The 288,358-nt window shown below is 45.0% G+C and overlaps 4 protein-coding genes, 1 non-coding gene and 1 pseudogene across 11 annotated transcripts in view; 3 read left to right on the top strand and 3 right to left on the bottom strand.

The window, feature by feature from the left end:
- Window positions 1-17,549: 17,549 nt before the first annotated feature.
- ZZEF1 (zinc finger ZZ-type and EF-hand domain containing 1) lies at window positions 17,550-154,447 on the bottom strand. 5 transcript variants are annotated; one of them, XM_032138334.2, is made up of 55 exons: window positions 153,953-154,447; window positions 134,581-134,725; window positions 127,646-127,840; window positions 124,966-125,137; window positions 122,954-123,153; window positions 120,010-120,220; window positions 116,062-116,178; window positions 115,001-115,179; window positions 112,690-112,788; window positions 106,703-106,794; window positions 105,916-106,064; window positions 100,831-100,942; window positions 99,292-99,507; window positions 98,088-98,188; window positions 97,147-97,316; window positions 96,408-96,541; window positions 93,139-93,209; window positions 92,080-92,194; window positions 88,505-88,664; window positions 87,484-87,605; window positions 87,253-87,375; window positions 86,209-86,375; window positions 86,043-86,124; window positions 85,092-85,293; window positions 83,557-83,705; window positions 81,632-81,872; window positions 78,064-78,143; window positions 77,329-77,422; window positions 74,927-75,395; window positions 72,987-73,151; window positions 69,400-69,519; window positions 68,218-68,379; window positions 66,421-66,550; window positions 64,233-64,371; window positions 62,142-62,307; window positions 60,931-61,193; window positions 59,871-60,022; window positions 54,434-54,584; window positions 52,642-52,781; window positions 44,192-44,415; window positions 42,994-43,168; window positions 42,294-42,426; window positions 35,888-36,087; window positions 33,342-33,461; window positions 31,766-31,957; window positions 30,318-30,418; window positions 28,488-28,623; window positions 28,023-28,382; window positions 26,973-27,116; window positions 25,044-25,212; window positions 24,776-24,874; window positions 24,136-24,301; window positions 20,295-20,448; window positions 19,574-19,645; window positions 17,550-17,687 (listed from the first exon to the last, which is right to left on the bottom strand). In XM_032138334.2, exons 1-55 carry the CDS (start codon window positions 154,304-154,306, stop codon window positions 17,607-17,609), a joined length of 8,835 nt encoding a protein of 2,944 aa, XP_031994225.1. In that variant the 5' UTR covers window positions 154,307-154,447; the 3' UTR covers window positions 17,550-17,606. The 5 variants fall into 5 exon arrangements, 4 of the variants coding, with proteins under 4 accessions (XP_031994225.1, XP_031994224.1, XP_058287615.1 ...); XM_032138333.2 differs by having other exon boundaries at window positions 44,192-44,469; XM_058431632.1 differs by lacking the exons at window positions 17,550-17,687; window positions 19,574-19,645; window positions 20,295-20,448 and having other exon boundaries at window positions 24,217-24,301; window positions 24,676-24,874; window positions 44,192-44,469.
- On the top strand, window positions 125,273-125,373 carry LOC116459544 (small nucleolar RNA U13). Its single transcript, XR_004245594.1, has one exon. It is a non-coding gene; the product is annotated as a small nucleolar RNA U13 (small nucleolar RNA).
- A 77-nt stretch (window positions 154,448-154,524) lies between the features above and the next one.
- Window positions 154,525-170,988, top strand: LOC116458577 (neuferricin). 2 transcript variants are annotated; one of them, XM_032138344.2, is made up of 4 exons: window positions 154,525-154,658; window positions 161,348-161,488; window positions 167,960-168,146; window positions 170,151-170,988. In XM_032138344.2, exons 2-4 carry the CDS (start codon window positions 161,434-161,436, stop codon window positions 170,365-170,367), a joined length of 459 nt encoding a protein of 152 aa, XP_031994235.1. In that variant the 5' UTR covers window positions 154,525-154,658; window positions 161,348-161,433; the 3' UTR covers window positions 170,368-170,988. The 2 variants fall into 2 exon arrangements, with proteins under 2 accessions (XP_031994235.1, XP_031994232.1); XM_032138341.2 differs by having other exon boundaries at window positions 154,604-155,407.
- A 5,614-nt stretch (window positions 170,989-176,602) lies between these two features.
- ANKFY1 (ankyrin repeat and FYVE domain containing 1) lies at window positions 176,603-278,221 on the bottom strand. 2 transcript variants are annotated; one of them, XM_032138339.2, is made up of 25 exons: window positions 278,162-278,221; window positions 255,240-255,432; window positions 248,445-248,563; window positions 228,995-229,130; window positions 222,418-222,541; window positions 220,543-220,692; window positions 219,001-219,166; window positions 210,344-210,548; window positions 207,926-207,994; window positions 207,503-207,702; window positions 202,793-202,890; window positions 198,171-198,399; window positions 197,159-197,257; window positions 196,434-196,587; window positions 195,222-195,390; window positions 194,296-194,414; window positions 192,788-192,944; window positions 191,925-192,125; window positions 190,080-190,256; window positions 186,588-186,735; window positions 186,033-186,123; window positions 185,232-185,356; window positions 183,428-183,574; window positions 181,925-182,015; window positions 176,603-180,688 (listed from the first exon to the last, which is right to left on the bottom strand). In XM_032138339.2, the coding sequence occupies exons 1-25, from the start codon at window positions 278,169-278,171 to the stop codon at window positions 180,556-180,558; spliced, it is 3,510 nt and encodes a 1,169-aa protein (XP_031994230.1). In that variant the 5' UTR covers window positions 278,172-278,221; the 3' UTR covers window positions 176,603-180,555. The 2 variants fall into 2 exon arrangements, with proteins under 2 accessions (XP_031994230.1, XP_031994229.1); XM_032138338.2 differs by having other exon boundaries at window positions 195,222-195,393.
- LOC116459092 (tyrosine-protein kinase RYK-like) lies at window positions 234,308-236,174 on the top strand (annotated as a pseudogene).
- A 6,646-nt stretch (window positions 278,222-284,867) lies between the features above and the next one.
- The window catches only part of UBE2G1 (ubiquitin conjugating enzyme E2 G1), a 94,423-nt gene continuing 90,932 nt past the window's right edge, over window positions 284,868-288,358 (bottom strand). The window contains exon 6 of the mRNA XM_032138345.2: window positions 284,868-286,824. The gene's annotated coding sequence lies outside the window, so the exon portion shown is untranslated. The remainder of the gene's footprint in view (window positions 286,825-288,358) is intronic.

Here is a 288,358-nt window from a genome sequence, read left to right on the forward strand (position 1 = left end):
ACTGTGCCTTGCTGGGCTGACTTGGGTCACGTGTCCACCCATGGCCAATCACCGCAGCGAGGGAGTGGAAGGCTCGGACTGGCCGGGCCTCAGTCACAGGCCTGCTCCTCGGAGTGAGCCACAGGGAGAAGAAAACTTGCAGGGGACGGATACAAATGGCAAGAACCACAAGGCTCAAATGACAGTGCTCCTGTAGATACGAGTAGAACGCAATGCACAGGCCTGGGTGCTCTGCTCGGTGTAGGGTGGGCGTGAGGCCTGGCCGGGGCCTCGGCCTGCAGGCCCGTGCGGTGGCCCAGGCCCAGTGGGCCGCCCTGGGTCAGGGCTCCGTGAGAAACGGGCAGCTCCTGTTTGTTCCAAACTCCCAGTGCCTCTCAGGCAACCTGGAAAAACACAACTCCCCGAGCAGGAAACCCGCCACATACTCCAGCCTGGAGCCCAGAAAGCCAGACCTTGTGACAAATTTAAAAACAAAACTTGAAAATGCCAACTCTCACAATAGAACATAAAAAAAAAAAAAAACCCTGTATTTTCCTTTTTTATTATATGAGTGCTACATATTTATTGCAGAAAAAATTCAAAATACAGATAAGCAAAGAGAGAAAATTTCCCATAATCTCAACACTGGTGATGACCAATTTAATATTTTATTGCAAATTTTGACAGTCTTTTCTCTATAGGCAAAAAAATCTTCCTTTCTTACGTAAATGGGATTGTTGGCATTAGTGATAGCTTTTTATTCACTTAGTAATACTGGGCGAACTTTTTTTTTTTTTGAGTCGGAGTCTGGCTGTGTCACCCAGGCTGGAGTGCAGTAGCGTGATCTTGGCTCGCTGCAACCTCCGCCTCCTGGGTTCAAATGATTCTCCTACCTCAGCCTCCCGAGTAGCTGGGACTACAGGCGCCCGCCACCACACCCGGCTAATTTTTGTATTTTTAGTAGAGACAGGGTTTCACCATCTTGGCCAGGCTGGTCTCAAACTCCTGACCTTGTGATCCACCCACCTCAGCCTCCCACAGTGCTGGGATTACAGGTGTGAGCCACCGTGCCTGGCCAAACCGGGTGAATATTTTTACACATCAGTAAATATACATGTGCAATATAATTTTTAACCACCTACATAGTATTTAGTTGCATTTAATACATTCTGTAATGCGCATGTTTTCAGGGTGTCTAGTGCTATAAAAGACGTATCTCGGCATGTTGGCCAATGATTCCATTCATCTCAAATTCCTAGAAGGGGAGCAGCGAGGGCAAAGGGCTCTGACCCTGTTGCCAACGCCACTCCACAGAGTGAACCGAAGAGCTTAGATTCCCTCGATACCTGCACAGCAGGTGCCTGGTGATCCACGCCGCCCACACTCAGCTTTCTCATTCATTTTCATTCTTGCCAATCTGGTAGGTGAACAATTATTTCTTCTGTTTCCTTCTTCTTCCTCCTACTCCTTCTTCTTTCTTCTCATTTTCCTTCTCCTCCTCCTCTCCTTCCTTCCTTCCTTTCCTTTCTCTCTCTCTCTCTCTTTCTTTCTTTTTCTTTTTTTTGAGACAGAGTCTCACTCTGTTGCCCAGGCTGGAGTGCAATGGCACGATCATGGCTCACTGCATCCTCCACCTACCAGGTTCAAGTGATTCTCCTGCCTCAGCCTCCCGAGTAGCTGGGATTACAGGCACCTGCCACCACGCCCGGCTAATTTTTGTATTTTTAGTAGAGACAGAGTTTCACCGTGTTGGCCAGGATGGTCTCAAACTCCTGACCTCAAGTGATACGCTTGCCTCAGCCTCCCAAAGTGCTGGGATTACAGGCTTGAACCACTGCGCCCGGCCTCCTCCTCCTCTTTCTCATCCTCATACTTCTCTTTCTTTGTATCCTCTTTCTCCTTTTTCTCCTCCTCCTCCCGCTCCCATCCCCCTTCCTTTTCCCTTCCTCCTCCTTCCTCTTTTTTTCTTGCGTTTCTCTGATTGCTCCTCCAGGTGAACATTGATCATCTGCTTACTGGCCATTTGTATTTCTTCTTTTGGGAATTGTCAGTTTCTGGTTCTTGGCCATTTTTCTGTCAGTGGGTTTATCTTTATTTTATTGATGTACAAGGGCTCTTTGTAGATTATAGAAAATAACCTTTTGTTGTAAATTTTTTCGTTTGTCATTTGTCTTCTATTTTTATTATTTATGGATCATTTGTTTTATTAAAATCTTGATTGTGAAAATAACATTTGCTCATTGTTAAGGATTCCAATAATGCAGAGGGATAAGAGGAGGGTAGAAAGGCTTTCTCCTCTCTCATCCCATGTCCACTCCTCAAGCAGAACCACTCCACACTGCTCACCTGTGCTATTAGACAGTTTCGTTTCTTTTCTTTTCTTTCTTTCTTTTCTTTCTCTTTCTTTTTCTTTCTTTCCTTCTCTCTCTCTCTCTCCTTCCTTCCTTCCTTCTTTCTCCCCTCCCCTCCCCTCCCCTCTCCTCCCCTTCCCTTCCCTCCTTCTGAGACAGAGTCTCACTCTGTAGCCCAGGCTGGAGTGCAGTGTCATGATCTCGGCTCACTGCAACTTTCGCCTCCCAGGTTCAAGCAATTCTCATGCCTCAGCCTCCCGAGTAGCTGGGATTACAAGTGTGTGCCACCACATCCAGCTAATTTTTTCTTTTTCTTTCTTTTTTTTTTTTTTTTGTATTTTTAGTAGAGACAGGATGTCGCCATGTTGGCCAGGCTGGTCTCGAACTCCTGACCTCAGATGATCCACCCGCCTTGCCCGCCCCAAACGCTGGGATTACAGGAGTGAGCCACTGCACTCAGTCGACATTTTCTATGTTTATTCAAAAATAAATATTTATAAATCCATTCGTTCAACTGTCAACCTAAATAACAAACAGGGAGAGGCTGTCTAAAAGGAAAAGATTGCCAGGCACGGTGGCTCATGCCTGCAATGCCAGCACTTTGGGAGGCTGAGGCAGGTGGATTGCTTGAGCCCAGGAGTTTGAGACCAGCCTAGACAACATGGCAAAACCCTGTCTCTATAAAAAATACAACAACAACAAAAATTAGCCGGCTATGGTGGCGTGCACCTGTAGTCCCAGCTACGTGGGAGGCTGAGCTGGGAGGATCACTTGAGCCTAGGAGGTTGAGGCCGCAGTAAGCCACAGTGGCACCACTGCCCTCCAAATGAATGACAGATCTCAACATTTTTTTTTGAGATCTTGTCTCAAAAAAAAAAAAACAAACCCCAAACCACCAAAACAATAAATAAACAAATAAATACATACATAAAAGTAAAATATATTTATTATTCCCAACTAACTGACACAACTAATATTTGTTAAGTGCCTGTAGAGTCAGGTGCTGTGCTCTAATTTGGGCACAAAATGATGAACAAAACAGATACTGTCTCTGCCACCATGGAGCTTACAGTTTAATAGGGAGATGCTGATACAAAAAAAAAAAAAAAATCCATGTCAGTATATGTACACATTGTGATCAGTCCTGTGAAGAAACAGAATAACGGGCGCTGTGGACGACAGCCTCCAAGATCCCTCATGATCCCTGCCTCCTGGAATTCAAGCCCTTATTTCATACCTTCCCCTTGTGTGGGGGTAGGACTCATTGACTTGCTGATCACAAACACTAAAGCAAAAGTGATGGAGTGTGATCTCTGAGATTGGGTTATAAAAAGACTGTAGCTGGCTCGGCACAGTGGCTCACACCTGTAATCCCAGCACTTTAGGAGGCCAAGGCAGGAGGATTGCTTGAGCCCAGGAATTCAAGACCAGCTTGGACAACATAGGAAGACCCTGACTCTACAAAAAATAAAAAGATTAGCTGGGTGTGGTGGCATGTACCTGCAGTTCCAGCTGCTCAGGAGACTGAGGTGGGAGGATGGCTTGAGCCTGGAAGTTTGAGGCTGCAGTGAGCCATGATTGTGCCATCACACTCCAACCTGGGTGACAGAGACAGAACCTGTCTCAAAAGAAATGACTGTGGCTTCCAGTTTGGGTGGTCTTTCTCTTGGATCACTTGTGCCAGGGGAAGTAAGCTGCCATGTTGTGAGTTGACTTATGGAGAAGCCCATGTGGCATGGCAAAGAACCGGGAGACCCTCAGTCCAACAGCCTGCGAAACACTGCAGCCTGCAAACCACCATGTGAGTGAACAGATCTGTTAGCTCCAGCCAAGTCTCAACATGACTGCAACTCGTGAGAACCTTGAGCCACTGAAGCCCAGCTAAGCTGTGCCTGGATTCCCGGCCCACGGAAATTGAGATAATAAATGTTTGTTGTTACAGGCCACTAAATTTGTAAGTCACTGGGTTTCCCTCTGTAGATCAATTTGGAGAGTACTACCATCTTAACAAATTTAACGCTTCTGATCCACAGATATGGGATGTTTCTTTCTGTTTATTTATATATTGTCTTTGTTTGCTTCGTGTTGCTGTAACAGAATACTTGAGAAAGAATAATATATAAAGGAAAGAGGTTTATTTCGCTCACAGTTCTGCAGCCTGGGAAGTTCGAGAAGCATAGCACTGGCATCTGCTCGGCTTCTGGTGAGGGCTTTCCTGCTGCATGAAAACATGGCAGAAGGTCAAAGGGGAAGCGAGCACGTGTGAAGAAGCAAAACCTGAGGGCTGTCCTGGCTTTATAACAACCCACTCTCACATTCTCATCAGATGTTTCTTATGAGTGTGGATGCAAAAGTCCTCAACAAAATACTAGCAAGCCAAATATTTGCAAAAGTCCTCAACAAAATACTAGCAAACATTTTCATGAATGCCCATGAGAACAAATCCAGTCTCACAAGAGCTAGAACTCACTCACTACCACAAGAATGGCACCAAGGGGCCTGTGAGAGTGGACCCCCCCATGACCCAAACACCTCTCATTAGACTCCACTTCTTAAAGGTTCCAACATCATTACATTGGCAATTAAATTTCAACGTGAGTTTTGGCAGAGACAAACCACATCCAAGCCATGGCAGATCTTTAGTTTCTTCCAGCAGTGTTTCATGGTTTTCATGCTATAAGTTTTGCAGTTCTTTTGATAAATTTATGTCTAAGTATTTTATTCTTTTTGATGCTATTATTAATGGAATCTTCTTAATTTCATTTTTGGATTCTTTATTGAAAATGTATAGAAATACAATCAATTTTTGTGTATTAATCTTGTATTCTGCAACCTTGCTGAATTTATTAGTGTTACAGTTTAATAGGGAGATGCTGATTTAAAAAAATCCATGTCAGTATATGTACACATTGTGATCAGTGCCACGAAGAAAGAGAACAATTGGCACTGGGGAGGGCAGCCTCCAAGATGCCCCCATGAACCCTGCCTCTTGCAATTCAGTAATTTTTTACTGAGTTCCTTAAAATTTTACATATGGAAGATCAGGTTACTTTCAAATAGAGATAGTTTTACTTCTTTTCTAAACTGGATGGCTTTTTGCTTCTTTTTCTTTCCTAATTGTCCTGCCTAGAATCTCCCCTACAATGTTGAATAGAAGTGCTGAGAGTACACATCCTTGTGCTGTTCCTGACTTAGGAAGAAAGCATCCAGCTTTTCTTTAGTAAGTTTGATGTTAGTAGGTTTTTTATAAATGCCCTTTGTCAGGTTAAGGAAGCTTCCTTCTATTCCTAGTTTGTTGAGTACTTTTATGGTCCAAGGGCTTGGGATCTTGTCAAATGCATTTTCTGCATCATTTGAGATGGTCACGTGGTTTTTTTTCTTACACTATTGATATGGTGTATTACATTAATTGATCTTTGGATGTTAAGCCAACCTTGCATTCATGTGGTAAATCTCACTTCACTGGGGCTGGGCATGGTGGCTCACACCTGTAATCCCAGCACTTTGGGAGGCCGAGGTGGGTGGATCACTTGAGGTCAGGAGTTTGAGACCAGCCTGGCCAACAGAGTGAAACCCAATCTCTATAAAAATACAAAAAAGGTAGCTGGGCATGGTGGTGGCCGCCTGTAATCCCACTACTCGGGAGGCTGAGGCAGGAGAATCATTTGAACCTGGGAGGTGGAGGTTGCAGTGAGCTAAGATTGTGCCACTGTACTCCAGCCTGGGCGACAGAGCGAGACTCTGTCAAAAAAAAAAAAAAAAAAGCCCGCTTCATCATGATGTAGAATTCATATGATGTGAATTTGCCTTGCTAGTATTTTGTTGAGGATTTTTGCATCCACATTCATAAGAAACATCAATCTGTAGTTTCCTTTTCTTGTGATGTCTTCATTTGGTTTTGTGTCAGTGTAATACCGCCCTCATAAAATGAATTGGGAAGTGTTTTCTTCTTTTCTGTTTTTTAAACAGTTTGTGAAGAATTGGTATTATTATGTCTTTCTTTCTTTATTTATTTATTTTGAGATGGAGTCTTGCTCTGTTGCCCAGGCTGGAGTGCAGTGGCACGATCTCAGCTCACTGCAACCTCCTCCTCCCGGGTTCAAGCAATTCTCCTGCCTCAACCTCCCAAGTAGCTGAGATTACAGGCACCTGCCACCATGCCTGGCTGATTTTTTGTAATTTTTGTAGAGACAGGGTTTCACCATGTTGGCTAGGCTGGTCTCAAACTCCTGACCTCAGGTGATCTGCCCACCTTGGGCTCCCAAAGTGCTGGGATTTTAGTTATTCTTTAAATGTGTGTTAGAATTTCCCACTGGAGTCATCTGGTCCTGAGCTTTTCTTTGTGGGTAGTGTTGTGATTATCTCTATTTGTTCTCTCTATTCAAATTTTGTTTCTTCTTTGGTCAGTTTTTGTAGTTTCCATCTTTCTAGAAATTTGTCTATATCATCTAAGTTATCTATTTTGTTGACATGTAATAGTTCATAGTATTCCTTTATAATTTTTTTATTTCTTTGATGTTGGTAGTAATGCTCCTTCTTTCATATCTGATTCTGGTAATTGAAGTCTTCTCTCTTATTTTCTTGGTTAATGTAGCTAAGGGTTTTCAATTTTGTTGGTCTTTTTATAGAGCCAGCATTTGGTTTCACTAATTTTCTCTATTTTGCTATTCTCTATTTCATTAATTTCCATTCTAATCTTTGTTCTGCTTCCTTTAGGCTTTCTTATTTTGCTCTTCTCTCACCATTGTCTTAAGGTGGAAAGTTAGGTTACTGATTTGAGATCTTTTTTTTTTTTTTTTTTTTTTTTTTGAGACAGAGTCTCGCTCTGTGGCCCAGGCTGGAGTGCAGTGGTGCAATCTCGGCTCACTGCAAGCTCCGCCTCCCGGGTTCAAGCAATTCTCCTGCCTCAGCCTCTCCGAGTAGCTGGGACTACAGGCGCCCGCCACCACGCCCGGCTAATTTTTTTGTATTTTTAGTAGAGACGGGGTTTCACCGTGGTCTCGATCTCCTGACCTCGTGATCTGCCCGCCTCGGCCTCCCAAAGTGCTGGGATTACAAGCGTGAGCCACCGCGCCCGGCCTGAGATCATTATTTTAATGTAGACCTTTACAACTATAAATTTCCCTTCTACTAGTAAGTTCTTCCCTAATAAGTACTACTTTAGTTGCATCCTGTAAGTTTTGATATTTTTGTGTCTTCATTTTCATTCATTTCAAATTATTTTCTAATTTCCCTTTTGGTTCCTTCTTTGACGCATTAGTTATTTAGGAATGTGTTGTTTAATTTCCATATACTTGTGAATCTCTCCAATTTCTTTCAACAGAATAATGATTTCTAATTTCATTCCATTCTGGTTGGAGAACATACTTTGTATTATTTCTTTTAAAATTTATTGGGCTGGGTGTGATGGTTCATACCTATAATACCAGCATTTTGGGAGGCTGAGGTGGGAGTATTGCTTTAGTGGAGGAGTTTAAGACCAGTCCGGGCAATATATTGAGACTCCATCTCTACAAAAAAAAAATTAAAATAAACCAAAATATGTTGAGGTTTGCTATTGCCTAGAATAGGGTCTGTTCTGGGTAATATTCCATGAGCAATTGAGAAAATGTATATTCTGCTTTTGTTGGGTAGAGTGTTCTATAGACATCCATCAAGTCAAATTGGTTTATAGTGTTGTTTAAGCCTTCCATTTTCATGCTACCTGTGAGACTGAAGTAGGAGGATTTTTGAGCCCGTAAGTTCAAGATCTGCTTGGGCAGCACAGTGAGACTTATTCTAAAATAAATCAATAAATGATGTTCAATCTCCTTGTTGCTCTCCTGGCTACTTCTCTCCACCTACTGAAAGTGGGGTCTCGAGGTCTCCAGCTGTCATTGCTGAGCTGTCTATTCCCCGCTTCATTTCTGTCAGTTTTTGCTTCATGTGCTTTGGTGCTCTGTTACGAGGTGCATATATATTTATAATTGTTATATCTTCCTTATGGATTGACCCTTTTATCATTCTAAAATGTCCCCAGAAGCATTTTTTTTGTTTCAAAGTCTATTTTGTCTGATAAAACTATAGCCACTTCAACTTTCTCCTGATTGCCCTTTGCATGATATATCTTTTTTTTTATTCTTTTGCTTTTCATCTATTTGTGCTTTTAAATCTAAAATGTTTCTCCATGGACAGCATATAGTAGAACCTTGTGTTTTTATTTTTATTTTTATTTTTTGAGATGGAGTCTTGCTCTGTTGCCCAGGCTGGAGTGCAGTGGCGTGATCTCAGCTCACTGCAACCTCCATCTCCCGGGTTCACGCCATTCTCCTGCCTCAGCCTCCCGAGTAGCTGGGACTACAGGCGCTTGCCACCATGCCTGGCTAATTTTTTGTATATTTAGTAGAGATGGGGTTTCACCATATTAGCCAGGACAGTCTCGATCTCCTGACCTTGTGATCTGCCCACCTCGGCCTCCCAAAGTGCTGGGATTACGGGCTTGAGCCACCACGCCTGGTCGAATCTTGTTTTTTATCCAGTACAATAATCTTCCTTTTGATTACATTGTTTAATCCATTTACATTTAATGTTATTGGTATAGTTGGGTTTATGCTGCCATTTTACTTTTTGTTTTCTATGTCTCAAGTCTTTTCTGTTCCTCGTTCTTCCTTCACTGCTTTCCTTTGCATTAAGTGAATATTTTCTAAGGTAGCATTTACGTTTCTATAATGATTTTTTTAAAGTATATTTTTGGCATTTTCGTAGTTGTTGATCTAGGGTTTTACATACTTTTTTTCTTTTGAGACAGCATCTCACTCTGTCACCCAGGCTGGAGAACAGTGGCATGATCATGGCTCACCACAGACTTGATGTGCTGGGCTTAAGCAATCCTCCTACCTCAGTCGCCCAAGCAGCTGGGACTACAGGCATGCACCACCATGCCTGGCTAATTTTGTTTATTGTTTGTAGAGATGAGGTCTCACTGTGTTTCCCAGGCTGGTCTCCAACTCCTGAGCTCAAGCGATTGATCCTCTTGCCTTGGGCTCCCAAAGTGCTGGGATTATAGCCCTGATCCACTGCACCTGGCTATACAATTTAACTCACTAGAATCAGCTTCAGATTTATATTTATTTATTTATTTATTTTTGAGATGGAGTCTCGCTCCGTCACCCAGGCTGGACTACAGTGACGCAATATTGGCTCACTTCAACCTCCGCCTCCCAGGTTCAAGCAATTCTCCTGTCTCAGCCTCCCAAGTAGCTGGGACTACAGGTGTGTGCCATCATGCCTGGCTAATTTTTGTATTTTTTTTTTTAGTAGAGATGGGGTTTTGCCATGTTGGTCAGGCTGGTCTCAAATTCCTGACCTCAGGTGATCCACCTGCCTCAGGCTTCCAAAGTGCTTGGATTACAGGCATGAGCCACTGCGCTCAGCCTCAGCTTAAGATTTATATTAACTTTAATTTTAATGAGATGTAGAAACATGACTCCTATATAGCTTTTTTCCGTTTCCCTCCTTTTTGTGGCATTGTTGTTATAACTATCACATCTATAAATGTTACAAGCCCAACAATAAGCTGTTATAATCATTACTTTAAATAATTTTAGGTTTTCTACAGAAGCTGAGAGAAAAAGGAGAATAAGTATATATAGCTTTTATTATGTTAATCCTCTCTCTTAAAAAAATAATTTCTAGGCTGGGCACGGTGGCTCACGCCTGTAATCCCAGCACCTTGGGAGGCCGAGGCGGGGGGATCACTTGAGGTCAGGAGTTCCAGACCAGCCTGGCTAACACAGTGAAACCCCATCTCTACTAAAAATACAAAAAAATTAGCCAGGTGTGGTGGCGGCGCCTGTAGTCCCAGCTACTCGGGAGGCTGAGGCAGGAGAATGGCGTGAACCCAAGAGGTGGAGGTTGCAGTGAGCTGAGATTGCGCCACTGCACTCCAGCCTGGGCAACAGAGCGAGACTCCGTCTCAAAAAATAAGTAAATAAATAAATTAATTAAATAATTTCTAGTTCTCTTCATTTCTTCTCATGGATTTGAGTGACATCTGGAGTCATTTCCTTAGCCCAGTACAGCTTTGCTCCCACCCACCTTTCTTGTCTTGCTTTTGGTAAATATACTACATTTTATATGTAATAGGCCTAACAATATGTTATATTCATATTTATACAGTTGCTTTTTAAATCAGTTAAGAGAAGAAAAATGAATTTATACTGTCTTCTATAATTGCATAATTACTTTTACCAGTGCTTTTTGTGGATTCAAATTGCCATCCGGAGTAACTTGCTTTTAGCCTGAAGAACTTCTTTTTTTTTTTTTTTTTTTGAGACGGAATTTTGCTCTTATTGCCCAGGCTGGAGTGCAATGGTGCGATCTCGGCTCGCTGCAAACTCCACCTCCCAGGTTCAAGCAATTCTCGTGACTCAGCCTCCCAAGCAGCTGGGATTACAGGCGCCCGCCACCACGCCCGGCTGATTTTTGTATTTTTAGTGGAGATGGGGTTTCACTATGTTAGCCAGGCTGGTCTCGAACTCCTTACCTCAACTGATTCCCCCACCTCGGCCTCCCAAAGTGCTGGGATGACAGGCGTGAGCCACCGTGCCTGACCTTGCCCAGTTTAATTTTGTCTCAAATTAGATTGCCTGATGCTGAACAGCTCTGATTTTCTGTTTGCATCTGCTTGATAGACGTGTGCTCATTCTTCTGCATTTCACCTTTTTTTGGTCTTAAGATCAGTTGTTTTAGATGTCTGTCTCTCCACTTCTGTTGCAAATTTCTAAACTCACTAGTGGATAAGCTGCCTGCCACATCTGGGGGCACCTTGCCTGGCCGAGTGGCTGAGTGGTCGAGCTGATGTGTTGACGAGGTTCACAGTGGCTGCGTGGGTACTTCCCAGTGGCTGCGTGGGTACTTCTGCCCACTGTCATGGATGCCGTGTTGCTCAGCAATTCTGAGATGACAACACAAACTCATGGGTCTCCCAGGTAGCTTTTAAAACAGTAAATTGGCCGGGTGTGGTGGCTCACGCCTGCAATTCCAGCACTTTGGGAAGCCGAGGCAGGTGGATCACGAGGTCAGGAGATCGAGACCATCCTGGCTAACATGGTGAAATCCCCTCTCTACTAAAAATACAAAAAATTAGCCGGGCGTGGTGGCGGGTGCCTGTAATCCCAGCTACTCGGGAGACTGAGGCAGGAGAATCGCTTGAACCCGAGAGGTGGACGTTTCAGTGAGCCGAGATCGTGCCACTGCACTCCACCCTGGGTGACAGAGTGAGACTCGGTCTCAAACAAACAAACAAACAAACAAACAAAAAAACCAAACCAAAACAAAAAACAGTAAATTAACTCACGGCTAGAAGATACCAGCCAACAGCTTGGGAGGCCTCACATGAAGAGAGAGTGAGAAGCTCTCTCCACTGGGGAATCGGCGGTGGTCAGTGGCCGCGAGGAAAAGGAGGAGAGAGCCATCACCTGGTGCTTTAATTTTCGCCCTCACCTGCCTGAAAGCCCAGGTGGAAGCAGGGCAGGAGAATGAGAGGAGGAGGAAGAGGAGGAAGAGGCAGGATGGAGGGCAGGGAGAGAAAGCGAGCCAACATCTTTGAGTCCCCGGAATTTAGCTTTGCCTGGAGCTAGATGCAACCCTCGGGCTTTTCGGTTTTGTAAGTCAATCCATTTCCATGTTAAGTTAGTTTGGAGTGTCTTTAACTTGCAACTGAAGAAATCCCAACGAATCCTGGGACAGTGCCTCCAGATAGGAAGTCTAGAAGCTGGTTGGGCATGAGCAAAGCTACGTACGCCAAGAACCCCAAGAGAGAAGAAGAATTTGGTAACGGAGCAACTGGATGCCATCTGTGGCTTGACTGGACACTGTTGGAGGCCTTTTTATTTCCAGAATTTTTACATTTCCTTTCCATATACTGTCCACATTAATGTCATGAGAAGACAGCTGTGACATTATTTCAACCTACTGGAGCCAAATTGTTGCATAAAGTTGGGTCAGAAATGCTTTCCGCTGAGGTGAGAGGACACCTTGCCACCGCCTGGAGATGAGTAGTTCTAGGGCTCAAACAACGGAATGAAGGACTCCTGGCTTTCTGCTCCCACTGCCCCAGAGTTTTGGCTTGTCAGCCTCCAGCTTTTTACCTGATGGCGGCAAGATTGTGTGCCAGGCCAGGCATCTCATCTCGGCACAAAGGGAGCGCGTAGGAGCAGGGCTCCTTCCCCAGAGCCTCTGGAGAATGCAGCCATAGAGCCACCTTGCTACCGGAAAGGGGTCCCAATCCAGACCCCAGAGAGGGTTCTTGAATCTCATGCAAGAAAGAATTTGAGGCGAGTCCACGGAGTAAAGTGAAAGCAAGTTTATTTGGAAAGAAATAAGGAATGGCTACTCCATAGGCAGAGCAGCCTCGAGGGCTGCTGGTTGCCCATTTTTATGGTTACTTCTTTTTATTTATTTGAGACAGTCTCACTCTGTTGCCCAGGCTGGAGTGCAGTAGCGTGATCTTGGCTCGCTGCAACCTCCGCCTCCTGGGTTCAAGTGATTCTCCTGCCTCAGCCTCCCGAGTAGCTGAGATTACAGGCATGCACCACCATGCCTGGCTAATTTTTGTATTTTTAGTAGAGACAGGGTTTCACCATGTTGGCCAGGCTGGTCTCGAACTCCTGACCTCGTGATCCATCTGCCTCAGCCTCCCAAAGTGCTGGAATTACAGGCATGAGCCACCGTGCCTGGCCTATTTCTTGATTATATGCTAAATAGGGGTGTGTTATTGATGCTTCCCCTTTTTAGACCATATAGGGTAACTTCCTGACATTGCCATGCCATTTGTAAACTGTCACAGCGCTGGTGGGAGTGTAGCAATGAGGACGACCAGAGGTCACTCTTGTGGCCATCTCGGTTTTGGTGTTTTGGCCGGCTTCTTTACTGCAACCCGTTTCATCAGCAGGGCCTCTATGACCTGTATCTTGTGCCCACCGCCTATCTCGCCCTGTGACTCAGAATGTCTAACTGTCTGGGAATGCTGCCCAGTAGGTCTCAGCCTTATTTTACCCAGCCCCTATTCAAAATGGAGTTGCTCTGGTTCAGACGCCTCTGACGGCCTCACTGCAAGAAGGGCTGGGACACAGAAGTGAGCTTACTTGGGGTGGGTGGGGGGAGGGAGGCGGGAGGGTTTAATCATGAGATTAAACTATGTAGAGTCACCACCTGCAAAAAACTGGATTTTGTCAGCAGGGAAGGAGGGGAGGGGTAGGAGATGGCAGCCAGGGAAGCGACAGGGCCGTGTTTTATTTATTTATTTTTATTTTTATTTTTTGAGACGGAATTTTGCTCTTGTTGCCCAGGCTGGAGTGCAATGGCGCCATCTCAGCTCATCGCAACCTCTGCCTCCCAGGTTCAAGCGATTCTCCTGCCTCAGCCTCCTGAGTAGCTGGGGTTACAGGCATGCGCCACCACGCCTGGCCAAGTTTGTATATTTAGTAGAGACGGGGTTTCTCCATGTTGGTCAGGCTGGTCTCAAACTCCCCACAGGTGATCAACCCACCTCGGCCTCCCTAAGTGCTGGGATTACAGGCGTGAGCCACCGCGCCCGGCCAGGGCCGTGTTTTGACTTGGTTCCTGTCTGAGCGCCTGGGCTGCTCACTGGTGGTTCAGCACGAAGCTGCGGTGCTAGGTCTGCGGAGGGCATGTATTGAGCGGGTGAGCGCGCACTGAGCGCCTCTGTGCTGCAGCCATGGCTGGGGGCCTGGGCTCTCCACTTGCCTCCTGCGTGGTTCGAGGCTGACCTCCCACCGTTTCTGCCTCTCGATAAATGAAGAGGCTCAGCTGGTGGAACTCTGTGTTTCTCTTGAGTTCTAAAAGCTCGGGCTCAACTTGCCTTGGCTGTCTGTGCCCTTCTCCTTAGTCTGCTGGTGCTGGCTTAGTCTCAGCAGTGACCTTAGTCACACTAGCCGGGCAGGGCTCAGGTGGACACGCCTGCTTTTCAGAGTGAAGCCCGTGTGCTCCGGGACAAGGTGAGGCGGGGAGGGCATCAATATTTGCACCAGGCCCTAGAGAGCGCCTCGGGAGCGGCACAGGCCTGGGAGCACCCAGTCCTGCTGAGTCTCAGGTTTCTCTCTGGGCTAGGGGATGGTGAGGGCTGAGGCTGGGTCCAGCCCCTGCCTGGGGCTCCCCCGAAAGCAGTCTGGGGCTTTGGGGGATGTGTCAGACTCTGTCGGGCTGGAACAAATGGGCCTCAAAGGTTGGTTAAGTGCAGCCCCCGCCAAGAAGGCACTCTTCTGTAATTTGCCAGACAGTCCTCAGCCCCAGAATGCCTCTGGGAAGGGGACAGAGCAGCGCGTGGCAAGGCAGAGGCTGGAAGGAGGAGGAAGCGGGGGCCCAGGTAAACCTCAGGCCACACTTGGGCCAGAGGCAGGGTCCAGAGGCCGGCGGGAAGGCAGCCAGTCCCAGGAAGGCAGCAGGCGCACTGACTGGGGCCCTGCCTTCCTCCTCCGGGTTCCGCAGTGTCCTGCGGGCTACCAGAGAGGTCCAGGGCGGGCGGTGGGGCCAGGGGTGCCTGGCTGAAGAGCAGAGGCCCCCACGGCGCCGTGTGTGTGGAAACCTCCGGACGGCCGCACGGAGATGGGGTGAACCAAAGCCCTGGGATCGTCGGGGGAGGGGCGGGGGCTGCAGGCTTGGGCTTGGGGGGAGGATGATCTGGAGGAAGGCCTACGGCAGCTTTCCATTCTTTCAGCCCTGAGCTCCCGAGTCTCCGCCTCGCATCCGTTCGGGCGCGGTGTAAACTCCACGCCTGAGCTCCACGAGACACGGCGGGGCGGAGGGAGGAGGGAGAGACGAGTCCACACACAGGCGTACCTTATTATATAGAATTTGTACAATATATTTCTCTTCGTTTGCATATTTTACCCTCAGCTTAACATCCTTTTTACAGGCTGAACTCACTCAGGCTGATAGAATCAAAATTCTTTCAACCAAATAAGAAAAATTCAAAATCGTAAACCCGTAAGAAAACAAATTAAAAACGGTGGTGAAAATGCGGCACTCCTCTCGTTAGGAACAGGGTCTTTTTGTACAGCAGGTATGCTCTGGAACAGGATTTCTTTACAGCGTAGGCACGTGTTTCCACCTTTGCTCTGCGGGCTTCGCCTCCTCCGGGCCTGGGGCTGCTGGAAAGCGCCGGGACGCGACGGCTCGGCAGCGCCACCCGGTGGCGGAGGCAGAAGCGGCCGCGCGGAGCCGGGAGAGCAGCCGCGGGTGCGGGCGGACTCAGGCTTGTTTCCCGTGAACTGCAGCGAAGATCCCAGAGCAGCAAGGGCAGTGGGCGGACAGGTGCTCTGGGGAACCCAGCGTTTATTTACAGCTGATCTTCCTGACGGGAGGATGGAGTACAGCGGTGGCCACTGCCACAGGGGAGGTGACTCCTGCCCTGCCGCCCGCTTTACTGGGAGTCTGGGGTGTGGAGGGGCGTGGGTGGCGCTATCTGGTCTACCTTACAGGTTGGCTGTGAGTCTGAGCACGCAGCAGGGCCTCCCTCCCTAGCACCAAGACTTGTTTCCTGTGAGTCCCCTCTTGGGAAACTCTTCACTGGGAGACCTCCTCGGGTCTGAGGGGTGCAGAAGGTGGCGCCTTCTCTGCGGGGGGTGTAGGCAGCTCCCAAAGCAAGGTAGGTTTGGCAACGAGCAAAAGATGGGAAAAGGGTTTCTACGGAGCCAGCAGCACCTGCCTATTCAGGTCCCAAGCCACGGGAACCAGGCCAGGCCTTTCCACCAGGATGATGGCCTCAGTCCTCAGGCCACCGAGTTCCAGGATCTGCCCCATGTGTTCGTCTCCCTTGAATCCCATCCTCCGCCCGCCCCAGAATGGTTCTACCAGAACTCCGGGGTTTAGCTGAGAAGCTAACTGTAGGGCTGTGAAGCCCACCGCACCTTGGAGTCCTGACCCACAAGGCGAAAGTGCTCTTATAGGTAGATGCTTCCAGACCTGCAGACTCGGGCCCTTGCAATCCAGATCCCCGCAGACCCTGCACAGAGGGGTCTTCAGAGGCCACGGGGCACAATGGGCCATGGCAATGCTGACCTGGTCAAGCTTGGCCTTGGTAGTGGGGCCCCTTCTCTGGCTCTGGCACTGTGTGGTCGGACGTGCTTTGGGCCCAGACACTGCCCCTAAAGGCGTGCTCCAACCCCACGGGTCCCACTAAGGCCGGCACACAGCCCACGCGCCAGGCTTGCTTCATGTTCCTAAGCGTGGCTCTGGAGGGAGAATCATCATTGGCACTCCAGGGCAAGACTAAACCCATCAAAAGAAAAATGTAAAACAGCACTGACTAGAACTAATGTCGTTATTGCTACAAGTGACAGCCAAACAGCCACGCAGAGTCCCAGAGGTGGGTATGACAGACTACCATGACTATCAAGCAGAAATAAAATTATGTGGGTTTTTACTCTTAAAATAAGATATCCTCTGATCATCTTCAAGGTACAGAAGCTCACACGTGCTCCTCACATTCTGCTGCTTTCACAGAATGGTCAGTCCCTGGTCATGCCCTCGAGCCCCTCCAGGGAGACAGTGTGGTTCTGCTCTAAAAACGTGAGGTGGAAACTGAAATATGTCAAAACAACTGAGAAACTGCGGCTGTGCTGCCTGGTGCGTGAGCAGACGTACAGGGGCGCCTGCCGGCTGTCCCCAAGGGCACTTGTTCTCCTCAAGGAGTTCTCTGGGAGGGCGCGGCCGTGCAGGGAGCTAGCTCGATGTCTGGTTCTGTACTGGATGCTCGGGGATCAGTGGTGGCCAGGAGGGGCTCTTGCCAGTTTTGGTTTGGTGTGAAAAGCAAAGAGGTGCTCCCAGGCTGGGCAGCTGCTGGGGGTCTTGCTGGAAAGGTGGATCTGGGTGGACTGTGCCTCCCTCTGAAGGCAAGTGCAGGCAGTTCCAGCTCCACGGAGACAGAAACCAGTTGAGAGAGGAAGCTTCCAAGTGTTCCCAAGCCCACAGCTCCTGCAGGGACAGCCTTTGGAGAAGGCTGGTCTCTGAACCTTCTCAAGGGCCCCCTGCCCACCCCTTCTGAGGCATTCTGCATTGCCTGGCTTATTTTCAACATGCTACAGCCTGTGCTTGTGTCCAGCCTACGCACGGGAGCTCTTGGAGACGTGGCTGCTTGGCAATCCTAACTGGAGTGGAAGTCAGCTCAAGGAGAGCCGGGCACTGGCGCTACAGGAATCTTCCTGAATGAGGTTAGATGTCTGCTCTAAAATCCCTGTGGCAGATGAGCTAGTCCCATGCACGCCCCACCAAGGGCTAACACTCCACATTCCAGAGGCGGGTGGCCTTGTTTGGGTAGTTGATGGCCAGGCTGATGGCAGCAATGTTCTGCAGAGCCTGTGGAGGGAAAAAGAGTTGTCGCCAATGTCAGGAGCCACTCCCTCGTTCACTGAGTGCTGATAAGACCCTCAGCTGAGCACTGAGGACGTGGGGATGGAGGAGGGGGGCCCTGAGATGAACCAGATGTGTTCCCCTCCCCCAGAGGCCCGCAGGGTGGAGAGAGAGAAAATGCTATTAAGAGCACATGAAAGCTCCAAATGTAGGCAGGAATCATCACTGCCCAGAGGGGCAGTCCCAGCGTGGGGGCTGAGAAGGCTGTCTGCACAGGTCTGGGAAAACTCTCTGGGGAAAACAGTGCAAAGATGCAGGTGGGGAAGGGCATGGCACTCACAGGAAACGAACAGCCAGTGCTGGGGACCAGAGGGAGTAGAGAAAACAGGGCCAGGAGGGCACTCAGATGCCCTGGAGGCGAGGCCAGGCCCGTCAGGCCTTCAGGGTCTGGACAGCAAGAGGGTGGAGGTGGCTGAGGGAGGAAGAGAGGGTTGGCAGGGAGAGATGTCAGGGAGAAACGTCGGGACACTGGTGCAGTACACTCGACAGGCTGTGGGGAGGGTCAGAAGAGGGTAAGGAGGAAACGGAGACTGGACAGGGGCAGCAACAGGGACCCGCCCACAGGCAAGCCACCATGCTGAGCTTTGAGGCCAGGATGCGCAAATATCAAAATTTCGTTACGTGATGTCATGAAACCTGGGGTGGCGGCAGCAATGCTGGTAGGTAGCTGTTGGGGGTAAGGGAGTTTCTACTCGGCCTACAGGTCTCGGGTGAATTCGCACATACTCTTCGGTATGGGCTTGGGGCATTCCCACTTTTGAGCGTACACGTCAAAGCCTATGGCAGGAAAGAAGACCCTTTTCCTGCAAAAGGGCAGTGTGTTCGGAGAATACTTCCAAGGGACAGAGCGCTGTGCTCAGGCAGGGCTCTTGGCTGGGTGTCCCGGCTGGGTGTCCACCCACGGGTAACCCTGTGAGCCTCAGTGTCCCTAGCTGTCCTCCGGGGTGGTGGGGGTGTTGGGCCACACATGCTATGATATTCAAGGAGTCTGGGGCCAGGCGACTCCCGAGACCCTTTCGGGGTCTGCAAGGTTCATTTTTCACTTTCCTTCTCCTGAGTATATGGTGGACTGTTCCAGAGCCTGACGTGTGATCTGACTGCAGAAGCAGACATGAGAATCCAGCTGTCTTCTATGAGGCCAGACATGAGAGGGGTCTGCAGGGATGGAACACAGCACCACCCTCTGCAGGCATTCCTTTTTTCTTTTTTGGTCACCTATTTGTCCCAGAGCACTCAGTGATTACTTTGTTTTGAAAAGTTAGAGTCGTTTTTCACAAGACGTGTTATTCATGTTAACATGAAATGGGTTCACTACTTTAAAAAAATAAATTGATAAAGGTTTAAACTTTTGCTTAATTTTTAAATTGAAAATCTTGTTTCTAATGGCACATATGGATATATGTATAATAGACATATCCAAAAGCTTTCTGAGCTCCTCAGTCAGTGAAAAGTGTGAAGCGTCCTGAGACCAAACAGCTGTCAGAAGAAGAGTTCCGCTACCAGAGAAGCAACTCACATCTAAAAATATGGGAAATCTAACTCCACGGAAACTTCAAGAATCAGCCAAACTAAATTTAAGGCATCGGTTGTTTTGGTTTTAAAGACACAAATTCTTCTGACCCCACAGTTTAGAGTGAATGACTCTGATAAATGGGGCTCGTGTGCACTCTCTGAGCACCAGGAGGAAGTGACTGAACTGGAATGAGCTCTGTGTGAGCTCCGGGTGGATTCTGTCCTACTCAGACGCAATGAACAGACCTTCTCTGCCCTGGTAATGGTGAGATGGTGGCGCGCCAGCCTGGGGGCCAGCTCTGTTGGGGTGGAGAGAGTACCTGTGCCGCACAGCGGAGAAGGTGGTCGTCTGTGGTTAGGGCCAGCAGGTAATCCTGCAGCACGCCAAGCTCCTGCAGAGAGAGAGCAGGGGCTGTGAGAGACAGCACCAGATGTGCAGTGCAGCTCTCCCAGACCACCTGGGACACCCGCCTGCGAAAGCACAAGCCTCTTATGGGCGGATGCTACTCACGCCGCCCAGCACCACGTGGCACTGCCTTGCTCAGAACCCCGGCGGGAGCCAGGTGCCCGGTGCTGGGGCCACCTCTGCCTCCACCTGCCCTTGGGTGACCAGGCCGGGACCCCTCCTCAAGCCAGTTTCCTCATGTGTGAAAGGGGAGGGAAGCCAAAGAATTCTGAAAGGCCCTTTCAGCTCCCACATTCAATGAGTCTATTGTGCTGATGGGAGGAAAAAAAGAGGAGGAAGCAGAAATAACCTATCATTTTATTTTCCAAAACTCACTGTTGTCAAGGGCTGATCCCAGGCGGTTTTTCCCCCATTGGCTCTAGGCCTGACAAAATAAGCAATCTCAGAGCTGACCTGAGGGTTTCCCAGGCCTGGGAGAGGCGAGAGCCTCAGACTCTCAGCCATGCCTGTCCTGTGTGGCCTGTCCAGACCCCGGCCACTCAGGCTCTGATGAGGCAGCGACTTCTGCCCTGGGTAGCAGAGGGAGCAAACGCACACGGAGGCACCGGGCTCCCTGCCCAGACCTCAGGCCTCACCTGGGCACGGTTCTCGGTGACGAAGAAGAGCTCAGTGAGGGCACGATGCAAGGGAAGGAGGATGCCAGGCTGCGTCACGTCCTCAAACAGGCCGTACTCCATGTGGGTAAAGAGCTGCCACAGGGGCTTCAACAGCGCAAGGTCACACAGGTCACTGCAGGAGGAGCCCCGGAGGTGGTCAGTTTACTGAGGGCCACGCCAAGGTCACATGGCTTACAGCTGGCAGGAACCGCAGCTCAGACCCTCCCTCTCCCACAGCTGGTACAAATGATTATAAAGTTGTCTCACCTATGCTCCCCACAAAACAGCCACGAATAGTCACCAACAGCAAGGAAGGAAAGGGGCAGAACCTAAACTTCAAAACCAGGCTCCAAGGGAAAGGAGGTCGGAAGTGTGCTCACGGGGATTACGGTGCATCTTGAAAAATGGATGTTATGGGCTAGACATGGTGGCTCACACCTGTAATCCCAGCACTTTGGGAAGCTGAAGTGGGAGGATCACTTCAGCCCAGGAGTTGGAGACCAACCTGGGAAATAAAGCGAGACCCTGTCTCTACAAAAAATTAAAAAAAAAAAAAACAAAAACAAAAACAAAAAACAAACAAAAAAAAACTAGCTGGGCGTGACAGCACCCAGCTACTCGAGAGGCTGAGGTGGGAGGATCACTTGAGTCCAGGAGTTGGAGGCTGCAGTGAGCCACGAGTGCACCACTGTACTCTAGCCTGGGCAACAGAGTGAGACCTTGTCTCCTAAAAAAAAAAAAGTTATGAAGACTTTCCAATGACAGTGGGAACTCATCTCAAGATAAATATTAAATGAAAAAAAAGCAAGATGTGGCTGGCCGTGGTGGCTCACGCCTGTAATCCCAGCACTTTGGGAGGCCAAGGCAGGCGGATCACGAGGTCAGGAGTTTGAGACCAGCCTGGCCAACACAGTGAAACCCTGCCTCTACTAAAAATACAAAAAATTAGCTGGGCGTGGTGGCAGGCACCTGTAATCCTAGCTACTAGGGAGGCTGAAGCAGAAGAATTGCTTGAACCCTGGAGGTGGAGGTTGCAGTGGGCTGAGATGACACCACTGCACTCCAGCCCGGGTGACAATGCGAGACTCTGTCTCAAAAAAAAAGAAAAAAAGCAAGATGTAAAACTACATATACAAAATAAAATTCAAAAATAACCTGCATATACAGTATTTTCTCTATGCATAAGAAAAACAACAGTAAACAGACACAACAAAAGATGCCACCAGCAGTTGACCCTATCAGCTTTCTAGGTTTTCTACAATGCTCACTGCTTTTATAATGAGAAAAGAACATTTAAGACGAGCGTGGTGGCTCATATTTATAATCCTAGTTACTCAAGAGGCTGAGATGGAGGGATCACTTGAGCCCAAGAGTTCACGGCTGCAGTGGCTATGATGGTGCCACTGCACTCTAGCCTGGGCAACAGAACGAGACCCCACCTCCAAAAAAAATTAAAGAAAAAAAAAAGATGGCCAGGAGCGGTGACTCATACCTACAATCTCAGCACTTTGGGAAGCTAAGGTGGGGGGATTGCTTGATCCCAGGAATTTGAGATCATCCTGGGCAACATGGCGAAATCCCGTCTCCACAAAAAAACAGACAAATTAGCTGGGTGTGGTGGCGTACACCTGTAGTCCCAGCTACTCAGGAGGCTGAGGGGAGGGGATCGCTTCAGCTTGTGAGGTGGAGGCCGCAGTGAGTTGAGATGGTGCCACTGCACTCCAGCCTGGGCGAAAGAGCCAGACCATGTTTCCAAAAAAAAAAAAGGTAACGATGACTACCATTGTTACGATTTTCGGCTCGGCTTATGAAACACAAGAAGATGCTTGCAAGGTTGCTCAGGCAGAAAGCTTTTCCCTAAGTAAAGCAGAGCCTCTGCTGAGAGAATGAACTGAGGGTTTTTTTTTTTTTTTTTTTGCGTTTTTACTCAGAGGAAGACTGTGCTTTAATTCCAACTCAATATCCTTTGGAGAAGAAAAATTATGAAATAAATAATATTCTAGAACTTGTTATATGGCTATATATAATTGTATAATATTGGATTTTGCTTTTTTTAAAAATAAATTTGCTTTTTCTCTTATGACTTGAAAAATTATTGTGTATATTTAATTGTTATCTTGAAGCCAATCTCTTTCTCCCAGAGGAATAAATCTTCATAAAACAAACAGGAAAATTCTGATAGCTTTCCAGCTGGGTTTTCAGAGAAGCATCAGCATGTGAGGTACAATGTACCTGCGAGCTGAAAAGGTCCCTCCCCTGAGGACTGCCCCTTGTGTGTGGCCTCCGGGCCAAGCCCTCAGGCAAGCCCCTCTCTCACTCTATGAGGAGCACGCATGAAAGAGGCTAGGGTGGCAAGCCATGCTGGGAGTTCCCTCTGAGCTCGGGACAGAGGGTGCGGGAGTGTCCCCACTGGAAAGAAGGTTGCCAATGGCCAGCAGACTGTGCAGGCAGGGGCACATGTCTTCCTTCCTGCTGCAGGCAAGAAGGGCCCGCCAGCCAGGAGACCATGGAGATAGATGTTCCATGTTTCATAAGCACTGCTCAACCAGACTGTTCTTACTGGACTCGACGCTCAAGTGAACAGAGCTAAGCCCATGTGGGGCTGAGCAATCCTGTCTGTGTATGAGGACATGGGGGTAACAGCGAAGCATGCCCAGCTCTCCCCTCTCTCTCCACACTGTCTATGGACTGACTACACAAGCCATCTTGTTCTCTCCCCTGACTTTGAGAGTCCTTTATTATTTTAATGACAGTTCCATATTCCATGAGAAGACAACCTGTTACTTCAAATATCATCACTGCACTCTGGCTAGCATTCTGTGTGTCTGTGTCTGTGTGCCTTAGAAATGCAGGAAAGAGGAATAATGAGCTCCTGACAGGGAGGGTTCTGAGCAAGGAGGGTGGAGGCCAAGCAGACAGACAACATGTATGGCACAGTCACTACCATCTTCCCTCATAGATGAGGAATAAGGCAATTATGTCTACAATTCCCAATTCAACACTGTATGTCCTACCTATAGCGCAAAAGGCAAGAACAGTGTCTAAGCATTGAGAGGAAGAAATAATATTTATTTACAGATGACATGACTGTACACCAAATAATCTGCATATATAGTCTTAGAATGAACAAATTTAGTAAGGTAACTGGATATAATGGCAATATACAAAAATTAATTGTACATCAGCAAAAACAAAGCTAAAACTAAAAAATACCAATTATAGTATCAAAAACATTAAATACCTAGTAATAAACTTAACAACATGTTAAGTCCTCTACATAGAAACCTATAAAATATTACTAAGACCTAAACAATAGAGGAATATAAATAGAGGAATATATAATGGCTGTGGATCAGAGGACTTGGTGCTCTAAAGATCTTGATTCTCATCAAATTGATCTATAGTTGCACCACAGCACTCCATCCAGCCTGTGTGATAGAGTGAGACTCTGTCTCAAAAAAAAAAAAAAAAAAAAAAAATCTATAGAGTCAAGTGGAGATTCGAATGGAACAAAACTGACTCGATGCTTACCCTTCTATCATACACTAAAATGCATTCCAGGTAGATATTCCTCTAAGTGTGAAAGGAAAAACAAGTTCTAGAAGATAACACAGGGAGTATCTTCATGACCTTCGAGTAAGGCAAACATTTCTTAAACAAGACACCAAGAACGCTAGCATAAAGCAAATGACTGCAAAACTGGAAGACATTAAAGCCACAAATGTCTCTTCATCAAAGACTACTAACAGCATGAAAGGGCCAGCCACAGAGTGGGGATACATATGCCTGGCAAAGGGCTCCCATCCAGGACGCCGCTTACCTGTGGCCGCAGCATCGCACGATCCTCAGAAGTAAGTGGATGGCTTTTAATCGTTGATGGCCAGTCTGGCGACAGGCCACGCCCACCAGCCATTCCCAAATTTTTGCCAATGGGAGATGAGGCACAACCCTTTCTTCTGACAACATCTGCTTCAAAATCTCGAATCCTGGCCAACACCCCAAGACACAGATATATAAAGAGATACGTAATAAGTAATATTATTATTAAATAAAGTATAACAATTGTGTACGTTAAGAATTCTACATTTTATAAACTGCTCAAATTTTAATAACTCTGATCATTTAAATTCTGGCTAAAATTAAGGCTTTTGTAAAAAATAACACAGGGGTCATATTTCCAGTTCCTCCTTTTTTTCAAAATGCCCTGGCAAATTCTAAGAGAACAAGCATCTTTTTCAGGTCCTGACAGAATGCTTCTCATAGCTGGCCATTCAAGTTTACAACTAGCCAATGAAATCACATTCAGGAGTGACAGGTTGGGGCCTGTGAGACAAATTTGGAAAGTGTGAGAGACAAGTACCTGCTTTGATTTTAACCAAGATCAGTGACATCATGGCACCCACAGCCATGGAGTGTCCCTGGCAGGCAGATGGTGTGAACGCAAAGCCCAGAGCACACACCTGTCTGGAACCGCCCCAGGTGTCCGGCCGTCACGGTGAATTTGTAGCCCCACTCGGTGTTGCTCATGTCGGAGGTGAAGCGGTAATACAGAGTGTCTCCTAGGCACACAAGAATCAGAGGCAGATCAGGAACTGGAGCAACAGGGAATGGCAGCAGTGGTGAAAGCTATTAAACCCCTTTCAACATTCTCCAGTAAGTTCCCTTCTCAACATTAAGTTTAAACACTGCCTGTGAAGAACCTATCTAATCGAGTATTTGTTTCACTACCTGGAAGTTCAAAATCTTTCCACTTCTGCTGAGACCCGCTGAAGCTGTGTCGGTCTTGCTGGAAGTCACTACTGCTGGACATGGCTAACTCGTCACAGCCCTCCTCTGTGTTGCACTGAGAGTCGAATTTGATTGAGAGGTAGATGGCACCAGGAATGTGAACTTTATCCTAGGGAGGGTAAATGGAGAACACTTCTGTCAATGCTGCTCACTAGACACTGACTGCAGCTGTCCCATGCCGAGTCCTGTGGCTGGACCCGGGTGCGTGAGAATGAGTGAACCACAGCCCTGGCCTCCAGGAGTGCAGAGTCCAGCTGGGGCGAGGAGCATGCACAGACTACAAATATGGTACAAGGAAGGCACAGCGGGGCAGGCGACACGGGGCCCCAGAGAAGGAGTGTTATGCTGCTGTGAAGAGTGAAGAGAACAGGAGGACCCTGTCAAGAGAAGGCGGGAGTGGGAGGCAAGGTGGACCTGAGTGCATGGGGTGCATTTCAGACAGGGGAACAGCCCTGTGAAGGTCTAGCACGTTCAGGGAATGGCAAGGAGCTTGGCGTGTTTGGAGTAAAGGGTGTGCTACATGGGCACATATGCTTGGGAAGCAGAAACAGGGGCAAGACCTGACTCCAGAGAGACTGGCAGGGGTAGACACTGAAGGCCCTGGGCATGAAAATGAGGCACTCAGACTCTGGACAATAGGGGAAACCCTGGAAAGCTTTGGAGAGGTTTGCATGGTGTAGCATCACTGACAGCTGGTGTGGAGCAAGGCTGCAAAAGTGAGGAAATCAGAAAGTAGCAGCAAAAGGAACCCCAGAGAAGGGCAACGGGTGTCCAGGGTCAGTGGAGAAGACAAGACCTCTTTGGGGTCGAACCTGGTGGCTGACCACATGTGCCTGTGTGGGACCAAGGGAGTGGGGCTGGAGCCCAGGAACATGACGAGAGAAGAGACTTGGAAGGAAGACAGTCAGGAGGTTATACTTTTAAAAAACACAATCTCAGCTGGCCAATATCCCAGTTCTAAATCGGTTTTCATCATCCACCTTCGCTGCTGCAGGTGCCTTCCACTCAGCAGACGCCTGGGCAACTCCAACATTTGTTTTCTCTCTAACATTTTTAAAAGTGCTAATGGAGGCCAGGTGAGGTGGCTCACACCTATAATCCTAGCTCTTCGGGAGGCCGAGGCAGGCGGATCACGAGGTCAGGAGATCCAGACCACGGTGAAACCCCGTCTCTACTAAAAATACAAAAAATTAGCCGGGCATGGTGGCAGGCGCCTTTATTCCCGCTACTAGGGAGGCTGAGGCATGAGAATCACTTGAATTCGGAAGGCGGAGGTTGCAGTGAGCTGAGATCACACCACTGCACTCCAGCCTGGGCGACAGAGTGAGACTCCATCTCAAAAAAAAAGTGCTGAAGGGATATACGTGGCCTTAAGTCAATGAGAATAACGGAGGCTGCCCAATCCTGCCTCATCAAAATGCCTACCTCCCTGCCCAGGCACAAAGTTAAGGATGGAAAAGATGAGACTCTGATTCAGTTGCGGGAAATTTAAAAAGGGGCTGTAGTATCCAAGGTGGGGGCAGATCATTAGGTGGCAGGTGAAGAGTGAGGGTTCAACCTGGACCACGTTCAGACTCACTGTCTCACTGTGAAGCCAAGGACTCACTCTCAGGAGCTTGCTGCAGGGAAAGTAAAGCTCTCCTCCAGGGCTAGGTGGCGCATTTTCTTCTATTAAAACAAGAAATGCCCGGAGAAGAGAAGACTTGCTAGTACAGAATCCCTGGCCTCAGGGAGGCAGACTGCAGTTTGTTCATGGAAGCACTTTCTTGGACAGGTCTCTGCTGTCCAGGGGGAGAGAGCCACGGAGCGGGCTGATGAGGTCTCTGCCACTCAGTCGCCCTTATAGGGCCTGCCAGCCCCAGGCCCTACCTCGAAGTTGGTGTTGTTGTTATACGGGTGTTTAGATTCCCTCACTTGCACCTCCATTCCCGGCTCCTCCATGAACTGGCAGGCAGCCAGGGCCATGGTCCCCAGCATGTCCTCTCGGCAGCCCTGGAGCACTTTCTGTAGGATCTGGTGGGAAACAGACAGATAAGGTCAGGGCCTGCTAGTGGCATCAGGAAGAAGGGACAGTTTACTTCAACCCAAGACCCACCCAAACGTGCTGGCATCATCTTAGACCTAGGACGAGCCTCTGTGACTCCACCACCCAAAACCAACTCCACCAGCCACCTCTCACTTGACCAGGCTCTTGCTGTCAGTCAGGACACTGCAGTCCTTTTAGAATGATACTGCTTAGAGGTGGTCTGAAAGAACTAACTGAACCAATCATAAAGGGTCCTGGTCCTTGAAGGAGTCCCCAGCCAAGCAGGTGGATTGGCCTACGGATAAATAATGGCCACACAATGTGATCCATGCCTAGAGTGAGGTGCAGAGTTGGGAGCACTAGGTGGCAAGAACTGGGGGAGGACACGCCTATGCAAGGGCCCAGTAGAGGCAGCGTGGCTCCCTCTGTCCCTTCCGAAAGATAAATATGCTAGAGCAAGCCTGCCAGCACCTGCAGGGCTGCAAGGCCGGGAAAGGACCTTGAGGTCTGGTGGTGGTCTCAGATGGGCAAAGCAAGGCTGAGAGGCCAAATGAACTTCCTCAGGGACTGCGTGTGTGTGTGTGTGTGAAGGTGGGTGAGGGACAGGATCAAAAAGGAGCTACCAAATGTGCCTCAAGATTTCTGCACTTGGAAACTGGGAAGATGGTGACAAAGCTTTCTGGTTCAGCTAGAATTCGTGCTCAGGGCCCGAGTTCCTCACTAGCCCAATCCTTGGGAGAGGATACAGTGGCCCTACCTTTGCTGCATTCACACCTGTCAGGGAGCTGCACAGCCACACAGGTAGCCTCGCTCCAGGAAGCACTCACTGGAGGAAGCCTGTGGGGCAGAGGAAGAACCTGGTGGGTGAGCATAAGCTCATTCTGCATAACTACCTTCTCCCACTCATGCTTTTCTTCCAGCTGCATGAACATATCCAAAATGTAGGTCATATGGGCAGGGCCACTGAGCTCCAGGATGTCCTCGCTCACTGGCACGTGGCTAGGCCACTCGGCGAGCAGGGATGCGAGCACGTGGCGGGCGTACAGGACAGCTGTGGCCTCGTTCACTCGGAAGAGGTAGTCCCGGACAGCCCTCTTACTCTTGCAGTTCAGCTCCTTGTGCAGGAGGGCGGCGCTCTTGCTACGGCGCTGCTTGGCATAGCTCTGCTGCAGTTCGCTCTCTGTGCTGGAGATCAGCTTCTGGGTCACAGGGTTCGATTCAGCAGTGGCTTGGTCGCAGCGTACAGGCCGGGACTGCAAACCCAAGACCACCATTACAGAGGTCTAGCCTTCTTACAGTGGTGGTATGGGGAGGGGGATGGGGTGCAGACACTTTGGGTCCAAGGTCGGGTGACATACCAAGCATGGCAGGATAATCATGTCTGTATCCACAGCTTTGGCGCTCTGCTCTTCCAGCCTCAGACTCTTACTGGGCTGCCACCGCTGAGCCAGGGACCGTATCCTTTCATCTGTGGTGAGCTCATCACCATCGAACCTGAAGAAGGGCAGCATAAAGTTGAGTACCAACAGTGTAGAGAGGCCAGAGTTTTAACCTGCACTTAAACTTGTCGGCAATGTTGATCAGAGTTGTTTTTCTGTTAGTATCAATGACATTATCATATTCTGTGTTTTGCCAATTGGATTCACAGCCTTCACTTATTTATGGATACAGAATGCATGTATGCTCTGTGGCAGGGGATGCAAACTCTCCTGCAAAATCCATTCTCCTTTTCTATCTTTCCCATTTTTAAAATTAATTTAAATGTTTTATTTTCATTTAAAAAAATTTTTTTTTTTAATTTGTTTTTTTAGAGACGACGTGTTGGAGCTATGTTGCCCAGACTGGCCTGGAACTCCTGGGCCCAAGTGATCCTCCTGCCTCAGCCTCCCTAGTAGCTGCGATTACAGGCTCACACCACCATGCCTGGACTCCCCTTCTTTCTTTTTTTTAAAAAAAATTTAACAGAGTTTAACTGAGCAAAGAGTGATCCCCGAATTGGGCAGCTCTTGAATCAGAATGGGTTCAGAGTGACTCCACTGCTGTGGTTGGAGGTTCATGAACAGAAAAAGGAAACTGACACACAGAAAACAGAAGTGAGGTACAGAAACAGCTGGAATGGTTACAGCCTGGTGTTTGCCTTATTTGAATGTAGTCTGAACAGTTGGACAACTTTGGCTGAAACTCGGTGGTGCTTCTCTCTCTCTAAAGCTCCCTGAGTTTTAACAAGAGCCACAGTCACCCAGCTAGAGACATGGTTAACAGCTAGATGTGCTGATGCCCCTGGGTTCTGGGCAGTGCAGGTGAGTGAGGTGGTGTGCCACCTCTGGAGTCTACTGGACTAATGGCACACTCCCTTCTCCACCTCCCCCCTTTCCTCTGGGCTAGAACTGAGAGGTGGGGTGGCCGAGGGAGCCTTCACTCCACAGATGAGAACGCTGGGATTGCTGGGTCCCTCTGTGGAGCAGAGCTGTCACCCACCCCAGACTCTGCCTACCTCTGGACTGTCATGTGAGAGAAAAACAAATTCTATCTGCCCTGATCCATTATATTTCTGGTTTCTTAGTTAGAGCAGCTTAGACTGTACCCTAACTAATGCAACCCTGCTTCATCTCACAAAGGCTTTTAGGCAATATATAAGAAACTAATAAAACAGAAACATGAAATATAAAATAAAAGAAAAATTAAATGAGAATTTACAATGAGTAAGAAATCAAAATTAGGATATGGGGGATGGAGGAGACTAGATTGCAGATATGTAAAGATCTACCCAAATTAAAAAGCTGGGCCCAAAAACCAGCTCTGAACTTCCTGGCCAAGAGAAAGGGAATGTTCTTAATTTTAAAAATCTCTTGAGGAGAAAAAGTTCCTGCTCTGCGCTATCTGCTCCCTGGGATTACACATGAGGGACATCTTGGTGCCTGCCCAATTTCTGTGTCTATAAAATGAGTTTCCTCTCAGAGGCAGACTACAAACATAAGTTCTAAAGAGGAACCACAGCGCACTTCGAAGATGATCCAGGTAATGTAGCACAGGCCACCTCCCACCTCGCCTTACAAAGGACTAGCAACTGCTTCCCGGCCTGTCGGAGTGTCAATCAATCCAGAAGCCGCTGCCAGGAAGTGCATACCCTCCCGCCCTCACATGTTCTCTCCCTGGCCACACTTCAGCTGCACTGAAATGTCCCTTACCTCTTCTGAACCTCCAGGAAGAAATAATCAGTCTTTTTCATCTGCAGTTCGTATATGGCCCGGAGAATGTGCAGAGGGGCATTAAGGGCATCATGAGCCATCTGGAGGCCAGGGGAGGACGCAGACAAAAACCATTAAAAGTGCTTCAATACAAGATTGATAAACTGCACTGAAAACTGAGAAGACAATATAGCAAAAGCTTCCACAGGTTATGACTGAGGAACATTATATGGGTAGTTTAAAAAGCATATACAATTGTAAGCACTAAAACATGGACTGTAACATCTACATTACGACTGTAACTTCAAAGGAAATTATAAAACACTAAAACCCCAAAGAAATATCCTATCAACAAAATACAATGCTGATAGTAGATACTTACCATATCGTATTCACAGCTAGCATCTCTATAACCGTTTTACACTCAAGTTTGACAACTAGCACATACACGGGCACTGTATTTTCTTTTGATTTTTTTGACAAAGGGTCTCACTTGGCTGCCCAGGCTGGAGTGCAGTGGTATGATCATAGCTCATACCACTGAGTACCCAAAAGCGTAGAAAGGCAAGTTTTAACCTGCACTTAAACTTGTCAGCAATGTTGATCAGTGTAGTTTTTCTGTTAGTATCAATGACATTATCATTTTCTGTATTTTGCCAACTGGATTCATAGCTTTCACTTATTCATGGATACAGAAATGCATGTATGCTCTGTGGCAGGGGATGCAAACTCTCCTGCAAAATCTGTAAACTTGAACAGAAGTGATCCTCCTGCCTCAGCCTCCTGGGTAGCCAGGAATACAGGCGCATGCCACCACACCTAGCTAGTCTTATTTTTTGTAGAGGCAGGGTCTTGCTAAGTTACCCAGGGTGGTCTTGAACTCCTGGCCTCAACTGATCCTCCTGCCTCAGCCTCCCAAAGTGCTGGGATTACAGGTGTGAGCCACTGTGCCTGGCTGGGATTTGCTTTTTCTGACATTCTACGCTACATTCTGTTTACTCTTCATTTAGTCACGACTTCTGAAGTCCAAGCCCTCATCCTTTTCATATTGTTCTGAGGAAGAATAGATTACCTAGGAAAGGTAACAGTGTATTTCTGAGGAACTATGAGGAAGAAACTATCGTATAGAGTTCATGGATGAGCCTTATGGCTTTAGTAAGCCCTCGAAATTCATGCAAAATTTTACATACATATTTGAATGTGTATTTTAGGGGGAGAGAAGACCTAAAGCTTTTGAGTTTATAACCCAAAATATTAAGAACTATTGCTGTGGGGCTTTTCTGTTCTTCTGGATCAATTCTGCACAACATAGACTGAGTCTTTAGGAAGTGAATTCTCAGGACAGCAGACAGAAGCATTTTCATGTTTAGGCTAAAACATGGCCCGGGCCAAAGAGAAGCCATCCCTCAGAAGCCCCTCCCAAGCCACAAGATGACTCAAGAACACACCAAGAAACAGATTCTGGTGGGCTCATCCAGGCCCTCAAGGGGGTCCAGCTTTTTCTGCTCTGGGTCGCCAGGGCTGCTGACTGGTCGTTCCACCTCTTCCTCTCGGTCCCCTCGCTCATCCAGCTCTAGGTCTCCGTGCTCAGCCAAAGCGTTGATCTCCTTTTTTGAGGAGTACAGCATGATGGATAAAATCTACACAGAAAGAAAATCCGGCTGAATGTGAGCACTTAGTGGGTGGGAAGATGGTACAGTCCTTTAATCATGAAAATATGGGCCTAACTTTTTAAGACATCAGAATTTACTTGAAGAATGTGAAATTAGAAAAGAAACACGAACGTATGTTTAATTATACTTTGTAACTGAAGAAATACTAACTGAACACTATGGAGACCTTTGTGTTTATTAACTTTCCCACAGATGGTATAAACTGCTATCATCCTTTTTAGAACTTCTTTTGGCAAAATGTAAAGAGCTAGGAAAATGCTCATATGCTTTCACCTAGCAACTCATCTGTTACGAATAATGTAAAATATACAAAGTTATTTTCATAATATGCTCAGGGAAGCACTAATACCAAAAAAACTGAAAGCCACCTTCATGTATTATATGCAGCCATAAAAAATGTTATGAAAACTACATCAAAACCTAGAAAGAAGCCCACATGCCATCAATTTATTTGAATACGATGCTCATGATGCAGTCTAGATTTACACACGCACCACAAAATGCACAGAAACAAAACGAGAAGGAGAAAATACACAAAATGCTAACGGCAGCTGTGTCTGGGATGGAGTTTGGAGGTGTTTTTTTTCTTTTATAAAGTTTTCTGCAATGTGGTTCTCATAATAAAAAATTTTAATTTAAAATATTCTCTAAGAATAAAAGTTCAAATACTCCCCAAATTACCCATTAATATGTTTTAGCACATTTTCCTTAAACCTAACCAAATCCTCTCCTGGCAACTGAGAGCTGTTTCTGCAGGTTCCAGCCTCTGCTGGGCTGTGAATGGCCGCTCACTCCCTCCCGTGTGGCGGCAGCCTTTCCTGGGCCGTGAATGGCCGCTCACTCTCTCCTATGCGGCAGCAGCCTTTCCTGGGCTGAAAGCTGGCACTGGGCACAGAAAGTCCACAGGGAACCACAGTAGTTCTGCTAAGAAAACTCTAAGGTCTACGGGGAACAGTAATAAAATTACAATGATCAACTAAAATCTTACATACAAATAAACATAAGTGAGGACAAATTTAGAGGCTGATTTTGGCTGAAAGCAACTTTAAAGGGAAATAGTAATTCAAGGGTATACTTTATTACCATGATACAATGGTTAATCATGTGTTTCCATAAAATGCTTCTCTTTCACTGTTCTTTGAACAAACATTAAATTCATTTTCCCTGACAGGGGTAGACAGGTGTCATAATCCCTATTTCCAAAAGGGAATACAGAAGCAAGGGAGTTTTCAACACTGTACTAAATGAGTGTGCACAGGGCAGAAGCAGCTGGAACTCGCTGACGTTTCTAACTCCTAGGCCAGTACATCTGCACCAGGAAAGAGGAGCAGGAGTCCCTCTCGTCTCTTACTTCCAGGTCCCGGAGGAGCCACGTTTTACTAAAGCCAGTCCCTTTGCTGCACTTTTTCACCAGCAACTTCAGCAAATCCGTCTGAAGGAAGGTAGCATGGGTCTCTTCAAAACCGTGAGCCTGCCAAGCAGAAAAAGAATGATCTGTGACTGCCTTGGAGTGAAGAAGGTACAACCTTAGCTATAACTCAGTCTGTTCATTCACTCATTCATTCATTCATTCATTCATTCATTCATTCATTCATTCATTCAACACATACTTTTGAATGAAGCCTATTTTATGTCACACCCCCCTGCTCTAACTTCCAAGAGCTGTCCGGTGCTCTTTAGGCTAAAATCCAAGCCTCTGATCCTGGCTGACAAAGACCTACAAGGTCCCTGCCTGCTTCTCTGGCTGCGCCCCCCCTTTCCTGCATTATTCTAAAGCTTGGGAGGTGTTCTTTCTGCTCCTTGACAACCACGCTTGTTCCATTTCGAGGCCTGGAGCTTGCTACTCGCTCTGCGTGGAATGCTCTGTCCAGTTTTCCCAAAGCTGACTCCTTATCTATCAGTTCAAATTTTACCAGAGGCCGGGTGCGGTGGCTCACGCCTGTAATCCCAGCACTTTGGGAGGCCGAGGCGGGCGGATCACGAGGTCAGGAGATCGAGACCATCCTGGCTAACACAGTGAAACCCCGTCTCTACTAAAAATACAAAAAATTAGCCGGGCGAGATGGCGGGCACCTGTAGTCCCAGCTACTCGGGAGGCTGAGGCAGGAGAATGGCGTGAACCCCGGGGGGCGGAGCCTGCAGTGAGCTGAGATCACGCCACTGCACTCCAGCCTGGGCGACAGTGAAACTCTGTCTCAAACAAAACAAAACAAAACAAAACAAAACAAAAATTTTACTAGAGAAAGGCTTTTTTTGACCCACAGCAGTTTTTCTTGCAGGCCCCCTGTTGTCTCTCTTGCTGGTCAGACCACAAGCTCCAGGAGAGCAGGGACCTTCTTTCTGGCTCCAACACTACATACTCAGTTCCATCTGGCCCTTGGTGCTCAGCAAATATTTGCTGAATGAAGGATTCAAAGACAGAAATGATTGCTGCCCTTAGGGAGTTTATTTTCCCTTTCCTACTACAATGTAAGCAATGGAAACAGTAGCACATTGTGATAAATGTCATGAACTAAAGAAACAGCAGGCTGGGCACCATGGCTCATGCCTGTAACCCCAGCACTTCCAGAGGCAGAGGTGGAAAGATGGCTCAAGGTCAAGAGTTCAAGACCTGCCTGGGAAACATAGCAAGACCCTGTCTCTACAAAAAAAAAAAAAAAAAATTAACTGGGCACGATAGTGCATGCCTGTGGTTAGTCCCAGCTACTTGGGAGGCTGAGGCAAGAGGACCCCTTGAACTAAAGCATTTGAGGCTGCAGTGAGCCGTGATCACAGGTCTATACTCCAGCCTGGGCAACAGAGCGAGACCGTCTCAAACAAAGAAATGCCAGAGAAAGCCCACAAACAAACCAACCAAACAACAAAAGAAACAGCAGATGAATGGTCTCAATTCTACAACTACAAACTCCCAGGGCTGGATCAGAGCTGAAATGCCACTGAGTCCAGCTCTTGTGGTGTTGAGTGCCCTCCATGACCTCCCTATCAGTGCTTCCACTGAACAGCCTTCAACTGAGCTCCTCCTTTCATGGATATCTCTGTTGGGAAGATGATCCTAAAAGTGAGCTGTCATATATTTCCTTGAAAGATCATTCCTCCTAATCACTGCCTCTCAGGTATCGGAAATTCTCGTAAGTCAGCTGCTCAACTCCATGCCAAATATTGCCCAACTTTTTTTTTTTTTTTTTTTGAGATGGAGTCTCACTCTGTCACCCAGGCTGGAGTGCAATGGCATGATCTAGGCTCACAACAACCTCTGCCTCCCGGGTTCAAGTGATTCTCATGCCTCAGCCTCCCAAGTAGCTGGGATTACAGGTGCGTACCACCACACCTGGCTAATTTTTTGTATTTTTAGTAGAGATGGAATTTTGCCACGTTGCCCAGGCTGGTCTTGAACTCCTGAGCTCAGGCAATCCGCCTGCCTTGGCCTCCCAAAGTGCCAGGATTACTGCTGTGGGCCATTGCGCCTGGCCATCACCCAGCTTTTCAACTTGTCTACCTCCTTCCACTCCAATTATCAAACCTGTTGCTCATCCCCGGGATGCTAGCACCCTCTAATCTTCCCTTCATCGTCTATGATGAAGCACAGGAGGTGTCATTTAGAGAGGAAAGTGAGAAACTTTTCAGTTAATTTTTCTTCTCATCTGACAAAGTTGTGTTCCCATGAAGTAGTAGCATCAGATTCCTTGAAACAATGGAAAGACAGAGAAGCCAACTATCAGGAAAACTGTATTTTCTCTTTGAAGTTATCTGTGCGCAAAGCCCACGCGTTTCTAAAAATAATCAAGATCCTATGGTTTACCATCCATCAAAATCAGATGGCATTTCCTCCTAGTTAATCCCCACGCAGATGTCAAATTATAGCCAGGTCCACTGCCAACTGGAGAAGCTCACCATTACCTTTAGTGTTTTATACAATCCTTTGAGGGCCAGGGACAGGACCCAAGTTGCTTCCACTGCCTCGGGACAATGGCTGTCCATGCTGCTTTGCAGAAGGTGACTGGCGATAAAGGCAAAGTGCTGGGAGTATTGGCTCAGCTGGGCCTGAGAGTCACCACATTCTTGTCCTCCTCCCTTCTGGACCAGCTGGTAGTCCTTCACTGAAGGGTGACATCAGACAGAAAAAGAAAGGCACAAAAAGTACAGTTCATGCTTCCGGCAGCTATTTCTTCCATAGTAACATGCCTTACTAAAGTAGAGACTGCAGAAACACAAATCTCCTGGGCTCAGTCTTAGCCAATAAAGCCAGCTTGCAGGTAAACACAAAAATAATAATGGCTACCTATCCATCAAGCAACTGAGTGGGACAATGTGCATTCTTACTATTGTGCATAAGCAGGCCATCTCCACAGGTGTTAACAAAAGTTCTTAAAGATAGCATATATGAGGCCGGGCGTGGTGGCTCATGCCTGTAATCCTAGCACTTTGGGAGGCCAAAGTGGGTGGATCACTTGAGGTCAGGAGTTCAAGACTAGCTTGGTCCGCATGGCAAAACCCTGTCTAAAAATACAAAAATTAGCTAGATGTGGTGGCACATGTTTGTGATCCCAGCTACTCAGGAGGCTGAGGCAGGAGAATCACTTGAACCCGGGAGGTGGAGGTTGCGGTGAGCCAAGATCGTGCCATTGCATTCCAGCCTGGGCGACAGAGCCAGACTCCGTCTCAAAAAAAAAAAAAAAAAAAACAGTACACATGAGATTTCCATTTCCAAACAAGACAGAACAAGAGAGACTGGATTTACTCTCCCACCTTAAACAACCAGAACACTGAAAAAACATGAAACAATAGCTTGCAAATATTGGGCAAAAGGTAGTATATAGGACTATGATCCCTGAGAGAAGGGATATAAACTAGATCAGCCCTCCAATAGCACCAGCTATCTGCAGACGATTTCCAAGCTGCAAAGTGGGAAGCAAACATCCAGGCAGAATCCAGCAGTCTCAATGAATTAAAGAAACAGAGATCAGAGTTCAGGGAGGTCAAGACAACTAGAATGTACAGGGCAGAATATCAGAGCAGGGAGATGCAGAGAGAGAGGGGTGGGTTGGGGAGAGCTCTCCAGAGATCCAGAGTCACTCACGAGTCTGTGGCTGCATGCTGACCTGCACATTTCTGTGAAAGGAAACTACCTGGGGCAGGAGAAAGAGCTACAGTAGACAGAACAATTCCTGGAGCTCACAGAGAGCTGGGAATATTTTGTCTTTCCAACAGTGAGAGTGGAAGTATCCTGGTGGAGATGGAGGGGGCAGAAAAAATATTTGAATACATAATGGTCAAAAATTTTCCAAATTTGATGAAAACTGTAAATCTAAGGAGCTCAATAAGCACCTAAGCAGAAGAAACATAAAGAAAATCATGTCAAGGCACATGCATAATTGAATTGCTAAAAATACAGCCAGAGGAAAAAGAGACATTACAAAAATGTAGCAAAAGAAGAATGACAGCAGACTTCATCCCAGAATCTACACAAGCCAGAAGACAACAGACCAACATCTTCTTTTTTTTTTGAGATGGAGTTTTTGCTCTTGTCACCCAGGCTGGAGTCCAATGACGTGATCTTGGCTGACTGCAACCTCCATCTCCCAGGTTCAAGTGATTCTCCTGCCTTGGCCTCCCAACTAGCTGGGATTACAGGTGTCCACCACCACGCCCAGATATTTTTGTATTTTTAGCAGAGACGGGGTTTTACCATGCTGGCCAGGCTGGTCTCAAACTCCTGACCTCAGGTTATCCGCCTGCCTCGGCCTCCCAAAGTGCTGGCATTACAGGCATGAGCCACTGTGCCCGGCTTTTTTTTTTTTTAAAGAGACAGGCTCTTGCTCTATCACCTAGGCTAGAGTGTAGTAGCATGATCATAGCTCACTGCAGCCTTGATCTCCCGGGCTCAAGTGATCCTCCTGCCTCTGCATCCAAAGCAGCTTGGATTACAGGTGTGTGTCACCACACCTGGCTTTCTAAAAAATTATTTTTAGTAGAGATGGGGTCTAGCTATGCTGCCCAGGCTGGCCCCAAACTCCTGGCCTCATCATCATTTATTTATTTATTTTTGTAGAGAGAGAATTTTGCTATGTTGCCCAGGTTGATCTCAAACTCCTATCCTCCAGTCATCTTCCCACCTCACTCAGACTCTCAGAGTGCTGGGTTATTTTGTTTTTCTTAATGATTTCATTTTATTTCCAGTATTGGCTCTTTAAGTTTATCTTTTTGAGTTTTGTTGTGGTTGCTCTAGGGTTTACAGTAGTGTACCTTCAAATAATTTCTTAAATGTTGTTCTAGGGTTTACACTGAACGCCTTTAACTTATCATAGTCTACCTTCAGATAATATTATACCATTTCACATATAGTGTCAGAACATTACAACATTTTCCACTCCATTCTTTGTGCTGTTACACATTTTACTTCTATATGACATAAATCTCACAATACATTACATTTTTTTGCTTCAAAAAGTGAGATACTGGCCAGGCATGGTGGTTCACACCTGTAATCCCAGCAATTTGGGAGGCCAAGGCAGGCAGATCACCTGAGTCAGAAGTTCAAGACCAGCCTGGCCAATATGGCAAAACCCTATCTCTACTAAAAATACAAAAATTAGCTGGATGTAGTGGCAGGTGCCTGTAATCCCAGCTACTTGGGAGGCTGAGGCAGGAGAATCGCTTGAACCCAGGAGGTGGAGGCTGCAGTGAGGTGAGATCATACCACTGTACTCCAGCCTGGGTGATGGAGTAAGACTCTGTCTCCAAAAAAAAAAAAAAAAAAAAAAATTCCTAAATTCAACCATCTTGATAACTGCAATAAATGTAAATGGTCTAAACACATCAATTAAAAGACAGGGATTATCAGATTGGATTTTTTTAAAAAAGACAAGAAATCCACTTTAAATGTAAAGGCACAGGCAGGTTAAAGTGAAAAGATGTGAAACCCATGGATATGAAGGGCCAAGAGTATTTTTGATTTGAGGTTGGCTGAGCCTCTGGATGCAAAACCCACAGATACGAACGGCCAACTATAAGGGACTCATCCACGAATTTTGCTATCTGTGGGGAGTCCTGGAACCAATCCTCTGAGGATACTAAAGGATGACTATTCTATGCGAATGCTATTTTTAAAAATGCAAGAGAGGCTATATAAATATTAGATTTCAGAATGAGGAATAGCATTAGGGATAAAAAAGGGACATTTCATAAGAAAAAGAGAAACATACAATTACAGTTAGAAACTTCTATAGTCCTCTCTCAGGAATTGTTAGAACACATAGATAAAACATCAGTAAGGGCACAGAAGACTTGAATAACATTATCCATTGACTTGACCTAATTAACATCTATAGGATACTCCACCAACAACATAATACACATGCATTCTCTTCAAGTGTACATGGAAACAGACCTAATTTTGGACAATAAAACAAATTGTAACAATATTCATAATAGGACTGAACTAATTAAAAATATGCTCTCTGACCACAAGGGAATTAAACCTGAAATCAACAACCAAATGATATCTGGATATCCCCCAAATATTAAGAAACTAAATATCAAACTTTTAAATAATCCACAGAGCAAAGAAAAAAAAATCACAAGATAAATTAGAAAATATATTGTGACCTAAATGAAAATGATATTCCCCTATATCATAAAAAAAATTGTGAGATGTTCCTACTGAATCCAAGGGACACCGAAAAAGAAAAAAAAATAGTGGATGTGGCTAAAGTCATACTTAAAAGGAAATGTACAACATTAAAATTCTTCTATTGCCAAGGAAGAAAGGTCTCAAATCAGTGATGACTCCTACCTTAAGAAACCTGTAATCCCAGCACTTTGGGAGGCTGAGGCGGGTGGGATCACTGAGGTCAGGAGTTCGAGACCAGCCTGACCAACATGGTAAACCCTGTGTCTACTAAAAATACAAAAATTAGCCAGGCATGGTGGCATGTGCCTGTAATCTCAGCTACTCAGGAGGCTAAGGCAGGAGAATCACTTGAACCCAGGAGGCGAAGGTTGCAGTGAGCTGAGATCGTGTCACTGCACTCTAGCCTGGGCAACAAGAGCGAAACTCCATCTCAAAAAAAAAAAGAAAAAAAAAAAGAAAGAAACCAGAAAAGCAGCCAGGTATGGGTAACTCATGCCTGCTATCCCAGCACTTTGGGAGGCTAAGGCAGGAGGATCACTTGAGCCCAGCAGTTTGAGATCAGCCTGGGCAACCTGGTGACATCCTGTCTATTAAAAAAAAAAAAAAAAAAGAAACTGGAAAAGCAGTAACAACACATTAAACACAAAGCCAGAAGAAATAAGGAAATTTATCTGGGCAGTAATCAAAGAAACAGCAAACAGAAATAAAAGAAAATTGAATGAAACCAAAGTTGGTCCTTTGAAAAGATCAAATAACTTGATAAATCTCTGGCTAGACTATCTAGGAAACAAAAAGAGAAGACATAAATTGCCACAATCAGAAAATAAGAGAAGACGGCTAATATCCCAATATGCCAGGCTGAGAGAAATTAAAGAAACCTAAATATATTCTCTAAATAAACCGAACGATGTACCATGCACTCAATATAGACAGTCCCTGACTTACAATGGTTCAACATAATGATTTTTCAACCTTTATAATGGGTTTATCAGGACATAACCCCATTATAAACTAAGGAACATCTGTTTGGTTAAGATATCATCCCAAATGAATCTATAGATTCAATGCAATGCCAATCAAAATCCCAGAAGGCCATATACTTTTTTGAGACAGGGTCTTGCTCTGTTGCCCAGGCTACAGTGGAGATCATGGCTCACTGCAGGTGATCCTCCCATATCAGCCTCCCAAGCAGCTGGGACTACAGCATGCCACCACACCTGGCTACTTATTTTATTTTATGTAGTGATGGGGGTCTCTACAAAGTGCTGGGATTTCAGGTGTGAGCCACTGCGCCTGGCTCCTGCAGGCTCTTTTATAGAAACTGATAGAAACTCTTTTATAGAAGCTGATTCTAAAATTTACACAGAAAGGCAAAGAAACTAGAAGAGTCAAAATAATTCTGAAAAAGAGCAAAGCTGAAACACCTGATTTCAAAATTTTATACAAATTTAAAATAGTCTGGCCAGATGCGGTTGCTCATGCCTGTAATCCCAGCACTATGGGAGGCCGAGGCAGGTGGATCGCTTGAGGTCGGGAGTTTGAGACCAGCCTGGCCAACATGGTGAAACCCCATCTCTACTAAAAATACAAACGTTAGGCTAGGCGCAGTGGCTCATGCGTATAATCCCAGCACTTTGGAAGGCCGAGGCAGGCAGATCACCTGAGGTCAGGAGTTTGAGACCAGCCTGGCCAATAGGGTGAAATCTCATCTCTACTAAAAATACAAAAAATTAGCCAAGCGTGGTGATACGTGCCTGTAATCCCAACTACTTGGAAGGCTGAGGCAGGAGAATTGCTGGAACCCCGGAGGCGGAGGTTGCAGTGAGCCGAGATCGTGTCACCGCACTCCAGCCTGGGCAACAGAGTGAGACTTGGTCTCAAAAAAATAAAATAAATAAATAAATTTACAATAGTAAAAAGTATAATACTAAAGTAAGGACATACAGATTAATGAAACATAAAGAATCCATAAATAGACAGATACATGTGTGTCAATTTTCAACAAGATTCCAAGATAATTCGATGGAGAAAGGATGGCTTGTTCAACAAATGGTCCTGGATCAACTGGATGTTCATATGCAAAAGAAAAGATCTTAGACATTTACATACAGGAAAACGGCACAGACACTGCCTAATGCTGACGCTTAGTAAAAATGCAGACTGCTTCACGAGCAGAACTGGGAATGTAATGGGTAGATACTCCAGATTGCCTGGGGCTTGGCAAACTAAGTCAAAAGGGCATTTGTGATGTAATACTTTCAATGTTATACTTATAAAACAAAATGGAAAGTTACATGAATGCTAATACAATTATTTTAAGTGCAGCCACCTGACTCCATGTAGTCACCTGACTCCATAATGTTTAAATTACCCACAGAAAGCAAATGATACCAGCAAATAGAGAAATTACATGTTTAGAACCTATATATCTAGCCAACCAAAAAACACAGAGCCATATACACAAAAAGACAGCATGGAAAGGGGCCTTTGAAATTCTCCCAATTCAACACATCATTTCAGAGATAAGGAAAAAGCAGCTCGGGGAGCTATAACTTGCTCTTAAAAAAAAAATCACACGCAGGCCAAGAGCCAAGGTAATTTCATTGATTTTAGGGTATGCAGGGATTAAGCATTTTTCTTCCATTCTTAGAAAAAAATAATTACGCATGGTACCTGTTTTCCTCTTCCGAGTTTTGACATCAACAATCACAGCCCTGTTCTTCTCAGTAAAGTGCTTCAAGATGATCACATTATGGGGTTCATTGGCATTATCCATATACACGCAGCGGGTTCCCACACAGAGGACCTAGAACATGGTAGACAGAGACAGAAAGGCAACTCAAACATGGAGACAAGAAAGAATTCTTAGGCATAAGCCCAGCCCCCTTTGATTGTGCCTCTGATTTCAACAAGCACACAAGGATAGGGATCTTCCTATCTCTAAGTCCAAAGAGTCTGGCACAGGCTGGCACAGAATTGTTTAAGTCCTTGCTGGATGAGGCCATGTTTTTACAGCCCTCTTTGTCCTGATCAGTTGAGGGACATGAAGATGAGAAATAAGGTCAAGATGAATGCCAAAATGAAAGACAATTTTCTTTGAGTTCTTTGTAATTTGATATATTACAGTTACCTATTATTCAAAGCCAACTACTGGCTAATAAATGAGTCAAATGTTTAACTGTTAAAAATGCAAGTTGAATAAACCATCCATAATCTTGACAATACTTCAATACTGTGAAAGCAAGGTGTACAGGCAAAGGAAAAAGCTTCCAAAGAGATCTATGCCTATATATCCAGAAGCCACAGAGGCTTTGGTGTGTACAGTGAAGACTGGAAGGGGTGACCAGGCCCTCAGGCCTTCAGAGTGTGGTACCTGGGGGAAGCCAACCAGCACGAGCAGGGTGAAGATGTTGGTGTGCTTCAGCTGGAATGGCAGCTGCTTGATGCAGTGGTCTGTGAAGGTGGCAATGACATCACGCCACAGTGGGGCACTGTTCAGTGACCGCAGGATCTCTGCCATGGAGCATGCCCAGTCCAAGCCCACCCGGCTGGAAGGCAAGAGGCTCCATTAGGGGCAGTACACAGGGCTCCAAACTCAACTCATCAGAGCTCACTACACTCCAAAGCAGACCCAGAGGCCTTCAAAGAGCCATTCAATAACTAGCTTAAAAACTACCAGAATGACGCTTTTCGTATAATGGTGAGCAGAAAAGCAAACAAAATCAAGACTTGTTACTTATATACTCACCCTACGGTTACGTTTCCAAAAATCTCTATAAAAGTCACCTATGTGTGTGCAAATGCACACTCATATTCAAACACAGAAGAAAAACTTAGAAGAAAATGTAGTGAGATAGCACCAGATGTATTAAAATGTACAAGTCAGGGTGACTTTTTTCCTTCTTTTATTATTATTATTTTTTTGAGATGGAGTCTTGCTCTGTCGCCCAGGCTGGAGTGTAATGGCATGATCTCCGCTGACTGTAACCTCTGCCTCCTGAGTTCAAGCGATTCTCATGCCTCAGCTTCCAGAGTAGCTGGGATTACAGGCACAGGCCACCATGCCTGGCTAATTTTCTTTGTATTTTTAGTAGAGACAGGGTTTCACTATGTTGGCCAGGCTGGTCTCGAACTCCTGACCTTGTGATCCACCCGCCTCAGCCTCCCAAAGTGCTGGGATTACTGATGTGAGCCACCGTGCCCAGCTTATTCCTTCATTTCTGTTTTCCAAATTTGGTGTTGTGGTTATGTTACTTTTATAATGAAAATAGATTTATCTGCTTCAACCTCAAGGTCCACACTTACTGCTCATAAAAAACAGAATATGCCTCATTAGAGAGTTGAATCAGCAGCCAGTGTCGAGACTGCTCAGCTGTTTTAATGTTGGTGTTAAGCAGTTTTAATGTGGGTTGACAGCATTGCTCATGAACCTAATTCTATTTCCACAAAACTCTCAGACAACAGAAGTGTAGCACACTGAAATTAATCAACAGCCAGACCTTCAACTTAAACAAATAAACACCAAGGTGGGATAGAGGGCAGGTGGTTAGAGGAGCGAGGACCAAGGCTACCTGTCCAGACACACAGCTCCCAGGCTAAAGAGCAGGTGGGTGGTTTTCCAGCCATCTGGCACAATGGAACTGTCCCCTGCAGCAAACAGGTTGTGTTTGGCTGAGAGGACTTTGATCACTGCGGCATCTACCTCTGCTGGCAAAAGACGGATAATTAACTGGCCGAGAAGACCCAGGGTGAGATGGTAGGTTTCATTCAGGTGGCCTGCGTTTGAGATGACAACCTGAAACATGAGTGGAAGGACATGCTCCAGGTCTATCAGGGGAACTGTGGGGCCCTGCCAAGAGAGGGAGAGAAATCTGTTCAGTACAAAACCCACATAACCAAACCTGCTAAATATTATACCTCCCTCCTACCTTATTTACAACTGGCCTAGTGCTAACGGAATCATGCTGTGGCTTTCATAAATGCCATAAATATAATCACTTACAAAATAAACATCCTCAGGTCTCATCTTACAATCCTACTTCTAATATTTCTTTACCCTGAAAAAGAAACTTAAAATGCTTGGTTTCCTCCTCACCGTTCAAAATGTCCACTGTAAAATAATTTAAATAATTCAGAAACACGCAAAGGTTAAAGCTCCCCTAAATCCCCTCCCCACAACCATGGCCAGGAGATAACAACTGTTAAGTTTGATGAATAGTCTTTCAACCTTTTTCTATGCATATTTACACATGATATATATAAAATAGGCCGGGCGTAGTGACTCACACCTGTAATCCCAGCACTTTGGGAGGCCAAGGCAGGAGAGTCACTTGAGCCCAGGAGTTCAAGACGAGCCTGGGCAACGTAGTGAGACCATGTATCTACAAAAAATACAAAAAATTAGCCAGGCATGGTGGTACGCGCCTGTAGTCCCAGCTACTTGGGAGGCTGAGGTGAAAGGATTGCTTGAGCCCAGGAGGTGGAGGCTGCAGTGAGCCATGGTCATGCCAACTGCACTCTTGCCTGGGCGACAGAGCGAGACTCCGTCTCAAAAAACAAACAACGTGTGTGTGTGTGTGTGTGTGTGTGTGTGTGTGTGTATATATATGTTTATGTAAAATAAATTTAAAATTTTAAATAGTTGTTTTTCTTTCTTTAGTGTCTTGCAACTTATTAATACTTTGTTTCCAGTTCTTCGTTATTATAAAAACCATTCAGCTAAACGGCCTGGTACAAACATTTCTATACTTATACCATTTGTTATTTTCCACAGGAAAAAAATGCACAAAATTGAAGAAAGCTTTTACAATGTCTGAGCTGTTATCCTCAGTGTGATTCAAGAGGGCACTATATCCATAGTATGAAAACAAAGCAATCAAAGAACAAAGAGTTCCTGGAAATAAAAAGTGATTCTCAAGAAGGCATCTTTCTGACACAGCAGCCTGGTAGGGGTGTCACAGTCCAAGAAGAACTCAGAAGGCATCTAGGCAGGGGGTTGGTCTGGTGGAGGCCACATGGTGTCAGAACCCAAGCAGAGTATGCAATTTCCATGAAGAAGGCCTGGCAGGGGAGTCGGCACAGGTGGGTGAGGAAGTCACCCAAGCCCAGGAATGCCCAGGGCTCTGGAGTTGGAGCTTGGGCTCCGAGTGGGGTGAGGAGGGCAAAAACGCAGAAGGGCAGCCTGATGTGAGTGTCTGAACCTAAGTGGAGAGGTGAGGGCATCTGCGTGGGGAGTTCAGCCTCACACAGGGGCTCAGAGTCCAAACAGCATAAGGAGAGTGTTGCCACTGAGTAGCAGCCTGTTGTGGGTGAGGGTGGTCTCACTGCAAGGGGGCAACCTGGATTAGAGAGACAGACCCAAGTGTGGTGGGGAGGTATCCATGTCAAGAGTCCACTGTAATCCCAGCACTTTGGGAGGCTGAGGCAGGTGGATCACCTGAGGTCAGGAGTTCGAGGCCAGCCTGGCCAACATGGTGAAACCCTGTCTCTACTAAAAATATAAAAATTAGCCAGGTGTAATGGTGAGTGCCTGTAATTCCAGCTACTCAGGAGGCTGAGGCAGGAGAATCGCTTGAACCGGGGAGGCAGAGGTTGCAGCAAGCCGAGACTGCACCATTGCACTATAGCCTGGGTGATGGAGCGAGACTCTCTCTCTCAAACAAAAAAAAAAAAAAAAAAAAAGAGTTGAAACAAGGAGAGGAGGACACCTCAAAAGAAGAATAGCAGCAGAGATGGGAGACTGATCCAGTAGGTAATTATATGAAGGATGATGGGATCCAGGATTCTCACTGTTAAAGACTGGATTCTTTAAATTAGGGTTTCTCAACCTCAGTGCTACTGAAATTTAGGTCTGATAATTCTCATGTGTGTGGGGGGTGAGTGCCACCTATGCATTTAAAAATGTTTTAGCAGGATCCCTATAGTCGAGACTCCACCAGAATTCCAGGAGCATTCCCTGAGTTGTGACAGTCAAAAATGTCTCCAGGCATTGTCAAATAGCCAAACTGGATATCTTCAGTTTGAGAATCACTGCTCTAAGGCCGGGCGTGGTGGCTCACGCCTGTAATCCCAGCACTTTGGGGGGCCGAGGTGGGTGGATCACCTGAGGTTAGGACTTCAAGACCAGCCTGGCCAACATGGTGAAACCTCATCTCTACTAAAAATACAAAAATTAGCCGGGCGTGGTGGCACATGCCTGTAATCCCAGCTACTAGGAAGGCTGAGGCAGAAGAATCACTTGAACCCGGGAGGCAGAGGTTGCAGTGAGCAGAGATCGCACCACTGCACACCAGCCTGGGAGACAAGAGTGAAACTCCGTCTTCAAAAAAAAAAAGAGAATCACTGCTCTAAATAAATATATAGAGTACACATACACACACACACACACACACACACACACACACACTCTCTCTCTCTCTCTTCCCCCGCACCCCGCACCCCCGCACTGGGAAGACTTGGGAGCAGTGACACCCTGTTAGCAATGAACCCATCTAGTGCTCAAGCCATTTTTAAATACTATCCTCTACCAAAAGGAATGAAGTCACCTTAGAGAAATGGCTGATTCTAGGGCTAGCGGAGGGAGAACTTAAGAAGTGCCTGAAATGATGGGGATACGTCAAAAGGACACAGAAGTCAGCCTGAATGGGTTCCCACTGGTCAAAATAAGTAATTAGAATAATGGAGTAAAACAGGAAACCGTGAACCCATACTGATATAACTAAATAAATTGCTTGATGAGAAACAGGGTATTTACATAGTTTCAAAGACTCTCCCCACTAAATATTTACTAATAACAAAAGGGGAAACATTATGGTAGAAAAGGCTAATGGACGCCACTTAATCCAGTGATCAAAGTAAACATGATCAGTAATGAAATATATCAAAACTGTGTTCCACCTGACAGGCTGCAATGAGAATGCAGCATCTCATCTGTGATTTTCCTGCCCAAGAGGCAAAGCCTGAATCTAATTATGAGGAGATATCTGATAACTCCAACCCCAAAGAGGAGGACATTCCACACAATAGGTGGCCTGTGATCTTCAAAAGCGTCATGATCATGAAAGAAAAGACTGATAACTGTTAAAGACTAGAGGTGATTAAAAGACATGACAACAAACTGCTACATGTTCATTCTTTTTTTTTTTTTTTAAGAGACAGAGTCTCACCCTGTTGCCCAAACTAGAATGCAGAGGTGCAACCTTGGCTCCCTATGACCTCAACCTCCTGGGCTCGAGTGATCCTACTGCCTCAGCCTCCCAAGTAGCTGAGACTATAGGTGTGTGCCACCACGCCTGGTTAATTTATAGGTGTGTGCCACCATGCCTGGTTAATTTATAGGTGTGTGCCACCATGCCTGGTTAATTTATAGGTGTGTGCCACCATGCCTGGTTAATTTTTCTATTTTTTGTAGATAGAGTCTTGCTATGTTTCCCAGGCTGGTCTCGAACCCCTGGGTTCAAGCAACCCTCCTGCTTGGTCTCCCAAAGTGCTGGGATTACAGATTCAAGGCACTGTGCCTGGACTATACATTAATTCTGATCCTCCTGCCATAAAAGACACTTTTGGAGCAACTAGCGAAACTTGAATAGGGAGTAAGCATTAGATGGTAGCAATGTACTGATGTTAATTTCTCTGACTTTGATGACTGCTGTCTGGTTACACAGGAGAATCTCCTTGTTTGTAGAAAACACACACTAACATATTTAGAATATGGCATGAACTTGGCAACTTTCAGGCACAAAATTATCTATATAGTACTTTTAACTTTTACATAAGTTTGTAATTATTTCTAAATTCGAGAGGATATGGAATAAATAAAACTTTCATATGCTGCCGTGGGAGTGTGAACCGGTACACACATTGCAGAAACTGTTTGGCAGGGAGTGTGAAGTGGTACAAACATGGCAGAAACTGTTTGGCAGGCCAAGTTTGGCCTGCATTCAGATGCTCATGAAAAGCCAGACAGGTGTGTTCATAGTACCGTCTGGAGTAATTTCCAGTTTGGAAACACTCAACAATAGTAAAGTGAACTTTAAAATTATGGCATACTCATATAATGGAATTCTGGATAACAGTGAAAATGAATAAAGGAAACTAATCACAATAACACGGATGCATCTCACAAACATAATGTTGAGCAGAAGAAGCCAGACACAGGCCGGGCACAGCGGCTCACGCCTGTCATCCCAGCACTTTGGGAGGCCCAGGTGGGTGGATCACTGGAGGCCAGGAGTTCAAGACCAGCCTGACCAACATGGTGAAACCCCGTTTCTACTAAAAATATAAAAATTAGCTAGGTGTGGTGGCACATGCCTGTAGTCCCAGCTACTTGGGAGGCTGAGGCACGAGAAATCACTTGAACCCGGGAGGCGGAGGCTGCAGTGAGCCAAGATTGCTCCACTGCACTCCAGCCTGGGCAACAGAGCAAGACTCTGTCTCAAAAAAACAAAAAAACACAAACAAACACTACCACCAGGCAAGAGGAATGCAGCGACTTACTCCAGCTATACGAAGTTTCAAAACAAGCAAAACTAACCTATGGTGACAGAGGTCTTTTTATTACTGGGTTGTAAGAGTTCTTTATGTATTCCTTATAGGACTCTATCTAGGCACTTTTTACACTAAAATAAAACTAATAACTTGCCCTCCAAAGTGCCTGCTTAAAAAAAGATTATTAGGGGAACATAACCTCAGTGGTGATTTTTAAAAGTCAACTTAATGAAATCTCTCAGAACAAGAGATAAACTTGAAAAATACGACCAAACTGAAGAAAAGATGGAGGGTAGATTCAAGGGGTCCATCCTGGCCAGGCGCAGTGGCTCACGCCTGTCATCCCAGCACTTTGGGAGGCTGAAGTGGGCAGACTGCTTGAGCTCGGCAGTTCTAGACCAGCCTGGCCAACATAGTGAAACCCCATCTCTACTAAAAAAACACAAAAATCAGCTGGGCGAGGTGGCATGCACCTGTAATTCCAGCTAGTCGGGGGGCTGAGGCACAAGAATCGCTTGAACCCAGGAGGTGGAGGTTGCAGTGAGCTGAAATCGCACCACTGAACTCCAGCCTGGGGGACAGAGTGAGATCAAACAAACAAACAAACAAAAAATCCACCCTGCATCCAGGAGATGCAAATGGGGCAGATACAGAAGCAAAGCCAAACAATGGCAGAAAGGCATTTCCTTAGCTGAAGTAAAAATGGAGTTTTTAATCAGAAAAGCAAATGATGCTGGGAAGGAACACAGAAAGAGAACATTTTTTTTTTTTTTTTTGAGACGGAGTCTCACTCTGTTGCCCAGGCTGGATCTCAGCTCACTGCAAGCTCTGCCTCCCGGGTTCACGCCATTCTCCTGCCTCAGCCTCCCGAGTAGCTGGGACTACAGGCGCCTGCCACCACACCCAGCTAATTTTTTTGTATTTTCAGTAGAGACGGGGTTTCACCGTGTTAGCCAGGATGGTCTTGATCTCCTGACCTCGTGATCTGCCCGCCTTGGCCACCCAAAGTGCTGGGATTACAGACGTGAGCCACCGTGCCCGGCCGAGAATATCTTTTTAAAAATTATTTTACAAAACCCTTCTCACAGAGATAATACCTATTTTGTCACAGTCTAATGAAACGTCTGAATTCCAAGGGTTAAAAAAAGAAAATATTTAGGCAAAAAAAGTCAGTTGATATCATGTTAATACTGGACTTCTCATCGGTTGTTCTAGATGGTGGAAGACTATGCAGCAATGTCGCAGAGGTCTGGATGAAGAGGACTGTGTCCCTGTAATTCCACACCCAGACTGTCTTCCCATATTTACATGTAGCCTTTCCTCAAAAAGTATTTGAGGAAGTATTCTAGCACAACAAAAAATGAATTAGAATAAATAATTCAGAAGGAAGAAATAGTAACTAATAAATAACATGCAGCCAACACTGTAACTATCAATAATTAATTACCATATGGTCTAAAATTCTAAAAGTAGTTTGAGAGAGGCAAAACCCAAAAGACACAACAAAAAACTCCAAAGCAGCCAACCAACCAAATGATCCAGAGCTAAAATTACAGATAATTTGCACACTTGGGATATGATGAGGGAAATAAAAGCATCTCTATCTTGTCAGGGAATAAAAGGTCTCACTTTGTTTGGAAGAGAAGGTAAAAAGGTTACACTGTTAATTAAGAGAGAAATACAGGCTGAAAAAAGTGGGTAAAAATTTAACTATAACCATGTTTCTATCAGAAATATGATACAGACTTCATGAATGATTACAAAAAAAAGAGAAAATAACTTAGGAAAGGGCAGGCAAAAATGTGCACTGGAGCAGGGCTGGGATGGGGACAGTCGGCTGGCACAGAGCAGTTAACCAGGCCATCCCATCAGAAGTAAGCTGGCTGCCTGTAACACACATGGTTATAACATAGCTGAGACCGAGTCAGGAAAAGGTCACTCTTACAGTGAAATTGGTAAAATCAACATAAAAAGGCTAAGATCCAATTGCAGAAGGGCCCTACCCCAAGAGACGGTTGCTCAACGTGCTACCCAGTGAGCCATGGAAAAGGTGCAGCTCTAATTGACACGGAGGCAGCTAAAGTTAGCAGAAATCAGTCATGGCTATTAAGAGAGAAGAAAGGCTTGGGCTGATGTGCCTGCTCGGCCTCCAAAGGTTGGGGAGGGCAGGCAAAGGCCAGGATAGTGACTGCACTGTCCAAGCCTGAGGGTACTGATTTCAGAGGTGAATTACCAGCTACCTAGACAGGTGCAGCCAGTTCATCCAGGTGAAGGAAAACACATCTTCAAAATATCCTGTTCTCCTCATTCTAGTTCCACGTGCACCATACAACCTTCTGAGCTACAGTGTGGTCTTCTGGAGGGATTTCCATACCAAGAGGGAACACATATTGATTTTCCTGCCAGACACATACCCCTGTGAATTGTGACTGATTTATAAATCAGCCTCAACTCCCATGTAAAAGTTCATTCCTCTGAGTCTGAGCATCTCCAGGCAAACTGCTAAAAAAAAAAAAAGATTCCTTGGACTCAAAAATCTGAGGACCAAACCTTGGGTCCTGCGGGCACCTTCCCTTCTCCAAAGCCCTGCTAACTTGGAAAATCCTGTTTCGGCAGCCTGCTAGCTTTGTCTCTGATTCCTCTCTGTTTACTAGAAAAAGTGGGAGACCACTGTAAAGATTGTCAGCGATTCCTAAATTAATAAATAAATTCACTAATGGCTCAGTGAAAAAGCTAACAGGATCTTTTCTTTAATATGATAAAAATGACACTAAAGTTCGTATGGAAAAAAATATATATACAGGAACAGTCTAGAAAATTACGAAAAAGAATAATGAAGGCATATCTAAACTGTCCAGAGTCTTTAAAATGTCAATGTTTTGAAAGTTTAAAAAAAGGCAAGGGAAGCAGATTAAAGACAAAATCAGCATGACATCTAAATACAATGGAATTTTTAAGAGGATCCTGATTTAAAAAAAAAAAAACAAATCTGTAAAGCACATTTCGGGAATAATTGGGAATATCTGTATTTAGGCTATATGTATAAAACTATTCTATCAATGCTAAAAATTGTAAGCTAATGATGACATTGTGGTTATATAGGAGAATGTACTTTAAGGAGAGAAGTATTGAGGGTGAAGTGTCAATGATGGCTTCGACTCATTTTCAAAAAAGTTCAGGAAAAAAATATAAACAGAGATAAAGCAAAATATTAACAACTGGTGAATCTAGGTGAAGATCTTCATTCATTGTTCTTTGAAGTTTTCTATGAGCTTAAAACTTTTCAAAATAAAAAGGTAGAAAAAATCATTATAAGCATTATATATAAATATATTGTTTTATACACACACACACACACACACACACATATAGTTACAAAATATAGAAAAGGTCAGAAGAAAATAATTATAACTTCTAATCCTACCCTTAAGGATACAGAGATGATTGTCATCATTTGTTTCAGTATATGGCTTTCCAAAACCTTTTTCTATGCATACCACCACCCCCTCTTTTAAAAATAAATTGCCCTTACCGACTTTAAGGGAGGTAACATGGCTGCTAGTAATCCCAAAATCCTCTTCTGGGAACACTCAGCAAACACTTGCTCAGGGCTTGGAGTAACTGCTTTTTCCTCTATGGGCTTCTGAGATGACACTTCTGAATCTTCAGCATCTAAGTGGTAAAACAAACTTTCAGAATTTGCCTGCGTCTCTACATGTATGAAGAGGCAAGTAAAACACTGCACTGCCCCCTGTGCTGCTACGGAATAAAGCTGGGATTTTATTCATTTATTTTTTAAATTTGAGAGGGAAACTCACTCTGTTGCCCAGGCTGCAGTGCAATGGCACAATCTCGGCTCACTGCAACCTCCACCTCCTGGGTTCAAGCAATTCTCCCACCTCAGCCTCCCAAGTAGCTGGGATTACAGGCATGTGCCACCTTGCCCCGCTAATTTTTGTATATTTAGTAGAGACGAGGTTTCACCATGTTGGCCAGGCTGTCTTGAACTCTTGACCTCAAGTGATCCGCCCACCTCAGCCTCCCAAAGTGCTGGGATTACAGGCGTGAGCCACTGCGCCCGGCCTAAAGCTGGGATTTTAAAAGCCTATGGCTGGGCATGTCTGCGCTCAGCTGTTTCCTTCTCTAGGAGGCCTGCCTGAGCCCTGTTTAAATGAAAGACTGTCCTCCCCCAGCTCTCTCACCCCCGCCCTCCTCATTTCCCTGAGCCTGCTCTGCTGTGCTCACACCATTTCATCACCTTTTCACATTCCACATAATTTATATTTATTGTTTACTGTCTGCCTTCTTTCAGATTTTTGTTTCTTTCAGTGACGTATCTCAAGCACCTAGAGGTGTTTCTGGAGCATGGCAGGTACTTAATACTTGATGAATGAATAAACTGCCTATGAACCAGGATGCTGATCCTCAGGGGAATGAGACCCCAGTGAATTCTGATGATTTGGATTGATGTGGAGTGTCAGACTGTTTTCTGGAACTCAGAATTATACACACTGCATAGATGAGCATCAGACAGAGAGGGCAGAATGCCACGTGCTCACCCTGCCATCACAGAGCAGGAAGGTGGGGAAAATCCTGCACTCCGGGCCACCATAAGGAGGAGGCTGAGACTTGCCTCCAGTCTCCTGAGCCCACAGCATGCTCCTCAATCCTCCTAAGCCAGCTCTGACCTTGGGGCTGCTATCCTCTGGCAGGCTGAGGCCTTCAGCAGCATCTCTCCTTTATCATCCTCTAGTGTTCCACTCCACCCTACACACCTGCCAAGAGGGACTTCTCTACTTTAGGGCCTTTGCTCCTGTTGTCCTTTCTTCTCTGAACGCCCATCCCTATTGCAGATCCTAGCACATTCAGGGTCCCCTAGATCTCTCCCTCTCTAAAGCTTTATGAGGATACAGTCTGCCCCAGAGAGACATCAATCACTGTTAACACCCACTTACACCTCATTCCGCCTCAAATTACAGTTACCTGCACCTGTGTCTTAAGCCCTCCTGGACTGTGAGTTCCACCAGGGCAGGAACCACGTGTCTATCTGTCTGATTCAGTCCCTGTTTCATCCCCAAGGTCTAGCACAGTGCTTGGCATATAGAAAGCACTTAGTAAATACAGGAAATAAATAAGGTAGGAAAGCAGTCAAAGTGAAGAAAGATGACGTTCGAAGTGTCATCAGCACCATCTGAACAGAACTGAGAAACCACGCACTCCTGGTGTCTAGCCAATGTCAAGCTGCGTGCCACAAACAGCTCAGGGATGGATATATGTGCATTTTAAGACGAAAGAGATCAAGATAATGGTCAAATAGTCTTTACCTGGAAGTCCTGTAGGTGGGCTAGCATCTGCAGGTGAATCTGAAATTTGGGTCTGGCATGAAGGATCCTTCATTAATGATACACCTTTATCTGCCTTATTTCTCTGCTTGAAATCTACAGGTCTGACTTCCTCATGAACAGCTCTCTTTCCCTAAAAAAACAAAAGTGTAAAATAATTAAGGTTTCTTACAACAAAGTTTGCTGCATGATTATGATAACTTTTTAATGATTAGCCAGTCTTCACAGACTAAAAAACTTCTGAATGCCATTAGAAAATGCCACTCATTTCTTCTTTTTTTGTGTGTCTGTGTGTTTTTTTTAGATAGAGTCTCGCTCTGTCACCAGGCTAGAGTGTAGTGGTACCATCTTGGCTCACTGCAACCTCCGCCTCCCAGGTTCAAGCGATCCTCCTGCCTTAGCCTCCTGAGTAGCTGGGACTACAGGCACACGCCACCATGCCCAGCTAATTTTTGTATTTTTAGTAGAGATAGGGTTTCACCATGTTGGCCAGGATGGTTTTGATCTCTTGACCTCGTGATCTGCCCACCTCGCCCTCTTAAGTGCTGGGATTACAGGTGTGAGCTACCACGCCTCGCCTATGCCACTCATTTCTTATGATAAATCTATATTCTAATTAAGACAGTAACCATTGGGCTGGGCGTGATGGCTCACATCTGTAATCCCAGCACTTTTGGAGGCCAAGGCGGGCAGATCCCTTGAGGACAGGAGTTCAACACCAGCCTGGCCACCCCATCTCTACTAAAAATACAAAAATTAGCTGGGCGTGGTGGCGTGCGCCTGTAATCCCAGCTACTCAGGAGGCTGAGGCAGGAGAATTGCTTCAACCCAGAAGGAGGAGGCTGTAGTGAGCCGAGATTGCGCCACTGCACTCCAGCCTGGGCGACAGAGCAAGATTCTGTCTCAAAAAAAATAACATAGTAACCATTGCATCGCATCCCCCACCTTCCAAATGTCCCTCTGTCAGAGCCTGCAGTCCCATAAGAAATGGCTCTATTAAAAACCTCTCATACATTCTATTTAGCTTTCAGAAACCAAGTATGGAAAGTTGTTCCCTGAGGAAAATGACAAAGCTGTGAAATTCTTTTTCTTTTTCTTTTGACTCTGTGAGTATAAAAAGTTGTGACTTCCCTTCTAGTACACTCTGGTGACTATCGTTAATGTACTTTGTTTTCTTCAGTATGAAAACCAAACAAGGCCGGGCGTGGTGCCTCACGCTTGTAATCCCAGCACTTTGGGAGGCCGAGGCGGGCGGATCACGAGGTCAGGAGATCGAGACCACGGTGAAATCCCGTCTCTACTAAAACTACAAAAAAATTAGCCGGGTGTGGTGGCGGGCGCCTGCAGTCCCAGCTACTCGGAGAGGCTGAGGCAGGAGAATGGCGTGAACCCGGGAGGCGGAGCTTGCAGTGAGCCGAGATTGCGCCACTGCACTCCAGCCTGGGCAACAGGGCGAGACTCCGTCTCAAAAAAAAAAAAAAGAAAAGAAAACCAAGCAAATCTTTAATTACAGAATTAGAAAATTCTTGATATCTAACATTATCTTTAATATGATGAAGATAAGACTACATCAATTCCGTAGCCTAGAAATATGACATTGTTTTCACTGCCATAGATGAAGCTATTTTATTGCTGTAGAAACTGGCATTCTGTGGGCTGCGGGACAGAGTTGTGGGTTGTGTATATTCCCTCTCTTAGTTTTCTATAGAATTTGCCTTTGTTAATTAGCATGGAAGGTGTACATAAAGCCAACCACACACGTCACTTGATCAAACAAAACCGGATGCTACTCCTAAGCCTAACTAATCACACCCTTTCTACCAGGTTTTAGCATTCTTTCCTAGCTGCTGTTTTTTTCTTTTTTTTGAGATGGAGTCTCACTCTGTCGCCCAGGCTGGAGCGCAGTGGCACGATCTCAGCTCACTGCAAGCTCCGCCTCCCAGGTTCAAGTGATTCTCCTGCCTCAGCCTCCCAAGTAGCTGGGACTACAGATGCCCACCACCACGCCCAGCTAATTTTTTGTATTTTTAGTAGAGATGAGGTTTCACCATGTTAGCTAAGATGGTCTTGATCTCCTGACCTTGTGATCCGCCCACCTTGGCCTCCCAAAGTGCTGGGATTACAGGCGTGAGCCACCACGCCCGGCCTCTTTATTTTAAAAAACAGAATAAACATACCTTTGATGCCCTTTTGAGAACCCCATTTTGGCAATGAGACTTGTTAAAGGGGCCCTCCCTGGAGGTGGGAGACTTTTCTGGAATCAGGCGTCTAGTGGTGAGCTGCCCAGATGGGCGAGGTGACAGTTGTCAGCTGCATTTCCTGAGAAGTCACTCAGAATCTCCCCAGTGATTGTCTGCACTCCTGGGACCCTCAGGGTGCCTTTCTCTATTGTCACACAGGCTTATGTGTGGAACTGTGGCTACATGGGAAGTCTTCTGTGCATGGTGGAGGCTCCCCAGCTTCAGATCTGAGAAGGCCAAACGTGACTTTCACTCTTTGCGGCCAAAGGTGGAGTGTGATTCAACACCGAACATTCAGGAGGAGGCATGCTGTCTCCAAGGGGTACCTAACTCATCCTCCCCTCTCTGCATATGTAACCTCAACATTAATCCTACCTTCAACCTCTTTCTGAGAAAAATGTGACTGTAAGACTGTCCTAAGAGAGGAATGAAACTGGGAGAGCTACTTGCTTTGTTAAATGTACCCTCTGAAAAGACCTGACACCATACTCCCTGTACCATATGGCACTTGTGAAGACAATATAATTCCCAAGTTGTGACAAATGACTTATCTTTTTTCCTGTTATCACAGGACACTGTAGACAGAATCTTCTGGATGATGCCTCTGGCTAAGGTTGGTTTCTCAGTTGCTCAAAACAAAAAGGATCTCTAGTCATTGGAGGGAGAAAAGGTAAATACCCTTACCAGGGCCCTGGGGTTGCTTAGAAGCATGTGAGAGTTGAAAAACAGTGATCTGTCCTAGGGGCCCCAATGGGATACGGTTCTTATGGCCACTGTAGTGGCAACACTCAGGTTCAGTTGTGGGGACAGTGCTGGAAATCGCTTGCAGCTTTACTAGAAGACTAAGAGGATGAGCCAGAGGCAGGACACTCTGGGTGCACCTGGCTGCTGGTGGGTGGGAAGGGGACTCAAAAGGTGGGAATGGCTCAAGAATAAAAACGATGCCCTGGGACCTCTTTGGAAAAAGTCCCATTTCAATCCTGAGGCAGGGAAGGCCTAAGACGAGCCTGAAACATCTTTCTCTATCAAAAATTAAGGAACTGCTCAAAAAATAATGGCAACATATCAAAAGAACACAAAAGCCACGGAGGAGCAGTTTCCACTGCCCAAACATGGGACAATTTGAGCATCAAAATAAATAATGGGTCAGGCACAGTGGCTCAGGCCTGTAATCCTAGCACTTTGGGTGACTGAGGCAGATGGATTGCTTGAGTCCAGGAGTTCGAGACCAACCGGGTAACATGGCAAAACCCTATCCCTACAAAAACTACAAAATTAACTGGCATGATGGCATGCACCTGTAGTCCCAGTTACTCGAGAGGCTGAGGTGGGAGGATCGTTTGAGCCCAGGAGGCAGAGGTTGCAGTGAGCCAAGATCATACCACTGCACTCCAGCCTGGGTAACAGAGTGAGACCCTGTCTCAAAAAAAAAAAAAGAAAAGTAATAGATTTTTATCCATTGAATAAAAAAAAACCCTATGAGTCCATTCTGACATAAATAAAAGGATAAACGGGGAAGCACAGTGCTTATGGGTGGAAGGTTAGTTGTAAGATGCTGAGGGCTCACAAGAAGATACAAATATTCCCAGGCTCGAAGGTGAGGACTACTGATTAATCCCATTTCTCCTAACAATGTTCTCTTTGTTCCCATCACAATCCGTGGGTGGTTAAAGTGCCGCCTACAGAAGGGGATTCATGGAAAAAATGTGGACAGTTGAGAGACAGGCTTGATGATTATGTGGCCTGTCTTCTACTAACTCTCTGGCTGAATGGAAATAATAAAAATGTTCATGTTTCTGCTGGCCAGTTTTGCTTTTGTATTCCTCCACATGAGAATGGGACCTTGATGAGCTACAACCACCAGATGGGGGAATCCTTGAACTAGCAACCTGACAGACAGAGGACAGCAACATCAACGACCCCTGTGGCAGTCAAGGGCCTTTTCAGCAGAAACTCAAGCTCTGGAGGCAGCATCATAGAAACAATGGTGTGCTCTTCCATAAAACAATCTTTAGTGCCACTATCACAGGTTATACCTGGATCCAGAATGGCTTTTCTGTTTATGCAACTATGTGTAAATTACTGTGTCTACCTGGTAAACAGTAAGCATTCAGTAACACCTAATTGTTGACTGAATATAAATACAGCTACACAGATACAGTGTACACCATGGGCTAGGAATGACTTTTTTTTTTTTTTTTGAGATGGAGTCTTGCTCTGTCGCCCAGGTTGGAGTGCAGTGGCGCCATCTTGGCTCACTGCAACCTCCGCCTCCCGGGTTCAAGCGATTCCCCTGCCTCTCGAGTAGCTGGGACTACAGGCACGTGACACCAGCCTGGCTATTTTTTTTCTTTTTTTTGTATTTTTAGTAGAGACAGGGTTTCACCATGTTGGCCAGGCTGGTCTCGAACATCTGACCTCGTGATCTGCCCACCTTGGCCTCCCAAAGTGCTGGGATTACAGGCCACCATGCCTGGCCAATTAATTTCTTTAGGTGCATAATCTTGTTCAATTCTTACAAAAACTACCAGGAGACAGGTAATGGGAGTGGTTAACACAGATATGGAACTTACTATCAACTCTTCTAAGCACTTGACATACACTAGCTCAAAGTACGTAATATATACAACTCCTCACAATAAGCCTATGTTACAAGTATTATTATCATCATCCCCATTTTACAGATGAGAAAACTGAGGCAGGCTGGGTGCAGTGGCTAATGCCTGTAATCCCATCACTTTGGGAGGCCAAGGCCAGCAGATCACTTGAGCCCAGGAGTTCAAGACCACCCTGGGCAACATAGCAAAACCCTGTCTCTACAAAAAATACAAAAATTAGCCAGGCATGGTAGCACATGCCTGTGGCCCCAGGTACTCAGAAGGATGAAGTGGGAGGATCACTTCAGCCTGGGGAGGTCAAGGCTGCAGTGAGCCAAGATCACGCCACTGCACTCCAGCCTGGGCGACAGTGAGACCCCGTTTCAAAACAAAACAAAAGAAAATAAAACAAACACTGAAGAGATGAGAACAACATGCCCAAGGTTTGATGGAGCAGGCATGTGAATCCAGCAGTCTGGGTTAGGAGTCTGTGCTCTTAACCTCTCTGCTATGCTACACTGAGTGAATGGCTCTCTCTAGAGTTCAACCTGTGATTCTGTGTAGTAAAGAATCGTTATTTACATTGCCTGCTTCTGACAGCTCAGCACCCTGGACAGCTTTCTTCTCTAGCTGCTCCTCTGACGCTTGGGTGGGCACAGTGACTGGTAGGGCCTGATCTTCTGGGCTCGCGTCCCCATCTGGCAATACACCCAGCAGAGCTAGAGCTTTAAGGCCTATGTGGGAAGCAAATCAGAGAATGGTTAAAAGTTTTATAACGAGAGTTCTTTTCAGCAAGTGCCATAAGTTACTTTGCCATTATATAGAAATAGATGAATGAGTTCTGCACAAACAAATCCTAGAGGACTCAACATGAACATCCCTCGCTGTCTAAATCTACCTAGCTCCTCATCTCAGATGGTGAGAGGCTGAATAGCAAGGGACACCTGCACTTCATTAACAACAGAAGATAAAACATATAACAGGATTGTCTATTTAGAAAATAATCAACATTATACTTTTATAGTAGCCCCACACAATCAGACTGCTCAATTCTCACTGGCAAACGGGTACGGGAATTGCTCTAAGGTGCTGGTGTTACCCATGTGCTATCTCATACAGGCCTTGGTTTCCTAATGTTGACTAGAATGGGGATGCCATTATCTGAAGGAACTTAGATGTCTCCAAGGTTTAACTTTCAAGTTGTTTGCTTCCCACCACTCCTTAGTCAAGTCAGATTCATGTCGATATATTGCTAAACTATTTTACTTGTAAACAGCTCTCATCTAGAATACACTTGTATGGAAGCAGATTCACACTCCGGGTTAAGAAGCCTGGATTCTTTCAGCAAAGTTTGGTAGATTCAAATACTAGACTGCATCCACAGATATAAAGAGTTTTAATTATTATTTAAGATTAGTTTGAGGTATTAATTAATATTAGTTTCAGAGAAAAATGTTGAACTTCAATGCCAACATTTCTCTAAAATCCATCGGGGAACTTAAAAATTAAATTCCACACCAGGGTAAGCCCCTTTTGTGGAAAACTGGATTTTGTCACCTGTAAACTAAGCTTTACATCTGCCAAGGCTTTTTGTCACCAGCAACTGAGGGCTGGTTTTGGTTTCTGTGCATTGGGAAGTCACCTTTTCCCTGATGAGCCTTCATTAGACAGTCCCCGACGAGCTGCATGCACTGGCTCCGCAGGGTGGTGGCACTGCTGCGGGTCTGGGGGTCCAGCTTCTCCCCATCCACATCCTCTGCACTGGCCAGGTGGGCGCTATAGAGAGCCAGGGCAGCAAAGAGCAGCCAGGAGTAGTTATGGATATACGGCTGGATGAGCCTCTGCCGGTCACTGATCCGAATGGTTACCATTGGGTGGGCCGTGATGCTGTGGGTAGGCAAATGGCTGCAAAGGCAAGACACATGTAAAGCTTACAACCCTCCAAAAGCTTACAACCCTCCAAAAGCTTACGTGGCTCCAAACAGGAGCACAGGGCCTCAGGAGAGCATGTGGTCGCAACTGGGCATTAGTCACCTATAGGATGCGGTTACTGAAAATGGAAAGAAAGGTGTGGGCCCTCTCCCCAGAAAAATGAAGAAACACAAACACAAAACACGTCTTTCAGGGTTTCACAATCCCCAGAGGTTGTCTGCGGAAACCGGACTAAGGAAGAATTGCTTATTGTGATTTTGGAAGCTGTGGTAATAGCATTTTGGTAATGTGAATAAAACCCATAATTTTTAAAGGGGGTATAAAGTATGTAGGAAGGAAATCATTTAAGGCCTGGAATTTGCTTTATTTATTTATTTATTTATTTGAGATGGAGTCTCGCTCTGTCGCCCAGGCTGGAGTGCAGTGGCGCAAACTCAGCTCACTGCAACCTCCGCCTCCCGGGTTCAAGCGATTCTCCTGCCTCAGCCTCCCAAGTAGCTGGGATTACAGGCACCCGCCACCACACCCAGCTAATTTTTGTATTTTTAGTAGAGATGGGGTTTCTCCATGTTGGGCAGGCTGATCTCGAACTCCTGACCACAAGTGATGGTGCCCACCTTGGCCTCTCAAAGTGCTGGGATTATAGGCGTGAGCCACCAAGCCCAGTCCTGGAATTGGCTTTAAAATACTTTAACATAGAAAAAAAAAAAAGGAATAAACTAAGCACACATTACAAAATCTTCCTAACTGCTGAATCTGGGTAATGGGTACATGAAGGTTCACTGTGTTAGTCTCTTTACTTTTAGTTATGTTTAAATTTTTAAATAAAAAAAACTTTTTTTATAAAAAGAAAGAAGTCCCTTTTCAAGTGAAGGAACATGTAAAGAAAAGGCTTCATGGCGACGGTCATTTGAGACATACCCGTAGGAGTATTTCTTCGCTGCATAGCATCCATAGCAAAGATCAAAGTCATCGCAAACATTGCAATTCATCCTCCGGCCTATGATCAAACCCTGGCAGTGGTCACAGGTAAACTCCATGTTGACCATTTCATGGTTGTCTCCGTGGCCCTCAGGCTTCACCCCACCTGGGGAGAAACACAGCAGTGTGAGGGGATGAGGCAGAGGGCTCCTAGATGGGCTAGTTTCCAAACCCAAACCAATCCCAGCACCAGGGCCGTTCCCAAGTGACTGCTCAGGGATACAGGGCCCATAGGCATTCTCTGGAGACAGAGTGCTCTGTCTGGGTGGCTCGAGGCATACGAACGAGACTCTTGGCACAGAATTTCTTGGCAATGGTACAGTGAGATCAAATATATTATCAGGACTGCTGTTTGGTGGAAACAAGTCCACACGTTAATTTGTGAGCTGTCTCCTATGACCCCTCCACTATGAAAGAGTAAGCCTCTGTTGATGTATTCCTGTTAACAAGCACTGAGGACTGATCAGGATATTTGCTCTTCCTTTTTCACTCCAGAATCACAAATGAAAAGAGACTTCCAAAATAAAAAAATCAAAATAAAAAAATTAAAAAAGGGCCAGGCATTGTGGCTCATGCCTGTAGTCCCAGCACTTTGGGAGGCCAAGGCACGCGGATCGCTTGAGTCTAAGAGTTCAAGACCAGCCTGGGCAATATGGTGAAACCTCGTCTCTATTAAAAATACAAAAATTAGCCACGTGTGGTGGTAGGCACCTGTACTCTCAGCTACTTGGGAGGCTGAAGCAGGAAAATCACTTTAACCCAGGAGGCGGAAGTTGCAGTGAGCTGAGATGGCGCCACTGCACTCTAGCCTGAGTGACAGAGTGAGACTTTGTCTCGGGAAAACAAAAAACAAAAAACAAAAAAAAAAACCAGACCCAGACCCAGTGAGTGAGAGAGAATAACAGGAAAGAGATGGGCTGAACTGGTCTCCTTCTCACTCTAAGGCCCTTGGGCCCTTCTCACTCTAAGCTCTGTCATGGACCCTGCAGAATGCTCCTTGCACCTGGCCCACTTCTGTTCATTCTCACTGCCATGAACCCAGTGCAGGCTCCCACGCCTGTGTGAATACTGTGACTGATTTCCTAAAGGAGACTCTTAACACCGACAGAATCACCTTCCTCTAGCATGGCTCTCATCATGTTATTAATAATACCTACTTCAAAAACCTTCCCCGCTGTCTCTAGACTATTCAAACTCCTTAGCCTAGTATCTCGGGGTCCCACAATTGGGGACCCCACCTGTCTTAATCCATCGCTTAGTTGGGCAAACATTTCAGCACATCCATCTAAAGTCACTACAGACACTCCTCTGTCCCAGGGTTTGCTATGCCCTTGATGGTGATACCGTCCCCAACGTTTCCTACACATCATCCAGTTCTAACTTTCTTCAAAAACCAATTCTCATTCCACCCCCTTCAAAATCCTTCCCTGCAGCAATGCTGCTACTGCTTCTAAACTTTTCCAGAAACAATCTGTACCCTCATTTATAACTCAGCATACACATTCCTGTACTGGACTAGGCATTCTGTGGATCTGCCCAGTCCTCCTGCTGGACTGTAGATGGTTCCAGGGCAAGGGCTGTCTTTTACCACTGGGCCATACACAAAAAGGCCACTCAGGTGTGCACTACTGTGCATCTGTTTTACCTCAGCACCTACAAGTCAAGTGTGTGAGAGGATTTCTGAAGCTTGCTTGTGTATGTGTGTGTGTATTTTGCTACATGTAAACACTGCATGATTCAGAAGCAAACACTATTTCCTGAAAACTCCACTGAACATACATACACTTGCCCCGAGTGTTTATTAAGTGGCTACACCCAGCATGATAGAAGAAGGAAGCACGACAGGTATTAGGGCTGTGGAGCTTTTCATTTAGTTGAGGAGATAAGGCTCATGTTCACCAAGAAGTCAGAGAAACTACCACTGGGCAGTACTTTGATTTAGCACACTGAGAGTTTTTAAAAATGACAAGATCACAGAAATTAGAAGTGATATTGCCTTTGGATACGGCATACTCAGTTCATGAAATTTACCTAGGAAGCAAGTTTTGCAGAGATCCATGTCGCTGCACTGCAGACAGCGGTATCGATGCCAGGGGGCGATCTCATCACACCCATCACAAGAGATGTCCACATTTAACAGGTCACAGTAGCGAGCAATAAACATGTGCATCTGTAAGGCCAAACAAATACGATTAACTGATAGATTTTCTAAGTGGCCACAATTCACTAATCAATTCCTCCATTCAATAGGCACTGTACTAGGTGCTAGGATTTGATGATGAATAAGCTCCTCAGTGTCTAGTTGGGAATTCCATCAAGGAGGTGATGACCATTTAGTATGTCCAGTGCTTTCACAGGAAAATGCAGGAGGCTTAGAGGACAGAGGACTATGGCTACCAATGGGTATTCGGAAGGCCAAAGAAGGTTTTCCAAAGGAGATAATTCCTCAGCTGAGACCCAAAGGACAAACAGGTACTAGATGGGTGGGGGTAAGGGAGGTGGGCATGTCAGATAGGAATAGCAAATTTGACAGACAGCAAAAAGGGGACGAGAGACGGGTTTATGAAATTGGCATGACTCAGTGTGTCGAATACAGCACAGAGGGGAATAGTCAGATGAAGAGAGAAAGGTTAAACCACAAAGGGCCTTGAATGTTAGTCTTAGGAGTTACAGATTGTTTTTAGACAGAAGAGTAATGTGATCGGACTGGAGTGCTCTAATGGTTCTTCTGGAAGTTGAGGAAAGAATGGATCAAAGGGGGCAAGCCTGGACTCAGGGAGACTGACCATGACCAAAGTGTTAAAGGAACCCCATGGCACATTATAAGGGCTGGGACTGAGTAGTAAGCGGGATGGTGAAAGGTGCGTAGATTTGAGGTGTTGAGGCAGTAGTGGGAAACCTTGGTGACTGACTGGATATGGGGATCAGTAAAAGGGAAGAAAGTTTCTGGCTTGGGTACATGGTTGGACAATGGTAGTGTTCACAGATACAGGAAACACTGCAAAAGGAGTATAGTCCCTGGCACTTACAGGCAAACTTTCTGCAGGGATAGTCTGGGTACTGTTTAATGAGCAAACAAATTGCTTTACTGGAAAGTACTTGGACTACAGTATTGTTTCTCTTTAGGGCCTGGAAATGAGGGATCTAAATCAGTAGGTCATACAGTAGACCAGAGCAAATATGCCAAGTCACCTTAGAACTACAGAACTCCCAAAAGGTATTAACGTATGAGAGAGAAAAAGCCACAAAGGCCCACTTGGCAAGCTCCGTCCAAGCACCACAGTGGTGCTATGTGAACAAAGTGGTTGGCACATAGTAGGCACTCGATACTTAGAAAATGAATGAATCTGAGGCAGCAGATGCTTGGCACATGTGGTAGCGATGGATTTAACACCTGACGTGGAGATGGACACAGTGGGCTACCTGAGCCTGAGCCTTTGCACATCTGAATCATGCAGCTCTGATGCCCTCTCTATATATACGGCTGCTCCCATGCTCACCAGGCAGCCTTCTGATGGAAACGTGGCTTCCCACGCTGCTTGTCCACAGGAAGAGAATGTGCTGCTCCAAGGACACTAGAGCCCAGGCCCTCCAGCAATTCTATTTCTCACTGTAAATTAGTAAATTGGCATCTCATATTGTACATCAGATTTAAGAGCCAATTTTCCAATGAGTCTAGCTCTATGGCAGGGAGCCACTCTGAGTGTAGTCAAATCAGGATTTACAGCCCCTCAGGTTAAAGGTTAAACACCAGACGCTAGGGCAGCAATCCCCCTTTTTGGCACCAGGGACCAATTACGTAGAAGACAATTTCTGCACAGGACCGGGAGGGGGATGGTTTCGGGATGAAACTGTTCCACCTCAGATCATCAGTCATTAGATTCTAATAAGGAGCGCACAAACTAGATAGATCCCTTGCGCACAAACTAGATCCCTCGCATGCACAGTTTATTGTGGGCTCATGCTCCCGTTCACGGGATTGGATTTCAATCCAATGCTGCAGCTGATCTGACAGGAGGCGGAGCTCAGCCTCCCTCACTTGCCCGCTGCTCACTAGCCTGCATTCGGTTGCATTCAGCAGTTGGGGACCCCTTCGCTAGGGTATTGAATGCCACCTGCAGCCCTCTCAGGAAAGAGCCTGCCAGCACCCCCCCAGGCAAACTCTCCTCTCCAAACTCCTAGCAAATCACTTCAGAGTACTCTAGTTGAGAGGTCTTACTTTCCTCTGCTTCTCTGGATCTTCCTGGGCTATTTTTTCATACCAGGCCTCAAACATGCCATCCTGACACTCATCCATCCATTCTGAATTCTGCTTGGCATCAGCAAGCTCATCTTCTTCACTCCATTGGCTGAAAGAAGGACATAAAGAGAGAAAAGCATGCCTCTCCCAATCACCAAGGAAAGTACCGGTTAGCAGACTCTGTGTCTATAGGTCTATTATATTGGACATTTTTTAACTTCTGAGAGGGAAAGGTCAACTGCTTTTCAAAGCCCCAGGATTTGTCAAATATTTGGCAGATATATGCCAAGAAAGAAGGAGAAGCCCTTTCCAGAGTAGACGATAAGGCATGAGAGATTAAGAGTTTGAAAGGTTGTACCACATGGCATAATTCCACTGGACAATCATTTATGGTGAACCTACTATGTGCCAGGCACTAGGGCCAAATAAAGTTAGTTTTTTTTTTTTTTTTTTTTTTTTTAGTCTGATTTAGACACGCTCAGCATATCCTGGTGGAATCAGTATGAGAAGGGAATCAGGAGACACCGTGACTTCAGCTCTACCACCAGCTGCTGTGAGACCTTGACACACGACTCAGCCCTGGTCCTCAGTCTCTCCATTCCAGACGAGATCAGGTGCATTCAGGGTGGTATGGCCATAGACAGTTTCCTCATTTCAAATAAAGCGCTTCAGATAGATAATCTTATAAGTTCCTTTCGGATGCAAAATTGTAAATTTCCGTAATTTCCGTTTACAGCTTGTTTTAACAAACAGAACTTTAAACAGAAAAAGATTTGCTTAATAGCAAATACAAAATATTTACCAAGCTATAAATACACATTCATTCATTCATGCATTCCAACAAAATGGTTTTAGGCCTATACTCATACTTAAGCTTTGCGCTAGGTGCCACGAGGGCTTGCTGTAAAGGGCGTGCTTCCTTCCCTGAGGACTGTGGCATGCAGGGAGACAAAGTGAGAAAGTGCGAGCAGGCCCACAGCCAAGATCCACAAGCTGATGCCCCCCAGTGCTGCCCCCTGTCTCTACCAACGGAGTTCTAACAGCGAGGCAACGGCTGAGGTTTGTGAACTAAAGAGACAGCTCTAATTCTGTCCCCCTTTCCCTTGGAACAGCTCTCCTAAGAGAGTGGAGACTGTCCCGGTGTTGACTCATTCATTTACTTCCTCCCACTTCTCTCCTCTTAGCGCACTCCCTCTCCCCTTCTCCTCTTCTTTCTTTTCTACACATGAATGGCCACGAATAGGGAAGTGGATTTGAGCAGAGAAGAGAGATACGGGCCAAATCAGAGGAAAAAACCGTTCCTACACGATTTTTTTCTAACTGAGGTCCTTATAATGTGCAAGAAGTTAGAGTGGCTGACATAACACATACATGTAACAAAAATTATGGAAAAGGATTTCCCAATGCAACAAGCTATACTAAGATCACCAAAATGCAGAGGGTTCTCGGCCTCAGAGCTCACGAGATCACCACCACCAATGTACACAGCTCTACCGCATGCCAGACGCGGTTCTAAACACTGAAATATATAACTCGGGTACTCGTCACAACAAGCCTCAGAGGCAGCACCATTGTTATCTCCAGCTCTGAAGATGAGGAAACTGAGGCACAGAGGGATTATACGACTTGCGCAAGGCCACTCGGCTAGGATGTGGCAAAGCCAAGATGTGACACAGACAGTCTAGCTCCGGAGTCTGTGCTCTTAACACCCCCACCACGTTCCTAGCGTTTCATAACCTACATTAGGAACTGCAGAGCGCAGGACCGTGCTCTTACCTGATCACACTGTCATGGACACTTATATTTTCCTGTGACATTTTCATGAGGAGATCTGGTAACTGAATATCAACAAAGAAGGCGAGATCACTGGGTTCCCAGCCCATATCCAAAAGATGAAGCAGGGCTGTTTGAACACAGGATAAGGCAGGGAGCAAGGACCTAAAGGGGCCATGAAAGTGACCATTAGCAGAGCTGCTTATTACCAACAGAGGCAACAGAAGCAACTCAAGTAGGTGACCTGGTTTGCGATTGAAAGCAGAAGGCAACTTCACATTGCTGATTTGGGTTCCTTTGAAATTCCTCATACTCCACACAAATATTCTTCAAAGCTTAAGCAAAATAACTCTGAAAGGTGTAAAGTAAGGTTTCCACCCTGCCAGGACCACCATAGGGGTATGTTATGGTAAAGAACTGATAAGTAAAAATCACCTTCTGATAAACTGCAAGATCAGGGCCAGCTCCACATTAGCCAAGATTATGCAGTTTAGATTTACAGAAGAATCATTTGATTTAAGGCTTATGTCTAAACCATTTACTAAGAGGACTGGGAAATGGCTTTATACTCCAGTTTTCAAACTGCACATAATACATAATATACTGGCTGGGCGTGGTGACTCATGACTGTAATTCCAGCACTTTGGGAGGCCGAGGCAGGCAGACTGCTTGAGCCCAGGAGCTCAATGCCAGCCTGAGCAACATGGCAAAATCCCGTTTCTACAAAACATAAAGAAAATCAGCCGGGCATGGTGGCATGCGCCTGTAGTCCCAACTACTCAGGAAGCTGAGGTGAGTGGATCAATTGAGCCTGGGAGGTCCAGGCTGTAGTGAGCCACGATTGAGTCACTGCACTCTAGCCTGGGTGACAGCATGAGGCCCTGTCTCAAAACAAACCAAAAAAACCCTAATATACCAAAAAAGAAAATAATAGGCTATAAATTCTTAGAAAAACCCAGACTCAACCCCTTAAAAAGAAAATATACACACCAGACAGAAAAAGGACTGGGAGAAAATATACGAATAAGTTAATGTTAGTGATTAGCTCTCTAGGTGGTAACATTAGAGGTTATTTTTATTTTATTCTTTGTGCTTTTTGGTATTTTTGACAGTGAACATATATTTCTTTTATAATCAGAAAAAAATACATTTTTTTTCTCTAGAAATGATAAAGTTATCCAGTACCTGTCATTTAGGCTACTAAATCCTTTAACTGCTTTGACCAAAAACAGAACAAGTTGATAGTAAGTGTCTCGAATTTCTTTGTGTAGCTCAGCACCACAGCCTTCCAGGTGTCCAAAATAACTAGAAACAGAGGAAATCACTAATTCACTTAATTGCCGGAACATCTTTTTCTTAATAATAATCATGATTTCTTACATGAAAAAGAGCAAGTGGCAGTAAGCTGAACCAAGCGGCACAGGAACTTAAGTAAATACAAATATAATACCTATAGAAGGTAACGCACAAAACAGCAAGTGAATCCCTTTGACTGGCTCAAGAGAGTTACCCAGAAACATGGAGATGAGATTATTTATCTTGTTTGTGAATATAAACCCATCCCTCCCACCACTACTTGGGTGCCAGATACTGTATTAAGTATTTTTCACAAATTACCTCATTTGGTCCTCTCCACACAATCACGCTCACCCCTCTGCCTCCCTTCATTGATGACTTTGGCACCAACCTCATTGTCTTTTCTACCATGATCCTGGCCATCTTGGTGACTTCAACATCCATGAAAATGATGTCTCCATTCCTTTTTCCCTCAATTCTCTGCCATCTGCATCTCCAGTGATCTTCTCTTCCACGCCCTTAGCCATCCCAGTTTGATGGTCATTGCCCAGACCTTGTTATCATGTGATGACATCATCTCTGATACATTGATGCCAGAGCACCCTACTCTGACCCCAGCTCTCCTGCTCACCCAGGTAGGACTCCAATAGCAGCCCTTTCTTCAATACCGGGGGCGTCAGCACAGGACGCTGCCTCATGTTCACCATCTACTACTCCCGCCGTGCTTTCTCTCTGCTCCCTTCTCAGCTTACATTCCATGGCCCATAATCATACCTTAGCAAACACTAACTCCCGTGTCCCTTCCTTCCTCCATGTACTTGCCTGAGAAATCTTATACCTATATCAAAACCGCTGAATGTCGTGGAGGAAACACCATACAAGTAAGCTGACTAGTATGACTTTAAATTTACAACCATAATGATCAAATAAGCCCTCAAAATTGTCAGGCAATTCAGTAGACTGGCTTTCTCAATTTTCATTACTATCAAACCTTCCCATAGGCCGGGCATGGTGGCTCACACCTGTAATCCCATCACTTAGGGAGGCTGAGCCGGGCAGATCAGTTGAGGTCAGGAGTTCAAGACCAGCCTGGCCAACATGGGGAAACCCGGTGTCTATTAAAAATACAAAAATTAGCCGGGCGTGGTGGCACACACTTAGGAGGCCAAGGCGGGAGGATCACTTGAACCTGGGATACAGAGGCCACAGTGAGCCGAGATCGTGCCACCGCACTCCAGCCTGGGCGACACAGCGAGACTCTTGTCTCAAGACAAAAAACAAACAAACAACAACAACAACAACAAAAAACAAACAAAAAACCCAACTCCCCACCCCCACCAAAAAACCCCTTCCTGCTTCTCCTGATGCCACTACCTCCTTCTCATCTTTCCATTCTCTCTGATGACTATCCTTATATTTTATTTTTTAAAAGAGAAACAGGTATCTTGAGAAAGAAAACTAACAATCACATAGGAATTCCCTTACCTTTGCACCACCAAATATCTACCAGCCAAGTTGTGGACACTGTGTGTCCTATCTCCCCCGCTACTACAGATAGAGCCTCCCTGGTTCAATCAAAGGCCAATCTCTTAACTTATACAACTGCTGCTGCAAATTATCCCCTCTCTTCCTGCATCAAGTTTCCTTATCACTGATTCATTCCCACCCACATACAGAAGTACTCTTACATCTCTTTGAAACCCTCAGTTGACCTCACATCGCCCTCCAAAAACTTCCCCGTTTCTCTGCTCCCTTTGAGGCCAAATTTCTTAAACTAAATGTCTGTAGTCTCTCCATTTTATCACCCTCATTCTCACTGGCCTTCTGGCCAAAGGCTCCAGTAAGACTGCTGCCAAATCCAGTGTGTTTTTATCTCTTTCGAACTCTCACATTAGCATTTGACACAACCGATCATTCTTATCTTTTTTTTTTTTTTTTTTTTTCCCCCAGGAAGGGCACTCACCTGACATTCTTATCTTTTGAGATCCATTCTTCTCTTGACTTCTGGGACAACAGCATCCCTTGGTTTTTGATCTACCTGACTGGCCACTGCTTCTCGATCTCCTTAGCTGACACTCCTTTCTCTGCTTGACTTCTAAGTAAAAAAGTGTCCCTAAGGCTCAGTCCTAGGCCCCTTCTTGTCCATCTCTGCACTCTTTCTAGGAGGTCTTATGGCTCTAAATGTCATCTACATGCCAACTGCATCCAAATTCTATCCCTAGTCCTGACTTCTTTCCGTAACTTTAGTTAAAACGCTGACCTCTGTTTTCTCAATATCTTTACTTGGTATCTTTACAAAAAAGATTTCCAGCTTAACATGGCCAAAACAAAACTTTTGATTTTCACCCCAATCTGTTTCTTCCATACTCTTTCCCTCAGTAAAACGCATCACTATCCACCAGCTGCTCACTCCCAAATCCTAGGAGTTTCCCATGATTCCTTTCCTTCATTTACCCTCTCCATCTTAACCATCCATAAATCCTGACAATTCTACCTCTAAAATACATTCTGAATCTCATCCTTTCCTCCCCATCTCCAGTACTATTCTCTGGATCAAACCACCATCATCTCTTGCCTGGACTACTGCCACAGACTCCTAACTGCTTTTCTTATTTCCACCCCTTTTCACACAGTAGCCAGGGGCACCTTTTATAAATATAAAACAAAGTGTGATCCTCCTGGGCTTCAAAATCTCCAGTGGCTTCCCAACTACAACTTGGTATAAAATTGAAATACTTTATAGTGATAAGGGTCCTGCCTTTCTGACCTTATCCCATCCCATTTTCCCTGTCACTCAGCCACACTGGTTTTCTCTCTGTTCCTTGGACTAACTCCCCACTCTGCAGCCTTTGCACTGTTCCTTCTGCCTTCAAGGCTCTTCTCTCTGATCTTAGCTGGTCATTCACCTCTTGGCTTTCATCTCCTCAGCCTGCCTTCCCTGACCATCCAAACTAGGTCACTGTATTAATCACCACATAACAATATCACTATCTGGTATTTTTTCATTTATTTGTTTTTTTGTCTCTCTCTCCCCTCAATATAATGTAAAATCTGCCTTGTCTACTGCTGCATAACACCCACAAGACATTCTAGCACACTAGACACTCAAAAGGTATTTACTGAGTTAATCTTAAGAACCACCTTTTGAGGTACTCAGATTAATATCATTTCTGTAAGCCTTATATTTAGCTCACAGCTTCCAGGAGCCAAATGATGCATGAGTATATGAGGAATGCAATTCTCACCACCTGGTAAAGTAAAGCTGATCAACTCACCAGGAGGAATAAACATGTTCCTGGCAGTTACATATTAAAAGGATACAACCCATGTTTCCTTGGGACGAGAGAATGAATTAACCAAAAATGTACATTTGTATCCTACATAGAAATGATGCCGCTATTAATTGGAGAAGACAATCAGGATTTATTTACAATGATCTTTGTTGTTTTCCTTCTGGACCTGTCCTTTGTACTTACTTGGTAAAATCTTTCTGGCAGGTCAGAAGCTCCAACAGGAAAAGTATGAAAGGTGGATGGAAGCAGTGGGGCTGCCCAAGGGATTCTGCACAGTACTGAGTTATCTTCAGGACTTCCAGGATGCTCTGGGCCTGGGCCTTCCTCAGAGAAAGAACCTTCACAACACTGGAGACACAATGCAAGTCAGGAACACCCAGAAAACTCTTCAGCTGGGGCAGAAGGACAATATCCCCCCCAAAGCCCTGATGCCATATATCAAAGAGGAAATACTATTGTGAGGTATTACAAACACCATGTAGGAGGAGTACCAATACCTCTTTACTATTTTTAAGTCATCACTCAGCAGCACTACAAATCAGTTCATGCCAACTGTCCAGAAGTCCAACAACTCATTATTCATTTAATTCATTAAGTTATTCAGTAACTTAATGAATTAAAAAGGAACACTGATATTTTCACTTTCCATAGAGACAAAGCCTTAATTCTTAGGACAGGAAATTCCTCACTAACTTAAACATGCAAGACTTCCAGAGATATAGGCCTATGAACAAATAATTTGGTTGGAAAATATCAAATCCTGGCTGGGTGTGGTGGCTCATGCCTGTAACCCTTTGATGCAGAAAGATTCCTTGAGCCCAGGCATTCGAGACCAGCCTGGGTAACATAGGGCAGCCACGTTTCCAGAAAATACCAAATCCAAATTTCTCCCTGGGTTAAAATAAGACAATTTTATAAGTGGCAGCTACCAAAAAAATGCTTCCTTTTAAAATTCTAATGGTACATTCTTGAGATACACTTTATAAACAGTATAATATATAAATCTTACATGAAAAAATATCTTTTTTTTTTTTTTTGAGACAGTCTTGCTCTATCACCCAGGCTGGAGTTAAGTGGCATAATCATGACTTACTGTAGCCTCAACCTACCTGGCTCAAGTGATCCCCCTGCCTCAGCCTCCCAGGTAGCTGGGACTACGGGCAGGTGCTACCACACTCAGGTAATTTTTTTTTTTTTTTTTGAGACAGAGTCTTGCTCTGTCGCCCAGGTTGGAGTACAGTGGCGTGATCTCGGCTCATTGCAACCTCCACCTTCCAACTTAGAGCAATTCTCCTGCCTCAGCCTCCTGAGTAGCTGGGATTATAGACGTCCACCACTATGCCCAGCTAATTTTTGTATTTTTAGTAGAGACGGGGTTTCACCATGTTGGCCAGGCAGGTCTCGAACTCCTGACCTCAGGTGATCCGCCTGCCTCAGCCTCCCAAATTGCTGGGATTACAGGTGTGAGCCACTCACTGCGCCCAGCCTCAGCTAATTTTTAAAAAAAATTTTTTGTAGATGGCGGGGGGTGCGGGGGGTGGGTCTCACTATGTTGCCCAGGTTGGTCTTGAACTCCTGACCCCAAGTGATCCTCCCACTTTGGCCTCCCAAACTGCTGAGATTATAGGCATGAATCACCGTGCCCACCCAAAAATTACTTCTTTAAAGAAAAAAAAAAAAAATCAAAACTTTTCTTGGATATTCTAAAACAAGTCTTAATCTATCCTAAATATTATTTGTTCTTTTTTTTTTTTTTGAGACGGAGTCTTGCTCTGTCACCCAGGCTGGAGTGCAGTGGCACAATCTCGGCTCACTGCAAGCTCCGCCTCCCGGGTTCATGCCATTCTCCTGCCTCAGCCTCTCTGAGTAGCTGGGACTACAGGCGCCCGCCACCGCGCCCGGCTAATTTTTTGTATTTTTATTAGAGACGGGGTTTCACTGTGGTCTCGATCGCCTGACCTCATGATCCGCCCGCCTTGGCCTCCCAAAGTACTGGGATTACAAGCGTGAGCCACCGCGCCCGGCCTATTTGTTCGTTTTTAACATGAACTTCAAGCCTCTGACTAGACTGGGTACCCACGGCTTAAAAAGAGAAAGCAACAGGAAGGTAACGACTGGCTTACCTCCTGTGCGAGAGCGACTGATCCTTAATGAAGTCCATGACGTCCTTCAGCACAGGGTATTTCTCTTTCACTGTGGGCACCAGTCTGGCCTCCTCCATGGATCGAAAGGAGAGCAGCCGGAGTCGCCCTCGGGTGAAGGGAGGCCGGCGGGTGGGTGTGGAAGGTGACAAGGGCTCTTCAGCTGTGGCAGGGGACACGTCTGCAGCAGGAAGGCCACTGCTGGACGGCAGCTTTGGCTGGGTGTCCAAGCCAGGACTCCAGTCTCCTGTGGCAGGGGGTGCTGCTTCAGTGGGAGATACTGAGGCTTGGAAATGCTCTTCCACCACAGAGCTTGTCCTCTGACGCTTGTCGAGTGGCTGGAGATGACTGGTTTCATCAGCAGTCTCCAACTTTTCGCAGCTTTCTTTTGCACTTATGCCCGTGGGCAGAAATTTTAGTAATAGAAGACTCTTCTCAATACACTCTTTTGCTAGATGCAAACAAGAATCATAATTGAAAAAGAAAAAGTTAAAATTATGGGGGAGGGGGGAGCGGGAGGGATAGCATTAGGAAATATACCTAATGTAAATGACGAGTTATGGGGTGCAGCACACCAACATGGCACATGTATACATATGTAACAAACCAGCACGTTGTGCACAAGTACACTAGAATTTAAAGTTAAAAAAAAAAAAAAGTTTAAATTTACTGCCTACTTCTGGAGAGAAAATAAGTTAAATGTCACAATTTAGGGCAAGAGACAGCTTCATGAATAAAATGATATAGGCCTGGTGTGGTGGCTCACACCTGTAATCCCAGCACTTTGGGAGGCCAAGGCGGGAGGATCACTTGGGGTGATACCTCAGCGTGGGTAACATGGTGAAACCCCATCTCTATAAGAAACACAATAAATTAACCAAACATGGTGGCACACGCCTACAATCTTATCTACTTGGGAGGCTGAGGCCGAAGGATTGCTTGAGTCTGAGAAGTTGAAGCTGCAGTGAGCCGAGATCATGCCACTGCATTCCAGCTTGGGTGACAGAGTGAGACACTGTCTCCAAAAAAAACCACAAAAAACCAAAAAACGAGAAAGTGATACACATATTTACTGACAGAATAGAAGAACAGAATCAAATTTTATCTCATTACAGAAATCAAAATCTCGCCAGGACTATCAGCACACTTTTTAAAAAAAGTTTTATTGTAGATGTTTTCAAACATGTATATAGAGAAAATACCATAAGGACCCTTCCATGTACCTGTCACTCAGCTTCCATCATTATTAACTCATGGCCAATCTTGTTTCACCCCCACCAACTGCCCACTCCCTGGATTATTTCCACATACATTCCAGCACCACACTATTTTATCTGTAAAAATTTTTAGCATATTTCTCTTAAAAATATATGAGTTTTAAAAAATAACCACCATAGGCCGGGCGCGGTGGCTCAAGCTTGTAATCCCAGCACTTTGGGAGGCCGAGGCGGGCGGATCACGAGGTCAGGAGATCGAGACCACAATGAAACCCCATCTCTACTAAAAATACAAAAAAAAATTAGCCGGGCGTGGTGGCGGGCGCCTGTAGTCCCAGCTACTCGGAGAGGCTGAGGCAGGAGAATGGCATGAACCCGGGAGGTGGAGCTTGCAGTGAGCCGAAATTGCGCCACTGCACTCCAGCCTGGGCGACAGAGCGAGACTCCGTCTCAAAAAAAATAAATAAATAAAATAAAAAAAAAAACCACCATAATATTAAAAAAAATAGTAATTCTTTAATTTCACTGAATATTCAGTGTGAGCACACTTTAAAATCATAACAAGGCCAGGTGCAGTGGCTCATGCCTATAATCTCAGCACTTTGGGAGGCTGAGGTGGGAGGATCACTTGAGGCCAGGAATTTGAGATCAGCCTGGGCAACACAGTGAGATCCCATCTCTAAAAAAAAAAAATGTTTTTAATTGCTTAACAAGGGAGATACAAAGAGGAAAAAAAAATTTGCCAGGTGTTGTGGCACCTGCTTGATGTCCCAGCTACCTGGTAGGCTAAGGCGGGAAGATTGCTTGAGCCCAGGAGTAGGAGGCTGCAGTGAGCTATATGACTGAACCACTGCACTCCAGCCTGGGAGACAGAATGAGACCCCATCTCAAAAAAGAAAAAAGATGTAGCTCAAAAAGCACCTGATGCCTCCTAAGAGAAGTGATTAGAAAGATGTCCCATTTGGAGCAGGTCAATAAAACATTACTCCTTTTTGGGATTTTCTCTACTTATGATACATTCTCGGATACTATATTTAGCACCTGTATTACTTTCCCTAGGTCAACACGGCCTCAATTAAGATAATCTAGAAGGTGAGTAATTGGTTTTCCAGGCTCTAAAAGGAAAAGAGAAGGCTCAGGGACAACAGCTGATGTTAGCACACTCACCCAGGCTCTCAGGGTTCGCCTCAGTAGCTTCTGAACTATGTTTTTCTTCTGCTTCATTCCCCAGGCTCATCAGGGACTTCTGCTTCATCTCTAACTAGGGGAGAATTTGAGCCACATCATTATGCTGCCCAGGCAGGGAAGCAAGGACAGCCATGGCAAACTACTTCAAAAGCACACAGCACTGAGACCACAGAGTACTTTACAGTTGTACCATTTAGAGGGGTTTGTAATACCTATAACCTTATTACTTGAAAATTTCTAGAACACTGGTGCTGCAGGGGGCTTTTTCTAAAGCCTATCTAGTACTGATAAAGAAGCAGCTGAGATCTAGAGAAATGAAGAGTCTTACTAGGGTCATAAACCCAGTCTGCTGCAGATTGAACCAAAATTTCATCCTATTCTACTCTGAATGAGGGGACATCTCTACGTGATGCTGAGACCTAAAACTGGCCGTGGTTACCCAGTATCTAAAGCGATGCTGTTCCGCCAACTCTATGGAGTTCCATGAAGGGATGTAAAGAGGGCTCAACTAAATCCTGTTTCCTCTATTTTCAACTGTCTAGACTATAATTTCAAGGGTTTTAAATTATTTTATATCTATTCATGTCACTAAACTTTAGCTTAACAGAAATCCTAAAGCTATATTCTTGAGAAGAGAACAATTCATCTTAATTCCATGATATCACGGTAGAAAACCTAAAATATAGCAAAATCACATACAAAGGAAAATCTTACCATCCATATTCGAATCCCATCTGCCAAGGAATAAACCTGGGCAAACTCTTCACTCAGGGCTATTTTGCCTCCACTGTTGACTGGGGAAAGAAGCAGAGATGGAGATTACATTCAGGTAACACAATTCACTACTGCAACATTAAGCACAAAGGACACGACTCACTACTGCAACATTAAGCACAAAAAATCTAAATCTGCTGAAGTACAGAAAAAGTCCTCCTGACAATCACACATTGGCGATGGTAAGAGAGACTTAGGGAAAAAAATATTCAATTAAGCCACAAATACCTGTGTGGGTTCTTGTGTTATTTCAAACTAACTTTTTTCAAACTAATAATTTCTAAAATGGAAATAATTTTAAAAGTGAGTAAAATATTAAAAGATATAAAAAATACTAAAAGTAAAAATTTTAAAATATTGACAGTGAGTAAAAAAGTAATTATTGATATGGAAGAAAGTTCATGGTATATTAAGTAAAAAAGCAGGTTATGAAACAGTATAAACAAAATGATCTTATTTAAAGAGAGTTTATATATTTAAAACATGGAAGCCAAGTGCAGCAGCTCATGCTTATAATCCCAGCACTTTTTATTTTTATTATTCTTATTGTTTAAATTTTTTTAAGAGATAGGGTCTTACTCTATCACCCAGGCTGGAGTGCAGTGGCACCATCATAGCTCACTGCAGCCTCAAACTCCAATCCCAGTGCTTTGGGAGACCAAAGGTGGATTGCTTGAGGCCAGGAGTTCGAGACCAACCTGGGCAACACAGCAAGACTCTGTCTCTACAAAAAATAAAAAATTGTCCAGGCACACCGGCATGCACCTGTAGTCCTGGCTACTAGGGAGGCTGAGGTAGCAAGATCACTTGAGACCAGGAATTCAAGGTTACAGTGAGCTACAACTGTGCCCCTGCACTCTAGCCTAGGCAACAGAGCAAGACCCTGTCTCTAAAAACAAACAAAAAAATAAAATGTGTATGGATACATACATATATATATATACAAATATACATACATATGAATATACCTACATAAAAGTCCAGGTAAACAGAAAAACATTCATAAAGGTTCTAAGTGGTGACTGTAGTTGATAATTATTTTAAGCTTTTCTATACTTAGGTTTCTATGTAAACAGGTTTTTATGATTAGAAAAATAATATATATATATATATTTTTTTTTTGAGACAGAGTTTTGCTCATTTCCCAGACTAGAGTGCAATGGCGTGATCCTGGCTCACTGCAACCTCTGCCTCCTGGGTTCAAGCAATTCAAGCAATTCTCCTGTCTCAGCCTCCCAAGTAGCTGGAATTACAGGCACCTGCCACCACGCCTGGCAAATTTTTGTATTTTTAGTAGTGATGGGGTTTCATTGTTTTGGCCAGGCTGGTCTCAAACTCCTGACCTCTGGTGATCCGCCTGCCTTGGCCTCCCAAAGTGCTGGGATTACAGGCATGAGCCACTGCACCTAGCCTAACAAAAAAAATTTTAAAGAAAGATCTATGAGGCTTGCCCCTTCTCTTCAGCTAAAACCCAAAAGATAATATACTAGAACAGCCTGAAGCTCTCTTTTGCATCTATGTTACAATGCAGTAAGTATTTCCTGAAGCCCTGGAATACACCAGGGCTTCACCAGACACTGGGAATACTATGCTGAGAAAAACAGACGAAGTTCTTGCCCTCAAGCAGCTTATATTCAAGTTGAAAAACTCCTCCCCACCCTTTCTAACCCCAAAGAGTGACTAATTTTTAGACAAAGATGAGCAAATTTGCTAGACAAAGACCATTCTCAAAGTAGTTCGGTCTTAACTCAGAAATAGTCCTTAGACATTTAATATCTATATCAATATCTATATCATAAAGGCAGAGACAGAAAGAACTAAGACAAGCCCGGCCTCCTTCAAACCAACAATGGCAGGCATTCTAGAAACAACCTGCGTACAGCAAGACATTCCGAGTTCCCACAGTTGTAGAGTTCCCACAGTTGACTATGCGTTTTCTCTTCTGCAAACAGGTATGTGGTATCTGAACACAGCCTGAATTTTCCCACAGCAGGAAGCCTTCCATTTCTCAGCTTTCAACCCACAGGCTTTTATCCCTCTACTGAAAATTCCTTCAAGTAAAAAGATTATCCAGCTTTCTTACTATAATTTGATTACAATAATACATACTGACTTCCTCCCCGCCAAAATCATACAGGTTACATCACCCCCTCGATTCCTCAGCAGAGAAAAACTCTTCCATATGACATTTGTCTCCATAAATCACTCATGTCTCAATGCAGTTTTGTTTATTTGAGCAGCTTTTTAAAGGAGATATTAAGATTTGGGGATGTAATCAAGATGTTTTAACAATCAGAAAATAAATTCTGCAATGTGAGATCCAAAGAACTGAGCAATAAAGGTGGTAGGAATAAAAATATCAATAATAACAAAATGAGGCTGGGCGCTGTACTCACGTCTGTAATCCCAGCACTTTGGGAGGCCGAGGCGGGCGGATCACCTGAGGTCAGGAGTTCGAGACCAGCCTGGCCAACAGGGCGAAACCCCGTCTCTACTAAAAATACAAACATTAGCCAGGCGTGTTGACGGGTGCCTGTAATCCCAGCTACTCGGGAGGCTGAGGAAGGAGAATCACTTGAACCCGGGAGGTGGAGGTTGTGGTGAGTCAAGATCGTACCACTGAACTCCAGCCTCGGTGACAGAGTGAGACTCCGTCTCAAAAAATAAAATAAAATAAAACAAAATGAGCAACAGTCAATTACCCACTCTATGGATGGAAGCTCTGTTTTTGCTTCTTTCACCTGCACTGCATGAAGAACACACACCTTGCCAGGTGATTAGGGAAACCCATGCCTTATCTCTAGGTGGGGTTTGAAACAGTTTTCCCCTGAATAAGTATGAAGGTAGAGAGAGACTCTCCCTCCGTGTGGGTCCTGCTAGGCGGCAGGGAAGCAGGGTAAATACAGAGATGGCATCCCTAAGAGACATAAGGAAAAGAGATGGCGAGGAGGTTATCAGCAAAGGAAACCTAGCGGGGTGATGCTACGAAGACACTGCAAGCTAGCTAAAGGTAATAGTTAATACCTACAGCTTCCTCCTTGGTTATTACTACCTTCAAGAACTTAAACATTTGTGGTTTTAATTGGAATTTCTTGGAATGTTAGAGCGAATCACCCTTAAACCAATTTTACAGATAAAGAAACTGAGGTGCAGAAAGGTCGTCTGATTAACCTGAAGCCGCACAACTTTTGAGTTTTTGCACTGGGACCAGGACCCAAGTTAAGGTTTCTTTCCATTAAATTTCTCGACAGTTTTCCATGAGAATTCTGGATAAAGATAATTTACCTGCTAATTTTGCAACTCAAGGTTAGGTGCCACACGTTACAATCTGCTAACCATAAACTGGCCATGCATCTTTTAATAGGCAAAGTAGGACTAACAAGATGGTGTTTACAGTTATAGAAATGTGTTTATATTTTAAAATATTTTAAATGTTCACTTAAGATAGGCTTTCTTAAAACTTAGCAATTAGCCTTCAGATCAAAAATATTCCCTGTAATAAAGTTACCATATTTTTGCAGCTTCTCATATAAATCTGGAGTGCGATACACCAGAGCAGCAAAGGTGGCGTTCACAGCTTGATCAATAGTGGAACCAGCAACTATATCTGTCTTTGGGGCCTGTTTTCTACATGCCTGTATGAATCCTTTGAAAAGTTCTGAATATGGCCCACAGAAGTTCTGAGCAGGCTCTGACTGGGCAAAATCAAGAAGAAAATGGCGGCAGGGGTCGTCAGGAATGTTCTTAACCTGGAAACAAAAAATAAATCCATCACATTTAAAACATTCATTCAAAAAATAAAATTTATTGAGCAAACTATTAGGCCAAAGCAGAAGTATAAAACACAGTGAACACTCTCCGGAAGTTTAAATCTATTTTAGGAAGACCAGACAGAGATATGAGTTAAAAAAAAAGATAAACATAAATAAAACATTAAAAGCATTAGAACTAGCATTCCCGTAAAGCAAAAGATTATCAAGTGCCAAATGCCTAGAAGGGATACCCAGTGCTGAGAATTCAAAGGAGAGAGATCCTGGCAGGTTAAAGTAATTAAGAAAAGCCTCCTGGAGGATATGGGCTTTGGCCTGGACCCTGAAGGATTGGCAGATTTGGCTCTGAGGAACATAACCATTAGCAGAGGTTACGAGTCAGTGGGGAGACTGACCTGGCCTGAAGTCTCAGCTGGGGAGTGATGGGAACTAGAGTCAGATAGGTAAGGTGAAAGGAGACTGCAGAGAGCCTTGACTGTCACACTGAGGAGTTAGACTTCACCCTGTGGGCAATGGGGAGCCATTAATGGTGCTTGGCAGTGGAATGACAAGATAATGCAGTGATTATAAAAAAAACTTGGTAGGTACCAATGTCATAAGGCAGGTGCGAATGAGGGCCCGGATAAAGATGCAGACAGAGGACAGGACAGAGATGAACATCATGAGGAAGAATCCACAGGACCTGCAAGCTGACTGGACAGGAATGGGGAGACAGGTGAGGACAGGGGATGCTAGGGAGCAGTGGCTTCAGGCCTGGGGAAACAGTGACCATCGCAGAAGTGACCAGTCTTTGGTTTTACACTTCTGAGTTAAGGGGCGTCAGGACATTTAAATGGAAATGCCTCACAGGAAGATGGAAACAGGTACTTGGAGCGGGGAGAAAACCAGACCTGGAGACCGATATTAGGAATTAGTGCCGCAATGTGACAGGAGAAGAAAGTGGAGAGGATGAAGTCTTGGTGGGCTGTGGGGAAGGGAAGAAAGCCTGAATAAAGCCTACCCTTTAGGGAAGGAGGAATATGAAAAGTCAATGAAGGAGGCAGGTGGGCAGTCAGATGTAAGAGAAGACAGTGGACTAGCATGGATCCAAAGAAGAGAGGGTCTGAAGGAGCCAAATTTAACAGAGGCAAGGAGAACAGAAGCTGAGGAAGAGCCACTGGATTTGGCAATTAACTACTAAATAACATGGGGCAGGACAGGGAGGGGAAGGAAGAAAAGTAGAATACAGAAATAGAGGAAAGGAGAGGTGAAAAATAAAGACAGGGCAAACTTTTTAGTTTTTAAAATCTTATGCACCTAAATCATGTGCTGTAATTCTAAGGAGAACAAAAGGTATAGCACAAATCATTCCTCTAAAGCTTGACTCAGCAGGCACTAGAAGTACACTCAATTGTTTGCCTGATAACTCCATCAACAGAGATTTCCTGAGCACCTCCTACATTTCATCTAAGTCACGCATTCCGTACTTCTGAACACATATTGCGCACTGGCCCCTGTGGGACACAGTGGCGTTAACAAATTAACAAGGTATAGTTTCTGACCTCAAGGAGCTAACCGCTTAATACGGGTAGTAAGATAGAAACACAAGTGTTTATAACTTCAACTAATAAATACTTGTAGGCAGTTTCCAGTCTAAATAGAAAGAGAATAGAAGAGTAAATACCTCCTTGCTATTCCGGTGTGGGTGAGTGGGCCAGCTGGCTTCTAATTCCAACTCTGGACAAACCTGATGCCTGAAGACAGGTTTCCACAGCGGGGAGCTTAGGACTAATGCCATTTTTGCCTGAGGTACTACCATGTTACTTCCTAACTCTAGAAAGAGAAGAAGACATATGAGAGTTCTATTTTTGCCTTAATATATTGAGAATCTTTGAAATGAGAAAGAAAAGGTTAAAAAAAAAACACGGATACTATTAAAAGTTAGAGAAAATTTACCCACGTACCAGAATGTAATTGTGATACTTTGTAAACACATATCACAGATTAAGCTAAAGCAGCAAGTCCTGAAATACTACGGTTCTGTGGAACACCTTCAGTTATAAGGTACCTTTGAAATGACTAATCTGTTTATAGTGAGCTGAAAACAGGATATGAACCATTTCTGGCATATAACACGAGGCCATTCAGGAACACTTAATTATGGAAAAACATTCACAATTTGTAAACTTAATTCTGTAGCAAATGATAAATATCCAGCAGACATGTGTTTAAAATAGGTACAGAGAAAAGAATAGGTGGAAATAAAAATGCTAATAGTTATTTCTTTCTTTCTTGGAGAAATATTAAAAAAAATTAGTTACTTCTGAGTGTTAGGATTAAGGATGATCTATTTTCCTTTGTTTTTTTCCACTATGTAATTTTTCTATATTTTACGTCTAAAATTGGAAAAACTCAAGAAATGATAAATAAATAAAATACAGTAGAAAGTTTTACTCTGCAATTCTTGTTCCCTGGAAGAATTAAATAAATAACTAAATTGAACACATCTTTTTCCTTTTGTTTTAAGAGACAGAGTCTCTCTCTGTTACCCAGACTGGAGTGCAGCAGTATGATCACAGCTCACTGCAGCCTCTAACTCCTGGGCTCAAGTGATCCTCCTGCCTCAGCCTCCCAAGTAGCTGAGACAAAGGGCATGTGCCACCATACCTGGCTAATTTTTACATTTTTTTGGTAAAGACAGGGATCTCACTATGCTGCCCAGGCTGGTTTTGAACTCCTGGGATCAAGAAATCCTCCCACCTTGGCCTCCTAAAGTGCTGGGATTACCAGCATGAGCCACTTTGCTCAGCCCTGAATGAATCACTTTAAAACAAAATCCATAGTCACATATCTACATATATTTACATAAATATTCACACATTTGAAGGATATGCAATCAACTTATTCTATACTCCTGCCTTTTGGTTGGACTATACCTACACCTACTTACAAAAAAATGACAATGTTGCCAAAAAAAAGCCGTTATCCTCCATAGACAGAGAACCCATGGGATCCTTTGTGCTATGTTCCAAAGTCTAAAGCAAAGAGCCTCATGACAATGGTGTTGAGTGGACACTTTATTCTTTTGGTTTAAAGGAAACTGAAAGGGAGTATTATTAACCCCCTGCCATTAAGTGGAGACGACCTACAAGAGGGCAAGCACGCATCTTGCACTTCACCATGGTTGTAAGAAGGGAAGGAACAGGGATGTGGACTTACGATGCACAGACTTGAGTGCCATGCACTGGGAAGCCAGGCGTCCCATCAGCCGGGAGACAAGGAGTTGTAAATCCAGCCCCCAAGACACGGCAACATCGGGCAAGCCGTAGGCAGTGACGGTGAACTTGTAGCCCCATTCGTTGTGACTGCTGTCAGAGTGAAAGAGGAACTGCAACCGAGGACCGGCCTTGAAGGTCACTTTCTAGAGATGAACAGAAATCATGTGGTCAGGCAGATTAGAGGAGGAGTGCTTCAGAAATCAGCATGCTCTTCATGATGAGACACATCTCAGTTTAAAACTGATCTCTATTTCCACACGTCCAAAATGACTAACGGAGAAACGTACAAAGGGGTGACGGAAACAGACCGTGCACAGCCACACCCCATGAAGAAGGAGAGTTGGCAGAATACTGCTGCTCAGCTTTCTACACCTGGGGTGACCATCTGTCCACTACCTACTCAGCCAGTGGTCACGTTTCCATGCCTCTGCTCCTGCCAAGACCACTGACCACGGAGAGCAGGTCAACAGTCTGAGGTAGCACAAACCTCTAACCCAAGAGCTCAAGCAGCTCTAACTGTGAGGCAGACTCTTGGTTTCCATCACATGGTTTGGACCATCTCCTAGACCCATCCGCCCTTCTTGCCAAGGATGAAAGCTCTTCATCTACTCTAGGCAACGCTGTCTGCTGCAACTACTCAACTCTGCCACTGCAGTGCCAAAGCAGCTATAAACGATAAACAGGCATGGCTGTGTTCCAAAAAAATTTGTTTACAAAACAGGTGACAGACCATAGTTGGTCAAACTCGGATATAAATCCTTCCTTTCACAAAAGTGTAACATAAATGCCTCCCTCCCTTCAAAAACCTTACCTCTACTGCCCCCTGAAGGCTGACAAAAGGAAAAGCATTGGTGCAGAAAAGTAGGTACCCCTTTCTGGGACTATCACTCACCTTGGGCCATTTATCAGTGCCAACTTTTGTGTCATAGCGTGTTTTCCGACCTCTAGCGTCGGTAAATTCCAGATAATCATACCTGTGAAAGCATAACCTCTATTAGCTTCCTTCTCTCATTGTTGACCTATTACCGCTTGGGGGTGAAAGAACATAGAGGTCTTACCTTTTTTCAGTTTCACACCTGTCATCGAATTCCACTTCAAAATAGGTTGCCCCTGGGCTAACAAAGACAGATACTTCATGGCAATTATTTTCATAGTTGTGGGCAGATTCCTTAGTCCATGTATGTAACACCACAGGCTGTTCCTGTTGCCAGGTCTCAACATCCAGCTATGATAACAAATGAGCCGGGGGAAAGAAAGGTTCCATCACTCGACGCCTAGCCACATGCAGCAGACTGTTTCTCTATCAGTGCTCCCGGCAGACCGGCTTGATAGCCCTGCACAAACCAGCAGGCAGGCTCAAAGACAAACCTGACATTCCCATCTTCACAGACAGATCAACACACATCCACCATGCAGCTGAGCAGATGTGCTTTTATTACACACAAAAACTGTGACCAGCTTGTACCTTTTAACTATGACAGAACTACTTACAATCATCACCAGTGTGAATTCCCAGTGGAAAAAGTACTGAATGAGGAGTTTAAAGACCTCACATTCCTACTTGGGATGCTGGCAAACCTGGATCTACTCTCCCTTCTTCTCCTACCCTTTTATTTTTTTTTTTGAGCAGGGCGGCAGGGGCTTTGGTTTTTTAACCTATTAGATATAAATGCCTTTTCTACTGCCACAGAGTTGTTATGAAGCTCACACAAGACAGTGACTAAACGTTCTGTATGTAAAATTAAGTAAGGGAGAAATTTCTTCTAAAGACAAAACCTTCTAATCTGCCTTTCAACGTACATTTTCTCTTCTGGACTTTAATTTCGTCATTCACTTACATGGTTTTTATATAACTTCATCAACTATAAAGTGATGAGGTTCATCTCTACAGCTTTTTCTCTGTGTCTCCCTTCTAACGCTGACCAGGCCACATCAACTTGGACTGGCATTCAGCCTTGTTGGCAAGCCCACTGATAAAATCAAGGGAGCCTTCTAGAGGCTCCTCAGCTGTGCCTATCTGCAGTCCGTGGTCCACTTCACTAAGTGTGTCCCATCACTCCTGAAAGAGAACACAGGGTGGCTCAAGTGCCAACTCAAGTTACCTTCCTCAGTCCTCCTTCGGGGCCACTACAGAGCTTCTTCAGGAGTTCTGTGAGGATGCTGAACTCTCTCAAGAGTACGCAGTGTGGGATGTCTAAAGTGCAGAAGTCCAGCAGGAAGATAACCTAATGGAAGATGGATGAAGCACTCAGCGTCCACCTTAGGCTGAGCCTGGGGATGCAGATCCCCAACCCCCTTCCGGTTCTTTACAAATAGCTGCTAGTTTTTCTTACCAGTTGACGAGCTGCCATTGAAAATACTGAATTACATAATCTTTCTACTATGGTTTTTCCATTATATTGTGACAAAAGGGATTCCAAAATCACTCTCATGCTTGCCAGAAACTGTCCCACATCTACCAAAACAAAGAAAATAATTAATATATTATACGGCAGAAATGTCACATGCTTAGTTATCACCACAGACAAGAATAAAGAGACTCCAGAAGCTGCAGAGGGGATTCCACAGCGAAGACCACAAGGCCATCAAGTGCCGTCCTAATGATTCCTCTCGGAGGAAGAAGCAGTGCGGATTTCAGTAAAAGACTCTACTTTTAAAGGGATTTTTTTTTTGTCTTTTGATGAAGTGGAGGAGCACTTGTAGAAGTGAAATTACATGCCTGACTAACCCAGCTGTCAGCCTCTCCTTTTCCTTCTGTTTACAATGAGCCCATGCATTAGGTATACCAATCTAACAGGCCAAGCTCTAGGTGGCAGGACCCAATATAAGTGTTTTCGTCACAGCTGCTGGGACCAAGTTTGATGGTACTAAATTTTCCACGTGTAATTTGTCAGCACCCGTTGGGTTTCATATAATTTCCTGTGAGTTTAAAGAACATGAATCTAATTATTCTCAGTAATCAGCAACGGTCACAGCAATGCTCACACACCTTAGATTTTTAAAATTCAAGACTTTCATTTTTAGATGACTTGATTAAAACAGGGATAGACTCTCCTGAACAGTGAGACATCACGTAAGAGTGCTATATGATTGCAAAAGCAATGTTTAGGCTGTGAAATGATCTAATTCTACAACAGAAATACTTAGGCATACCACCACGCTCAGACAGGAAACTCTGGACAAAAAGACATGCTGTTGAATTCTATTTTAATTAGAGCAAACCAGTCCAAGAATCTGAATCGTAATGAAGAAAGCCATATGCACACTCAATGCATGAGTTACTAAAGAAGAGAACATACTCAGAGTCAAAACCCAAACGCCATCTGTTTTCATGGATTTTATATGGAAACTCACATTTTTCAATAAGGTCCACGGCAAGATCTTTGGCTCCAGAGTCCGTGCTCTTCAGCTGCAGGTAGCACCAGGATAGCAGGCTGCCTTGGACGGACCAGAACAGGGAGAAGAGCACAGAGCCAACCTCCCCTGGGGCCCCACTGAGCATTAACAGTTCGCACTACAAGGGAGGAGACAAACAGAAAGTGTTCATGACAAGGCCATTCACAGAGCACAGCCAAGAGCATCCTCTAAAGCAGCAGCTGTCACCAGCAAAAACAAACTACAGCTATGGAAAACAGTCATGAAACAGCTTTCAACCCAGCAGTGACCAAGAAAGATGGTATTACGAAAACGCCCCTCTTTCCCTCCAGCTTTTCGGAACCTTTACAAAGGTTTTTTATTCCACATGACATCTCCTTCTACCACCTCAGGAACCTTACCCCACTGGGTATCTCTTCTTTCTCTTATATCTTAAAATCTCCTTTCTCTGGCTCCTTCCCTCGAGCCTTTAATCAAACCTCTCCCACCTTAAAAAAATAATTTTTCATGCCTCTATGGCTCTCTAACCATCACCTTTGTTCTCAAATGTTTCTTTGAAGGGTTATCTGACCTCCAGATTCAGAAGATTGTATACTATATGATTCCATTACAGGTAAAACCCAGGCAATACAGATGTGCTGTGTAGGAGTAAGCAAAAAGAAGAACAAGGAAATGGTGAACATAAACTTCAGGATGATGGTTACGTCTGGCAAGGCAGGAAGAGAGTGAGCCATGAAAAGGCATGTGGATGGAGGGAAATGGACTCAAAGATACTGGGAATGTCTAGTCCTTAAAAGAGACGCTTGCTGCATTGCTACAACTACCCGATTACATATTTGCTCCTCAAGACTGTGCTTTTTTAAAATCACTGTATCCCCCGTTCCTAGCACAGGACCTAGCACACAGCAGGCATTCAGTGGATATTTGTTGAATCTGACAGATTCATGAGAAAAATTTCAGACCAGGTACATTTCTGATCACCTTTAATTTTTTTTTCCTAATTGAACCCTAACTCTTTAGTATAACCATAAGTGTCTTTTACTGAAAGATAATTCAGGGAAACACATTAATAGCTGCATCTCTAGCAAGGAGGTTCAATGATATCTGTAACTTCTTTTGTACCACAGGTAAGTGAAAGAGAAGAAAAGACACATATCTGATCTCCAAATGGTATACGATTATGCGAAATTCTCTTGGGCAAATGCTATCTCATTTCTCCACGTACATCTTAAAATAACTCTGGCCTATCTTACCTAGTGGAAAGAGGACAAGACTCTGAGTCAAATGGCCCCAGTTTCAGTCCTGGCTCTAGCACCTACCCACTCCTTACATGCAGAGCAGAATCGATGCCTATGAGAACCAGGTGAGAACGCTGAAGTTTTCTGCCCAATGGCACTGATGATGTAACAACAGAAGAAAGACTGGTGAGGGGGAGAACTCAGTTCAGGCTTCAGGGATCTGAGAAACAGGTAGAATGTAGATGAGCTCCAGAAGAAAGGGAAGGTATGGGAAACGCAGAAGTAAGGACGGAGATTTGAATGAGCCACGGCTAACTGGGGCCGAGAACACATACTGATGAGCCGTAGACTGAAGTGAGTTTTTTAAGGAAGACTCAGAGATGGGCAGAAGAGTCTGGAAATAAGCCAGAAAGCAGAAAGTAAGAGAAAATTAATGTGACAGCAAAAAATAGAGCATAGTTTTTTTATTAAAAACAAAGTTGAGGCCGGGAGCAGTAATCCCACGCTTGTAATCCCAGCACTTTGGGAGGCCAAGGCGGGCGGATCACGAGGTCAGGAGATCGAGACCGTCTTGGCTAACACGGTGAAACCCCATCTCTACTAAAAATACAAAAAATTAGCCAGGCGCGGTGGTGGGCGCCTGTAGTCCCAGCTACTCGGGAGGCTAAGGCAGGAGAATGGCGTGAACCCGGGAGGCAGAGCTTGCAGTGAGTCGAGATTGTGCCACTGCACTCCAGCCTGGGCGACAGAGCGAGACTCCGTCTCAAGAAAAAAAAAACAAACAAAAAAACAGTAAGGCACCCGCAAAAATATAAGAGATTTAAAGACACTAAGTTCAGTCAAAAGATACAAGATAAGTTATCAGTCACAAAAGAAGTTATCTTGAAGTCCACATCATTAGGTACCTCAAGGATGTGGTTTGGACTAGTCTACCACAAAATCTCCTCCAACTCTCTGATTCCCACGTTTAGCCCAAAGAGGTAGTTCTTGGTCTCCTAGTACAGGGGTGCTATCACTTTAGAATCTCTCGTGGTGCTTAGAAAAATGCAGGTTCTTATGCCCTATCCCTAGAGATCTTGAATCAGTAGCTCAGGGTGGGATCCAGAAATCTTTTTTCTGTCAAATATCCCAAGTGACTGATCCATTTGGAGCATAAACTACATTTTAAGAAAGAAAATCCCTTATATGTTAAAAAAAAGGCAAATTTAAAAAAATCATTAACACAGAAAAAAGATAACATACTTTGAGATTTGATTAGTTCACGAAATTGCTAAGAAATCTGAATTTCTTTTTTTTTTTTTTTTGAGACAGAATTTCGCTCTTGTTGCCTAGGCTGGAGTGCAATGGCGCAAGCTCGGCTCACTACAACTTCCGCCTCCCGGGTTCAAGCGATTCTCCTGCCTCAGCCTCCCGAGTAGCTGGGATTACAGGCATGTGCCACCACGTCCAGCTAATTTTATATTTTTAGTAGAAAGGGAACTAATTTTAAATTAAAAATTAAATTAGCTCAGCTAATTTTGTATTTCTCCATGTTGGTCAGGCTGGTCTTGAACTCCCGACCTCAGGTGATCCGCCCCACCTTGGCCTACCAAAGTGCTGGGATTACAGGCATGAGCCACTGTGACCGGCCCTGAATTTCTTTAAAGTCCAAGTAGTTTTCCTGAAAATTCACACCGCTAACAACACATAACTATGTGTTGGGCTCACTGACAACCACTACAAGGGGACTTGATACAAATCCATTCCTCTTTTTCCACAGGAAGTATTATCGAACACTTCTGTGTTTTTATTGTTTGCTGACTACCAAGAACCGTAACATGCCCTCACTCATTGGCAAGGGCTGGCTGGGAAACCTTTGTGATCATCTGTAAGGGTCAAGTAATAAAGTACATTCATGCCAGGCACAGTAGCTCACACCTGTAATCCCAGCACTTTGGGAGGCCAAAGTGGGAGGATTTCTTGATCCCAGGAGTTCAAGACCAGCCTGGGCAACATAGAGAGACTCCGTCTCTACAAATAATTTAAAAACCAGCTGGGCATGGTGGTGTGTGCCTGTGGTCCCAGCTACTGGGGAGACTGAGGTGGGAGGACTGCTTAGGCCTGGGATGCGGAAGCTGCAGTGAGCTGTGATTGTGCCACTGCACCCCAGCCTGGGTGACAGAGCAAGGCCCTATCTCAAAACAACAACAACAACAGAAAAAACCACAACAAAGTACATTCATACTGCAAAGAGGCAACGGGGGGCACAAGAGACTGCCACATCATGTGCCCCCACAAGCATGAGACAAAGAAAACAGGGAGGCAGTCACTGGATACCTCTCGAGCAGCAACAGAGAGGAGAGTGTCCATGACCGCCAGGACTTCACTGATGTTCATCTTGGCCAGGTCGTTCTTCTCAGGTAAAAGCAGAAGGCCGCCTGGATCCTTGTCACTGAAAGGATACAAATTAGTCATGACACCTGGCTTCAGGAGAAAGATTTTTATACTATCTTAAAAGATTCCAAAACAGAGTGCAGAAAGGTTTGAGTCAGTTCCACGGGACAGGAGGAGTTTGGGTTGGGAATACAGGCCGTGGAACCAGCTGGGGCTGTGTCGCTGTCCGTCCACATGTGCTTCCGTTAGCACAGACTCACAAATCCTCCAGTCCTGGAAAAGACCCTGAGGTAGAAGGCTGATGAATAAATCACCTTGGCCACCAATATGAAATACACCTCATCTCACGACTGCTAGCTTGAAAGTCCTGGCTAAACGTTCCTTGTGTCTTCAAATGTTTTCACAGGACAGCCCCAGGCCCTTTCAGCATCCTTGCTACCTGATTCCGAGCACATTTTAAACAGACAGCCCTCTAAGTCTGGCATCCATACCAGGTATAGTCTGACTTGCAGGCAGTCGCTCAGGATATTAGTTCCCTTCCTCCTTCAAGAGTTGATACCTCTAGTAATGAAGCCTACAGGCCCATTTAGCTTCTCTGGTAGCTGAAACAGGCAAAAATCTTGAAGCCCTCCCCTCCCAGCACACTTCCTTCTGCAAACTATCATTCTAGGCTTCTGTAGCTGGTTTTAACTTAGATACGAATACAGGACCCTACACTCCTTTGGCTTCAGTTTTTGTTGTTAACATCACTTGGAAACTGAAGTGTTCAAAAAGACCCTCAATGGGCTCAATCTGAAATTGTCTTAAAATGGATGGGAACTGGATTCGGCTGTCAACAAGATTATTATTTTACCACTATTTGGGTCACCCACAGAAACTCGGCTTTCTAACTGAGTGGAAGGAAGTACTACTTCGAAGGCACATGAAAGGAAGGGCGAGCTCAAGAAAACAACTTTGCAAAGATTTGAGTTATCCGACAATTAAAAAGAACAATCAACTTACCTAAAATACGTGCACAGTGAACGGAAAGTGAGCTGCAGGGACTGCTTGTGCTCCTGCTCGGTGACATTCTTCTAGAAAACCAGAAATTGTATATTCAGAAAATCTAGTCCATGACATTCCAGAGACCTAGAGCAGCAATGAAACATCACCACCCCACTGTTCCCAAGTATGAGGAATGCCAGGCCAGCAGACTACCTCACAGCACCCCACTAAAACCTGCTCAAGTGCTAAGATGGAGCAGAACCGCCCATCTAAACACAAGGTGGTAGGTGCACTTGGTTCACTGCCAAAGTCAACAGGAGGTTCAAGTTTCCTGCTTAAGGAAATGACCTCAAAAAGAGATATACTGTTTTTTTTGTTTGTTTGTTTTTTGTTTTTGAGACGGAATTTCACTCTTGTTGCCCGGGCTGGAGTGCAATGGTGCGATCTCAGCTCACTGCAACTTCTGCCTTCCGCGTTCAAGCAATTCTCCTGCCTCAGCCTCCCATGCATCTAGGATTACAGGAGCCCACTACCACATCTGGCTAATTTTTGTATTTTTAGTAGAGATGGGGTTTCACCATGTTGGCCAGGCTGCTCTTGAACTCCTGACCTCAGGTGATCCACCCACCTCTGCCTCCCAAAGTGCTGGGATTACAGGCGTGAGCCACCGCGCCCAGCTGATATATACTTTTTGCCATTGGACATGCCATCCCAAGAGCAATCACATCTCTTAAGGGTATGGTATCCGAAGATACTGAGGAGGTACCTGATGGAGAGAGAATCACTTAGCACTATATAAAAGGTTGGCAGTGCTATTTAACTTCTCAGCATGAGAAGACAGCAATGTCATTCAAAAAGTCATATGTCCTGTTTCTATTTTCTGTGTAGGACACATGCTAGGAAATTAATCATTTGCTCAGCTACCTAGTAAATACTTGCACCAAACAAGTAGGATAGAGACCCATCCACAGTCCAGTGGGTCAGGTCAGCTGATGCTGTCAAAGGTTATGTAACTCACAATGTGAGAAGTGATTCCTCAAGTTGATACACAAATTTTATATATAGCCGGAATTACACAAACAAATATCCTTCCTCTTCTTTGAAACCTTCCTCAATCACTTAGCCTCAACATGATTCTCCTCTTGCAAATGGAATAAGTTTTTCCTTGTGGCAGGTGTCCCCAGTTAAATTGCAGCCCTTTGCCATCAGGGACCACTTTTTATGCTTCTTTTATTCCCTCCCTTCTTTCTTCCTTTTTTTTTTTCTTTTTTTTTTGAGACGGAATCTCCCTCTGTTGTCCAGGCTGAAGTGCAGAGGCGTGATCTCCGCTTACCACAACCTCTGCCTCCCGGGTTCAAGAGATTCTCCTGCTTCAACCTCCCAAGTAGCTGGGACTACAGGCGTGTGCCACCATGCTCGGCTTCCCTCCCTTATTTCTATAGGCCTTTGTGCATCTCACAGACCACTTTTCTTATGTCTGCTCATTGGTTGTTGCATTAGAAACGCCCTTTTAAAATGCTGTATCTAGTTTCCTTTGTCAAATTCTTTTAAATAATTCTATTAGTTGCTTGACTACACAGACAATAAAAAGTAATCTATAATCATATCAAAACAAATATTTGTTTTATTCTTTCTATTATTTTTAACTTCTTTCCCTTGTCCTACAGCACTAGCCAGGCCCTCCAATGCAACATCAAAGAGAAGCAATGACAGTGAGCATCCTTGTCTTATTCCGTATTTTGAAAGGAATGCTTCCAATGATCCATCAAATACATTGCTTATTGTAGGTTTTAGATACATACCCTCTACCAGATTAAAGGAGTTTCCTTCTACTTTGAGTTTGCTAATGAAAACATATTGTTTCATTGTTTTAATCATCAGAATTTAATCTTATTAAAACATTTTCTGCATTTAGTGATTTTTTTTTTTCCTCTCTGATTTCATTTACAGATTTTCTACTGCTGAACCATCACTGGATTTCCAGCATATATCCAACTTGGCCATAATTTTGTTTATATGTTGTTGGACTGGTTAGTTAATATTTCATTAGGGTTCTTCTAACTACGTTCATAAGTAAGACTGGCCTATAATTTTGCTTTCTTGTACACATTTCTCTAATTTGTCCCCTTGGTATACTTACACTTCCCTGTGTTTTACCATCATTGTAACACAGGAACCTCTAAAGTTCCCCTGCCTAGGTGTTTTTGATATGGCCCAGAGAGAAAAATCTTTGTTTTGTTTTACATTTTTTCATGTATCATACTCATCTTCATATAGAAATACTTCCTTCAGAATTGAAAACCTGGATCTTTGCATAGGAGATTCCATTTGGTAACACAGTGCTTACAGATACTAAAAGCATGTTTCACCCCGAGTACTAATGTCTGAGGAACATGAAGAAGTGGTCTAGGAGAGTGACAAGAACCATTTGAGGAATAAAACTTGGTGATACTGGCCTGGCGAGTGGCTCACGCCTGTAATCCCAGCACTTTGGGAGGCTGAGGTGGGCTGATCGCTTGAGCCTTGGGCTTCAAGACTAGCCTGGGCAATGTGGCAAAACTCATCTCTACAAAAAATACAAAAATTAGCCAGGCGTGGTGGCATGCACCAGTAGTCCCAGCTACTTGGGAGGCCGAGGTGGGAGGATTGCTGGAGCCCAGGAGACAGAGAACGCAGTGAGTTGTGACTACACCACTGTACTCCAGCCTGGGCAACAGAACAAGAACCTATCTAAAAACAAACAAACACAAAAACTTGGTGGTATTAGTTTTACAGATATATACTGAAATATTTATGAATCAAATGTCAGGAAGTTACTTTGAAATAATAATGGGCAGTGGGGAAAGGGGGAAAGTGGGGGTGAGGTACACTGTAGGTAAAGCAAGATTAGCGTGAGTTTATGACTGTTGAAGCTAGGTGACAGGTACATTTGGGGGGCAGGGCATTCACTATACTATTTAGTTGGCTTTGGTATTTGTTTTGAATTTGCCTATAATACAAAGGTAAAATGTTGAAAAGAAAGGATGGTTGTAGGCAAGTCACAACGATGAAGGAGACTACACTGTTACTTTGTGAGACATCAGATCATGAAACACAGATTCAGAATATGTGTCACCCCACTGTGAGCAGAGTGCCATGTCCTTAGATATCTGTCTATATCTAAGACATATAATATTAATATACATCTGGGACGTTGCAACAGACAATATATTCAGAGATAACAAAGCCTAGCAAATTTCATCCTCACAGACTTCAGACATTGAATCCAGACTTTTAGTAATAATTACCATCATGGTGAAGAGATGGTTCCGTCGGGTCTGTCGATTGGGAAAGAAGATGGCAGCCCCATTGAGAAGGGTATTCCTGACTTCCTGTTTTAGTATCTCCATGGGCACAGAGTCTCCATCCACCTTGTCTACCACTGATAAAATGAACAATGGCATCAGCTTTCATATATTCCATCTATTCACTTATACATCTGCTATAACTAGCCTATAAATTCACTACTCTCCATTTTGTACTTAATACCAGAGTGAAGAAGTATTTCTGTACAGGCCAGGCAGTATAAAAAATTATTTTTTATTTGCTTTCATTTAACTAAAACAAAGACTGTATGTATCGGTTTTTATGTCATTACTTCCCTGTCCTTTTGAGACACAACTTGGCAAAGCCTTAAATATAACTTCAGATGGCCACGTGTTTCACTCCCCCTCAATCTACCTCATCTCAGTGACTTAGTTGAAGTTAAGGCTCAATAGTATGACAGTAATGACTCTCAACATAACACAGCTATAGATCTGAAACCAGGAGGAAGGGAAGTCAGTTGAGGAAGGAATAAATCCTGAACTCAAAAGAGCATCAGAGGAAACACTCGTTTCCCACAGCAGCAATCCCTTTCTGGGGGATTCCCACAGCAGCAATCCCTTTGTGGCTTGCATCATCATAGGACAGCCCTCTTCTCTATAGCAAGAGGCCCTCCAGGCTACCTACACAGGGTTGTATTAAAGAAAAAACCCAAATCCCTACCATCACACAAGTGTGTGTAGAGCTCCTTGGCAGCCTCTACTCCTTTAGGGCTCTGGATTGGAGTCTTTTCCTCCTCAGAAGCAGCCAGTGCATCTCCCTGCAGCACGGAGAAGCAGCTCTGGAGGAGCTGCAGAAGCAGGGTTTGGGCAGAGATGCATTCTTCCCTCGGGCTACAGAAAGACAAAGAACATCAGAGAGCAAAAGGGCAAGTTGCATTTACTCTCCAAAGCCATATAGCTGTCAAAGGACTTTCCTCTAGGCATCAGGCTCGATGAAAATAATGCCAACTGAGAGGAAGAAGGGTGGACCAGAAAGAACACTGTACTAAATGTCTGGAAACAGATCCCATCGGACTCTGCCCACCGTGGGGAAGGAAGTTCATTTCTTTTTTGTTGTTGTTGTTGTTTTGAGACCGAGTCTCACTCTGTCTCCCAGGCTGGAGTGCAGTGGCGCGATCTCAGCTCACTGCAACTCCGACTCCCAGGTTCAAGCAATTCTTCTGCCTCAGCCTCCCAAGTAGCTGGGATTACAGGTGCCCACCACCACACCCAGCTAATTTTTGTATTTTTAGTAGACACAGGGTTTCACCATATTGGCCAGGCTGGTCTCAAACTCCTGACCTTGTGATCCACCTGCCTCGGCCTCCCAAAGTGCTAGGATTACAGGCGTGAGCCACTGCCCCCAGGTAGGAAGTTCATTTCTGATCCTACTTTTTCATCTGTAAAATGAGGACAGTACTGTAATGCTTGACCTGCTTACTACTGCCTAAATATTTTACAGAAATCTGAGGTGTTATTTTCAATAATAACCATATCTTTTAAATCAAACCATAAACACTGGCAGGAAGTAAAAAAAATTAGGAAAAAAAAATCCACTTAGAATAGCAAAACTCAGTGTTTTCAGTTTATGTGATTATCACCTTATAACAAGTTCTGACCTACTTTTGCTTTAATTTACTGTAAAAATTCCAGAAGATCTGCAAATCAAGACCCGCGAAGTCCAGAAAAGATTTATATTTTAAGCCACTTTCCTTCTGCTGCACCTAAAAAATTATAAAGATCAGAATAAATAAAATTGAAAAATGCATTTAGAGAAATACTATAATACCTCATTTACTTCTAATTGTAAAGGGATGAGGTGGCTCTACATGAGTGAGACTTTCATATTACTGATGCTTACTCTTAACTACAAAAAGGTTTGCCAACAACTATTTTTGGTTTGAAACTTTCTAAAATATGTGTCTGTTATATGTATGTACGTATGTAAGTGTATATATATACACACACACACACACACGTATCCATGAACACTCCTGACTTCCTAACCCAGCACATAAGCCAGTCTTTCCCGGATGATCACTGTCCAGGACTGTACAACAATATACTGACACCTTCCCCGTGTGTAGGCTGAAAGACATCAATCCTTCCATAAGCATGCCTGTTATTTCCAGGCATCTCCTTATTTGCTCTTTTCTATTGTGATAGGAGGTCTGAATAACAAAGACCAAACAAACCTTATATGAACTGAGTCACCAGCCTCTGAATGTGCCCTGAGGCAGAATGGGGATCAAGAGTGGACACTGCTGTACACTACACATGCGAGGGCCCCATCCACTGAACTCCCAAGGCTGTGGTGATAGCTGTAAGAATCTTCCTTTGAGTGAGTCGTCACTGTGTTATATTACTGACTGTAACAGTCAGTACCAAAAAAGTTAGAAATCAAAAAATCATTTTTGATTCGAAATCCTGCCATTATTTTCGTATTTTCAGTAAATAACAAGAATTCACCTAGACTTCAGTTATAATTCTTCTAGGACTTAAAGAAGATGCAAATCCCATGAACTCTGTTGTTTGTTTCCCCATGGCAGCCACGGCCAGGGCTCTTGAAGATGTGTCTGTAGGTCTACTTTGGGAGAAGCCACAATGATGGCCACAGGCCACTCACTGACTCACAGGCCACTTCACTGACTCATGCCATGAATGCCCAACAGCTCACTTTCCTCAGCTTTTCATGTCCCTGCAGCAGTACAATGCCTGTCCTATTGGCTTCCGCAGGGCCAGGTTTTATCAGTTGATGTTCATTTCTCTGAATACTGTCATTCACTTTTCCTAAAGGAATGCCATCTAACAACTGAGGAAGCCCTACCAGGTCATGAGCGAGCTGCTGGATAAACTGAAGGGTCCTGAGGAGCAACGTGGCCCCACAGACACTCTCCTCTGTGTCCTTTCTGCAGTGCGCACAGGTGATGCTCTGTTCTGCTTCTGTTCTTGCAGGCCGGAGGTACCCACTGATGCTCAAGCCTTGCACTCCCAAGCGCTCTGCTGACTCCTGACGGGTGCAGAGGAACTTCACCATCAAATACTGGACAGGACAAGAGAGATTTCAAAAGAAGAACTCAGAATCCTTGAATACTGATGAAAGAGGGAAAAAGGCCTTTCCGGGAAGGTCTTTCTATGATTTTCCTAATTTATTAGGAAACACTATGCTCAGCACTAGGGACACAAAATGTAAGTCCAGCATTTACAGTACACAGAAAAAAAAGACAATACAAATGTTGAATAAAGTCAGGTTTGGGTAGATTATAGTAAGGAAAATTGCATCATTACTCCCTCTTTGAGACAAAAACCAGAAAAGAGAGGATGAGGCAAAGTACGTTTGCTCTGTGGCAGTCATTTTGAAACAGAAATAAGATATATGACGAAAACAGTCAATGCCCTCCACCTCAAAGCCCCCGAATGATATATGCAACCCCTAAGCTAGAAACCCAGGAAAACAGTCCTGTCTACTCCAATCTAGGGCCATTTTCCAAACCCAACTTTCATGCAAACTACCTGCTTCTTACAGTGAGAGCTCTTTGTTAAGGGCCTTTCAGAACACACTACTCAACTGCGTAAATATTTACTGAGTACCTACTATTATGTGCCCTTAAGAGAGTTCCTAATTCTCTTATTTAAGCCTGAGATTTACATCCAAGGAAGAAAAAAATTAAATAGCCAAATAATGATTGGTCCTTCCTATGGAAACACATCTCTCTTGAGTTGATGTCTGTGTTCTCACTATTCTCTCAGCCTGAGATGCCTTCCTCCACACAATGTAGCCTGGCTAAAGATGATAACTTAATCTCCAACATTTGGCATCACACCACCTTTCCTGAGAAGCTTTCGAGTTCAATATTTTTCCCCTGGTTGCCAACAGCCCTCTGTTTCTCCTTTTTTTTTTTTTTTTTTTTGAGACGGAGTCTTGCTCTATCACCCAGGCTGGAGTGCAGTGGCGCGATCTCGGCTCACTGCAAGCTCCGCCTCCCGGGTTCATGCCATTCTCCTGCCTCAGCCTCTCCGAGTAGCTGGGACTACAGGCGCCCGCCACCACGCCCGGCTAATTTTTTGGTATTTTTAGTAGAGACGGGGTTTCACCGTGGTCTCGATCTCCTGACCTCGTGATCCGCCCGCCTCGGCCTCCCAAAGTGCTGGGATTACAAGCGTGAGCCACCCCGCCCGGCCTTGTTTCTCCTTTTATCATAGCTTGTATCACACTGTCTTACACATCTGTCTCTCCCACACAGTATGAACTCCCTGAAGGTAGATTTGCCTCTGGGGTTCCAGCACTGGCACAGGACTGATACACAATCACTACTCAACACAGAATAAAAGGAGGGGAGTGGGCAAACGACTCACGAATGCTTACTTTGGCAACCCTGCACTGTTGCAGCTTCACATCTGCTTCATCCCATTCTTCTTCCAGTTCAAACCAGCCAATAGGATCATCCTCTCCAAGGTCATCAGATGAGCAACCAATCCTGTAAAGACAAGGGTATTCACAAAACATTTTCTTATTTTGAAACTTCTCAAGGGTCTAACAAATAAGGTATCATCTAAGTGGCATGTAACTTGTATCTGTAGCCTGTCAGTGAACAATTGAGAGCTGAGTATGGTACCTGGTACCCTGTGAGCACATGAGACAGTTGGTAGTATTGCCTTTCCACTGCTCAGTCTCCTTCTCTATGAACTGGGAACTACATCAGCCCCAAATATAATCTGGGAACTAAGGAGAAAGTTTGCTTCTCCAGATAATTGGCTCATCTGAAGAATGAGACAGAAAGTCGGGCATCGTGGATGAGACACTCAGGAATAAGGTCCAATGCAACAGCTGGCATGTACTTCTGGAAGATGCCAGAAAAGAGGCAGGCTTGGTTTTCTTTCCCTAGGTCTGGCTAACATGTTTATGACCAGCCTGAGGTTTGGGCCACTTGCAATAGCTAATGGGTAAACGTCTGAGGGTTTTCAGATCCTGGAGCTCCAAAAAACAAAAACCCCAGCCTTCATAGGCCTATGTATTCTTGTCTGTTTCTTAAGAAGTCCTTTCAGAAAAACATTCTGGCCTTGATGCTGAAGAGATACAACTGTATGCCACTTCTTTTTAAAAGCTGAATACTTAAATGCTACTCCCTTTTCAGGAATTAAATAACTAAGACGTGCCAGGCATGATGGCTCACGCCTGTAAGCACTTTAGGAGGTTGAGGCGGGTGGATCACTTGAGGTCAGGAGTTTTGAGACCAGCCTGGTAAACATGGTGAACCCCGTCTCTACTAAAAATACAAAAAATTAGCCAGGCGTGGTGGTGCACACCTATAATCTCACTACTCAGGAGGCTGAGGCAGGGGAATCACTTGAACCCGGGAGGCAGAGGTTGCAGTGAGCTGAGATCACGCCATTGCACTCCAGCCTGGGTGACAGAGCAAGACTCCATCTCAAAAAAATATAAAAATAAGGCCGGGCACGGTGGCTCACACCTGTAATCCCAGCACTTTGGGAGGCTGAGGCAGGCAGATCACCTGAGGTCAGGAATTCGACATCAGCCTGACCAACATGAAGAAACTCTGTCTCTACTAAAAATACAAAATTAGCCAGGCATGGTGGCGCATGCCTGTAATCCCAGCTACTCAGGAGGCTGAGGCAGGGGAATCGCTTGAACCCAGAAGGCGGAGGTTGCAGTGAACCAAGATTGCGCCACCACACTCCAGCCTGGGCAACAAGAGCAAAACTCCACCTCAAATATATATATATAAATAAATAAGAAGGAGAAAAAGAGCAGTTTTTTCAAGTAACATTCCTAAAACTTTATTCAGTCTGTGATACAGCTACCAAGCTGGCGACACATCAGTATTTTATATGGGTAAAACTACCAAAAGAGGGAATTATGGCAAGAAGACAATCCAAAGTAGGTTCTGTAACAGAGAGAAAACATGTCCCTTCTTTTTTTTTTTTTTTTGAGACGGAGTCTTGCTCTGTCGCCCAGGCTGGAGTGCAGTGGCACAATCTTGGCTCACTGCAACCTCCACCTCCCAGGTTCAAAAGATTCTCCTGCCTCAGCTTCCCAAGTAGCTGGGATTACAGGCGCCCGCCACCACACTTGGCTAATTTTTTTTCTATTTTTAGTATAGACGGGGTTTCACCACCTTGGCCAGGCTGGTTTCTGACCTCAAGTCCTGACCTCAAGTGATCCACCCACCTCGGCCTTCCAAAGTGCTAGGATTACAGGCGTGAGCCACAGTGCCCAGCAAAACGTCCCTTCTGAAGGTAAGTCTTTCTTGGCATAAACCTTTCATGACACAGTTAACCCTAATGGGAAACAGTATTCTCTTAACCCAAAACCATGTCAATGAGTTTCATCAATACCATAAGCTTGAAGATTTTTTAATCTACTCTTTGGGAGTTGTCAAGGAAACCTTCGAGATACAGAAAGCTGGCAGGGTGTCAGAGAACAGAGAGAAGCAATCGTGTTCCCTACTCTGCACTACACAGTAGGCAAGATGGAAGAGAGTTGAGTACTAGTCCTCTTACGTAGGCACAGCACCAACTGCTGACCCTGGAGCATGCTGACTGACCAACGCCTGACCAGGAGGACATGACCAAAAAAAAGACAAAAAGAAAATGCATGCACATTAATATTTTGATTTCCAAACTGGAGAGGGACTGGTGAATATGTAGGCCAACAAAATCAGGATTTAAGAGTCATTCAGGCTGGAATCAGGAGCTAAAACCATTAAGGTAGTGGTGAATAGGCCTGTATTTAGGTTAAAAAAAAATCATCCTGTATAAGATGTAAAAGACCTTGTTTAACAGCAGGTTTAGGGGAACTGACCTATTTTAATTTGTCCCAAGAGTAGGACATAGCTGCTTAAAACCCAGTATCATCTCTAGCTATTATTTAAAAAGAAAAGCTGTGTTTAAAAAGGCATACACGTGTAACGGAAGGGAGATTTTAGGAGTGAAGGACATTTGTTCAAATTCATTAGAGGGCTGAAATGAAGACCACTGAAGAGACATTACAAATGTGGATTTCGACTGAACAAATTCTGATTACTGAAGTGCCTGATACGTGGTGAGTTTTCCATCAACAGTATTGTAGAGAGGCTGATCGAATCTTTGTCAGGAATGCTGCTAAAGGAATTGCAGCAAGAAGAGCGAATTATTCTAGATCCTTACGATTTCAAGTATGGTCCACAGACAGGTAACACCAGAATCACCCGAGAGCCTGTTAGGAATCAGTCTCAGACCCCATCCAGAGCACTTGAATCAGAATGTGCATTTTCACAAATTCCCTGGCTGATGTGTATGCACACTGAAGCTCAAGTAGTACTGCAATGGATGGTATTGAAAGGCTTCTATTAACACCATCAATCCACTACCCATGAAATAATGTAGGCAAGTTCAGGGTTTCAGCTCCTTGAGTTTTTTTTTTTTTCTTGTCTTAGCTTCTTGAATTTTAACTCACTAGTAACAATAAGGGAGGCAACCTTCTCCAAGGGGGCACCAGTGGCTACATCTGACAGATCCACTTTCAGACTTTACCTTCTGACTTCTGGGTAACATCTGACACCACTGCCCATTCCCTCAAACATTATTTTCCCTTGGCTTCATGAGGACACAGCTTTCCTTCATGAGGCCCTGGCTTTCCTGCTGCTTGTCTGGCTGAGTTTTCCTTGTTGCCCCTTAAAGCCTGGTATGTCTCATGTTGACCTAAGTTCTCTTCTCTTCCCAGTTCACACATTCTTGCAGAATGATCTCTTCCATTTCTACATTTTATTTATTTATTTATTTATTTATTTTTGAGGCAGGATCTCACTCTGTCACCCAGGCAGGAGTGCAGTGGCGTGAAGATAGTTCACTGCAGCCTCAACCTCCAGGGCGCAAGGGATCCTCCCGCCTCAGCCTTCCAAGTAGCTGGGACTACAGGCATGCGATACCATGGCCAGCTAATTTTTATGTTTTTTTTTTTAGAGACGGGGGTCTATGTGAGACCCAGGCTGGTCTCAATCCCCTGGGCTCAAAATCCACCTACCTTGGCCTACTAAAATGCTGGGATTACATGCATGAGCCACTGCACTTGGCCTATTTCTACATTTTAAATTATCATTTAAATGCCTCTCATATCTGTACCTTCAGCACAAACTTCTCTTCCTGGCTCCTGACCTGTTTATCCATTGGCTACCAAACACCTCAAAGGTTTCTCAGAACTTCAAATTCAACAGAACAAAATCTGAGCTCATCATCTTCCCCACAAACCTGTTCTTCCCCAGGGTAAGAAAGGCACTACCAATTTCCCCACCTGCTCAAGCCAAAAGCCAGGATTCACTGCCGATGAAGCTTTTTTCCCTCTCCTGCTCCACATTCAGTCAATCACCAGGTCCTGTCGCTTCTCTCTCCTAGTGGTCTCTTGGTCCACATCTCTCCACTGATGCTGCTGCTCCAGCAGGGGTCACCCACTGGCTTCCTAGGCAGTAAGTGACAACCTCCTCCCAACCCAGCTGCCTCCAGACTTGCCCTCCTCCAGTCCATACTACACACAACATGATCCTGAGCAGTGCTTCTACAACACGCATTTGAGCCCCTCGCTTCTGGAAATGCCTCAACACATTCCCCCACCCTTTCCCCTCACATGATGCTTTAAGGATACTGTCTAAACCCTGAAACAGAGACAAAGCCCTGAATGCCCTGCCCTTTCCCAGCTCTCCAGCTGCATCTCTCACCACCCTCCCTCTGAGTATCCCTCAAAAATGTGGGACCTGCCCGTTCCTTCAATGTGCCATGCTTCACCTCTGGGCCCATGAAGCTGTCCTCTCTGCTTAGGAAATTCTCCTTCTAGTGGCCGATCAACTCCAACTCATCCTTCATAAACAGCATAACAACACTTGCTCCAGAAAGATGTCTCTGATCAGGAGGGCTGCTCTGCCCTGTGTCCCCACAGCGCCCTTTCTCCCCTACAGAACATTCATAACACTGTTGATACTTCAAGTTTTCTTACCTGTCTTCTGAGCTGAACAGTAAGCCATATAAAGCAAGAACTGAGCCAATTTCCTCATTACGGTATCTTCAGCACCTAGCATCAGGCCTGGCACATAGTAGGTACTTAATAAATATTTTTGTTAAAAGCAGGAATGGGAGAAGGGAGTTTGTGGCAACAGCTGAAGACCACAGGCTGTCCACAATTCAGGCACAGATAGATCATTACCCAGCCATTGTGAAGATGTGTGCCTCTGGTCACAAAGGGGACTGAGTAACATGCTATGAACAAATTAACACACACATCTTCAGATATGCTGCTAGAAAGCAATGAAAGCTTATGGCCACTGAGATGGATTAGCGACAACTTTTCTATAAAGACAAGGAAGCATAGTTCACCAGTGAGCATGAATGCATTCTTATTAACTATAAAGATTTTTGTTCTGTAGATCTTTGTTCTACAAAGATTTTTTTTTTACCTTCTTACCTGCTTTTTACAAATTGCCTGAGCTCCTGAAGCTTCCATTTGTCATATTTTTCAAACCTTTTGAAGTGTTCTTCTGCACAAAACTTATCAGAAGATGAGTTATAGGCAAATACCAACCCACACTGGGCACCAATGCCACCACGTCGAACCTGGAAACAGAGATTAGGATGAAGTCTATCAAAGGGGCAAAAGTTCTGTGGCCATTTTGTTTCCAGAATGGTTAAATTCAAACAGGTTAAAACAAAACGAGACCAATGAACAATATTTCAAATATATTAAGCCCTGAAAAAATAAGAAAGCTGTTTCCCAAGAAATGTTCCTTAACTTTCTCAATCCTTGTATTCTCACCATTTCAAAGACTTTACAATCTGTTCATCTTTCTGTCCTTGCCCTCTGCTACAGGCCTGACACAGAGTAAATAATCATTAAATGTTCAATGAAAAACCAATGACACGGTCAGCCATAGGTCTGACTGACTTAAAAAAAAAAAAAAAGCAAAACACCAATGACGTGGACTTCTGAAATGTAATAAAAGGTAATATTCAATAATAACCTAATTGTACATGGAAAAATAACTAAAACAGTGTAACTGGATTGTTTATAACACAAAGACTAAATGCCTGAGGGGATGGATAGCTCATCCTCATTCTCTGTATGATAATTTCACATTGCATGCCTGTATCAAAACATCTCATGTACCCCACAAATAAATATACCTATTATGTACCCACAAAAATTAAAAACAAAAGTAGTAACATTGCTTAAAGAAGGTAGCACGAGAAATTACCATAATTCTTATCTGTGTAACTTGGAAGGCAGATTCAGTTCCGGTAGAAAAAATAGTGCTGGCTCTGGTTTTTCCAGTCTCTGTAAGAAAACCTGAAAAAAGGAAAAACTCAAGTTAGGGAACTCACCCATTTTTATAGCCCTAAGAACTAAGATCAACAAAAACAAACCATATCCTTTGAGGTATGGGGGGTAACTGGTCTGATATCTTCATGAAAATTAGAGAAAAATTTCCTCTTTGGACAGAGGCAACCCCAATGATAAACCCCAAGGTAAGCAGAGAACTGAGCAGGTTCGACTTTCTCAGGGCACAATCCCCTCCACCTCACAGGGAGCCCTGCTCTGAGGTAACAATAAGAAAACAAATGTTTAGGCCGGGCGTGGTGGCTCATGCCTGTAATCCCAGCACTTTGGGAGGCCGAGGCGGGTGGATCACGAGGTCAGGAGATCGAGACCATCCTGGCTAACAAGGTGAAACCCCATCCTCCACTAAAAATACAAAATATTAGCTGGGCGTGGTGGTGGGCGCCTGTAGTCCCAGCTACTTGGGAGGCTGAGGCAGGAGAATGGCGTGAACCTGGGAGGCGGAGCTTGGAGATTGTGCCACTGCACTCCAGCCTGGGCAACAGAGTGAGGCTCCGTCTCCAAAAAAAAAAAAAAAGAAAAAGAAAAAGAAAATAAATGTTTATAAAACATTTAAGCCAAAGCGACAAAAGACTGGACAATCAATCGTCTTCCTGAGCCACACTGACAACCATGGCTGACGGCTGGCTGGGCTGATAAAGCCTACTGGCTTAGTGGCTGAGAAAAGGATCAGTGAGCTTCTACAACACTTTGTCAGGAAAGTTTATGAAAGGCTTTGAAATGGAAAAAAAAAAAAAAAAAAAAAAAAGAATCACAGGGTGTCCTAGCCACCATGCTCTTTGGATCGTCTCTGTCTTTTATGGTCTCTAAGCTATTTTACAATTCTACAAGTTGCAGAACACTGGTAGTGATGCGTATGATTCTTGTCCACAGAACATTGTGTTCTATGGAAATGTTGCTGATTATTCCTTATGGATACTGATCAATATTCTACTTATTTGTAAATTAATTTTAGCATTCCTATTAGTCTATATGTATTTTATGAATTCTCCTTAGAACTGTTTCTAACATCTTACTGGTTCCCTCATTAATGAATGAGCTAAATAAAAAGCCTGAGCCAGGCGCAGTAGCTCACGCCTGTAATCCCAGCACTTTGGGAGGCTGAGGCCAGTGGATCACTTGAGCCCAGGAGTTCAAAACCAGCCTGGGCAGCATGGTGAGACCCCATTTCTACCAAAAAAAAAAAAAAAAATCAAGGCGGGTGTGGTGGCTCACGCCTATAATCCCAGCACTTTGGGAGGCCGAGGCAGGCAGTTCACTTGAGGACAGGAGTTCAAGACCAGCCTGGCCAACATGGTAAAAACCCTATCTTTACTAAAAACACAAAATTTGCTGGGCGTGGTGGTACACACCTGTAATCCCAGCTACTCAGGAGGATGAGACAGAAGAATTGCTTGAACCTGGGAGGCAGAGGTTGCAGTAAGCCGAGATCGCACCATTGCACTCCAGCCAGCTTGGGTGACAGAGTGAGACTCCATCTTAAAAAAAAAAAAATCAGCTGGGCACGATGGTGCACACCTGCAATCCTAGCTACCTGGGAGGCCAGGGTGGGAGGATTGCTTGAGCCTGGGAGGTGGAGGTTGCAGTGAGCTATCATCACAGCACTACACTCCAGTCTGGGCAGTAGAATGAGACCCTGTCTCAAATGAATGAATGAATAAATAAACAAATTAAAGTAAATAAATTAAAAGTATGAATGTGTTCACTTATATCTGTATGACAGTCACTATTTTCCTTTTTTGATTGTTGGTAATTATCCTTTAATGACTCATGAAAAAGTCTTCTGCTAGACCCAAGGTTGCCTTTCTCTTTCAAACTTCTGTAAATGATATAACTCAGCATTAAATAAGCTTTTTTTTCTGGGACTCTGAATTGTTCTCAACAACTCTGCCTATCAAAATTACAAGACTAAAACCAATTTCATGCTTCCTATTTCATTACATGGAGTTCAAGAAAACAAAAATTCATAAAGACAATGTGCAAAATGTGTCACCAAAACTAAGAAAATTAAATCCGAAGGAACCTTTTCTAATTCATACAGAAGCTCTATGATCTAGTTCTATGAAAGAGCAATTCTACAGGCAATTTTAAGAATCCATATTACCAAAAATTCACACAACTCCACTAACAGTAATACTAAAAACTACACCAATTATTGAACTGTCACCTTTTCCCAGAGGCCTGGATGTCTCTATTTAAAAGAAATCTATGTAAACCCTAAAGTATTGCCGGGCGCGGTGGCTCAAGCCTGTAATCCCAGCACTTTGGGAGGCCGAGGCGGGCGGATCATGAGGTCAGGAGATCGAGACCATCCTGGCTAACACGGTGAAACCCCATCTCTACTAAAAATACAAAAAATTAGCCGGGCGTGTTGGCAGGCGCCTGTAGTCCCAGCTACTCGGGAGGCTGAGGCAGCAGAATGGCGTGAACCCGGGAGGCGGAGCTTGCAGTGAGCCGAGATCGCGCCACTGCACTCCAGCCTGGGGGAAAGAGCAAGACTCCGTCTCAAAAAAAAAAAAAAAAAAAAACCCTAAAGTATTGTCTAAAAGTTAAGTGATAAATCAGCAATTTTAATTAGTCTCAATGTAGTGGCAGAAGAAATAATTTAAGTCAACAGAATCAGATAGACTCTTTTAAAATAACACTGCCACCAAATATGCAATGACATTTTTTCAGAAAGGCAAAACAAAAACAAAACCTTAAAAAAATAAATAAAACTTCTGTGCTTCCTTTTCTTGGTTAAGAAACCAGCTCATGTGTTTTTTTTTTTTTTCATTTTTCACTTTTGTGTTTTAGACACAGGGTCTCGCTCTGCTGCCCAGGCTGGAGTGCAGTGGTGCAATCATAACTCGCTACGGCCTTAAACTCCTGGGTTGTAACAATCCTCCTGCCTCAGCCTAAGCAGGCCCACAGGAAAACACCACCATGCCCAGCTAATTTTTTTTTTATTTTTTGTAGTGACTGAGTCTCACTATGTTACCCAGGCTGGTCTCAAACTGTTGGCCTCAGGCAATCCTCCCACCTCTGCCTCCCAAAGTGTCGGGGTTACAGGCATGAGCCACTGTGTCCAGCCTAGCTCACAGATTTGACTGTGATTTTTTTTTTTTTTTTGAGACAGAGTTTTGCTCTTGTCACCCAGATGGGAGTGCAATGGTGCAATCTCACCTCCCACATTCAAGCAATTCTCCTGCCTCAGCCTCCCGAGTAGCTGGGACTACAAGTGTCCGCCACCATGCCTGGCTGATTTTTGTACTGTTAGTAGAGATGGGGTTTCACCATGTTGGCCAGGCTGGTCTCGAACTCCTGACCTCAGGTGATCTGCCTGCTTCGGCCTCCAAAATTGCTGGGATTACAGGTGTGAGCCACTGCACCCGGCTGAACTGTGATATTTTAAATCTACAAGTTTTGACACCTTGCCCTCCACTTGCCAAATTTATTCTTTTTAGATAACAGGGAAAAAAAAAATAACCAATCAGATTTAAAGGATTTACTAAATCTACCACTTCTGTTCCTATCAGTAGCACCCAGTATTCCTTTAAAATACCAGATCAAGTGACAGTGGTGACTGCCAGGAATGTTAGCCCCCTGAAGTATCAGCGTTTGAGTTCTCTGGGCATTCTGTGGGCCCTGCTGTGACACTTGTCCAAAAGTGGTACTTCCCCACAGTTGGAGAATCAGACGTGTACCCATGAGAAGAGCTTTTACTCTGATAAGGGGAAGAAATAATCACCCCCAAACCCAACAGTTCTGGCCATGAGTACTTTCCTCTTGTCTGTCCCTTAAGGGTTACTTTTTGCAGTGCAGCAAGAAAGACAGACATCAACCCTGAATTACAAGCAATAGATAGTGATGGCTGAAGGGAGTGAGCTGGAGGAACCCAGTGCTCCCCACACCCATTCACATCCCACCCTTGTGCTTCTCAGGCACATGGCAAAAATAACAAATCCACAAACTAAGCTACATTTTTAAAATCCACTCAATCTAAGGAGGGGAAAAAGCAGGAAGGAGAACTAGGTAGGTAAAAGACACAGGGAAAATAACAAAATATTCAAATCAGACCAGGCACAAGAGCTGGCAAAATCTACTACCAGGAGAAATGCCCGTGAACAGTGTTAAAAATCCACATCCAGCTGGGCGCGGTGGCTCACGAGGTCAGGAGGTCGAGACCATCCCAGCTAACATGGTGAAACCCCCATCTCTACTAAAAATACAAGAAATTAGCCGGGCATGGTGGTGGGCACCTGTAGTCTCAGCTACTCGGAAGGCTGAGGCAGGAGAATGGCTTGAACCCGGGAGGCAGAGGTTACAGTGAGCCAAGATCACGCCACTGCACTCCAGCCTGGGCGACAGAGTGAGACTTCGTCTCAAAAAAAATAAAAATAAAGAAATAAAAAATCCACTTCCTCACATGCACCAGGAACAAAAATTCCAAATCTTCAGCAAGTGAAGCAAAAATGCAGAGGGCCTTTGGCAGGGTGGTCTTGGCTTTCTTGGGTGAGGGGAAGGAAAAGGGACAAGGAGCTAACACCACCTCCTCCCAGCCCCACCCACTTTGGATGGCAGGAGCCTCACGGCCGGCCATGGCCTTCAGTGTGGCTGGAGATGGATGCAGTAAAGAAAACGTGTCTGCAGAAGCTGATCTGCTCAGGGAAGACCATAGGGAAACAATTTGGTTTAAGCATCTACTGCTGAAGAGGAGCCCTGAGGAGAGGAGGTGCAGCTGGGAAACTCATGTTCTCCTAGGGTCTGGACTCCACCAGTGCTGAGAATGAATACGGGAAACAGGACAGAGAAGAGGCAACCACTGAGAATATACGAGGACTCATTGCTGAAAGGAAAGCCAAGGAGAACCAGACACAAAGAGCAAGGCTAGTCCCTTTCAATGTCTGTTCATTGCTGGAACATTCCACTTTCTCTAGTGAATCAGCAAGATTCAAATCAGTCCAGTGAGGAAAAAAGGGACACAGAGGACAATAACAAGGCGGCCAACAAGACGAATGAGAGCGACTCACAAACACCTTATCACGAGATAAGGAAAGAGCCTCCAGCAAAGCTGAAAAGCACATCAGCAATTATTATGTTGACACTAGGAAAAGAGTGAGGCTTCCTCTAGACACGCAAATACTAGATCAGCTGTATCTGGAAGTACCCTTCTTTATTTTGTTTTGTTTTTTTGAAACAGAGTCTCGCTCTGTCACCCAGGCTGGAAGGCAGTGGCGGGATCTCAGTTCACTGCAACCTCTACCTCCCAGGTTCAAGTGATTCTCATGCCTCAGCCTTCCATGTAGCTGGAATTACGGTGCCCTGCCACCACAACAGCTAATTTTTGTAATTTTTATTAGAGATGGGGTTTCACCATGTTGGCCAGGCTTGTCTTGAACTCCTGGCCTCAGGTGATCCTCCCGCCTCGGACTCCCAAAGCACTGGGATTACAGGTGTGAGCCACCGCACCCGGCCTGGAAATACCCTTCTTAAACTATGTTTTCAGTCAGTAGTAAAGTGCTATTTATCCACTGAGTTTCCTGCTACCTGAAGATAACACAATGGAAAGACAATTGGAACTGAAAAAATAATTTAAAAAATAGTAACTTTTTATATTCCAAGAGAAAAAATCCTTGCTTTTCAAAACCTCAGGCTCTCAAATACTTCTAAGTTGTTATAGGTCATTGACACCTAGACAGATTACAACTAAACCACACAAATTGTTCAGGAACCACTGCCAACTCAGAAACAACCTAAAGTTGAAGACTGCACGCCTCAAACATTTCAAAGCCCGGAGTGTGCTTTCACACAGCTGACTCCTGTCTACTGAGCACACTAGAAACAGACAGACCCACCACTCACCATCCCTTGTCCACGGTTCAACAAGGAGGTTTTCGGGTCCAGACTTATCTTCTTTTCCTTTGACATCACATGCCTGAAGAGTCAACTGGAGAGGTTTACCTGACCAAAGAAAAGAAGAGCAAGCTGTAAGCCAAAATAATGAAGAACTGGAAACCAGCACGCCTATCTGTGGAAATAGAGTCCTGTGGCTACCCAGACTGCTAAATAAAAATCTCCCTGTTTAAAAGCTGAAATAGAGCAGTGATATTAGACAAAAGTTGGCATCATCCCTTTGTGCTTTCCTGAAAAAGACAAAGTACAGCTATGTCCCTGAGTGATTCCAAGGATAGCTTTCTAGAACAATTCATTGTTCTGAAAAAAGGACATTATAAGATATAGGTCGATAACACAGATTGAACATATTTGGGGGGGTGATTCCTAAGATACTGTTTTGGAGCCAATAGTTAACTTTATTACAATTGCATTTAAATATAAAATATTTTAGGTCTCGTTTCTTTAAATCATCTCTTCAGGCAAAATTTCTGTTTCAAGAATTAGAAAAACCAACTTTTTCAGAACACTTGGCTTTGGCAAAAAAACATATATTTATATATACATATAAATCAACTTTTGCTATGATGATCTGAAAATGTTTTCCTTTTAATAATATAATGAACACCTGTTCACCTATGATATAACCTAGAACTAGAACATTACCCCATTCCTCCCTATCCACTGCTCCCTGCCCGAACAACCATTAATCTAAATTCTATCCAGCTTCCAGACACTACCTACTATCCCTTCTATCCAGCCATGGCTGCTCTGCGCTGTTCACCAGTGCTACCCCCAACCACCCAAGAAAATAACCTTTTAAAATTTAAGGAGGAAACTAGATTTACAGGACATCAATTGTCTAACTTAAAAATTTAAACAGGCAAGAGGAAAAAAAAATTAAACAGGCTGGGCGTTGTGACTCATGCCTGTAAATCCCAGCACTTTGGGAGGCTGAGGTGGGAGGATTGCTTCAGTCCAGGAGTTTGAGACCAGCCTGGTCAACATGGGGAGAGCTCATTTCTAAAAAAAAAAATTTTTGTAATTAGCCAGGTGTGGTGGCCCATGCCTATAGTCCCAGCTAGTCAGGAGGCTGAGGCGAGAGGATCACTTGAACCTGGGAGGTGGAGGTTGCAGTGGGCTGAGATTATGCCACTGCACTCCAACCTGGGCAACAGAGCAGGACTCCGTCTCAAAATAAATAAATAAATAAAAATAAAAATAAACATAAACATAAAAAGAAGCCATTAAGTCAGTCATATTAAGACAAAGGTAGAAATGTCATGGCAGAGGCCAGGTGTGGTGGCTCACGCCTGTAGTCCCAGGATTTTAAGAGGCCAGGGTGGGAGGACTGCTTCAGCCTAGGAGTTCAAGACCAGCTTTGGCAACATGGTGAGACCCAATCTCTACAAAAAATTTTAAAAAATTAACCAGATATGCTGGCATGCACCTGTGGTCCCAGGTACTCGGGAGAGTGATGCAGGAGGATCACTTGAGCCTGGGACGTCAAGACTGCAGTGAGCTGTGATCATGCCACTGCACTCCAGTCTGTGCAACACAGCAAGACACTCTCTCTCAAAATAAATAAATAAATAAATAAAATGGTAGAAATATCCCAATACCGTATATTGTGGGGTCCAGGAAGGCTGCACTCACCAAGAGGAAGTGCTGCACTGCAGTCTTTTAAGAGTTAACTTTATGGGCTCCTGTGTTGAGAAGGATTGTAAGTATAAGGCCCCATCCTGGGTTAGTAGAAAAGTGCTCATATGAATTACTGCTAGGCCCAAGAGGGGGAAGCAGTGGCAGACAGGTGTCCAAATCCTTCAGAGCAGCTATCACGGGAATGCAGAGGGATGCACTCTAAGACAAAGATCCCTTTGCACCGTATCTTGGCTAGCTTCCTCCCTCCAACAGGCAAGAACTACTCCAACCCTCTTAGCCTACACAATGAGACACTTTGGTACTTCACCAAAGATGGCTGTGTTCAAATGGCCACCAGACCTGAGTAATTTTGCAAGCAGATCGTGGGAGTACAGCCTTGTGGACACTCAAGTGTCCTCTTCTGGTGATACCGCCATCACATAAATGAACCAAAATCCCCCCTCTCCCTGCCAATCCTAGTAAGGTCTGATACTCAAAGGACACGTTCATCCAGGAATCATGGTGTAACTATAACAACCCAAAAAGATGAGAAGATACCAGGAGGTCACATGGCAAAGAATGGCTTTATGATTTGTCCACTGTTGACATTTCTATCACCCCCATGTTTTACCATATTTACCATATTTGAGGAGCAGGTTCTGTCTGACTGATGCCATGGACAAGATGAGGGATGAGGCATCATACTGTGTGTCCAGATGGCCAGTGATGGTGCATAGAGAGCTCATCACTTTGGCAACACTTCCTCTTGCGAGAGCAAAAGCCAGAAGAGTCAGTTCTACCTCTGGGGTAGAACAGCAGCTATAAGCAAAGAGCAAAAACTTTTCACTTCTTAAAAACATGAAAAAATCCAGGTAGCTCAAACCCCATGTAAGTGAACACCACAAGTAACATTAACCTGCCATGTGCTTTCTACAGGTTTATCCGAAATATTTTTCAAAATCCTTAAGACAACCTAAGGAAAAATTAAATCAATCCAGAGAGCTAGGGAATGAAAGCCTCACTTCTATAATCTTTAATCTTTAAATATCAAATAATACCAATAAGCTACTGTAATAAGCCTCTGCTATTAAGAAGCCTTGGGTAATGAGCTGGCTTGACCAGAGAGTTGAGGGTTTATGTCTTAAGCACAAAAAATGTATTACACTGAATTACACTTCTTTGCCTTTAATTTAAACACATTATACTGAAAAGTTAAAAACTGTCTAGATGGCTCAGGGACTGGTTTGTCCTCTAATGCAGTAATGTCCTCAGGGCTCTCTGAGGCAGAAGTGAGTATCCCCACACAAAGTGGTTTCTTCTATCAAGCTATCCAGGCGCCCTTTCCCAGTTCTATAGGTAATCAGGCTCCCTGGACCTGCATGTGAATGTCAGCAGGTTCTGAGTGAGGGAAGGCTATGCCAGTTGGACTTTGAGACACCTGTTCTATCAGAATCACAGGACTACTCCCCTTGGGCCCTGCAACACCCCTCACCAACCTCCCCAGTTCTTCAGGTCAGGTGATACTGCTAAATAATGGAGTTTAGATGAGTGAACTATTATGTCACTTTCTCTTTAGCTGCTAAAAAGCAACCATTTTTAGTGGTGATTGTTAAAAGATTAATATATATTTTTTAAAGAACTTAACAAGCATATGTGCACTCCACTCCTCACAGAGTTTACCCTCATCAGCCTTGATTTTACCTAGTTATCCTTATGAGGAAACTGTCCACTTCTTCCAGCACATTAGGAGAGAGGAAAGTTGAGAAATCTGTAGATCCTGGTGAGAGAGAGAGTGGAGGCATGTGCCGCAGCGCCTTCCTAGAAGAGGAAAATGTAAAATGTAATCAGAACAAAACCAGACCAAATTTAGACAAAAAATAAACTGTTAGAAGCTTGTTTTGACTAATCCCTTATAAACAGACAGTGTTCCCACAGAGAAGCTGGCACACAACATAAACTGGCCCTTCTTTTTTTTTGAGACGGATTCTCGCTCTGTCACCCAGGCTAGAGTGCAGTGACGTGATCTCGGCTCCCTGCAACCTCCGCCTCCCAGGTTCAAGCGATTCTCCTGCCTCAGCTTCCTGAGTAGCTAGGATTACAGGAGCCCGCCACCACGCCTGGCTAATTTTTTTGTATTTTTAGTAGAGACGGGGTTTCACCATCTTGGCCAGGCTGGGCTTGAACTCCTGACCTCGTGATCCACCTACCTCGTCCTCCCAAAGTGCTAGGATTACAGGCATAAGCCACCGTGCCCGGCCTAAACTATCCCTTTTTGCCCAGGAGTCACAGTGCTAAATAGTTTAATAGGGTTTTGTGTTTGTTTGTTTCTTTCTTTCTTTCTTTTAGGAGTTCTGCCTCCTCTGTTGAATAAAACTTATTCAACTCTCTGGAATCCAGCTTTCATGTTAAGTAGTACTAGAAAAACTGACCCAAGAGGCAGAGCAGCTTGAGGCTCAGTAGAAAATTTATTTTATAATTTGTTCAGCAGCAACAGGGAAAAAAAAAATTTTTATACCTAGGATCTGAAGATCTATGGTATCTAAAGATGTGTCATGAATTTTATGTTCTCTTAAACAGATCAGCACATCACCGTCTCCATTCCTGCCATGTTTCTTGGCCTTTCCACCTTAATGTCTGTTTTAATGTTTCCCTTTTCTTGTCTTTGCCTACATTTATCTTTCTGAATCCCCCAACAGCTTTACCTCCTCTAGATTAGCAGTCATCAAAAATTTACACAACAAATGACTTCTGAGCCCTACTGTGTGCCAGCAACTGTGCTAGGTGAGTGAGTGTGCCATGAAAAATTTCAAGGTATTCTGTGAATGTATCAAAAATAACTCAAAATTCTACAACTGATAGTCACTTAATGATAATGGTAATGAAAATCTCTGAACAATTTCATTTCTACATTTCAAAATAGAGACAATACAGCAAAGCTAACACTGTGTCGGCTCGCACTCTGCCCTAGTTCTGTTCCTGTCTACATAATGAGCCGTTTTGGGGTTGCACAAACATGGCAGCTACACAAAGATGCAGCTGATCAGTGAGGTCTAATGCACACAAGTAGCACGCAATCATTTACTGAATTTATTTCCACTGATATAGGCAAACACTTCCGACCCAAAATATTCTTTTCCTTACCTATTTTTCCTCATTGATATTTTTTTCAATAAATCTTTAATTTTAAAACAGATTTAGAACACTCATCTTTTAGTGCATGAAAATATCATTGCAGATGAACTAGTAAAACTGAGCAGGGACACAAACTTTAAAATCTGTCCATTCTTCAACCACTTGCCACATCTTCAAAAAAAATAATATAGAAACCTCTTCCTTTTCCTGAAAATCCAGTCCGTAAGATGGGGCTGTGCAACGTAGGCATTTGTATGTGTCTGGGTAGTAAGGGGGAGTAGTCATGGTGGCCTACAGTGAGGTTTTAGAGCCTGAGCAGGGTGAGAAAGGTGTCTTCACAAAGGTACGGCCCGATACGGAATGCAGGCACCAAGTAGGGCAAGAAGGGTGGCCTGGCACAGGGTATAGGAACTCACGGAAGATAAGGGCATCTGTGCAAGGGTGGCCACAGCAGCAGCTCTGCAAAAGATGCCGGAGAAGGAATGGGATAGGGAGGGTGTCCATGCAAGGGCAGGGGCAATGGGACACTGGTTACATAGAGGCGAACTGAGTAAGTATAAAAACGTATCAAGGATGATGGGAAACAAGTTTCTTAGTATCAGAGAAGGGAGTCACAAATAAACAGGCCAGGCGTGGTGGCTCATGCCTGTAATCTCTGCACTTTGGGAGGCCGAGGTGGGCGGATCTCCATCTAAAGAGCCCCTGATTCAGAAAAATGGCTGATTCCAGGACTAACGCAGGGAACATTCAAGATAAGCCGGGAATATCTTGTGTCAGAACATATGGAAGCATTCTAAGAATAATGGGACATGTCAAAAGGACACACGAGCCAGACTGAAGGGGCTGCCACCAGCCAGCTCCAGGATAATATAAGCATCAAAACTGTGGCTGACTATAATCTAGTACATAAAATAGGAATCCACTAATAAAAGGTTTGATGAGGAATGAGATATTTACATAGTCTCAAAGTACCACCTTCAACATATTTATTAATTATGAAGTGAAAAATACTTATTTTATAATGGAAAAGTCTGGCAAAAACCACTTTAATCAAGTGATCAAAGTTAACAAGACTGCACTAGAATGAGGACTATCTGAAGTTGTGTGCAACCCGACGGGATGCAATGAGAACAAAGCATCACTTCTATGATATTCCTGCTAGAGACAGGTAACAAAACCTCAATCTGATCACGATGAAACATCAAATAAACCAGAACTGAAGGACACTCTTCAAAATAACTGACCTGTAATTTTCAAAAGTATCAGGGTCAAGGAAATACTGAGGAAAGTCAAGGAAATACTGAGGAATTGTTTCAGAATGAAGGAAACTAAAGAGACCTGACAATGAAATGCAGAGTATTTCGCTGGATCCTTTTGCTGTAAGGGGCGTGACTGGGGCAACGTGCAAAACTTGAAGGGAGTCTAAGGATGAGATGGTGGCAACATAGCAATGTACACCAATGTGGACTTCCTGATTTCAATGGCTGTCAGTAAATGTTCTTGTTTACAGGAAATACACACTAAAGTAGCAGGAACGATGGGGCACAGGCTGGCAAATTACTCTCTAATGACTGAGGAAGGAAGAAATAACAATTATTTGTTAAATGTAAACTTGCAATGCTTCTCTCAGTATGAAATAATTTAGTGAGAATACATGTTACAACAGGAAGAAAGAACAAGGTATGGCCAACTATTACCCTTCAGAGCAGCAGTGTTATTCGCTAACAGTTTTACTCAATAGTGCTAACAAATCTCAAAAGATGTCTAGAGAACAAAATATTAGCAATCTCTTTTTGGCTGATACTCTCACCACCTACACTATAGGTACCTATTATCAGTTACTGAATCTGCACAATACTAATATTTCAGTGCTGCTATAGCTGGTTGTATTTGTCTTATATGTTACTACTTGGTCTTTTTGCCCTAATGATTTTTTTCAAAAGTACTCCACATTTCAAAACAAATTAATTTAGTACCCCTAAAAAGATTTCACTCATTCGTGGAAAGAGCCCTCAACTGATCCATTACTGCAGCCTGGTCATGTGAGTTCAGGAAAGGTCACAACATCTGCATCTATAAAATGGGGTAATTTTCACAGGTACATTTCAGTGTCAGTAGGTAAAATAATAGACTGCATCTGAAAGTGCTTTATCCAACATCAAATCCTATATAAACATGAGCAATTATTTCCCAATGGACAAGGAACAGGCACAGCATAAGTGACCTCCTCACAAGACTGGTCCACTTAGTGAGCTGATGAAGAACACTGTAGGAACTGTGTGAGGAGGAGCAGGAAGGTGGAATGGGCACTTTTTCAGTCTGTAAAGTCAGAACGTCAATCAAAGAGAGAAACACTGTGGAGCTGAGAGGCACGAACAGGAAACACTAGGGCACCTGAGGCCGAGCTGACTGAGCCACAACGATTAATGACGGAAGGCTGCTCAGTGATACGCCCTAAAGGATGACGGGAGAATAAGGGCATGTTGAGGGGGCTAGAACATAGAGAGAATGACTTACTGAGTATTGTGCAGCACTGTCTGGACAAAGGCGGGATTTGTCTCCATAGAAGCCGTCACCAGAGATGTCAGCAGAGACCAATACCATATTGCAGAAGCATCTGAGACTGAGACCCCAGACTTCTTAACTCTCTGAAAGCCAACAGCCCTGAGACCATGAATTCTAGTGTCGCAGCCATCACTAAGACAACGCTTTATGTTAATCTGGACATCTGTCGAGCACAAACAAAAAATTCAGTATTGGATTAACTTCTTTAGGCAAATGCTGGGCTCCCAACAAAAAGCAAAATAGTAATAGACATTTTGAAAAGAAAATTCTGAAGGTACACTTTGATGACAGAAATAAATAGCATGTGCAATGGAACTGGTATATAATTTGTCAAAAAGCTTTGACAAATCTAAGAAATCATAATAATAATATGTGAAATTAAGGGTGGTTTAAGTCTTTACAACAAAACTTCTTAGGAACTTAGGAGTCTTGAAAAAACTACACAAAGAACATTTTAAAACAAGCCTGTCTGAATACATGGTAAGAACATTTCTAGAATTCTTCCTAGGATTCTGAAATTTGGATTAAGTTATAGAACAGTGGCTGGCTTACAAGCAATTGTGAGAATTTATTTTTAATAATCAAATCCAAACAGATGACACAGACATGACTCACTTTTAAGAGATGTCACAATTTCTTATTTGGGTCGGAGGAGAGAAGGTAAGAAGTTAAAAAGGACACAACTTAGAGAAAATATCACAATATAAGACAGGAAGCTTCTAATCCACAGGCCTAACTACTTATTTGCCTAGGGGTGAGACACAAAGACTCTACCTCCCTAGGCCTCAGTTCCTTTGGACAAAGAATACTTCTTTTGGCCCTGGAAAGCATTAGAAGAAATGAGATAAAACATGAAGCATTCCAGCTCCCTGAATGAAATAAGCCCGGAAAGCAATCATAGAATTGTGATTATTTCCAAAATGCTATGTGTAAAGCAAGGTTATAATGGCATAAAATTGGAAACAACCTAAATGTCCAAGAATGAGGGGTGGGTTAAAAATTATGGCTTTTTTTTTTTTTTTTTTTTTTTTGAGATGGAGTCTTGCTCTGTCACCCAGGCTGGAGGAGTGCAGTGGCACAATCTCAGATCACTGCAACCTCCACCTCCCGGGTTCAAGTGATTCTCCTGCCTCAGCATCCCAAGTAGCTGGGATTACAGGCATGCGCCACCACACCCGGCTAATTTTTGTATTTGGTAGAGACAGGGTTTCACCATGTTGGCCAGGCTGGTCTAGAACTCCTGACCTCAAGTGATCTGTATGCCTCAGCCTCCCAAAGTGCTGGGATTGGAGGCGTGAGCCACTGCACCCGGCCAATTACGGCATATTTTTACAACACTAAATAAGGGTGTTCGTGACTATAATACACTCTAAAAAATTACAAAGAACATGCAAAGACTATCAACATTTTTGTAAAAAGATATGTATAGATATATGGGAACAGATACATACAGCTCTTTTTTAGGAAAAAAGGTGTGTACATATGTGTGCATATATGTGTCTGCATGTAAACCATACCCACACTTACACACACACATACACAAACACACGGAAAGGTCTGCAAGGATCCACACCAAGGCAGTCACAGTAACAATTCCTGGGTAGTAGGATTTGGGTATTTTTGTTTATATTTTTCTAATTTTCCAATAAGAAAATGGGAATAACATATTTTTAATGGGCCAGCACAGTGACTCATGCCTGTAATCCCAGCACTGTGGAAGGCTGAGGTGGGCGGATCATGAGGTCAGGAGTTCGAGACCAGTCTGTCCGACATAGTGAAACCCCATCTCTACTAAAAATACAGAAAATTAGGCAGGTGTGGTGGTGTGCGCCTGTAACCCCAGCTACTCGGGAGGCTGAGGCAGGAGAATTGCGTGAACCCCAGAGGTGGAGGTTGCAGTGAGCTGCAATTGCACCACTGCACTCCAGCCCAGGTGACAATGCGAGTCTCTGTCTCAAAAAAAAAAAAAAAAAGAAAAAAAATATATAGAAAAAACGTATATATTACACATATAAGCATACATAATATATAAATAAGTATAAACACATATAAAAACATTTTTATATATATGATTTTATCTATATATATATGTTTATATATATATATTTATAATCCCAACATTTTGGGAGGCCAAGGTAGGAGGGTAAAGGCCAGGAGTTTGAGATCAATCTGGGCAACACAGTGAGGCCCCATTTCTACAAAAAAGTGTAAAGAAATTAGCCAGGCATGGTGGTGCATGTCTAAATTCCAGCTACTGAGACTGAGGCAGGAAGACTGCTTGAACCCAGGAGTCTGAGGTTACAATGAGCTATGACTGTACCACTGCACTCCAGCCTGGGTGACAAAAAGAGTTCCTGTCTAAATATATATATATTTGTTTTTTGTTTTGTTTTTAATGAAAAAAATGATTTCACTGCTCTTCTATAATTTCTTTCTTTCTTTTTTTTGGTTTGAGATGGAGTCTTGCTCTGTCACCCAGGCTGGAGTGCAGTGGCGTGATCTCGGCTCACTGGAGCCGTAGCCTCCTGGGTTCAAGCGATTCTTCTGCTTAGCCCCCCAAGTGGCTGGGATTACAGGTGCCCACCCCCACGCCTGGATAATTTTTGTATTTTTAGTAGAGATGGGGTTTCACCATGTTGGCCAGGCTGTTTTCGAACTCCTGATCTCAAGTGACCCACCTGCCTTGGCCTCCCAAAGTGCTGGGATTACAGGCGTGAGCGAGCATGCCCCAACGCTTTTCTATAATTTCTACAACACTTAATGAATGAAATAATGACCACTTTTGTATATGCCCTAAGAAGCAAACCGAATCTCAAAAACTAACAGCCTCTTCACTTCAAAGTAAAAAATATTACTCCCTTGCTTTTCCCTAACCCCTCAGTTCTGCTGGACTTACAGAGCTGACTGACGTTGGCATTTTCCAGCAGCGTCACATAGCCAGTGACATTGCTGGGGATGTGCACATCTCGGACTTCCTGAAGATCGCTGGCATTCCTCCCCACAGCTACTGTCACCTGCTGTGGCATGTAGCTCTGGTCAGTGGCAGCCACTGCAATGGACAGGTGCCTAAGCACAACATCTGGCTTCATTTTTAAACTGGAAAACACAAAAAGCAGAAATTACAAATGTTTATAGCAGTCAAGAACTGACAGGATCCAGAAGTCCCATCTCAAAGAGCTTACATTTGATATACCCAAAGACTGGTTTTCCTAACAGCAACTAACTTGAAATGCTGGCTATCGGCCGGGCGCGGTGGCTTACGCTTGTAATCCCAGCACTTTGGGAGGCCGAGGCGGGCGGATCACGAGGTCAGGAGATCGACACCACGGTGAAACCCCGTCTCTACAAAAATACAAAAAATTAGCCGGGCGTGGTGGCGGGCGCCTGTAGTCCCAGCTACTCGGAGAGGCTGAGGCAGGAGAATGGCGTGAACCCGGGAGGCGGAGCTTGCAGTGAGCCAAGATTGCGCCACTGCACTCCAGCCTGGGTGACAGAGCGAGACTGCGTCTCAAAAAAAAAAAAAAAAAAAAAAAAAAGAAATGCTGGCTATGAGTTTCAAAGTCCTTCTTACCTTGACTTTCCCACATTTTTAAAAGACCTTTCAGTTCAAGATTAATCTTATTATTCCTTTTTAGCTATTTGCACAGGAAGAAAGAACAATATGAACATTCTAACAAAATCCCTTTACCTGGCAAAAAAGCTAATTGTAAACTGCATACAAAAAACTGAGTGTATTCTCTCATCTATAAATTAGATGTCTAAAGGTCAAATGTGTCCTCTAAGAGAAAACAATACTATTATTTCTGGCACTTAATTCTTCCCATTGGAATTAGCCTGTTTTCTGAGGGGAGAGGTAAAAATTTCAATAGCAGCTTCAGAGCTTCCAGAAATACCACTGTTTATTATCATCAGCTCCACTCCAGGATTCCTGACCATGCCATTTCTTCTCCTAAAGTGACCAACTCAGTTACATACAGTGAATTTCAAAAATTTATAGAAAGAGACCAGGCACGGTGGCTCATGCCTGTAATCCCAGCACTTTGGGAAGTCGGGAGCTTGAGACCAGCCTGCCAACGTGGTGAAACCCTGTCTCTACTAAAAATACAAAAATTAGCTGAGTGTGGTGGTAGGCACCTTTAATCCCAGCTACTCAGAAGGCTGAGGCAGGAGAATCACTTGAGCCTCGGAGATGGAGGTTGCAGTGAACAGAGATCATGCCACTGCACTCCAGCCTGGGCGTCAGAGCAAGGCTTCATCTCAAAAAAAAAAAAAAAAAAAAAAAAGTATAGAGAGCGACCGGGTGCAGTGGCTCACGCCTATAATCCCAACACTTTGGGAGGCCAAGGTAGGAGGATTAAGGCTAGGAGTTTGAGACAAGCCTGGGCAACGTAGTGAGGCCCCATTTCTACAAAAAAGTATAAAGAAATTAGCAAGGTATGCTGGTGCCTGCCTAAATCCCAGCTACTGAGACTGAGGCAGGAAGACTGCTTGAACCCAGGAGTCTGAGGTTACAGTGAGCTATGACTGCACCACTGCACTCCAGCCTGGGTGACAAAAATAAGATCCTGTCTTAAAAAAAAAAAAAAAAAAGTAGAGAAAGGATATTTCAAAATACAATCACATGTAAGTACTTGCTCTTTGTGGTATTAATTTTCCTGAGAAACTAGTGAAAAAAGATATGAAATCAGTACTAATCTAAAATTAATCAAATGTTATTTCCTCCTTTAAAATATCAGGGAAATTATCTGTTTATGAATATATAAGTCAGGTTACATGATCTTACATGATTCATTTTACTTGATTCTTAAAGCATCTTCATAGACAGCCACTTAAAATACAAAGAGTACGCAGTTAAGAAGAAAACATTCCAAAATTAAAAAAAATAAAAAAGTATTATATACTACCCACCGAATCCAGTGTGAACAGGCACTGCCATCTGACTGCCAGTAGGATGAGGTTTCTCCATTTGTCATCTTGTCAATGTCTGCAGAGTTGGAGGATGTTTCTATATAAGCATAGCACTTTGCTACTGACTTGAGTTTATCCATCTCTGGACTTCTAGTTAGATCTCCAGGGCTTTCTGTAGGGGAAACCAGAGTTGATTATATGACATCCCTTTCACAAAGGGAAAAAAAGAGTCATTTAAAATATCTAACAGAAATACGCTTGGTATCTGGCCCTAGAAACACAAATCTTCCTTGAAATCTCCTTCCAGATCCTTTTGTAGTTCATCAGTGTCATGAGTGGGTTTTCACGCACGTGTCAAATGTGCCTCCCTCAAACTGTTATGTCATTGGCATATTACCTAATGTGAAAATCATATGTCACCTTCCAAAGAACCCAGTGGCCAAGGATTACCCCATCATCTCATATCAGTGCAATTCTTTAATCACTGATATATTTGCAAAACCATGCCGAGAAGAAAATGGTAGATTATGGTTTGAATTTACATTTTTTAAATAATGAGTGACACTTTTTAAGCTGCTTGCTTCTGAGTACAGTCTGGTCCTGCCCTCTTCCATGTTCTTCTGGGTTAATTCATACATTTTCTGTACATGATCAAATGTACACATAAACATACATATAATAGCTAACATTTACTTGAGTGTTTACTATAACCCATGCGCTTTTTTTTGTTGAGATTTTTTTGAGAGGGTCTCACTCTGTTGCTCAGGCTGGAGTGCAGTGGTGTGATCACAGCTCACTGCAGCCTCGATCTCCTAGGCTCCAGTGATCCTCCTGCCTCACTCTCCCAAGTAGCTGGGACTACAGGCATGCACCACCATGCCTGGCTAATTTTTAAAAATTTTTTGGAGAGATGGGGTCATCCCTGTGTTGCCCAGGCTGGTGTCAAACTCGTGGCTTCAAGTGATCTTCCCACTTTGGCCTCCCAAAGTACTGGAATAATAGGCATCAACCACCGTGCCTGGCCATGCGCTTTTTATACATCCCTTATGTATTAATTCATTTTAAAAATGAAGAAACTGGCCGGACTCAGTGGCTCACACCTGTAATCCCAGCACTTTAGGAGGCCAAGGTAGGCAGATCACTTGAGGTCAGGAGGTTGAGAACAGCCTGGCCAACATGGTGAAACCCCATCTCTACTAAAAATACAAAAACTAGCCAGGCATGGTGGCACGGGTCTATAATCCCAGTTACTCAGGCGGCTAAAGCACGAGAATTGCTTAAACCTGGGAGGCGGAGGTTTCAGTGAGCTGAGATCACACCACTGCACACCAGCCTGGGAGACAGAGTGAGACTCCGTCGCAAAAAAATAAATAAAATAAATAAACTAAGGAACACAGAGTTAAATAATTGCCCAAGGGTAGAGTTACTAAAAAATTCAGTCAATTGTGTCTTTAATATGTTACAAAATTTATTTTTGTTACCCAGAATGTCACTTGTTTTTGACTCTGCTTATGATATTTTTTTTTGCTGTGAGCAAGGTTAAATTTTCATACAGACTAATTTATTAATCTTTTCTTTCATAGATTCTGAGTTTCATGCCTTGCTTAGAAAGGCTGTTCCATATTTTACAAGGTAGAACTATTTTCTTCCAATATTTTTAGCATTTTATTTTTAGTTGAACTTTTTGATCATCTGAAATTTATTTTAGTGAATGGAATGTATTAAGAATCTAGTTTCAGCCGGGTGGTGGCTCACACCTGTAATCCCAGCACTTTGGGAAGCCAAGATGGGTGGATCATCTGAGGTCAGGAGTTTGAGACCAGTCTGACCAACACGGTGAAACCCCGTCTCTACTAAAAATACAGATATTAGCTGGGCGTGGTGGCACATGCCTGTAATCCCAGCTACTCAGGAGGCTGAGGTAGGAGAATCGCTTGAACCCAGGAGGCGGCGGCTGCAGAGATCGCGCCATTGCACTTCAGCCTGGGCAACAAGAACGAAACTCAGTCTCCAAAAAAAAAAAAAAAAATCTAGTATCCAGTTTTATTTTTTCTTCAAATGGCTGACTAGGTGCCCTAACTCCATCTGTTGGCAGTTCACCTTTCCATCTTGATTTATAACGCTGACTTTATTTGGTACTATGTTCTCACATGTATATCGGGTACTATGCTTGGGCTCTGTTATGTTCCACAGACTCATCTATACACATCATGAACTTCTGTTGCCATCTCCAAGTGAGTCTGTGGTGGCTTCCTTCATTTATCCAGCAAATACTCATTGAATACCCACCATGCAACAGGCACGGTGCAGGAATGAGGAAGCAGACAAGACAGACAACACACAAGTGAATCAATAATGCTACAACTTCAGATAACAATAAGCGCGATTTCCACCATCAAACCTGCAAAGGTGACCCTGACCAGAAGGTGGGGGGGAGGGGAGGTGTTAATTAGATAAAGCAGAAAGGCATCCCTCAAGTCACATCTGAGCAGAGAATTGAATGATGAGAAACCAGCTGTGTTAGGAAGAAAGGGAATGAAGAGAAAGATCACATTCTTACATTACAAACTCATGACTCTGTATTTTCAGAAATAAAGGCAGGGAAAAGAATTGGCTATTTTACCAACAAAACAGAAGAAATGATCAGAGTATTTTCAGGAGAACCCCCCCACACACATACCCTTCTCCTTTTGTACCAGCTGATCCAGAGACTCCCTCAGCACGGAAGACCGCATGGTGCACATGTTATTGCAGTGCTCCAGCATCGGGTAGGGCATCACCGCGCTGGAGAGCCGATTGCGGTGCAGGAAGCGCAGTATCATTGACGAGTGAGTATCAAGGCCCTCCTTCGACTCCGAAAATATGTCTGTGAAACCTAAACAGATAAAATCCATTTTTGGTGTTTTGGGGAAGCCACAGTAGTTTCCACATCCCCTGCCTGGTGGCCTATCTGAATTGGCTAAATTAAAAGCAGTCATTAACAATCTTCTTTGATATTTTCAGTTTTAATTGTTTAAAAATCTAAGTTTTAAAGAAATGAACCAGTAGCATTCTGAACTTCAGAATTAATTTAGCTGGGTGCAGTGGCTCACACCTGTAATCTCAGCACTTTGGGAGACCGAGGCAGATGACCTGAGGTCAAGAGTTCGATAACAGCCTGGCCAACATGGTGAAACCCCATCTCTACTAAAAATACAAAAAAGTTAGCTGGGCGTGGTGGCAGGCGCCTGTAATCCCAGCTACTTGGGAGGCTGAGACAGGAGAATCGCTTGAACTCAGGAGGCGGAGGTTGCAGTGAGCCCAGATCACGCCACTGCACTCCAGCCTGGGCCACAAGAGTGAAACTCCATCTCAAAAAAAAAAAAAAAAAAAAAAAAAAAAAGAATTAATTTAATTTTAGTTAAAAAGAATTTTAGAAGACTTGGAATAATGATTATTTGTTTCAATCCAAACTTCAAAAATGTATAAGCACTTAAACACTAATAGACGTTTTTAAGGAAGTCTTACATATAGAATACAAGGTAGAAATAAAGTTCAGTGCATTAAGAGTAAAAACATAACTGCTTTTATACTAAGATACTAAGACAATGATAATGACAATACAACCACTACCATTACCACAGTTTCCAACGGCATTTTACAACCAATAAGGTGCTTCCACATACATCATATCATTCCATCCTCACAATAAGGTGAGGTGGAGGCACAGAAGGTACAGCTACCCTTTTTAACAACTGAGGAAAATGAGGCTTAGGTGACACATCAAGATGTCAACTGATAATAGGGAACCCCCCATGAGGCCATCGGTACAGGCTGGGAGAGAGAAGGCAGGGTGACAGGAGTGGGAACCATGGGCATTTGAGTCACTTCCTCATGTAATTTGCTTGTGCCTTCAGGACCTGCTCAAGCCCAGTCACATATATACCACTTCCATTTGATGATGGAATGCTGCTGTGCACACCCAACTTTAGGCTGGATGGGTCAGAAAGCACCCAGTTAATGACAGGCAGTTCAGGTCACATGGTAAATTGCTGACCCATAGTCAAATGTTCAGTTTCTACCAAGGCCCAGAGCTCTCTCTCAAAAGAAGAGTAGTTATCTGCAAAAGATGGTAGGGCCTTACTCCAAAATCCTAAAGGCCTCTGCTGTAATTCACCTATGAGGGTCTGCCAAAGGCTCCAAACAGCATCCCTGTCTGCCACTGACACCTCAATCACCATTGGATCTGCTGAGTCAAATAACCCAAGGGGCAGAGCAGCTTGCACAGCAGCCTGGACCTGTTTCAGAGCTACCTCCTGTCCTGGACCCCTCTCAAAACTGGCAGCCTTTCGGGTCACTGGATAAATGGGCCAGAGTAACACACCCAAATGAGGAATGCATTGCCCCCAAATCCAAGTTGGTCCAGTAGGTGTTGTACCTCTTTCTTGGTTGTAGGAGGGGCCAAATACAGCAACTTATCCTTTATCTTAGAAAGAATATCTTGACAGCCCCACACCACTGGACCCCTAAAAATTTCGCTGAGGTAGAAGGTACCTGAATTTATTTCAGACTTATTTCCCACCCCCTAGCACACAAATGTCTCACCAATAAGTCCAGTGTGTTTGCTACTTCTCACTCACTGAGTCCAATCTGCATAATGTCATCAATGTAATGTACCAGTGTGATATCTTGTGGAAGGGAAAGTGATCAAGATCTCTGCAAACAGTATTATGACACAAAGCTGAAGAGTTGATGTACCTGAGGTAAGACAGTGAGGGTATATTGCTGGCCTTGCCAGCTGAAGGCATATTGCTTCTGGTGGGCCTTATGGACAGGAATGGAGAAAAGGGCATTTGCCAAATCAATGGCTGCATACCAAGTATCAGGAGATGTGTTAATTTGCTCAAGCAATGAAACCGCATCCGGTACAGCAGCTACAATTGGAGTCACCACTTGGTTAAGCTTACAATAATCCACTGACATCCTCCAATATTCATCCGTCTTCTGCACAGGCCAAATAGAGTTGAATGGGAACATGGTAGAATCAACACCTCTGCATCTTTCAAGTTCTTGATGGTGGCACCAATCTCTGCATTCCCTCCAGGAGTGCAATATTGTTGCTGATTTACTATTTTTCTAGGTAGAGCCAGCTCTGATGGCTTCCATTTGGCCTTTCCCACCGTAACAGCTCTCACCCTACTGGTCAGGGAGCCAACCTGGGGATTCTGCCAGATGCTAAGTATGTCTATTCCAGTTATGCATTGGGTCCCATTCTTTCCCAATCAATGCCCTCATTTTAACAGTAGACACCTGCTGAGGCTGAGCATGCACCTTTCATTGGAGGTCAGCCACTCACATGATATGAGCTTGTATCTGATTTTCTACAATTTCAGCCCTTTGTCTAAAGAGGTAAGACTCTCACCCAGGGCAATCTTGGAAGATGTGAGGCTAAGTACGCATTTCTGGAGACAGAATCTCTGAGCTCATCCTCTTCTTTCATCACTTTGTCCAGCAAACTTAGGAGCACCAACCAACTTCATTATAGTCCTTGGTTCTCCATATATGGCCAAAGGTATCATGTATGGAGTCACTCAACTCCTTGATTCTCAAGAGAGGTGAATCGGGAATATCAGGTGCATTTATTCTGCACAACTCTCTTAACAGTTCATGCCAAGGACTATCAGCATTCTCCATACTATTAGAGGTAGACTCCTTAGCATTTTTGGGTCTAATCAGATTAAACAGCCAACTCCCAAAACTACAAAACCAACTAAAGGAATCCATCCTTAAAATTCTGTTCCTCAAAGTCCGGGCGCAGTAGCTCATGCCTGTAATCCCAGCACTTTTGGGAGGCCAAGGCGGGTAGATCATGAGGTCAGGAGTTCCAAGAGCAGCCTGGCCAACATGGTGAAACCCCGTTTCCACTAAAAGTACAAAAATTATCTGGGCGCGGTGGCGGGTGCCTGTAATCCCAGCTACTCGGGAGGCTGAGGCAGGAGAATTGCTTGAATCCGGGAGACAGAGGTTGCAGTGAGCCAAGATTGCACCACTGCACCCCAACATGGGTGACAGAGCAAGACTCCGTCTCAGAAAAAAAAAAAAAATGTTCCTTTAGAACCCCTTCTGGTTTCAAAATCTGTATGAGTCAGTGTTCTCCAGAGGGACAGAAATAATAGGATATATGTACATATAAAAGGCAGTTTATTAAGGAGAATTGGCTTACACAATCACAAGGTAAAGTCCCATGACAGGCTGTCTGAAAGCTGAGGAAGAAAGAAGCCAGGGGTGGCTCACTCTTTTTCTTAGCTGACTCCACTGTAATACCTGAGCTTCATATTTAGGATACTGCTGATGCTGCACTGATTTGCTCAAAACCTATGTGAAAAAACAGATTTGGTGCAGTGGCTCACGCCTGTAATCCCCACATTTCAGGAGGCTAAGGTAGGTGGATTGCCTGAGCTCAGGAGTTCAAGACCAGACTGGGCAACATGGCAAAACGCTGTATCTATGTTAAGAACAAAACAAAAACTCGTTCATATAATGGAAAAAGTGTTTTCATATGCTAAAACTTTTGGTAAATTAACTTAGCCTTCAGTAAATGAATTCCAAGCCTAATGAAATTGGAAAAGGTACTGTTCTCTTTTTTTAAACGCTTAATCACCAACACCATGAGATACAAAAGGAACTAGTTTTAGTGCAGACGAAGGTTAGAAACTAAAAATTCCCACCACCAAAGCAACTTCAGCTTACAAAGGTTCCTTCCAAGACTGATGAATTGGGTGCTGACGAAAAGTTTTGAGTAGGAAGTCCTAAGTCATGAGCCTGCTATGTAAGTGCCTTGAGATTTGGACCCTGATGTTTTCTCAATCTCATCCCCCATTTCAGCAGTCATCCAGCACAACAGTGCACTACAAATTATCTGTTGGTGGATTCCCTGGTCTCAATCCCTTTGCTTTCCTCCCCAAAACTGTCTGAGGTGTCCAAACAAAGCTCCTGATGCTATCCACATGCTGGTAATGCAAAAGTGAAGTAATATGTAAATGCTAAGATAAAAGCTAGCTAAAGATAATTCAGGCCGGGTGCAGTGGCTCACGCCTGTAATCCCAACACTTTGGGTGGCCAAGACGGGTGGATCACTTTAGGTCAGGAGTTCAAGACCAGCCTCTGGCCAATATGGTGAAACCCCATCTCTACTAAAAACATAAAGATTAGCTGGATGTGGTGGCAGGTGCCTGTGCTCCCAGCTACTCGGGAGGCTGAGGCACAAGAATCACTTGAACCCAGAAGGTGGAGGCTGCAGTGAATGGAGATCTCATTGCACTCCAGCCTGGGTGACAGAGCAAGACTCTGTCTCAAAAGAAAAATAATAACAATAATTTTAACTGCCATGAGACTAGAGAAAAAGTTAACATGTATACAATTACATAATTAAAGACAACCTGAGAGAGAATGGAAATACACATTTTTTTTTCTTTTTTTTTTTGAGATGGGGTCTTGCTCTATCACAGGGCTGGAGTACAGTGGCGTGATCACGGCTCACTGCAGCCTCAACCTCCTGGTCTCAAGCAATCCTCCTGCCTCAGCATCCCCAGTAGCTGGGACCAATGGTGCATACCACCATGACCTGCTCATTTTTTTCTTAAGAGATGGGGTCTCACTATGTTGCCCAGGCTGGTCTCAACTCCTGGCCTCAAGCAATCCTTCCACTTCGGCTTCCCAAAGTGCTGAGATTACAGGCATAAGCCACCATGTCTGGCTGGAAATATACATTCTTCATTAATATATGGAAACTATCCTTCCCTAGCTCAATACATCACTCAGCAGTAAGTAATCCAGAGGAGCCAAGAGCAATCAGATTTACATTTATGTGTCTATCAAATCTATTTTACCTCCATTGCTGCCCTAGTGACCCTAAGTATTATGACACCAAGTGCACAGAGCGGGAAAAGTGCTGAGGTAAAGTAAACCAAGATTAAAAGGAAAATGTACAAAGTTTCTTTCTCTTTCAAACACAATTGTCTTCTCACTGGAAAAAACAAATGTTAATTTTATTATGATTCTGTCTTTATGTGTAAGTCTGAGCTCCCCCAAAAAAAAGCACAAAAACACAGGTCATGTCTTTTCTTTTTTTTTTTTTTCCAGACGGAGTTTCGCTCTTGTTGCCCAGGCTGGAGTGCAATGGTGTGATCTCAGCTCACTGCAACCACCACCTCCTGGGGTTCAAGTGATTCTCCTGCCTCAGCCTCCCGAATAGCTGGGATTACAGGCTTGCGCCAACATGCCCAGCTAATTTTTGTATTTTTAGTAGAGACGGAGTTTCTCTATGTTGGTCAGTCTGGTTTCGAACTCCTGACCTCAGGTAGGGAACTCCAACCACCTCGGCCTCCCAAAGTGCTGGGATTACAGGCGTGAGCCCTGTGCCCCGCCAGCATTGCTTAATTTTAAGCTATTTTTATTCTTACTTAAATTTCTGAATATAGTAGTCCTCCCTTATCCACAATTTCAGTTACCTGTGGTCAATAAAGACCCCAAAATAGGTGAGTATGGTACAGATACTGTGAGATACAGAGAGAGAGAGAGAGAGAGAGAGACCACATTCACATAATTTTTATTTTAGTATATCGTTGTAATCATTCTATTTTATTGTCAGCTATTGTTACTGACCTCTTCCTTTTTTTTTTTTGAGATGGAGTCTGGCTTTGTCACCCAGGCTGGAGTGCAGTGGTGCGATCTCGGCTCACTGAAAGCTCCGCCTCCCAGGTTCACGTCATTCTCCTGCCTCAGCCTCCTGAGTAGCTTGGACTACAGGCGCCCGCCACCATGCCCGGCTAATTTTTTTGTATTTTCAGTAGAGATGGGGTTTCACTGTGTTAGACAGGATGGTCTCGATCTCCTGACCTCGTGATCTGCCCGCCTCGGCCTCCCAAAGTGCTGGGATTACAGGCGTGAGCCACCACGCCCAGCCTGACCTCTTCTTATTATGCCTAATTTATACATTAGAATTTACCATAAGTATATATATATCAGAAAAATATATAGTATATATAGGGTTGGGTACTATCCTATATAGTACCCCAGATGTTTCAGGCACCCACTGGGGGTGCTGGAACATCTCCTGCATTGGGTAAGGAGGGACTACTGTAATAGCTTTCTAAAAAACCACTAAGTGCTTACCACATGCCAAGAAAAATGCCCCCAAATGTGAGGACAGAGCAGAAGTAAGACAGAAGGTCCCTGCCCTCATGGAACTATAGTACAGGAGTGAAGACAAACACTTTACTAATAATTGAATAATGAATTGATCAATTACAATGGTAGTATGTTGCAAAAAAGAATGCAGGATGCTAAGAGAATGAACAGTGAAGGCCAAGGAGGGCTTCTGTAGTGAAATAAAGAGATCCAACAAGGAAAGCGGCCACGTGACAAGGGTTCATGTTATAAAATGGTAGAACTGCTTAGCCACCACCGCACTGGGGGATGAAGGAGATGACTAAACGAAATGCTAATTCAGATCACGTGCCTAATGCACACTGTTGGGGGAGTTTACTGCATGTGGCCACAATTTTGCCTAATTTCAATCAGTAGTATAGCAAAGTTCACCTTGGCTCTAAGACAGCACCTAGATGGAAGCCTCACCTGGAACCAGAGAGCAGGCCTGCAGTTGTCTGATGATGTGGCTCAGCTCCCCCTGAAGATTAGCTCCACTGGAATTCTTGAGGGCCTCCAACATGTTCTCGGCATCAACTGTCCCATCACCCTCAGCATCAAACTGGGCAAAGGCCTACAAGATAAGAGATGCAAGAAAATCAGGACTGTTTCAAGTAACTGTTTCTTTTATTTAAAATTCTCAAGACCAGTGATTTATTTATTTTTGGTTGCAGGGAGAAGAGTCCATATACATCAACCAAAGATAAATTTAGAACAGGAACTCACTGTGCTTTGTAGGATGTATGTATGCAAGTACACATGTACACGCAATTTTATCATCTTGTTTGTATTCCAATCTATATTCCAAGAGAGTAACCATTTAGTAATCCAAGTGAGTAATTATGTAGTAAGTCTCCTCCCCACTAAATAATTTCAGAAGGAAGCAGCCACCGTAAAGTTTTTCAACTGGTTGCGAAGTGCCGGAATATAAAGAATTGGCTTAGAATAGCACCTCGACTTTAGCTGGGCTTTTTCTTTTCCCTTTTTGAGACACGGTTTCGCTCTTGTCGCCCAGGCCGGAGTGCAGTGGTGCGACCTCAGCTCACTGCAACCTCCGCCTCCCGGGTTCAAGTGATTCTCCTGCCTCAGCCTCCTGAGTAGCTGGGATTATAGGCGCCTGCCACAATGCTCACCTAATTTTTTTTTTTTTTTTTTGTATTTTCAGTAGAGATGGGGTTTCACCATGTTGGCCAGGCTGGTCTCGAACTCCTGACCTCAGGTGATCCACCCACCTCAGCCTCCCAAAGTGCTGGGATTACAGGCGTGAGCCACCATGTCCACCTGGGCTTTTTCTTTTAAACACTCCTTGGACACAAGAGCTAATTTGGTTTATCTGTTTCACAGCCCTGTTTTCACCAACCTTTAATTGTAATCTAACTTGCCTCTTGCCCATGTTGGGCCATCTGGGGAACCTGGTACAGTAGAGTTTGGTTTAAATCTGCTCTATCACTACTCTGCTATGTGATCTTACCTAAGTTTCTTTACCTCCATAAGCCACAGCTTCTTGATCTGAAAGATGGAGCAAATATTGTCAAACTCACAGGCTGCTGCCTGGATTAAGCAACATTTGAACAGAACCCAGTACAGTGAAAGCACATCGGTCCTGTAGTGTTCCCCTTCACCTTTCTAACCTCACTCTCTGGTGTCCCTGACCCCCTTCCCTTCCATCCTACAAGACTTACCTCACTTAGCAACTGCCCTCTCTCCCCAGATTTCAATACCTTCCTCAACAATGCCTTCTGTCCTCCTGCTGATACTCTCACTCACACATCGCCCTCACCATGCAATACTTCAGGAGTCTTTAAGCCTCCTTTCCAAGTAACCCTCTCTCTTTCTTAAAACTCCTGCCCCTTTTTCTTATTTCTCTCCTCCATGAAATAGGAAAACATCCTACAGAGGATTCATGACTAACATAAATACCCCATTTCCATCATAGACCTCTGAACAATGCAGCGTTTAAGAGGAACAAATGCAAATTCCTGTATTTGAGTCCAAAAAACATGGGCATAAATGCAGTAAGGGGGACAGTAAGCTTAGAAGCAGCATGAAAAAGATCACAGCATTCTTTTTGCCTCTATTCAACCTGGCAAGATTATACAAAAAGTTAATAGGATCAAAGACTACACTAATCAAGGTGTAACATTCAAAAGGAGAGCAGGTATTATCTTTTTCTACTCTGACTAGACCCAATCAAGAAAGGTGAGTTTGGTTTTGAAGCTACACACCAAAAAGAAATGAATGAAAGAGATCAGAGGACAGAAACCATGATAGAGAGAAGACTAGAAACTGTGCCCTAGCCGGGCGCGGTGGCTCACGCTTGTAATCCCAGCACTTTGGGAGGCCGAGGCGGGCGGATCACGAGGTCAGGAGATCGAGACCACGGTGAAACCCCGTCTCTACTAAAAATACAAAAAAATTAGCCGGGCGTGGTGGCGGGCGCCTGTAGTCCCAGCTACTCGGAGAGGCTGAGGCAGGAGAATGGCGTGAACCCGGGAGGCGGAGCTTGCAGTGATCCGAGATTGCGTCACTGCACTCCAGCCTGGGTGACAGAGCGAGACTCCGTCTCAAAAAAAAAAAAAAAAAAAAGAAACTGTGCCCTGTTGGGGGAATCTTAAGTGTAGAGAAAAGAGGCCTGGGAGTCACACAGTCCTGATGGGCTGTAATGGGAACGAGGGAAGCTGCAGTTAAAATTCATGTCATTGGATAGAAGACAGAGGGAAATACTCACGATAAAGGTGGACCTGTCTGTTGTCATGGGGTATAAAGATGGGTTAGGAGGCCGGGCACGGTGGTTCACACCTGTAATCCCAGCACTTTAGGAGGCGGAGGTGGGTGAATCACGAGGTCAGGAGTTCAAGACCAGCCTGGCCAAGATAGTGAAACTCCGTCTCTACTAAAAATACAAAAAATTAGCCCGGCATGGTGGCAGGCACCTGTAATCCCAGCTACTTGGAAGGCTGAGGCAGAGAATTGCTTGAACCCGGGAGGCAAAGGCTGCAGTGCACTAAGATCACACACTGCGCTCCAGCCTGGGTGACAGAGCGAGACTCTGTCTCAAAAAAAAGAAAAAAAAAAAAAAAAAAGATGAGTTAGGAGGCTCTGGGAAAAAATGCCTACCCTATCCCTCAAGGCTTCAGAGCAGTGTCTGGACAACCAGCCATCAGGAGTGTTCATAGTTCAAAAGAAGTCATACTAAACAAATGCATTTACCTCTGTTCCCTCCCAAAACCCACTAAGACAATATTATCAAGAGATCCTGGGGTGTGTTGTGTTTTAAGCACACAAAGAATACAAGATGCAACAGCTACAAAATTTTGGAAGCTTGGAAACAGATGGCTAAGTAGTACCTGGTTGGTTGATCCAAGAAGGTGGAATTCTAATCTGGGTAGGCAAGGCTGAGAAGGAAGCTGCCCCATGCTGCAGGCCCAAAAAGACTTAGGGGCTGGTAGTAACAGATGCTGTGGAAAGTGGATGTAAGTGGTAAAAAGCCTATTTTAAAAAGCAGAACTGGGCCAGGTGTGCTGGCTCATGCCTATAATTCTAGCACCTTGGGAGGCCAAAGTGCCTCCCAAAAGGGTGGGTCACTTGAGGCCAGGAGTTCAAGACCAGCCTGGCCAAGCCAGCAAAACTCCATATCTACTAAAATTACAAAATATTAGCTGGGCATCATGGCACACACCTGTAATTCCAGCTACTCCAGAGGCTGAGGCACGAGAATCACTTGAACCCAGGAGGTGGAGGTTGCAGTGAGCCAAAATTGCAGCACTGCACTTCAGCCTGGGTGCTAGAGCAAGACTCTGTCTCAACAACAAACACAAAACAAAACAAAAAGCATAACTGACTGGATAAATGCTTTTTTTTTTTTTTGAGAAACAATCTTGCTCTGTCACCAAGGTTGGAGTGCTGTAGCACGATCAGCTCACTGTAACCTCAAACTCCTGGGCTCAAGAGATGCTCCTGCCTCAGCCTCCCAAGTAGCCGGGACTAAGGCCTATGTCACACCTGGCTGATCCTTTAATTTTCCTGTAGAGAAGAGGTCTCACACTTTACTGCCTAGGCTGGTCTCAAACTTCTGCCTTCAAGAGATTTTCCCACCTCGGCCTCCCAAAGAGTTGAGATTATAGGCGAGTTACCACACCCGGCTCTAAATGATCTTAAGGAGAAACCGGACTTTTTGTTTTGCTTTGAGGAGAAAAGGGCGACAGCAGTGTTGCATGTGTTTTTTAAAGTGTTATTTTGTAGAGATACATAATGAAATATTTATGGATGAAATGATATGACGTCAAGATTCACTTAAAAATAACATGGATAGGGGAAGGAAAAAGCAGGGGGCAGGTTAGAACAAATTAAATTGGCCTTAAGCTGGTAATTGTTGAAACTAGCTAATTTTACTCTTATTTCTACTTTCCTATGTTTAAAACTTTCCTACTAAAAAAAAAAGCCAGATACCCCCAATCCTGGCAGAAATCTGGGGGTGTATTCTCTCGAGAGCAGTATGGCATGTGGACTAGAAAATACCAGGCACAACTGAAAGTGAGAATACCACACTGAGAATAGGGACACCGATGTTTACTTGCTCAATGTGTAAGACTCAGTCTTCCCCCAGGTTTCTCAGAATGCTGGCAGCTAGCCCCATAGCCTCATATCCTTCAGGCAGATGACTGGAAAAGCAGTCTCTGGGGAACCTGGTAAGCTCAGGGAACGCTCCTATAGCCGCCAACACTGGGGATCTCCCAACGAAAGGGCCAGCCAGTTCATCTCGCTGTGAGTCCACCAGTTGACAAGCCAGACACAAAGAGCAACCAGCTTTTTAGTCCCCCATTCTTTAATGAGTGGACAGCCCAGGTCACCTGGACATTTGAGTAAAGCCTTAATATAAAACTCAGAAAAAACAACTAGGAGAGGCCAGGTGTGGTGGCTCACATCTGTAATCCCAGCACTTTGGGAGGCTGAGGCCAGCGGATCACTTGAGGCCAGGAATTTGAGACCAGCCTGGCCAACATGATGAAACCCCGTCTCTACTAAAAATACAAAAAAATTAGCTGGGCATGGTGGCGCATGCCTGTAATTCCAGCTACTCAGGAGGCTGCAGCACAAGAATCGCTTGAAGCCAGGAGGCGGAGGTTGCAGTGAGCTGAGATGGCGCCACTGCACTCCAGCCTGGGTGACAGAGCCAGACTCTGTCTTAAAAAAAAAAAAAAAGACAACTAGGAGAAAAGACAGACTATGCAGGGAAAATTAAACTTCAAAAAGATGATTAATACCTTCAGAGAAATATTTTTCTAAAGTTTTTTTTTTGTTTTTTTTTTTTTAATTTGAGACAGAGTTTAGTTCTGTCACCCCAGCTGGAGTGCAGTGGCATGATCTCGGCTCACTGCAACCTCTGCCTCCCAGGTTCAAGTGATTATCCTGTCTCAGCCTCCCAAGTAGCTGGGACTACAGGCTGGCTAATTTTTTGTATTTTTTGGTTGAGATGGAATTTCACCATGTTGGCCAGGCTGGTCCTGAATTCCTGGCCTCAAGTGATCTGCCTGCCTCGGCCTCCCGAGTGCTGGGATTACAGGCGTGAGCTACTGCGCCTGGCCAAAAACATTTTTTTTCTTTTTTCTTTTTTTTGAGACAGAGTCTTGCTCTGTCGCCCAGACTGGAGTACAGTGGTGTGACCTCGGCTCACTGCAACCTCCACCTCCCGAGTTCAAGCGATTCTTCCTCAGCCTCCCGAGTAGCTAGGACTACAGGCATGCACCACCATGCCCAACTAATTTTTGTGTTTTTAGTAGAGATGGGGTTTCACCATGTTGGCCAGGATGGTCTTGATCTCTTGACCTCGTGATCCACCCACCTCGGCCTCCCAAAGTGCTGGGATTACAGCTGTGAGCCACTGCACCCAGCCCAAAAAACATTTTTAATACCAACTTTACTAAGGTATGTAATTCACACACTATAAAGTTCATCCTTTTAAAGTGTATAATTCAGTAGGTCTTAGTATACTCAGAGTTGTGCAACCACTACTCTCATAATAGATATTGCAATCATGAAAGAACAGGATATTATTACTAAAAACAGGATACTGAGAAAATGTTTAAAAGCTCTTGAAGGCAGTATAAATTAGTTCGATCACTGTGGAAAGCAATGCGGTGATTCTTCAAAGAGCTAAAAACAGAACTACCATTTGACCCAGCAATCCCATTACTGGGTATATACCCAGAGGAAGAGATATCATTCCACCATAAAGACACATACACACTAATGTTCACTGCAGCACTATTCACAATAGCAAAGACATGCAATCAACCTAAATGCCCAACAATGACAGACTGGATGAAGAAAATGTGTAGTCCTTCAACATAAATAAGGTAAAAAGAAAAAAAAGAGGGCCAGGCGTGGTGGCTCACACCTGTAATCCCAGCACTTTGGGAGGCCAAGGTGGATGGATCACAAGGTCAGGAGTTCCAGACCAGCCAGTCCAATATGGTGAAACCCCATCTCTACTAAAAATACAAAAATTAGCCAGGTGTGGTGGTGGGCACCTATAGTCCCAGCTACTCGGGAGGCTGAGGCAGGAGAATCACTTGAACCTAGAAGGCGGAGAAAAAGAAAAGAATAAAAAAGAAAATATGGTACCTATACACCATGGAATACTATGCAGCCATAAAAAGAACAAGATCATGTCTTTTGTGTGAACATGGGTGGAGCTGGAGGCCACTATCCTTAGCAAACTAAGGCAGGAACAGGAAACCAAATACTGCATGTTCTCACTTACAAGTGGGAGCTAAATGATGAGCACTCATGAACACAAAGAAGGAACAACGGACCCTGCGGCCTACCTAAGGAGGGAGGGTGAGAGGAGGGAGAGCAGCAGAAAAAATAACTATTGGGTACTGGCTTAGTTGTAACGTGTACAACCAACCCCCATGACATGAGTTTACCGCTATAACAAAACTGCACGTGTACCCCCGAACCTAAAAAGTTAAAAAATAAAAATATGAGGTCGGGCACGGTGGCTCATGCCTGTAATCCCAGCACTTTGGGAGGCTGAGGCGGGCAGATCAACCTGAGGTCAGGAGTTTGAAACTAGCCTGGCCAACATGGCGAAACCCCATCTCTACAAAAATACAAAAATTAGCCGGGCGTGGTGGTGGGCACCTGTAATCCCAGCTACTGGGGAGGCTGAGGCAGGAGAATCGCTTGAACTCGGGAGGTGGAGCTTGCAGTGAGCCGAGATCTCGCCCTTGCACTCCAGCCTGGGCGACAGAGCGAGACTCCGTCTCAAAAGCAAAACTAAATAAATAAAAATAAAAAGCTCTTGAAAATGAAAATATCACAACAAAACAAAAATCTCAAAGGAAAGGTTGGAAGTGAAGTGAAGTGACAAAAGTGCCCACAAAGTAGAGCCAACAGACAAAACTATGGAAACCGGGAGAGGAAAGCGAAGGAAATCAGGGGACCAGTTCAAGACGTCCCACATCCAAACAAGAGTTTAAGAAAGATGGAATGCAGAAAATGTAGGGGAGGAAACCACTATCATTATGCTTCAAGATCATTTCCCCAAACTGAAGGACATGAGTTCTGTGACTGCAGGGGCTGATTACCCTACACACGGGATGAAAGTGCATCACAGTGAAATTTTTTAAGACTGAGGAAAAAGGGAAGTCCTACTTCCAGGGAGAAGAAACAGTTTCTATGTCAAAGGTCAAGATTCCAAATGGGACTCAATCAGCAGTCACACGGAAGCCAGAAGGCAATGAAAGCAGTGACTGCCACATTCTGGGGCGTGCCCTTTCTAACCCGGAAGTCAATACTCAGCCCAAATCCCATCAACTGTGAGAGAGCAGAAGAAAATCATTCCTACACATGCAAGGTTCTCAAAAGATGAACTACTCAATCCTCCCTTTTTCAGAAAGCTACTAGAGGACACAGCCACCGGAATGAAGAAATATGCCAAGACAGGAGAAGAATGGGATCCAAACAAGAGAAAATGAATCCCCAGGATGATGGAGCTTCTCAGATGACGCCCGGACAGCCGACCTAGAGAATAAATCTAGATTAAAGCAGATCAGAAGGATTCAGGAAATACTTCCTTGAGAAGATGAAGTTGATAGAATGCTCATGTGTTTAAACATATTGAACGTCTCTGTTAGAGGAGATTTAGACAACTGGCAGAAAATCTGGGACTAAACTAATTATAAAAGACCGAAATTAAGAAAATAAAAGTACCTATTCAATTGTTAACTCCAAAGAAAATAAAAAGATGTATAGGAAAAAAAAAAAAGGCCAGATGCAGTGGCTCATGCCTGTAATCCCAGCACTTTGGGAGGCTAAGGTGGGTGGATTGCTTGAGTCCAGGAGTTCAAGACCAGTGCGGGCAATGTGTCAAAACCTCCACTCTACAAAAATATACAAAAACTAGCCAGGCATGGTGGCACACACCTGTAATCCCAGCTAGTCGAGAGGCTGAGGTGGGAGGATCACTTGAGCCTAGGGGGTCGAGGCTGCAGTGAGCCAAGGTTGCACCACTGTACTCCAGCCTGGGTGACAGAGCAAGACCCTGTCTCAAAAAAAAAAAAAAAAACCCAAAAAAACACATGGTACTACATGGCACAGCAATGTAAAGAACTTACGTAATCATAATAAGGTAAAGATCAAAGCGTGATCTAAACAAAATGGACAGAATTGTAGAAGGAGGACAGGGGACGTGCATGCATAGGAAGGTGAAAGACAACCTAAGTCTCATCACTGATGGTGGAAATAAAATAGAGAAAGCCTAAAACTGAAAACAATCCCAAAGAACATAAACATATTACTTGGTAATACAGAGTTAAACACTCAAGAACCAGCTAGAGTTGAAAACTAATTGTTCTTGGGGAACGAGACATTGGGACAGGACGGCAGGAAACCATTGTTTCTTCTTCAAGTCTTGTCAGCTATATACCGTGTGCATGTCCAACTGATAAAAATAAAAGTCTAAATTTTCTTTTTTTCTTTTCTTTTTTTTTTTTTTTTTTTTTTTAGACACCAGGCTGGAGTGCAGTGGTGCGATCACGGCTCACTTCAACCTCTGCCTCCAGAGTTTAAGCGATTCCCATGCCTCAGCCTCCCGAGTAGCTGGGATTAAAGGCATGCGCCACCATACGTGGCTAATTTTTGTATTTTTCCTAGAGCTGGGGTTTTGCCATGTTGGCCAGGCTGGTCTCGAACTCCTGGCCTCAAGTGATCCACTTGCCTCGGCCTGTAATCCCAGCGCTTTGGGAGGCCAAGGAGGGCAGTTCACGAGGTCAGGGCATCGAGACCATCCTGGCTAACATGGTGAAACCCCGTCTCTACTAAAACTACAAAAAATTAGCCAGGCGTGGTGGTGGGCGCCTGTAATCCCAGCACTTTGGGAGGCCAAGGCGGGTGGATCATGAAGTCAGGAGATCGAGACCATCCTGGCTAACACGGTGAAACCCCGTCTCTACTACAAATACAAAAAATTAGCCAGGTGTGGCGGTGGGCGCCTGTAGTCCCAGCTACTTGGGAAGCTGAGGCAGGAGAATGGCATGAACCTAGGAGGCGGAGCTTGCAGTTAGCTGAGCTCGCACCACTGCACTCCAAACTGGGCGACAGAGCGAGACTCCATCTCAAAAAGAAAGTGGAGCAGGTGGGGGAAGAAGGAGGTGGCACAGAGCATAGCCTCATCTTCTCCGAGGCCCTGTGGTGGGAACACTACACTACCAGATAATAGCTACTTCCCAACTTGTTCACATTATAGCATACTGAGAAAATAATGATATTTGTAAGACTCAAGGTCTGAGGAGATTAGCACAGCTATCATTCATTCGGTTGGGAATGACACACAGACTTGGAAAGTCTGAATCAATATTTGGGCACTCGTTAAATGCCAGGCACTGAGCACAGCATTTTATATGCTATAATGGCATTTATTCCTCATAACAGTAACAGTACTATTAACCTCCCCATCTTATAGTTGTACAGAGAGGTCAGGTACCTTGCCTGAGGTCACACAGCTAGTGTTTGCATCTAAGGCTTCAGGGTTCATGTTCTTCACTACAACTCCCTTCCCCTTCCTTTGACCAGATAACCCCTGGGGTTCCTTACCATCTGGAGACCAAATGCTTAAAACCTCTTTGCTCCATTACTTTCCTCCATCTATAAAAGTTGCTTTCAGCACCTTTTGTCCAGGTGAACGCCTATCAACTCTAGAAGAGAGACTCACTCCCTCTAAATCTCAAGGTAGCACTCAAGTCCCACTTCCACCAAAACTTCCACAAATCAAGCACTCCCTGCACCTCCAACTTCCCATACAACTCCTGCTGTGTATTGCTAACAAAAATTCTATATAACCAAGGCTATAAAAATAGTGACATTTTTGCTATTTTTTTTTTCCTTTTTGAGACAGGGTCTTTATCTACCACCCAGGCTAGAGTGCAGTAGCATGATCACAGCTCACTGCAGCCTTGACCTCCCAGGTTCAAGTGGTCCTCCCACCTCAGCCTCCTGAGTGGCTGGGACATGCTCAGCTAGTTTTTTATTTTTTTGTAGAAACAAAGTCTCACTATGTTACCCAGACTGGTCTCAAACTCCTGGGGTCAAGCAATCCTCCTGCTTTGGCCTCCCAGACTGCTGGGTTTATAGGCATGAGCCACTGCGCCAGGCCATTTTTGCTATTTTTAATAGATTCTATTGATTCATCAATAGTTAATGAATATGATAAAAGGGATTTTCGAATAAAACAAAAACAAACAATTCTGGCTAAGAAACAAAATTACCACAGCTTTGTGAACAGCTTCACCAAATAATTATGTAATTTCCTAACACTCAGAAACTGACTGTCTTAAGAAAAGAAATGTTCAGGTTTGCTACCCAGGAGTCTGAGGTGGGAAGACGACTTGAGCCTGGGAGTTCACGGTTGCAGTGGGTTGTGATCATACCACTTACTCCAGCCTGGGTGACAGACAGAAACTGTTTTTTTTTGTTTGTTTTTTTTTTTAAGTATGTTTACATAGTCTCCCTAAACCTCAGCTTCCTCATTAAGCTTGGGTTTTCTCCACTGTAAAATGGATTTAGATGTGAAACAGGGTTTAGTGAGGATTAAGCAGGATAGTAATATAAACAAATTCTATAAACTAAGGAGTACCACATGTTACCTATTGCCATTGGTTTTGAACTTTAAATGTATTTTCAAAATCCTGGCCAAAAGACTTTACAGAAGCCCATTTACTCATACATTCATTCAGCACTATCTGATAAGTTGCCATTATACACACACACACACACACACACATATTATATAATATATACTATATAGTATATATTATGCTATATAGTATATATAATATATGCTAATAATTATATAACATATACTATATAATTATATACTATACTATATATCATGCTATATAATTATATATATTATATATAACATATATAATATATACTATATAATTATATATTATATTTACATATAATATATAATTATATATTAGATATACTATGTAATTATATAGTATGTGTAATTATAATATATAATTATATAGTATATATTATATATGTTATATATAATATATATAATTATATATACACATAATTATATAGTATATATTATATATGATATAGTATACTATATAGTATATACCATATCATATAGTATAAATTATATAATAGATACTATATAAACTATAATATATAAACTATATAATATATATCATATAGTATATAGTATACACTATGTATTATATAGTGTATACTATATATTATATAGTATATACTATGCAGTATATATTATATAGTTTGTACATTATGTAACATATATACTATATACTATATATATTATATAGTATATATAATACCTCGTATATTAATATTATATATATTATATTAGTGTTATATTAATATGCTATATAATATACATAATATATAAATACCTGATCCTGTGCTTGGCTCTGTGGATACAAGGATGATACAAAGATGAATAGGGCACACATAGTCCTTTCCCTTCAAAAACCTCACAGCCTAGAAGACAGATCTGTAAACCAACAGCAGCAATGTAATAGGTGTGACAATTACAATGAGAGAAGTAAGAGTATAAACTATTTACAACAGCCAGTGTTAGTGAGCACCAGGCAGAGTTCTAAGCCCTTCACATGGATCAACTCATATTTTCCACAACTCTAAAGGTAGGTACTACCTTTTTGCTGGTGGCGAACAGAGAGGTTAAGTATTTTTTTTAAGGCATATGGTTAGTACATGATGGAGCTTGAATTTGAACCCTGGAATGACTCCAGATGCCACTATTAACCACTATACCATGGGCCAACAGACACTCCAGGGATGAGAAGTCCAAGACAGGGAGGGGCGTTAGGGGAAATGGCCCAGAAAAAAACAACCCTTAAACTGTGCTTTAATGGATAACTAGGAGTTTGAAAGTATATGGCGAGGGAGACGCAATCTCAGGTAGAGGGGACAGAGTGTCAGCATACATACTGTATGGCAGATAGTGAGAACTATGACCTGCCTGGTGTGGCTGGAAAGGAACAGGGCAGGTGAGGAAGAGAGGGCTAGAGGTCAGAATAAAAAGAACCTGGCAGACCCAGGATGAAGAGTTCAGCTATTACAGTAAGGGCACCATGGGGCCACTGGAGACTATTGAGGGTGGAGGGCACTGATCACCCCAGATCTGCATAAGCTCTCTTATGTGTGGGACCTACAAATCTCTTAAAATATGTGCCTTTGTGCCAGATGCGTTGGCTCACGCCTGTAATCCCAGCACTTTGGGAGCTCAAGGCAGGTGGATCACTTGAGCCCAGGAGCTCAAGACCAGCCTGGGTAACATGATGAAACCCCATCTCTACTAAAAACAAAAAAATAAGCCTGGCATGGTGAGGGGCACCTGTAGTCCCAGCTACTCAGAAGGCTGAGGCAGGAGAATTCCTTGAACCCGGGAGGCAGAGGTTGCAGTGAGCTGAAATCACCACTGCACTGCAGCCTGGGCAACAGAGTGAGACTCCATCTTTAAAAAAAAAAAAAAAAAAGGTGCCTCTGTACAGCCTGAATCCATTCTCCAGTGTCTCTGAGAGTGCTCAACCACCTTCTGTTACACACATCCGTGATGCTTTCCAGCTCATCTCCTCTGGACAGTTCTGACAGCAGTAACTCTCTTCCTCTAGTGAACTGAAACCTGCCTCCTCGAAGTGACCATCCCTGGGGCCATTCAGAACACATCTACTCTTTCTGCCCAGAGACAGCCTGCAGATCACTGATAATAGTGATCAGGTCCTCAGAGTTCCCACCAAACCCTTCTCCATTCTTTCCACCAGCTCTCCATTTGCTATGGTCTCAGTCTCATTCCCATCCTGATTGTCCCCTTTGGGATCCCTCTAGTTTGTCAATAAACTTCAGAACAAGTGCTTCTCAACTTTTATTGGCTGATCCAGTAAAATATACTTTGCGTCATGACTTAGTATACACATAATTGGTATCAAAGATCCAAGAAACAATGTAATACTTTTTCTCATCAGTTACAATGTACTCTGATATTTTTCTCTTTTTTTTTTTTTTTTTGAGACGATGTCTCGCTCTGTTGCCAGGCTGGAGTGCAGTGTTGCGATCTCGGCTCACTGCAACCTCTGCCTCCCGGGTTCAAGGGATTCTCCTGCCTCAGCCTCCCGAGTAGCTGGGACTACAGGCGCACGTCACCACACTCAGCTAACATGGTGAAACCCCCGTCTCTACTAAAAATACAGAAATTAGCCAGACATGGGGGCAGGTGCCTGTAATCCCAGCTAATTGGGAGACTGAGGCAGGAGAATCGCTTGAAACGGAGAGGCGGAGGTTGCAGTGAGCCGGTATTGTGCCACTGCACTTCAGCCTGGGCGACAGAGTGAGACTCCGTCTCAAAAAAAAAAAAAAGACATTATAGAGGCTAGAATAAACATCTTGGAACTGAACTACAACCACAGAAAACAGTAACACTACCGATTACAACACTTATTGAGCACTGAGCAGGTGAGCTGGTTTTATGCGTGAGGCAACTGAGACACTCTGGTCAAGTAAGTTGACCAAAGTCATCTGGCTTGAGAATGGTGGAACCAGAACTTGCTCACAAGCAGGTTGGCTCGAGGCCCAATTCCCAAGCTCAGTTTAAAGAACAGCAGAATGAGCGGACTCATAACATGGCACACCCACTGATGCTGTTACAGGCTAATTACACACCCATCCAGGTTGTTATGAAAGGGGTCCCTTTTCGGGGGAACACAGGGGACAGCTTGCAGGCAATGAGTACCAAGGTCCCAGCCGGTTCAGACTCTAGACTAGGTGCTGAGGTATCATTCCCAAAATGGGCCATGCCCTCTCACTTCAGTATATTTGCATATGCTGTGCCTTTCAAACAGAAAATCTCTTTCTTCCTTTGCCAGGCAAATTCTTCCGGCCTCTCAAGCCTTGTTTTGGTGAAGCCTTTCTCAAACTCCATGCTGCTGGTAAGTGCTTCTCTGTGGTCCCTGAAATTGGAGTGGGCTTAGGGATGGAGCAGGGAGCAGACAGGAGGAGAAGGAGAGCAAAGGACAAAATTCCCACATACGTGGGAAACGGGACAATAAAGTGGCTGCTTAAAAAGCACTGGGAGACAAGGGTAGAAGGTATGAGAGTGTAAAGGCTGCTCCACTAGTCAGATGTGATTCTGAAGGCAATGGGGAGCCACTGAAGTTTCTAAAGCAAGGCAGTACCATGGTGAGGTGGTATTTTGGAAATCAGGGAGAGACAAAAGAGCTGTGGCCTTTCCTCCATAGCTCTCCTAGGTCATGAATTTCTCCAAAGAAACCAATACCATTAACTCCCCCACAGCAAAGCACACAAAGCCAAAGTAAGCAAAAATAATCTCCACTCGGCCAGGCATGATGGCTCACGTCTGTAATCCCAGCACTTTGGGAGGCCAAGGCGGGCGGATCACAAGGTCAGGAGATCGAGACCATCCTGGCTAACACAGTGAAACCCCATCTCTTACTAAAAAATACAAAAAATTAGCCGGGCATGGTGGTGGGCGCCTGTAGTCCCAGCTACTCAGGAGGCTGAGGCAGGAGAATGGTGTGAACCCGGGAGGCGGAGCTTGCAGTGAGCCGAGATTGTGCCACTGCACTCCAGCCTGGGCAACAGAGACTGTCTCAAAATAATAATCATCATCATCTCCACTCACCAAGGATCTTTCCTGTACTGCCTCATCACCATCCACAGCCAGCCATCCCTTACCAAAGACCACCTGTGTACAATGGTAGTGCAGGCAGGTGGCTGGCAGCCTCACAGCCTAGCTGCACAACAAGGCCAGACGGTATGCTCTAAGTGCCAAAGGATCTGTACAGAACAGATAACAGGAGCCTCAGGTGTAGGGCTGAAAACACCATCATGGAGACACTATCTGAATCATGCCATAGAAGATGTGGTGCTGACCAGGTGACAGTGCCAAGGTGGGGAATCTTCCAGAACTGATAGCAAGGTCCATACAGGACAATGCAGGCGTCCCACTAGCCAGCACAGGGCTCGTGCGGGGGGAAGATAAATTAGGTAAGGGAGTTAGGAACAAAGCAGGCATCCCACTAGCTAGCACAGGGCTGGTGCAGGTGGGGGAAAGGTAAATTAGGTGAGAGAGTTAGGCTGATGTGTGGGCTTCAACCGATTCAGGCAAATACATATTTGGTCCCTTGGGTAGTGGAGAGCGGAGGGCTCCCGGCTGAGGGCAAGAAAAGCTGGCAGCCTGCTGTTGCTTTATGGTGCACACACACAGCTCTTAGAGTCGATAGTCTTAAAAGGGCAGATAACCACATCTGCAGATTCCTACGGGCACAGTTCCTGGGTTCAAAGCCATTCTAAATTAGGTGATTAATACTTTTCACATAATAATATGAAGATGGACATAGGGCTTTTCTACAAACTTCCTGTAAACCCAAGTGACTAAGAACCTTTTAAAGTTTTCACAAAAACCATATTTAACTGTTTCCTTCAATGTCAAGAAATATTAAAAGGTTACAGGCTGAATATAAAATATGAGGTTTGGGTGTGTGGGGACTACGACTTCTACAGTCTCCCAAAGCACCTGGGCACTGGCAACCACCCAGGCCTGTGCTAAGATGATGAACAGAGATGAATCAAAAAGGCCCTTCCCTTAGAGCTTACCACCCCACGAATTTCACAAAGTAGGCACCAAAACTATGTGGCAAATTAATAATATACAACCTATTCATATGAAATTTCACTTTAGGGCCATCTGCTATCATCCTGTGCTCAGCACGTTTTTCTGCCCTAGAAGATTTTCTAGAATCATGCTCTAAGAGCATAAATATCTAATCTATAACCTCTGATGTGAAATAAGAACTTAATTTTAATTCTATTTCCCCTCTACATGGCAGTCAATTAAATATTGCTCCTTGTGAGCAAACTAAAGAGTACCTTCTCCCTGGACCACACCTACCATGAGAGAAGGTGTGTTGTACTATAAAATGATAATGTTTCAGACTTTGGTCCATGGTCCAACTCCAAGAACTTCTTTATAACACCTCCTCAAGTAACTGAGGTCACAGGAATGTGAAAGCAAGACAGCTGCGTGGACACGAACGGCAGCGTAGGTTGGGAAGCCAAAGAAGAAACATGTTAACACTTGGAAACTCTCAGCATTAGAATAAACCATGCACACCCGTGGCAATCTGTTTTACCAATGTTAGCTCTTATAAAAACGAATGACGGAAACAACTTGTCATTTTAGTTGCCACTATAAAGACATTACTTCACAAGCCCTTCATCTTGCAGTAAAATATAGCAGTATATTCTCAAAAGCTTAGATGTAGATTAACAATGCAGAATTAACTGTGTAAGTATACACAAAAGTATATACTTATTCAAGTCTAAGGATAGACATTCTTAAAGCACAGAATCAAATGCATGGCTAATTCTTATCTCCTTTGGCTAGTCCTAACTTACTAGTCCTTACAGACAGAGCAGCCATCATGAGATTATCATGAGAGAGGGTGGCCACTGTGAGATTATCACAATCAGGTTTTTAAACTTTGGCTAAGCCTCACTCACAGAACTCAATGACCTGGCTATGTCAATCAAAGACTGCCAAATGTAACTCAATTATTTTCTCTCCCCTTCCTCAATAATTAAGTCCTGATTTTTAGCTGAATATATGGCCATGGAAAAAGAATCTTGTCTGAATTTTGGCCTATGGGATGTAAGCTATGCCCATAAGAGAGTGGGCATGGCTCCTTCCTTCTCCTTCCCTTTTCCCTTTCTTGCTTGTTGGAATGTGGAAAATGATGGCAGGAGTCAATAGAATTACTAAGTGGAAGATGTCCGTGGAGGATGACAGCACAAGATGGATGAAGCCAGGTCCCTGATGATGATAAAACTGCCACATCAACCCTGGACTGCCTACCTGGACATTTTCCTAAGAAAGTAGCTTCTTTTTATGTTTAAACCACTGATGCATTAGGTTTTCTGTCCCTTGAAAAAGTTCTGTGTATCCCTAATACACTATACCAGACTTCTTCCAGATTCTCTGGACTTTGGACTTTTGTGGATACAATTTCCTCTGCCTGAAACGCTGTTACTACCTCCTGTAACACTATCTGCTTTCACCATTCACCTGTGGGCTGAAATGTTACGTTCTCAGGTAAGTCTTGCTTGAGCCCTAAGTGAGGTTAAATACACTTGCTATTTATTCCTTATACCTTCCCTCCATTAACACTCACCATATCTTATAATTACTGGGTTAATATCTGTCTCTTCCACCACAACTACATACTCTTTAAGGGCAAGTATCTGCTTTGTCCACTGTCATCCAAGTGAGTGGCACTCAATATACGCCCAATAAACATTTGCTCAGTGAACAATAACGTCACAACCACTGAGTGATTTCTAGACCACACCTCGAGTATTTCTTGACCTTCTATTAAGGGACTCCTATGAACTCTATAAAGTTCTATTTCTGTCAGATACTCTCAGAATGTAAACAGTGTTTCTCTCCATTTGCCTTTGCTCAAATCTGCAAAGTGCCAGCTCCTTCAACAGTTCTGCATGGTTCTTCCCACTACCACTTCATATTCTCACAATACACATAGATACTAGAGGGAAGGAACTATGTGTATTCTTGGAAAAAAAAAAAAAAAAAAAGATCTTTCATTAACTAATACGAAATTTTTTTTTTTTTTTGAGACAAGAGTCTCGCTCTGTGGCCCAGGCTGGAGTGCAGTGGCGTGATCTCAGCTCACTGCAACTCTGCCTCCTGGGTTCAAGCAGTTGTCCCACCTCAGCCTCCCAAGTAGCTGGGATTACAGGCACCCGCCACCATGCCCAGCTAGTTTTTGTATTTTTAGTAGAGATGGGGTTTCACCACGTTGGCCAGGCGGGTCTCGAATTCCTGACCTCAGATGATCCTCCTGCCTCAGCCTCCCAAAGTGCCGGCATTACAGGCGTGAGCCACGCGCCTGGCCATGACTATCATTTTTAAGGGCTGGGATGCCTTAAAGGTACTTTTTTCATAAGAAACACACAAACTACATTATCTGAATTCTGGCCATGTACAGGAAGACATTCTTAAAATATTTTAAAAGCCTCTGATTTTAAGATGAACAGAACCTTTTAAAGGCATTACAAGTACCCGCTGGTTTACTGCTTTATGTACTCACCCTTCACGGCCACTGAAGTTTCTGGCTGACTCATTTTCACAAAATAAGTACCTTTTTGGTTATACCGTGGAGTTAAAAGAAAGAGGATCCCAGGAAGGAGGTAGTGACACATTAAAAACAAAAAATAGGGTGGGGGTGGAGGCAGAGAGAGCATCAGGAAGAATACCTAATGGATGCTGGGCTTAATACCTGGGTGATGGGATGATGTGTGGAGAAAACCACCACGGCACACGTTTACCTATGTAATAAATCTGCAAATCCAAATCCTGCACATGTACGCCTGAATTTAAAATAAAAGTTGAAAGAAAGAAAAAAAAACAAACAAGAGATCTAGGTGATAGCCTGTTTTACTAATGATTGACTGGGTAACCCTGAATCAGTCTTCTTAACTCGAAGTGAAGCGCCCAGTAAATAAACTCCCAAGATGCCTTGCAAGGAAAATATTTTGTTGCCAAATCAATTTGCTCTCTTAATGATTTAGCAGACATGATCTTGGTGATTATATGAAGAACTGTATAATTACAAGTATTCACAGGAAACCTGGTATTTGCCTATCAGTTTCAGATCCTATGAAGGTTTAAATGAGTCTAATATATGGTTCTTTAAGGATCTACAAACCAGTATGTATTTTGGAAAAGCTGGTTTTTGCATGAGGAGGATAGGTTTTAGAACGTGAGCCTTTCCAGCGTGTTACTACTGTCTTTCCACAATTATTCGGTGCCCACACTGAATTCGGAAGGTGCTGTGTAAAAACCTGGACAGGACAATATAAAAAATGGTTTTCAGCGCCACTCCTCCTATCCTTACATCTCTTTTCTCTCCAAACTGTTCGAGAACCTGATAAAAGATCTCCAGAGAGTAGCGTCAATCAACTGCACAAAGGTCTGCATTACAACATACAGACACATGTGGGCTTGTCCAGCTCTTCAGAGCAAGGACGGCCTAATGCAGGCATTCCAGACCTCTAACACAGGTTAAAGAGAGACGAAGCAAACGCTTGGTAAAAAGCTGGAAACACCTCATAGAGGTCCCCGCCTGGCCTCTCCAAAGCAAATGCCCACCTCTTCCTTCAGTCCCCTGGGGGCGACCGCCCTGCCCCACCCCCGCAGTCGCCTGCCGGTCCTGACCTCCTCGAACTGCTCGCTAGAGCAGCCGGCGCCGCGAGCCTCCAGCAGCTCCCGGAACTGCTCCAGAGTGACGGACTCTTCGCCGCGGCCCAGCCGCTCTTCCAGCCAGCGAAACAACGCGCCGCGATGCCTCGACACCAGCGACTCGCAGGGGGGTGTGGGCAGCAACGCAGCAGCAGCCTCTCGCAGCCTGGCCGGCTCCAGCAGCGCCGCGGCGGGTGGTAGCGCTGGAGCCGCGAGGCCCGGGCCGGGGGTCGTGCCCGAGACCGCGGCCCAGTCCTGGTGTGGGCCCCAGCCCTCGCCCCCGGCAGCTGCCGCTTCGTCTTCACTGCTGTGACTCGGAGCGTTCCCCATGGGGTCTCCGTCTTGGGCGCCTGGCTCTGCAGCCGCCGCCGCCTCCCCGCCTCGACCTGTCAACCTCCGACCACAGCCGGCGGGCGGGGACGGGGAGGAGACGACGGCGGCCTCTGCGGCTTCCGGCTTCCTGGCCGTCAAGCGACGACCGCTGTCGCAAAGGCGCCGTCACGGAGATAGGCGGCCTCTACCAACTCACGACAGCTAGGCGGGGAGCGCCCCCTCAAAGTGTGCAACCTTGATTTCCCAGAGGACGAGTCTGTCTCAACATCTACGTCATTCCGCAGCCTCCGTTGCCGCCATCTTTGTTAGGGCTGACAACCTGCAAGCCAGGAAGTACGAGAAGGGCCAGGTGCGGTGGCTCACGCCTGTAATCCCAGCACTTTGGGAGACCGAGACGGGTGGATCACCTGAGGTCAGGAGTTCGAGACCAGCCTGACCAACGTGGTGGAACCCTGTCTCTACTAAATACAAAATATTAGCCGGGCGTGGGGGCGTGTGCCTGTAATCCCAGCTACTTGGGAGGCTGAGGCAGGAGAATCGCTTGAATGCGGGAGGCGGAGATTTCAGTGAGCTGAGATTCCGCCACTGCACTCCAGCCTGGGCAACAAGAGCTAAAACTCTGTCTCAGAAAAAAAAAGTACAAGGAAAAAGTCGCAGACGGCGAGCTTTTCGCCAGTGCCAGGAATACAGATAGAACGGGAGAAACTAAGAGAGGGAGCGAGCGCAGTAGCGCGAGAGGGAGAGAGCGAGAGCGCGCGCGCCGATGACGTCACGCTCGGCGTCTCCGCCATCTTAGCTGTAGATAGAGGCGGCAACTTCGGAAGTGCGGACCCGGTGCGGCTATATAGATGCTGAGGCTCGGAGGCCGTGGGCTTTTGTTGGGCCTGGCTATAGCCGTAACAGCGGTGATAGCAGCACGGCTTATGGGCTGGTGGGGTCCCCGCGCTGGCTTTCGCCTTTTCATACCGGAGGAGCTGTCTCGCTACCGCGGCGGCCCAGGGGACCCGGGCCTCTACTTGGCGTTGCTCGGCCGCGTCTACGATGTGTCCTCCGGCCGGAGGCACTACGAGCCTGGGTCCCACTATAGCGGCTTCGCAGGTATCAGCGAGGCTGCTTACCCCTTTCCCTCCGCTGGCGCGAGCCAGTAGCCGCCTGCGCGTCGTTCGTTCGTTCATCTATTTCCCCCCCCGACCCCACCCCACATCCATCAAACCCGCGCGGCGGGCGGCACGAGCTGCATGCACCATCCTTCTAGGCTCTCTGGCTCTGGCGGGACTGTGGGCCAGCTCTGTCATTCACCACCGCCCTGCGTGACTTATATTGGAGAAACGTGTCTTCTCTCTCGTTACCCATTACCCACCGTCGGAAGCCCAAGGATACGGACTGTGTGCCAGACTTTTGTGGGGGCTCTTAGGGCACAGATAAATGAGATCCCGCCCCGCCCCTACCCTCACAGTTTCCTTACTAATTCCAACCATCTCTTCATTATGCCCGGGTCCGAAATAATCTTTCTTCCCCCTACCCCTTAGCGTAGTGTTTTAAGGGTTCATCCATGGTTTATGAGCATGCATCAATACTTTATTCCTTTATGGCCTGTCATATAGTACATTTGGTCTGAGTCATTCCTGCTTCTAGTACAGACGCACCTGTTTGCCTTCCTTAGAAGGTTAGGGCACAGGAAAGGGGTCCAGTCACCTTTACAGTCCTTGATACGTAGAACAAAGTTGTGCGTATGTTAGGCCTCAAGGAACGTTTGTCAAATTAAGTTTATGCTGGTGTCCCTGTGTCACACCTGAGGGGGTTAAAGGATGTGATTTGCCTAAAACCCTCACACCTGAATACTGACAGAACATGGACTCGGACCACCAGCCTAGTGCTTTTTTTTTTTTTTTTTTTTAAAAAAGATGGAGTCTCGCTCTGTCGCCCGGGCTGGAGTGCAGTGGCCCCGATCTCGGCTCACTGCAAGCTCCGCCTCCGGGGTTCATGCCATTCTCCTGCCTCAGCCTCCCAAGTAGCTGGGACTACAGGCGCCCGCCACCACGCCCGACTAATTTTTTGAATTTTTAGTAGAGACGGGGTTTCACCGTGTTAGCCAGGATGGTCTCGATCACCTGACCTTGTGATCCGCCTACCTCGGCCTCACAGAGTACTGGGATTACAGGCGTGAGCCACCGCACCCGGCCAGCCTAGTGCTTTTTTACAGATGTTGCCTTGCCAGCCAGCGGGACTGACCTCCAAAATTTAAAAAGAAAAAGCAAGTGCAGGGCAAGCCTAAGATCGGCTACTAGGCTGATATTAAATAAGCATTTTCCACTTGTCATTATCTTAGGGGAATTCGGAAGCTGCCTCTAGTACTTAAAATACAAGCCACTTCCCCCTGTCTAGGGAGTACTAAAGAAATACAAAGGTTGACAGAAAAGGAATGAAGTTCAGTTGGTCTCGCAAAGCCCCTGAGATAGTCCAGCAAGGGAAGGGGGACTTACTCAGGGCTACACAGTGAGTTAGAAGCAGAGCTGGGACTGGAATCAAGGTGTTTTGTCGCTGCTAGTTGAAGGCAGTTTTCGCTGCGCTGCCCTGCCGCGTGCTATGGGAGCTGTCGTTGGATGTTTGTACAAGTATGGGCATAAAACCTTCGATTTCTGGAGTGCTTTTTATTTTTCAATGTGCTCTGCTGTTTTCCACTGAGTTCCTGTGTTCCTGGTATTCATTCACCATCCTTACCACTACCTACCTTGCGTCAGGGGCTGTGGAATCCAAGATGTCTGCAACATGCTCCCCACCGCCCACACAGTCTAGTTGGGAAGCAGTTATGTCCACTTATTCGTTTATTCAGTATTTTATTTTTCATTGAGATGTAATTCACGTGATGTAAAGTCCTTTTAAAGTATACAATTCAGTGGGTTTTTTGTTGTTTAGAGACAGGGTCTGCCTCTGTCACCCAGGCTGGCGTGCAGTAGCATGATCTCGGCTCACTGCAACCTCCGCCTCCCAAGCTCAAGCAATCCTTCCACTTCAGCCTCCCACGTAGCTGGGACCATAGGTGTGGACCATCATGCCCAGCTAATTTTTGTATTTTTTGTAGAGATGGGTTTTTGCCATGTTGGCCAGGCCGGTCTTGAACTCCTGAGCTCAAGTGATCCACCCGCCTCAGCCGCCCAAAGTGTTGGGATTACAGGTATGAGCCACCGCGCCCAGCCTTTTTATTTATTTTTATTTTTCGAGATAAACTGGTTCTTTAGCCCAGGCTGGAGTGCGGTGGCGCAATCTTGGCTCACTGCAACCTCTGCCTCCCGGGTTCAATATTCTTGTGCCCCAGTCTCCCGAGGAGCTGGGTTTACAGGCGTGTGCCACCATGTCTGGCTGATTTTTTTTATTTTTAATAGAGATGGGGTTTTGCCATGTTGTCCAGGCTGGACAGGAAATCCTGGCCTCAGGTGATCCACCTGCCTCGGTCTCCCACAGTGCTGGGATTATAAGTATGAGCCAAAATTCAGTGTTTTTTTTGGTTTGTTTTTGTTTTTGTTTTTTTGAGATGGAGTCTTACTCTGTCGCCCAGGCTAGAGTGCAGTGACGTGATCTTGGCTCACTGCAAGCTCCGCCTCCTGGGTTCACACCATTCTCCCGCCTCAGCCTCCCAAGTAGCTGGGACTACAGGCGGCCGCCACCACACCCGGCTAATTTTTTGTATTTTTAGTAGAGACGGGGTTTCACTGTGTTAGCCAGGATGGTCTCGATCTCCTGATCTGGTGATCTGCCAGCCTCAGCCTCCCAAAGTGCTGGGATTACAGGCCTGAGCCACCACGCCTGGCCCAGTGTTTTTTTTTTTTTTTTTAATATAGCCAGAAATTTGTAAAAATGTCACCACTAATTCTAGAACATTCTTATCACCCCAGAAAGAAACTTATCTATTAGCAGTCACTCCTCATTCCTTCCTTTGCCAACCACTATCTACTTTCTTTTCCTGTCGATTGGCCTATTGTGGGCATTTCATGGAGTCATACATGTGGCCTTTTGTGTCTGGCTTCTTTGACCTAGCATCATGTTTTAAGGGTTCATCCATGGTGTATCAGCATGTACCAGTGCATTATTCCTTTATGGCTGAAGAATATTCTATAGATATTATAATTCTAATAATATGGATATACCACATTTTATCTATCAGTTGATGGATTTTTGGTTTCTTTCTACTTTTTTTGCCTGTTATAAATAATGCTACTATGAACATTCATGTACAAATGTTTGTGTGAGCTGGGCACAGTGGTGCGTGCCCGTAGTCTCAGCTACTTGGGAGGTGGAGGCAGGAGAATCGCTTGAACCGAGGAGGCAGAGGTTGCAGTGAGCCAAGATTGCACCACTGCACTCCAGCCTGGGCGATAGAGCGAGACTGTATCTCAAAAAAGAAAAAAATCTATGTATTTAATTCATTTGATATTTACTGGGAATTTACTAAAGATCAGGCACTGTACCAGACACTGGGGAATCCACAGTAAATGAGTTTGGTGTGTTTTCTTACCTGATTAAACTTACTAGTAGAAAAGACAGACATTAAATAGATATTAAATAGATATTACACAATTAACGTATTATTTTGGTGAAAAGTGTTAAAAGGAAAAGTACTGGTGTTACCAGAGGCTGTAACCGATTCAAAGGGGAGGAGAGAGGAAGGGAGCAAAGTGAACAATAAAGAATGGCCAGGCATGGTGGCTTACGCCTGTAATCCCAGCACTTTGGGAGGCCAAGGTGGGCGGATCACCTGAGTTCGGGAGTTCGAAACCAGCCTGACCAACATGGAGAAACCCCAACTCTACTAAAAATACAAAATTAGCCGGGCATGGTGGCACATGCCTGTAATCCCAGCTACTCAGGAGAGTGAGGCAGGAGAATCGCTTAAACCCAGGAGGCAGAGGTTGCGGTGAGCCGAGATTGTGCCATTGCACTCCAGCCTGGGCAACAAGAGCGAAACTCTGTCTCAAAAACAAACAAACAAAAATGTGGCAAGGCAGCATTGGTGGCAGCTGGTGCAAGACAATGAATGACGTGTTAAGGAATTTGGACATTCTCTTAGAACAGAGGGAAGCCTCTGAGGATTCTTTGGCAGGAGAATGACGTGATCAGTTTGTGTTTAAAATATCAGTTGAGTGTGGTATGAAGAGCAGGTTGGTGGGGCAAGAATGAATGCGGGGAGGTCTCCCTTGGGGTTTACTGTAGGAGTTCAGGTGAGAAAGGATGGCAGCCTGGGCTTGCTTATATGTGGGTGGAGACAGGCAGACTGACACAAGAACACTACTTAGGCAGAAAATAACAGGACTTGGAGACTGGATGTGAGGGAATGAAGGAAGTGTTAGGAACTGCAGGCCGGGCATGGTGGCTCACGCCTCTAATGCCAGCACTTTGGGAGGGCAAGGCAGGAACGTTACCTTAGGTCAGGAGGAGTTCGAGACCAGCCTGGCCAACGTGGCAAAACCCCGTCTCTGCTAAAAATACAAAAATTAGCTGGACGTGGTGGTGGGCACCTGTAGTCCCAGCTACTCGGGAGGCTGAGGCAGGAGAATGGCTTGAACCTGGGAGGCGGAGGTTGCATTGAGCTGAGATTGCGCCATTGCACTCCAGCCTGGGCGACAGAGCGAGACTCAGTCTCAAAAAAAAAAAAAGGTAACTGCTTTCCCCAGGCTGGATGTGGTGGCTCACACCTGTAATCCCAGCACTTTGGGAGGCCAAGGTGGGTGGATCACCTGAGGTCAGGAGTTCCACACCAGCCTGGTCAACATGGTGAAACCCCATCTCTACTAAAACTACAAAAATTAGCCAGGCATGTTGGTGTGCGCCTGTAGTCCCCCCAGCTACTCGGGAGGCTGAGGTAGGCGAATTGCTTGAACCCATGAGGCAGAGGATGCAGTGAGCCAAGATTGTGCCTTTGCATTCCAGCCTGGGCGACAAGAGCAAAATTCCATCTCACACGCACAAAAAAAAAAGAACTGCATTCCTGGATTGAGCAACTGGTTGGCATTTACTGAGACAGGCAGTACTGGAGTAGATACAGGCTTCCTGGCTGCGAGGGTGCTGATAATCATTATTTCAATGTGGACTTTTTTTTTTTTTTTTAAAGAGAGATGGGGTCTCACACTGTCACCCAGGCTGGAGTAAAGTGGCATGGTCATAGCTCAAACCCCTGGGCTCAAGCAGTCCTCCTTATTCGGCTTCTTGAGGAGCTGGGATTATGATCATAAGCCACCACACCCAGCCAGTGTGAACATTTTGATCTTGTGATGTCTGTAAGACATCTAAGTGGTGTTGGATACACGGGTGTGAGTGAGCCTTGGGAGACAGCTGAGCTAAAGATACAGATGTGGCTATCTTTGCCTGTAGGTGGGCTTTGAAACCACAGGTGTGGATAAGATTGTCAAGTGTGAGGGTGTGGACGGTAATTGACCCCTAAGGCTAGTAGACAGTGAGGAGCTGGAGAAGTAGGAGGCAAATCAGGCCAAGGGAAGTGGTCAGCTATGTTAAGTGTTGCCGAAGGTAAATGAAAGAATATGACCAATGCCAAAGAGATGTGCGTCCAAGGTCTAGGAGCATCTTTCACAGAGGAGGTGGTGGGGACCCCATTTCCCTGGGGATAAGGAATAGGGCTTGTCAAGAGACGTTTCTCAGAAAGCAGATTCTTGCTGGGCGCGGTGGCTCACACCTGTAATCCCAGCACTTTGGGAGGCCAAGGTGGGTGGATCACCTGAGGTCAGGACAAGCCTGGCCACCATGGTGAAACCCCATCTCTACTAAAAAAATACAAAAATTAGCCGGGCATGGTGGCGGGCGCCTGTAATCCCAGCTACTCTGGAGGCTGAGGCAGGAGACTCGCTTGAAACTGGAAGGCAGAGGTTGCAGTGAGCTGAAATCATGCCACTGCACTCTGGCCTGGACAACAGAGGGAGACTCCGTCTCAAAAAAAAAAAAAAAAAGAAAAAGAAAGAAAATAGATTCTTGAGTGGGGATAGTATCAGTCATTTACAACTGGATCTGATGGAAACTTCTCTCTTTCAGGCCGAGATGCATCCAGAGCATTTGTGACTGGGGACTATTCTGAAGCAGGCCTTGTGGATGATATATCTGATTTGTCAGCTGCTGAGATGCTGACACTTCAAAATTGGCTTTCATTCTATGAGAAGAATTATGTATGCGTTGGTAAGTAGTCCACAGGTCATACATATCATTTGATTGTCTGCAGTGTTTTTAGGGGACTGAGATTTTTTAGGGATTGGGTTCAAGGTTAAAATCTGAAAAACAGCCATGGATTTGTTTTACTTTAAATTCTGGTTGTTAGAATAGGGATGAGCCGCCCAGAAGGAGATGGATGGGCACCTGCTTCCCCCACTGTTAGTCTTGGGAGAGGATTACTAAGCTGCTTGCTTTGGCCTCAGTTTTGCCACAGCCAGTGGTTGCTTGCACCATCCTTGACAACCAGCTCCAGAAGGGCAGCTTCCCTGTCTCACTGTGCTCTATGCATCTGGCTTCAGCACACAGCCAGAAAGGCTTGAAGCCTGAATTTATGTTTCGACAAATTCCCTTTTATTTGGTCCTCTTGGAGGAGACAAACTTCGTGAGTGAGCTGTCTCCCAGGTGATAGTTATGCTAATCAAACCACTGTGTAGGGTACTGCACTTGCTACTTACTGATGCTACATAAGGGACTTGCTTCTCAAATGAGACGACACCAAACTGTGTCCTAAAGCAGTGTTAAAGACACTAGGCCCGGCAGTGGCTCACGACTGTAATCCCAGCACTTTGGGAGGCCGAGGCGGGTGGATCACTTGAGGTCAGGAGTTCAAGACCAGCCTGGCCAACATGGTGAAACCCTGTCTCTACTAAAAAATACAAAAATTACTTGGGTGTGGTGGCACGCACCTGTAGTCCTAGCTACTCAGGAGGCCGAGGCAGGAGAATCGCTTTAGTCCAGGAGGTGGAGGTTGCAGTGAGCTGAGATCGCGCCACTGCACTCCAGCCTCAACGAAAGACACTAAACACTAGATTGCTTCACAAGTACTGACAACTGGGATGGTTGTAGCCCTTTCTCCTATCTATCTGTAGCCACCACCTCTCACTGAAGTCCTACTTGGACATGACTGACTTCCTGAGGAACACCATTGTCACTTCCCCATCGAAACAGGTCTAACTTGGAAGAATTCTTTCCTTAATGCCTCTGAATTTCTGCTTCTGTCATCACTATTTGAGTTACCTTTTCTGAGAACCTTGGCATTTTTATTAACACCTCAGCTCCCTCCACATCCAATCAGTCAAGGCTTTTTCATAATATCTAAAGTTTGTGTCCATCCATTGTGGGCCTCTGCAGCACGCCTTTCTTCATTTTCTCTCATCTGCCCAAGATCAGTCTTGAGACCACAACCCTGTCTACCATTGAAGGTACTGACCTCTACTCACCTGCGCTTCAGAGGGCTGGGTTCTTCCCTTTCCCAATGAAGTTGCCAAACCAAGGTTGAAACATTACTGGGTTAATAAAGAAAAGAAAACCTGGCTGGGCGCGGTGGCTCACGCCTGTAATCCCAGCACTTTGGGAGGCCGAGGCAGGTGGTTCACGAGGTCAGGAGATCGAGACCATCCTGGCTAACACAGTGAAACCCTGTCTCTACTAAAAATACAAAAAATTAGCCGGGCATGGTGGCGGGCGCCTGTGGTCCCAGCTACTCGGGAGGCTGAGGCAGGAGAATGGCGTGAACCCAGGAGGCAGAGCTTGCAGTGAGCCAAGATCATGCCACTGCACTCCAGCCTGAGCGACAGAGCAAGACTCCATCTCAAAAATAAAAAAACAAAAACCCAACAGAAAAGAATAAGAGCCAGGAGTGGTGGCTCACACCTGTAATCCAGACACTTTGGGAGGCCGAGGTGGGCAGATCACCTGAGGTCAGGAGTTCAAAACCAGCCTGGTCAACATGGTGAAACCCTGTCTCTACTAAAATACAAAAATTAGCTGGGCATGATGGCGGGTGCCTGTAATCCCGGCTACTCAGGAGGCTGAGACGGGAGAATTGCTTAAACCTTGAAGACGGAGGTTGCAGTAAGCCAAGATTGCACCACTGCACTCCAGTCTGGGTGGCTGAGTGAGACTCCGTCTCAAAGAAAAAAAGAAAAGAAAAGAAGAAGAATGGAGTCCAGACCGGTGGCTCATGCCTATAATCCCAGCACTTTGGGAGGCCAAGGGGGTTGGATCAGTTGAGGTCAGGAGTTCAAGACCAGCCTGACCAACATGGCAAAACCATGTCTCTACTATAAATACAAAAAATTAGCTGGGTGTGGTGGGACACACCTGTAATCCCAGCTACTCGGGAAGCTGAAGCATGAGAATCACTTGAGCCTGGAAGGCAGAGGTTGCAATAAGCCGAGATCACGTCACTGCATTCCAGCCTGGGTGACGGAGTGAGACCCTGTCTCAAAAAAAAAAAAGAACAGAGTCCTGTAAATGGGCAAAGAATGCCAGGCCAAATACTTCATACTAAGATTTGAGAGCACACTAGAAGTGTTCCGAATGCGTTTGGTGTGACAAGTGAACTGGTCTTGTTTGAATGATGTATAATGTGTTGAGGATGGGGTGGGGCATGTGGTGAGAAGTGCCTCAGAAGGATTTGAGTTGATGTCAGGATCTTATTGAATACCTACTACTCATAAGTTACAGGTTCCATCCTCAGGGGGACCAGGGATGAATTGAGTCCAGTTCCTGCCCCTTTAGCTCATTCTGTAGGATAGGGGCCATGTTAGGCTCTTTCAGGTTACCAGAAACCCTCAGGATACATCAGTGGATGAAGGTTTATTGTAAGGGTACATACTGAAGTGAGGACAGCCAGGAAGCCATCTTGGCAGCCAACATGGCCAGGCCTCAAGGGAAAACAAGATGCCCTTGGTTATGCTGTGGATACAGGATTGGCTTGGAGATGCAGCCACTGGTGATCACCATTCTCATGACACAGATTCTAGAACTCCTCCTCTGTTGCCTCTGCTACTACTGTCCTCTCTTTGGGTCTCATGTCAGAAACTCACTGAAGACAGGCTTGTCACCATATAACACAGACACCCCAACCCCCGTAGTGGGAAGTTCTGTGCCAGGCCAACTCATAGACTGCAGGCCTGTGACTCGGGCCCTGATTCCTTTCTTTATTCATCTAATAAGTATTTAAAATGAATGCTCTATGCTAAGCTGTTTTATTTATTTATATATTTTTTGAGATGGAGTCTTGCTTTGTCACCCAGGCTGGAGTGCAGTGGCACAATCGCGGCTCACTGCAACCTCCAACTTCTGGGTTCAAGCAATTCTCCTGCCTCAGCTTCCCGGGTAGCTGGGATTACAGGCATGCACCACCATGCCTGGCAAAGTTTTGTATTTTTAGTAGAGACAGGGTTTCACCATGTTGGCCAGGCTGGTCTCGAACTCCTGACCTTAAGTGATCTGCCCGGCTCAGCCTCCCAAAGTACTGGGATTACAGGTGTGAGCCACTGCGCCCGGCGCTAAGCTGTTCTGAGTACTGGGCCTCACTAGTAGAGAGAGCCATCATAGACAAGTAAACAGATTGAACAACTCCAGATAGGACTGTGCATCAAACTGTGATGTGATACATGTTTGGGAGTTCTGGCTCCTTTAGAGCAGATGCTGAGGAGTGGCTTCTTGGAGAAAATGACTGTTAAGCTGAGACTGGGCAGGTGAGTGGGAGGCAGTCACACCGAGACCTGAGGAGAGTGTCCCAGGTCAGGGAAGAGCAGTGTGAAGGTGGGGAGTGGGGAAGCATGGCTAAGACGTGGAAAGGAAGCCAGTGTGCTGGAGCCCCCAGTGAACAAGGGGGGACATAGCTTGTAAGAGGCTGAAGAAGCAAATCAGTTAAATGGTTACAGGGCCTTAGAGGTCTTGATAAGAAATTTGCATTTTTGTCTGCTTTAAGAAGCCATTGAAGGGTTTTAATCAGGCGTCGGAGTGCCATGGTATGATTCATGTTTTTAAAAGATCCCCTAGTTGTTTTATGGACAGAGAACTCTAGGAGGGCATGAGCTGACCAGAGAGCAGTTAGGAGGCCACTGTCACAGTCCGTGGTTTGGAGGAGGGTGATGGCAGTGGGAATGGAAAGGAGTGAACAGAATCAGGATCTGTTCAGAGGTAGGACTGACAAGGTTTTCTGATGGACCCGATCAGACAGCAAGGAAGGGAGTATGATGTGGATGTAGAGGAGGAGTCAGGTTCCTAATCCAGGTCACAGGCTAGAGGCAACATGGATTTGGGAAAGTCAGGGAGGGCGTCGGACTTGAGAGACGAGCTGAATCTCAGATGCGCTGAACATATGCGCCACTAGAATCGAAGGTAAAGCTAGTTTTTTGTTTTTTGTTTTTTTTTTTTGAGACGGAGTCTTTCTCTGTCCCCTAGGCTGGAGTGCGGTGGCGCGATCTCGGCTCACCGCAACCTCCACCTCCTGGATTCACGCCATTCTCCTGCCTCAGCCTCCTGAGTAGCTGGGACCACAGGCGCCCACCAACACGCCCGGCTAATTTTTTTGTATTTTTTAGTAGAGACGGGGTTTCACCGTGTTAGCCGGGATGGTCTCGATCTCCTGACCTCGTGATCCACCTGCCTCGGCCTCCCAAAGTGCTGGGATTACAGGCTTGAGCCACCGCGCCCGGCCGGTAAAGCTAGTTTTTAGGGGTTGCTCCCTCCTCGGTCGCACCTCCCTCAAGTGCTTCCTTTCTGCTTCTCTTGCCTTGTGGCAGGTGCTGCCTCTGAAGGCCATTTGCACCTCAGGACTGGGCTACGTTAGGACCCCTGGACTGAGAGAACTGACCTGTTTTTCCTTCTGGCCTGTAGGCTGGTGGACCACTTGCTGGCTGCTGCCATAGCTTAGACTTTTACGAATTCTGACAGGCATTTTAAAGCCGGGCGCAGTGTGACTCATACCTGTACCCCCATCTACTTAACAAGCTGAGGTGGGAGGATTGCTTGAGCCCAGAAGTTCAAGGCTATAATGAGCTGTGATCATGCCTGTGAATAGCCACTGCCCTCCAGCCTGGGCAATAGAGCGAGACTCATCTATAAGGCAACATTCTGATAGGTATTTTAAAGGAAAACCAGTTTTTACTCACTTACGTCCCCTGAGGGACTGAGCCAGAAGAGAGCAATGGAGGGGAGAGCATGGGCTTGGAGCCAGATTAATTCGCTAGCTTTGTAGACCACCCCAAGTTATTTAACCTCCCAGTCTCTCTCCTACAAATAAGGGAACAATTATTTCTCTCATAGGTTTGTTGGGAGGAGTAAAAAAATACTGGTGGCCAGGAGCAGTGGTTCATGCCTGTAATCCCAGCACTTTGGGAGGCCAAGGCGGGTGGATCACCTGAGGTCGGGAGTTCGAGACCAGCCTGGCCAACATGGAGAAACCCCGTCTCTACTAAAAAACACAAAAAATTAGCTGGGTGTGGTGGCGGGCACCTGTAATCCCATCTACTCGGGAGGCTGAGGCAGGAGAATCGCTTGAACCTGGGAGGCGGAGGTTGTGGTGAGCCAAGATCATGCCATTGCACTCCAGCCTGGGCAACACGAGTGAAACTCCGTCTAAAAAAAAAAAAAAAGATATATATATGTAATGCTAGTATAGTGCCAGACATTTTGAGTTCAACAAATGACCCGTATAAAGCAAAATAATTTGATATTGGGGAAAATGGAGCTGCAAAAATGTTAGCCTGCCTGGGCATGGTGGCTCATGCCTGTAATCCCAGCACTTTGAGAGGCTGAGGTGGAGGATTACTTGAGCCCAGGAGTTCAAGACTAGCCTGGTCAACAGAGTGAGACCCCATCTCTATTAAAATAAACATTTAAAAAATGTTAGCCATGGCGAAACATGAAAAATACAACAGACAAACTAACCAACCAACTCAGTGACAACAAAACAGGTCTACCCTGGAGTCATACTCTAATTTTTTCTATTTTCCTCCCTTTCTGATCCTTTATCCCACTTTCTTTTTCTTCCTCTTCCTTCTCCCTCTTCTTTGTCAAATAGAGGATTGAGTTATTATCACTGATCCATATAAAGTCCCTCTCTCATTTATTTTAACTCCCACCCCCCATTTCTATTCCCCGACTTCCCATGTGCAACCTTCCTAATATGTTTGATACGCATCTTTTTGTTTGTATGTATTATTAGAAAATGTTTATTGTTTTTGTGTGCAAAAATTAATAAAAAAATACATTAAAAAAAATAATAATAATAAAATAAAATAAAATAAAAAATGTTAGCCAATAAGCCATTCATTCATCAGACATTAATTGAATACCCAGTGTGTGCTCCAGGCACATGGAAGCATCAAGAAATGAATCACACATGGTTCTGCCCTCAGGGAAGCATTGTCTGGAAGTGAGAAAGGTTTGATAGTTTCTGTACTAAAGGACTCTACAGCTAGAACAGGGATGCAGTCATGTGGGGTCTTGTAGGATGTTACAAGGTTGGTATGCAAGGCACCAGGAGTGCCTGCAATAGAAGTTCTTATTAAACATGCACCAGCAGTACTGAAGTGAGAAACCCTGGGAACTTGTGCCTTCCCACACCTGCCTCAGCAGCTAAATATCCATTCACTCTCACCCTCACTCTCACTCACATCTGCCTTCCTGTCATCACAGGAAGGGTGATAGGACGGTTCTACGGAGAGGATGGGCTGCCTACCCTGGCACTGACCCAGGTAGAAGCTGTGATCACCAGAGGCTTGGAGGCCAACAAACTAGAACTGCAAGAGAAGCAGACATTCCCGCCGTGCAACGCGGAGTGGAGCTCAGCCAGGGGCAGCCGGCTCTGGTGCTCCCAGAAGAGGTAAGCAGGCTCCCCTTCTTCTCCTTTCTGCCTGTCCCAAATCCAACTCCTAGGCCATCCTGCCTGTGGTATTCAGTGAATTCAGGAATTGATTGTTAACCCTGGGGAGCTTTTTTAAAATACTGATAATAATTCTCAACTTTGGCTGCATATTAGATCTTCTGGGGAATTGCCAAAATTACGGATGGTCAGACCTCACTCCACTCAACTGAATGGGTTGAGACTTGGACTTGAGGCCTGGGCATCTTTTTATTTTTTCCAAATTCTCCAAAGATCCTGCTGACACAACCTCGGCCCGGGAATGAGAAGGCACAAGCAGGATTTCTTGCTTGCTTTGCCCTGTTCAGCCACCCACGGGCTTTGGTTTCCTGTTTGACAGCACAAATCATGCCTATCTATAGGAGAGGGACGAGGAGGTGGGGAGGATACATGCACTGATGGCTTCAACTGTTGTCTTAAAAACAGGTGAGATGGGCATGGTGGCTTGTGGGCCACACCTGTGGTCCTGGCTACTTGGGAGACTGAGGCAGGCAGGTCGCTTGAGCTCAGGAGTTGGAGTCCAGCCTGGGCAACATAACAAAAAAACAGTAGCAAAAAAAACCACTGCAAATTCGGAGTTCTCAGCCTTAAATGAGGGGAGCAAGGGAAAAGGTAGCAGGAAGGAAAGCTCCTTCTTTCCTGGCCGCTAGCTTTGAAGAGACAGCTTCTCCAGTGTCATCTCAAGAAAGCGGGGACTGTGAGAACCTGGCCTGCTCACTTTATGGAGAGAAGCTAAGATAGGCGTGGGCCTTCCTGTGACAGGCCTGAATGCAGGTAGCCTCAGAGAGCACTGGTCTCTGAGACTCCAGGAGGAAGAGACTCCAGGAGGCCTGCGTGTGTTCAGATGCTTGACTTTGCTTCCTTGGGACCTGCCTCCTTTTCCCTCCCCACAGCCTTCCCCTCTGTCTCCTGAACCTCTTCTTGCTTTCATGACTGAGTAGTTCAGGCTCTGCCTTCCCCGCAAAACCCTTCCAGGACCACCCTAGTGAACTGAGGGACCCTATCCCTGTGCCTCAGCTCAGTTTGTTGTTTTCTGTTCACCTGTGTGTGTCTCCCATTAGACTGAGAGGAACAAGTGCCGAAGGCAGGGACAAGGTGTGGGGTACAGATTACCAGTGATGGGATGGAGGCTGGGTGGAAGAGGGAGGCATTTGGGTGACAGCCTTATTCTTGGTAAGCTAGAAGTAGGATGTTTTCTCACTGGGTGGCAGTTTCTCTGACAACAGGCACCGGAAACTGTCTGAGTTATCAGTTCCAAGAACCTCAGTTTCTTTTTTGCAAAGCCTGTGAGTCCATCAGAGACTGAACCCAGTAGCCTGAGATGGGCAAGGTCCCTCTGCCCAAGATAGGAGGTTGCTCAGGTTGTTGGGCCAGAGCTGAATCCTCCATGTCTGAAGCCTTAGTGCCATCAAGGACTGGACCTGTGGGGCACAGGACAGCTTGCAGCGACACTCTATGCCAAGGGCTTCCCAGAGAAGGCCGACCCAGGTGGCCAAGGGCCAGTGGCCAATTGCCCACCCCCACCCAAGTGCCCAGAGAAGAAGGTGAAGACCCTGGCCTGTGCTGGGTTGTAGTGGGGAAGGAAGAGGACAGTCGCACCCAGACACTGCTTCGGAGAAGCTCACAGGCCAGCAGGGGAAGCCCTTTCACAGCTGTTACCACCAGTGCAGGAACGTGGTGCTGCCTCCTAAGAAGGGGCAGGGCAGGGGCTGGGGAACACAGTGAAAGGAACCATGGACTGTGCCCTCAGCCTGGGGAAGGTGGTGTTGGCCCTGCAGGGGAAGCTGGAGGATGCTAGGAGAGAGCATGAAGGCTCAGGGGCTGAGCGCTGTAGCCTGCTGCCTTGGGAAACACTCTGGGAGGCTTCTACTTTTCAGAAGGCCTGGCTCACTGCTTCCTGCTCTCCCCTTCCCAGAGACTCATGAGTTCTCAGATTTAAGAAGTCCTCTTTCCGTCTATCCTTAGTGGAGGTGTGAGCAGAGACTGGATTGGCGTCCCCAGGAAGCTTTATAAGCCAGGTGCTAAGGAGCCCCGCTGCGTGTGTGTGAGAACCACCGGCCCCCCTAGTGACCAGATGCCGGACAACCCTCCACACAGAAATCGTGGGGACCTGGACCACCCAAACTTGGCGGAGTACACAGGCTGCCCACCGCTAGCCATCACATGCTCCTTCCCACTCTAAGTCGTAGCCTTTTCTGTTGATAACACACAGAGAGCTCTGCCAAGCACCTGAGTAGGCCCTTGACACTTGTGTGCCCTGGGATGCCCCCTGGCGCGAATCAGGAGGGTCTGGAAGGACTCTGGCTATATTCTGCAAATGTGACTCATGCCCCTTACCGTGGCTCGGCGTTGTGGTGCCTGAGGGACAGCCGGCCACCTGCCCAGTACTGGTCAGCTTTTCACCACTATTCCCTTTGACCTACTGGCCATCTTCCTCACAGCCCTCAGATATCAACAGGCACAAATAAGACCAACTCAATTTCCACTTGAATTTACAACCAAAAGCCTGCCGAGTTGATTACAGCTGGGCCAACACAGTAAGAGGCAATAACAAATTAGCGTGGGTTGATTCTGGAATTGGAAAAGCTTTTCCTCGTATGGATACACCAAATCCAGATGTCTCTGAACAAAGCAACAATTTAAAGCAACTACATTTTCTCTCCTTTAAGCACTTAAAATCAAGTGTGGTGTGTTTTCAAAGGCAGAAGTCTGCATTTTGAGCAAAAAAGGTGGTTTCCCAGCTTTAACAAGGTAACTGGTTAGCATGACATTAAAGTTTGGGCAAGGCTGCACACTGAAGGTGGCTGGGCTTGCTGCTTGTCCAGTGGTTTGTATGTCCAGGGTCATCTGGCAAATGTCATACCTGTTACCTCTTGCCTACTTGTTAAGGTAGATGGGGGCAAGGAGTGTTCCTACTTCAGACAGAGAAGTGGGACCAGCACTACCACAGACAGCACCACGGCCTCTGTGCATCACCTCATCAGAGCCTCCACCCAGCTCCCTTTCCCGCTCAGTCTCACCCTCAACATCCACTAGCTTCCTCCCTCTCTGTCACTGTCTCCTTTTTCTCCATCATTCATTTCACTAAATCGCTTTCCAGATTCACAGACTAGAAAATGGAGGCTGCCTCCCCTTCACTGGCAGACCCATATCACTGCCCCGTCCCCTCACTGGCAGACCCGGACTCATTGCCCCTATGGCCACAGCTGTTCCTTACACTTGGGCTCTGGCTCATGGCTCCTTTTGCCTGCCCCCGCCATCTTCCTCACCTGCCCCTCTCGTACCTTTAACCTCTCCCCGCCTCCTGGATCTTCCCCCAGGTATGCATCAAACAGCTCACTTCTCTCACATCATAAACACTCCCTCAATTCCAGTTTTGGCTTATACTCACTAGCTTTGCTTTTCAGTCCCATTTGCTCTAAAAATCAGGAGAAATTCTGCATTGGCACATCCCGTGGTCACATCCATTTCTTACCTAAGCTTTGTCACACTGGACACTGTGGACCGTGGGGTCCTCCATGAAACCCTCGCTGGGCTTTGTCCTGCTTCCCTTTTTGCCTCTGCCCATTCCTTCTTAATTGCCTTGAGAACCCCATTTTGCCTCCACAAACCCCTTCCCATTGGTTCCTCTTACTCCAAATCCGGCAGTTACTTAGACTGTCAAACCTGCACCTCTACTCCAGGCAGCTTTCCCGAGCATTTCCTCTTCCTTCCCATGCTGCTTCTAGTTCTCCAAGTGAACGGCACCACCAGCGACATGCAGAGTCAGAATCCAAGCAGCAGTCCACACTCCATCCTCCCTTCCCTCCTCCTAACCCGCCTGCAGGTCCTGGGAGCTCTGCCTCCCTAATTCTCTCCTTTCCCTTCCCTCTTATCTGTCCCTAGTACTCTTCCTCTGGCCTAGGCTGTCATTTCTCACTTGGATTACTGAAGGATCCTGACTGTACTCCCTCCCTCCAGTCCCTCGATCCCTCCTCCACACTGCTGGGAGCCGTCTTTCTTTTTTCCTTTTTTTTTTTCTTTGAGATGGAGTCTTGCTCTTTTGCCCAGGCTGGAGTGCAGTGGCGCGATCTCAGCTCACTGCAACCTCAGTGGCACGATCTCGGCTCACTGCAACCTCCACTTCCTGGGTTCAAGCAATTCTTCTGCCTCAGCCTCCCAAGTAGCTGGAATTACAGGCACGTGCCACTATACCCAGCTAATTTTTGTATTCTTAGTAGAGATGGGGTTTCACTGTGTTGGTCAGGCTGGTCTCGAAATCCTGACCTTGTGATCCGCCCACTTTGTCCTCCCAAAGTGCCAGGATTGCACGCATGAGCCACCGTGCCTGGCCAAGCTGTCTTTCTTAAAGATGATCAAGGATCCCCCATTTAAGCCTCCTCAGGGGCTCCCCTTATCTATAAGGACTGAGTGCCAGCTCCTCTGCTGTGTGCCACACGAGGCCCTTCTGTGGCCTCTCTCCTCTTAGACCTGTACCTTTCCCATCTCCTCCCATGTGCACCTCCTGTCCAGCCTCCCTCTCACTGCGTTACGTCTGCAGGGCGTTCACACAAGCTGTTTCTTTTTCCTGGAATGACACTTCTTCCTCCGTTGAATTAATCCACCCCGTATTGCTTCAATATTCAGCTCAATCAGGCCCCTCTTGGGAGCCTTCATTAACTGTTGGGCCAGCAGTGAGCTATAGAGGCACTTTCCATGTTCCCATGGCACTGTGCTCATACCACAGTGGGCTCTTACCATGAACTTCCTATCAGCCTCTTGCAGTGGACCTCAGACACTCTGAGGACAGAGCCTCAGTGTAATTCAGCTCCATACCCCTATATCCACATGACTCAGCGCCATACCCCTATATCCACATGACTCAGTGCCATACCCCTATAATCCACATGACTCAGTGCCATACCCCTATAGTCCACATGACTCAGTGCCATACCCCTATAATCCACATTACTCAGCATTGTACCCCTATAGCTACATGACTCAGAGCCCTACCCCCATATCCACATGACTCAGCTCCGTACCCTTATAATCCACTTTACTCAGTGCCATACCCCTATATCCACGTGACTCAGCACCGTGCCCCTATAATCCACTTTACTCAGCGCTGTACCCCATATCACCGCGCCTAGCGTGTGGGAAGTTCGTGCAGAGTTGTTTCTTTTTTATTTTTTGAGACAGGGTCTTACTCTGTTGCCCAGGCTGGGGTGCAGTGGCGTGATCATAGCTCACTGCAGCCTTGACCTCCCAGGCTCAAAAAGATTCTCCCACTTCAGCCTCCCGAGTAGCTGGGACTATGGGCACGTACCAGCATGCCCGGCTAGTTTTTTATTTTTGCAGAGATGGGGTTTCACCTTGTTGCCCAGCCTGGTCTCAAACTCCTGGGCTCAAGCAATCTGCCCACCTCGGCCTCCCAAAGTGCTGGGATTACAGGCATGAGCCACCGCACTTTTTGGAGATAAGGCAACAAAGGCACATAGAACTTAAGTCACTGAGCATGGAGCTAAGCCTAGAACTCAAAGCTATGGATGCCTGATTCGGTGCCGTTTTCACTCCTCCATATTTCTGTATGTCTCTGCCCTCCCTGGGGCAGGACCAGGAGCAGACAGAAAGGAGAAGAGCTGAAATTAGGATTTTCTTCTGAGTTCTAGGCAGTCCCTGAGCTCAGTGCTGAGACTTCTCTATTAACCAGAAACAGCCCCCAACTCCAGGCTAACTGGAAACTAGTTACTGCCCCTGATTTAGTCCTCCTTAGTCATTCAGCAAATAACTTACCAAGCATCTACTATGTGCCAGGCATCACGTTAGGGTTGGTGGGTGGACGAAGCAAGGCTTCTGACCTCAGGGGGCTTATAGTATGGTGGAATAAACCCAGTAGAGCAGCCAGAGGCTGTCCTTGCGGTAGGAATGCAGGGAGAGTGTGAGGGCCAGGTCCCGAGATGTTCTGATCCTTCAAAAAACAAACAAAAAGGAGCATTAGTTATTCCAGCCAGCTGCGGGCTCTGGCCGTGCCTAGAGGGTACCTCATCTCTGGCTGATGCAAGACCCCTGCGCGCAGGCCCCAGGACAGACTTGGCTGGCTTCAGGAGCCTGCTCAGTTCCTGGCTCAGTTGAGAATTCATTTCCTTTTTGATACTTACCTTATGGTACTTACCTTCCTACTTAATCTGGTAACACATCTCTCATGTCAGGGCAAAGGATTCAGCAAAGAATTAGATTCAGCAAGAATAGGTTGTCATTTTAATGGCCTGAAGGGCTCAGCCATGAGAAGCTGGTAATTACTGGAGAAACACCTGGCCTTTCCCTCTCCAGTCCAGGTGGCCCTGAGCAAAACCGTGGGGGAGGAAGGGCAAGGCCCTGATGGAAGCCACAGAGAAGCTCAGCTTAGGCTGACCATGCAGTTAGACTTGCTGGCAGAAGGAAGGGAAGGAGAAAACATACATATTGGGCAACTATGCTGGGCCAGGCCTTGTTCTCATTTAATCTCTATGTCTGCCTTGAGAAGTTCCCATTTTATGGCCCAGAAAAGGGGCATAAATATCTCCCCCTCTTCTAATAGTTACATCTACCGTCGGATGACAGAGCTGGGCTTTGTGATGCGCGTCTAATCTCTGCCACACCAGTGAGCACAGTGTCAAGGCAAAGCCTTTGCAGCTGCACTCCACTCCAACATTGTGAAGGAGGCCGGGTGCTTATAATCCCAGCACTTTGGGAGCCCAAGGTGGGCGGATCTCTTGAAGCCAGGAGTTCGATGGAGGCCAGCCTGGCCAACATGGTGAAACCCTATGTCTACTAAAATACAAAAATTAGCTGGGTGTGGTGGTGCGCACCTGCAGTCCTAGCTACTGGGGAAGTGGAGGCTGCAGTGAGCCAAGATCACACCACTGCACTCCAGCCTGGGCGACAGAGGGAGACTCTGTCCCAAAACAAACAAAACCCAAAAATAGTCATCTTGAAGGAAGTTTCAACATTTGCCTTTTCATTCTGAGATTACAGTTTTCTATAAACATCTAAGAGTGAAGAGTCTGAGGTTTTTTGGTCACAGCTGAGCCACTGCGTGACCCCCGCCCCGCCCCACACTCACCTTGCTCTAGGCAAAGCTGTGCTTTGAAAGCTGGCCCCAGTGGGGAGGTTAGGACTGTGCCTGCTCAGAAGTCTGTGGGTGCCCCTCAGAGAAGAGCAACGACCCCAGGCTGGACCCTACCCTTGAGAGTACTTGCTACTGCCAGAGCCCCCAGATTTCTTCTGGTGGCAGCAGATACTGCCAGAAGAGCCTGCGGTGCACACACCAGAATCTGGGTACTTGGATGAGAAGGACACATTACTGATCACCTTCCTCCAGGCAACCCTGTAAGTTAAGGACTACAGTCCGCCCCCATTATGTAGATAGGGAAACAGAGACAAAGAAGTTAGGAAACTCGCCCAGAACTCTCAGCTAATGAATGAAAAAGCAGAACTAAAACCCAGTGCTCTCCCTGGCTGGGCAAACGTGCAGTTGATAAACCCAGTGCTTTCCGTGGCTGGGCAAACGTGTGGAAGTTCATGTGCCTGGTTACTGTTTGTGCTCCGCTTATTGTAACCAGTGACAGTGTGGTTAGCACTGTTCGCCTCAAGGGTAGCTGTGAGGATTACTTGGGATTGTCATGTGGAAACACTTAACAGTGCATATTAACTATGAGAAAAGCCACTGGAGAATGAGCTTGATGAGCTCTGTCACCACAGCTAGTCTGACCTAGGGGTAGGCAAAATGGAAGACAGGAAAAAGGGAATACATTCGCTCAGGAAAGCATGAGGGCCACGTGAGCTGCTTGATTGGTAACGATTTGTACAGGGGCTTTATGGGTCACTAGATTTTAATTTGCAAGCCCTGAAACCGTCCTTAGTATTCTCTGAAGCCCGCAGTGCCAGTCGCCCTTCACGCCTTGGCCAGCAGAAAGCTCATCATGAGTGGATCCTCTTGAGAACTTCAGAGGGGTCAGGTGACGGTGACGGTGACTGAGACTGCCTCAGTGATCCCGCTCAGTGCCATGAGCTGAAATCTGGGCTAAGAGCACAGTAAGTTCAGGCAGCTACTATGTTTAAAATAACTTTTCGGGAGCTAAGCCATGAGGACGTAAAGGCATAAGAATGATACAATGGACTTTGGGGACTCAGGGGAAAGGGTTGGGGTGAGGGATAAAAGGGTCCAGTGTACACTGCTTGGGTGATGGGTGCCCCAAAATCCCGGAAATCACCACTAAAGAACTTTATGTAACCAAACACCACCTGAACCCCAAAAACCTACTGAAACTTTTTAAAATTAAAAATAAATACATAAAATAGCTACTTTTACCGCTGTCAACAGCATGTTCCTGAAAAATGTTGGAATTCAAACTTTCCTGGAGGGCAGCTGGTCAAGAAATTTATTCACATGTCAGGAGTTTTCTAAAATTTGCTTTTAATGCTTATTGGTATTTCTGTATTAGAAGTAACTACAAATGTCTTATTAAAGTTTCCACTTTAAATGCACAATTTTACTTCATTTTATTATAAGGAATTGTTACAGAAAATGCAAATACCGGTATTCGAAAAATACATTCCATTACACAGACTCCAAAGAAACAATGCTGATAAGCGCCATGGTCCTCTATGATACCATCACCCCACACTGAGTACCGCCCCGAAGGGGCTGGAAGCCAGGTGATCCACCCAAATGTGTGCCTGCAGTTCCTGCCCAGCTACTGCCCCTCCTCTGGGATCACACAGGGATGTCGTAACAGCCAACTCCACACATCTGCCAAAAAAGGGCAAGTCATCAAGGCGAGCAGTGTCGACTCCAGACTCCCTAGCTGCAGAAAACCAATGTGGTCAATTGTAACAGGTTAATATATTATTTATGCCACACAAAAAAGGAATTGTACAGGCAATGATCTTCCAAAGAAAGTCTTTAAGGCATCTGTAACTTCTGGGAATTTTAGGGTTTTTATCTTGCCAGTCAGCTCTTCCCTAAATTACTTCCACAGAGTGAGAAGGTGGCTCCCAAGTTCCTTTGGCGAGTTGGTGCCGCCTGCTTCCTCTGCCACCAGGCTGGGGTGGGGAGCTTTGGTGCTTCAGGTAGTTCTTCTGGGACTTGTCCCAAGGGAAGCAAGTGTCTGTCATGGAAGTATTACCCTTACTTGTTCCTGCTACTGTCACCTGGGGAAGTTAGCTTGCCTTTCAGGGCCAAGCATTACATAGTTCAAAAGTGTTCTTTTTCTCCAGATGAAAGAAACCTAGATGGAGGTCAAGGCTCTCCCCTTTCCCAAGACGTTCCCTCCACTCCGTGCCCATGGACAAGATTAGTGCAGAAACGGTTCAATATGGCAGGTGTGGGACATGAGCGGGGAGGAGTGGAGAAAACACACACACTGAGATCCACACAGGGACCCATTGAGGGACAAGAGTGAGGACACAGAACGGGGTGGTGAGAAATGACTTGGGGCTCTGAGGTAGAGGACTAAAGGTCATGTAGACCCCACTCCTTGGAGAGAACGTGGCAGGTGAACTGAGCAATCGAATCCAGCCTCAACTAAATTGGTAATTGGGGTTGACTGTGCACAGGCCCAAACTCCAAATGGAACACATGTTCTAACACATCGTTCAGTGAGACACCACGAAAAAGATGACTGAAAGTTCGAAAGTCCTAAGTGTAGGCACTTAAGTTTATGGGAAATTTAGGTGTTAGAGGATCACAGCAAATTAGTTTAAGCCATTTGATTTATATATAGCATATGGTCCGTACCTTTGTTTTAAAAACAACAACAAAAGACTGTTAAGAATACAATGGATAATAAATCTGGCGATGAGCAAAGGGCAGTTAAGAGCAAATTCAGCATAACAATGTTGACTGGTGCGGCAAATTATGTTTCAGTAAAGTTTATTTTTCCTGCTCTACTCATTCAGAAGTGGCAACTTTCTGAATCAATTTAAGTTTTTGCTACCAGTACTTAAGCTACTGATGAAAACTTACAACAGCTAGAAAGGTTTGTACTCAAGTGCTGACAGCAGGGAGAGCACGGGAAGGGCTGGAGGCATGCCTAGTCCCAGCCAGGGCAGTGCATGTTGGAGTCCACTGGGACAGCTCCCACTCAAGGAGCCTGCTGAGTGCAGCCCAGCGAGCGTCCGCGTGGTCGGGGCTGCCTAAGTCTGTGCAAAGAGGCTTCTCCTATATCGACATGGATGCACCCTGAAGCCAATGATAACAGGACTCAATGTTCTGCCAGTCCAGAGCTGGTCAGTACCATTGCTATCCCTGGACTCAGGCTTAGAAACAAGCTGAATCAACATATTTTAAACATGATCTTAAGATTCTAAGTGCAATGATAGGCAAGATTGTTATTGAAATTGGTATGGTAGGGCATGGGCAGAACAGTCGGCCTCACCCTTGACTCATCTCCCACATTCCTTTTAAAGAACAGGTATCCATGTACCAACCCCTTCAATTCACATCCGAACCATGGTTTTCCTACTTTCTAACTTAGGTAACCAAGCTACCTAAGCCCTGCCTGCTTCCTTATGGCCCTTTTCAGGTAATAGAAAATGGAAATTGACCACATGCCTCACATGGCCAAATGTTTGCCAAGACTAGCAGAGTTTTTCTTTTAAACATTCTGTATGAAATATGTCAGACTGGGGGACAGGGGAACTCTTCTAATTCATTTTTTTCTTTTAAACATTGTGCACAAGCTTATAGTAACATAGAAAGCATATATATCTTATAAATCACAGAAATTTTTTTAAAGTAGTACTCCAGTTTATCAGCTCATTTTACACACATATTTAGGCAACAGAACGTATAAATCTACTGCAACACAGAGGACACACTATCTAGAAGAGAATGAACAAAAAACAGGCTGTTGCAAAAATATTTAGTCCCTTTACACATATATTCAAACTTCATTAATGCAAAAAAATGTAGTGGTTATTAAATGTCTGAAAGAATCAGTATGTATGATTGAGATTGTTAACCTCTGAGTATAACACATATTGTTCATCTCAGAGGTGTTTTGTTTTAAAGCAGTGGTAGATGCTTCTCTTTAAATGTGCATTTTTTAGAAACTGGCCAAACCTTCAAAAGAAAAGTTTAACACCTCATGGTTAATATATGTACTAACAGCGACGAACGCCCAACAAGTTCTGGCAGCCTCATCCAGCACACAAGCCAGAGACTTCCAAACTAAGGTGGCGCACACGTGGCCAGGGCCCTTGGCTGGTGGCCCTTCATGGGGCAGGGCAAGCTACACAGAACTGGGACCAACAGCACTCACAGCATCACTAGGGAGGATTTCGGCAAGAAGCGTCTGTGTCAAGGACATAGGACCTGCCGGCCTGAGGCTGGAGATGCCCTTGGGGCTGAAGCCTTGGTGACTCCCCCTCTCATCACTTGGCCTGTATGAACCTCTTGCTCTAAAAGATGCTCTGTAGAGTTTTTCCTTGGAGATTCGTGTGAGCTGAGGTCCAGTCAAAGCTGATCATTAGAATCACTGATGCAGGGATGTGTGAGAGTATTTTTGAATATGGATTTTTAAATTGGAATCACCAATAATGCAGCTCTATAAAAAGTGCAGCACAATAAAAGTGCATTTCCTCCAGCACTCTCCAGCGACAGAGTGACTGAGGACTCCACAGACAGGACGCAGCAAGACGAGAGAATGAGACGGCTGCTACGAGGTGTCAAGCGGCCCAGCTGCACTCCTGACACCTCAGTAGCATGAACACTGTAAAGCTTTCAGTTGTTAAGGCCACGATTTTTCAGCTCTCATCTTTGAACCCTGTTAAGAAAGATTTCACCTTTTTAAAAGGGGTAGCTCACTAAAAATACAGCTTAGCTTAAAAAGAAAAGAAGACTTCAGGGCAAGAGGATCCTATTATCTTTATGAAAACACTATGCAGAAAAGTCCACAGCCACTTACCCTAGAGTAAAACCAGCTCATTAAGTAGCCAGCTTCCTACGCTGAGAGGCTCTGCCTCATCAGTCAGCCCAGGCGGGAAGACTTCATGAATGCTCTGGGATGGACACCAAGCTACTGGAAGGGAAAATGGTTTTCCAAGTGTCCTTGTATGTTGCTAGCAGAATGGGGACGGGTCTAATTCCTAATCACATTTACCACTTAGCCAAATGGCCTGGTCCGATTAGTGAGACATCTAGTGAAATCGATCACAGTCTGACACACACACTGACAATCATATGGAATAATTTGAAATGGGATCTATCACACCATGGTCCTTAATCGTTCCAGTCTATTGCCGCAGGAAGACACCCGCCAGCTCCTGCTCTGGGTGGGGTCAGGCTGGTGAGCAGAGCAGCTGCTGGGGAGGTGACCAAGGACATGGCCTGGACCCTCCGGGGGGCTCACTAAGAGACCCCACCCAGAGTCAGTACATCAAAACAAATGTTGCAAACTCGTACAGGCTTGTTCAGATCAAACTTTATAATAGGAATCTCCTTGGTCGAGCATTTATGGCAAAGAAGACGTCCGCAGTGACGACTGTGGAAGCAAAGAAAGGAAGTATGAGAGGAGCGCTAACGACAGACTCTGCTTCCTGGCATGTGAGGACAACCGCAGCAGGACCTGGCAGACAAGGCGCCCGCAATGCTACTCTGGCAACTCTGCCAACTGCCAGCCAGGTTACCACAATTCATGTAGAATTTTTAGTCTACGAAAACCAAACTCTAGTCAATCATTATGTTAACACTGAAGAAGGCTTTTTTTTTTTTTGGGGGGAGATCAAGAGCAGCTCAGGCCAGGCATGGTGGCTCACACCTGTAATCCCAGAACTTTGGGAGGCTGAGGCAGGCGCATCACTTGAGGGCAGGAGTTTCAAGATCAGCCTGGCCAACATGGTGAAACCCTGTCTCTACTAAAAATACAAAAATTAGCCAGGCGTGGTGGCGCATGCCTGAATCCCAGCTACTCAGGGGGCTGAGGAATGAGAATCGCTTGAACCCGGGAAGTAGAGATTGCAGTAAGCCGAGCTCGTGTCACTGTACTCAGCCTGGGTAACAGAGCAAGACTCTGTCTCAAAAACAAACAAAAAGAGAGCAGCTCAGCACTATCTTTTTTTTTTTCCTTTTTTCTTTTTTGAGATGAAGTCTCGCTCTGTCACCCACGCTGGAGTGCAGTGGCGTGATCTCAGCTCACTGCAACCTCTTGCCTCAGCCTCCCAAGTAGCTGGGATTACAGGTGCCCGCTGTGACCCCCAGCTAATTTTTGTATTTTTAGTAGAGACGGGGTTTCGCCATGTTGGCCAGACTGGTCTCGAACTCCTGACCTCAAGCGATCCGCCTGCCTCTGCCTCCCAAAGTGCTGGGATTACAGGCATGAGCCACCACACCCGACCTATCTATCTCATTTGAATGGGAACAGCCCCTTAGTTCTTGGCAAAGTGGCCCATACTGAGGCACACCACGAGGGCAGTAGCTCATCTCAGCTTTGCTGCAGGCAGGAAGTCAGGGAGGATGGCACAGCCCTGGCAGGCTGCCTGGGAACTGTGCACCTTCAGCTTCCAGCAGGAAAGCCACCCGTCTGCAGGCTCCCTGCCTTCCTACATCTCTCCTTCTCAGTAAGATCCTTGGGTGTGCTCATCTCATCCCTCCATTTGGTCAAGTTTTGCCCATGAATGTGCAGGACCCAGGCAAGTTCATGGCCTATCCTGGAGAAGGGGGGAAGCATTGACATCAGCAGAAGTCCCCTCACTCCTTGACAGTGACGCTGGGGTCTTACCAGTGATGTTTGCGAGTGGTGACTCCAAACTTGGCAGTGCACTCATAGCAGTAGGAGCCGTCGCACCATGGGGGCTCCTTGGACAGCATATCTGTAACACACAGGGGAGAGGACCAGTCCCATCAAACAGTGACGGCGCCAGGCAAGCCCCAGAGCTTAGAGGGAGCAGGGAAACAGACCAGTAAGTGAGGCAACACACTGCCACGTGACATAGGTGACGAAGGAGCAATAGGTTCTAAGTGGTTCAGGGCCAGCTTCCCCGAGGAGACTGGAGAATCAGCCCTTGCCTGGGAGACTTGGGGAGAAGGAAACAGTGGTCAACAACGTGAACCAGTGTGGTGTCTGTGGGGGAAACACGTAGTAAGGGATGGCTTTACTTACAGAGACCACACAGCTAGAAAAGCTGCCCAGGGGAACAGAGGATGGGACTAACATAAGAGAAATTGAGGAGGCAGAATCTGAACTCAGTGAGTGAACACAAGTGTGGGATGTGAGAGCGGGAGCAGGCAGAAGACACGGGTGATTTCCAGGCTTCCGGAGACAGTGCCTGGGTCTGCACTGGGACCATGGGCAGAGCGACCTACGAGAAACAAGTAAGTTTTCACATCTAGGTTAGGAGTTACCAGTGCAGACAGGAATGACAATCACTTGGATTTACTGGCTGAACTCTCTATGCCAGGCACTGTCTGACTGCTCTACACAGAGAGGTCCACTGAGCTCATGGAGACGGAGCAGCACGTGAATCCGTCAGTTTCTTCTGAGTAGTGGGATGTGTGTGTGTTGCCGGCCCTGTGATGGGCACCAGTGCTGAGCTTTTAAAATGCTAAGTGCATGGTAGAGGGACGGTGCAGTAGACCAGATGTCACAAATGCTGTCCTTCAACCCGGCTCTGCCACAGACCAGCTGTGCCCCCTGGGCAGGTCCTTTGCATCGCCATCACATGGCTACCAGGGATGTCTCAGCTTGTTTTCCTGCCTGTCTCTCCCCACTGTGGGTGATGACACAGCACAGGTACTCGAGACATTCTGATTCTTTCTGTCACCTCAGCAGGGAAGAGGAAAGATTCACAAACATGAAATCAGGAGGGCAGCACTCCTTTCCACAAAAGGGACACAGGGGAGGGAGAGCTGATAGGGGCTGGAGCAGTAGGCCATTTTGAAGGTTCTAGAGGATCTGAGTCAGTCTCAGGAGGACAGGTGTGCAGATAAGTGGCCAGGACACACAGGAAGGGTGGCCTGCCTGGAGCTTCGGCATTTCTAGAAGGTTGTGGGGCGTGGGAAACGAACAAGGCAGAGTGCTTTGAAAAGAGACTGTTCACAGTGACCTTCCCAACACTGCTCAAAAGTCCTTCACTTATTCAGAGAAATGGTCCCAGCTACTGCCAGGAAACAAGCAGTTCCGATCTGAAGGCATCATGAGATTGAAAGATCACCAATACAGTACATCGCGATAATAACACTGCGACTGTGCTTGCACTGTAAGAGCAGAAAGCAGGCCACTCACCTAGAAGTCTAAACAGAAGCTGCTTGGTGGCGACCTGGTAGTTGAAAATGTTGACTCCCTGGTTGTTATTCACCCCGAGGCGAGCCCCTGACCGGACGATGGCGCGGCACAAGTTGGCGTTCCCTTTCATGTATGCCAGGAGCAGCACTGGAAAACAAAGCACGCGCAGGGCTACTTCCCACCCGCCCCAGCCCAGCAGCCACAGACGGAGGGCGGAGGACAGCCGAGGGCAGAACAGACCGCTGGGAGGACATCTGTTCACAAAGTCCCCACAGACACACAGGGGCCCCGAGGCTCTGGAGAGAACTCTGTGGACAACCTGTAGCATCTTCCAATAAAGGATGTGGCCACAAGCCAAAGAATTCTAGAGCAGCTGCAGTTTCCAAGACGCAGTCTTTCCCACGTAGAGCTTGGGCTGCAAGAGAGCTGAGGTCGTGCAGGTGGGGAGGAATTCAACACAGAGGGAATCATCTACTGTGGTCTCAGTTGCCTTCCTCTGGCATGAAACAGTGGTTTCTCCACAAAGGACAAAGCGCTTTTCACCCAATGTAACTAAATCTAAACCTACAAGTTGCATACACATGGAGAAGAAAAATCAGTATTAGGAACATGCTCCAGAAAGTTCTTCCACCCCGTGGAGCCCGTGGGAACCCCTGCTCTGGCCAGGCCAACCTGCTGGCCTTCCCTATGAACAACTACAGCCAACTGCGGCTGCCTTTGCTTCCCTCTCCCAGACGCCGGGTTTCCTGGGTTTCTTTCATTTAACTGAAAATCATACAGTAAGATGAGGATTATTCTTCCCACTATCAAATGAGGAAGCAGGCCTATGAGGGAGAATGCACCCAGTCACCCTGCTAGAATGCGACAGGGCCAGGCATCTGCACCCAGGTCTCTGTAAACCGGGGGCCTCGACATGGAGCCCCTCCCTGCTGCCTGTTCCTGTTTCCCTGCTCCCAGGCAAGGTGCTGCCGAGTATGTGCTGCTCACTCCCTCCCAGGGGCTGACTCCTCTGAAGCTTAAAAAACAATGCACACGTAGCAAAGGCCACAAACTCCTCTCAAGACCAAGAGAAAATGGTGATAAAATCTGTGGTCCCACGTTAAGGTTCAGAAAACCCCATGGTGACTCCATTTCTGCCAAGAGCACAGAGGCTCTCTCTCCAGAACGGGTGAGTGAATGGGAATGCAGCAGCCACACAGCTGCACAGAGGGCTCTGGGCTGGGATGAGAGATCTGGTTTTGTTTTATGGGGTTACTTTTCCTTACCCGAAAAACGGGGATACAACTATGTGCACTGCTTCCCCTATGGGGCTGCCGTGAGTCCTCGGCAAGAAAACAAACGCGAGAGTCACCGGAAAAGCTAGGAGGGCCACACGAATGAACAGTGATCACGGGTACCCAGAGCAGCCATGAGAGGCCTGCAGCCTTCTGCATAAGAAGGCACCCCGTGTGTCTGGGTAGTCTGCCACTGTCTCAGAGCACGCCGACACACACTCTAGCACATCTCTTCCTTTGAAGATCCTGTGAGATGCTTACATTTTCTTCCTCTGCTAGAATTTGGGAGCTTGTGTAGGGCCATATTTGACTGGACAAAAGGCAAATGAGGGAAATAAAAACAGGTGGACAGGCCTGTTTGGAGAAGGGTATGGATGGTTTCAGAGTGCTAGATGCACTTGAGATGTGACAATGTCTAAAATCAGACACCCCAGACTCCATGAGATGTGACAGTGACTAAAATCAGACACTCCAGACTCCACAACAGGGCCTGCAAGTGAGACGGGACATACCCAGCCCTCGGTACACACCCGTGCTACCGTCTGCATCCGGCTTGTCCAGAGGATACTCCGGCATGCATTCTAGGAAGAGATCAAAGATGGCTGCTGCATTCTCCTTGCCATATTGTCCCAAAATGTGCAGTGGTGACTGGCCTCTGATAAAACAAGTTGGAAAAGTTAGGAATGTATCTGCCATGGCCATCACACACAAAATAAATAGAATTTTCTGAACTCTGTGATGGTGGATAAATCTAAAAGACACATAACAGGTCACAAAAGTTTTTCTTTTTCTTATTTTGTATTTTACTGTAACCTAAGTGCATGCATAACAAAAGTTTTTTTGTTTGTTTTTGAGACGGAATCTCGCTCTGTCACCCAGGCTGGAGTGCAGTGGCGCGATCTTGGCTCACTGCAAGCTCCGCCTCCCAGGTTCACGCCATTCTCCTGCTTCAGCCTCCCGAGTATCTGGGACTACAGGCGCCCGCCACCATGCCCAGATAATCTTTTGTATTTTTAGTAGAGACGGGGTTTCACCGTGTTAGGCTGGTCTCTATCTCCTGACCTCATGATCCGCCCACCTCGGCCTCCCAAAGTGCTGGGATTACAGGCGTGAGCCACTGCGCCCGGCAAAAACTTTTTTTTAGGAAGCATTTTTTATTAAAACAAAAATACCGGTACCAAAAGTACCAAAATAAAGTACCCGAAGCTGGTGAGGTGCCCCAGAGGCTGGTTTTGCAGCCCCTCCCTGGGGCTGATGGGAGACACCAGCAACCAGCAGCTCTGAGCAGCAGGCCAGGCACCGTGGGGCCTGCTCGGGCCCAACACACTCACCTGAGATTAAAGGCTTCGGCGTCCACTGTGCACTCTGTCAGGAGAACCCGGATGCTGTTGAGCCGGCCGTGCATGACGGCAAGATGAAGAGCTGGGAAGTAAATCCTCTTACTATGCAAGCCCAGAAGCACATGCAGAAAAACCTCCACTCCTCCTCACCCTCACAGACCTCTCTGTAAATGGGACCCAGCCACAGCAGCAACTGGCCACGCACAGAGCCATCCTTTCTGGTCTTCACCACCCTCAAGAATGCGTCACAAATGCAATCTCATGATTGCTGTGTGCTGTGCTTTCTGCTTCAGCAGTTACCCAAAGGTGAGATTTAATAGTTTCCCAAGGAGGCAGTGTAGGCTTCCAGGGCTCCCACTCAGATGGGGAGGCTGCCCAAGGCCTGGGCAGTCACAGGTTGGATGCCCTACCCAGAGCACTTCCTGTCACAGCTTTGCTCCTGTAAAAGCCAACCTCCCCAGGGGGAAGCAGACCCAAGGGTGTGCTGCACCCCCACCCCTAGAATGGAGGGATAGTTCAAGCCACTAAGGAATGACTGGGAGTTACCATTGTTTCCATTCTCATCCACGGCAGCAAAGTCCACGCCATTCTCTAGGAGGACTGAGCAGATAGTGGGCAGGTCCTGCTGGGCAGCAAGATGGAGGGCAGTCTGGCGATGCTTGGTTAATTCATTCACTTTGGCTCCCGCAAGAAGCTGTTGAAGTTCATTACACGAACAGTCAGTCTCTCTGCCGCAATCAAGATCCCCCTTATAGGGGCCAAGCCTGCTTGTCTTCTGACACCCACAGAGGCTGATGGCCTGCCCTGCTGACAAAGCTGGGAGCGTGAGAGCTTCACACACACTCCTGCTGAAGCAGAACCAGCAAAACCTGTGCCAAGGGCAAATTGGCAATTACCTATCAAAATGTTAAAGAGCCATTCCTTGGGATGCAGAAACTCTACTTCTAAGGCTTTCGTGTATAAAAGTTGTGCAGGACTGCAGTGATGGCTGCTGTACTATCTACAGGTGTCTACTGCTTGGAATAGGAAAGCCTGAAGGCAAAGGGGTTTGGTTGTAAAAATTGTAATAGGTACAAACAGTAGAGTAAGATGATAAATATTTATCGATTAACATGGAAAGATGTTGATGACACGTAAGTTTAAAAAACCTTGCAAATTAGAAGATAGTACGATTCCATCTGGGGAAGACAGAGCTCTGTACACACAAGCATGCAGGCACACAGGCACTTGGAAGGTGTTTCAAAGCATAAATGCCATACTGGGAAGAGCTGGGACTCAAAGGGAGACACTATCTGTTTCACATCCTTACGTGCTTTGAGTTTTTCCACAGTGAGTATGTACTATTTCACTATTGTTTTCTATTTATTATTTCTTGAGACAGCAACTTGCTTTGTCACCCAGGCTGGAGTGCGGTGGTACCATCATAGCTCACTACAGCCTTGAACACCTGGGTTTAGATGATTGGCCCACCTCAGCCTCCTGAGTAGCCAGGACCACAGGCATGTGGCCCTATACCTGGCTAATTAAAAAAAAAAAAAAATCTGTAGAGACAATGTCTTGCTATGTTGCCCAGACTGGTGTCAAACTCCTGGCCTCAAGTGATCCTCCTACCTTGGCCTCCCGAAGTCCTGGGATTACAGCATAAGCCACTGCGCCCGGCCTGTTTTTTAAAAGAAAGAACACAGGCCGGGTGCAGTGGCTCAGGCCTGTAGTCCCAGCACTTTGGGAGACTGAGGCGGGTGGATTGCCTGAGCCCAGAAGTTCCAGACCAACCTAGGTAACATGGCAAAACCTCGTCTCTACAGAAAATTTAAAAATTAGCTGGGTATAATGGTGTGTACCTGTAATCACAGCTACTCGGGAGGATGAGATGGGAGGATTGATTGAGCCTGGCAGGTCGAGGCTGCAGTGAGCTGTGATCAGGTCACTGCACACCAGCCTGGGCAACAGAGCAAGACCATGTCTCAAAAAAGGAAAAAGAGGGCCGGGCGCGGTGTCTCATGCTTGTAATCCCAGCACTTTGGGAGGCCGAGGCGGGCGGATCATGAGGTCAGGAGATCGAGACCGCGGTGAAACCCCGTCTCTACTAAAAATAAAAAAAATTAGCTGGGCGTGGTGGCGGGCGCCTGTAGTCTCAGCTACTCGGAGAGGCTGAGGCAGGAGAATGGCGTGAACCTGGGAGGCGGAGCTTGCAGTGAGCCGAGATCGTGCCACTGCACTCCAGCCTGGGTGACAGAGCAAGACTCCATCTCAAAAAAAAAAAAAGGAAAAAGAAAGAAAAAAAGGGACACAAAGAATTACAGAATCAACACAGCAGGAGGGACCTTTACATAATACCTATTCATTTAGTATTTGAAGTTCATCATCCTCTGACAAAGTTTAAAAAACAATCGCTGTAAACAGAAAATACCTGTAATCTGTAGTCAGAACCCAATTTGCCGCTGCTGAGGTGTACGGCCACCCCTGGTTCCTCCATGTGTACAGGCACTGCCTCTGGGAAAATCTAGGCGCTGCTTAGCTGCTCTGGTTAGGACCCTGACTTCTAAGTCTCAGCCTCCCCAGAACTCTGGGCGCCCAGTCTAATCACTGATCGATAAGACATATGAGTGGATATGGGACTCTCCATACAGGATGTCTCACAGATGTATATTCATGGTCCCTGGTGCTATGTTAGGGATCATAACTGGCCCCACAGCTGGTTAACTGGGAGGAGAGAGGTGGGGAAGGGGTTTCAGTATGAACAGGTTCAAACATGATGCAGCATCAATTCAAAGAGAAAAGAGCACACAGACACTGGAAGACCTGCTGTTTCTAGGTTTCTGGGCAATCCTATCATCTGTCATGCCGGGCCCCAGGAAGGCGGGGACCTTAGTCAGGGACCGTAACCTTCTCCAGCCCTACAGAGGCATAAAGACTGATGAACACGAGGCCAATTCCCTACGACTTTGGGACTCAGCTCTGCCTCCTTGGCTGCTTCCCCCACATCCAGTCTGTTCCTGGAACCATCAGACCCACCTCTCCTCATTCCTCAGTTCACACTCACTGCCACGGCCTCCCCTCGGTCTCGTCACTGGTGAGCCCGCCCCACACCTGTGTGCCTCACTCCCAAGGCGCCTTCTTCAAATGCTGCCTCAGCTCAAACACAATCAAGTCACAAGGCTTCTCTAAAAAGTACTTTTCAGAAACAGTTACACCAAGGCACCAAAGGCTGTTCAGGTGCCCTGGCGGCCAGTTCTGCAGCATGTGTCTGGGGCTGACGGGAGGGACCAGCGACAGCCGGTTCTGAGGAGCAGATGAGATGATGAGGCCCTGTCTCAGCTCTGGGCCTTGTTCTCTCAGCTCAAACACTTACAATGGTTTCTCCGCTGCCTAAAAGATACTGGCTGCCCGCAGTTCCCAGTTTGAAATGTGACACCCCACGATCTGCTTTCTGCCTGCCCCTCTAACCACAGCTCTTTCAACTCTACTAAAACTTCAACCAAACTTTCCCACATAAACACACCACATGCACTTCCCAATCTCCACATCTTTGCGGAGACCCTCCCTGGCCTAGGTGGAAAAAGCAGCCTTTGGAATCCAATGGAAAAGGCTAAAATCCAGCACTACTAGCTTAGATGGCCTTGAGGGGTAAAATTCTTTCTCGGCCTATATTTTCTCCTTTGTAAAATGTAAAACATTTCTCATACCCCTCTGTGGGTTTGAAAATTAAGAGAGACAGCTCACTTCAAAGTCCCAGTTGAATGCCTGACAGAGAACAGAAGTGGATCTCCACTTCCTCTGTGCTCCCGCCCTGCCTCTGCCATTGAAATCCTGCTTTCTGGCAGGGCCCCATATAGCATCTGGCAGCCCATGCAGCCCAACGGGGCACTCAGAACATGCAGCCCTTGACACCATTTTCCTGAGTGCACCAGCCTCGCTCCCCAGATTCCCCAGGTGCTTTCACAACACCAGGCAAAGCACCTGTGATGAGATTCTGCACAAGCTCTACAATATGCTTTGACAACATATTATTACACGCAATATTTCTGTGTCACTTACCAAATTGCGGACAATAATTTCTGAGCCTGCTTGAACAGCGAGGTGCAAGGGGGTCAACTTGGAGGCATCCTGGACTCTTGAATTCACATTAGCGTGGACACTGATCAGGAACAGCACACTTTCAATATCAGAGTTCTGAACTGCCACATGAAGGAAATTCCGGCCCTTGTTATCCACCTACAGCAACAAGTGCAAAGCAAAATATTAGTTCCCTTTTCAGAGTACCTCCTGAGCTTCATCTCAAGCTGAACTGACCACTGGAGAGGTCATGATGGAGACCTTCCCTCAGTCTTAGGAAACCCCCTTCCAAGAATGAACACGAAACGCCATCCCCCAACCCACCCACAGACCCACTCTACACATCTGTGCACAGAACCAGGTGTGCGTGGCCACACCAACGTGGTCAGGAGAAGGGAACCGCTGCAGTAACCCACGCTCCCCTGGCAGCCTCCTGCAGTAGGAATGGGATGTGGAAAACCAAGAAAAAGACAATCTGAAGGATAGGGAAACAAAAGCACCAAGATATCAGGAAAATCATGGAGAGGGAAAATGGAGACAAGCCTTGGGAGTCTCTTGCTTTGGCTAAAACAAGCACCCAGCATCCTGATGCCCCAGCTGCACTGCTGGCCTGACCCGAGCAGTCAAACAAAGGGTTCAGAAACGTGGAGCAAGTTTCCTCTTACTGAGCTACGCTCTATACACAATGCGGGAGGGATACACAACGCGGGAGGGGTACACAACGCGGGAGGGGTACACAACGCGGGAGGGGTACACAACGCGGGAGGGGTACACAACGCGGGAGGGGTACACAACGTGGGAGGGAGCCAACAGCAGGGCCCGGGCTTTGCTCCACTGATAGAAAGCCAACAGAGCTCAATGAAATCAAACCACACTGTCTACTGTAGTTCCCAGAGCCGTCTTAGCATGAGTGTGGAGGCGGCAGTGAGGGAGACCCCAATGCTACACGCGGCACACCGCCTCACAGGCCCACACATCCACGGCACGTGCCAGTCTCATAAGCAGCGGATCTACAAAGCGCTTTCATCAACAGTCCAGTTTCACACTGGAGAGAAGAAATGGGAGAGGCCATTTCACACCACCTGAGCAAACATGAGGTCACCAACTATGCAATCCAGTCACACTTGGGAAAATGCTGAAGATGGTGGTTACAGAAGCCTAAGACACCAAGCAATCATCTCCACCCACACGAGGATCTCACTTCATGCGAGTCCCAAGTTCCATCTCACCTTCATGAATGCCACTGATAAATGCGCCAGTACTCTAGGTGCTGGCTGGACAGCCAAGTTCCTGTGGGACTGATGTGATAAACCCACCCCCTCCTACTCAGATCAGTTGTTATTGTCATTTCCCACCCAACTGGTTGTTGCAGATCAACAGTTCACCATCCAGATTTAGCAGCTGGTAAAGAACCACAAAGAACAAGGACAGCCGAGCCTGCTGAGTAACTGAACTCCTCGGAAACACTCAGCAAGTCCAACATCACAACACAAGCTCTTTAAAAGACATTCCTTACTAGGACAGTTAACCAACCTAGCAAAAGCAAAGAATGAGCTCAACTGTACATGCCACAGAATTCCTGCGATGGAGCCCACTGCCTCTGCTTCCATCTAAGGCTGGCATTGTCAGGCACTGACATACAGGCAGAGGAGCCAGATCTCATCCTGCACTGATGGGACATCTCAACAGCCACATTTTAGGACAGGAGTACAATTTTAAAACAAAGCTCTTTCCATGAGGAGACCTATTTAGTCGTGACATCTGTCTAGTCTCCAGGTTCCGCAATGCCCAGGACAATGTGGAGAATGTCAGGTGTTATTCACTCACCTGCTCAGCAGCCCCGGACTCTCGTTTGAGAATGGCCTCGGCTGACTTGTTGTTCTTGAAAGTCATGGCACAGGCAAATGGGGTCAGCCCTTGTCTGTCTCGTACATTCAAATGGATATCGGGGTGAGAAACCAACAGCTGAATGATGACGCCGTGTTGGCTGCTGATGGCCACGTGGATGGGGGTTCTTCCTTCTGCATCCTATGGAACAAGGCACAGAATTTAATGTTCAATTGCAAGATAAAACTCAGGAAAAATATGAAAGGGTAGAACTTTTAAATCAAATTTCAGTTATGAGAATCGATCAATACTACCACCCTGTGTGTGACTCAGCTTTTGAAGAGGCCAAAGAGAAACGACTGGAAGTCACTTCCTGTTACACCACGTTCCAGTGACCCAGTGGTGGCCGTGGGCCTGGCACAAACACGTGTTTCACACATCTGCAGTGAGTCTCCGCTCTAAGCCACCACTCCTTATCTGGCCACAGGGCCTTATATATAGATCTGCACAGGCTCGAATGTTGAAAGGCATCAAAGGGCGTAACTAACGGGTGCTCAAGTGAGCTACTGGGATGTTTTCCTAAATACAGTATGCAATTTGGGACTGAACTCTCAGAGGAAATCTGTAACTAAGGGGGACTAGGAGGCAAAGAGAAAGGGCTGAAACAAATCTTCCTCCTGTTGTAGTAAGGACAAAGGCACAGAGCACAGTCAGCCTGAAATCATGAATGTTGCTAGGGAGGTCGTGTGTTCATGAAGCAGCAGCGCCTGGAACTGGGGACTGTGCAAGGTCCTTTGCCACAGAAGGAGGTTTCCCTCATGCTGGGGCTACATCTGTCTCCCTGGAAAAGAGAAACGACACACCTGTGCATTCACGTTGGCACCAAACTCCAGAAGACACTGTACTGTCTCTTCCAGCCCCCAAGAGGCTGCCAGATGCAAAGGGGTCTGCCCATCTCTAGCCTCTTCCTCTCCTTCTCCATTGGCGCCTGGTTGTCTGGGACTGTTCACGTCACAGCCACTGAAAGGAATGGGGACATTTTAAAAAACGCCACGCTTGGACGTGGCCTATAGGCATGCTGATTACAAATGTAAAGCAGGAGCCTCATCCAATCCAACAGCGTCTGCTGTGGCCGGGTCTGCTGTCATTGGTCCCTGGCCTCAAATACCAGAGTCAGGGTTCCACTCCCATAGATTCTTCTGTGACTGGTCTTGGGGGTGGGCAACCCGGGCATCAGAATTGTTAGAAACTCCCCAGGGGATATGCATATATTTAAAGTCTGAGAACCAGCTGGATGCGGTGGCTCATGCCTCTAATCCCAGCACTTTGGGAGGCCAAGGCGGGTGGATCACCTCAGGTCAGGAGTCCACGACCAGCCTGGCCAACATGACGAAACCCCCTCTCTGCTAAAAACACAAAAATTAACCAGGCGTGGTGGTGCGCGCCTGTCATCCCAGCTACTCAGGAAGCTGAGGCAGGAGAATTACTTGAACCCAGGAGGCAGAGGTGGCAGTGAGCTGAGATGGCGCCATTGTACTCCAGCCTGTGTAACAGAGTGGGACTATATCTCAAAAATAAAACTAGAAAATACAAAAAGAAAGTTTGAAAACCATAAAGTCTGAGCCAGGCACGGTGGCTCACACCTGTAATCCCAACACTTTGGGAGGCCGAGGCGGGTGGATCACAAGGTCAGGAGATCGAGACCATCCTGGCTAACACGGTGAAACCCCGTCTCTACTAAAAATACAAAAAAAATTAGCCGGGCGTGGAGGCAGGCGCCTGTAGTCCCAGGGCTGAGGCAGGAGAATGGCATGAACCCAGGAGGCAGAGCTTGCAGTGAGCCGAGATGGCGCCACTGCACTCTAGCCTGGGTGAGAGAGCAACACTCTGTCTCAAAAAAAAAAAACCAGAAAACCATAAAGTTTGAGAACCACTGCTGTAAAGGCTTCCTGAATAACCCTGGCTCCCACACATCCCACACTCCAAGGGGGCCACAGAGCCTGTTACGACTCACACATTGTGGTGGGGTCCTGCAGAGACCATCTGGTCTCCCCAGCCACAGCCTCCTGCTTCACAGTCTGAACTGGTCTGCCGTGACTACAGGAGCTCAGGCAGCTCCCAAAGCAGGACGCTGACTCAAGCTTTCAGATTCTTTGATCCAGGCCTGTGAGCTCCTCCCGTCACAAGTGAGCCTGGCTCCTGGCTGACTTGATATGACAGAACCACTGTTGATATCACTCTCTGATAACCTTAACTGTGAAAGTCAAGCTGGCTACTGTCATGCCAAGACTGTATACGGATTTAAAAGGAAAGAGCCAGTGTGCAACAAGCTCACTAAAAAGCTGTGGAGAGATACTGGGGACTCTCAGACCTGCGAATAAGAAAGCAGGCGGTGGGCTCGTTGTTTTCATCAATGGCTCTGTGCAGGAGCGTCTGAAGGCACCCACCAGGTCCTGGACCCCAGCATGTGGCATCACAGCCATGTCTGACCTGCAGAAAAACATAGGTTATTCACAAACACTGCTGAGCAAAGGCAAACAGTTTTATTACCAAGTCTGAGCTCTATGTATAGCATTAAATCCATTTTCAGATGATATGGTTGATAATTAAATGATAATTACTTTAATCTGTATCATTCATTATTTTACAAACACTAATTAAAATTTGCTGTGTGCAAGTTCTTGCACTAGGTCCTGTGGGACAGACTTGGGAAGTATAAACAAGTTATGTTTAATTTGTGTCCTTTGGAGCTGAGTTCTAGAAGGGACAGAAAACACAAAGTATCTGTGTACACATGCACCAACAGGTCCTCAGTAACACACACCTGTAATTAACAGGTAATCTCAACAACTAGGTGAAACCTCCAGGTGCACAATGCCTTCATATCACACTGCAGGCCCTTCAGAGAGCTGAATGAGAACGTGCAGGTTTGCCTTCACTTTTGGGGCCTGTCTTGCAAACAAGGGAGATAAACCTAAGATTGAGGAAATTATCACTATGGTGATAATGAGGACACCCCATAGCAAATCAACCAACCCCAGGAGAAGGCTCCTGAGGAAATGCCAGCATTCCCTTGCTTCTTGGTAGTTTTCTTGGTAAAGACGACCTAAAAACAAAAGGTCGGCCAAGACCATGTTGAATTGCAAGTTTCTTTAACGTGCTTTCACCTGCTTGTCCTTGTCCCACTATGTTACTTGACAGATTCTTGCTCCTGTGACAGCTACGCAGGCACCAGATCCATCTCTGACACAGTATATCCCCATCTGTAAACAGAGGCTAATGCTGTGCTCGTCTCACCAGAGTGGATGCGATGTCCTCCAGACTGTTTGCCAATGCAAGCCACAGCGGGGGGTTCCCCTTCTCATCTGGCACAGACATGTCAGCTCCTCGGGTGCATATGGCATCAACTACGAGTGGAAGCTGGTTTCTGATGGCCAGCTGGAGGGCTGTCTCCCCGTCCTGAGTCCTGCTAGGACATGCACACCCAAACCAACGTTTGTGGTTGAACTCAAAGCATAGAAGGTGCCCTTCTGGGCATTCCAGAGCCCAGAATCTTCTGTACCCCTAATCATATTCACTCACATTCATTAAATATTTTCTCAGGGAAATTAAATGTGAAAATAGTGTCTGTCCATTCTGCCTTTTTAGAACACATAACCATGTCACCTTATTGCCCTCGAAGATAACATCCCAGCGTGTTGAAATCTTATAATTACTTTTTGTAGCATCTTAATAAAATGCCACTCCAAGAACCCTCCTGACAAACCTCCTGACACTCAGTCATTCAGTCACTTGGAGATAAAGGTAAGTTCTTTTGAAAATACAACCACAGTAAAAATATGACTCCATGTCTTTTTCCCCCTCAAGCCTTGTTGGTGGCTCATTTGTTGGAACATTCTTCATTGTAACTGAAATTCTTTGTTAAAAACTGATTTTAGAGTGGCCGCAGGGGCTCATGACTGTAATCCCAGCACTTTGGGAGGCCGAGGCAGGCAGATCACTTGAGGTCAGGAGTTCGAGACCAGCCTGGCCAACATGGTGAAACCTCGTCTCTACTAAAAGTACAAAAATGAGCCGGGCGTGGTGGTGGGCGCCTGTAATCCCAGCTACTTGGGTGGCTGAGGCACAAGAAACGCTTGAACCCAGTAGGCGGAGGCCGCAGTGAGCCGAGATTGCGCCACTGCACTCCAGCCTGGGCAAAAGAGTGAGATCCTGCCTCAAAGGAAAAAAACTCTGATTTTAGATTTTTTTTACAATGAGATTTGTGCAATACTATGCACTGGTCCTGAAAGGTTCAAACAAGAGCAAAGGACAGTTCCTCTTCTCCATTACAATCAAGTCTTTTGATGATATGCAGTGACGACACCGCATTTGTGTGTTTTTAGAGCTACTGTGTCCTTTCCTCTATCTAATATGAAACAAAAACAGTTTTCTACAAGCGAGGCTGTGCTTTTGACATCTCAATTAATTGTTACCTGGTGTTAGGTGGAGAGTGCGGCTTCGTCCTACCTGACATTTATATCTGCCTGGTGCTCCAGGAGGAAGAGCGCGCTCTTGCTGTCTTGCCGCTGTATGGCCATGTGCAGTAGCGTCTGCCCATCCGACATGGTATCATTGATAGAGGCTCCAGAGCCCAGCAGCTGGGCTGCGATCGTGTGCATGCCTGGGAAACAAACAAGCCCCGATCTAATCCAGGCTCAGCTTTTCTTTTTTTTTTTTTTTTTTTGAGACGGAGTCTCGCTCTGTCGCCCAGGCTGGAGTGCAGTGGCGCAATCTCGGCTCACTGCAACCTCCGCCTCCCGGGTTCACGCCATTCTCCTGCCTCAGCCTCTCCGAGTAGCTGGGACTACAGGCGCCCGCCAACACGCCCGGCTAATTTTTTTTGTAGTTTTAGTAGAGACGGGGTTTCACCGTGGTCTCGATCTCCTGACCTCGTGATCCACCCGCCTCGGCCTCCCAAAGTGCTGGGATTACAAGCGTGAGCCACCGCGCCCGGCCTCAGGCTCAGCTTTTCCCGCTTCCTCAACATCTTACTACAACAGCCAGACCCTCCCAACTTCTCAAAGCCAGCAGTTTTCCACTGGATCTAACAGGCTTAACTCAAACAGAAAGGTTATTTTACAACCAAATGATTAGCCCACTCTCCTCTTTCTTTCTCGCTCCCTCTCTCCCACCCGGCCCCACTTTGGACAGCTGTCTGTCTGCAGACATCAGCGGCCCCGGCACAGTCTTACCAGTCCATAACGCCAGGCCCAGCACAGTCTGGTCTCGGGAATCTTTGAGGCTGAAGTCTGGAATGATCTGCAAGTTGTTGGTGGCATGAAGAGCATTGGCTAAATGTTTTAAAAAGTAAAAGAACACTTGATTTCACCATCTGTGGATCACATTTAAAGCATTCAATAGAGTAAGAACTCAGTTTCAAACTGCCTGTTGGGTATAATATGATCAATGCTACAAAAAGAGAGTAGATAAATCTTGTCAGGACTCGAAGCCCAGAAATCTGATATTTTGGAGCAAAACTTACGGGGAAAATGAATCTTTTTAAAGTTTAAAACACTGACTCTTCACATAAGGAAAACGGACTCCATTACGGAAACACGCTTGATTATTAAAAAGACTAAAACAACACCCTGACGATGTTTCCTAATACACAATCTTAAAACTTTCCCTCCTACAGTCTTAAAACTTCTGTGAGGACCAAAAAACGGGCACACAGTACCTAAAACCCAACCTCCCTCCAGAAGGACAATGCTAAAAAAACACTGTCCTTAACAAGGATTGAGGCAAGAGCAAAATAAACCTGAGGACAGGCAAGAGAAGGCGTGAGGGAGACTTTCTGAGGGAAACAGCCCTCTGTCCCCTAGGGGCTGCCCTTGGCCCCTCTTTCTGGCCCCTCTCTCATGGGGTGCCTGCCACAGCAGGGTTCTCAAAGACAGTGCTCACACCGAGGCACAGCTTTGCTTGACCTACACTCAATGGCCTGAAGAAATACTCAAATAGGACAGACATTACTACCAGCTTAACCTAACAAGTGAAATGGGCAGGCCCCATCCTGAAAACACACACATGGAAGCAGCAGTCAAGAGCCAGACTACATGCTTCTCTAGTTTGACCTGAAAGGATTTTTGGGGGGTAAGAAACTAGCTACACAAAACTCACCAACAGAAGAAACATCAGCTCTGTAACTAACGATCCTAAACCGCTGTCCCCAAGTCAAAAGGATGGACAGTATTCCCACGTACTTACCCTTCTGCTCCAGGATGACAGACACCACGTCCGGATGGTTATAGGCGATCGCCATGTGCAGCGGTGTCTGCAGATGGATGCTGTCCGCCAAGCTGGTCAGGGATGCGGCCTCCTTTGGCAGAGGCAGAGCTTCCTCCGTCTGCAGGTTTGGGTTGGCGCCTTGCTGCAGGAGCTCTGCCGTGAGGTTGGGCAGGCCATGCCGACACGCTGTGTGCAACGGGGTTTCTCCCTGAATGGAAACGGCCAAAACCTGAGCACTCACAGGAATTCCCTTCACAAAGAGCGTGGCAGCCTAAGTGCAAAACCTCGGGTCTTTGGCTCATCCTGCCGCCAGCTGCCCCTCCTGACTTCTGTTCTCCTTCTCCTGAGCCATCACTCTCAGTATCTTCTTTTTCTTTTTTTTTATTTTTATTTTTATTTTTTTGTTTTGAGACAGAGTCCCACTCTGTTGCCCAGGCTGGAGTGCAGTGTCAAGATCTCGGCTCACTGCAACCTCCACCTCCCGGGTTCAAGCGATTCTCCTCCCTCAGCCTCCTGAGTAGCTGGGATTACAGGCACATGCCACCACACCCAGCTAATTTTTGTATTTTTAGTACAGACAGGTTTCACCATGTTGGCCAGGCTGGTCTCGAACTCCTGACCTTGTGATCTGCCCGGCTCGGCCTCCCAAAATGCTGGGATTACAGGCGTGAGCCACCGTGCCCGGCCCATTTTTTTTTTGAGGTGGAGTCTCGCTGTGTTGCCCAGGCTGGACTCAAACTTCTAGCCTCAAGCAGTCCTCTTGCCTCAGCTTCCCAAATAGCTGGGGTTACAGGCGAGAGGCACTGCGCCTGGTTCCACCCTTAGTTTCTTCAGTGTCTTCCCCAAGCATCTTCCGAAAGCACTGGCTTCTTGACTTCACCTCCTAGGTCCTCCTTAACCACCCTTCGCTTTGTTTCATAATTCTTTTTTTCTAATTATAAAAATAATATATGCTTATTACAACAGAACAGTAACAAGCTACAAGTGTCACCAAAATAAACAGTACAACAAATGGGAGAGCCACACAGCCACCGCCCGGAGCTAAGCCCCAGCGATGAGCAGCCTTAACGCTGTGGCCGTCGCTTCTTCTTTAGCGCCCCACTTGCACTCCGTCTCTGTGGCCTGCTCCTATCAATCTCATCTTGAACTCTGATCAAGACCTCCTTCCCCTACTTTTAAAAGTTAAAAATATTTTTAATTGGTATTACCCGTACCTGATGCAGCATTTAAAAAGAAGTTTCCCCTCACATTTGGAATCATTATTACCAATTTCATGTTTCTCTCCATCGACAGAATCCTCCCAGGAAAATACATGTATGCACACACACATGCATTTGGGCGTCTCTATGTGTACGTCCATACGTAAAAACACACACTGGAGTGTTTTCACCCCAACAAGTGGAAATGAACGGAACGTACCACTCTGCTTGCAGTATGGCGCTTGCATAAGGTGCCTGCCCTCATCAGAGTTATACATCATCATTACTTAGAGAGGCAAGAACTCTCCAAGGCTTACTGTAAAGATCAGCAAGATCCCTGGCAGTGATGTTTACAACTAACTGATCACAACCAGTTACAGATTCATTTGTTCCTTCACTCCCACTGCTTCACTTGACTAGCCTAAAAAAAAAAATTATCCTTTCCCAGCAGGAATCACTTTTAACTCTTCCAGCTGGGTTTTGTAACTCTCCATATTTCTAACTAACATGTTTTTATTGCTGCCTCTTGATTTTCCAGCTTTGAACATTATCTGTGGGACTTTCCACTGTGGCAGATAAGGATTGAGTGCTTTTACGCCTTGACCCACAGTGCGCGTTTCCCATCCCAAATCCTCCCCACACAGGGGAAATGTAATTGTAGTGTGAGCCGTCCCAAGTATTTCCTCCTCCTCCTCCTCCCCGGCTCCTCCCCCTCCTCCACCCCTCCCCCTTCCCCTTCCCCCCTCCCCCTTCTCCCCCTCCTCCTCGGGGCTGTCTTCTGTTCCAGACCTTCTTCCTATGCATTCTCATTGGGTGTGCTGATCTACTCCACGGCTTCTGCCATTATCTACAAGGAAGAGACTCTCAAACCCAGGTCCCCAGCCCCATTTTTGCATCTAATTTTCCTACTGCCTGTTAGACATCCCTACCTAAATGTGTAGAAATTCAAAAATCACAATGGAATTTATTCCCTCCACACAGGTTCCTCCTTCTGGCCAGTTTCCTCTGTTTTTTTCCATGGGTTCGCCACAATTGTTTTTTTAAAATTCGTCTTTCAGTGTCTTTGGGGTACAGGTGGTTTCTGGTTCCACGGGTAAGTTCTTTGGTGGTGATTTCTTAATGTCAGTGCACCTGTCACCTGAGCAGTTTATACTGTACCCAGTATCACCCTTTTATCCCCCACTGCCCTCCCAAGCTTCCCCTCTGAGTTCCCAAATTCCATTATGTCATTTTTGCACCACGGCAGTTTTAACAGCTCTCTTGCCCTCGCTTCTGGGAGCCTCAAGCATGCATGTCACAGACTGATTCTGCAATTCCTGTGAAACCTGTTCCTTTGGATCCAAATGCAGTGTGAGAGGACAGGACAGGTCATTGCTTGTCAAGATGATTCCCACTTGGCTGCAGCCTGGACTCCACGGCACGCCCACCATGCCAGCCATCCCAGGCAGTTTTCTCAGCTCCAGAAGAATCACACTACTTCTCTGCCCAAAACCCTCCAATGGATCTTCTGTCCCCACAGGATAAAGCCCACACAGCAGAAGCCAGTGTTCCAGGCCCTTCTGCAGTGCTGCTCTCCAGTGCTTTCAAGTGAGTCCTCCCGTGTCTCTACAGCTTGGGTTTGACCTAGTTTTGCTATGAAGGGTATTCAGAGAAGGAACAACAGCCGGTAGACAATGTGGGCCCAAGGGAGGTTTTTGTTTTTTGTTTTCCGAGACAAAATCTCACTGTGTCCCCCAGGCTGGAGTGCAGCAGCGTGATCTCCACTCACTGCAACCTCCGCCTCCTGGGTTCAAGCGATTCTCCTGCCTCAGCCTCCCGAGTAGCTGGGATTACAGGCCCCCGCCACCTCGCCCAGCTAATTTTTGTATTTTTAGTACAGACAGGGTTTCGCCATGTTGGCCAGGCTGGTCTCCAACTCCTGACCTCAGGTAATCCGCCCACCTCAGCATCCCAAAGTTTTGGGATTACGGGTGTGAGCCACCGTGCCCAGCAGAGGATTTTAAGTTAGGAGATAGTAGAGCATGTCTCTATGCTATTAGAAATGAATAGTGGGCAAAGCTAATGATGCAGGAGGAAAAGAAAGAGAGACACACGATGGCGAGAGCAGAGGCGTGGAGAAGGTGAGAGGGCATGAGATGCTGAGATGCTGAGCCCAAAACAAGCAGCAGCCTCTGGTCGGCACGAGGCCATGCCGTCACTGTGGCCAGTGCGCACGGGGCCATGCCGTCACCCTGGCTGGAGAGCTGGCTGTGTGCAGACACACAGTGGAGTCAGCAGTGGAAAGGATGGCACTGCCCTCTGTCCTGTACCAAGAGACACTCATCTGGCTCAGATACCAAGCTCACTGTTTACTGCCTTGCCCAGTGCTGTCGAGACAGTATGCAACTAGACAGCCTTGTGCCGGAGTCTGAATGTGGACACCTCATTATTTATAAGCCACTTAACCTCTCAGAACCTCGAGGTCCTTGACTCCAAAATAGAGAATTGATTGATGTGGGAAAAGCTTCTGCAATCCTAACGATACATGCTGCTTCCAGGTCCACTGTGAAAATTAAAAGGGATAATAGCCTTAAAGCTGCTAGCAGAAAGTGACCGTAAAATACATGTGATCTTGAAGACAAGCACATCCTCCTGGTCTGAAAATAATAAAGTAAAAATAACTATCAAATAGTACCTAATGTCTCGGATATTATGCTAATAAGCACTTAATTATATCATTTACTTTCATCTTAACCACACCCTATGAAATCAGTATTAACCCCATTTTATAGATGAGGAAACTAAAATTAAGACCCCACAGGCCGGGCATGGTGGCTCGTGCCTGTAATCCCAGCACTTTGGGAGGCCATGGTGGGCGAATCACCTGAGGTCGAGAGCTCGAGACCAGCCTGACCAACGTGGAGAAACCCCACCTCTAACGAAAAAAAAAAAAAAAACACAACATTAGCCGGGCGTGGTGGTGCATCCCTGTAATCCCAGCTATTATGGAGGCTGAGGCAGGAGAATGCTTGAATCTGGGAGGCAGAGGTTGTGGTGAGCCGAGATTGCCCCATTGCACTCTGCCCTGGGCAACAAGAGCAAAACTCTGTCTCAAGAAAAAAAAAAAAAAAAAGACTGCATAGGGAGGATATTAAAGTCCATAGCATCTAGTTCAGGGCCTGATAACCTGAACAAGCACTGTTTCCTAAACAAATGCTTAGGAAATGGCTGCTGAATGAATCAATCAACCAATATTTGAAGAAACACAAAATAATCTGTTTCACTCTGGCTTTTTAATGATATGCATGTATTATTCTGATAAAAACTAAAAAAAACCACCTATTCCCCTTTTTCCTACATATCCACCACTGCCATTTCTTCCATAGATAACACCATTTTCTCCGGCTGCCACGTCACACTTACCCACTTGTTTCTGTGGTTGACATGGGCACCGTTGGTTGCCAGGAAAAGAGCTGCTGCCTCGTTTCCTGCTCCAGCTGCCCGCTGTAGTAAACAGTTTCCTAGAAGAAAATGGGCAGGCTGATTCTTCTGTTTGCATCAAAATGCGGTCACGCTGCACGCTGCACAACACCCTGCTCTTCCCTGCCACCCTATGACTGGCAAGCCCACGCCAGACAGTAGGCCCACGCCAGAGAGTAGGTCCACGCCAGACAGTAGGCCCACACCAGACAGTAGGCCCACGCCAGACAGTAGGCATCATTTAAGTCCACACAAGTACTCTCTGTATGTGGACACAGAGGCTAGGGAATGCCCCGGGCTGGAACATCCACTTCCTCCCTGGGATTCCCACTAGCCACTGCCCAGGACCGGAAGGAAGTTCTGTCTCCTTGCTGAGGGTGGATTAGAGCAAGGTTTCTCAACAGTGGTGCTGCTGACATTTTGGACAGGATAAATTCTTTGTTGTGGGGTCTGTTCTGCACACTGCACAATGTTGGGCAGCATCCTCTGAACTGAAGACAATTAGAAATGTCTACAGATGTTGGCCAGGTGCGGTGGCTCACAACTGTCATCCCAGCACTTTCGGAGGCCGAGGCAGGCGGATCACTTGATGCCAGTAGTTTGAGATCAGCCCGGCCAACATGGTGAAAACCTGTCTCTACTAAAAATACAAAAATTAGCCAGGCGTGGTGGTGCACACCTGTAATCCCAGCTACTTGGGAGGCTGAGACACAGGAATTGCTTGAACCCAGAAGGCAGAGGTTGCAGTGAGCCAAGATCGTGCCACTGCACTCCAGCCTGGGCAACAGAACAAGACTCTGTCTCAAAGAAAAAAAAAAAGAAATGTCTACAGATGTTGACAAATGTTCTCAGGCAGTAAAGGCAGGATTGTGCCTGGCTGAAAACCACTTGGCTGGATGACCATTTTGAAAACATTTTAAGTCCTATTAGAAAATGCCCCTTAAATACTTCAGTTTTATTCCTAATGCTTTAAATATGTTTGTTCTTGGCTCAGAAATATTTTCCTTAGCACTGTCACTCTTTTCTAAATAAAAACCTTGGAAAGAAAAAAATGAGTTTTTTTTCTCTCTAAATGGTTTTAGCCCTAAAACAGTGTTTCTCAGCCTTTTAAAATCCATTTCCAAAAATGAACAAACTCTCTCATGTCAACAGCTATACTATTTGAAATTCTAAATAAACACCAGGACGGAAAACAAGATAAAGAACTGTGACAGCTGGGCACGGCGGCTTGATGCCTGTCATCCCAGCACTTTGGGAGGCTGAGGTGAGTGGATAATTTGAGGTCAGGAGTTCGAGACAAGCCTGGCCAACATGGTGAAACCCTGTCTCTACTAAAAATATAAAAATTAGCCAGGCCTGGTGGCACATGCCTGTAGTCTCAGCTACTCAGGAGGCTGAGGCAGGAGAATCACTTGAACCTGGGAGGCAGAGGTTGCAGTGAGCTGAGATAGTCCCACCGCGCTCCAGCCTAGGCGACAGAGCAAGACTGTCTCGAAACGAACAAACAAAAAGAAATGGGACAAAGTACTACTTTGCTTTCATACCATGTTTTTCTCTATCCCTCAGAGATAGGAATCCCACTCCTAGTTGATGGTTGCTCTAATCTGGAGACTCCTAGTTGATGGCTGCTCTAATCTGGAGACTCCTAGTTGATGGTTACTCTAATCTGGAAACTCCTAGTTGATGGTTGCTCTAATCTGGAAACTCCTAGTTGATGGTTAATCTGGAGACTCCTAGTTGATGGTTGCCCTAATCTGGAAACTCCTAGTTGATGGTTAATCTGGAGACTCCTAGTTGATGGTTGCTCTAATCTGGAGACTCCTAGTTGATGGTTAATCTGGAGACTCCTAGTTGATGGTTGCTCTAATCTGGAGACTCTTAGTTGATGGTTAATCTGGAGACTCCTAGTTGATGGTTGCTCTAATCTGGAGACTCCTAGTTGATGGTTAATCTAATCTGGAGACTCCTAGTTGATGGTTAATCTGGAGACTCCTAGTTGATGGTTAATCTGGAGACTCCTAGTTGATGGTTGCTCTAATCTGGAGACTCCTAGTTGATGGTTAATTTGGAGACTCCAAATTCCATGTTCATGCCTGCAGTCATTCCACTGTACACAAGACTTAAATTCTACACCTCCCAATAGAACAAAGATAACCCGTGACTGCCAAAACATCACTAAACCGTTAAAAGCGAGTGGACGAACTGGCTGGTCCGGGTGCAGTGGTGTTTACAACTCATCAAAACCAGTTACAGATTTCTTTGTTCCTTCTTCACTCCCACTGCTTCACCTGACTAGCCTTAAAATTAAAAAATTAAAAAAACTAGTGGACTAAGATGACACGTAAAATGAAAAATGAACCCTATCAATAGGAAAACGATCCTGAGCCTGTCTAGACTCAACAGTTCAAACTCTATCATGTACAACTGACAGAACCGGCAAGAAAAATGGACAAAACCATCACCAATGAAAACACTTTAATATACCTCTCAGAAACTGACAGATCGAGCAGTCCAAAAGTTAATAAGAATACGTAAGATTTGAAGAGCATAATGAACAAGCTTGATTTAATGCACATAGAGAATGCTGCATCTTACAATTAAAGAATGCATATTCTTTTCAAGCACATGTCAGACTTTTATAAAAACTAGTTCTGTAAGAGTCTAACATTCAAGCCTTTTGTTTGTTGTTTAAGAGAGAGGATCTTGCTCTGTCACCCAGGCTGAAGCACAGTGGACTGATCATAGCTCACTGCAGCCTCCAACTCCTGGCCTCAAGCAATCCTCCCACATCAGACTCCTGAGTAGCTCAGAGTACAGGCATGAGCCACCACGTGGCTCTTTTTTTTTTTTTTTTTGAGATGGAGTTTCGCTCTTGTCGCCCAGGCTAGAGTGCAATGCACCATCGTGGCTCACTGCAACCTCCGCTTCCCGGGTTCAAGCGATTCTTCTGCCTCAGCCTCCCCAGTAGCTGGGATTACAGGCATTGCCATCATGCCCAGCTAATTTTTGTATTTTGGTAGAGACAGGGTTTCACCATGTTGGCCAGGATGGTCTCGAACTTCTGACCTCAGGTGATCTGCCTACCTCAGCCTCCCAAAGTGCTGGGATTGCAGGCATGAGCCACTGCACCTGGCTGACCTTTAATTATTTATTTTATTTTAATTAATTAATTTATTTATTTTTGAGACGGAGTCTTGCCCTGTTGCCCAGGCTGGAGTGCAGTGACGCGATCTTGGCTCACTGCAACCTCTGTCTCCTGGGTTCAAGCAATTCTCCTACCTCAGCCTCCTGAGTAGCTGGGATTACAGTGCGTGCCACGACGCCCAGCTATTTTTGCATTTTTAGTAGAGACAGGCTTTCACCACGTTGGCCTGGCTGATCTGGAACTCCTGACCTCAGGTGATCCACCGGCCTCAGCCTCCCAAAGTGCTAGGATTACAGGTGTGAACTACTATGCTTTGGGATTACAGGCATGAGCTACCACGCCCGGCCTTATCTTTTTTTTTTTTTTTTTTGAGACGGAGTTTCGGTCTCCTCACCCAGGCTGGAGTGCAATGGCATGATCTCAGCTCACTGCAACCTCTGCCTCCCAGTTTCAAGCGATTCTCCGGCCTCTCCTGAGTAGCTGGGATTACAGGAGCCCACCGCCATGCCCAGCTGATACTTGTTTTTTTAGTAGAAACAGGTTTCAGTCTCTAAAGGGGCCACCCTGGTCTCAAACTCCTGACCTCAGGTGATCCACCCACCTCGGCCTCCCAAAGTGCTGGGATTACAGGCGTGAGCCACCACGCCCAGCCAACCTTTATTTATTAACTTCTTTAGGGAAAGGGCTGTTTTAATATCCATTTTTTTTTTTTTTTGGTCAATTCTTCCTGTGTGAGTGACACCTACCCATGTTTTATGCATTGCTAGTACTCAATACTGAATTACACCAAATCTCTCTCCTTAAAATATCCCTGTTATTTTATTTAGTCAGATCAAGGAAATACATTAAAACAGTGTTCTAAAGTGTAGTCTAATATGGTAAGTACTGAAGTTATAACCCACCTAAAGAAAAGCTCTCTGGGGTACAACTTTTTTTTTTTTTTTTTGAGACGGAGTCTTGCTCTGTCACCCAGGCTGGAGTGCAGTGGCCCGATCTCGGCTCACTGCAAGCTCCGCCTCCCGGGTTCACGCCATTCTCCTGCCTCAGCCTCTCCGAGTAGCTGGGACTACAGGCGCCCGCCACCACGCCCGGCTAATTTTTTGTATTTTTAGTAGAGACGGGGTTTCACTGTGGTCTCGATCTCCTGACCTCATGATCCGCCCGCCTCGGCCTCCCAAAGTGCTGGGATTATAAGCGTGAGCCACCGCGCCCGGCCTGGGGTACAACTTTTAAGACGGTCAAAAAAATTCTTGAGTCCAAAGAGTCTGGGAGTCACCGCATTAAATGAATGGAAGTTTCAGTTTCAGGAACTTGATGCTGCTCAACTGTTTGAAGCACAGGATTTTTAAAAATGACAACCCAGGCTTTTACTGTATTTAAATTAAGTACAAAATAATTATCCTCAAAGTATGCCGTTCAGTTTCTAAATTTGGGGTGAAAGCATTTACACGCCATTTCCTGGTGCCTGCAGACCCCAGCGTCGCCCCTTAGGGAGGCATGTGCTTTACCTGTCGCCGTGTCAGGTGCGTCTGTGTGGCTGCCGCGCTGGATAAGTCTGGCTGCAAAGCTGTTCTCATCAAATGAAGTCCCATTTACCACGGGGACATCTTCGAAGGGGTTCACAGACTGGTTAGAAGACACTGTGATATGCTGCACTGCCAGCCACAGAGCCGTGCTGCCCTCGTGGTCTTTGAGTTCTAAATCTAGTCTGAAAAGCAGAAGCAATGTCAACAGCACATACAATCTTTTTGAGACACTCTATACTGACAACAACCTTGTTCTTTCTCTTTATCCTTTTTCATTGACACATTTTTAGCTCACTTTAACTTCTTAATATATGCAACATTAAAGATGTTTAAAAAGAATGATTTTTTCACTCACAATCCCCCCCTCACAACCGCCTTCTCACTTGTGCATGTCTCCCTACGTACTGTTTACACTGCAGCAGCTGACTGAACACATATTCATTCCTGGCCATGATGGACACGTGTAAAGGAGTCCTGCAGGATCAAAAAGAACCGGGGTCAGTTCAGGACAGGCCTGTTCCGGACGACTCACGGCAAGAGGCAACCAGAATCCCAGGCAGAATCACCACCCACAAGAAATCCCACATTTCTACAAGGCTTCTAAAGCCATGACCCAGTATCAAAACCTGAAAACAGATCTGCTTATATGTGACCATTATTCAGTGGCCAAAATGGACAAGAATCAGCTCAAGGAAGCGATCTCAAATACTCCCCAACTCAATCCCGACCCCTTCCTGAAGGCATAGACAGGGTTTTCTTGAGAACAGCAGTTTCTGCCACAGGTGTACAGATTTTCCCTCATCTCTTCTCCATCAGTTCTGAAAAGAAACTCTCCCCCATAATTTTCTGTTCTTCTCAAACACACTCAGAGCAGCAACAGGAAAGAACTGATGAAAGCTGCATTTAACCCCTTTCACTGCTTTCATTTAGCACTCGGGGGCCCTGCAGGAGAGACTGGCACTGCAGAGCTACCACACACACACACACACACACACACACACACACACTGCGAGGCAGGGCCCAAGGCTGCACCTACCCACCCCCACACACACACACCTACCACACACACACACACTGGGAGTCAGGGCCCAAGGCTGCACCACACACACACACACACACACAAACACACACACACAGGGAATCAGGGCCCAAGGCTGCACCTACACCCACACACCCACTCACCCACACAGCGAGTCAGGGCCCAAGGCTGCACCTACCACACACACACACACACACACACACACACACACACACACACAGCGAGTCAGGGCCCAAGGCTGCACCTACCCCACACACACACACACACACACACCCCGAGTCTATTGCCGTTGGAGGAAAAAAATAAAGGAATCAACAGCAGGGAAATGAATGCAATTATTTTAGGAAATAAGGTAATTATCACATGATATTGAGATTTCATGAAGCTACATCTTATTTACGTACTTATCTATCACATAAATACATTCTCCTATCTGACAACCAAACTTTACAAAAAATCTTTTCTTTTTTGAGAGGTTTTTCAAAGGTATAAAATACTGAGAATGTTCTAATGACAATCGGGTCCCAACTGTGGTCAGTGATTCGGGTGACTTAACTGTCCTTCACAGCCCCTCACACCACTGTCCCAAGACAAGTAGCCTTTTCTCAGATCCTACAACAAGGAATCCTCAACTAAGTATTTCTGGAAAGGGGCAAAATGACCACAGTAAATATTGTTAAAGATGCAAAGGGCTGTGCTACGGACAAAGGTAGCAAGCTGTGCAGATAAAGTGGGAGTGTTTACGAGCAGGTAAAATTGGGTTTAATATAGAGAATTTTCTAACAATTAGAATTTTCTAACAATTAGACCTCAATATTCTTCAAACTATCCAAGCAACTCTAAGAAATGCTACAAGGTTTCCTTGGAGGCACTGGAGTAGATGACCATTCTGGTTCCTTCAAACATGAAGATACAGATTGCTTAAAAGCTCGAAGACTGGGCCAGGCGCAGTGGCTCACGCCTGTAATCCCAGCACTTTGGGAGGCTGAGGCGGGCAGATCACGAGGTCAGGAGATTGAGACCATCCTGGCTAACACGGTGAAACCCCGCCTCTACTAAAAATACAAAAAAAAAAAAAAATTAGCCGGGCGCGGTAGCAGGTGCCTGTAGTCCCAGCTACTCGGGAGGCTGAGGCAGGAGAATGGCGTGAACCCGGGAGGCGGAGCTTGCAGTGAGCCAAGATAGCGCCACTGCAGTCCGGCCTGGGTGACAGAGCAAGACTCCATCACAAAAAAAAAAAAAAAAAAAAAAAAAAGCTGAAGACTAGCTCACGCCCGTAATCCCAGCACTTTGGGAGACCGAGGTGGGCAGATCGCTTGAGCTCAGAAGTTCAAGGCCAGCCTGGACAACATGGCAAAACCCTGTCTCCACCAAAATACAAAAATCAGCCAGGTGGGGTGGCGTGTGCCTGTAGTCTCACCTACTCAGGAGGCTGAGGTGAGACGATCACCTGTGCCCAGGAGATAGAGGCTGCAATGAGCCAAGATCACACCACTGCGCTCCAGCCTGGGCGACAGAGTGAGATGCTGACACAATTAAAAACAAACAACACAAAAAAAAAACCTCGAAGACTTCAGTTACCCAGGATAGAAATGTTTTCCCCAAATGCCTCTGGATTTAGTAGTGACACTACTACCACACATCAATGTCTGTGACTTTAATAAAAATAAGACTGAATAATGCCAAACTAAAGAACATGAACACCCCATATGCCAATTACATGCTACTGTAAGATAATCGTCTGAGAACAGTGCTAAGGGCACAGTGTCTGCTCCCCAGCTTACCTCCCCTTGCTGTCCTGCATGTTGGGGTTGGCGCCAGCCTGCAGAAGGGCCTCTGCAATCTGCGCCATCTCAGACATCACATCTGCTGAGTGTTTCTTTGAACTGTACAAGGCCACAAGGTGCAATGGTGTCTCCTGGGCACCCAGTGTAGAAGCATTGACCAAGGCCCCATTCTTAATGAGGAAAGTGGCAGCAAAGAGATCTCCTTGAAAAGAAATAATAGAAGAAACAGTAACACATGACAACACTCAGGGCAAAGTATTCTGGCCAGTGCTTCCTCAAGAGGCAGCAGAAAATGACTGCAGACAAAGGAGAGCGATATAACTAGATGTGTCTGAAGGAACCTCTTGGGGCATTTGTAAGTGGAAACTCATCATTGAGATCATGGAGTTACAGACGAATTCAAAAGGCTTTGCTCAATTTTTCGTTACCTGTTATCACTTGTCCTGCCTCCTCACCTCAGTATCCTTTCACTGTTTAAGAATACTAGGCTGGGCCAGGAGCAGTGGCTCACGCCTGTCGTCCCAACACTGTGGGAGGCCGAGGAGGGCGGATCACCTGGGGTTGGGAGTTCGAGACCAGCCTGACCAACATGGAAAAACCCTGTCTCTACTACAAATACAAAACTAGCCAGGCGTGGTGGTGCATGCCTGTAATCCCAGCTACTTGGGAGGCTGAGGCACGAGATTCGCTTGAACCTAGGGGGCGGCCGCCATTGCATCCAGATGGAATAAGAGAAAAATCCGTCTTCAAAAAATAAAAAGAATATATTCTATTCTCTCTCAAAAGGGTTTCCAGGATCCCTCCCCACACAATTTCTCTCTCTCTTTCTCTCTCTCTCTTTCTTATTTCCTGACCACAGCTTGTACCTAACTAAGCAACACCTACCCCCATTCTGCTGTACTTGCATACAGGTTCCTACTCAGAGTAATCCCATGTCTGTTTCTGCTGTACTTGCATACAGGTTCCTACTCAGAGTAATCCCATGTCTGTTTTATTATTATAAAATTTATTTTCTTTTTAGATTTTGGTTTTTTTTTTCAGACAGAGCCTTGTTCTGTCACCCAGGCTGGAGTGCAGTGGCGCAATCTCAGCTCACTGCAACTTCCGCCTCCGAAATTCAAGCAGTTCTCATGTCTCAGCCTCCCAAGCAGCTGGGACTACAGGCATGTGCCACCACACCTAGCTAATTTTTTGTATTTTAGTAGGGATGGGGTTTCACCATGATGTACAGGCTGGTCTCAAACTCCTGAGCTCAGGCAAACCACCTGCCTCAGCCTCCCAAAATGCTGGGATTACAGATGTGAGCCACTGCGCCCGCCCTCTTTTTAGTTTTGTAATCTCATTATATACACATAACTGATTTAACAAGAAGTTTACAATGAAATATTTGAACAGAGTATCTGTACACATTACTATTTACAAAAATTTCACATGGTAAATAACCTTGTTGTGGAAACAAAATTTCTTTCCAAATCCCTTCCATTGACTTACCTCTTGGAGTATTACAGGTAAAAGAGTCTACCTAGGACAATTTACAAACATCAAATTAAGACTGAATAACATCCCAGGGCTTTGGAAGGCCGAGGCAAGATCGCTTGAGCCCAAGAGTTCAAGACCAGCCTGGCAACATGGGGAGACCCCATCTCTACAAAAAAAACTTAGCAAGGAGTGGTGACAACACCTGTGGTTCCAGCTACTCAGGAGGCTGAGGTGGGAGGACTGCTTGAGCCCCAGAGTTCGAGACTGCAGTGGGCTATGACTGTGCCACTGCACTCTAGCCTGGGTGACAGAGAGAGATCCTGACTCAACAAAGGCTGAATAACTTACAGAAAATCCATTCTTCTTCTTATTTTTTGAGACAAAGTCTCACCCCCGTCACCCAGGCCAGTGCATTGGCATGATCACAACTCACTGCAGACTCAACTTCTTGGCTCAGGGGATTCTCCTGCCTCAGTCTCCTGAATAGCTGAGACTACAGGCACGCACGCCACCATGCCTGGCTTATTTTTTATATTTTTAGTAGAGATGGGGTTTCACCATGTTGCCCAGGCTGGTCTCCAACCCCTGGGCTGAAGGGATCCACCTGTCTCAGCCTCCCAAAGTGCTGGGATTACAGGCATGAGCCACTGTGTCTGGCCAAAATCCATTAATTTTAATAGTTTCATTTACCATCTTTGACTATTTATGCTCTGTAAGAGTGAAAAAAACTACCTTGACATGTTGACAAAAGGCCAATACTTAAGATGAAAATGTTAATGGTATACATTTGTGAAAATACTTTGTCAGACACTAGTAAAGAGAAATTGACTCTAGATTGGTTCTACAAATACATGTTAAACTCAGAACTAAGCAATCTGACAAGTGGCTATTTAGTGTCAAAAAATACTTGTGAAAAACCAGTTAAAGTATACTTGTCAAGTTAACTTGGAGGATGACAAGGATTAAGCAATTAAATTTGTTGTAAGATTAAAAGTTCAGTCTTTCTTGGATTTAGTTATATTTAGCATTTAAAACATGCAAACACACTACATATATATAAAATTTATGTTTCTTAAGAAAACAAGGCAAGAATAGCAAAGCATCATAATACACAGAACAGAAACCTGTTACAAAGGCTTGGGGCATCACGCCTTGCTGGGTGAAAGCAATTGCTCTCAGTAGCCTCCAGGTGGCACCAATGAGCTCATATTGGGAAAGTTGGGTTTTGGGGGTTTTTTGTATTTTTTTTTTGAGACGGGGTCTCACCCTGTCACCCAGGCTGAAGTGCAGGGGCATCAGCACGGCTCACTGCAGCCTCAACTTCCAGGGCTCAGTTGATCCTCCCAGCTCAGCCTCCCGAGTAGCTGGGACTACAGGTGCACGCAAACATACCCAGCTAATTTTTGTGTGGTTTTGGTAGAGACAGGTTTTGCCACCATTGCCCAAGCTGGTCTTGAACTCCTGGGCTCAAGCAATCCGCCCACCTCAGCCTCCCAAAGTGTTGGGATTACAGGCGTGTGCCACGGCGCTTGGCCTGGAGAGACTTTCAAGGGTTCAGTTAAACATCTTCCAAATCAAACTCATCTGCAACTTGCAACTTGAAGTCCCCATGTGTGACTCTGATGGGTGATAGCAAGTTAACCCAAGAGCTGGGATTCAGAGGTACTTTCTGCAGATTCCGTCTCCATTTCACCAAGTTCATCTACAGGATGAATTTCTTGCAAATCACATCCTTCTTCAGATGGATGATCCTCAACATACAGAACAACGTCCTAGAGTTTGATTCGCTGCTCCCATGAGAGTTGACTATACTCCTTAAATGTGTGGGTGACCTTGCAATGAATGCTGGATTGTCGAAGCTGCCTTGGAACTTCTTTAATTTACGGATTGCAGGCAATGGTGTTCTTTCCACAGCATCTGCTTTTGTCTTTGCATCAGGACACTTCGGTTCCTAATTGTTAGAATTGTGAGTGCAGACTCCTTTGAATCACAACTCAAGACGATGATTTTCTCTCTCTTCCAAAGTTTTCCTTTCATATCTTACGATATAATTTCATCTCCTTCTACTACATATCTACAGTCTGAATATCTAGAATGGGGTTTCAGGAACGGTAAAGCTCTGTCAGGTCCGTTACCTGTATTCCTGTGCACATTTTCATTTGAATATACAGGTTTCATCTGGTTCTCAGTGGGCATGAAATTAGAAAATCATTTGCTTTTGTTTTGGTTTTTGGTTTTTTGAGACAGGGTCTCATTCTGTTGGTCAAGCTGAAGTGCAGTGGTGCCATCGTGGCTTACTGCAACCTCAGCCTCCCAGCCTCAAGAAATCCTCCTGCCTCAGCCTCCCAAGTAGCTAGGGGTACAGGCGCATGCCACCCTGCCTGGCTCATTTTAAAATATTTTTGTAGAGATGAGGTCTCACTATGTTGCCCAGGCTGGACTCAAACTCCTGGCCTCAAGTGATCCTCCCACCTTGGCCACCCAAAGTGCTGGGATGACAGGCATGAGCCACTGCACCCAGGCCGACTGTCTGTGTTTCAGCACTTCCCATCTGCTCTAGGCTTTCTTCCAAGGGACCATCTTGCTAGAGAATGTGGGCTCTGGTACTGGGGCAGACAAGAAGCCTCAGATGCTGACTTGCTCCTCAGATGCTAGATTGGCCTGTGTCTGGTTTTTTTTTTTTTTTTTTTTTTGGTATTCACACTGTCTTATACAAAACAGACCCTGGGGAAATGTTTGGGAAGAAAATGGATTGACTGGTTAGGGCTATTGGGTTCTACTTTTCCAGAAAGGCTCTTATTTGAATGAATTATGACTTCAGGTAACTTAACAATTTTCCAGTAAGTCCCTTCTCTTGAAATATTTTCATTCTTCTGCTCCCGTTTTGGGTGGGGTAAGGGGTGCGGAAGGGTGCAATCTTTACCAGTATCAAAGCTTAGATTTCTTCACAGTACAGAGGCAGTAAAGCACTGCAGGCAGCAGGTAACACGTATATAGGGGGCTAGGCTAGGTCAGGCCTTTGCTATCCATTTATACATATACACAGGGAGTCCTACTCTGTAGCGTGAACAAACTCCGCATGGATTTGGTATAGGAGAAAATACATAAAGACAACAATATATTAGCAATACAACTAAATATCCTAGAGACGACCACTTACATTCTGGGAGTAGAAAGAAACTTTAGAATTATTAGGACAAAGGGCCTTAATGAAAAGTCCAAAATATGAGATACTCAGGGGAGAAGGGGCAATGCAGTTTCATTGCCTTTAAGCTTAAAATATATTCCAAACTAAGACACAAATACATAGTGGCCGGGCGCAGCGGCTCCTGACTGTAATCCCAGCACTTTGGGAGGCCGAGGCGGGCAGTTCACTTGAGGCCAGGGGTTTGAGACCAGCCTGGCCAACATGGCAAACCCAATCTCTACAAAAATACAAAAATTAGCCAAGCGTAGTAGTGCGTGCCTGTAATCCCAGCTACTAGGGAGGCTGAGGCAGGAGAGTCGCTTGAACCCAGGAGGCAGAGGTTGCAGTGAGCCGAGATTGCAGCACTGCACTCCAGCCTGGGCAACAGAGCAAGACTCTGTCTTAAAAAAAAAAAAGAGAGAGATAAATACCAGTAAAGCTAAGAAAAGATAGGTTAATGAAAAATGTATAATACACCAAACATACAGAAGATAAACTGGGCAATACTGCACAGGTATATGAAAACCTATGAATGATTGGATTCAGATGGATAGCATGATAAAAAAAATGTTATATCTTAAATCCTTAAGTTCTCTTAGAAGAATTACAGACTTTGGATCAGATTTACTTTATTAATAAGACCCAAATATAAAGTTCTTTTTACTTATAATCATACACATATATATAAATATATTCACCCCACACAAAGAAGCTATTTAGAAATTACCAAAAATAGAAAATGAATAAAGTTTTACATTAAAAGAAAGTCAGCCCAGAGGGTACATAAAGGAAAAGGACAACTGATATCAGAAGAGCAGAACAAAGGGAGGGAACAGAAAATGTCACAAGCACCGTTTATAAGGTTTCTGTCAATAAGAAAATGGTTAACACATTTTAGAAATATTTCAAATCATCAGAAACAGTTAAAATAAAAACTGGTGCTTAAAAGTTTCAGTTACTTCATCACCTCATTCACTGACACTGCCAGGTAAATGAGGCATGACTATTACAATCCATCCACATAAAAATATTCCTAACAAAAAACTTCACACTAAAAAAATCCATATACAATATTTCTTTCAGTGCAGCTTCTTGACAGTTTTATTCAGCCAGTAACCTTCATTATTCAATTAATACAAACCATATTTCATGCTGCTCCAGTTGGTGGCATCATTTTCAAATTTACTAAAAATAACAGGAACATCCTACTGAAGAAACCCGTCAGCCAGGCGCAGTGGCTCACACCTTTAATCCCAGCACTCTGGGAGGCCAAGGCGGGTGGATCACCTAAGGTTGGGAGTTCGAGACCAGCCTGACCAACATGGAGAAACCCCGTCTCTACTAAAAATACAAAATTAGCCGGGTGTGGTGGCGGATGCCTGTAATCCCAGCTACTCAGGAGGCTGAGGCAGGAGAATCGCTTGAACCCGGGAGGCAGAGGTTGCGGTGAGCCGAGACTGAGCCATTGCTGGGCGACAGGAGCGAAACTCTGTCTCAACAAAAAAAAAAAAAAGAAAGAAAGAAAAAAGAAACCCACCAACTGATGTTGGTTATTAAGGTAAAAAAGTTCAGGAAGAACTGTTTTTATAAAGTGAAGACTCATCTTCTTGCTCAGATCAGGCTAATCCAAGGAGATGGCATCCCTCTGGCCAAACATGTGCCCCCTGTGGACTCCCCCCGAGACACTGCCTGTCTGTTCCACTCTTTAGATAAAATGACTGCTATACTTGGTTATTAGGATGATCACTGACTATTTTGTTGACAGAGTCTAATGTGTGCTCAGACTAAACCGAAATCTCATATATTAAAGACTTTCACTGTTAACAGTTAAAGTGAAAAAAACTCCTACAGGAACTGGACATGGTTATGGCATTTCCAACGCAGGGGCAAGGGATGAATGGCAGGGTTGACCCCGCCATTCCCCTGGTAATCACTGCTGGGTGTACTAATAACATTGCCTCGCATTCTCTGAACAAACCAATAGAGCAAAAGTAATTCCCACTTTATGGATAAGGAAGACTTAGAATGTGAGTTGTCCAAGGCCACAGAGTAAGCAGATGAGCTGAGATTCAAACCTTGGTAAATACGAGCTTCATAAAGCCAGTGCTCTGTCTACCGTAATATGCAACACTCTCTAAAGTTAGCAAAATCAAGTTTATTATACCCACACTGTAATCCACATACTTGCAAGCAATTAATAAACTCAGAGTGGAAGATTAAATCATCTGAAAATAAACATCAAAAATGTATCACTAATTCTTGGGAATTCTTGTAGCTAAGCAATCACCAAAATATTTAATAACTCAAAGATGATTTATCATCAAACATAAGAATTAACTCCCTAGGAGGAAAGAAACAAAATTCTCAGATTTTTTTTTTTTAGTAACAGGGTATCTGTTTCCAAAATAAACATCTCAGACACGAAACAGTGTGGGAAAGAATCATTTCCTACGTGGTGGAGACTTCTCCACTGAATAACACTCAGTGCTAAGCACCCGCTGGCTTTGCACAGCACATAACGGTGCTTGAGGAAAATGCATCTGCTCTTGACACTGACATACTCGAAGGATTTCCTACCCAGTGATGAGCAAAATTTTCCTCTCTACCAGCCAGCAAGCTCAGCACTCCAACACATGGCTTATAAGGACACTTGTATTAAAACCTTGGCCCAAAAAGGACAAAGCTGGCACAGGACCACAACTTGATGTAACTACATTCCACCAACTAGGAGCAATTTGTGAACGGCAAAAATAATGTAGCATAGACAATAATGGTATAACAATGCATCATCAAAAAGGGAAAATATAGATGATTAAGATAGAACGAAACGAGCAGATTCGCTCTTTGATGTCTACATGTAAATAAAAAAAAAGTGGCCATGGCAATGTACTTCAATCAAGTCAACCATCCCTCCACAAAACTAACACTTTGACACTTTGGAAAGCTTTCATTTCTCACTGGAACTCTACCTCTATACAGAGTTCACTCTGTCTAAAATGACCATTGCAAAGCAAAATCAGCCAGGATCCATTTGGGACTCATGAATTAGTAAGACTATGGAAAAAAACAAACAAAAACCTAGTATTTTTTTTTCCTTTGACAAGTTAATTCATTAATATTAAAATATTTTGGCCGGGTGCAGTGGCTCACGCCTCTAATCTCAGCACTTTGGGAGGCCGAGGCGGGCGGATCACCAGGTCAGGAGATGGAGATCATCCTGGCTAACACGGTGAAACCCCATCTCTACTAAAAATACAAAAAATTAGCTGGGCGTGGTGGCGGGCACCTGTAGTCCCAGCTGCTGGGGAGGCTGAGGCAGGAGAATGGCGTGAACCCAGGAGGCAGAGCTTGCAGTGAGCCGAGATTGCGCCACTGCACTCCAGCCTGGGCGACAGAGCAAGACTCCGTCTCAAAAAAAAAAACAACATTTAAATGTTTTGTTCTCAAGTCTATCATTTCTGTATTCTTCCAACTACTAATAATGCATTCAAAGTATAGCTACAATTTCGAATAACTCTGCTAGAACAAAATGAAACTCTATCAATTTATCATCATAGAGGCCTAGCCTGTTACAGTGAAAACCCTGAAGCTAAGAACATGTTTCAACATATGTGGTTTTGCTACTATCCTTGTATCTGTGGTAGGATACAAAAGCAAAACCTTCCTAGCACAATTCCTGTAGAAAGCGATCCATCGAACAAGCAAACATATCAAGTGCTTACAAGTAAAAGGTACTTCACACAAGTACCATCTTCGTAGCCTTTCTTCCTGAGGCCCTGTTGGCACGGTGAATGGCCAAACTAACAAGGCATAGGCAACAGCTCTTGAGCGCTTCCTCTGACCCAATGATCAAATTCTAAATCATGTAGCCTGTAAGTACAGACTACAGAAGGCTTTGAGAATTTTGGGAACAAGGTCAGAAAGTCTTCAAAAATTATTCGGATAAAAATAAAATTGCCTGCAGGGAAAAATATACACTTCTTCCTACCTCTTTGGATTCCTTTGTGTAACAAGCTCCAGCCACTCTTGTCCACCATGTCCACATCAGCTTTGTGACTAACCAGCGTGGTGGCAATACTCTCCAGTCGTCGTGAAAGGGCTAGATCTAATGCCAGATCTCCGTTATGATCCGCTTCATTCAGCTTCTCAGGGAGCTACACAAACAAGTTTATAAATTAGCGCCCAGTGAGTAAAGAACACAACCTATTTTAATTTCTCCCACCTTGACCCTTAAATATCATCTCTTATACAAATGTCAAATTTAAGTGCTCCAACACTGCTTCCTCCCCAAATTCAACTTTATTGACAAACTTCTATCAGGTTTCCTCAGGGTACATGTTTTCAGGGAGTACAGAATTAATGGGGATCACATAGCCAACACAAACAATGTGGGGGACGATGTAAGGGCCACCAGGAAAATGTGGACAGAGTGCTGTGGGGCACAAGTGCCAGGCAGAGGCTCGGAGAGTTTTACGGCGAACAGCTAATGTTTTCAGGAAAGGTGGTGGCATTCCTATCTCATTCTTCCCAGCAGTTTAATGTCTCCCCATACACTGGACACCCGGGATAAAACATACTTCGCTCCCATCTGTCAAGAGTCATTACATTTTTTTCAAGGTCATATGGTGGGCAGAATTATTGCCCCCCAAAGATGGACATGTCCTAATCCCCAGAACCTGTAAACATGCCACGTTACACAGCAAAAGGCACTTTGAGGATGTGATTAAGGACCTTGCGATGGGGAGAGTATCCCAGATTATCCAGGAGGCCCGACCTATCTAACCACAAGGGCCCGAACTATCTAACCACAGAGGGCCTGATCTATCTAACCACACAAGTCCTTCAAAGCGAAAAAGGGAACCAGAAGAGTCAGTCAGAGAGATGTGACAATAAGAAGCACCTGACCCACCACTGCTGGCTTTTAAGACAAAAGCCGGGGGCTATGAGCTAAGGAATGTGTGGCAGGCTCTAGAAGGTGGGAATGGCCCTCAGCTGACGGCCAGCAAGAAAATGGGGACCTCGATCCTGTAAGTGCAAGAATCTGAATTCTGCCAAAAACCCGAATAAGCAGGAAATGGATTCTCCTCTTGAGTCTCTGGAAAGAAGCAGAGCCTGCTGACACCTTGATTTTGGGCCAGTGATTCCTGTCCTGGACTTCTTACCTACAAAACTGTAAGGCAATATATTTGTGTTGTTTTAAGCCATTAAGTTTATGGTAATTTATTATAGCAGCAAAAGTAAACCAACACAGATTTTGGCACCTAGAAGTTAAGAAGCGTTTAAAAAAAAAAAAAAAAAACTACCTAAAAGCATATAAGAGGTTTTTAAATTGGGCAATGGGCTAAGGCTGGAAGAATTTTGAGAAACACGTTAGAAAAAGCTCAGACTGCTTTGAACGAACTATTTAGTAGAAATCCGTACGTTAAAGACTGTGCCAGTCATGGCTCGGAAGGAAGTGGGAACTATCATGGAGAAGGACAAGTGCATTAGAGTTTCGGGAAATGAAGAATGGAAAAGGCAGCTACAGTACCTGGGAATCCATTTCAATCAGATAAAGGAAGACCACATCTTCTCTCTCCACTTTGATGGCTTTATGTAACGGGTACTCCGTCTTGGATTTGATCATTTTGTACAGCAACTGAGCACTCATGCTACTGAAATCCTCCTTCCTCAGGTCGTCCTAAGAATTCACAACACAGTAAAAAGCAGAACAGATACAAGGCAATGAACACAACCAGCATTTAGTAAGCCCTTAAAATCCGTCAGTCAGGCCCTTCTTTAAGTGCTTAACCTTTCCCAACTCATTTATTTCTCCCCAAAACCCAATGAGGTAAGTACTTGAACATCCCCATTTTACAGAAGAAAAAATTACGGCATAAAGAGATTAGATAACTTGCTCAAGTTCAGACAGTCCTTAAATGGCTGGGGAACCAGAAGGCTGACGTTCGGGGCCTCACTCTCCTCCAGCACTACTGTGCCTCCCAGTGAGGTGGCAAAACACCAGCCATGCATGCACCCCAAGGGAGCCTCACATGAGAGCAGGGAGTCCTCCTCCCACCCCCCGAAAGACGGCAGTTACAAAATCAATTCCAACTTCCACAAACAGGTCACTCCACTGAGTCGCAGCTGGTCCCTATTATTGCAGATCTCTATATTTCTACCTATTTTAAAAGACAGGTTACCAATCCTGTTTCAATTCCTTAAAATCCAGTTCTTTTAGCCGCCTTTTCTGAAACTCTAAGGCTTTTCCCACAGTGTTGTTGAATACCAAACAATTCGCAGAAACTAATTTGCAAAAGGTAGCACCAGCCCTAATTTTCTAAAACTGCAAACAACAACAAAATGTAAACACTGGCCGGGCGCAGTGGCTCACGCCTGTACTCCCAGCACTTTGGGAGGCCGAGGTGGGCGGATTGATCACCTGAGGTTGGGAGTTTGAGACCAGCCTGACCAACATGGAGAAACCCCCGTCTCTACTAAAAATACAAAATTAGCCAGGCGTGGTGCTGCATGCCTGTAATCCCAGCTACTCAGGAGGCCAAGGCAGGAGAATCACTTGAACCTGGGAGGCAGAGGTTGCAGGGAGCTGAGACCGTGCCATTGCACTCCAGCCTGGGCAACAAGAGCGAAACTCAGTCTCAAAAAAAAAAAAAATGTAAACACTGTTCTTTATGATGAAACAACCTAAGAAAGGGAAATCTAAACTGAAAGATGCTCTCCGCCTGATTAGGAGAGCAAGGGCAAGCTCTGAAACTGTACTGCTGAAACTGCAGGGCCTGCTGGCAGTAGAGCCACACCCTATTCCTGCAGCTTAGCAGCAGCTTCCACAGATGGAGGGTGAAGGCAGGCGATGCTTCCAAGCCTGTTTCTGGACCTGAGCTATCTTTTTTGGGGGGGCGGGAGACGGAGTCTCGCTCTGTCACCCAGGCTGGAGTGCAGTGGCGCGATCTCAGTTCACTGCAACCTCCGCCTCCCGGGTTTATGTGATTCTCCTGCCACAGTCTCCTGAGTCGCTTGGACTACAGGCATGCACCACTGAGCCCAGCTAATTTTTGTATTTTTAGTAGAGATGGGGTTTCACCATGTTGGCCAGGCTGGTCTCGAACTCCTGACCTCAAGTGGTCTGCCCGCCTCGGCCTCCCAAAGTGCTGGAACTGAAGGTGTGAGCCACTGCGCCCGGCCAGACCTGAGCTATCTTTTGTCATTCGGCTCTGAAATCACAGAACCACCAGATTTTGAGGTGAAAAGAGTCTCATAGATCATCTAATCAAACTATTTATTCTTCAATTGTGTAACAAGAGAAAACTAGGTGCCAAAGAGGTCACTTTCCATGGAACTATGTCCCAAGCCGCGGTCTCCTGACTGCCAGCTAGAGTGCTTTGTCAACACCCTCAACCTCACTCACCCAATGACTTGCAATGATTTCTGCACAGTAGTTCATCAGCGTGCTGGCATTCAGCTCCTCTGCCGTCTGGTAGAAGCGAATACAGTTCCTGACATTCACTAGAGACATAACACCCTTCTCACATCTGTAAGAGAGTATTCATCATGAGCAATATTACTGGACAAATATATTCACAAACGAACAAACCAAAGCGATCATCTTCATACTGGCTGGCTATGTCCTATTAATAACACTACGGGGTAAGTAAGGTTAAGCAAAGTGTTATGAATAAATTACAGTTGGTCTCCCATATTTAAAAAGTACTAGAATTTCATTTAATATTTCATTGCTCCGTTCTGGTCAGAATCAAAATAACATGCAAATAAACTGATTAAGCATAAAACCCTAACTGCCTTAACAGTACACATATGACACCCGCTGATCACATAGACAGGTAATTGTCGAATCAAGCACAAAATGGATCAACCTCTGTCCTTCAAAGAAAATTTAATTGTATGGAACACCACTTTAGTTCCCACTAGCACAACTGTTATTATGCAAACAGTGTGTTTTAGAAATAGTTTCAAATACGAGGCTCTATGCTCAGTAATTAACACCTCCTTAAAAGCTCTCCTGGCCGGGTGCAGTGGCTCACGCCTATAATCCCAGCGCTTTGGGAGGCTGAGGTGGGTGGATCACCTGAGGTCGGGAGTTTGAGACCAGCCTGACCAACATGGAGGAACCCTATCTCTACTAAAAATACAAAATTAGCCAGGTGTGGTGGCGCATGCCTGTAATCCCAGCTACTCGGGAGGCTGAGGCAGGAGAATCGCTTGAACCCGGGAGGCAGCGGTTGCGGTGAGCTGAGATCATGCCATTGCATTCCAGCCTGGGCAACAAGAGCAAAACTCTGTCTCAAAAAAAAAGCTCTCCCATAAGATTAATGTGTATGATATGTGAATTATAACACAATAAGGCTATATTTTAAAAGCCCCACCTAGGATCAACTGAGGTCAGGAGCTTGAGACCAGCCTTACCAACAAGGTGAAACCCTGTCTCTACTAAAAATACAAAAATTAGCCAGGCATGGTGGCAGGCGCCTGTAGTCCCAGCTACTTGGAAGGCTGAGACAGGAGAACTGCTTGAACCCAGGAGGCGGAGATTGCAGTGAGCCGAGATTGCGCCACTGCACTCTAGCCTGGGCGGCAGAGTGACTCCATCAACAAAAAAAAAAGAAGAAGAAAGAAAAAACCCCCCTAAAATATCTATAATGTTTAGAAAAAAATAGCCAAATCGGCCAGGCATGGTGGCTCACACCTATAATCCTAGCACTTTGAGAGGCCGAGGTGGGCAGATTGCCTGAGCTCAGGAGTTCCAGACCAGCCTGGGCAACATGGTGAAACCCCGTCTCTACTAAAAATACAAAAACAAATTAGCTGGGTGTAGTGACGTGTGCCTGTGGTCCCAGATACTTGGGAGGCTGAGGCACAAGAATCACTTGAACCTGGGAGGTGGAGGTTGCAGTGAGCTGAGACAGTGCCACTGCACTCCAGCCTGGGTGACAGAGCAAGACTCGTCTCAAAAAAAAAAAAAAAAAAAAAAAAATTAGAAAAAATAGCCAAATCATAGTAAACCCCCCACACCAAAAAAATCAGATTTCTACTATAACAACAAAACCACAGTCCACCAAAATAGACAAAAACTGGCTACAATGGATGTCCTCATAAAGCCACGTAATAACAAAAACAAGACTCTTTCAGAATCATTAATAAGGAAACACGGCCAGGTGCAGAGGCTCACACCTGTAATCCCAGCACTCTGGGAGGCCAAGGCAGGAAGAGTACTTGTGGCCACGAGTTCAAGACCAGCCTGGGCAACATAGCAAGACCCTGTCTCTACCAAAAGAATTGAGAAATTAAGCGGGCATGGTAGCATGTGCCTGTAGTCCCAGCTACTCAGGAGGCTGAAGTAAGAGCCCAGGAGTTCAAAGCTGCAGTGAGCCGTGATCACACCACTGTACGCCTGCCTAGATGACAGACAGAGACCCTGTCTCAAAAAAAATTAAAAAAAAAAAAGAACATCAGAGAAGAGAGAGCTGAAGGCAGGCAAATAGGTCTCTGGTAGCAAAAGCAGGACCACATCATAGTCTGGAAGATACGGCATTGGAAAGACCACACTTTCTCTGTGCCAGAATTCCTGGAAGCCTTAGGGAGTCTCCCATGAAACCAGGCCCATGGGGAAAAGGCGGCCAGGGCACAGTCCTTCACCTCCCTAGCTTCCACAACTCCCTCCAAATCAGGTTCACCTCCAAGGGCAGTCACAGAGGACTAGTATGGTTTCACGAGACTTCCTGACATCCACCATTGTTTTCCCTGCCAGCAGCCTCCACCAAAACTCTTTTCTAACCACAAAGGCAGAATGTAGTGGACAGAGCAAACAAACAATGAGGTAACAAAGACCTGAGTGGAGACCCATTAAATTTTAGGGGCCAAATTACTTGAGCTCTCTGTGCCCATCTCCTCCTCTGTAAAATAAAGATGTTACTCTGCTTCAGATATTTGAGGAATACTTGTGTGTTTGTCAAGATGGAGGAGAACTAGTTACACTCAGCACAGCTTGAGGTATGTAGTATAAATATGCTCGGAAGTTTGAGGTCCCTCTCCTAGCCCTTCTCTTCTCTAAAACCTGAAATTCCTTTACTAAGGAAAAAGCACAAAAGGAAATCACATAATTTTAATAACCCACATTAGTGGATTTCAGTACTGTTAACCATAACTAGCTAGCAGATAATTCCCAACTTAACAGATGGGCTTTAGGTAACAGACATGGAAAAAGACCATGGGAATGGGTGATGGCAAAAGAAAGAAGGACGGTCATGAGAAAGACCTGGGCAGAATGCAGAACACATTTTTTTTTTTTTGAGACGGAGTCTAGCTTTGTCGCCAGGCTGGACTGAAGTGACATGATCTTGGCTCACTGCAACCTCCGCCTCCCAGGTTCAAGCGATTCTCCTGCCTCAGCCTCCCGAGTAGCTGGGATTACAGGCACGTGCTGCCACACCCAGCTAATTTTTGTATTTTTTTTTAGTAGAGATGGGGTTTCCCCATGTTAGCCAGGATGGTCTCGATCTCCTGACCTCATGATCCGCCCGCCTCGGCCTCCCAAAGTGCTGGGATTACAGGTGTGAGCCACCACACCCAGTCAACAGCATTATATTTCTCAGCTTCAGTTTTCTGTACCATTGGTTTCTCCAAACCTGTAGCACAGCACAGTAATGTCTGACAAAGTCACTCTAACCTCAGCTATGAAATCAGAGCATTCCAGGAGAAAAAAAAACCTGTTTTCAGATAGCTTTCAGAAGCTTTTACCATTTTTACAACTAATATTCAATCTGCCTTCCTAACATCCTGACACCAGGCAGCCTAATACACGGTATGATCTCAGGAAGTAATAACTCCCATTTGTAAAGCACTTTACAAAGCACTTTTACAGACAAATGCTGAGAACCTGAAAATTCCATTCTCCTCCTTTTCACTGTCAAACGACATTGCGCCAAGGGACTCAAATATGTTTCATGAAGGCAGATCTTTTATTAAAGCTGGCAGACATTTCACTGTCACCAATTCTAGGATCTCCAGAGTGCCATTTGGTTAGATTATAAATAGTAACTGACATGATTTACACAACCAAAGAACATGTAATCTTATTTAGAAATTTAGATTCTCAGTTCCTATATTCTCTTTGAAAACAGCAAGACAGACTTTCACCCGAAGGGAATTTTTTAATTATTATTTTTAACTTTAGAGTACAGAAAGGATACAGACAAACAAAAACAATACACCTTTTTTTTTTTTTTTTTTTTGAGACGGAGTTTCACTCATGTTGCCCAGGCTGGAGCAACAAGGCTCAATCCAGGCTCACCACAACCTCCACCTCCCAGGTTCAAGCAATTCTCCTGCCTCAGCATCCCGAGTAGCTGGGATTATAGGTGCCCACCGCCACGCCTGGCTAATTTTTTTGTATTTTTAGTAGAGACGGGGTTTCACCATATTGGCGACTTTTAAAGTATAAAATCAGGTATATATTTAAACGTCCCACAAACTCCTGTCTAGTTTTCATATCACTCTTCAGTGGATGTGGGGAAAAAAAATTACTGAAAAGAAAAATGACAGAAGGTAAACAATGATTTAGTTACAAATGACTTTTTTCTTTATATCATTCTGTGTTTTCCAAATACCATACACCGAACATGTATTATACCTTTGTAAGGAGAAAAAAATTAACTGTCATTTTTTTAGTATACATTAATAAAAACATTAGCCAGGCACAGTAGCTCACGCCTGTAATCCCAGCACTTTGGAAGGCTGAGGTGGGTGGATCACCTGAGGCTAGGAGTTTGAGACTAACCTGGCCAACATGGCAAAATCCCGTCTTTACTAAAAATATAAAAATTAGCTGGGCGTGGTGGCAGGCGCCTGTAATCCCAGCTACTCAGGAGGCCGAGGCAGGAGAATTGCTTGAATCGGGAGGTGGAGGTTGCAGTGAGCCAAGATTGTGCCATTGCACTCCAGCCAGGGCGATAAGAGTGAAACTCTGTCTCAAAAAACAAAAAATTAAAACAGCCGGGTACAGTGGTTCATGCCTGTAATCCCAGCACTTTGGGAGGCCGAGGCAGAAGGATCACTTGAGGTCAGGAGTTCAACTGGCCAACATGGCAAAACCCTGTCTCTACTAAAAATATAAAAATTAGCCGGGCATGGTGGCGTGCACCCGTAATCCCAGTTACTCAGGAGGCTGAGGCAGGAGAATCGCTTGAACCTGGAGGCGGAAGTCGCAGCGAGCTGAGACTGCACCATTGCACTCCAGCCTGGGTGACACAGTGAGGCTGTCTCAAAAAAAAAAAAAAAAAAAAAAAATTAAGAGTATTTTCTTCAGTGCGCCCTCCATGGTAGAAAAAAAAAAGAAAAAAAGTATTTTCCTGAAGCTTACTATAAAATCTTCCTTTTCATCAAATTAGTGCTAGCATTCCAAAACCAGCGAGATCCCCACATTACAGAAAGAGCAACGGCTGCTTCACACTGAACTGCACCCGTCGCTAGCACCCTTATCTCCAGCATGTAATTCCTTCCAAGGACAGCAGGGGCCACTCTGTGACCCTTTAAAAGCCAACACTTGACTCCAGTCCTGGTGTCTTCCATTCCAGCTCTTAAGAAAGCCATGACAGATAATAACTCAATACTCACATCTAACAATACAAAATTAAGCATCTGGTAATGATGACAGTTATGAAGCCTACAGTCAACAAACAACAAACAGTTTAATTAAAGAATCCATTACACAGATTACAATTATCTAAACTACTCCAACAACCCCAAGACATTTTTACAAAAGCAATTTAATTTACATAAGAAAGTTTGACAAGGTCAACAGGAGAAAGCTCAGGAAGTCTGGAAAAAATATAAAGACATAAATTATAATCTAATTAAAATCAGTCTCATTTCACTCTCACCAAAACTCCTCACCAAAACAAATTAACAAACAAACAAATGAAAGAAAGAGTTAACTGAATGGCCTCAATAATGAAATCAGCTTTGCTAATAACCTAATGCTGTATGCGCCTATAGATTGTGGACCTGCTTTTGTTTTTTATTTATAGGATTTAGATATTAAAATGCACTCAAACCCACATCAATAACAGACAGGAGTAAGCCGTCCACTGATTTCATGTGGGGCACAGTGAGCCCTCCTGGGAAAACACCAGCCCAAGACAAAAACAGCAAGCAGCTCTAGGCAGCAAAGTCTCTCTGGGGAAAACACAGCAACAGGTGGAGTGCCTCCTGATGACTGAAACCATCCCCTCACTCACCCAGCAGAAAAGCCATTCCTCTACGCACCCAAGGGAATACAAAAGATCACTAAATGCTGTAAAAAGCCACTCCATCACCAAGCTGATTACCAAGAGCCACAGCTCCAATAGACAGACGCTCCCGGACATCTCGTCTGACATTATTTAGTGAACGTTTTGTTTTCTGTTGTTCTAAAATGCCAACTTGGGAGAACAGCAGAGAAAATATAATATAAAAACCCAGCATGCTATCTCCTTGACAACCTAAAATGCAGTAACTGAAATGAAGTGAGATCTCTGGGACACCAGCTATGACACTTATTTGGACAAAGTTTTCACATATTCATTTAGGCACTCATTGTTTCCAACAAAGAGACTACGACTAAGGATTTCATTCAACTTGATATATCAGAAAATAGAGTAAAACGTCAAGGGAAACAGAAAGGGAAGGAAAGCTCAAAGTTTGGACATTGGATTATATTATTTCATATTTAATTTTTCAGTTTATACGATTATGTAATTTCAGGTAACAGACCAGTGAAAGAAAAGAGAATAGCAAAAGCTTTAGCAAAATTTAGCTACAAGATAACACAAAGCAAGGGAGGTAACAAATTCTGTCCCCAGCATCGCCTTTAAAGGAACACCTTGCCAAGTTATTCACATTAGCAGAAGAAGCTGTTTTCCCAGAGCTCGGCATCATTAAAGCTCAGCCACCACCATCTGAGGTGCTTGAATATATCTGCTGTGACTTGCCTCTCCCTGAGGAGCTGTAGCTGAAACCGATTTGCTAGTTTCATCAGTTCAGTCAGGAACACATCATCCTCTCTGAACTCCAACTCATCTGTATAGATCCAGCGAAGCATTGTCATCGTCACCTCAGGGTTAGCATCTGGTTAAAGAAAGTAGAGAGAACAACTGAAAAGGCATAGAATGACATGCTTAGACTTTCTCAAGGGATCCCTAAAATTTGAGGCTAATAAAGTAAATGACAGTATACCCAACTTAAAGGAGTATTACACAGTCATTAAAAATGGGGACTCGACCAGGTGCAGTGGCTTACGCCTGTAATCCCAGCACTTTGGGAGGCCGAGGTGGGCAGATCACGAGGTCAGGAGTTCAAGACCAGCCTGACCAACATGCTGAAACCCCATCTCTACTAAAAATACAAAAAAAATTAGTCGGGCCTGGTGGTGCGCACCTGTAATCCCAGCTACTCAGGGGCTGAGACAGGAGAATCGCTTGAACCCGGGAGACGGAGGTTGCAGTGAGCAGAGATCGAGCCACTGCACTCCAGCCTGGGTGACAGAGGGAGACTCCGTCTCAAAAAAAGGTCACTCAGCAGTCTGGGCAGCATCTGACTCTAAAGTTTCGCAGTGGGCAGTGAGTGAGGAAATAAACCTACTAAAGATATGTCGAATAAATTGGGGAAAATATTTGAAACATATGACAAAGAGTTAACATTATTTTTTTTTTCTTTTGAGACAGGGTCTCACTATGTCACCCAGGCTGGAATGCAGCGGCACAATCATGCTTCACTGAGGCCTCGAACTCCCTGGGCTCAAGTGGTCCTTCCACCTCAGCCTCCCAAGTAGCTGGGACCACAGGTGCGTGCTAGCATGCCAGGTTAATTTTTATATTTTTTGTAGAGACGGTTTCGCCATGTTGCCCAGGTCTTGAAATCCTGGGCTCAAACAATCCACCTGCCTCAGCCTCCTAAAGTGTTAGGATTACAGGCGTGAGCTGCTTCACCCAGCCTGAGTTAACATTCTTTATAATAAAAAGACCTTATAAATAAAAATAAAAAGATGGACACCCAATGGAAAAATGGGCAATGGATATAAATAGGTAATTCACAAAGATAAATAATGGCTAATAAACCTTACTGATAACCAAATACAAACTGAAACCAGAGTACATTTTTTTATCTCTCAGACTAGCAAAGATTTTTTAAAGAAAATAACCTTTCACACAGCAACTACATATGTAGGTATTATCTGAAGAAAATAACTGGACAGATATAGAAAAATGTACTAAGATGTTCAGCACAATATTATTAATGAAGAACTAGAACAAAAATCTTAAGAGTCCAACAATGGAGAACTAATTAAATAAATTACAATATACATACACACTGAAAAAATGCAATTAAAACTTGATAGATATGGCTGGGCACGGTGGCTCACGCCTCTAATCCCAGCACTTTGGGAGGCCGAGGCGGGCGGATCACGAGGTCAGGAGATCGAGACCATCCTGGCTAACACGGTGAAACCCCATCTCTACTAAAAATACAAAAAATTAGCCGGGTGTAGTGGTGTGCGCCTGTAGTCCCAGCTACTCAGGAGGCTGAGGCAGGAGAATGGTGTGAACACTGGAGGCGGAGCTTGCAGTGAGCCGAGATTTCGCCACTGCACTCCAGCCTCGGCGACAGAGCCAGACTCCGTCTCAAAAAAAAAAAAAAAAAAAAACTAGATAGATATATATTCAACATAAGATATTTACTACATAGGCTTTTTGAAAAGTAGGCTAAAAACACTTGTATAAGATCTCATTGGCTGGGTGCAGTGGCTCACGCCTGTAATCTCAATGCTTTGGGAGGCCGAGGTGGGCAGATGGCTTGAGCCCAGGAATTCAAGACCAGTGCGGGCAACATGGTGAAACCCTATCTTTACAAAAAATATAAAAATTACACCAAAATCTCAGAAATCACCACTAAAGAACTTAGCCATGTAACCAAACACCGCCTGTTCCCCAAAAACTACAGAAATAAGAAAAAATTAAACAAAACCAAAAAATATAAAAATTAGCTGGGCACATGCCATTAGTGTTGGCATGTGTCTGTAGTCCCAGCTACTCAGGGGGCCAATGTGGGAAAAGAAACTGAGCTGGGAGGTTGAGGCAGTATTGAGCCGTGACTGCACCACTGCACTCCAGCACGGGTGACAGAGCAAGACCCTGTCTCAAAAAAAAAGAAACAAAAAAGAAAAAAAATAGGTCTTGCTTTTTGTTAAGATACACTTGTGTGTGTATGCATGCATACATATATATATGATACCTACACACACTACACACTACACACATAGAGAGGCAGACACACATTTTTCTGTGTCTGTCTCTCAAGAGACTGGAAGGATATATACTAAAATATCAACCCAGGTGGAATTTATAACTAATTTTTCTTTTAGCTTAATTTTACTTTTAGCTTTACTTTTATTTAAGGAGCATGCATTACTTGTGCAATCTTTTTAAGTTAAAATAAAGACTGTACAGCAACTTGGGGAAATGCTTGGGATGAGAATCATAGTATAAAATATCTAAACTATTGTTTCAACCAGAGTTAACTCTTGATTAGTCAGAGTAAGAAGAGTGATGGTCAGAGGAATACTTAAAATCATGGTCAATGCAAGTAATTCTCACGGTGTTGTCCTGGGCTAGGAGATTCAGCCTCATCTGAGAACTGATTAGAAATCTGATTCTCAGTCCTACCCCAGACCTGCTGAATGAGAAACCAGAGCTGGGGCCCAGCAGGTGTCCTAACAAGTCCTCCATGTGACTCTGATGCTCACTAAGGTTTCAGAAACTGTACTTGATTCTTGATTACCTAGGAAAGGTACAACAAAGACCAGGAACACCTTATTAACTTCATAATTAGGAATCGGCTCATTAGCTCTGATTAATCTCCTTTCCAACTAAAGTGGGAAGGAGGAGCTTGAAGGGGGCAATGTCAAGTGAGTGGACTTGAAGACCCCGACTTACCTGCAACCAGGTTAATTCACCATCTCCTAAAACAACCAGATATTAAAAGTTAAAAAAAAAAAAAAAAAAAGAAAAGAAAAAGTGAAATAAACTAAAATGATAATATTGTAGTTACTATGTTAAGGTTTTTCTTTTTTCTCTCACTGAATAATGGAGTAATAGCACCTTTTTTTTTTTTTTTGAGACAGAGTTTTGCTCGTCACCCAGGCTGGAGTGCAGTGGCGCGATCTGGGCTCACTGCAACCTCTGCCTCCTGGGTTCAAGAGATTCTCCTGCCTCAGACTCCCAATGTAGCTGGGATTACATGCACCTGCCACCATGCCCAGCTAATTTTTTTGTATTTTTAGTTGAGATGGGGTTTCACCATGTTAGCCAGACTGGTCTTGAACTCCTGACCTCAGGTGATCCACCCGCTTCAGCCTCCCAAAGTGCTGGGATTACAGGCGTGAGCCACCATGCCCAGTCAGTAATAGCACTTTTAAAATGTTTTAAAAGAGAAAACATTTTAACACCAGACAGAAAGCTAATTAGATTTATTTAAACAACTTAGGAGGTGCTTCAGCTAAGATCACCATAGTAGATCTTGGAAGTAGGCCAAATTTTTAAGCAGGCTTTGTAAATTGGGTTCAATACCTCAGTAGTCATCTTAATGAAAAAAAAAAAAAAAAGTAGGCCATGTGATTTGTCCACAGCAACCAAAAATGCCAAAACACATCCTACTACTCTCACATGGCCTGATCTCGAAGACAGCTCGTTCCTATCTGCTGAGAATCCCCAGCACGAACATCCTCAAACACCTTCCCTACAGTAGCAGTTTCTTAGATACTATTTGCACACTTGCCCAGTTAATCTTGACCTGTACAAGTAATAAACAAAAACCTAGATTATTAAAAAAATTGTTGTAACTACTTTCAGTAGGGATTTCCTGGGAGGGCTTGATATTTCAAACAAAATGAGGTTCAAGTGATTTACAAGCTTTCCCACTCCTGCCGTGACTACTTCCCCTCATCTACAAAATATACTGAGGATAAATTCATTGTGTGACTCAGATGAAGCAGCCAGTGGTATCAGGGTAGGCAGAGAACAATGATCAGGAAGGATGGTGTGTGCTGCAACTGTGTACTCTTGGGTAAACCATCCAGACTGTCTGCTTCCAATCTACTTAAGCAAGTGGCTGTAAAAGTCAGATGACTGCATAAAGCAGGAGTTCTCTCTAAAAGGAGTAGACTCAGAAGAGAAAGCAGTTGGCCTCCGAGTCCTGCGTGATGGAAGTAATCATCCTCTCAGAAGGCCCAGCATGCAAGCCAGAAAAATCTCTGACTTCAAGGATGAAAAGTAAAATAACACTGAAACTTCTGACTTTGTTTCACTGCAGTCCAGGATGCATGTAAATATACTTTGGAAACCTTAGGATTTTTTGTGTGGCCTAGTTTTTTGTGTTGGTTTGAATTTTAAATAAATGTTTTCCAAGACATCTGAAATGGATGGGAATAAACTGATCTGTATGCAATTAACCATTAAATGAAACATACTGAGTAAACTGACTTTGTTTTTTACTTTATTTATTTAGGGACAGAACCACTGTTGCCCAGGCTGGAGTACAATGGTGCAATCACAGCTCACTACAGCCTCGACCTCCCAGGCTCAATCAATTCTCCCACCTGAGCCTGCCAAGTAAATGGGACTACAGACACATACCACTGTGCCTGGCTAATTTTTGCATTTTTAGGAGAGAAAGAGTTTCGTCGTGTTGCCCAGGCTGGCCTTGAACTCTTGGCCTTAAGCAATCCTCCTGCCTTGGCCTCCCAAAGTGCTGGGATTACAAGCATAAACCACAGCACCTGGCTGACTTTGTTTTTTAAATCCTCTATTTTTAATCTGTAAAAAGCTGAGAAAGGTGTCTTGAATCTTCTATTATGACTCTGGTTTAATTAAATTCTCTGAGTTTCCAACTGTTTTTTTCTTTTCTTTTTATTTGGGTCAGAGTCTCACTCTGTTACCCAGGCTGGAGTGCAGTGGCACATTCTCGGCTCACTGCAACCTCCAACTCCCAATTCAAGCGATTCTCCTGCCTCAGACTCCCAAGTAGCTGAGACTACAGAAGTGCGTCACCACACCCAGCTAATTTTTGTATTTTTGTAGAGATGAGGTTTCGCCATGTTGGTCAGGCTGGTCTCGAATTCCTGACCTCAGGTTATCTGCCCACTGTGGCCTCCCAAAGTGCTGGGATTACAGGTGTGAGCCACCATGCCCAGCCCTATTATTTTCTTAATCTACTTCACATAAAAGTTTTTGCTTCCCCTACTCCGGACGATGCCACCAAGGAGGCGGTGGCGCGCTCTGGAGGTCTGAACCCGCTGCTGACTGCCACGGGCCAGCGGCTTGATGAATTGGGCAGCCGCCCTAGGCTCAGGGCTGTGAGCGGCTCGGGACCGGGGGTAGGCAGCGGAGCGGCGGGCGGCCAGGCGCGGCTGGGGCCCCCCGCGGCCAGAGGGCCCCGCCGCCCCTGCCCCCACCGCCCTGCGGCCCCCGGAGCTGCAGTCGGCGGCCGCGGGGCCCAGCGTGAGCCTCTACCTGAGAGAGGACGAGGTGCGCCGGCGGATCGGTCTTGATGCACAACTTTATTATGTGAGAAATGATCTTATTCACTACGCTGTCCTTTAATCTGTTAGTACCCAGTGAGACACTGAACATCACCTGGCACTCGAAGTCCAAGGTTGAATGTAAGCTGGGATTCCAAGCGGACAATGTTTTGGCAATGGACATGCCCCAGGGCAACATTTCTGTTCAGGGGGAAGTTCCACGCACTTTATCAGTGTTTCGGGTAGAGCTTTCCTGTACTGGCAAAGTAGATTCTGAAGTTATAATACTAATGCAGCTCAACATGACAGTAAATTCTTCAAAGAGTTTTACCATCTTAAATTTTAAACCAAGGAAAATGTGCACCAAAAATGGCCCTGACACGCAGCTCCAACCACTTCTACGTGTGTGTTTTATATTAGGGTAGGGTTTCTTGTGCACTAATATTTCTCGTAGCAATCACATTAGCTGTTTTGCACCTTCATAGTATGAAAAGGGTTGAACTGGATGACAGCATTAGTGCCAGCAGTAGTTCCCAAGGGCCGTCTCAGCCATCCACTCAGACGACTCAGTATCCGAGAGCTGACACACCCAACAATCCCAACTCCTATCACCAGCTCCTCAGGTTACCCTACCTTGCAGATAGAGAAGAATGACTTGAGAAGTGTCACTCTTTTGTAGGCCAAAGCCAAGGTGAAGGATATAGCAATATCCAGGGAGAGGATAACTCTAAAAGATGTACTCCAAGAAGGTACTCTTGGACATATTTTCCATGGGATTTTAAAGATGAAAAAGATCCAAATAAAGAAAAACAAGCATTTGTCAAAACAGTTAAAGATCAAGCTTCTGAAATGCAGGTGACAATGATGCTCACTGAAAGTCGTAAGCTGCGAGGTCTTCATCACAGAAATCTTCTTCCTATGACTCATGTGTATAGAAAGAGAAAAGCCCATGGTGACATTGCCTTACATGCACTGGTAGAATCTCAACTTGTTTTTATGGCAGTGCAAGTTAGTAGAGGCCAATAATCCACAGGCAATTTCTCAACAAGGCCTGGTACACGTGGCTATTCAGATTGCCTGTGGCATGAGCTACCTGAAGAGAAGTCATCCACAAAGACCTGGCTGCTAGGAACTGTATCATTGATGACACACTTCAAGTTAAGATCACGGACAACGCCCTCTCCAGAGACTTGTTCCTCATGGACTATCACTGTCTGGGGGACAATGAAAACAGGCCAGTTTGTTGGATGGCTCTTGAAAGTCTGGTTAATAACGAGTTTTCTAGCACTAGTGATGTGTGGGCCTTTGGAGTGACGCTGTGGGAACTCATGACTCTGGGCCAGACGCCCTATGTGGACACTGACCCCTTCGAGATGGCCGCATACCTGAAAGATGGTTACTGAATAGCCCAGCCAATCAACTGTCCTGATGAGCCATTTGCTGTGATGGCCTGTTGCTAGGCCTTAGATCCAGGGGAGAGGCCCAAGTTTCAGCAGCTGGTACAGTGTCTCACAGAGTTTCATGCAGCCCTGGGGGCCTACGTCTGACTCTTCTCTCGCAATCCCACAGCATCAGGAGAAAGGTACCTGTCATGGATGCTTTGTATCTAACACAACGCCAATAGAAGCACATTTGTCTTCCAAAACACTGTGCCTCAGGAATGCTTTAGAATCTGAACTTTTTAAGACAGACTTAATAATGTGGCATATTTTCTAGATATCACTTTTATTAGGTTGAACTGAGAGGGTTTTTGTAAATTTTTTGGCCAAAATTTTTTAAAACATAGTTACCTTGGACTAGGGGTACATTGTTACAAAATAAACAGTTTTTAAAATTGTTCAGACACAGATATTTGGAATTAGCTATCTTAGTACCATCTGCTTTTTATTTTTTTTACTTCATCAAGGTGATGTAAGTGACTCACCTTTGAAGTTTTTTTAATGTTATTTTTTATCACTACTCTTGGAAATGGCCTGTCTTCAAGATGCAATACTTTTCTTAGGAAAGGAAAAACAGCATAAAAAGATACCTGGTTTGCCTTGTACAAGAAAAGGCAATATGAGAGGAAGAAAATTTAAAGAAAAGCTAGAGGAAAAAAAATTTTTTTTTAATACTTATTAGAAGCGAACTGTCCTTGCATGGAAAACTGTTTATTTTTTTTAGTGAAAAGGAATTCTGCTTTTGTATTTTTGGGAAAGCAGGAACTGAGTTTATTACATCTTTAATTTGGCAGAAATTAGCTTTTCTGTGAACCAGAAGTGGTTTGGGGCAGATCTGTAGTAAACAATGGCGATTTTATTTATTTTTACTCTCTGGGAAAGGAGATAATACAATTCCAGAAAGTGGACTCATATTTCTAAGGTTAAGATTCCCTTTTATTGCACCTAGCATAGTGCTATGCACAGAGTGGGTGCTTGAGTTGTCATTTTTTTTTTTTTAAAGTAAACTGGTAAATTTTGTGCTTATCTTCAAGGCTGGCTTAAGTATAAAATTGTTTTTTTAAACACTTGAAAAATTAAAGGATTTGTTTTATATTTAAGAAAAAAAAAGTTTTTAGGCTGGGCACGGTGGCTCACACCTGTAATCCCAGCACTTTGGGAGGCCAAGGCGGGCAGATCACCTGAGGTCAGGAGTCTGAAACCAGCCTGGCCAATTATGGCGAAACCTCCTCTCTACTAAAACTACAAAATTTAGCCGAGCGTAGTGGTGCACGCCTGTAATCCCAGCTACTGGGGAGGCTGAGGTAGGAGAATCTCTTGAAGCCGGGAGGCAGAGGTTGCAGTGACCCAAGATCACATTAGTGCAGTCCAGCCTGGGGGACAGAGCGAGATTCTGTCTCAAAAAAAAAAAAGTTTTTGCTTCATAAAATTAAAAAATCTTGGTAGATCGTATCATTTTTATCAATAAATAACATTCTCTTTAGTCAATTTAAGGATGTATCCTTAAATATAACCTCCTGGAAATAAAATTAAACCTCAAACCTATTTCTAAATAATCTCTGAGTCAAAATGAAATAAAAGGACAGAGGTTCTAGTTCTGTTATGGCAGTGGAACAACCCATCCCATTTTAACTGATTATAGCTAAAAACTCTGGACAGAATACAAAACAACGACCTAAAGATTTGGAAAAGTCAACCAGAGCAGGTGAACTGAGAGAGAGACAAAACTTGAAGCAGCAACTGCACGGGATGAGTTTCCCCTTTTTGTTCCTCTCCTATGGCATTGTTGTGTGTGTGTGTGTGTGTGTGTATATATATATATATATATTTATATTTATATAATTTTTTTTTGAGACAGGGTCTCACTGTCACCCCAGCTGGAGTGCAGTGGCATGATCTCAGTTCACTACAACCTCTGCCTTGCATGCGCAAGTGATCCTCCACCTCAGCCTTCTAAGTAACTGGGACCACAGGTGCGTGTCACCACACCTGGCTAATTTTTTTGCATTTTTGGAAGAGATGGGGTTTTGCCATGTTGCCCAGGCTGGTCTCAAAATCCTAGGCTCAAGGGATCCGCTTGCCTCAGCCTCCCAAAGTGTGGGATTACAGGCGTGAGCCACTGCACTTGGCAAAAATTATTTTAAAATGATAAAAGCAACAATTCATTAGGAAGTCATAATTATAAATGTAAATGTACATAATAGAGGCTAAAAATATATGCAGAAAAACTGACAAAAATTAAAAGGAGAACTAGACAATTCTAAAATTACAGTAAATGTTAACACTCCCCTTTAAGGAATTGATAGAACTAGGCTATGTATAGTGAATATGGCCTGTGAATCCAGAGCTTTGGGAGGCTGAGGTGGGAAGATAATTTGAGACTAAGAGTTCGAGACCAGCCAGGGCAACACAGTGAGACCCTGTCTCTACAAAAAAAAAAATTTTTTTTAATTAGCCGAGTGTGGTGGCATGCGCTTATAGTCCCAGCTACTATAAAATTCAGAGGACACAGCTAGAGAAGTGCTTAGAAGGAAACTCAAAGCTTTAAATACTTGTATTAGAAAAGAAGATCTAAAATAAATTATCTCAGGTTCCACAATTTTGAGAAACTAGGGAGAAAAAAGGAGAAGGGGAGAGCAAAGTAATCCAAAGAAAGAAAAAAAGGACAGAAATCAATAAAATATAGCTGGACGCAGTGGCGCATGCCTGCAATCCCAGCTACTCAGGAGGCTGAGGCTGGAGAGTTGCTTGAACCCAGGAGGCAGAGGTTGCAGTGAGCTGAGATCGTGCCACTGCACTCCAGCCTGGGCGACACAGCGAGACTCCGTCTCAAAAAAAAAAAAAAAAGAAATCACTAACATAGAAAACAACCAATAGAGAAAATTAACAAAGCCAAAAGCTCATTCTTTGAGAAGATAATAAAAATGCCAAACTTCTATAGACTTATCAAGAAAAAGAGTGAGAACATAAATCACCAATACCCAAAAATGAAAACGGAGTTATTGCTACAGACATTAAAAGGAGAAAACTACAAACAAGTTCATATTAACAAATTCAACAACTTAAATAGACATATTTCTGAAAAACAAAACTTCCTAAACCTGACACAGAAGAAACAAATCTGAATAGTCCTATATCTATATAGAATACATATTTTAAAAATTTGTTTTCAAAAAGCGTCCCAGAAAGCAAATTCTGGACTTAGATTACTTCAATGGTGAATTCTACCAAACATCCAAGAAATAAACAATAACATCAATCTTAGAAAACATTTTCAGAAAATAGACAATGAAGGATCACATAAGGCCTATATAACCCTAATAGTAAAATCTGATAGAGACATTTAAAAAAATTACATACCAATATCCCTCATGATTACTGTTGTAAAATTTTTCACAAAATGTTGGTAAATAGGATCCAACAACATACATAAAAAAGGGTAATATATAATAACCAAATAGGTTTTACCCCAGGAATGCAATCTTAGTTTAACATTTGTAATTTATCAAAAATTACATAATCATTTCTATAGATGTCAAAGAAAGTGTTTGGCAAAACTCAAAAACCAATTCAGGTAACTTATCTAGAAAACCAGGAATATTCAAATTGATAAAGTGTATCCAAGAAAAACCTACAACTAATCTATACAAAACGATAAAAGATCTCATTGTGTCTCCCTGAGATCAAGAACAAAGTAAGGATGCTTGCTTTCAGACAAATGACTTGTATCTAAATTATCTACAGAACTGTTAATATTCAATACTCAAAACTCAATACAATGCCACGTTTTGAAAAGGCCAAAGATGTGCATAATTTATAAGAAAATATACAAATTGTCAATAACACACAAACAAGGCTCAGCATTACTCATTATCAGGGGAATGCAAAATAAAACTGCCATGCACTCTGTATCCATTAGAATGGCTAAAATTGTAAACAAAAACCAAAACAACCTGCCCACACCAAGCATTAGTCAGGATGTGAAGCACCCGGGGCTCTCATATCCACGGCTAATGGGAATGTAAAATGGTACATCCATTTTGGAAAACAGTTTGGTAGTTTCTTAACATTAAACAGTCCCTCCTAGATATTTACTCAAGAGAGGTAAAAACATGTCTACACAAAGGCCTTACACAATTGAACACTGGTACTTTTCTTTCTAATAAAACCCAGAAAGAACATAAATGTCCATCAACAGGTAAACGTAAAAAAAAAGTGTGGTATTTTCATACAATGGAATACTATTCAACAATAACAAGGAATGAATAATTAAAACACAAAGCAACATACTAAGGTGTGGGGTGAATGTCAAAATCTATATGATAAAGAAGTGAAAGAAGCCAGACAAAAGGGACTCTATGCTCTATGATTCCATTTCTGTAAAAGCCTAGAAACTGCAAACTCATCTATAATGACTGAAAGCAGATCAGCGTTTAGCTGCAGAAGTGGATGGCAAAAGGGATGGATTCCAAGGAGACATGAGGAAAGCTTTAAGGATGGAAATGTTTTTTGTTAGTTTTTTTTTTTTTCTTCAGACAGAGTCTCACTCTGTCATCCAGACGGGAGTGCAATGGCGCGATCTCAGCTCACTGCAACCTCTGCCTCCCAGGTTCAAGCAATCTCCTGCCTCAGCCTCCCAAGTAGCTGAGATTACAGGCATGTGCCACCATGCTCAGCTAATTTTTTGTATTTTTAGTAGAGATGGGGTTTCACCATGTTAGCCAGGCTGGTCTTGAACTCCTGACCTCAAGTGATCCACCCAACTTGGCCTCCCAAAGTGCTGGATTTACAGGCATGAGCCACCACACCCAGCAAGGATGGAAATGTTTATGTTGATTGTGGCGGTGGCTTTACAGGTGTATTCATATGTCAAAACTTATCCAATTGCAAACTTTTAATGTGGGCAGTTTACTGTACTTCCATTACACCTCAATTTGGAGGAAAAAGAAACCAAACTGAGAGGCAGCACAGCACTGTGGTTAATGGCACAAATTCTGCAGCCAAACTGCCTAAGGTTCAAATCTTAGCTCCAATCCTTGCTAACTGTGTGGAGTTAATATATAATAAAGCACTCAAAACACCACCACCACATAATAACTGCTATATAAAAACTTGCTATTATTACAATAGACTATTTAGAAATTGATCACAATGAAAACAGTACCTTCCAAAATATTTGCGATGTAGCCAGATTCATACTATAAAAAAAAGTCATAGTCTTAACCTTATTAGAAAATGAGGCCAGGCGCAGTGGCTCACACCTGTGATCCCAGCACTTTGGGAGGCCGAAGTGGGTGGATCACCTGAGGTCAAGAGTTCAAGACCGGCATGGCCAACATGGCAAAACCCCATCTCTACTAAAAATACAAAAATTAGCCAGGCATGGTGATGGGCACCTGTAATCCCAGCTACTCAAGAGGCTGAAGCTGGAGAATCGCTTGAGCCCAGGAGGTGGAGGTTGCAGTGAGCTGAGATCACACCACTGCACTCCAGCCTGGGTGACAGAGTGAGGCTCCGTCTCAAAAAAAAAAAAAGAAAATGAGATAAAAGATAGTAATTCAACTCAAAAAGAAAAAATAATTCAAAGGAATTTCAAAGAAAGATTTAATACAGATAAAAAGAAATTACTGAATTGGCTAAATATAAATAAAAATTAAAAGAACAATGAACCCAAACCAAATCTGCAATAAGCCAACACCAACACAAACTTAACATAACCAAAGATTGGTGAGAAAAACCCAAAAGCAGTATCAGGATTAAGTAAAGCATATAACCACAGATAAAATAGATTATTTTGAGCTCTAAGAGAATCTTTGGGCATGGGACTCAGCTGCTGGCAGGAGGCCACAAGGCTGTTTGAGTGTCTTCATGACATGGCCGCTAATGTTCCCCCAAAGTGAGCAATCCAAAAGAGAGAGCAAGGAGGAAGCCACAGTGCCTTCGATGAAGCCATCTCTCAAGTCACATGCTGTCACTTCTACCACACTCCATTCATTAGAGGTGAATCAGCCTATACTGAAGAGGAGAATTTGAATCCACCTTTGAAGGGAGAAATAGCAAAGAATTTGTGAGCATATTCTTTTTTACTCTTTTTTGTGAGCATATTCTAAACTTCCCGTGGATGTCATCGAAGGAACACAGTATGATTTAATACTGAAACTGAACAGCCTTAACCTAGTAGTTCACATAGTAGCCAACAGATGTTGAATATTGCTGTGCTTCTCTTAAAAATTTAAATATCACACAGCTCCCTGAGTACACAGTTTGGGAAACTATGCCCTTTCCATTGCAGAGTGCAAGCTTTCCACATGGTGCTTCAGGGGACAGCTTTCCCAACCAGAGTGAAAAGGAATAAAGAAGGATGCTTTCTGCTGTTTGGAATGGCTTAACACTATCCAGGACACATTCCAGGAATGCTGAATGACTCATACTCTGAGCCCTTATGCCAAGGAACTGTTAAGATCTTTGCTTGAGAAAGTATGCAACAAACTCTAGCTTCAAAACAGCCATTCTAATCCACTGGAACCTCTCATTGTGTCAGCTGCTACTGGTAAAGTGCTACAGAGAGGCCATAAACAGATCATTTTGCTAGAAGCAAACTGCTTTACTTCACCAAGAAGTAAATATAATACTTTCCTTGGACTCAGATTTGTTGAGCTAACAGTCATATTCTTTCTCTTCCCACTTGGTCAATCAGTATCTTTATAAACTTTTATCTTTTATTCTTTTTTATTAGGGTTTAATAGACAAAAATTATATAGAGTTAATGTATGACATGTTTTGATATATGTATACACTATGAAATGGTTATAAGCTAATTAACATATCTATCACTTCATATATTTAAAGATATCTTAATAAGAACTAAAAAAGCAAATTTCTACTTTGTTTACATTTTCAGATACTTTCATACTTCGAGAAAAGCTGCAGAGCATCCCCATATGCCCTTTACTCATCTTCCCCTATTATTAACACAGCTTATATAACCACAGTACAATGATCAAAATTAGGTAACTAGGTAATACATACAATACCAATACCATTAACTAATTATAGGCCCTATTTTGCCAATTTTATCAGTAATACCCTTTGTATGGCCAGAATCCAACTGAGGATTCCACACTGCATTCAGCGTTAGCCTCACCCAATCTGTAATCCTTCCTAAACCATTCTTGTTTTCCATAACCTTGACATGTTTCAGAAACACTCTGGCTGATTATTTTGAGAAATGTCCCTCAATTTGGGTCTGATGTTTTCTCATGATTAGACTGAGGTTATGCATTAATGGCAAAAATCCTATACGAGAGCCAGGCAGAGTGGCTCATGCCTGAAATTCCAACACTTTGGGTAGCCGAGGCAGGAGGATCATCTGAGCCCAGGAGTTTGAGACCAGCCTTGGCAACACAGCAAGAGCCCATCTCTATTAAACAATTAGCCAGGGATGGTGGTGCACACCTGTACTCCCCGCTACTTGAGAGGCTGAGGTGGGAGCATCTCTTGAGCCCAGGAGTTCAAGGCTGCAATGAGCCGCGATACGGTGACTGCATTCCAGCCTGGGCGACACAGTGAGACCCTATTTCAAAAACAAAAAAGAATCCCACAGAAGTGATTGTGCCTTCATCAGTGGATCACATCAGGTACAAACATTTCACTTTTTTGAACAAGGTATGATTCATATACCCAAACACCTTTAAAGTGTATATAATGCCTGTTGTATTTCATCAACATATGCTAAAATTCTCATAATTAAGGCTGTGTGCAGTGGCTCACACCTGTAATCCCAACAGGCCTTTGGGAGACCAAGGCAGGAGGATTCCTTGAGTCCAGGAGTTCAAGACCAGCCTGGGCAACATGGCAAAATCCCATGTCTACAAAAAATGAGCCAGGCATGGTAGCACACACCTGTGGTTCCAGATACTTGGGAGGCTGAGGTGGGAGGATCACCTGAGGCCAGGAGGTCAAGGCTGCAGTGAGCTGTGATTGCACCATGGCACTCTAGCCTGGGTGACAGAGTGAAATCCTGTCTTAAAAAAAAAAAAAAAAGAAGGAAATATCAATTAGACAAGAACATCAAAAAGAAAAATGTGGAGTTTTTCTTACATTCTAAGATGTAAGTTTCATGCAAGCAAGAATTTAATTTTGGCCGGGCGTGGTGGCTCACGCTTGTAATCCCAGCACTTTGGGAGGCCGAGGCGGGCAGATCACGAGGTCAGGAGATCGAGACCACGGTGAAACCCCGTCTCTACTAAAAAATACAAAAAAATTAGCCGGGCATGGTGGCGGGCGCCTGTAGTCCCAGCTACTGGGAGAGGCTGAGGCAGGAGAATGGCGTGAACCCGGGAGGCGGAGCTTGCAGTGAGCCGAGATTGCACCACTGCACTCCAGCCTGGACGACAGAGCGAGACTCCGTCTCAAAAAAAAGAATTTAATTTTGTACACTTTGTATCTCTAACACCTTGAGAAGCGCTTACCACTCAATATTTTTTATATGAATGAATTAATGTTGAAAAAACAAAACACCAATATATTCATTAAATGATTTTATCAAGCCTGTTGGTGTGGAAAACATTTAAACCTTTAAAATATGGCTTTTATGCTATTTATACACCTGTTTACAAGAATCGATTTCCAATCTTCCTCAAATTGCTGGCCAGCCATGAAGTGTCAGTGCTTCCAGGTATCACATAACACACAGGCTTCCCAGGCAGTCTCAGAAACTACAACCCCAGGTTTAGGCAATGAGCAGGACTGCTGGGCAAAGCACACAATTCAACAGGAACAGGTCCACACATGCCACTACCACCTTGGACCTTTCCCCCATAACACATTTCAAAGATACATTTCATTAAAATGTCATAAAAAGTAAAAATACCGGCCGGGCGCGGTGGCTCACGCTTGTAATCCCAGCACTTTGGGAGGCCGAGGCGGGCTGATCACGAGGTCAGGAGATCGAGACCACGGTGAAACCCCGTCTCTATTAAAAATACAAAAAATTAGCCGGGCGTGGTGGCGGGCGCCTGTAGTCCCAGCTACTCGGAGAGGCTGAGGCAGGAGAATGGCGTGAACCCGGGAGGCGGAGCTTGCAGTGAGCCGAGATTGTGCCACTGCACTCCAGCCTGGGCGACAGAGCAAGACTCCGTCTCAAAAAAAAAAAAAAAAAAAAAAAAAAAAAGTAAAAATACCACGTTCTCCTATCTGCTATCTTCACAGGTGCCTGATCTGTGAAAGCCATAAAAACCATTTGCTTTGAAGTGGATCACTCCTGAAAGCAAACTTTATAGTAAAATCAAAACATGCTTATTGTTTACAACTGAAGGAGAGTCTAGAGACATTTAAAGACATTAACATTCTATTTTCCTAAACTCGAGAAAACTTCCTGACTCACAGTGATGCAATCTTGTGGCCAGACAGCACTGAATTAAAGCTCTGAACGTGTGGATGTACTAAAAAAGCAAAATTCAGTGTAAAGCAAAATTTTTTAATTCAGTGTTAAAACTGGTTTTTTATTTCTTAATGTAATTTTCTGTGTTGGGTCATTTTGTTTCAGAGAGCAGTGATGTTTTATTTTTCCCACTCTCATTCATTTTGGTTGCAGTCAATATTTCACAATTAAAATAAAACTGAGGAACATTAACACTGTCTGAGTTACCTATGACAGTACCCCAGAAGTCAGATAATGAAGAAAAAAAAAAAAGTAGGAATATTTCACAGCTCAGCTGCCTAACTGCTTTCTAGAACTGTCATACCTATTTATAACATCACTGGCAAATGTACAAGAATACCACCTTCATAAGCCTCACAGCTACTAGGATCACCAATGTTTGATTATATAGATTTCAAAAGATGGTAGCTTATTCTTAACTTTTTTCTAACAAAGTCGAATATTTTCCATATATTTATTATCTTCTAGTCTTCATAAACATTCTGTTCATATATAATCAAGATCCTATCATACATTTTGTGAAGAATGCTACATGATCTTATAAGGTCTTCGTAATTCTGTTATATATGAGGTCAAAGATACATGGCTTCAAAACATTATGCTTTAAAAAAAAAAAAAAAAAGCGATTTCAATCACGTGGACTGGTACCCTCCCAGTAAAAAACTATTTCCCAGGCAGATGTTTTTAGTTACTGGCATGCAGGCATCTGCACATGTGTAGGTGTGTATGTGCATCTGTATCTACAACTTTTAGTTATGGACTTCAAGTTAAATCCTAGAAATTATCATAAAGAGACAGAGTTCGCTCACAGTTGGGAAACACTGATATATGTTCCCCTTAATCCATGAGATAAATGCCTACTTAGCCTTTACAACACTACTCAGGTATTAGCCACTTCTGAAACCTTCCTCTATCACACCAACTTAGTCTCTTCTCAGCCTTATATACAAGCTAACTACATTTCTGTATTGATAGCCCTGGTCTGAAATGATTTGTGAATGGCCTGTTTCCTCCAGCAGAGTATGGGCTCCGTATGGCAGGGACTGTGTTATAATCATCTCAGTGTTCCTGGCACTGCGCATGGAAAACAGTACCTTCTCAACTGACAAACCTTCTGAACAAAGATATAATTCACACAATCACTTTGGCAAGTACAGTCATGAGCAGCATAACTATGTTTGCTCAACAACAGACTGCAGATACGATGGTGGTCCCATAAAATTATACTATTGTATTTTTACTGACCTTTTCTATGTTTAGATATACGAATACTTACCACTGTGTTACTGCTGCCTATGGCATCCAGCACAGTAACAATGCTGTACATGCTGTACGGTTACACAGTAACATGCTGTACAGGGTTGTAGCCTAGAAGCAACATACTATAACATATAGCCTAGGTGTGTAGTAGGCTATACCATGTAGATTTGCGTAACTATACTCTATGATGTTCCCACAACATAACCACGTAATGACACATTCTCAGAACACATCCCTGCGATTCTCCTCACCATCTAATTCTCATGAACATTAATACTATAATTAAATTAAAATTTTGCTCTTTGCCCCTTTTTTTCCAATAGCAGTCAGGCAAGTACTAAATGAAAATGCAACCTTCAGGTCAACTTTTTAAAATGACTGTTTTCAAGTCTACTTGCCACCCTATTTGCTTCAATCCTACACAAAAAAAGTGATATAAAACAAGTAACATTAAACAGGCCAATGTAGCTATTAATTTTTTCTTTTCTTTTTTTTTTTTTTTGAGACAGGGTCTTGTTCTATTGCAGTGGTGACATCATAGCTCACTGTGGCCTCAAACTCTTGGCTCAAGAAATCCATCCACCTCAGATTCCCAACTGAGGGACTACAAGCACATGCCATCCTGTCCAGCTAATTTTTTTTTAATTTGCTGTAGAGACAGGGTCTTGCCCAGGCTAGTCTTGAATTCCCCGGGCTCAAGTGATCCTCCCACCTTGGCCTCTCAAAGTGCTAGGATTACAGGCATGAGCCACCATACCCGGCCTTAAAATTCTTTTTTTAAAAATAAGTTGTATTGTGTATATTTAAGCTATATGACACAATGCTGTGGGATACATATATAGTAAAATGGGCACTATGGTGAAGCAAATTAACATATCCACCATCTCACATAGTAACCCATACCTATTAAAATTCTGAAGGCTAATGGTCATCCTTTGATGTTAAAGAAAGAATATTGTTATTCTTCGGAGTAACTGTTCTGAGTTCAGTTCTGATAGACTAGAAAAAGTACTTTGGCCAGACATGGTGGCTCACGCCTGTAATCCCAGCACTTTGGGAGGCCAAGGTGGGTGGATCACCTGAGGTCAGGAGATCAAGACCAGCCTGGCCAACATGGTGAAACCCTGTCTCTACTAAAAATACAAAAATTAGCTGGGCATGGTGGTGGGTGCCTGTAATCCTAGCTACTCAGGAGGCTGAGGCACGAGAATCACTTGAACCTGGGAGGCGGAGGTTGCAGTGAGCTGAGATCACTATCGCACTCCAGCCTGGGTAACAGAGTGAGACTCTGTCTCAAAAAAAAAAAAAAAAAAAAAAGTCCTCTGACATCTAGTATGAAGTTTTAAGCAATTTGACAGCAGGACTTTTTATTAGACTTGAGGGAAAAATTTTTTCTGGACATGAATCCTTATTTACAGCATACTTTTTCATGAAATGACTGTACGGAAAAATATTTACATTTTATAAATCATAAGGACACTGCAGATACTCAAATATTGACGATTTGTTAGCCAGGTATTACCTCTTAAATAGTTAGGTATACAAAGTACCTAAAAGTACAACCTACTGATTCATTAATTATTTAACTAGTTCGTGGTCGCCACCAATTGCTAAGAAAATTATTTTACTTTCATTAAATCACAAATATTTCAAAATGAGGCACCATAACTTTCTGCCAAGAGCCCTTCCGATAGCAGTTTTGTGTCCCTAATCACTCAAAGGCTCACCTGACAGGTCCAACTCTTTAGTGGAAGACAAGTTAGCCAGACTCCAGCTGTCACTGCGGGCTGCCAGGACAAACTTGTGAGCACTGATGTGCTTGTCCCCAACCTTTATCTTCAGATCGCTGATGAAGAAAAAGATCCACATATATTAGAAAAATGTCATCATTACTAGGTATAGCTAGGATTCATAGCTGATAAACACATGAGTATTGATCAACATACATCTGCAAAAGAAAAAATTACAGCAAAAAATTATTTCTATATGCTAGCACTGAATTCTGATGAGTCATCTTTATAATATGTTGCTAGAAATGTTTTCTATTGATAAATTCTGGCTTTAATTCACATGGCATGCTCTGCTTTCAAATACATCTTCTCATGGGATTCTTATGGTGGTGAACCTACAAGTTAAGTAGGATGATTAATATTCACATAAAAAGTAGAGGATATTTTATATAGACTAAAACAAGCTAAACCATCAGGGAGAGAAAGACAGAAAGGTTAAAGATGGTGATGACAGCTCTGAGGCTACAGTGCTGCTATGCTCCACAGTAATGCTCAAGCAAGGTTAAACAGAAAAACCGTGAACAAACAAACTAACAAGCAGTCACGAACATAAAACTCAGTATCTGGGCTCCTGTTCTCACTAGAAACATTCAGACCTAATATTGACCATTTTTTACTCAACTACTTATAAAAAATGGGGTGAGGAAAAAGCTTTCTTTTCAAAACATGTTTCCATCATTATGACATGCCATTATATGAAAAGATCTTCCTGAATAGATATTTATGTTGAACTCTGAAATGTCAAATGCTACCGGAGGAGAGCATCTGGGCAGTTAACAAAAACGTCAAGATGACCCACTAGGCTGACATGAACACATGCCGTATGGCTATGCTGGCAGGAATCCAAAGTCACTGTCATCCTGCTTGTAGTTATATGTTTTATTTTCATATTTCATATTATTTACTAGGTTGGAAAGTCTTTGGAAACTAAATACACAAAAACCACTATATGGAAAAAAAGAAAAAGAAAAAAAATACCATTACATGAATTAACCCATCCACTTAAAAGGAAACCCAAGCCAGGCATGGGGGCTCACACCTGAAATCTCAGCACTTTGGGAGGCCGAGGTGGGCAGATCACGAGGTTAGGAGATCGAGACCATCCTGGCCAACATGGTGAAACCCCATCTCTACTAAAAATACAAAAATTAGCCAAGCATGGTAGCAGGCACCTGTAATCCCAGTTGGTCAGGAGGCTGAGGCAGAAGAATCGCTTGAACCCAGGAGGGAGAGGTTGCAGTGAGCCGAGATCGCACCACTGCACTCCAGCCTGGGTGACAGAGCAAGACTCTGTCTTAAAAATAAAAAAAGAGGAAACCCAAATAGAATATTGTTTGTATATAATGCTTGACAGAGACAGACACATTCTACGCTACAAGAGTATTGTCTAGAATACACTTAATCATCATTTGAAAGTATCAACAATTCTAGTTCTATTAAAGACCAAGCTGTAACTAATGATATTAGATCACAAGATTAAGAGAGTATTTATTATTTCAAATTATTACAAACTGCTGTTAACACAGTAGAACATTATTAATGGTCAAAGAAGAAATAGAATACTCTATGCAAAACAGAATATCAAACTGTATCAGCACATCCTGTGACAAAGCGTAAAAAATTTAATGAAAACAAGAAGCTACCTACAAAGCACAAATAATTTTTAAACTCTAAATATATTTATAAAGTATTACATCCTAATAACTTAGATTTTCAGTCTGTACTGTTTCAACCATGAGTATAACTTTTAGCCACAAAATTACAAAAATTAATGTTTCTAGAAAATTTCTACCACATTCATGAATGTCAGGTCAAAATTCTATCTTTTGTAATCTGACATACCAAAGGGAAATAAAGATAAGGATTTCATCAATAATGTCTAATAATAATTTTTTAAAACACAAATGAAAACCAGAAAATCAGACAAGTCTAGTCCATGAGGATTCTATGTTGAAACAATTAAGGACCTAGTAATTTTTTTAAAAAACTTGATTCCACTCAATTAAAGAGTATTTCCTTTTAAAACATGGAAACCAGAATGTTGTAACTGGAGAGGAGATGAACAGTTTCTTGTTAGTTTCTCAAACACTTCAACAGGAAAAACTATAGGTTTGCCTGGTAAAAGAATGAGTACAGTAAATAACTACACATAGCCATCGTTTTTAACTACCTTATGAGACAAAACTGTTCTCCTGAACTTGAAATGTAGGCCAGGCACAGTGGCACACACCTGTAATCCCAGCACTTTGGGAGGCCAGGACTAGGAGTCTGAGACCAGCCTGGGCAACGTAGTGAGACTCTGTCTCTTATTTATAAATAAAAAAATAAAAAAAAATAAAAAAGGCTACCAGTTTCTTCCACATTTCTCAACTTAAAAAATTTTAAAACCTACACATCAGTCATTTCAGCTACTAAGATGTACATAAAAATACTATTTAAATTTTTCAACAAAATGCATGTTATGGAATAAAGGTATTTTTTCCCCTATGTTGGTAAAATATATCTGCTTTAGAAATTGATTCCTCGGCCGGGCGCAGTGGCTCACGCCTGTAATCCCAGCACTTTGGGAGGCCAAGGAGGGCGGATCACAAGGTCAGGAGATCGAGACCATCCTGGCTAACACGGTGAAACCCCGTCTCTACTAAAAATACAAAAAATTAGCCGGGCGAGGTGGCAGGCGCCTGTAGTCCCAGCTACAAGGGAGGCTGAGGCAGGAGAATGGCGTGAACCCCGGGGGGCGGAGCCTGCAGTGAGCCGAGATCGCGCCACTGCACTCCAGCCTGGGTGAAAGAGCGAGACTCTGTCTCAAAAAAAAAAAAAAAAATTGATTCCTCAGTTTCAGTTACCACATCTCGACAGCTTAGTCCCCTATGAAGACTCCATTCCCCATCTGATATTCAACTGTAGATAACATAGAGTTTCAACCTTCTTTAGATAAAGAACAGGCTTTTTTTTTTTTTTTTTTTTTTTTTTGAGACAGAGTTTCACTCTTGTTGCCCAGGCTGGAGTGCAGTGGTGCAATCCAGGCTCACCACAACCTCCACCTCCCAGGTTCAAGCGATTCTCCTGCCTTGGCCTCCTGAGCAGCTGGGATTACAGGTGCGTGCCACCACACTCCGCTTATTTTTGTATTTTTAGTAGAGACAGGGTTTCACCACATTGGTCAGGCTGGTCTCGAACTCCTGATCCACCCAACTCGACCTCTCAAAAAGTGCTGGGATTACAGGTGTGAGCCACCACACCCAGCCTTGTTTTTTTTTTTTTTTTGGTTTTTTTTGGTTTTTTTTTTTTTTTAGACAGGGTCTTACTCCATCCCCCAGGCTGGAGTGCACTGGCACGATCTCAGCTCACTGCAACCTCCGCCTTCCGGGTTCAAGCAATTCTCCTGCCTCAGCCTCCTGAGTGGCTGGGATTACAGGCATGTGCCACTAAGGTCAGCTAATTTTTGTAATTTTAGTAGAGACAGGGTTTCACCACTTGGCCACGCTGGTCTCAAACTCCTGGCCTCAAGCAATCCACCTGCCTCGGCCTCCCAAAGTTCTGGGATTACAGGAGTGAGCCACCACACCCGGCCTAGGGCAGGTTTTAGAAGCTGAAGGGAGACTTGTTGGGAGCCCTAAGATCATACCATAACTAGCTAAAAAGTGACAGGAAGAAAACTGCCCAGTCTCATTCCCATTGTCTCATAGAAGGACTTCAACACAATGAATGCAAAATAAAATTACTAATCAATTGATAAGTAATTGAGAAACTAAATGATGGGAGTTCTAACAGGAAAGAGCCTCAAAGAGTAGGAGAGATGTGTCTGTAACAGAAAAACATTAGACTTCCCTGGGCCAGTAAGAAACAAACTTTTCACTTGTTCATGGAAGAAGAGGAAAAAAAAGACAATGGATTATATTTTACAAGAAGCTACATCTATTCAATTTATGGAACTATCCTTTACTCAGAATATATATTTCCTTTTTTTGTAATAGATTATTCTTTTATTTAGAAAGGACTAAGTTGATAGCAGTTTTGAATTCTGAGTTATTTTATTGTTATTTGCATCCTCAAAATTTTGATTTTTTTTAAGACAGTCTCACTCAATCACCCAGGCTGGAGTGCAGTGGCACAATCTCAGCTGACTGCAACCTCCACCTCCCAGGTTGAAGCAATTCTTCTGCCTCAGCCTCCTGAGTAGCTGCGATTACAGACGTGTTCCACCACATGTGGCTAATTTTTGTATTTTTAGTACAGACGGGGTTTCCTCATGTTGGTCAGTCTGGTCTCAAACTCCTTACCTCGGGTGATCCACCTGCCTCGGCCTCCCAAAGTGCTGGGATTACAGGTCTGAGCGATCTATTTAAAATGTTATAATTATTTGAAAATTTTACTAAGTCTAATGTAGACTGAGCTTCTATCCCCCTAGTGGCTCAAGTCCTTCATTCTTATGTATATTCACATCTGTGTTTCTTTGCCATATCCAGCATCCCAATTCAGTCTTTCATCATTGCTGTTCTGGACTATACGCAACATCACAGGTGCTCACCCTGCTCTTTTCTCTTTACAATTTCACCTAGATGACATTAGTATGCCTTTTTTTTGAGACAGCGTCTCGCTTTGTTGCCCAGGCTGGCGTGCAGTGGCGCAATCTCGGCTCACTGCAACCTCCACTTCCCGGGTTCAAGCAATTCTCCTGCCTCAGCCTCCCGAATAGCTGGGATTACAGGCGCCCATCACAACACCCAGCTAATTTTTTTTTAGTTTCAGTAGAAACGGGGTTTCACCATGTTAGCCAGGCTGGTCTTAAACTCCTGACCTCAGGTGATCCGCCCGCCTTGGCCTCCTAAGTGCTGGGATTACAGGCGTGAGCCACCATGCCTGGCCAACATTAGCATGTTAATCTTTATTTTTTTTTTTTTAAGACAGGGTCTCTCTCTGTCTCCCAGGCTGGAGTGCAGTAGCACAATCTCAGCTCACTGCAACCTCCACCTCCCAGATTCAAGCAATTCTCCTGCCTCAGCTTCCCAAGTAGCTGGGATTACAGGCACCCACCACCACACCCAGCTAATTTTTGTAGTTTTAGTAGAGACGGGTGTCACCATGTTGGTCAGGCTGGTCTCAAACTCCTGACCTCAGGTGATCCACCTGCCTCGACCTCCCAAACTGCTGGGATTACAGGCGTGCGCCACTGTGCCCAGCCACATGTTAATCTTCTTAAAACACCACCCTGATTATGACAGTCCCCAAAACTGGAAAACACACAGCTCTACTTCCTAGAAGACCAAGTCCAAACTCCTCACCTAAGCATCCTAATGCAATCTACACCGCTTTTCCCACCTCTCACTGCTCCTCTACATGGGCAAGTACCCTAAACTGGCCCCCTCTCTGTCATCTAAATCCTCATATTTCCTCATCTTTGAGGCTCTTCTCAGTTACTGCCCTTACTTCTAATACCACTGTCTTTACCTATTAAATCCTATCCAGCCTTTAACATCTACCTCAAAACTCACTTAATAACAAAAGCTAACATCCTATTGCTGCTATAACCAGTGAAAACAATTTTTTTAAGTTTTAAAAAGAAAAACGACAGCTAACAACTGAGCGCTTACTATGTGCTATGCAGTGTTCCAAGTGCTTAACATGCATTTATTGATTTGATCCTCACAACAGCCCGAAGGTAAGCAGCAGTAGTAACCTCATTTGACAGATCAGGAACCTGGGGTATGTCATATAGATTGAAGTCGCATAGCTAGTAAGTGGCCAGCTGAGCTGCTGCTTTTTTTTTTTTCTGATGGAGTCTCGCTCTATCGCCCAGGCTGGAGTACAGTGGCACAATCTCGGCTTACTGCAAGCTCCGCCTCCCGGGTTTACACCATTCTCCTGCCTCAGCCTCCTGGGTAGCTGGGACTACAGGCGCCCACCACCATGCACAGCTAATTTTTTATATTTTTTGTAGAGACAGGGTTTCACCGTGTTAGCCAGGATGATCTCCTGACCTCGTGATCCACCCGCCTCGGCCTCCCAAAGTGCTGGGATTACAGGCGTGAGCCACCGCGCCCGGCCCTGAGTTCTAACAGAAGCTGTAAGGCTCCAGAGTTCAACCTCAGCCATCATGATACACTCTCCAACTAGTTCCAAGACTGTTTTGCTTTGATCATCTCAAGAGAAACGGACCTTTGTCCTCTGAATTTCTAGACATGAAAGCCAATTCCTGCTTGATTAGCAATGCTATCACCATGACTCCGACACTCTTTGCTGAAGATAAGCAGTGAACGAGAGACAAAAATTTTGCCTCAGGCCCGGCATGGTGGCTCACGCCTGTAATCCCAGCACTCTGGGAGGCCGAGGCAGGCGGACCACGAGGTCAGGAGATCGAGACCATCCTGGCTAACATGTTGAAACCCCGTCTCGACTAAAAATGTAAAAAATTAGCCGAGCACGGTAGTTTGCACCTGTAGTCCCAGCTACTCGGGAGGCTGAGGCAAGAGAATCACTTGAACCCGGGAAGCAGAGGCTGCAGTGAGCCGAGATCTCGCCACTGCACTCCAGCCTGGGCAACACAGCAAGACTCTGTCTCATTAAAAAAAAAAAAAAAATCTTGCCTCAAGGAGCTTCTATTCTAGGGAATACATTTGCTAATATCCTCATTAGAGAGAAATAAATTTTGGAAGACAGTGAATGAGAAAAGCTGTAGTGTGGCCCAGGAATAAAGCCAAAGGGCCTTCTGCATCCAGAAGCTCTGCTCACCTATACTGCTCCTGCTCGTAGAGGGCTGCCACGATGGCCAGCAGACGGCTGATGAAGGACTCGCTGCTGCTTTCCTTGTTTGCCTGCGCAGCCAAGAGAGTGCAGCGCTTCTCTGTCTCTGCCAGTTTCTTCTGCAGCTTGACATACTCTTGTCGTAGAAGCATCAAGTGCTTCTCCAACTTGGCCACCTCCTCTGCAAGGAAAACAAGGAATCAAGTTTACCGTGGCTGGTGTAAAGCAGGCGACATTCACTAGTCCCTCATCCCACAGATGGGAAAGCTCCCAAAGTGATCGGCCACTTGACAGTTCTACTATTTCTTAGTGATAGTCCTACAGGATCAAGAATGGCTTTGATGGCTGGGTACAGTGGCTGACACCTGTAATCTCAAAACTTTGGGAGGCCAAAGCAGGGGGAATCACTTGAGCCCAGGAGTTCGAGACCAGCCTGGGCAATGTACTGTCTCCATGTTTTTAAATATTCATTAAAAAGAAAAAAAAAGAATGGCTTTGTTTCAGGGTGCTGGTCACTGAACCAAGAAGACCATCATGGTTACAGGGATTTCTCCTCTCAGAAGCTCAATATTATACAGTATATGACAATGAAGAGATGTACCTAAAGATGCTGACAGGCACCTGCCCTGCAAATCCTTTACCATAAAGCCAGGAATTCTCCAGGAGAAAAGGCTACCAAAATCACCTAGATTTTTTGAAACCACTAACAGTAATAACAATTTCCTAATTTTCACATGTTCTTCTAAAAGCTTTACATAAATTCCCTCATTTAATCTCTCTTTTTTTTTTTTTTTTTTTTTTGAGACGGAGTCTTGCTCTGTCATGAGGCTGGAGTGCAGTGGTGCGATCTGGGCTCACTGCAACCTTCGCCTCCTGGGTTCAAGCGATTCTCCTGCCTCAGCCTCCTGAGTAGCTGGGACTACAGGCACATGCCACCATGCTCGGCTCATTTTTTGTATTTTTAGTAGAGACGGGGTTTCACCATGTTGGCCAGGATGGTCTCAAACTCCACACCTTTTGATCCACCCACCTCGGCCTCCCAAAGTGTTGGGAGTACAGGCATGAGCTACCGCGCCCAGCCTCTTTTTTTTTTTTTAAAGAGATGAGGGTCTCACTATGCTGCCCAGGCTAGACTCAAACTCCTGGACTCAACTGTTCCCCCTGCCTCAGCCTCCCACAGCTGGGACCACAGGCACATCCCACTGTGCCCAGCTTCATGTCATCTTCATGACAAGCCTGCGAGGTAGGTACTGCTGTATACCAGCCCCATTTTAGAGGAGGACACTGGGGCACAGAGAGGTTACAGATTTCCCCTGGGTTGCAAGGCTGGTGAGAGGACAGGCTGGGATCTGAGCCCAACATTCTTATTCCAGGGCCTGTAATCATATTGACCACACTCCCCAACCCTGGCACCTATCCTCCTTCAGGTGTGGATCAGAGCAGTCAATAATGGTTCAGATGGAGGCAAGCCATCTTCCACAGGTGGGTTGGGGCAGGTTAAAAGGTTGAGAACCACTGTATTTGATTAATTAAATTCAACAAGCATTTATCAAGTGTCCACTAGGTGCTGGACGCTGCACGATGGTAAGTGCACTCTGACATACCTGTCCTCGGAGCCCTGAGTTACTAAGAAAAACAAAGATAAATAATTTTTTTTTTTTTTTTTTTTTTTTTTTGAGACAGAGTCTCACTCTGTGGCCTGGGCTAGAGTGCAGTGGCACAATCTTGGATCACTGCAACCTCCGTCTCCTGGGTTCAAGCGATTCTCCTGCTTCAACCTCCCAAGCAGCTGGGATGACAGGTGGGTACCACCACACCCGGCTAATTTTTGTATTTTTAGTACAGACAGGGTTTTGCCATGTTGGCCAGGCTGGTCTCAGACTCCTGGCCTCAAGTGATCCACCCACCTTGGCCTCCCAAAGTGTTGGCATTATAGGCATGAGCTACCATGCCCAGCCATAAGTCAAATAACTTTTGTTATAATTTATAATTAAAATAATTACAACAGTCAAATGCAAAACTACAACTCTACATTAGAGAGCTAGAAGGTAAAAACAGCTATGAGAGCCTAGAAAGCAAGTTAACTGAAAAGGTTGGGAAAGGCTTCCCTGAGGAAGCAGTCATGAAACTTCTCCTTCGCCTGAGCTCTGGAGTCTTGAGAATGGATGAGATAGGGGATTTACACAACCATGCAAATTGGCAGTTCTATCAGTCAAGGTCTCTATGGCTCCACAGTGCTGCTACAGTCATCCTCCGGGCCTTGGTCCCTTCACCCCTCCCTCTTCCACATCACAGACATTCCAACTCTTGACACTACCCTCAAGTCCATCTCCCATCCAACCTGCCTCATTCCATGCCAACACCCTGAGAAAACTGAGCTACTGCCAATAACTCCCACCGTCCCAGCAATGGTTCCCATCTCCCCTTTGCTTCCTCAGAAAGGGTATCTCCTTCCTACCAAAGTGTAATCCCCCTATGTGCTCCCTAAATCTCATCACTCTCCTCGCTCCTCAGGATCTTTGCTTTATCATCAACCACCCCATCTCCGAATTCCAGTCTCTTTCAACTGGGTGGTTCTAGTCAGCATATGAGCCAGTTTAAGTCTCTTATCTATTAAAGCATCCTACTTCCACATCACATCTGAAATCCTCAGCCCCACCATCTCTAGCTACCATACACCATTGTCTCACCTGCCATTCCCTCTTCTGTCCCCACCATCCCCTTGAAACTCCTCTCACCCATGACCTTCTAATTGCCAAGTCCAATGGACTCCTGCCAGTGGTTCTCCTCCTAGACCTCTGACACCACATCACACTGTTGTCCATCCCTTCTCTTATTTCAGCAACCACAATACCATCCTCTGATTATGGTTCTCTGTCTCTTTCACATGCTTCCCTACATCCTTTCCCAATCTTTTCTTTTTCTTTTTAAAGAAATAGGGTCTCTGTCACTCAGCCTGGAGTGCAGTGGCACAATCCTAGCTCATCACAGCCTCAAACTCCTGAACTCAAACTCCTGAAACTCCTGAACTCAAGTGATCTTCCCACCTCAGCCTCCAGAGGAGCTAGGACTACAGGTGCTTGCCACCATGCTTAGCTAAATTTTAAATTTTTTGTAGAGATGGGGTATCACTATGTTGCCAGGCCTGGTCTCAAACTCCTGGGCTCAAGTGATCCTCCTGACTCAGCCTCCCTAGTACCTGGGACCACAAGTGTGTGCCATCACACCTGGCTATAAATTTTTAAGTTTTTGTACAGATGGGCCTTGCTATGTTGCCAGGGCTATGTTGCCTTGCACTCCCAGGCTCAAGCGACCCACCTGCCTCTGCCTCCAGAGTAGCTAGGACCAGAGGTGTGCATACTTGGGAAGCTGAGGCAGGAGGATCCCCTTGAGCCTAGGAGGTTCAGGCTGCAAAGAGCCGAGACTGTGCCACTGTACTCCAGCCTGGACAACAGAGCAAGACCCTGTCTCAAAAAAAAAAAAAAAAACCAACCAGCCGGGTCTGGTGGCTCATGCCTGTAATCCCAGCACTTTGGGAGGCTGAGGCGGGCAGATCATGAGGTCAGGAGTTCAAGATCAGTCTGGCCAGTACGGTGAAACCCCATCTCTACTAAAAATACAAAAATTGGCCGCCCCGTCTGAGAAGTGAGGAGCGCCTCTGCCCGGCCGCCCCGTCCGGGAAGAAGTGAGGAGCGCCTCTGCCCAGCCGCCCCGTCTGGGAAGTGAGGAGCGCCTCTGCCCGGCCGCCCCGTCCGGGAAGAAGTGAGGAGCGCCTCTGCCCGGCCCGGCCCCCCTGAATGAGACCTGCCGGCCCCCCCTGGAATGAGGACCCTCTGCCCACCATCCTTGGAATGAGGACCTGCCCGGCCACCCCCTGGAATGAGGACTCTGCCGGCCACCCATCCTGGGGAATGATATGCCCACCCCTGGAATGAGGACCCTCTGCCCGGCCACCACTTTGGGATGAGAACCCTCTCCCGGCCGCCCGCCACTGGAATGAGGACCTGTGCCCGCCCACTGGAATGAGGACCCCGACCAGCCACCTCCGGAATGATGACACCGACCACCCCCCTCCGGAAATGAGGACCTGCCGGCCACCCATCACTGGAATCACCCATCGTCTGGGAAGTGAGGAGCGCCTCTGCCCGACCGCCCCGTCTGGGAAGTGAGGAGCGCCTCTGCCCGGCCACCCATCGTCTGGGAAGTGAGGAGCCCCTCTGCCCGGCCGCCCATCTTCTGGGAAGTGAGGAGCGCCTCTGCCCGGCCACCCATCGTCTGGGAAGTGAGGAGCGCCTCTGCCCAGCCACCTATCGTCTGGGAAGAAGTGAGGAGCGTCTCTGCCTGGCCACCCCGTCTGGGAAGTGCGGAGCGCCTCTGCCCGGCCGCTCCGTCTCGGAGGTCTACCACGGAGGCCAGAAGCAACGTGGGGGCTGGACGTGGTGGCTCACGCCTGTGGTCCCGGCACTCTGGGGGGCAAGGCGGGTTGATCACTTTGGGCTAGGAGTTCGAGACCAGTCTGGCCAACATGGCGAAACATGAAAAATACAACAGACAAACTAACCAACCAACTCAGTGACAACAAAACAGGTCTACCCTGGAGTCATACTCTAATTTTTTCTATTTTCCTCCCTTTCTGATCCTTTATCCCACTTTCTTTTTCTTCCTCTTCCTTCTCCCTCTTCTTTGTCAAATAGAGGATTGAGTTATTATCACTGAAAAAAAAAAAAAAAATACAAAAATTATCTGGGTGTGGTGGCACGCAACTTTAGTCCCAGCCACTCGGGAGGCTGAGGCAGAAGAATCGCTGGAACCCAGGAGGTGAAGGTTGCAGTGAGCCGAGATCGTGCCACTGCACTCCATCCTGGGTGACAGAGGACAGTCCGTCTCAAAAAACAAAAAACAACAACAACAAAAAACAACCAAACAAAGAAAAAAAGTTATGAGTAATAGAGAAGACAGGCAATTATGCCAACGCAGTGAACCCTGAGAACACTCTGATAGGGGATGCAAATTGAGTGCGGCAGGAGACCTCCTGGTTTAAGCTAGTGTAAAGAAAATGTTCCAGAAAAGTAGCATCTTACTTCAAAAGATTTAAATAAAGCCTGTATTTGTTTGTAGCATACTGGACCCAGAAAATGCAAGAGAAGGTTTCGATCTTTTATTTTCTTTGTCAGATTCTCCTTTTAAGCTTGTATCAGTCAACAAATTTGTCAAACAGACAAAGTACATAAACACAGTACATTTCTCTATGAGAAATACAAATAATTATGAGCCCAAGCCTCGCCCTCTTCTCCAAGAGTTCACCGACAATAATGTCAGCCACTCACCAGCTGCTATGCAAGTCAGCTGAAAAGGATGGCTATAGTATATATCACATCTTGCTAGTTCAACCTGGTGGCTACAAAATTGTATCCCACTTGCCAAGAGACAGCCTCCAGGTTTCCGCAGTGGTAACCTTTTCTTCCACAAGCACCCTGAACCCTCTAACCTTGGTTTCAATCATACCATATTCTAGCCAACCTAAATCTTTTGCTCCTCAAGAACTCCAACTCAGCATGACTATAGCTGGCTGGGGAATTTCCATTTCCATTTCACTTAAACTGTCAATCTGCAAATATTTATGCACTAAGCATTTTGACAGATTAGGAGGTGCCTCTTTTAAGAGTTAAAAGAGGAATCTAGGCTGGGTGTAGTGGTTCACACCTGTAATCCCAGCACTTTGGGGGGCCCAGGCAGGAGGATCTCTAAAGCCCATGAGTTTGAGACCAGCCTGGGCAACATGGTGAAACCTCGTCTCTGCAAAAAAATACAAAAATGAGCCAGGGGTGGTGGTGGGCACCAGAAGGATCGCTTGAGCCTGGTGGGAGGTAGAGGTTGTGGTGAGCTGAGATCGCACCACTGCACTCCAGCCTGGGCGACAGAGAGAGACCCTGTCTTAAAAAAAAAAAAAAAAAAAAAAAAAAAAAAAAAAAAAAAAAAAAAAAAAAGAGAGAGAGAAAAAGAAAAAAAAAAAATGACTGGAAAGCTGCTGACTCCTCTATCTAAGCCTTCAAATGGAGGAGATCCTGAAAGCTCTGTTTCAGCCATCTTCCCCCTCTGCTCTCTAGGAAACCATACACATTTCCTTAAATATCAGTTATACACATAAATTCTAAAATCTACAGCAACAGCCCTAGTGTCTCTACAGAATTCCTGATTCAAATATGTAGCAGCTGACTGGACAATGACACAAGATATAAACTACCAAGGTAATGAGCAGAGAAGAGCCAAGATAAAAGCAGGGCTTTAGCATGATTTGGGGCTCTGAGTCACAAAATTACAGATGCTCCCCCACCCGGCAGCTTTTGTTGGGGGAAACCCAAAGGATCACAAATGCACTCAGGCAGCTTATGAGCACTTATCAGTGCTACTTCAATTGCCATACCATTTCACAGTATAATGGAGGAGTGCTTATGGCTGAGACATTACCAGCCCGTGGGGAATACTGTCTGCTTACAAACAGCAATGCAAATGTATCCTTGAAGTGTCACCAAGCTGTACAGTTCTTACAAGAAAAAGTACAACATTATTCTGAGCAATAATGGAGAGAGAATTTACACTGCACAGGTTCTAGGGCTAGACTGACTACTGCCTAGTTTTGATACACCTCAGGCAGGTGACTCATTCTCTTCATCTGTAAGGGTGTTGTAAACACTGAAAGTACTAATACATGTAATAACCTTAGAATACAACCTGCCCTGCAGTAGGTGGTCAAAAGATATTAGCTATTATTACAGTTCTTGGAAAGGCAACCTGGGGTAGTCGGTCCTGTGTTGCATGATTCTCCCCGCACACTGATAGCCCACAGCACTCATTCCAGAGCCTCAGTGACTGGGTTTGACCCCAGCTTACCCATTTACTAGCTGTGTGACCTTGGGCAAGTTACTTACTCCTCTCGGTGCTTCAGTCTTCTCACGTGGAAAATGAGACTAATGATATCTTAGAGCAGGTGTCCCCAACCTCCAGGCCGTGGACGGGTACTAGTTTGTGGCATGTTAGGAACTGGGCCACACCCAGCAGGAGGTGAGCTGCGGGCAAGTCAACATGACCACCTGAGCTTCGCCTCCTGTCAGATTAGCAGCAGCATTAGATTCTCACAGAAGCGTGAACCCTACTGTGAACTGCGCATGCGAGGGATCTAGGTTGCGTGCTCCTTACGAGACTCTTAATGCCTGATGATCTGAGGTGGAACAGTTTCATCCTGAAATACTCCCTTCCCTACCCCATCTATGGAAAAACTGTCTTCCACGAAACCAGTCTCTGGTGCCAAAAAGAATGGGGACCACTGTCTTAGAGAACTATGAGTAAAGTCATTAGGATAGGTTAAATCACTCGGAACAGTGTCTGGTTTAGTAAGGTTTACCACTGCTGCTACTCCTCCGCCTACTTGTTCTTCATCAAGTGGCCAGTTTTCAGCCGTGGTTTTTTCTTTGTCCCCTTCCAACTTTCATTTGAAAAGCAAGCCTAGAAATTTAATTAGCCGGGCATGGTGGCGCATGCCTGTAGTCCCAGAGATGATGCCATTGCATTCCAGCTTGGGTGACAGAGCGAGACTCTATCTCAAAAAAGGAGAGGAGAGAGGAGAGGAGAGCAAACCTAGAAATTTAAATAATAGATAAAACCTAGAGTTTCACCAAAAAAGCTACGCTAAGTATCAGTGAAGAATGCCAGGAACTTCCAATTTTCTCATGTTTCTTTCCAAATAATACCTGTCTGTTCTCCATGAGTGCAGTCTATGGTCAGACTTTCAATAAGTATCCTTTCTGATAGTTCATCACTCTTGGGTTAACAAAACATGCTTAAGACAAAAAAATCTGCATTCATTACGAATAGCCTAAAATAAAGAGTGTCTATTGCAAAAAAGTAGTTAATCAGCAAATTACCTCTTCAGAAGTTATATGGCACAGTCAGAAGAGAAACCAAGAATGATTTTTAGAACACTCTTCCTTCTAGGTCAAGAGTTGGCATACTTTCTGTAAAGGGCTAGATAGCAAATATTTCAGGCTTTGGGAGCCATACAGTCTCTGTGGCACTACTCAACTCTGCCAGTTGTAACACAAAAGTACAAATTAATGAATGTGGCTGTTTCCCTAAAAATACTTTATTTATGAACACTGAAAATGGAATTTCATATAATTTTCACATCATGATATATTGGTTTTTCTTCAACCAGGTTAAAATATTTAAAATATAGCTAATATTTATAAGTTATTTTTATATGTTACATCTATAACATATAAATAAATTCTTAGCTTAAGGACTGCACAAAAACAAGTCGACAGGTCTCAAGTCAGATTTGGCTGAGAGGCCATACAAGCCCTGTCCCCCTGCTGGTGATTTTAAAGAATTAGGATGTTAAAATGACACCCAGAGCCAAATGAAAAGGGAAGAAAGCAGTTTATCTGAAACGCCTAGAATTCTGTAACCTCTCACTTCTTTTTTTTTTTTTTTTTTTTTTTTTGAGACGGAGTCTCGCTCTGTCGCCCAGGCTGGAGTGCAGTGGCGCAATCTCGGCTCACTGCAAGCTCCGCCTCCCGGGTTCACGCCATTCTCCTGCCTCAGCCTCTCCGAGTAGCTGGGACTACAGGCGCCCGCCACCACGCCCGGCTAATTTTTTGTATTTTTAGTAGAGACGGGGTTTCACCGTGGTCTCGATCTCCTGACCTCGTGATCCGCCCGCCTCGGCCTCCCAAAGTGCTGGGATTACAAGCGTGAGCCACCGCGCCCGGCCCTAAATTCTGTAACCTCTCACTTCTTACCAAACCCTAAGCCACAACAGCAGCCACTGCATCTTCAAGATATGCCTCTCTCCAAGCTTAGCTCCTCCCCCTCAGAAACAGGCTCACAGTAACGCCTCCTACCCCTAGACAAACATCTCTTCCACACAGTTATGCTCTTGACTGCACAATCTATCATATGCTTTGCCTTCTCCACCCATTTCTTAAGAGTCCTCTTTAGTCACTACTTCCTGCCTTACCTCCCTAACCTTCTGAAACTTGGCTTCAACCCACATCACTCTACTAAACAGTCACAATGATCAAATCACCCACTTTGATGACCTTTTCCTTATTCTTCAAGCTCCTCAACCTCTCTGTAGTCTCCGACTCTCAACCACCCCATTCTTAAAACTCTTGTTTTGGCTTCCTAACTCCGTACTCTAGCTTTCTTCCTAACCTTGTTACAGACCCTTCATCTCCTATTCTGACTACCCACTTTCTAAAACGGCACAGTGCTCCAAGGTGCAGACCTACATCTGAACTTTTTCTAAATTTTCTTCCTTGAACGTGGTCTCATACATACCCATACTTTACTGTCACTGCTATAAAAATGGACCCAAATCTCTCTTTCCTTCAACAGCTCCTGCTGAAAGAATAACTGACTGGTACTATAAACTCGACAAGTCCAAAATCAAACTTCATATCTTCCTCAAATCAAAGTCTTCTTCCTACTTCATTTCATGTTATCAAATCTCTAGGTTATCAATGTACAGGCTATGATAATGCATTTATAATAGTACACCAAACATACAAAATATTTAGAGATAAATTTAACAAAATGTGCAATGCATGCACACTGAAACTATAAAACACTGCTGACAGAAATGAAAGGCAACCGAAATAAACAGAGAGTTATATGCTACGCTCAGGGACTGGAAGGCTCAATAGCTCAATATTGTTAAGATGTCAGGTCTCTCCAAATTGGTCTATAGATCCAATACCTTCCCAATAAAAATCCCAGCAAACTGTGTTTGTAGAATTTGAAAGAATGATTCTAAATTTTTTTTTTCTTAAAAACAGGGTCTCCCTTTGTCACCCAGGCTGGGGTGCAGTGGCCTGATCATAACTCATTGCAGCCTCGAACTCCTGGGCTCAAACAGCTAGAACTACGGGTGAGCACCACCACATCTGGCCAATTTTTTTGTACAGACAGGGTCTCAGTATGGCGCCCAAGCTGATCTTGAACTCCTGGCCTCAAGGGATCCTCCCACTTCGGTCTTTTAAACTGCTGGGATTACAGGCATGCACAACCACAGGCAGCTGATTCTAAAATTTGGGTGGAAATGCAAAGTTCCTAGAATAGCCAAAAAAATTCTGGGCAGAGGAAAGAAAAAGGTTTAGCATTTACCTCACTCAAGGCTGCGTATAAAGCTACAGTAAATAGGACAGCATCATACTGGCATCAAGATAGATATCCAGAGCAATGGAAAATAACAGAATCCAGGAATAGACTTTGACATATACAAACGATCTGACAATGGTGTGAAGGCATTTCAATGAGGAAAGAGCAATGGGACAGAACAATTGGAGATCCATATGAAAACGCAAACCCCTATTCCTAGACACCACTACATATAAAAACTAACTCAAAATCACATATCTATGTGGGGGTTAAAACTGTAGCCTTTCTAGAGCCAGATGAAGTCCCAGCTACTCAGGAGGCTGGGGAGGAAGGATCACTTGAGCCCAGAAGTTTGAGGCTATAAAGCACTATGATCACATCTGTGAATAGCCACTGCACTCCAGCCTGGGAAACTCTGTCTTCCTGTCTCTTTAAAAACAAAAACAAAAAGAAACAACAATTTTAAAAAATGAGCTTCAAATCACTGACAGGGAAAATTTTTAAAAATTAAATAAAAATTTTAAAAAAAAAACAAAAAACTACAGAACTTCCAGACTAAAACACAGAAAAAATCTTACTGACCTCAGATTAAGCAAAGATAAACTGTTAAAAAAAAATTACAGAAGAAAAATGGCTAAATTTGACTTTACCAAATTTTAAAAACTGTTCTTGAAAAGTCATAAAAAAATAAAAAGGCAAGCCACAGACTGGGAGAAAATATGCACAAAACATCCAACAAAAAACTTGCAGACAAGGCTGGGCATGATGGCTCACGCCTGTAATCCCAGCACTTTGGGAGGCCAAGGTGGATGGATCACTTGAGGTCAGGAGTTCGAGACCAGCCTGGCCAACATGGCAAAACCCTGTCTCTACAAAAACACAAAAATTAGCTGGGTACAGTGGCATGCGCCTGTAGTCCCAGCTACTCGGGAGGATGAGGCAGGGGAATCACTTGAATCCAGGAGACAGAGGTTGCAGTGAGCTGAGATCCTACCACTGCACTCCACCCTGGGCAACAGAATGAGACTCCGTCTTAAAAAAAAAGACTTCTATACAGATTATATTAAGAACTCTTACAACTCAATAAGACAACCCAATAAAAAAGGGCAAAAAAACTGGAGAGTTCACCAAACAAGATAAATGTATAGTAAATAAGCACATGAAAAGATGTGCATCATTAGTAATTAAGATGCAAATTGAAATCACAATGAACTACCACTCCACACCCACTAGTATGGCTAAAATTAAAAAGTTATAGCAAAGATTTGGAGAACTAGGCCAAGCCCAGTGGTTCACATCTATAATCCCAAAAGTTTGGAAGGCTGAGGCAGGAGAACAGCTTGAAGCTAGGAGTTCGAGAACAGCTGGGCAACAGAGTGAGACCCCCGTCTCCACAAAAAAATTTTAAAAATTAGCCAAGTGTGGTGGTGTGTACCTGTAGTCCTAGCCACTTGAGAGGCTGAGATGGAAGGACTGCTTGAGCCCAGGAGTTCGAGGCTGCAGTGAGCTATGATCATACCACTGCACCCCAGCCTGGGTAACAAAAAACAGACAAACAAAGAAACAAATTGGAGAACTAGAAGCTAGAAGCCTGATACATTGCTAATGGAAATGCAAAATGGCATAACCATTCTGGAAAACAGTTTGATGGTTTCTTATAAAGCTAAACATATACTTGCCTTATGGCCAACAATTCCACCCCCAGATATTTCCTCAAAATAAACACAAAGAATTCTATTTAATTGTTCAATGAAGCTTTATTCATAACAACTGGAAACAACCGGAATGTCCGGCTGGTAAACAGACACAACTGTCACACATCCATATAACGGAAGAGCACTCAGCAATAAAACAGAAGGGACTGATACCAGACACATGAGGTACAGATGTATCTCAAAAGCAATATGCTGAGTGAAAGGAGCCAGGTACAAAAGACTACATACCGTATGATCCCATGTGAAAGTGTAGTTTCATAGTAGGCAAACTAGGATCACTTGAGGTCAGGAGTTCGAGACCAGCCTGGCCAACATGGTGAAACGCTGTCTGTACTAAAAATACAAAAATTAGCCGGACCAGCGTGGCACACATTTGTAATCCCAGCTACTGAGGAGGCTGAGGCAGGAGAATCGCTCGAACCCGGGAGGCAGAGGTTGCAGTGAGCCCAGATCAAGCCACTGCACTCTAGCCTGGGCGACAGAGCCAGACTCCATCTCAGAAAAACCAGACAACAACAACAACAACAACAACAAACCATACTAGGCAAACTATAGCAAAAGAAAGCAAATCAGGGATTGCCAGAAGCCAGGGGAATGGGACTGACTGCAAAGGAATTCAAGGGAACTTTTTACGGTGATAGAAATCTTCTAGCATGGTTGTGCTGGTGGTTATATGACTGTATGTATATATTTGTCAACTGACAGTTAAAATTGGTACATTTTATTGTTTGTCAATTACACCTCAATAAATCTAACAATAAACTCCTTCCTCTGGGATGTACCGTGCCATCTTTCTATTCCTTGCTGATCACATCAACATTTCCTTGAGGCCTTAGCATCATTCCTGTTGCCCTTCTCATCCTTCTACCTCTCTATTCTATCCCACACACATCGTTATTAATCTTCCTAAAACACAGCTCACCTAACCAAACAATTTCAGCTGGTTCCCCACTGTCTACAAAAGTACCAGTTTCCTAATGTGGCATTCTGATTCACTTAAGAAGTTTCTTGAGCACAGAAACCATCTTATTCACTGGCAGTATCTTGAACCGTGTGGCACACATGGTCTTTGAGCATTCAGAAACTGCACACAGAAGAATTTCAGAAATCTTCTGACTTAATAAATTACACGACTTTACCTACCATGGTAGGCAGAAAAATGCCCCCACCCCCATAAGACACTAATATCCTAATCCCTGGAACCTGTGAATGTTACCTTATATGACAAAAAAAAAAAAAAAAGTCTCTGCATTGACCAAAACACCGTTATGCAGCACATAACTGTTCATGTATCCTTGTAAGAGGGAGCAGAGGGCCGGCCGCAGTGGCTCACGCCTGTAATCCCAGCACTTTGAGAGGCCAAGGCGGGCAGATCATGAGGTCAGGAGATCGAGACCATCCTGGCTAACATGGTGAAACCCCATCTCTACTAAAAATACAAAAATTAGCCAGGTGTGGTGGTGGGCGCCTGTAGTCCCAGCTACTTGGGAGGCTGAGGCAGGAGAATCGCCTGAACCTGGGAGGCGGGAGCTGCAATGAGCCAAGATCATACCACTGCACTCCAGCCTGGACCACAGAGTGAGACTCCAACTCAAAAAAAAAAAAAAAAAAAAAAAAAAAAAAGAAGGCACAGAGGGAGTTTGACCCACTCAGAGTAGAAGGTCTTGTGAACACAGAACAGAGAGAAATTTGAAGATGCTGTCCTTGAAGACTGGAATGATGCAGCCAATAGCCAAGGAATGTCAGCAGCCTCTTGCAGGTGGAAGAATCAGGAAAAAGATTTTCTCCTAGAGCCTCCAGAGGGAATAGGCCCTACTGAGACCTTGATTTGAGCCCAGTGATACTGATTTCAATCAGACTTCTGTCCTCCAGAATCATAAGAACACGTTTCTGTTGTTTTAAGCCATCAAGCTTGTGGGAATCTGTTACAGCAGCCACATGAAACTAAAACACCTATACTTACAAACAAAAAATTCTGTATAGTAAAAGATTTTAATGCCCTAGTAACTTTTTGCTAGATTAGTGTCAACATCATTTTATGGAGTAAAGGGAAATGTACACTTTCCTGTAATATTCTGCAATAAGACAGAAAGTGGGAATTAACATTTTTTATGTCTCCTATGGCAGTTAAGTTCTTCACATTCATCATCTCAGATTCTAACTATATTGAAAAAGTAATATACTAACAGTGAAATTCACTTGGGTTAAGTGGGTTGCCTAAAATCACACATTTAGCAGAAGACAGACTCAAGATTTGTGATCTTAAGCCAGAACCCATCCCATTAATACCATGATGCCAGATTTCAGCTCCAATATCCGAACACCAAGATTAGTCATTAATTAATCCAGGAATTAAATGAGCTCCTTCCATTTCCTACCGCAAACGCACTCTACTCCCCTCCGGCCACTCCAGTTTTAACCTACACTGTATTCAGTCTTTTTAGATTAACACCACCCTGGCATTTCTTTCTCTACACTGCTATAGTTCTTCTATTCTAGCCAAAACTTTAGCAATGAATTAGTGTTCTTCATGGAATTCTTTTTTTTTTTTTTTTTTTGAGACAGAGTTTCTCTTGTCGCCCAGACTGGACTGCAATGGTGTGATGTTGGCTCACTGCAACCTCTGCCTCCTGGGTTCAAGCAATCCTCCTGCCTCAGCCTCCTGAAGCAGCTGGGATTACAGGCGCCTGCCACCATGCCCAGCTAATTTTTTTATATTTTTAGCAGAGACAGGATTTCACCATGTTGGCCAGGCTGGTCTTGAACTCCTGACCTCAGGTGATCCCCTGGCCTCGGCCTCCCAAAGTGCTGGGATTACAGGCATAAGCCACCGTGACCAGTCTCTTCATGTAATTCTTTAATGGCTAAATGACTTTATACCTATTCTGCTTTAACTATGTCCATTAGATAAAAGAGAAATGATTGTAAAGGCTGTGATAACATTCTGTTTGGAGAACTACAAGAATAATTTTTTGTTCCAGGCTTATATTAGGATCTTCCACAAAAAATATTTCATTAAAGTGTCAGCTTCCCAGAAAATACTATCTTCCTTGTTGGCATCAGATTAGAAAAGCTCTTCACTGGTGATTACCACCACTACTACTTTTCTTTTTTTTTTTTCTTTTGAAACGGAGTCTCACTCTTGTTGCCCAAGCTAGAGTGCAATGGCAATTTGTGTGCCCAGCCCACAAATCTGGATGTTTAAAAGCTCCCAGGTGGCCGGGCTCGGTGGCTCACGCCTGTAATCCCAGCACTTTGGGAGGCCGAGGCAGGCAGATCACGAGGTGAGGAGATCGAGACCATCCTGGCTAATATGGTGAAACCCCGTCTCTATTAAAAATACAAAAAATTAGCCGGGCATGGTGGCGGGCACCTGTAGTCCCAGCTACTCGGGAGGCTGAGGCAGGAGAATGGCGTGAACCCGGGAGGTGGAGCTTGCAGTGAGCTGAGATCGTGCCACTGCACTCCAGCCTGGGCGATAGAATGAGACTCCATCCCAGAAAAAAAAAAAAGCTCCCAGGTAACTGTACTGTGCAGAGTTCTCCAGGTTGAGAACTATGTCCTAATGGAATGACGGAGAGAGGAAAGCACAGATGTGAGAGGTGTACAGCATCCGGGGGATTTGGTGACTGATGCACATCTGGGGGGGAGTCGGGGATAACTTTTTGGTTAGTGACTTGAGAGTCTGGCTTAACAGTAGTGCCATTAATCACAGATATAGAAGAGAAAACCCGGTATAACTAGAAAGCACAACATGCATGCTTATTTGAAATACTTTGCCTTCCCCTCTCTGTTCTGCAAGTTCCATTAAGGTTAAGGTTGTGTCTTGCTCATTTTGTCATCTCTGGCATAGTAGCTTGCACCTACCATAAAATACGTTTTTCCTGAATGCAATTCAACTGTTAGGTTCGTCTGCCTCATATTACAGTCAGTGGCATGACTTACACATCTTTCAAAAGCTCACCTTGTATAGCAGTGACAACTGGGCTGGTTTCATAAGAGATGCACAACAAATATTAGCTAACTAGCCATTTCCACCCCAAACTCCTGACTGGAAACACTTCTAACTTACACATCACCACATAGAAGTATACCGGGCAAAGCAAATATGTCCAAAAGTGAGGTCAAAATATTTGTTCGCAAATCTATTCCTCCTCTACCTCTTAGCAGCCCAGCCATTTGTCTGAGTCATCCAGACCTGGAATTCCTGAGTCATGTTTGATTCTCTCTCATCAACATTCAACCAGGTCTCAAAAGTCCTGTCTTTTATATGTTCTGTGGTCTTTCTCCCATCAGTCCTCACCAGCCCCACAGCCCCTACCAAATGGCTCACCATCAACTGCTACAGCTTGCTCTCTGACTTCCTTTCTTCCCAATCCATCCTCTACACTGCAGTCATTTCATCATGCCTCACACAATTCCTGTTATGTCGCTACCGTGGCTGATTCCTTTCAGTAGTATCGCTCCAGAGTCTCAGAATAAAATCCAAATGCTGAACCAATGCCCTTAATAATCTGGCCCTTAAAATACTCTTCCAACTTCACATCCCACTAAGTCCTTCCACCTAGAACAGTGACCTCTCCTCAATCTCATGTCCCCATGTCCAAAGGAGGGCCATTTTTCAAAGCTCAGCTCAAGCAATGTCTCCTGTAACAAGACTTTCCCTGATTATCCAAAATACATTCCCCATTACTTCCTTAAAAAATCTCTCCCTGAGTTTTCAAAGTAACTCCTAAGCATTTTTTACCTTTCACCTTACAATATCGTTTCTCATATACAATTTCTTTTATCTCCCCTCCTAGACTTCAGAACTCCCGGTGAATAAGCTTTAGTTCTGGCTATTCTTATTTAACTATTCTTATTTAACTACCAATTACTTCTCCCTCTATACCCATTCCATGGTTATCTCCTCCTCCTCCAGATGGAGTTCAATAAATATCACAGGTTCAACAAGAGATTCTGGGGACATAGCAGTTTCTCATTTTGTTCAGCAAGGCTGTAAATCATGATAGTATCTCAAATTGCCTACAGCAAATCACCTTGCCAGTGACAGAATCCTGTGTATCTCAGCACAATTCAGTAGCTTTACTTTGACATATCCACTAATGGATAAATTTTATTTCTCAGTAAAAATAATTCACAAGGAGAAAGCTAATAGCTACAGCTGGTGACAGTAGTCACCAGGAAAGGGAGAGAAAAGAAAAGAATGGTATAAAAGGAACAGTCTTTGAGAGGTCTCTGGACTATATATAATGATCAATGACCTGGGACATCTGTTCAATAAGTAAAACAATAAACAGATAAATTTCAGAAATAGGGCCGGGCGCGGTGGCTCACGCCTGTAATCTCAGCATTTTGGGAGGCCGAGGCGGGTGGATCACAAGGTCAGGAGATCAAGACCATCCTTGCTAACACGGTGAAACCTCATCTCTACCGAAAATACAAAAAATTAGCCAGGCTTGGTGGCGGGCACCTGTAGTCCCAGCTACTCGGGAGGCTGAGGCAGGAGAATGGTGTGAACCCGGGAGGGGAGCTTGCAGTGAGCCGAGATCGCGCCACTGCACTCCAGCGTGGGTGACAGAGCCAGACTCCAACTCAAAAAAAAAAAAAAAGTGGAAACAGCAAAGTTCCTTCTTTCCTTATTTCTACCAACCTCCACTAATGAAGCATTTTCTGGAACAGGACTATCCAAAGCACTTCTGGCAATGGTGCAAGTGTTCTATTAATCTGTGCTGTCCATTAGGGGGAGCTACTAGCCACATGGCTGCTGAGTACTCGGAATAGGACTAGCACAATTGAGAAGTTAATTTTAAATTTTATTTAATTTTAATCAAATTTGTGGCCACATGTGGCTAGTGACTATTGTGTTGGTCCATGAATACCCAGGACATGGAATGTTTTCCCCACGTTGCTTGGGTTGTTGTCTAAAGTATTTTTCTGATCAAAGTCCATCAAGTTAACAAAAGTTTAAATTTTCTGTTCAATATACAATTTACAAAAAAATTACATTTTTTTTCAATTTTTACTTTTACTGAGGAAAAGAAACGGAGAGTGATTTTAGAGGCGGCTCAAGAGAAAGACTGTGCGCCAGGGTGAAAGCATCAGGCGCTGTGGGAAAAGCATCAGTCGCTGTGGAAGAAACATTAGGCGCTGTGGAAAAAGGCTCTTCCTGCAACTGAGAAATATCCTACGATCCCCACAGCTACTTGTGAGCTACAGATGATCCCCCTTTTAAAGCTGAGGACGCTGAGACTGACAGCAATTAATTGACTTGCTTATGATCACAGCTTAAACTAGGATTTAAATCCATGTCCAGCTGCAGAGTCTGAGCTCTTAAACACTACATTTTATTTTTTTATTATTATTTTTTGAGACAGTCTCTTGCTCAGGCTGGAGTGCGGTGGCACGATCTCGGATCACTGCAACCTCCACCTCCCGGGTTCAAGTGATTCTCCTGACTCAGTCTCCTGAGCAGCTGGGATTACAGGCACATGCCACCACACCTGGCTAATTTTTGTATGTTTAGTAGAGATGGGGTTTCACCATGTTGGTCAGGCTGGTCTGGAACTCCTGACCTCAAGTGATCTGCCCACCTTAGCCTCCCAAAGTGCTGAGATTACAGGCATGAGCCACCGTGCCCAGCCTTAAACATTCTATTTTAGTTGTTAAAACAAAAATGGGCTGGATGAAAAGTAGGTTAGGTAGCTCTTAGCAGACTTATGTTATCCAGAGCATAATAAAAGGTGGACCAGCCAGTTTGCTTGACAAGAGGCTAAGGATGTATCCAGGCAACTTTTCTTGATGGCTAGCAGGTGATGCTCAATAAATTCATACATTCCTTCAACCACAGCCATGATTCTAAGCTGGGAGATACAGGAGTGAGCAAAACAGACCAAGTTCCTGCCTTCATGGGATTTATATTCCAGTGAGGGATGCTCTCTAATGAGATAACAACTGAACAGACACTGAGTGAAAAAGTGGGTCAGTTGTGTGGAGAAACAGTGGAGGACTGTTCCAGGCCAAGGGAACTGCAGGGACAAAGACAGAGGTAGCAGTATGTTGGGCACACACAAAGAACAGCAAAAAAGTCAGTGTGGCAGGGGCACAGTGAATGAAAGTAGGGAATAAGCTCGAAGTGTTAAGTGGGGCCCACACCCTGTTAATACTTAACAAAGAATTGGAATATATTTTAAGGTTATGGAGAACTGTGAGAGTTGGGCATTGAGGGGCAGGAGTATTAAGAAGAGTGGGAGAGACATGATCTGATTGATGTCTTAAAGGGAACACTAGAAACTGTGAAATTAGGCTGTGAGAAAGCAAAATTTAGGAGGAAAAGTTAAAAGCAACCTTTTAATTGGAACTTTTTGAAGTAGTTCACTTGGATTACACAGGAAGCTTAAGGCTGGGAGCGGTGGCTCACACCTGTAATCCCAGCACTTTGGGAGGCCCAGGCAGGTGAATGGCTTGAGCCCAGGAGTTCAAGACTAGCCTGGACAACATCACAAAACCCCAACTCTACAAAAAATACAAAAATTAGCCGATGTGGTGGCATGCACATCTGCACTCCCAGCTACTTGAGAGGCTGAAGTGAGAGAATCACTTGAGCCTGGGAGGTGGAGATTGCAGTGAGCTGTGATCACGCCATTGTACTCCAGCCTGGGTGACGGAGTGAGATCCTGTCTCAAAAAAAAAAAAAAAAAAAAGTACCACAAATGAAGGTTAGATTAGCAGGACAGCCACAGAGATGTAGAGCTGGGGAATAAAACTAATTTTAGGACAGACTTTAGCTAAATATATATGGTCAAATGAATGGCCATGGATAGACGGAAGGAAAGAAGGTTGTTCTCTAAACAAGTCCCATAAGAAGCTGTATCCTCAGTCTCTCAGGATCCTATTTACTATTCCTAAGCACTATCTCCCACATTCTCACACGGCCAACCATTATCAGGGAAGCTCCCATAGTGTTTACAGATCATTCAAGTTATATGACAGAGATATCTGCTATTTATTTATATTTAAATAACTCTCTCCAAACAAGCATAGCAGGCTCTGAGAATCTGATTAAAGCACCAGCAGTATTAATATCCCACGAAACATTTTCTACCTAATCTTGCCTTCCTTTGCATAGCAAGCACCTTCAGGTTAATGAGCTAAATGGCCCAGAATGCCTCCTAGTTGAAGTCTGCAACATCGTTTCTAAAAAGCTTAAATCCCAACAAAAAGTTGGGACACAAAAAAGGTAAAAGAAAAACTGTGGCTGGCCAGGTGTGGTGGCTCACACTGGTAATCCCAGCATTTTGGGAGGCCGAGGCCAGCAGATCAGCTGAGGTTGGGAGTTCAAGACCAGCCTAGCCAACACAGTGAAACCCCATCTCTACAAAAATTAGCCGGGTATGATGGCGGATGCCTGTAATCCCAACTACTTGGGAGGGTGAAGCGGGAGAATCGCTTGAACCCAGGAGGTGGAGGCTGCGGTGAGCCGAGATTGCACTATTGCACTCCGGCCTGGGCAACAGAGCGAGACTCCCTCAAAGGAAAAGAGGAAGGGAAGGGGAAGGGAAGGCGAAGGGAAGGAAAGAAAGACTGTGAAGTCAGAACTTCATGACTGCTTACCTAGCTATCCCCCTGCTAATTTAACCCTGAAAGGATGTCTTCTTCGTGTGTTGAAGGAGAGATACCCCACTGGCGAGATGTCTCTCAAGGCGCTTGCCGGATGATGAGTATGCTGACAGCCTGTATGAGCTCCTCAGGGCTGGAACCCGACTGCAAAGCACAGCACGTGCTCAGTAAAGCTGCTGAATGAAAAACCAGCCGCCCTCCACAATCTCAACCTTGCTAATGTATTCCCAAAACACAGAACTTACCTTCCTAGTGTAAAAGCGCCAGATTACCCATTACCTCACAGAAGACCTTCCTGAACCTTTCTACCCACCTCACTCCTGTGAGCAACAGTTGTCTGCTGTGTAAAACAACATTCTGTGATTTACCCAAAAAGTAACTTCAGGGAATGCCTTGGGTTTTTGCTCCTTTTCTTACTCCTCTGCTTTCAGGCAATATTCACCTAAAGTTTCCCCCTCCAGGGATATGGTAGAAAAAGCAAAGACAAAAACTGGGTGCCTGCCAGGCGCGATGGCTCATACCTGTAACCCCAGCACTTTAAGAGGCCAAAGCGGATGGATTGCTTGAGCCCAAGAGTTGGAGACCAGCCTGGGTGACACAGTGAGACCTAGTCTCTCTCTTTTTTAAGACAGGATCTTGCTCTGTCGCCCAGGCTGATGCAGTTCACTGCAACCTCCGACTCCCGGATTCAAATGATCCTCCCACCTCCCTAGTATTACTGCTGGGACCACAGGCACCCGCCACCACTCCATTCACTCCAGGCTGGAGTGCAGTGGCACGATCTCAGCTCACTGTAACCTCCGTTTTCTGGGTTCAAGCGATTCTCGTGCCTCATCCTCCCGAGTACCTGGAATTACAGACACGTGCCACCACACCTGTTTAACTTTTGTATTTTTTGTAGATACGAGGTTTCGCCCTGTTGCCCAGGCTGCTCTTGAACTCCTGGCCTCAAGCGATCCTCCCACCTCAGCCTCCCAAAGTGCTGAAATTACTAGCGCGAGCCACCACACGGGACCAAGACCTTGTCTACACACACACACACACACACACACACACACACACACACACACACACACATCTTTTTAATTAGCCGGGTGTGGTGGCGAGCGCCCGTGGTCCCAGCTACTCAGGAGGCTGAGGCAGAAGGATCGCTTGAGCCCAGGAGGCTGAAGCTACAGTGAGCCGTGACCGCGCCACTGTACTCCGGCCAGTGGGACAGAGCGAGACCCTGTCTCAAAACACACACACACACACCGCAAAACCAACTGGGTGTCAGTCCCAGCTATCTCTGTAACTTTGCCTAAATTCCTTTATCAATAAAGGGCAAATACACACGCCAGGCCTCCTTCACGAGGTTATCTGAAGTCTAATGCAAATGAGAAAAGCCGACCAACTGTCACGTCCTGCCCAAATCTAAGATCCATCAAGTGACGGTTTCAGTCAAAGCTCAAAACCAACAGGACAGGTCGTGGCCAAGCACACTGCAGTCACTCAATAAACAAAGGTCAAATAAGGAATATTCTTCTCCAATAATGGGGTAAAGAGGAGAACCACGCTGCCCAGATCCAACAATGTCGCTGCACGATTCCTGACAGGTAACTCCCCGTCTCTGGGCCTTCTTTCCCCCTCCGTATACAATAAGGCTTTCACAATGAAGGCTTCTCACTACTGCTACATTAAGAGAGGCAGACTCTGAGAGACCAGAGTGCCTTAAGCTGCAATGTCATGAAAAGTGCACCAGACCAGAGGGTAGGCACTGGACTGGGAGGCAAAGGCAGAGAGGTCTGGTTTGAGCAGCCCTCTTGTGAGCAGTGTGACCTTGGCCAACTCCCTTCTCGCAAACCCCTTCCTCCCGTTTTCATCTGTACGCCTGGCCTGAAGGCAGGGGTTGCTGCAGAGCCGGAGCCGCCAGTGCGCCCGCCTGCGGCGTGGGCAAGCTTGGCGCTGCCTCGCCCCCACCCCACCCCACCTCACCCCACCCCAGCCCGAGGAGTCCCACGCTCTTCCGCAAGCGAGGGATGAACCCCTTCCGGAAGCAGGACGTGCCAGGACAGCAGTTTCGATTTCCTAAGGAGAAGGCTTACTTCCCCCGGCGTCCCGGCACCGCCGGCAATCCAGAGCCTCCCCTGCTGCCCTCGGGGCCCCGCGGCTGCACGCAGCACCGGCACGGGACCTGCCAGCCCGCCTCAGCAGCCGGCCGCAGTCCCGCAGGGTCGGCATCGCGGGAGGGGCGTTGTCATAGGAACCGCGCTCCGGACCCCGGCCCGAGCTCAGGAGAGGCTAGACAGGAAGGCTCGCGAGACCCGCGGAGCCCCCATGCAACCACGCCCGGCCCTCCCCTCCCACGGCAGCTTCGCACGGCCAGCAGCGCCCCCACAGCTCCGCGTCTTCCCGCGCGGCTCCACAAAAAAACCCTACCTTCCGCCATGTCTGGCCCGGCACTGCCTGCAGCCTCGCGAGAAGTGCGCGGCTCAGCGGGAGCGGTGCGGAACGGAATCACCAAGTCTCGCGAGAATCACGGGAGGCGCGGCAAAGGGCGGAGCCGAGGGCAGGAAAGTGGGTGAATGAAAGCGGAGGGGGATGCTGGACTCTGGGGGAAGCGGAGAGCCGGGTTTCTTTTTACCGGGTGTTTTTGAGGCTCGAGATTTATTAAGCACTGACTGAGCCCTGTCATATTCCACATCCTTGGCAGGGCACCGAAAAGGATGACACAACGAATGCAGACTACTCCGGAGAAGCTTGGCAATGAGAGGGTCGAGAGAGGGGGTTTGTTGGTCCTTAGGTTTGTAAAGAAAGGAGAGGCTGGGAGAAGGGAGCCAGTGGAGAGGTCCCTGGGGAGGTGGGATGCTCTGCATGCGATGCAGAACTCAGGAAAACGGATTAAATTTAGCCTAGAGGCAGGTCACCTGTTATTCCACTAAAACGTTAGGAAACAAGAACATGCGTGCAGATATATAGGGAGGAAGAAAATCAGGGAGATCGTTTGATGACATCGATTTTATGGGTGAAGTTATGAGACAAGGAAGGAGACCAAGAAGAGCGAAGAAACTTTGGAAGAGGACGCTGAAGTTGGAAGGCCTGGTTTCATATGCCTCATGTATGTGTTGATGGATCACTTTTTTCTAGAACTCAGCCACCAGGCTGCAGTAGCAGATATTTTGAATTATAGCATTTGTCCAGGGCTTGGGATTGCATTGCCCAAAATAAATTGAGGGTGCTATGAGACGACAGCCCAGGCCATCAAACATGGGATACAGACTGGCTGGGGACTGATGGAGGAGCCACGAAACTGCAGGTCTCTAATAATGGAAAGCCAGTGCAGTGCAGGCAATGTTGTGAGAGCTTGGTGGTTAAAGTGGCAAACAGGTTCATAGTGAAGTAGCACTAGGAGATGAGAAAAGTCCAGGACAGGCCGGGCGTGGTGGCTCACGCCTGTAATCCCAGCACTTTGGGAGGCCGAGGAGGGTGAATCACCTGAAGTCAGGAGCTCAAGACCAGCCTGGCCAACATGGTGAAACCCCGTCCCTACTAAAAATACAGAAATTAGCCGGGCGTGATGGTGCATGCCTTTAATCCCAGCTACTCGGGAGGCTGGGGCAGTAGAATCACTTGAACCCGAGAGGCAGAGATTGCAGTGAGCCGGAGGTTGCAGTGAGCTGAGATTGTGCCACTGCACTCCAATCTGGGCAACAGAGTGAGACTCTGTCTCAAAAAAAAAAAAAAAGTCCAGAACAGAGCCACGGAATAGAGTGGCTGAAGTGGAAGTGAAAAGCCAGGAAAATTAGATGTTGGGATTTCAAGGTAGGAAAGGAAAGGAGCATCAGGAGCTAAAATCTTTGGTGAATGTAGGGAGGATCATACGATTAGTTAGACAATTGCAAAATGGAGGGCTAAACAGTAACACAGCTGAACAGCATGAGACCTTTCTTTTTTTTTTTTCAGAGATGGAGTCTCTGTGTTGGCCAGGTTGGTCTTGAACTCCTAGTCTCAAGCAGTCCTCCCACCCCAACCTCCCAAAGTACTGAAATTACAGGCATGAGCCACCATGCCTGGCCCAGCATGAGACCTTTCAAAAAAGACTTTTACTCAAGGGAGAATCAAAAGAATGCATCAATAGTTCAGGATTGAGGGGAAAGTGGTGGCCTTGGAGGACAGCCAGGAGTAAGAGATAAAAGGCTGGAAGGAAGGATCTGAATTAGCTATACCTGGTGGTGCAGGCTTTTAGTTGTCGCTACTTGGGAGGCTGAGGCTGGAGAATTGCTTGAGTCCAGGAGCCTGGGACTGCAGTGAGCTCTATCCTGCCGCTGCACTGCAGCCTGTGTGACAGAGCAAGACTCTGTCTCTAAAAATAAATAAGAAAAAGAAAAGAAATTTAAAAAGAAGGATCTGAGAACAGAGTAAGAGTGTCAGAAACGAAAAGGAGGATTTAAAGTTGGAGAAGCTTTAGGTGCTGTTAAGGATAAGCATTAGTGGGTAGTGAGGTGGAGTGGAGGAGGAATTTGGAGCTTAGATCATGGGAACATAGAGTCAAGCACTAAATTGTTGAGGAAGAGTAGGAATTCTGGCTGACAGGTACCTGGGAGATGAGAGACGGTGTTGAAATATGTAAGCCTTTTTGCTGTGGCAGGAGACGAAAGGCATGAAGATGGTATGGGTAGGGAGGTGCTTAGAGGGACTGCACTGAGCAAGCAACACTGAGACAAAAAGGGCAGGGGAGAACTTTCCCCTCCCATGGAAGTGCCATCGCTCAAAGCGTCCCTCTCTGTTGAGAATGGCTTATAGGTGTGCCCAATGGTGAGTCTTTGGGGCCTTCAGAGCGGCCAGGCAGCCCAGGCTCCTCTGGATGCAAGCAGCCTCATCTTTTTATCGTGGAGTACCCTGCAAATATTGCCTGGGCCATAACGTAAAAGCGACATGAAAGTTGTCGTAAATTACTGTCACAGCTGACTCCCGATTTTGCATGATGACTATCATTACCTCAGCAGCACCAGCCTAGGGTCTGGAATATAGCAGGCGCTCAAAATGTTTGATGAGGTGTGCTGTTCTGGGAGTTGAGGCCTGAGTTCAAGTTTGGCTCTGCAGCTGACTTGCTGTGTTGATGATGGGCAAGTCCTTGCAAGCCTTATGCTGCATCGCAGATTCTATCTGTTTGATGAGGAAATTGGACTAGAATCTGTGGTTCCTAAAGATTTGGAGGGCCATGACCCCCTTTGAGAATTTGATGAAAACCAGGGACCCTCTCCCTTTGAGTAGCACACAAATGTGTGCCCTTTCAGAGTGTGCTTGGACTAGATGCACATGATCAAAGAACTCTCCTGAAGAGATTGATCAACTCAGGGGCTTGACTGCCTCTTCATCACAACCTCGCTCTAAGGAGCCCTCTACCAGAGGTTGAAGTACCCATCTTAGAAATGACTTAATGGTATCCTTAGGCCCTTGTCTGTTTTTTGTTGTTGTTGTTGTTGTTTTGTTTTGTTTTGTTTGAGATGGAGTCTTGCTCTGTTGCCCAGGCTGGAGTGCAGTGGTGCGATCTTGGCTCACTGCAACCTCTGCCTCCCGGGTCCAAGTGATTCTCCTGCCTCAGCCTCCTGAGTAGCTGGGATTACAGGCACACGCCACCACGCCCAGCTAATTTTTTATTTTTAGTAGAGACAGGGTTTCACCATATTGGCCAGGCTGGTCTCGAACTCCTGACCTTGTGACCCACCCACCTCAGCCTCCCAAAGTGCTGGGATTACAGGCATGAGCCACCACGCTCGGCCAGCCCTTGTCTTTTGAGGGGACTCTTACTGGCCTGTAACCCCTGAGTTAGAGAGAACATAGTAAGGCCTGTGAAATAAAGCACTCGTAGTACTCAGTAAACTACAACACCCACCAGGTTTGGATGGAGCTATAACATTAGCTATAACCAGAAATACAGACGTCTTGAAAAAGCTGAGCACTGGAGCATGGTTCATTTTAGACCCACTTCAGGTTTTGCAGTCAGATTCAGAGGAACTTAGCGTGGTGTTGTCTCAGACAAGGAACATGAAGAACAGGAAGGGAATAAATGCTGTCTACTGTAGCTTCAAGAGCACAGGGGAACAGACTCAGGAGGCAGTGTGGTATCATGGCAGGGCGGGAAGAGGACAGACACCTCCAGTGCTAGTCCGATGAATTGGGTCAAGCACCAGTCTCAACACATCCACGCTCTGTGACCCTAGAAAAGTTGGTGTCCCTGAGCTCTGGTTTCCTCACCTGTGAAGAAGGGCTAATAGCACCCAGTATGTAAGGGAGGTGGTGGAACCGAATCCCAGCCATGCAACTTGTGTGCTCTATGATGGCAAATTAACCTGAGCCTGTTTCCTCATGAGAAATGATTACTTTGGAAGCTTCTTCTAAGGATGTGACTAGAACCTTTAGGAAAAACACATAGCACAAGCTTGCTACAAAAGAGAGGCTCAACAAATAGAAAAACTTGATTTCCAGCGCTCTTGTTGGGAATAAATGGAAGTCACTGTGAACATTGGATACTGCCAAGAAGAGGAAAAAAAATCAAGTTTCTTGCCTAGGACTTTCTGTGCAGCTCCTATGTCTTAGAAGATGTGTTTGGCTGCCTTTCGTGAAAGGCTTTTCCTTCAGTTTATTTACCTGTGTGAACAGAATTCAAAATTCTTTCATCATTTCACTAAAGCTCAGTGAGGAGTGTCAACTCAACAAGCCAAAAAGCCTAATCCTACGTTGGCAGCCAGATTACACACATCCGAAATTGAACAACCAGAAATACCATACCCAGAAAATCATTTGATCTGTGAACTGAATCCAGTGATGGTTCTGGGCCGCCTCAAGGCAGAAAGGGTTAAATTTGATAAGGTGGTTATTAGCCCTATCCCATGAGAGGGAGATCCCCATCTTTCCTGGAAGCCTAGTGCCTTGTGTACACCATCAAAAACCTGTTCATTTGCATTTGAAGCAGCATGCAAATAAAACATTTTGGCTCTATACCTTGAGTAGCTATTTTGGCTCTATACCTTGAGTAGCTGATTATGTCTAAAACTGATGTAAGTTTGGGGATATTGTCTAGACCCTTCCACAACAGTTCATTCCAAATATATTTATCGGGTATTTGCACTCTAGAAATAATCCCTAATCTTCCCAAAACTCCTCTCGGGGGATTTTCTTTTTTATAATTTAGCTGAATAAGAGGTCTGACTCCATGTTCCTTTCTCCGAGTTTGTAAGGAAGAGCCCTTAATGGTCACTAGCGATTTATATCAAGGACAAACAAGCTTTCAACACCTAACACTAACTCTGTATGAACTATTTGTAAGGATTCAGGATAAAAAGCTGGATGTTGGTATCTTGTGTATCTTGTAAAGAAGGTCCTCGACTCAGTCTTGCCTCTTTTGTCAGTAACTTACTAAATGACCCCTGGGCAAGTATTGGGGCATTTTCCCATCTGTTTAGAGGACAGAGGTGGTGACTGAGATGGTGCCTGCAGTCTCTTCCAGTTCACATTTGAGTCTGGGTTCCTCACCTTTTAGCTTATGGTAGAGCCAGTTTAGGCCAAAGACAAAATCCCCAATAATGTTCTAATAAGTGCTCACTTGAAGGTTCTAAATCACAGTGCACACAAACTCTGAGTTAAAATGGTGCGTGGCCATGTACTGGAAACCTAAAGAGCATCATTATCAGGTTGGAAGGCAAGTTAACTTCTCTGGTTCCTTCTTTAAAGTTTGTAAAATACAAGGTTTCCCTGTGGTCCCTTTGGTATCATGTGCTGTTTATACAGAAAGAGTCCCACAACTTGCTTTTGAGACCTGCATCCTAAAACCAAAATAGCTCATGATACAGCCTCTAAGTCATCATTTATTGATTTATAGAGCACCCATCACATGAATGAGGTGCTTTACAATACAGTAAACATCACAACAGAACTCACATAGTTAAATACAATCAACAAATTACAGAACTAAAAAAACTGAAATGAAGCAACATTATGTCAAATTTCAAAGATGCTGAGAAGTGGCAGTACAAAAAAGGTAATTCCACCAACTGGAGACCAGAGGGGCAAAGATACACAGGCACCACAGCCCAAAGCGGGCAGATTTGCAGAGGGTGAGTGAGCATATCAAATAAAATTTCACAACCAAGAATGAAGGCCGTTAAAGATACTGACACCCACGTGATCACAGTACTAGTGGAATAACCTCACAGACATGTTACCTTAGAATGACAAGTCAACCTCATATGGATTTTAAACTCAAAAAAGAGGCCAGAAAGCCACTCAGATCATCTATCCCATACGAGCACAGACTGAAATCTATATGCCTCTACGAGAACTTGGAATAAATTTAGGAAACAGCCAACAGTTCTATAATCCATAAGATCTATGGAGATGTTCTTGATGGTTGGCACAAGTTTAGGGGGAAAAAATCGTTTTCCTAAAGCAGAGAAGAATCGCCTCACATTAATGATGAGGCACTGGTGGAACAAAAGCCACCTGGTTCAGTGTCACCTGAGTGTGGGTTTCCTATCAAATGTAGAGGCATTTAAATTTACATTATCAGATGAACACTGAGAAAGGCACAGATGACATCTCTGACAGAGGAAGGGAAGTCGTAACATCTATGTAGGCCTGTTTCAGTGTGTAACACAGGGCAGGTGGAAAAGCATGTGAAGAGAGACGCACTCATTCCTGGCTCTCACTTCCACTCCCGTAGAGCTAGCCCTAAAAAAAAACCACATGGTTTTATCAAAGTAACTGCATTAAAGTGGCACTTAAAGTTCAAAAATAGTTGTCCCTGAGTTACTAGGTCATTTGCTGCTCTAAGAGTCAGATCCCAAGTTTCACCTCAATAGATTGCTAGCAGAATTACAGCAATAGGAGAGCAAAATTCTAACTCCATTTTGCCACAAGCAACCACCATGTGAACAATTTCTGATTTAAAAAGGGAGGGATCCCATCTCTTAAAAAAAATTTTTTTTTATTAGCCAGGCGTGGTGGCATACACCTGTAGTCCTAGCTACTCAGGAGGCTGAGGCAGGAGGATCACTTGAGCCCAGGAGGTCAAAGCTGCAGTTAGATATAATCATTGCCACTGCACTCCAGCCTGGATGAGAGAGAGACCCAGTTTCTTTAAAAAAAAAAAAAAAAAAAAGTACAAAGGATTGCATTCCAAGTCCCTGGAGGGTGTGCAGTGCTGACATTTTGGGGCAACTATTTTTACAGAGTCTTTGAAAAAAGAAACAAAGTCACAAAGTTCTTAAAGAAAACTGGGTTCCAATGAATCAATTTCCAGTCACAACACACAAGTTTTTATAAGGTTTGTGGGTTTGTATAATGTTTACGGGTTTTTATTAACGCTTCAGAGTAGAGAACAGACAGGGATTTAGAAAAAAATCACTCTCTCCTGTGACTACATCCTCAACCATTTTATTTCTGCTTTAAAAAGGACATACAACGTTTGTAGAGGTCTGGGTTCTCGGCAGGAGTTCTTTCACTCTTCTGCCAAAGCATTTCTCCAAACCCCACAGAGCAGAGATGCACGAATTCTCACTGATTCTCACAATCAAACACCATGTCCCATCTGCTACTGTCTCAAGTTCTATCCCTTATAAGCCAAAGACTACTTCCCACACACAACCTCACAACAAACATAAAGGAGCCTAAGGCCTGCCTTTAACACTGCACATGTTCATTTTACCATTTGCTGAAGTTGTTTTAGAAAACTGTACGATATGAAATATATTTAAGCTCAAACATTAATCACATCCAAGTGTAATATTGTTAGTGACGGGATCTATACGTCAAATAGCAAAGCATTTACCCCTGTAATGCTTTTAGATTCACGTAAGAATCTAGATAGAACCAAATACATATACTGCCATGGCCATGTGATTTTCAAGTATTAAAAGTTCATTTGCATAAGGAATCAACCTGAGATATTCCTAGACCACTTCTCTGGCATTCAGTATTATAGCCTTCATTCAATACAATAAAAGCCAACAACTTGACAATTATTGAAAAAAAATTATATTTTGGAAGAACTCACTACATAAGGTGACAGAATTCCAAAATCAAATTACATGAAAATATACATCGCAATTTCTTTGTACAATAGGTGAGAAAAATCTGCAGTATAGAAGAATAAAGGCAAAGAAATATGAAGGACTAAGAAGGGTATGAGAGTAAATAGCATTTGTAATAGCAAACCCAGAAGTTAAGTAGAAAGCCTGTAGCTGTGCATGCTTCATTTATCCAACCTTAATACCAGGCAACTGAAGGGGGGAAAGTCAGATTTGCTATTATTTGGGGAAATTTTCATTAAGTTGAATTAAGAACCATCTATTTTTAGTTCTCGGGGGTAGTCACTGGGATCAAGAGCTCACAACGGCCAATAAATGTTATTGCTATATCCAATCCAAGAGGTGGGTGCAACTAGAATACAAAAAGGACAAAGCACCTAGTGATGACTCCTTCGAAGTCATCATTAAAAATCAAGTAATTGCTCATTAAGTATTTCAGTATTTGAACTAAATCATTTGAGAACATTCTGGCAGATAAGAGATAAAAGCAAAGGGGAGTGTGTCAAAACAAAGAAGATACAAAAGTTTAGTAAGTGAAAAGAGTTTAATGAAGCCTCAATGGTTTAAGGGAAATTAAATGGAAACTTTTAATCCTAATTGCTTTTCATCTGACATGCTTAAAGGAATCCTTTTAAACTGATAAGAAACAATGAATAGGAAAGAAAACCTGCTAAAATCTTTTAGAATTTACACGATTCTTATTCTACTACAAGAAAGCATTATTTGGTACAAGGTGTATTTGTGGATGTACATGAACAGTATATATATTATCCGGATCATGTTGTGCTATGTACAGGTCTTTACAATTCTTCCTGAAGGTTAAAACAGTTCATTAGAATTCAAAATGCGTAATCATCTGTAAGTTGGCACTTGTTAGGCTCTTGTCAGCATTGATAACTGGCATGTTTTATTGCAGCCCAGTTCCAGCCAGTGTTTGCCAACTTGTACAACAGAAGTCCAGCAATAGGTGGGTAGAGTGCAGGAAAAACAGTGCCATGTTTCTCAATTGGAGACCTACAACAACAAAAACAACATTATATAGTCAATTTATCAATTACAAAAGAATTAACTGTAAGTAGGTTTTATCCATATTAGATTTATTTGGCAACAAATCCTTAATTTCATTCTGAGCTCATGTTGTTTCTATCTATTATGGTAGCTCACAGCCAAGTGGGTATATTTAACTTTAAATGTAAATTAATTGACATTAAGTACAATTTACAATTTAGTTCCTGAGTCATGCTAACCACATTCCACGTGCTCAACAGTCACATGTGGCTAGTGACTGGCAAGCTGAACAGCATAGCTATATCTTTATCATCACAGAACGTTCTACTGGACAGCGCTAATTTAGATTTTTTAATACTTCAAATGTCTTTCAGCTTATATTAAATCTAGAATCCATAAGAGAAGATTTAAAAGCCAAGTGATTTGAAAATTTACAAACATTTGAGGATGTTCAGAGAAACAACTTAAGATTGCCACACTTCCCAACTTGCTAAATTCTATCCAACTCACTATAGCTCCCTTCAAACCCATTTTCTCCACAAAGCCTGCCACAAATGACCCTCCATCCCAATTACAGTTTCTAACCGTTTTGAATCTGTTGGCCTCATATCATCAAATTAGACTATAAGTCAAGAACACATCTACATAAAAAGCAGTACCATCTCATCAAGTTCTTATGTGCCAAGCAGCGTGCTAAGTGCTTTACAAACTCATTTTCTGAATGCTCACAATCGTCATTATGAAGGAGTCTCCCCCTCTAAAGCTGAGATAAGTTCACGTAGCCAATAAATGGCTGAGTTTCCTGTTCAAAAAGTTAGAAAAACACTAGGTTGAAGTTTTTGTTTGTTATTTGAGACAGGGTCCCACTCTGTCCCTCATGCTGGAGTGTAGTGGCATGAACATGGCTCACTGCAGCCTCTGGGCTCAAGTGACCTTCACACCTCAGCCTCCCAAGCAGCTGGGACCACAGGCACACATCACCATGCCCAGCTAATTTTTAATTTTTTTTGTAGAAACAGGGTCCTCACCACGTCACTGAGGCTCGTCTTGAACTACAGGCTCAAGCAACGCTGCCACCTCGGCCTCCCAAAGCATTGGGATTACAGGCATGTGCTACTGCACCCAGTGGTTAAAGCTTTAAAAGTCTCATTTGACTATTAGACTTTTCAGAGTCTTTATTATATTAATATGTGCTTTGAAAGGGGGGTGGGTGGGGGCGCCAAGGACAGCAGAAAAGGAAACACCTATTAGGATTACATCTTTAAGTCAAGTGTTCCAAAGAACTCAGAAACAATCTATTGCCGTGCACAATTTTGGGCAAAAGAAACAGAAGATGACTAAGAAATCAAGGGATATAATTTTAAATTCCTCACAGAGAAGCCAGATATACTTAAGAGTTATGGCAAATTTTAACTCACACCAGACATGTCCAAAATTCAGCATGCCTTCTAAAGCCCAACATGAATTTATCAATTTTTTTTTTTGAGACGGAATCTTGCTCTGTCGCCCAGGCTGCAGTGGCGCGATCTCGGCTCACTGC

The sequence above is a fragment of the Hylobates moloch genome, unplaced genomic scaffold, assembly GCF_009828535.3.
Source record: "Hylobates moloch isolate HMO894 unplaced genomic scaffold, HMol_V3 SCAFFOLD_19, whole genome shotgun sequence".
Classification (NCBI taxonomy): Eukaryota; Metazoa; Chordata; class Mammalia; order Primates; family Hylobatidae; genus Hylobates; species Hylobates moloch.

Coding starts and splice junctions, on each gene's coding strand:
- LOC116458577 (XM_032138341.2), top strand. CDS start 155,158: ATGCTGAGGCTCGGAGGCCGTGGGCTTTTGTTGGGCCTGGCTATAGCC. Junction 161,489..167,959: donor GAAGAATTATGTATGCGTTG/GTAAGTAGTCCA, acceptor CTGTCATCACAG/GAAGGGTGATAGGACGGTTC. Junction 168,147..170,150: donor CTCTGGTGCTCCCAGAAGAG/GTAAGCAGGCTC, acceptor GTCTATCCTTAG/TGGAGGTGTGAGCAGAGACT.
- ANKFY1 (XM_032138338.2), bottom strand. Junction 192,945..194,295: donor GCCTGCTTTCTTATTCGCAG/GTCTGAGAGTCC, acceptor CATTCCTTTCAG/TGGCTGTGACGTGAACAGTC. Junction 183,575..185,231: donor GGATGCAGACGGTAGCACGG/GTGTGTACCGAG, acceptor TTTGTTTTCCAG/TGCTGCTCCTGGCATACATG.
- ZZEF1 (XM_032138333.2), bottom strand. CDS start 154,306: ATGGGGAACGCTCCGAGTCACAGCAGTGAAGACGAAGCGGCAGCTGCC. Junction 69,520..72,986: donor TGCCAGAAAGATTTTACCAA/GTAAGTACAAAG, acceptor CTCTGTTTCTAG/TTATTTTGGACACCTGGAAG. Junction 64,372..66,420: donor ATCCAGAGAAGCAGAGGAAA/GTAAGACCTCTC, acceptor TTGGCCTTACAG/ATGCACATGTTTATTGCTCG.